Source organism: Plecotus auritus (genome assembly GCF_963455305.1).
Source record: "Plecotus auritus genome assembly, chromosome: 11".
Taxonomy (NCBI): domain Eukaryota; kingdom Metazoa; phylum Chordata; class Mammalia; order Chiroptera; family Vespertilionidae; genus Plecotus; species Plecotus auritus.
The window spans coordinates 1,630,313-1,864,863 of record NC_137777.1 but is presented as its reverse complement, the minus strand read 5'-3'; the positions used below and the strand labels follow the sequence as shown (position 1 = coordinate 1,864,863).

The window sequence follows — 234,551 nt, the reverse complement described above, 5'->3', positions numbered from 1 at the left end:
TGACGCAGGCTACCACACGGGTGAACCTTGAGGGCATTGTGTTAAGTGAAATACCCCGTCACAACAGGACAAACACTGCTTGATTCCACTCACGGGGGACCTAAGTAGTCAAGTTCATCGGGACAGGAAGTGGAATGGTGGGCGGAGCCAGGGCCCGGGGGGAGGCAGAGCCGGGTTAGTGTCTAATGGATGCAGAGTTTCAGTTGGGAAGATGAAGAAGTTCTGGAGATGGATGGTGGTGAGGGTTTGCACCACAATGTGAATGTGCTCACTGCCACAGAACCGTACACTTAACAACGGCTTACAAGGTAAATTTTGTTGTGTCTATTTTTCACGATAAAAATTATTTTTAAATAATCTATCAGCTCTTGTCGCTTTCCTGCTGAGAACTCCGCAATGACGTCCCACCGTCCCACCCTGGACCACAGGGCTCTGCATCCCGTCCTCCCACCTCTCCCAGCCGCCGATGCTGGTCCACGAGGACCTTTCACAGCTACAAGCCGCTGGCCTGCTGGCAGCGCTGCGACGGTGGGCAGCGGGCGGTGGGTCTGCTTGGTTCCCCATCATTCCTGTATCCAGGCCATTATCTGTCATGACAGCCTGGCACTGTATTTTTACAACTTGTATGATACGCCAACGAGCTAAAGGTCGTCATTACCATTACTGAATATTTAGTAAGCACTCCTAACCACAGAGCTAGTAAGATGTAGGTTCAGCTCTTGAAAGTCTTCCTTCCAATTCCATCCAAACCCATTTCAGTTCGGCTACCCTCCTTCCTGGAGAAGGAGCCGGGAACCCCTGCATTGTGCCTGAGTTTTATATGCACGCGCTCGTTGCAGCTTCTCAGGGATGCTGGGCGCGGATGCCTTTGCCTTACTTTACAGATACGGAGGCCGAGAACCCGAAGCCAGCGATAGCCCGGTCTTTCTGAAGGCAAAGGGGCCGCTCCTCTCATGCGGTATGGTGGCCTGGCTTCTGGTGACTGGCTACTTTTTGTTTGTTTACAGTGTAAGTGCCAAATACCATGCTATGTGCTAGCCCTGTGGGAGGAACTCATGAGCAAATAGATCATTCTAAAACAGGGGTCCTCAAACTTTTTAAACAGGGGGCCAGTTCCCTGTCCCTCAGACCGTTGGAGGGCCGGACTATAGTTTTAAAAAAAAACTATGAACAAATTCCTATGCGCATTGCGGGCCCCGGACGAGTTGGCTGCTAAGCAGGACAGGCAGCGGCACCCGGCGGGCCGGATAAATGTCCTCGGCGGGCCGCATGTGGCCCGCGGGCCGTAGTTTGAGGATGCCTGTTCTAAAACAATGTCCTAAGCCAGGCGTCAGAAACTCAAATGCTCACAGGGGCCAAGCAGGTAGTGGGAACGGAGGAAGCAGACAGGTGCGTGGAGGAGCGCGGAGGGGTCTGTGCCAAATCCGAGAGCACGTGACTCACCCAGAAATCAGAGGCCCAGTGGGATCAGCGATGTCTCACTGTCCCACACCTCAGGTTAGATTAGAAGTGAAATCTCCACACTTCTCAATGTGGGGAACTCTGGCAGTTACTGGTTATTACCTAACCCACAACCAGTCCTCCTTGAACCCACCTCCTGCTCGGCTCAGGTCACACCCACACCTGGGGTCACGGGGTCAGGCAACTGGTCTCCACCAGGGTCCAGGGGCACATCTGACACTGCCGTTCAGTGGACAAGTCATCTGCAGAAGATACATCTTTGCTCCAGCCCCTTGGAGTCTGTGCGGTGACTCCTTCACGGGGACCTGCCAGGTCTCCTTATTGTGCTGTCTGCCCAGTTCTGCAGGCTCATCTGGTCACTGGGCCAGACAGAGCAGCACGCTCAGAGCAGTTCACTGGCCACTAAGGGTCAGACAGTCCCCAGTGCAGGACATTCCAAGTCTCTCTGCCAGCTCAGCTAAGCAAACCTATTCCCAGCTGCTGGGCTGACAAGTTGAACCCAGACCCTGCTAAGTCAGATACACTGATAAGCTCAGCCCCGACACCATCAGAATCCACTCCCCAAGTCTTTGCTGATAAAAACGCATGAATATCCCAGTTCTTTCAGCGTGCAGACAGCTGGACACTGGGCTTGGCCGTTGTTTCCCTGGGCATGCTGGGATCGGACTGCTATTAGGGTTAGAGTCAAGGGGGCAGAGTCTTGAGGGGTCCCAGCATCCTCTTGCCAGGTCAGCACCTCAAGTGAGCTCACCACAGGATGTCGAACAGGTGAAGAGTACCCTCCTCAGGCTGGCAGGGGGCTATTCCGCCGACGAGGAACTCAGATGGGTGGGGGTGGGGTCAGTTCCTCCCAACTCTGCCCATCCCAATTCCCAATCAACAGCCACCTTCACAGAAAAGAGGGGGTGAAGATGTGATTTCACTCTAGCCTGTAATCATGCGTCAGGTAGGATCAAAGGTAGGTCTGACTTTAGCCGTGTCAGCTCCAGGGCTACAAAAGGTAAGGAGTCACTTGGGACCAGCGCACAATCTGACTTGAAGTTTAAAGCCCTGAGCTTCCGAGAGAGAAACCAAGATGGCGGCATAGGTAAGCACCTGAACTGCTGCCTTGCACAACAATTTCAAAACTACAACTAAAAGACAGAACGGACATCATCCAGAACCACAGGAAGGCTGGCTGAGTGGAAATTCTACAACTGGAAGGAAAGAGGAAAGCTCACGGAGAATCAGAGGAGCTGCAAAGGGCTGAGGTAGGGAGACACGTGTGCAGAGAGGAAGGGCGGCTGAGTGCCTGGCTGGCTTTCTCTGGCGGGAGGGGGAAGGAAGCCCCCGACTGCACTGAATCCCAGTTCCGACTGCACTGAACCCCAGTTGTGGGCGAAACCCCGTGGACCCAGGCTCATACAGGGGGAGTCTGGACTGTCAGGTAGAGAGAAAGGCACACAGAGACTCGGAGACTTGGGGGAGCCGCGGTGGGCAGGGGTCTAGAGGCGCGCGTGCGCAAGTGCTCGCAGAGAAGACTGAATGCGGAGGTTGCCGCAGGCTTTCCCTAGCGGAAGGGAGTCGGAAGCTCCTGACTGCACTGAACCCGTTCCGACTGCACTGAACCCCAGTTCCGGGCGAGCCCCTGGGGACCCATGCTCTTACAGGGGGAATCTGGACTGTCAGGCGGAAACTCAGGCGAGTTGTGGAAGGCAGAGGTCTGGAGGCGCGTGCGCAAGGGCAGGGCTGACGGGAAGCCAAGACTGTCTGCTCCGCCCTGAGACTCTGCCCATCCAAGCTGAGCACAGAGGCTTTTGCAATTTTGCAAGTCTAATCCTATAAGGCTGTCTCCAGCACTGAACTTCTCCCAGCGTAGACACAGCGGATCCTCACAGCCAATTGGCCTGGAGGTCAATTCCTCCCAGTGATACCAACAACAATCAAGACTTAACTACAAGGCTGTACACACAGTCCACAAAGGGGTGCACCAAGAGTGTCCACCTCAGGTAACTGGGGAGGCCGACCCACTGGGCCATATAGGACACCGAGCACACAAAGCTACCCTACCAACTCAGGGAAGCAGTGAAAATGCGGCGTCAAAGAAACAGATCACAAACGAAAGAAATGGAGGAAAACAAACGACTGGATATAGAGTTCAAAACCATGGTTATAAGGTTTTTCAAGAATTTCCTAGAAAAGGCCGATAAATTCAATGAGACCCCTGAGGATATGAAAAAGGACCAACTAGAAATTAAACATACATTGACTGAAATAAAAAATATTATAGAGAGACCCAACAGCAGACTAGAGGAACGCAAGAATCAAGTCAAAGATTTGAAATACAAAGAAGCAAAAAACACTCAACTGGAAAAGCAAAAAGAAAAAAGAATCCAAAAAGTTGAAGACAGTGTAAGAAGACTCTGAGACAACTTCAAGCGTACCAACATCAGAATTATGGGGGTGCCAGAAGAAGAGAGAGAGCAAGATACTGAAAACGTATGTGAAGAAATAATGACAGAAAACTTCCCCCACCTGGTGAAAGAAATAGACTTACAAGTCCAGGAAGTGCAGAGAACCCCAAACAAAAGGAATCCAAAGAGGACCACACCAAGACACATCATCATTAAAATGCCAAGAGCAAAAGACAAAGAGAGAATATTAAAAGCAGCAAGAGAAAAACAGTTACCTACAAGGGAGCACCCATATGACTGTCCGCTTTCTCAACAGAAACTATGCAGGCCAGACGGGAGTGGCAAGAAATTTTCAAAGTGATGAATAGCAAGAACCTACAACCAGGATTACTCTACCCAGCAAAGCTATCATTCAGAATTGAAGGGCAGATAAAGAGCTTCACAGATAAGAAAAAGCTAAAGGAGTTCATCACCACCAAACCAGTATTATATGAAATGCTGAAAGGTATTCTTTAAGAAGAGGAAGAAGAAAAAAGTAAAGATAAAAATTATGAACAACAAATACACATCTATTAACAAGTGAACCTAAAAATCAAGTGAATTAAAAATTTGAGGAACAGAATAATCTGGTGAATCTAATAGAATCAGGGGCATAGAAAGGGAGTGGACTGATAATTCTCAGGGGGAAAGGGGTACAGGGTGTGCAGGAAGAGACTGGACAAAAATCGTACACCTATGGATGAGGACAGTGGGGGGAGGTAAGGGCAGAGGGTGGGGTGGGAACCGGGTGGAGGGGAGCTATGGGGGGAAAAAGGAGAAACAAATATAATAATCTGAACAATAAAGATTTATTAAATTTAAAAAAAATAAAGCCCTGAGCTTCCAATTTTTCTCTCTGAAACCCCTCCGATGCCCTCAGCAGGCAGCCTGTCCCAGGAGGCTCCATTCCTGCCACGATGGCACTCCCAGCAGCCTGCTCTTCCCTGAGCACTGATCCGGGAAGGGCAGGTGCGAACGCAGGTTCGCTGTTCCGCCAGGAGTCGCTGCCAGTGTCTCTGTGCAGCAGCACAATCCACTCCGATAAGCAGACTCCCTTTCCTGGGCCTGTTTCTGGAGCCCACGCTGGATGTGCCCTGGGTCCTCAGGAAGAGCAGTCGTTTTCAGAACCCGCTGAACTTGTCCACACCAGCCCCACCAGTCCAGGCTGTCCGTGGGGTGCTCGTTACCTAAGTGATGGACAGAAGTGAAATCAGAACTGAATTCTCCATTCCTCTCACGCGAACTCTGAAGTCAGAGTTGGTTTGGGGTGACAAGCCCTGGCAGCGGGCACAGTGACCTCACGTCAGGGTCAGGCTCTGGCACAGCGCTTGCCCGTTAACGCAGGCTCTCTCTCACCCCTCGATGCTCCCACGCTGTGAGGGAGCGGTGCTGGGTGGAGTATCACTGACGGGGCGGGCTCTCCTCGTTAGGTGCCAGGCATGGCACACCTCCTCACAACCTGAGGTGGGGGTGACGACCCCACCTTTGCAGAGGAGCAGTGGTTCAGAGCGAGCACTCTGCCACACTCCTGCCAGCGGCAGCCATCTTACTGCATCTCCCTGCAGCCTTCCATCCGCTGATCAGTTCTCCTTTCAGAAAAAACGTCAATTGGCTTTGACACCCAATCTCCTCCTACTCGGTGGCCACTCTCCCCAGGCTCCTTTGCCGGGTTTTCCTTCTCTTCATCTTGAAACGCGGGAGGACCCTGGACATGGCCCTTAGATCTTTCCTCTCTTCCCAGATGTGGTTACCCAGGCCCATGGTTTTAACTACCACGCAGACTACGGTGGCTTCTGAATTCACTGCTCCAGCCTGAACTCCACACTGGACGACCCACTGTCCACTCCACACCGCCACTCGTGTTTGAGGCAGCTACAGCTTCACTTGCTCCAAACCAAACCTCTGCCTGCCTGACCTGCAGCCCCGCTCCCATCGGGGTAACCGGCACCACCACTCGCTCACTCACTTGGGTCCACCTTCCTCTTCCAAGGCCTCCCAACGCATCTGGAAAGAGTCCCACAGCCCACGAGGCCCTGCCTGCCCTGCGGAAAGCCTGCCCCTTTGCCCAGCATTGCACCTAGCGACACTGGCCTGTTCCTCACCTGCGAGCACCGACTTGGCTTCTTCCACCGCAGACCTGCCTACCTTCACCACTCCCTCCTGGTCTATTCACAACCAAGAGCCGGAGAGACTGTTCTAAAATCTTAAGACAAATCCCATCGTCCCTCTCCCATCTTTCACCCTCTCCCCCGTTTCCTCAGAATAAAAGCCAACAGGACGCCTCTGAGTCCTCCTGGCTGGCACACCCAGGTCGTGCGTGTTGAGCTTTCCGGAAAAGCTCCTGCCTCAGAGCCTCTGCAGCTGTTTCTTCTCCAGGGAAGCGCGTTCTCAGACATCAGGTCGGCTTCCTCTCCTCGCTGCCCAGTCTTCCTCCCACCGCCCCGGTTAAAACGGTGGCCGTTCCTCCGTATCTTCTTACACTGCTCAGCCTTCCTTCACGGTATGGATCTGCATCCCGCCTGGTGCCTGCTCCTTTCCCGCCTTCCCTCCGGAATGCCGGCTTCGGGAACGCGTTCCCTTTTGGACACGCTGCATCCCGTCCTAGCAGACGATACCGCACACTTACTGAGCGACAAGGACCGAGGGGGAAACCTTCTCCCGCCTCTGGGAACTCCTACACCGCCCACCTGCTCTGAGCAGCACCCACCCTCCCTCGGGCTCCTGCTGCCACACAGCCAGGTGACAGCGCGCCCCACCCCGCCGCCGTTTGGACTCCCGCCGGCGGCGCTCCCTCTGGCTCCCCGGGCTCCTTCTGCGCAGCCGCGGGATGCGCAGGGCATCATGGAGCTTGTAGTCCATCCCCGGAAGGACGGCCGCCGGACCCCGCCGTGGCGCCTCCCCCGCACCACAACTCCCAGGGGGCAGCGGGACGTCGCTCTCGCAGCGCCCGTGTCGGCCGGCCACCGTGCGGCGGGTCCCGGCGGCCGCCGCGGGGGAGGGGCAGGAAGATGGCGGACATGGTCGTGGGCAGAGACAAGTGCGGGGAGCAGCGCCTCGTGTCGCTGCCCCTGTCCCGCATCCGGGTCATCATGAAGAGTTCGCCTGAGGTGTCCAGCATCAACCAGGAGGCGCTCGTACTCACGGCTAAGGCTACGGTGAGCGGGCGCTGTGCGGGGAGGAGTGAAGGGCGGGGGTGGGGGCCGCCGGGAGCGGCCGCGCTGCGCAGTTCCCGTGGGCCCGCGCGACGCCAGCTACCCTTCCGTGGGCTCGCGCGTGCGCGCACTTCTCTCCACGCCGCGCGCGCTCCCGCGCGCTCTCCTACACTCGGCCCCGCCCCCAGCGCAGTTCCCGTGCTCCCTCGCGCGCCCTCCTTCACTTGGCCACGCCCCCAGCGCCGCTCCCGTGCTCCCTCGCGCGCCCTCGCCCCTCTCACCCCGCGCGGCTCCCGCCTTCCCCCGCGCGGCCTCCCGTCCTCCCTCGCGCGGGGGTCACCTGGGCGGTGTTTTGCTTCTCCGGCCCAGGCGCCGCGCGCTGTACCCTAAAGCCTGCCCCTTTTTCTAGCTTTCGGCCTATTTCGTGGTTTCGGGGCCCCGACTCCCCTGACGACCCAGCGAGGGCCCGGGCGCTGCCACGCGAGGCTCGAGGGCTTCCAGACGAGGTCCGGCCCGGGTGCCTGGGGTCTCCCCACTTCCCCCTGCATCCCAGCGGGACGTCCCCGGGTTGAGGGAATCGCAGGGACCGGGAATCGCAGGGACGCGAGTTGTACAGCCTGCCGTGTCCGACTTGGTCGCGGCGGTGGAGGCGGGCGGGAGCCCTCCAGTTCCTCGGTCGCTGGAACTTGCCCGTAGGTGGAGTCTCCCGGCTCCTCCTCCGTCAGCCGCTGCAGTGCGTTGGGCCAGAGCTCGGGGCGGCGGGAAATCCCAGGTTTCTTGCCGGTTTTGTGCGGAGCCTCGCTTTTTTTAAAAAAATATATTTTATTGACTTTTTACAGAGAGGAAGGGAGAGGAATAGAGAGTTAGAAACATCGATGAGAGAGAAACATCGGTCAGCTGCCTCCTGCACACCTCCTACTGGGGATGTGCCCACAACCAAGGTACATGCCCTTGACCGGAATCGAACCTGGGACCCTTCAGTCCGCAGGCCGACACTCTATCCACTGAGCCAAACCAGTTAGGGCCCTCGCTTTCTTAGAGCCAGGGAAATGCCCGCTCGGCGTGGATGTTGGGGTGCTTGTTTCCCGGGACAGTTTGGTCCTGTAAGTATTCAGGAAGCAAGCTTTGGCCCCCGCTGGTTGGCTCATTGGATAGAGCGTTGGCCTGTGGACTGAAAGTTCCCGGGCTGGGTCCCCAGGAGGGGGCGTGCAGGAGGCAGCGACCCATGATTCTCATCATTGATGTTTCTCTCTCCCTTCCTCTCTGAAATCAATAAAAAAAATATATATGCACACACACGTTTATGCAGCAGGCACTTGATTGCTCACTAACCGTGCTGGGTGGAGTGAGAGGCGCAGTGCCGGCCCTTGCTTTAGGGAAGGTGTGTGGGCGAAATAGGAAATGTGGTCTGTTCTGAGCTTCCGGTTTTTGACTGTTTTTATTTATAGGCGAACCACCTAAGACAAAGTATTCCTGAGCCAAACAATTTTTGAATGGTCTCTTGCTCCTTTTTTTTTTTTTTTTTTTTTTTACTGTAGAGCTTGGTCATTAAACATTTACAACTCATTGTTTCGTTTTAAATATTTTGACCGAGTTAAAAATCTAAAGTAAACTTCAGGGAAATGCCTGCTTCCCCACCAACTTTGATACTCGGTTTCTTTCTGACCTCACTGCTCTCCTTTCCGTGGTCATTTCCTGTCGTTTGAGAAACCAAGATGGTCTGCAGTCATAGCCACACTAAATGTAATTCAAATTTTAAGTTCTATGGTGTTTTCAAAGCACACCTTTCATTTTACCTTTTCATTTGTTTTAGGAACTCTTTGTCCAATATCTAGCCACCTATTCCTACAGACACGGCAGTGGAAAAGAAAAGAAAGCACTCACTTACCATGATTTATCCAATACTGCAGAGGAATCGGAAACGTTCCAGTTTCTTGCAGGTAACTTACAGCCTTTCTCCCCTGCTTTCACTGCAGTAAACATCGTGCTGCTTTCTCTAGGTGCCAGAGTTAGCCATGACCTGGCACAGTGTTGCCTGTTGAGTGTTTGTAACATGGCTCACCTAGAATGAAAATGAGGTCACCAACCTCCAAAAGGGTGTGCGGCCGGCTAGTGAGCATGGCAGACCCACGCTGGGACTTCTCCTTGCCCCTGAAGGGAAAACCCTGGGCTGGTCTACTTCGCCCCGGAAACAGAAACTGATTGTTGTGGAACAAGTGGTGTGGGCCAGGGCTGAAAGGGCTACGTCTCCCCCTGGGCCAGCCAGCCTGGCACAAGGTAAGTTGGGTGGGTTGCTCACAGGCTTCCCCACGCAGAGAAGCACATGGTTTGCATTCAGTGAAATGGAAACAGCCCTTTAGCACTGGTCAGGAGACCACCCAGAACGCAGTCTGATTCCATCTTGTTTCGGAACCTGCTTTAGAGGTCAGGGCAGGAAGTAGTACATGTTGGAATGTGCACGGCTGTATGCACAGTCTGCCAGAAGCAGCTGCTGATGCTAGCTTTCTGTCTTTAAGATATATTACCCAAGAAGATACTAGCGAGTAAGTATCTGAAAATGCTTAAGGAGAAGAAGGAAGAGGAGGAGGAGGAGGAGGAGAATGAGCATAACAACGATGAAAGTGATGAAGCAGAATCCTAAACCCAAAACGAAATGCTTTCCAAGTCCTCCTGGTGCGGCCCTCCAGGACTAGCCCAGCACTGCGCCTTCAGTCTCCTCACCTTCCAGAGGCTTCCAAGACACTGCCCCTCCTTGGCTGAGACGCAGGGCCTGAGGCACCTGCACACCAACGGCCAGAGGGAAGCTCTGGCCCACAATGCAGTTGGAGGGCACCAAGCAAGAGCTGCCTGGACAGCCAAAGGCGATTCTGCTTAGCTTTCGTTTTGGGGTCGAGTTCCAGAGCTGCTGCATAGCAGTCACGTGAGACAACCTCTTCTGGTTTTAGCTCACTGTAGTTTAAGTTACATTTTGTTACATTGTGTGTAGTGAGTTACATTGGCATTTTTGTATTTCAAGAAAATTTGAATATTTGTTTAAATACAGCATTTTTAACTGTAAAGTCATAAAAAATTTATAAATTAAAAGTTATACGTATTTTTACAGTAAAATGCTCTAGATCTAATTTTAGAACCCTCTATTGTTCTAATGCCTCGCTTATTATCTGAGACTTTTGTGAAATTTCAAAATATGCATTTCTAGCATTTTTATTCCCAGAGAAAAATTTTAAGTCAAATTATAAATCCAAAAAGAAATACTACCTCCACATAAGCATATTTTTCTTAAACACTTTAGAACCTTTTGTATCTTGAAGATATAGCTCATTTACTATTCCTTCTTTATACCTACAGTAACTATTTACCGTCCACCAGAGAAGACCATCAGCTCTGTATTTTCTGGCTCTTATCCTTTTAATCTTTTTTTAAAAAATTGAGATATTTACATCCAGTAACAGCATCCTGTTCAGTCTGTCGGTTGTGTAAGCAAGCAGTCAGTCCCCTCACCCCAAACATCCCACGTACCCCTGGAGGGACTTCCTTTCCCTACCCCCAGGCAACCACCGATGTTTTCTGTCTCGTTTTTAAAGTTTATTTTTTAAAATAAATTTTGAAATCCACTTTTTGGTGTACAGTTCTGAGTTTGACAAATGCAGCGTCATGTAACTGCAGTTACGATAGCAGTTTTATCACCTCCCCCCAGATTGCTGCGCGGTGCAGCTCATTCCGTCCCTTTACCTTGGCAGCCCCGAGCGAGGCCCTGCCCTCCAGCGGCGCCAGCACTTTCTGAACTGGCTCTGTGGAAAGTGTTTCCAGTCTTGGGGGGCTGTCCGTTACTCGGCCCTGCCGTTCGTTGTACAAGAGCAGACTGAGATGGTACCTGAGGAATGGGCGTGGCTGTATTTCAAGAAAATATTTCTGGATGTGACATTTGAATTCTGAATAGTTGTCATGGGTATAAATTAAAAAAAAATTTTTTTCAACCATTTAAGAATGTAAAAACCATTTTCAAAGGTCCAACAAAAAAAACACAGTAGCAGCCAGCTGGTTTGGCCTGCAGAATGAAGGGTCCCAGGTTCGATTCCAGTCAAGGGCACATGCCTGGGTTGTGGGCTTGATCCTGTGTGGGGCGTGCAGGAGGCAGCCGATCAGTGATTCTCTCCCATCATTGATGTTTCTCCCTTCCTCTCTGAAATCAGTAAAAAGATAGACTTAAAAAAATAAAAACCAAACAAACCCACCGTAGCCCCAGACCCTGGGTTTCTGGCCTGTCTCCCCAGGGCCACGTAAGGACCCACAGTGCGCGTGGCCGCGGCGGGCCTTTCCGCGCAGCACGTGCGCCAGGCCGCTGTTGCAGTGGCGGCGGCCCAGGCCTGTGCCTGCTGAGGGCTCCAGCGCATGGAGACACCGCGGTCACCGAGTCCCGGGTGAGTGGGTGAGTCCCAGTTTGGGTGGTTCCTAGTTTTGACCATTACAAACACAGGCCTTACTTATGGGGAAGGAAACCCCCACCTGCTTTAGTAGCACTACATCCTAGTATCTTCAGCCACTTTTTGCTTTTCTCAATCCAACCGTCCCTGGCCTTCCCCTTTGATACAGACAGAAGTCAAAGCCAGCCCGGGGAGGCCCAGGATTCAGAGCTGCGCCAGTACAGGCAGCCTCAGCCAGGGCAGGGGCCCAGTGACCCGCCGGCCGCGAACCCCACATACGGACAAGTTTGATCCCCACAGCACGTGGAGTCAGGACTTTCCTCCGGGGCTCAGTTGAATGGTTTCCTTTCTTACGGCTGCTAAAGTAGAAGCACCCAACTCATCCTAGAAACACCTGTCCTACCATCCAGTCCATTCCTGGGGTTCTCACCCCCAAACTTCAAGTTCTCAGGGGCAGTGCCCAGCACTGTTCAAGGACGGTGTGAGTCCGATGCTGGTAGAAGCCCTAGACCAGCAGCCGCCAACCGGGGGTCCACGGACCACTGCCCTGGGCCGTGCCAGTAAACACACAAGCATTGAAGCCCTTCGGGAGAGGCAGCTGTAAATACAAGGGATTTTATTTTATTTTTTGCTGACATACTATGAGGCAAAACAAAATTGACACCATACAAAATAACTTTATAAAATATCATTCACATATTTTATCGGATTTACAGCATTCTGTGCATGTTAGGCGTTATGTAAGGAGGTGAAAAAACACTATGCCAAATTTTTAGTATTAGTTTATATACACACAGTAAGAAACAAAACAAATAACTGTTAGGGTTTCCATGAATTTATTGCAAAAATAGTGCAAACTACTTAACCTAGGAAGCTGTAAAACAAACTCGAAAGGACCCAGCGAAGCTTAGACACGACCGGAGGTGCTCAGCGTCTCAGCCTGGAGCTTTCTCCACCAGTTTAGCTTTTGTCCATCGAGACCACGCCCCACCCGTTTGGTTTAGGGCGAGAGCAGGGGAACGGGGATGCAGAGCCTGGCTCTCCGCAGAGGCCGCTGCCCCGCTGCCCGGGGCCAGCAGCTCCCCTAGGGCAGTGGTCGGCAAACTCACTAGTCCACAGAGCCAAATAGCAACAGGACAACGATGGGAATTTCTTTGGAGAGCCAAATTTTTTAAACTTAAACTTCTTCTAACGCCACTTCTTCCAAATAGACTCGCCCAGGCCGTGGTATTGTGTGGAAGAGCCACACTCCAGGGGCCAAAGAGCCGCACGTGGCTCGCGAGCCGCAGTTTGCCGACCACTGCTCTAGGGTCATGCTACTCGCTCAGTGGCGACCGTGTGAGGTCTATGTTGAAGACGTGTGAGATGCCACGATGGTGAAGTCTGACCTTAGCAACGAGTTACCCACCTCTGCACGGCACAGAGGCCGAACCCAGGACGCAGCGTGAACGGGAAGGACTAGGAGCACGGCTGCCCGCCGACACCCTCTCTCAGGTGCCGGGTAAAGTATGATCCTACTTGTGGGCAACCTTTGAACCCGATGGTGAAGTTAAGAAAGAAAAACAAAGCCATGGTATCCTTCCAAGGGTCATTCTAAGGCTTCTCTCAACAGTCTCGTGGGGTCCGAAAAGCATAAATCTAAACAAAACAGTGAGAGCAAAACAAAATGCTACACAGAAAAGCTAAATAAACAAAATGCAGCACATTCAGGTTCTTTTTCTTGAGGTACCTATAGAAAGTCAGCCACCTGCCCCAGGTACTCCTGTTAGTAAAACAGCTTCCTGGCCAGCCGATCGCGGGGCATCACCTATTATTATTGAGAAAGTGCAACAGGGCCCATCCTTACATGCAGCATAAAGGGTGACTCACTCTACTCACAGCCCAAGGAGCGGCCGGACAGGAGTGTCACACGAAAGACATTTACCCAGAATTGCCCCCTTGTTGAGATCCTGCAGCAGAAAGCCGCCCCAGTCAATCCACTTTCAGAGTTTTGCCACTAAGGAATGTTGGTTCTCTTGTCAAATTCAGAGATCTCTGTAAAATAGTGAAACTATGTACTACAGGAAAGATTCCCCTGAATTTTTATTTCTTATTGGTATAAAATCAAATTCTTAAGACTCCAAAATATTGCGTTACCTCCAAAGGATTAGGTTAAAAAAGATCGCCAGAGTAGGAAAAGTCTAGAATTGTAAACTGCCCAATACAAAAGCGTTGAAAGTGGTCCATCCCCTCTGACTCCTCGCCTGCCAGGAGGCGCTCCTCCCTGGGACCCCGGGCTGCTGAAGGCCTCCCCTCCCCCACAGCCTCGCGGCGCCGCCCCTGCCCGCGGTCAGCAACACCTCTGCCTGCCGGTTGGGAGAGATGAAATCGACGGCGGTCCGTTGCTGCTCAGGAAATCAACTTACACACCAGAGGGAGAAGGGCCAGACAGCGAAAAAAGCAACGACAAGAGGACGTGGGCTGGTTTGGGCCGCCCCGTCGCTGGCTCGGAAAATGAAGGGACAGCTACACGTCTGTGCATAGAAGAGTTTGGGATTGGTTTGAAAAATGTGAACTTTTCTCTTGGACATGAACTTTTTTCTTTTTTCACAAGAAGGCAGCTGGGATTCCCATGTATGTGAGTGGTTGGCTGGGTGTCTCTCCAAGGCCAAGGCCAGCCGGCTTCTCTCCCACCTGGAGGACAGGTGCTTAATTTCATACGGATCTTGTTTTCAACGCATCAGGATTCAACACAAAAGGCACAAAATAAATAAAAATATTATTAAATAAACGGAAACTGTGATTTCAAGCTTCATGTGGAGTTTACAGCTCACGTTTGGTTACCTTTTCCAATTTAATTTGACAGGCTTAGTAAATAGCACCCAACTGTGTAGTGAGGTAGATCCACATTGTAGAGAAAGCTGGGTCCCCTCCATTTTATGTCTAAATTGAAGATGCTTTTACAGAAACAAAAATCCATGGAGTCACGGGCAGAAGCGACGGCAGGTGGCATGCCCTGAAGGAAGCTTGGACGTGAGCAAATCAGACTCAGGCCCAAACGACACTCCATCAGCCATGAGTCCATCTCAGGTTGGAGGGGGAAATCCACACGTTACAAACAACCCTGGGAAAGTCTCAAGGCTTTCAGCACAGGCCTTTCTGACCGACTGCCACAGAGATGCACAACGGTCCGCTCGTCACTGAGCGATGGCAACAGCCAGGAGAGAGAGGGAGAGAGAGAGAGAGAGAGAGAGAGAGAGAGAGAGGAAGGGGGGGGGGAGAGGGGAAAGAGATGGAGAGAGAGAGGCGCGTCACTGAACGTTTCCCTGTGTAACTCTGGAAAAAAGACAAGTTGAATTACGAGACAGCATCTCGATCTGGCCAGCTGACACTCGCTCCGCCTGACATTTTTGCATACTCGGAAACGCACAAATGGAACGTCGGTTAAGGCTTAATTTAAAGGGGCCTCCCCACCCGGCCTGGAGCCAGCGCCGGAAGCCTCCGGACACACCGCGGCAGGGGGCTGAGGACAAGGACGGAAGCCGCAGAGGTGCGTGTGGCGGGCGCTGTCGTTCCGCAGCCGAGTTTACAATTCTCAGCAAACTCTCGATAAGTCACGCGGAGGCCAGCGGTAGAGAGGCTGGTTTATACCGGAACTGTCCATTTACACCAGAGCGCACGGCAGGCTCCTGTGGCGCCCGGGGCCGGCGCGGAGAGGCAGCGAGTGGGCAGGGGGGACGCGAGCACCGGCGGCGGGGCCCTGGCAGCGGCGGGGCTTCGTGGGGAAGAGTAAACTTTAATGGTCGAAACGCATTTTGATTCAAAATGTCTCCTCGAGTGTTTGGCTGTGGCGGGTCAAGAGGGGCAAGATCTACCTAGGGAACTTCTGACTTCGTTTTTGGTTCTTTTTCCATTATTTTATAAAAATAAAATGAAACTAGAAAAGTTGAGAAAACTCAGGGTTCACACCCCTCCGCACATCAGGTGAGTAACCGAAGTGTACCAGAGGGAAGGAAATCCTGGATTTGGACACTACATTCTTCTCTTGCATTTGATGAGGACTTCGCCACGCTGCTGCGCAGAACCTTACGGTTATTCTCCGAAGACTGCTTACACGTAACAACGCCCCGTCTCTACGGCCTCACCACGCGCTCACGCCTCCAGCAGCGCCGCTACCCCATCGCGCTGAGGGCGCCCACGCGGACTCGGGACTTTCAGGTGGACGTGGCTTTGAAGAGGACCCCAAACCTGGACGGTGCTGAGAATGGAGGGCTGGGGCGTGGGGAGGGGAGGCCGAGAGGAGCCACCGGGAAGGGCTTTCCGTACGTTTGTGAAATGAAGAGCACGGGTGACCTCCCCACCTAGGACCCATCACATCGCCCGACACAGAACGCGGCTGCAATCCGACCATCAGCGAGGGCAGCGCCCACCGCGCCTAGGGCTGTCCACCTGGGGTCCTCCCCGAGCGGCGCAGGCCTTCCCAGGCGAGGAGGCCGAGCCGATGGCACCGCAGCCGAGGACGCCCCGCGCATTCACAGACACGACTCCGATTCCTTTGAAAAATCCAGCTCCATCAGACTAAACACTTGGGAGCGACTGAGCAACCCCACCCGGCTCGGCCACGGCCACGGCCAGCGCCCGGAGTCCCCGCAGCATGGCCTGGGCCAGGGCGCGGGAGAAGCCACACGACCGCCACCTCACGTTTTCTGACACGAGACAGCACGCACGGCATCGCCTTTTACAAAGCCAGGAGCTGAAGCAGCATCAAAGGCAGGAGGCGATGGATGACCGACGTGGGGACGGCGCAGGCTTACTGCCCAATGGGAATGCGGCCCCGACGGGTGCCGAGGACACCGAGGCCCGGGCTTCGAAGGCACGAGGCTGAGACGGGGTCTCCCAGGGCCTGCCCCTCCCATGAGGGTGTTCCCACAACCTCCAGGGTCCAAGGAGCCTCGGGTCCCCCACACGGGCAAGCAATGCACCCAGTCCGGGGTGGGCCCTTCCTGGGGTCCGATTGCGGGGGGAAGGACCTTGAAGGTTCAGAGGAGCTGGGACCCGAGGGAAGTCAGTGCCAACTGTTTCAGCTCCAGCTCTGCATCGCTCAGCCCCAAGGGGCGGGCACAGCGCTGATGCTGCCCTGCACCCGGGCAGACGGGTGACATGCAGCCTCCGCCCCGGCCCACCGCCCAGGGCCCTCCTGGATCCCACCCGTCTGATATCTCACATCCCCAGTCAGAGAGAAGTGTTAACAAAAGCACCAGTGGTCTTCGTTCTCTTCTTGTTAGCCACTTTCAGGAACGCACACGTGGGGGCCCCTCTGATTCTGGAGACCCGGACACAAAAGGCTGATGGGCGGATCCGGGCTGGCGGTCCCCATGACCGATCCAGCAGGGGCTGCCGTGCAGGGTCCCCGAAACACCCGTGTGGGGTCCTGGCTGAAAACGAGACTCACCCAGCGGCCAGCCTCCCTGCGGGCACCCCATGCGCCTCGCGTGGACAGTGCGAGCGTCCTGAGGACTGAAGGACACTCAGCTCTTCCAGGCGTGAAGCAGCCACGGAACAGGCCTGGCACCCAGACTCGGACGCCCGGGAGCCTCTGGCCCGAGGTCAATGCGTCCTCCACACCGGACAACGCTGCCCGCCTGTCCCTTCAGAACTCAGCGATCGCTCGCCCCGAGGACGTGTGAGGACGAGGGACCCAAAGGAAAGAGCGAGGAGGCAGAGGTGCCGCTGACCCCGGCCGTGTGGGCAGGGACCGGTCACAAGGGCACTCAGTCCTGACGGCCGCCCAGGACGGGCTTCCTGCAATGACCTTGCGACGACCCAGGGAGTGGGACGTCCCGCTTCCTGTCCCCGCGGCGGCCCTGTGCCTTCCAAACACGGGGCCTGGGACGCAAACAGAACAACCTCCTCGGCCTCAGCTCGGTTTCCAGTAGGGAGTGATGGGAACGCAAGGCTCAGGGTCAAAGGTCAGTTGGCGTGCCTGCACTGCTCACACCACGCGGCCGCTTTAATTGTGGGATTTACGGGAAGCGGGGTCCAAGCCCTTGGTGAGTTCACAGAGGCGGTGAGGAGGAGGCGGGAGCAGGGGCGCCTTTCCAACCCAGCCGTGGGTAAGGCAGGAGGATGTGCGTCCTTCCTCGGAGCAGGCCAGCCCGGCCACATGCACACACTCTGCCACGCCAGCCCCCAGCCACGTGGAGACTCTCCGGCCATGCCAGCCCCCCCGGCCACGTGGAGACTCTCCGGCCACGCCAGCCCCCGGCCACGCAGACACACCCTGCCATGCCAGCCACACCACGTGGAGACTCTCCGGCCACACCAGCCCCCCCCGGCCACGTGGACACACCCTGCCATGCCAGCCACACCACGTGGAGACTCTCCGGCCACGCCAGCGCTGAACGGAGGTGCGCACACTCAGTTTACATGGGAGATGTCTTTTCAGTGTGGACAGTGAGGCTAAGAGCAAACAGAAACTACAGAGAATCCAGAGGTAGCCTTGATCTGCATTTGCTTTTGTTTTTAAACTAAAAGGTATTTAGAAACCACCTTCTGTAGTGAGTTGGCTAAGCCAATACATTCACTGGGGACAGTCACATGGCAAAACGTACCCACAAAGCACTAGGTGAGGGCCCCGCGACGGCATCTCACGCACCAGGTGACTGGCTGGGCGGGAGACTCCCGGCGGCCTGACCACAAACAGACTCACACCGGGAGAGGGGTGCGCGCAAACACAACTCCCTGGCAACCACCACAGGCCGACGGACAGTGCTGGGCTGCAGCCACGACGGTGTTGACACAGCGGTGACCTTGTGGCTTCACAAAGACAGCCGACCAGGGAGAGGCCCGGAGGCGTTCCTCTCGCCGGACACGGGCCACCCAGTCGCCTGCTCTCCACTCGGCCCAGTGCGCCCGGGGTCACGGCCAACATCAGCAACCCAGCAAGCCACAGAGCACCCGGGGCCGTGCGAGGGGTCCTCTGACGAGCCACCTGCGGGCCTCCGTGAGCACACGCCCCTTCTCCAGGTGCAGCTCCTCAGGAACGAGAAGAGGCGACGCTGCCCCGCACACACGGCGCGGGCACAGGCGAGGGAGGAGTGCTCCGAGCACTGGCACGGCGTCACGGGGTCCGCGCACGGTTCCGGCGGCTTCCGCGACCCAGACCTACTTCCAATCAGCCAGGCAGGCGCAGCGGACGCGGGTTGGACACAATTACAGAAGGAGGTTGTCGAGATCAGTGCAATCATTTTGAGCTGAAAATTTTCCTTACGAAAAAGTGTGAGACGAGAACAGCCCCACCTGTCCCCCACGTGGTGTCCACGCTGACAGACGTCACGGCAGCAGCCGGAGGACAGCCGTGGGCAGTTGGGGGAAGGGTGAAAACATAAATAAAAGAGCTGCACCCTGCGAGTGCGTGTACAAACTCCGAGGAAGCGCCTCCGCTGTACATTCCTTTTCTTGCGAGTGAGAGGTGGGTCAGAGGCCACAGGGAGTGTCTATGGCTTGTCCGGGCCACGGGGATTGTCCACAGTCAGGGTCATGCCAACTTCTAAAGTTCCTCCGAATGGAACCGCCTTAGTGTGTAGGAAAATGCCCATGAAAATCCTTTAACTGTCCATCCACTCAAAGTCCCGCCGAGCCCCCCAAACCAGCCCAGCGCCTCCAGGACTCGGGCGGAGAAGCCGTCCCGGCCCCACAGGCCCCTGGGACAGCTGGGGTCCCACCCGCACGGCGCTTGGCAGGCCCGCCCATCACATACTGTATCAAATATAGAATTTGACTGGAAAACTGCCTTGCAAACAGAAAATGTAAATCTCCCCGCAGATCAGTGTAGCATTACATTGCTGCATATGTGAAAAAAACAATTCATCCAGAAAACTTACATTTGTGGCTTCCAAAAATAAATCAGCCGGCAAACCTGCAGGTAAACTTTAGGCGACTCAGACAGGCTGGGAAAGTGACTTCTAGCTTACAGATCAGGTGCCCCGTGCACCGGGTACCCACACGGACCACCAACCAGAGCAGAAAGGCAAGAACAAACAGCAACATGGGCGCTGAGCAACAGTCAGCACAGCATCCAACACGGCATCACGCCCGCCGCCGCCGCCGGAACGGAGCGACAGGCCTCTCCTCCAGCCGCACGCGATGCCCGGGGCCGCGGCCAGGGCTCCCTCGGGTCCAGGACGCACACATTCACTCCGGGGAGCTGAGGGCGAGCCCAAGAAGCAACGCGATCCGGGACGAGAAAAGCTGGCCCCTCCGCACCACGGCCAGCGAGTCCAGTGTCTGCGTGGGGGCCCCTCAGACGGAAAGCCCGGCCAAGCCGAGACAGAGCCGCCCTTTCTAGAAGCAGAGGCCTGCCCAGCCTCACCCAACGAACCCGAGCAGGGCCGCCTGAGTGCCTGGCACGGCTCCGCTGGGGCTGGGGCTGCGCTCGTTTTCCTCAGGAAGCATTTAAGCAGGCTACGGGGGGGTCCCAACGCAAGGGTCTAATGGGAGAGCTCTTCTAAAGAGACGAGATAATTCCCAGCTTTTCTCTGATACGAACCCCAACTTCTACATCATTTCATTTCACATTCAGTTTGCTTCAAGCAAGGCACACCTTACTAACAGTGGGGTGGGGCGCAGCCAGCCAACGGGGGTGCCCCTCGGCCTGAGCCTGAGGTGGCCCAGGTGGGGGCGAGCAGTCAGAGGACGGTCGGGGCCTCCCGACTTCCAAATGAATGGGGCCTGGATGATTCTGCTGCCCCGAGGCCTTCTGCCGTCTCAGACTCACAATTCATCCGCCGTCGGGCCCTGGTGGGAGTCTGGGGACAGCGGTGCACCTGAGTGTACCCACAGCGCCGTCTCGGAGCCATGGGATGCGCAGAGGTGCGCGCAGGCGGCCTGGCGGGCGGAGCGTTGGTGCCTTTAGCGGGGAGGGTTTTATGAGACAAGCTCAGGCTGCAGAAAGGAAAAGCGCGGTGGCCACCGAGAAGACGACGCTGCCTCGAAACAATTCGTAAAGAATTCAGGTGCGGTTTTCTGCCGGGTTTCAGCTTAGAGCTTCATGGCCAGGGGCCCCCTCCACAGGCTCTAGACGGGGTCCCCGATGTCAGGCAGCCCTGGGCCCGAGGCCGCAGCGAGGCCCGGGAGCCGGCACTTCCTCCGGGCACCACGCCGCCCCGACCGCGATCCTGTCGCACGTGCGACACACACACCTTGGAAGCAAACGGGGTTCGATGATCCTAAAAGTGGCTGGAAACCGACCTAACTTGAGAGTGTGTGAGTGAAGGTCCCTCCTGGGCGGGAAGGCCTGGGACACGCCAGGAGCGGGCGGTGTCCGAGCGGGAGAAAGTGCCACTTGCCAACAGAAGGACAGGGAGCTGCGACGTTTCTCAGAGCAAAGGCTTCTGTCGTTTGAACAGACGAGATACAGCAAGAAGAGACGACTGCCACTGAGGAGACACCCACATGCACACACGTACACGCACACACCACTCCGAGTAGACAGCTTCGCAGACACACCCACCCTCTGTCGCCGCCGCCCAACCCGGGCCGTGTCCACGGAGCCCCCGCACTTCCTGTCCCCCAGCCTCGGAGCACGGACAGGAGACGGCGGGCGCCCACTCCGGGGAGGCAGCCCCGTGGGGACCCCCGCCACCACGGCGCCAGAGGTAAGTGTCGGCCGGGTGGGGCGGGGCGGGCCGTCAGCAGGGACAGGAAACAGCACAAAGCAGCGCGGGGAGGCCGTCTCCTTCCTCGAGTCTCTACAGTGAGCGAGGACCGGACCCTGGAGAGATCTGCTGCTGGGACGGAGCCCGCGCGGCACAGAGCCGCCTGCTGTCCCCCTTCCACGCTGTCCATGGCATCCCTCTTAGTGCAATGGTTTCTGGGGTGGCACCCCCACGCCGGGGCCCAGAGGCAGACCCCCGCGGCAGGGTCTGGCCCTCACGCTGGCGGCCGTCAGCCGCCCTCCGGGGACCAGGCGCCCGGCAGAGCCCCAGCGACGGCGTTCTGTGGGTCTCAGTGCACAGACCCTATGACACCCAGCACACGGACGTGCCTCCCGGGAGCGCAAGGATCCGACATTCCACTTGTGCTTCATCGGCTGGGCCACGCCCGGGAGGAGGCAGGGCGGGCGCGAGTGAATGCTGTGAGCGCACCGGCCCCCGAAGGTACAGGCGACAGACAGTCCACACGGGGCGGTCGCTGTCGGCGAGTCCGCTGCGCACTCTGCGCCTAAGCCGAGACCCACGGGGCGGCGACCTCCCGGCCCCGACACCGAGCACGAGGCGTCCCCGTGGCCAGGAGCTGAGCACACGTCGAGCTCTCACATTAATACTGCAACCAGATACATATCTTCTCTACATTAAAGACATACAGTGGAGGATTGTACTGTACCATCACCACAGACCCGTATTTTTAGGAACTTTGGAGAATAATGTCACAGTCCTAAAGGACCGAGCTCACCATTAGACTGTCGGCATACCATCTTTTTTCTTTCTTTTTTTTTTTTTTTTTTTAATAAATTTTTATTAAAATGGCACTTGGCTGCCAATCTCTCTGGACCTAGAAATGGCGAGTGGGCGTGGTCTCTGGTGTCCCAGCCCCTTTCCCCCGCGGGCGGGGCACCCCGCGGCCCCTAAGAGCTTGCGGAGCCGCGTCAGGGCACACGAGTGTCGCGTGGAACACGCGTCAGTGACAACGTCAGAATGGTCAAGGCTTTAAAACCACAATAGTGTTTGCGTTGCTTTCACCCTCAGAGAACGCTCACAGCTAGTTTGAGCCCATCAATTCCATACAGAATCACGTGTTAAAAACAAGTAAATCGAATGACCAAATAAATTAAAAATGTTTTAAAGCCCTGAGTTCATAGACTGCTTTTAGGAGATGTTTTTAGGAAACACGGGACTATTTAATGAGCAGCGGGTAGATTTTGGCAAACCCTATCTCCTGCGACAGTGGGGTCTCATACAGGTCTGCAGCTCAGAACGAGTGTGAAATCCGGACGGAAGGCATTCTGGGAGAGGAGCCTCGGCTGAGTCCACGACGTCTGGGGTCCAGTGCTGGCTGCCACGGGGCTGGCGTCGGTTGGTCTGAGTGTCGCTGGTCTCGTGTGAATCCGACTCCGCACACAATCGTAAACACAACACGTCAAGCAAAGTACATGGTGCGCAGCGTGTCCTGGTGGACCTGGACCGCCTTGGCCAGCGCCTGGTGGTCCCGCCCGTTACTCTGCCCGGAGGTATGGCTTCCTTCAGCACTGGGGACAGGGACAGAGACAGCCCGGTCAGCTGGGCCGGGGCCACGCCCCCACGCTAGGCCGGGGCCACGCCCCCAAGCTCGGCCAGGCCACGCCCCCCACGCTCGGCCGGGCCACGCCCCCAAGCTCGCCACGCCCACACAGCTGCTAACAGGTAGCAGCCAAGGCGCTGGGCTCGGGCATCTGGGCCTCTGCTGGCTCCGGCGGCTTCCCGTGGGGGAAAGCAGTGGCCACAGCCTGTTTCGGAAGCGACCCCGGCTGGGACCGGTGGCCGCGTGAGGCCTGCCACTCACCTGTCATGTTCTTTATCCACCAGGTGGTACCTGGCCCGGAAGGCCACCAGGTGAGCGTAGTATGCTGGCGCTGGGATGGACACGGAGCGCGTGCAGCGCACGTAGGTGTGACACAGCTGGTAGGTGAGGATCTGCAGCTCATCGGAAGAGAAACGATTGTCATCCCAAAGCACGTGGTAGTGGGAAGGCCTGCTTGTTCCCTGAAAGCAGAGCGAGCGTCAGAGACGGGCAGCACTCACCTGCGCGGGCGCCACCGGGCCGTGCCCAGCCGCTCGCCGCTCGCACGCTCCTGACCAAGGACACGGCGTTTAACGACACACAGACAGCGACGTTACTGTGGTCATTGTAAAAGGCACCGGGAGATGTATTTCATCAGGCATGTGAACACGGACCACACAAACTCAAATACAGAAGTCACAGAAAAGATACAGAACACTAGGGAAATGTTTGTTCCGAGGACTGCATCGCCCGTATAGACCAAGTTTCTACAACGTTTTATTTACAGGCAGGAACAACCTCTCTTAAAACTCACATGCTGACAACACTTTAAGAAGGGAGTTGGGCCCTAGCTGGTGTGGCTCAGTGGATAGAGTGTCGGCCTGTGGACTGAAGGGTCCCGAGTTCGATTCCAGTCAAGGGCACAAGCCTGGGTTGCGGGCTTGATCCCCAGTGGGGGGCATGCAGGAGGCAGCCAATCGATGATTCTCTCTCATCATTGATGTTTCTACCTCTCTCTCCCTCTCCCTTCCTCTCTGAAACCAATAAAATATATTAAAAAAAAAAAAAAAGAGTTGGCACACGCGTGTTATTTATGCAGTTTGTGTACCTTGAAATCTTTTGAAACTGAAGGAGGTGGGAGCTGGCAGCCTTGCCCCCCAACAGGGGGCACAGAAGGCCCCGGCGTGGGCACCCTCATAGCTGCCGCACCGCTCAGCTGGCCCGCCCGCCCGCCTCCCGCCAAGTCCCGCCCGCCTCCTCTGGCCCGGCCACGGCTGCCCGCTCACCCCTGTGCCAGGCCCCAGTGACAGACGTCCTGTCCCTGCCCCACCCCCACTTTGCCATTTCGTTGGTGGCTGTCCAAGGGGCGGGGGCAGCGGGGCATTCAGTGTAAGGGGGCCTGTCCCTCGAGGCCCATGTGTCCCAGCTCTGAATGTCTCAGCAAAGGACAGGTCCCCCTCCAAAAGCGCTGGGGCAGGGAACAGGCCAGAGGGGCCCTGAGGGGGCAGGCCGCCCTGTGTCCGCACGCAGGCCTGTGTGGAAGGACGCCCGCTGGCAGGCCGGGAGCGGAGAGGGGCTGCCAGGGACCCGCGGGGAGGCCGCTGCCCTCCACGGCTCAGCCTCCCTTTCCTCTTAACAACTGTACACATGGAAGAGCCGTTCCGCCCCGGGTGCACCAGGCCCACAGGCCACACCTCGGCGACGGGCAGTAACGTTTCCCAGGAAACAGTCCAACCGCCAAGTTCACAGTGAAGTCTCAGGAGGTAGGCCGCCGTTCTCCTGGGAGGGTTACTCAAGTCCTACGCAGCCTCAGACCCGAGCCCGTGTGCTGGGCTGAGGCAGGGCAGCAGCCAGGCCGGACGCCCGGCGCACAGTTGGCAATGGGCTGCTGGCACGGCCCCCGCGTGGCAGACCCCTCGGGACCACCCTCTTTGCCGAGAGACCGGACGAGCCAGAGACACTTCCCCAGGGTGTGGGGGTGACACGCGTGGGTGGACCCCACCACGGGTGTGAGCTCACCGAGGCGGCCCCTCGTCCCTCACCGCCTTTCCCACATCTCCTGCGCCCTCCTTGTCACCGGGTGTGAGGCCGACGTCACCAGGTGGTCTTGTCACCTGAGCTCTCACCCCGCTTGCTGAGCGGCAGGCCCAGGGACACCCTGCCCCCACCGGTGCGCCTGCACGTGGCAATCACCGCTCCTACCTGGACCTTATCTCATCCCAGTGGGCCCCTTGTCCCCAACGCCCGGCGGTCCCGAGCCCCTGACCACAGCTGGGGCCCCTGCTAAGTGCTCCCCACCGAGTCCCCGTGCCCACCGAGGGCCCACCCCGAGGGTCACACCTGCATGGGTTTGCTGGGGACCCCTGTGCCCTTACCTGGATGCCAGCGTGACTGCACAGGTAGAAGTCGAACTCGGTCGGGTGCGTGATCTTCGTGTCCACGGTGGTGCCTGCTGGAATGTTTCCGCTCTTCCCGACCTGCAGCAACACAGGAGCGTCAGCCAGCCCGGAGGGGGCGCCCCACCGGCCCCGCCACCGCCCTGAGGCTGGGCTCCCCGCCGTGGGCCCTGTTCAACTCTTTAGAATGACGGACACGTCGGACCGGCCACAGCGGTGGCTGCTGACCAACGGGTTCTCTTTCAGAGCCACCTCCCGGCCACCCATCCGCTAAAGCACATCTCCGCCGGACCCGGGGACTCACAGGGCCAAGTGCTCGCCGAACGGAGGACGGCACTTCTCCAATGCCCCAGCCCGGACCCCACGCAGCCCCCCAAGGGCAGCGGCTCCCCGACCCGGGACGCGCGGGGACGCACCCGCTCGTTCTTGTCCGTGCAGAAGAGCCGCGTGTGGTGTCGCTTCTGCACCACGATGAACGTGATGCCCGGCTGGTAGTCCTTCTCCAGCTTGATGCAGGCCTCGCGGATGGCCAGCAGCTCGTGGTGCAGGACCTGCAGGGACAGGGGCGTCAGGGCCAGAGTGCCCTCGGGGTCTGCTGCTGGGAAACCCATCGCTGAGTAACACGCAGCATGTGACACGCAGCTGCAGCCACGCCTTCGAGTCCCGCTGGCGTGTTAACGGCTGCGTGCCTCTGCCTCTCAGAACCTGCGTCGTTTGTGTGACGAGAGACGGACACCAGGCCTCATGGGCCAGTGGTGTGAACGAGATGACGTAAACGCTCAGCACAGGCTGCCGAAGTGCTGAGTGCTGGGTGACGGCCCGGACGGGCATGAGGCACTGTGGGCACACAGCACGGCGACCACGTTGGTCTTGGAGGAGAGGGAGCGGGCCTAGAAGAGACACCGGCTTCGGAGCCGGATGCAAGTCCAAAGCCCCACGCTGACACGAGGCAGCTGTGCGGCTGCGGGAAAGCCAGGCGCCCTCTCTGGTCCCGGTTTTCACTCGTAAGATGGGGCCATCGACCTTGCGAGCTCGCTGTGAGGACTAATGCCCGGAAGCCCCGGAGTCAGGGCACAAGGGCGGGAGGCACCGTCTCGTTCCCTCCGTCTGTCCTCGGAGAAGACGGACGTCCCACCACACACACCTGAGACTTCAGGGACCGCCCCCGGTGCGCGCTGTGCTGTGAGGTCTCTGACTACGCCTGCCGACCCTGCCCAAGGCTGGGGGCGGAACGAACCAGCCACGGAGGCTGGGAGGAGAGGAGCACCGCTCGGCCGGAGGGAGGGGACCCGGAGTCCTGCGCAGGCGGTGCCATGGGGCCCACCGCGGCCTGGGGATGAGCTGCTGTCCTGGGCCAGGCGGGCGAGCACGCAGGCCCCGCCCCTGCACCCAGCCCGCTGGCCCCGCACCAGGGCGGCCCGCAGGCTCCTCCCGCTGGGGCCTCCGCAGCTTCAGGTCCGTGCCCGCACCCGCCTCTGCCTCCCGAGAGCAGCTCCCGGGGACGTGGGTGTTGGGGGCGGGGCGGGAGCAGAGGTGCAGGTACCCGGGCAGCGGGCACACGCAGGCATTAACCTCCCGCGATCCGGGTGGGACGGACTCACGCTGCCCAAGGCCCCCCCGACCTGGAGGCGCCGCAGCTGCTGTCCCCGCTCACCGCCCTCCCGCGGTGCTCCCTGCGCTGTGACGCACCCGCCTCCCAGACCGCCCCCCTCCGCATCCAAACAGTGGCCGGGCCTGCTGACGGCTTTCTCAGGGGCTCCCCGCCATCTCTCCCCGCCGCCGCGGTTCTCCGTCACTGCGCTCACTGCCCGCCCTGCACACTGCGGCACGATGGGGTGCCCGCCCCACAAAGCCTCCGCCTCCGCCTCCGCCCGCACAGCCCCCCGGGCCCCAGGCCCACTGCCGCTCCTCCCGCCCCGCCTGTCCGGCCTCGGCATCGCCGCCCGCGCCCACCGTCCCCGTGACCTGACGAACACAGGCACTGCGGACAGGACCTAAGTCGCACCCCCGTTCCCAGTGGAGACCCCGAGAAGCCGCTCGGCCGGACGGACAGAGCCGAGAGCAGCGCGGCCCACCTGCTGGAACTGCCCCTCGGACACGCCGTCGCGGTAGAAGATGATGCGCGTGGGCTTGAAGCGCGTGGACTTGTAGAACTGGATGAGCAGCTCGCGCACCATGGCCGCCAGGTCCTGGATGATCTCCTGGCGGTGCTGCTGCACCCGCACGGTGGCGCAGTAGCGGTTGGGGTGGGCGTCCATGCTGCCCACGACCTGCGGGCGGGAGGAAGCTAGGCTGACCCTGTGCCTGGCACGGAGCAGGGGCTCAGAAGATGCCGACACGGCTTGCTTGGTCCCGAGCGAGGGGCAGGACCCACGAGCTGCCCTGAGCAGAGGGGATCCGACGGGTGGCTCCGGACAAACGGCGAACACACAGTGGCCCAGAGGGCCCTCCGGCAGCCCCACGGGGTCGACAGGGACCCGCACCCCTGGACTCCGCTCCTTCCCCGGAGGCAGGCTGGGCGCAGCCTGGGGAAAGGCACAGGGGCCGGTGTCAGCAGCGTCACCTGTGACCCGAGGCCGCCACACGCCTCCTGGGCTTTGAAACGCAGAGTTAGCAGGAGGGAGAGGACTACGGTTCAAGCCGTGCACACGCTTTAAAACGGGCTGCCAAGCCTCGGGTCTGCCCGGGTGCAGCGAGGCCGCCAGGAGCAGCGCCCCCTTCAGGGCACGGACACGGCCGGCTGGGGTGCGTGTTCGTGCTCACAGGCCGCTCACTGCTTCTGTCACACCGACCGGCCGGCAGCGCCTCCCAATGCCTCTCCACAGGGCTCGGACTCCCCCGGCTGCCCGAGCAGCCTGCTGCTCCCAGGAAGGGCTCCGGCCGTCTGGCCGCAAAGGGACCGTGTGCCCCCCCTCCCCCCCCCCCCGCCGGCCCAGCGGACAGCGCGGCACTCACGGCAGCGATGGAAGGCTTCTTCCCGTCCCCCGCCGGGGGGTGCGTGACGTCGGCCCCCAGGAAGATGACCGGCTGCTGGAACACGGGCGGCCTTCGGGGAAGAGAGAGCTTGAGGCCGAGGCTGGGCGCGGGCACCCGCTCCTGGGTGGCCAGGGCCCTGGGCGATGTTCTCAGAACGCCGCACAGTAAATGGCGCGGCCACGTGAGCTTCGGAAGAACCGTGGGGAGAGGGGGCGCTGGGCCAGCCGCTGAGGCTGGTGGGGGGAGGGGTCCCCACCGCTGCGCACACTGAACGTCTCCCGAGTCATTCACCGGCCGGGAACCGACGGCACGGCCTCACGGACTTCCTGGCCCACCAGGAGCACGGGGCGCTCCCCAGCCAGGCAGAGGGAGCAGCAGGAGCCGCCTCAGGGGGGCCCCCGGCAGCACTCACATGGGGCCCCCCAAGCACTGAGGACCCCCCGCCCGAGTGGAGGTGAGGGAGAAGGGGGGGTGTGCCACGTCAGGGCCCCAGACGTGGGCAAGTCCCCATCCGCACCAGCGGGGTCCAACCACGGGCAGCCCTGCCACCTCCCGGAAGCTGCCTGCTACCCCTTCCCGAGCGTGGGACTCGCGGCCACTGGACACTGTCCTCCCCGCACCTGTACAGAGGGGCCCGGCTGGGCAGGGACCCCACCCGCCCGCCCACTGCCTGCCTCACTGCCAGACCGGAGCTTCTGGGCTAGAAGGCCTCCTACCAACCCTCCCTTAGCCCCGAGCGCCACCGCTGGCGGGGCTGTGAGCAGAGCGGGAGCAGCACAGGCCCCGCCCCCTCCTACAGCCCGCCTCCCGCCCGCGCCCCCACCTGCTGCTCCCACCCCCGGTTCTGGATCATTCCCAACAGCGTCCACTGCAGCCGTGACTCAAACCTGCCGCTGGGCTCCACGCTCCTCCCACGGCTCCCTCCCCCCGCTCGCTCGCTCGCAAAGCCCCAGAAGCAGCAGGCGGTGTACCGTACACCGCCTCCCCACGCTGCCATGGCAACCAGACTCCTCTTTGCAAGGTCACCAACGACCTGCATGCCTCCGGTCCAGCCTCAGGACAAACCACCTTGGGGTCAGGACCCGCCCACTGGCCTCCTGACCCTCCCCTCCCTTCTCAGGCTCCACTGCCAGCTCCTGACCCCTGACCCCCACGATCTTTAGCCCCAGACCCCCACCTCCCTCCTGTCTGCACCCTCCCCAGGGTTCCCACCAGCCTGGGCGCTTTAAATCCCACCTCCACAGCAGGAGCCCTGCTCCGGCATCCCTGACCCCAGACTTCACCCTCCACCCCCGTCTCCCCTCGACACCGACACCGACATGCACCCCCGGGCCCTCCAGGCTTCCTCACCACCAACGCTGCCTTCTCTCTCCATGGGCCCGGGGCCTCGGACTCATCCTGGAGTCTCCTGTTTCCCCCTCAGCCAAACCCAACTGGTCTCTGAGGTCCCCCTCCTCCGGGGATAAGGCAGGAGCTCCGGGCCCTGCGGCACCAGGAGCCGACTGTGCTGTGGGAACAAGGTCAGCCGGGCCCTGTTCACTCACGAACCTCCAACTGCAACATCCTGCCGAGGGCGCCTCCGCCCCCTCTGTCCGGCCTGCGGACGCAGCCCGCCGGTCCGTGTGCAAGGCTCCGCTCCCGCGCCCACAGCTGCGCCCTCAGTGCTGGCCTCGCCGCGCGAACACCAGCTGCTCGCCCTCCTGAGCCGTCTCTGTCCCCGTGCCCACCGCTGGGCCAGTCCTGGCCACGGCAGCCACTCGACACACACAGACCCGCCACCTGCGCGCGCCACCTGCACTCACAGGCCCTCCTCCCGTCCACGCACTCAGCCAGTTAGGGGCCCTGGTCGCAGAGCCGGCGCCAAGGTCACGCCTGCCAGATGCTAAACTCCGATTCTTCCCACGTGACCGGGCCACCTCCTAGCAGATGCGGCGTCTGTCAGCGACAGCGACAGCGACAGCCCCGTGCGGCCCGCCCCCCGGAGGCTCACCTGCCCTGCGGCAGCAGGATGTTGTTCACGCCCCCCAGCTTGACGTTGATCTTGAGGCACAGGTTGGACAGCGTCTGCGGCGTGGTCCGCTGCACGTTCTTCATCTGCACGCACTGGGTGGCCATCCCCAGCACCGTGTCCCCCACGCGCTTCACCTCGGCTGCGGCAGACGGGGCGCTCAGGCCGCTCTCCCAGCACCTCCTGGGCTCCCTCTCGCCTGCCCGCCCCGTCCCCCCCCCACCCACCCAGGCTCCACCCCGCGCCTGGGAGACAGGGGCCAGGTGGGCGCAGGGAAGTCAGAGCCTCTGGGTTCAAGTTCTGGCTCCGGCACTGCCCACCTGCGCCAGCCTCGCCCTCACTCCTCGGGCAGGAGGGACGGGCAGAGCCCGGTGGAAGCCAGGGGCTGGCATTCCTGGGGCGGCGGAATGCCATCTCCCCCACAGCGCCTGGACTGAGGAGTTAACAGGAACGCCCCGGAAGCCTGCGCGTCCTCGGCTACCACCAGGCTGACTGCACAGGGCAAGCCGGACCCGCACCCCCATCCTGTGCTGGGCTAACACCAGGCTGACCGCACAGGGCAAGCCGGACCCGCACCCCCATCCTGTGCTGGGCTAACACCAGGCTGACCGCACAGGGCAAGCCGGACCCGCACCCCCATCCTGTGCTGGGCTAACACCAGGTTGACCCCACAGGGCAAGCTGGACCCGCACCCCCATCCTGTGCTGGGCTAACACCAGGCTGACCGCACAGGGCAAGCCGGACCCGCACCCCCATCCTGTGCTGGGCTAACACCAGGCTGACCCCACAGGGCAAGCCGGACCCGCACCCCCATCCTGTGCTGGGCTAACACCAGGTTGACCCCACAGGGCAAGCCGGACCCGCACCCCCATCCTGTGCTGGGCTAACACCAGGTTGACCCCACAGGGCAAGCTGGACCCGCACCCCCATCCTGTGCTGGGCTAACACCAGGCTGACCGCACAGGGCAAGCCGGACCCGCACCCCCATCCTGTGCTGGGCTAACACCAGGCTGACCCCACAGGGCAAGCCGGACCCGCACCCCCATCCTGTGCTGGGCTAACACCAGGTTGACCCCACAGGGCAAGCTGGACCCGCACCCCCATCCTGTGCTGGGCTAACACCAGGCTGACCGCACAGGGCAAGCTGGACCCGCACCCCCATCCTGTGCTGGGCTAACACCAGGCTGACCCCACATGGCAAGCCGGACCCGCACCCCCATCCTGTGCTGGGCTAACACCAGGTTGACCCCACAGGGCAAGCTGGACCCGCACCCCCATCCTGTGCTGGGCTACCACCAGGCTGACCCCACAGGGCAAGCCGGGCCCGCACCCCCATCCTGTGCTGGGCTCCCTCGGGAGCAGCTGCCACTCCTGCCCAGCCGCCCGCCTACCGTAGACGGGGGTCTTGCCCGGCAGGATGACCACCACCAGCTGCAGGCCCGTGTACGTGTTCTTCAGGTGCCGGAACATGGGCTCCACGCTGTCGGCGCCCTGGGCGTACTTGCAGAAGCACGGCTGGCCCTGGATCGGCATCCCCGCGTCCCTCGAGATCTTTCTGAGCTGCTCCGTGAAGGACCTGGAGGAGAGGGTCCGTCAGGCCCGGAGCCTCCCGCGTGCTGGAGTCCAGACCCAACCCAACGCCGTGTCCGGAGGTCGGGGTCAAAGCCGCCGCCCTGGACAGAGCCGTGCCCGCGCATCCACTCACGGAAAAGGTGCAGTGCTGAGCACCCACAGGCCACTGAGGAGTCACCCCAATAAACCGGAAGACTTCCAACAGGCCCCACGCTGCCCCCACCCGGCCATGGCACTCGGTGCAGAGTAACGAGGCGCCGTGCTCACGGCCCCGCTTCTGTGGGACACCCCGCCCGCTCAGGCCGTGCAGGCCAAGCCCTGTGGGAGGGACCGCTCCCCGTGTGCACAGCTCGGACAGGACGACGTGACGTGGAAAAACAAGAGCGGAGCTAGAGGACACTGCAGCTGCCGCCAGCAGGCCGGGGCTCCGCGCGGGCACACGGCCGGCCTCTATTTTAAGCTCCGGAGCAAAAATAGCATCGCCTTCGACCAAGAGGCTGAGGACACCCATGCAGCCCGGCCGGGCGGTGTCGACAAGGAAACGCGCTAGCGTCTGCACTGAGCGCCTCGTGCACTGACCGCGGGCCCACTGGCTCCAGGCGAAGGGGAAGGAAGGGGCCAAGGACAGACCCCGGGGGGGGGGCAGCCCAGACGCGGGCCTCAGCTCGGCTCCGAGGGCTCTCGGGGTGGCCGCTGGCCTGCGCGTGGGGCCGAGGCAGCCTCTCCGACAGCCCCGCCCCCGCGGCAGCTCCTCTGCGGAACCGTCCTTGGCTGCTCTCCCCGGCCTTGGCCTCGGCGCTCCCGCGTCCACGCGAGGCAGGAAGGAGCTCCGCCGTGCAGGACGCTGCGGCTCACAGCGCCGCTCCCAAAGGCGGTGCAGCTGGGCCGCCCGCGTTGCCCGGCTCCCTGGAGGGGTGACCCCTCGCTGGGCTGCCGGGCACACCCCCTGCCCCAGGACAGTCGCCCCGGACGACCTCCGTTCCTCCCCTTGCCAGGGAGCAAGGCCCCGTCTCTGACCATCTCGCCCTCCTCTGGCCTCACTTTCTCCGTCTCCCTCACGCAGACATATGTAGCGAATGTGTTTTTTAAAATAAGCTCAGCCCTGACCGGTGTGGCTCCGTGGATAGAGCGTCGGCCTGCCGACTGAAGGGTCCCGGGTTCGATTCCGGTCAAGGGCATGTACCTCGGTTGCGGGCACATCCCCAGTGGGAGGTGTGAAGGAGGCAGCTGATCGATATTTCTAACTCTCTATCCCGCTCCCTTCCTCTCTGTAAAAAAATCAATAAAAATATATTTTTTTAAAAAAGAAAGAAAATAAGCTTAGTTCACCGAGTCCAGTTCCCTCTCTCACCTCCTCTTCACACTTACTCCCGTTTGCTGTTCTCTCATCTCTTCTGTGCTGCCCAGCAGTGGGGCGGGGCCTGTCCCCGCCAGGCTGCAGCTCTGAGACCGGAGAGGCTGCCCACCCCGGCCCTCCCGCCCGAGCCCACGCCTGCGCCTGCCGCGGGCGCCTTACTTGAGATGGACCTCGGTGCACTGGCGCTGGGGCGCGAAGCAGGCGATGGCCCACACCTTGATCTCAATGCCCGTGTGAAACTGCTTGTTCCGCATGTCCCAGACGCCTTGCACAGGCGTGGCAATCGCTTTATTCTGCAAATGGCAAGACGGTCAGAGTGAGAAGAGTGGGGAACGTAGTCCTCTACCCCGAGGCTTTGCCACTGTCCCCCGACCAGACGGTGGCTCCTGAGGCTCAGGACAGCATCTGTGTGTCGCCCACCTCTGGCTGCCCACCTCTGCAGGGTCCAGGGGGCTGCGGGGGGTGGATGGATGGATGGACAGATGGTGGGAGGATGGCTGGCGGGCTGGGTGGAGGGATAGGCGGTGGGTGAATGGATGGATGGGTGGGTGGGTAGGTGAAGGGATGAAGAGGTGAATGGAGGATGGTGGCTGAGTGACAGGGACGCTATGCCACGCACGTCACACAGACACGCAACCACCTCCGCGATCCCTACGGGCTCCAAGAGGAAACACCAAGGGAAAAAGCAAGGTGCAGGCGCATATTCACTGCGCCATCTGCGGCCCGGCCAGCGTGGCGCAGTGTCGACCTATGAACCAGGAGGTCATGGTCCCATCGATTCCCAGTCGGGGCACATGCCCAGGCGCAGGGCTCGACCCCCGCAGTGGGGGGCGTGCAGGAGGCAGCTGATCAATGATTCTCTCTCCTCACGGTGTTTCTGCCTCTCCCTTTCCTTCCTCTCTGAAACCACTTAACAATAAAGTGAATAATACGCCTCCTCACAAGGAGGGGGAAGCCCTGCGGCCATCCCGGGCGGCGCGCAGAGGAGGGATCACCTGTGCTCCCTGGGAAAGGAGACCTCGCCCCACAGTTTCTCTGCTGCCTTCGGAGCTTTAAAACGTTAAAAGTACGAAAGGAAAAGGACCTACACACAAAGCTGCCCCTTGCGGGCGGGGACTCCCTCCGAGCAAACGCGCCCTCGGTACGAAGGCACGTGGCCAGCGGAGCCCTTCCTCCAAGCTCGGGGCTCACCGCAGCCCCCGCCCCCCAGGCTGTGCGCCTGAAGGGACCAGCCACGAGGAGGGAGGGGGACCCATGAGCCCCGTAGGCTCGGTGGTCAGGACGCCTTTCCTTCGAACTGATAAAAGCTGGGGGTCGGGGGGCAAGCCCAAAGAGACGCCCAGGTGACGGGCCGCTGCCCCTGGGTGCCTCCCCCGCCCCCCCTCCCCCCCAGCACAGGGCGCGGGAAGCAGCCCGTCGCCGAGAGCGCGTGCGGCCCAGGGCAGGCTGCCTCTCTCCGTGGACACAGTCACCGCGGGAGGATGGAGGCGGATTCCAAAACCCTTCAGAGAGCCAAGGAAACGGCCCTGTGCAGCCCCCTCGCTCAGTTCTCCGCCTGCACCCCGGGCTGCATCCGTGGGGCCGCCCGCCCTGATGGGGACACCCCGGCCCCCGCCCCGCACACGTACCCGGCCCCCGTAGAGGATGGAGGGCGGCTGCAGGACCCGCCCGGTCACGTCGGTCATCTCATCTTTGACCATGATTCCGAACTCCCGGACGTAGGGATCGGTGTTAAAACTCGCACTTCTCATCTTGGAAAGGCGGGCAACAGGCAGAGTCAGGGGGTCTGCTGCTCCCCGGAGCCGTGTCTGTCCCAAGCCCGGGGGCCGGCACGGACTGGCTTCCCGAGGGCGCCCCCCCAAGGCCGCCCGGACGGACACGCACCAGCTTGCTAATCTCTTCCTGCCGATCGGGCGCCGACCTGGCCGTCGCTCTTATCATGGTTGAGGTCTGATTGTCCGTCAACTTCTTTATGCATCTCTGTCCCGCCACGATGTTGCAGACCTGGAGGCACAGACGCGGCGTCAGCGCAGGGCTCTGCGGGCACGGCCGCCCCGCGGACCCTGTGGGCGGCTGTCCCGGCGCCGGGCTGTGCGGCCTCCGTCCTCACAGGGACACGTGCCCGCCACGAAGTCCACCTCCGGCCACGGCCCTCGATGGCGGGCGGGGGGGGTACACAAGGACCGAGTGAAAACCTCCGACAGAAAAGCGCTAGGACCACGCCCACGTGGGCCTCTTCCCAGGCAGGGAATTGTCCAACCACCCGCGAAGAGACCGTTCATTCTCGGGCACTGTCTGCCCCGCGCCGGGGCCGGCGGGCACGTGGCACCAGCTCCCATCTTCACACACGAGCAGCTCCACACCCGTCTGGTTCACGGGGAAACCGAGGCGTGACGAGGTCCCGCAGGGGACACGCGGGGCGGGGGGGGGGGGCTTGCCTCGAGGGGAAGGTAGGTGTGTTTCTGCTCCTGTCCGACTTGTAAACATGGGAGGTGGGGGTAGCGCAGGACCAGCTTGTGCCGGTCCTTGAAGTACTGGGCCACCGTGCACTCCACCGTCTGCCCGCTCTCCTGCTGCAGCGGGAACCTGGGGACAAGGAGGGGCGTGGGGATGCGGAGGAGGTGGCTGCGCCCTCAGGGCCGGGCTTGGGGCACACAGTCAAGGCCCCGCCCAGGGTCAACCACACACCCGCCCCCGGGTCACCTGGACCGCCCCGAGGCCCGCCCTCCCCTCTTCCCGCAGCTGTGACACAAGCACGCCTGTGCCTGCTCGCAGCGATCCCAACAGCACACGCGTCACAGGGGACGCGGGGAATCGCCAGCGAGGACCAGCCAGAGGGAACGGCCCGGGGCTTCCCAGCCGACCGCGCCACACACTCTGGCTCTGAACGTGGTCCACGGCCGCGTGCTCCAGGTGCCGGCCGGACCTGCACCTCCCGGGTCTGCGGGCACCCTCGGCCACGGTGTGGGTGGCAGGGGCAGAGAGGCGGTGTGCAGGGTGGGGCCGGCGCGGGACCCGTGCCCAGCGCCCACCAGCCAGGAGACCCTGCGGCCCAGCCGTCACGGCACGGCCCCGGATCCGGCTGGTGAGTGAAGCCAGGGCCGCTCACCGCTAAGGCGGGGCCACGCCCAAGAGCTGGGGGGCGCGAGGGGAGAGAAGCCCGCTGCTCCCAGCAGCTCAGCACCGAGCTCGGCCGGGGAGCCCCCAGGGTTCCTTCCACCGGGAGGTTTGGGAACCCTGGGCTAACTTCAAAACCGATGGGATCGCTTTTCCCCGAGTCCCTGTTCCCACCGGGACACGCGCGGGGGAGCGGTTACGTTTGGTTGCTGGCCGGCCGCCGGGTCACGTTGCAGACGCGGTACTTCCTCTTCATCTGCCCACAGTGTGTGATCTCCACCTTCAGACCTGGCGACAGAGCAGCGCCTCAGGGTGGGCAGCCTGGCCAGGCTCGCCACGGGGAGGCCTCCGCCCCAGCACGGCCCAGGCCACGGCCAGAAGGGGGGGCGCGGGCTCAGCCTGGGGCCCTCGGCCACCACGGCGTCCGGTGCCTCCTCGGCTGTTTGTAGCAGCCGCGCCGCGGGGCCCTTGGAGCAGCCTCAGCCAAGCACAGGTGCCGACGGCTGAGCCGGGTCGCCGGGCCCTGGTCGCCGCTCCAGGAGCCCCGGGCAGAGGGGGCGGGACAGCGCGGGGCTGCGAGGTGACGCCCGGAACCAGGGCGCCCGCCTGCAGGGCCGCAGGACACTGAGCACAGCCGGGCGCGGCCGCTGGGCCTGACCTCGGGGGTGGACGCCGCTGGTCGCCCTCGCCCCGTCGAGCAGGGCGCTGCCATCCCCGCCGAGAGGTGGGCTCGCTCGGCTGCTCACTCGCTCGCCCGGGGTGACCCCCCCAGCCCCGGCCGGCACCCACCTTTGATTTCTTTGGTAAACTTGACCCTTTGGGAATCTGTCAGAGGTTTTTGTTGTTCTTCAATACTTTTAAAATCCAAAACTTCACAAACAAACTCGATGACGGGCTGCGCCTTGTAAAATGCCGTCGCCGAGACTGGAGGCGGGAAGAGAGACGGGCAGAGGCGTGACCGGTCGCCGCCGCGGGCAGGTGCGCCCTCACTGACCGCGCAGCCCACCCTCGGGCCCTGGAGGTGGGCGGAGCCGCGGTTCATGCCTGGTCACGGGCGGCCCGATCCTCCCTGAGGGGCTGCTGGAGGCGACCGTCACCCTCGGAGACGGACACCCCAACATCACACCCGTGAAGGCTGGGTTCCCGACCCCTCCTGGAGCAGGCCTCTCTGAGGTGACACCCCTGGGGCACAGCCTGAGAATCACAGGGAGACAAGGGGACAGGCAGTGGGGGTCCACTCATCCCCCCAGAAAACCCCACGCTGCCCTGGGATCCGGCCGCGGCCGCTGGGACCTTGTTAGACGCGGCCCTGCGGGTGGCTTCTCCACGAGGACCACGCCGACCGCCCCAGGGGACACAGGCCGAGGCGGCAGAGGCCGCTGGGAGCTGGCCACACGGCCCTTCGAGGCCGCAGCCCCCAGCAAGCCCCACCCAGCCACGTGGAAGGGGCCCTGCTCACCATCAATGTTTAGCATCATTTTCCAAAGAGAAGGGCGGACGGACTGATGGAAGCCGAACCACACCTCCCGGCCGCCGCCCAGGGGGTTGGAGCAGCCCTCGGAGGCGGTGAAGAAGGAGCGGCCCACGGGCGTGTACCTGCAACCAGAGCCGGTGACCGGGCTGCGCCTCCTCCCCCGCAGCGGGTTCAGGCGGCGGCGGGGGGAGGGGGGGGGACGTGACCGCACAGTAAAGCAGAGGTCTGATCGCGCTCGGGCCCTGCAGCCCCGACGGGCTCCTCCGGGGCCACTATTCCACGGACAAGCCCCAAGTATGAGGCCGCAGGAAGACCGTGAAACGGCGGCGCTCACGCCCCGCAGAGCGGAAACCGCAGCTGCGCCCCGTGCGGGGAGGGGGGCCCTGCCGGGCTAGGAATCCCCGGGAATCGCTTTTGCATGAAAAATGTCCCGTGAGCACTGCTGTGACGCACGACACAAACGCACACGGCGTCACACGGGACCCAGGACCCGCTCCCTCAGACAGGGCGCCGCCGCCCAGGGCCCAGGCCCCCCCGCGGGCGGGCTCACCTCATGGACGGCAGGTGCCTCATGACCACGTCCAGGGCCTGGATCGTCTCGAAGGGGACGCTGGGCAGCCGCCCCGAAAGCGCATCGTGCAGGGCCTGCAGGCTCACGCAGGACACCCACTTGATGGACACCTTGAAGATGCGGTCCTTCCCCTCGCCCGGCAGCGTGACCTCCAGCTCCACCTGGGGGCCCAGGGCGCAGGTCAGCACGCGGGCCTCCGCCCAACGTCAGAGAGGGGTCACGCTCGGCCGGGGGGCGGGTGGGCTCCTCTGAGGGGGCGTCCCCGGGAAGAGGAAGAGGAAGAGGAAGAAGAGGAAGAGAGGGGCACAGGCTGAGGCTGCTCCCGGCAAAGAAAGGGGGTGGGCGGCCTGCAGGGGCCCTGGGAGTTCTGTCCCAACTGAGAAGGCTGGGGTCCTGGCCCCCGCAGAGCCCACAGGCAGGGAGCTCCGCAGGGACTGAATCGTGGAGAGAAAGCCTCCCCAAGCAGCCGTGTGGCGAGCGTCGACCTAGGAACCATTGATGTGTCTCCCCCTCTCCCTTCCGCTCTGAAACCAATATAAATATGTGCTTTTTTTAAAAGAGGAATCCCTGCCAAAACCGGTGTGGCTCAGTGGATAGAGCGTCGGCCTGTGGACTGAAGGGTCCCGGGTTCGATTCCGGTCAAGGGCATGGACCTTGGTTGCGGGCACATCCCCAGTGGGAGGTGTGCGGGAGGCAGCTGATCGATGTTTCTCTCTCATCGATGTTTCTAACTCTCTGTCCCTCTCCCTTCCTCTCTGTAAAAAATCAATAAAATATATTTAAAAAAAAAAAAAAAAAGAGGAATCCGACCTAATTTACCCCAAGCTGTGCTGTCACCTTCTGCGGGGACGCGCCTCCCGTTTGAACAGCGTGGGGACTCCCCCCACAAGGAAGGGGCCCCTGAGCCCCCTGGCGCAGCGATAAGCACGCAGACGAGACTGCGGAAGCTCGTGTGGCTTCCCCTCACACAACTTCAAACGAAACAAGTGTCAGGTTAAACGCAAAGCTTTGCATCAATGAATTCCCAACGCCCCGCACGCTGGTTTGCAAGGGGCGTGCCTCCCGCGCTGGCGGGCAGGGCCCTGGCACCCCCTGGGGACATCGGTGCCATCGCCCATGCCAGGCAGTGCCCGGTGCTATCGGAGCCACCAGCCTGCAGCACGGAGCCTTATCGCTGAGCGGCCTGGCCGATCGCCTCTCCTCTTATCGGGCCACGGCCCCGCCAGAGCCGGCGCCGCCCGGCCCGCTGGCCCCACGGGACAGGAGCCCTGTCTTCTCAGGGGTCCCCAGGCTGCAAGAGCAACGCTGCGAGCCTGCAGGGTGCGCGCCGCCAGCAGGCGAGGCCTCGGCTCTGAGCCGCCCTCGGGGCACGGGTTTGAGGAGGCTGCCCGTGCGGTCAGCCGGGCGGCCCCTCCTCCTAAAGTGCGTGAGGGTCCGAGCCGCCGGCTCTCCGAGCCCCCGACGCCCTGAGCAGCTTCTAGCAGGAACCGGACACTTTTTAAACAGCCACTCGCCCTGGAGCCGGCACAGACGGGAGAGGGCGGCTGCGAGCACGCAGGCCTCCCCGGGACCCTCCGTGGCTGTCACTTCAGGTGGACCACTGGCTACAGGCGTAAGTCAGCCTGTTTTACTGCCACGGACACACGGACACACACACACACACACGGGCAATCGGGCTCCCGTCCGCAGCAGCTGGCGGCACCTGCCCCCGTGGGCCTGTCTCACGTCGGAAAGCCCAGCGACTTCAACTCCTGTCTCCCGGGCCCTGGGAGGCGTCCTGACCGGCCAGCGCGCTCCCCGGGGGGCGGGGCCCAGGCCCAGCCAGGACTCACCTTCTCCCGCCCGATGGGCAGGGGCATGGCCGTGTAGAGGTTCTTCCTCCCGTCGAACACGGGCTTCCGGTCCCCGAAGATCTGGGTCTTAAAGTGCTGGACCATGTGCTCCACGATCTCCCTGCAGCAGGACAGGGTTCGAGGGGGTGTCAGTCAGGGCGGAGAAGGCGCAGGAGCCCCGGCGCTACCCCGGTGCGGCCTCTCGGTCGGCCCCGGGACAAGGGCCCTGGATTTCACTCGGACCCGAGTCGGCTTGGCTAGCAGCCCAGGCGCCACCCGCACCTGCAGGGCCACGAGCGCCCACGGGTGTCCGCTGACGCCTGACGTGGGTGCTGTCTGTCCTCGGCCTTACAGCAGCAGACCCCCGGGTTCACAGGAGCTGCTCCGCCACGGGACCCAGGGCACCCAGGGGCCACGTGGGAGCCACGCCCAGCGGAGGCCCGACCCCGGCCGTGGGGGGGGGCAGGGGGAGCAGGGCCACGCTGGCCCATCTGCCAGCACCTCTGGGCGGTGGGAGGCACCTCAGTTCAACTCACCGACCACCCGACGCGCTCACACACGGCGCCTAGCCAAGTACAGCCGGGAACGGCCGTGACCCCTGCCTGACCCTGAGGTCCTCCAGGCAGACATGTGAAGGATGGATAGCGAGTGGCCGAGTGGCCGGCAGGAGGCCCCCAAGCTCTGCCCCATCAGGAACCGGCAGCTCCAGCTCCCGGGTGTGGCAAAGGGAGAGGCGCATGCTGAAAGCAGGACAGAGGGCAGGGGCAGGGGTCAGGGGTCAGGGGTCAGGGGCCGGGGGAGGACCTAAAGCCTGCCCCACTCTGGGGCCTGAGCCCAGCTCTGCTCGGGGCTTCTCTCGGGCAGCCCCGCCCCGCCAGGAAGCCAGAATCAAAGGCACCCACTCCTTTCCCAGGAAACGTGGACAGCCCGCCCGCCCAGCCTTGCCCAGCTGGCCTTGCACTGTGCCAATCACAGGGACCCAGCAGGCCTGCCAGACACCCATGCCCGGGAGTGCCCGGGGCGGACAGAGCTCTCCATGCATCTCCTTGATGGCGCCACCGAGAACGCACCAGGCCTCCCGGCCTCCGACACCACCCGGAGGCCGCAGCCGGGGCAGCGCCAAGCGAGGGCCTCCACCCAACGCCCGCCCCGTCCCCCCCACCCCCCACCAGCGGCCGGGTGCAACCTCACCTGCGCCCCCGTGTGCCACCCTGGCCACAGCTCCCCAAGCTTCAAGGCACCCGTCTTCATGGCCAAGACATCACGTCGCCTCAAGGTCAGGTGGCTCCACTGGGAGTCCCACCCACATTCAGAGAACAGGTCACCCCACAAACCCGAGTTCAGGTGAACAATGGAGAGGGCGCCGCCCCAACCATCCTCTGAGGCCAGCAAAACTTCCACTGTTTTAAAATGTACTTTACTGACGTCCGAGAGGAGGGGAGAGGGAGACAGACACACCGATGAGGAGAGAGAATCATCACTGGCTGCCTCCTGCACGCCCCACACTGGGATCGAGCCTGCAACCTAGGCATGCGCCCTGACCAGAATCACACCATGACCTCCTGGTTCATAGGTCAACGCTCAGTCACTGAGCCACCCGGCGGGGCAAGGCCAGCAAAGCTTTTATCTCGACATCGACAAGGTGATCGCGGGCCAATCTCACTGATAAACACGGATGTAGAAACAAGGTATTAACAAAAGGAATCCAGCAACACGTGTCGAGGCTGGGCAGACGCCAGGAATGAAAGGTCGGTTTACAGCGACGAAGGTAATCGTGTGTAACAAATTACACACTTCCGTAAAAGCCGGAGCCATAGACCTTCCGGAGGGAAGCAAACGAGAGAACTCTCCGAGAAGCTGGGGTAGACAAGATATCTCAGCACGTACGTCTCAGCTGTAAAAGGAACGAGCCGAACCGTAGAGCGAGCCAGCGCTTTCCCTCAGAAGACACCCTCACTTACGGAAAAGGAAGCCACCGCCTGGGGGAAACAAGCAAAAACCCTCACCCGACAAAGGACACTGGGCTGCAGCCACCGAGACAGCCAGCGGCTGCTGGGCGGGACTCCCCGACGGGGACCTGGGGCGGAACTCGGAGCCCAGTGGGCCGTGGCCGTGGCCGTGGCCGTTTCATTTGCGACAGAAGCAGCAGGAGAGAGACGGGCTGAGGCTCCTGGTTCTCAAAGCAATAAACTGGAGCCTGTGCACGGGCGACAGCGTGCACTGTGCCTGCTGCCAGCGCGCCGACGGCGGGCAGGAGGCCCCGCGAAGGCCCACGGGGCGCAGGGAACAGCTGTTCAAAGAGGACTCCGCTCAACCATTACCGCCGGGCACCCCGGCGGGGACACGGCCGCCCCTGGTGGTGGCACCATTCTCTCGGCCTTGGCGCAGCCTCTGGGGGATCTACTCGGTGTCTCCAGGGCACACTGCCTGTAGGGAGCACCGTGTGGGAGGGGGAGGAGGGGAGGGGAGCTGGCCTGGCAGCCTCCCCCCAGGGGACAGCTCAGCCTGAACCCAGTCCTCGCCGGCGGCCGCCCATTCCAACCTCAGCCTCCCTCGGCCGGTGCTGACCTGCAGCCCCGCTGACCGCCGGTCTGGCTCCTCCCCACCACTCACCCGGGCCCGGTGCCCGTCCCCCGCGAGGAGGTTCCCTAAAGGTGGCAGGAACCACCCAGGCGGGTGTCAGCACAAACGCGCCCACATTTCCCATACCGTTTTGACTATAACTGAGGCAGGGCCTTAGCCAAACTGCACCAGAATCAATCCTAGGTAATAAAGAGCTAACACGCAAATGGTCATCATACCCTTCTGCCGGGGCCGGAGGACCGGAGGCCGGGCTGGGGGACCTGAGGCCGTGCCCCCTGCCCCAGTGGGGCTTGACAGGGGACCTGAGGCTGCGCCCCCCACCCTGTGGGGCTTGACGGGGGTGGGGCTGGCCGGGCCTGGGTCTCGTGTGATTTCGAGGTACGTGTGGGTGGGAGGCGACTTGACTCTGGGTCCCGTGGCGCGCCCCAGACTCTGACAGGAGGGAGGTTTTCATATACGTTTTACTACTTTTCTTTCATCTCTGACACTTCTATTACAGAGAAAGGGCCAATAGCAATATTAAAATATTTCCTCCAATTGATTCCCTTTTAATGTGTATGAATTTCATGCACTGGGCCACTAGTAGTAAAATAAAAACCCCGGACGCTCACACACTTAACCAGGCGGCAACTCCTAGGCTCGCGCCTGGGGGCAGCGGGACACACTGGGACACAGCTGGTGGCGGCCACCGAGGAGCCTGCCGCTCAGGGCCCGCCTTTGCTACTTCCTGTCTGACTCGAGGGAATTTCTAGTGGGTAACCTTCAAACCCAACGGGCATAACTAACGAGAACCGTGGCAGCCTGGGGGAAAGACACCCCGCTTTAATCATCGCCAACCATCGCCAACCGCTTTGCCGCAGGTAACACAGCCTCAGGCAGACCTGTTTTCATAAAAGCGCGCTGCTCAATAGGACCCACTGCTCCGGACCATCAGGGGCCCGGGAAGGGCCGCCTCCGGGCCCTCTGCCAGCGCCGAGTGTCCTGACCGGACTCACACACAAACCACAAGCCCCCACAAATCCAACAACTTATGTGAAAGGGATAGACGCCTTAAAACACACCAACTGCCAAACGGATACAGAAAGAAATGAAAACTGAATCGCCTAATATCGGATAAAGAAATCACATTGGTGCCCGGCCGGCGTGCTCAGGGGTTGAGCATCCGCCCAGGAACCAGGAGGTCACGGTTTGATTCCTGGTCAGGGCACATGCCCAGGCTGTGGGCTCGATCCCCTAGAGGGGACGTGCAGGAGGCAGCCCATCAATGGTTCTCTCTCATCATTGATGTTTCCCTCTCCCTCTCCCCCTCCCTCTCCCTTCCTCTCTGAAATCAATAAAAACATGTTTAAAAGCGTACAATTTGGTGGTTTTAGCAGATTAGAGAGTCCGGTAGCCATCAGCACCATGTAAGTGTTGAACACCCTCATCACCCCAAAACCCCATGCTAATTAGCAGTCACTCCCACCCCTTCCAGAGAAATGAGACGTTACAGTACCATTTACAGCAACAACATAACTCACGGATGGACAAACAAAACGACACCCTCAGCTGCACCTCAGGAACCACTGCCGGTCAGAGCAATCAGTGACAGAGCGCCCAGGGCTCCGGCAGTTCATGAGCATAAACCGACTCCCCCCGACTCCCCGCAAGGGGACAGGCCAGTCGGTGCGGAAGGAACGTTCTGTAAGAGACCCTCGCCTCACACTGCACACCGCCATCATTCCAAGATGGACCGAGACCGCGATACACAAGCCACACTGTCATCCTTGTAAAAAAATAAATAAACCGGGAGGGGTCTTTGTAACCTCCGGCGGGCAACGTTCCTAGGGAGCTCACCACGTGAGAACCGTCCTCACACTTGGCCAGCTGAGCCTGAGACGGAGCACGCCCTGCTCACCGCAGACACCGTACGTGCATCGGCCCAACTCCGGCCGTGCTGCACCCCAAGCCCCACCTGCGCCCAGAAGATACCAAACCCTCCAACTCGGGGACCAGCAGCCCCGAGAACGGGGAACACCAGCCTGGCCAGCGCGTGCCGACAGGGCGTGGAGCGGGGCCGGGAGGTGGCCGGCGCTCTGGCGGCCGCTGGTCGTTTCCCACACGGCCACCCCCCACCCACCCTGCGCCCCGCAACCCCTCTCCTCGTGGTGCGTCCCCGAGAAACGCGACGTGCTGGTCACAGACAAGACTGACGCAGGTCCCCTGCAGCCTCGTGCAAAGCCGGGCGCCCGAGCCTCTAACGGGAACAGGAGTGGCTAACGAGGGTGTGGCTCCGCGGAGCGCGTCCGCCTGCGGAGCAAGGGTCCCGGGTTCGATTCTGGTCAAGGGCACGAGCCTCAGATGCAGGTTCCTCATCGGCCCAGGCATGGCCGGGGCTCGTCAGGAGACAACCAGTCGATGTGTCTTCTCACATCAAGGTCTCTCTGTCTCTCCCCGCTCTTCCACTCTCTCTAAAATCAATGGGAAAATATCCTCAGTGAGGATTGAAAAATAACAATAAATAAATAAATGAATGAAATGATGAAATATTCACGTCAGATGGTCCTGAGCAGTAGAACAAGAAACTCCTAATACGAGGAAGCCAGTCCACACGACCTCAGAGGGCAGGGCCAGCGGTCAGGGTGCGGGCACCGCTCTGGGGGTGGGCATCTGTGTGCATCTGTCAAAACGCGCGGGACTGCACCCCGATACTAAAACGCTTTTCACAAAATCAACGCGACGGGAAGGAACTTTCGGGGAGGGTGTGGGAGGCCCCGCTGAGGACCGAGCTGACCAGCCGGCAAAGTTCACACCGACCGATCGACCGACCGACCGACCGACCGAGCGATCCGCCATGAGGACACGGTACCTGTTCACTCTCCGCGGGCATTTCTCTGGCTTGATGTCCAGCTCATAGTGATAGATGTCAATTTTTGGAATGTCCATTTCAAAGAAGTTGGCCTGTAACTTGATTGTTCTCCCCGAGGTCCCGAAGTCGGGTCTGGGCGGCGGCTTGAAGGCATATCCTTGGATGGGGGGCGGCGGCGGCGCCGGAGGCGCGAGAACTGCAAGGCAAAGAGGTCACGTCACGCAGGAACGGGACGGGCGGCGGCCGGGCCCTCCTCCCCCTCCCGGACCCTGCGCCCAGTGCCCCCCTCCCCGGTCCCCCCCGGCTCTGCCCAAACCCCTGAAATGTTGCCTTTTCCCTGCCGAGTGCTCATGGCCCACAGCCCTGCACCCACAGCCCCTCCCGCCATCACCACCAAGACCCTGCCCACCTCGTCCCTGCACGACCCTCGTCACCGTCCATCTGCTTGTCCCTCAGCCACCGCCCCCCTGCCCGTGCTCACGGCCCGTGTCCTGCAGGGATCCCAGCTGCTTCCAGGCCGAGTGTCTGAGTCACCTGCCCGGCGCCCCCGCGCTCCCCAACCAACGACACCTAGGCAGCCAAGTCCCCACACGTGGCCGGCCTCCCCCCCCGAGGGCCAAGACCCCGGGCCCCGCCACGGTCCGCACAGGGCGGTCCTGACGGGCCGTCAGCTCCTCGGCGCGCTGGCTCCCTCACCCGCCGCCCAGTGCAGGCGTGCCAGCCTGTGGCGCCTGGCTCCCCAGGGGAACATGAGCATCTCCGAGGGTCTGAGAGCATGTGACACACAGGAGGCGCGCAGGCCCCTCCGATCCCCCTCGCTTACCCCCGAGGACGCGACGCTCAGAGGCGAGGAGAGGTGAGTCGCGGAGCCTGCCCTCCACGGCGGCCACCGAGCACCGCACCTGCCAGCTCCTCCAGCGACGCCGGGACCCCACAGGCACCTGCACCGCACGTCTCTCTGGCCCCTGAAACCGCGACTCCGCACCCCTCGTCTAGACCAGCGCCCCCCCCCCCCCAGGCAGCATCTCCACAGCGAGCCAGCGCCTTGCTGAAGGCACTGAACTGCTCGGCGTCCCCTCGTATTCACACCCCGACTGGACAGGGGTGCGCCCCCCGAAGGAAGTAGGAAGGAACTTCACCCCATCTAAGCTGTGCAGTGACTCCATTAGTGCAGGCAGAGCTGTGCTTGCAGCCCGTCCATTTGGCTCAGTGGACAGAGCGCCAGCCTGCGGGCTGAGGGGTCCCGGGTTCGATACCCGGTCAAGGGCACAGGCCCGGGTTGCAGGCTCGATCCCCAGTGGGGGGCGTGCAGGAGGCAGCCGGTCAATGAATCTCTCTTCATTGATGTTTCTCTCTCTCCTGCCCTTCCTCTCTGAAATCAATAAAGATATATTTTTAAAAATAAAACTGTGATCTTAGGGAAATTTCCCCCCAATAACAGAATGCTTTTATTTTCACTCTGATGTCTGTGGCTTCTTAGTCCTCCTCGTTAAAGAGACCCAGAGCCTTCCACGCCCGCGGCCCCGGGAGCGCGCTCTGCGGCTCTCCTCACCAGGCAGCCCGGGCTTCCTCGCGTTGACTGTTTCCTCCTGGGACACGAGCGGCGCCCAGGTTCCCGGCCTCCCGGAGCTCCGCCTGGAGGCCTCGGGCCCTCCCTGCCGTGACTGCACAGATGACACGTTCACAGGCTGCACAGCACGCCCTCCGTGCAGGGCCAGGCGCCAGGGACAGGGACTCGCAAAGGCACGGCTCTCCCTGTGCTCACGCGTCGCCTTCCAGGAGTGTCCGGGGCAGCCAGCAGGTGGCTGTGGTGCGTCCCCTTCTCGGAAGCCCAGCAGGTCACCTGACCCTGCACCAGGGCCCCACCGTGCCCCGGAGCCCACAGAGTGGCACCAGACCCAGGCCCCTCGGCACCACCCCGCCCCGCCCCGCCAGGCCTGAAGGCTTCACCTAAACCTGACCACCAACACAGGTCAGGCCTGGGCCCATTCCTCCGGGGAGCCTGCTCTTCCTACGTCCCAACACCTATCCCTTCCACAGGGTGTGCCCTGGGACGCAAGGAAAGCTTCCACCATGCTGGGTTACTGAGCTCCTTAGAGCAACGTAAAGACTCCAACAGCGACACGTAACACCTCCTTCCAGCTTCTAAATATATATCTATCTTTATCAGTTTCCGAGAGGAAGGGAGAGGGAGAGAGAGAAACATCAGTGATGAGGGAGAATCACTGACTGGCTGCCTCCTGCACGCCCCCACTGGGATGGAGCCCACAACCCAGGCATGTGCGCTGACCGGGAACTGAACCCGGGCCCCTTCAATCCGCAGGCCGACGCTCTATCCACTGAGCCACACCAGCGAGGCCCTCCTTCCAGCCTCTGCGAACGGCAGCACTGAGAGGGGCGGGAGGACGGGGGGGGGGGGGGGTGCGAGGGGAGCCCACCAGCAGGTGCCTCTGCCTGCATGTTCTCGACCCCCCAGGCCACGCGCCCCTGGCTGCCGCCTGCGCCATCGAGGCCGAAGACTACACCAGGGCGTCCCCAGCGCATCCACGGGCAGAGGGGGTGGTTCAAGGCGCCCCCTCGGGAAGTCAGAGAGGGGCGGGAATTTGCCGCGAAGGAGGCGGGACTCAAGGCCTCCCACACCCCCTCGGGGCGGAGGTCAGAAACCACAGGGTGACGCCACCGAACAAGCCAGGCGCCTTGGTCACCTCGACCTCGGGGCCCGTCGCCTCTGACAAGACCCACAAAACCACAAGCGAGCAAGGGGACGCCACCCACCGTGGGTCCATGGCGCCTGGCCCCGGCCGCGCCCCGCACTGAGGACTCCCCGCGTCCCCCGGGGCTCCCGGGCCCCAGGCCTCCCACAGCCCCTCCATCCTCTGCCCACGGGGCACTGGTTTCGCTGCGTGGATTTCCTGTCGTTTCTGTAAACGTTAGTCCTGCTCTGCATTGAGGAAACCCCTGAGGAACGGGGCCACGGGGCGCTGGCCAGTGGTCCCCGCGGCCCGCTCAGCCCCCCGGCCTTCCCGGCCAGAGCGACCTCGAGGGCTGGGTCCCAGCGGAGCACAGAGCAGTGCCGGGGCGCAGCGAGCTGGCTGGCCCGCCTGCCATCACCGTACACGCGTCCAAAACCCCCTCTTAGCCCAGCCCGCCTGGCTCGGTGGTTGAGCGTGGACCCAGGAACCAGGAGGTCACGGTTCCTGCTCAGGGCACAGGCCCGGGTTGCGGGCTCGATCCCCAGTGGGGGGCGAGCAGGAGGCAGCCGATCGACGATTCTCTCTCATCATTGATGACTCTTTCTCGGTCCCTCTCCCTTTTAAAAAAAAAAAAAAGCTTTTAAACAAATTCCATTTTTAGAGCCGCGTCTGCCAGTGAAAGGGAAACGTAGTGAATGAGTCACCGGCTTCCCGTGCGTAAGTGGGTCGCAGCCCAGAGTCTCCAAGTTTCTCACAGACGCTGGGGCGCTTGTCATGGGGTGCTGAGGCGCCCCCACCCAGGGCGCAGCTACCCGGCTTCTCAGGGTCGCCGAGCAGGGCGGGGGCCACAGCTCCACGCACCCCCCTGCCTGCACCCCCCGAGGACGGGAGGGGCCAGGGAAGAGCTGGCACAGGGCCAGGAGAGCGAGGAGACGAGAGAATGAGGGGTGGGCAGAGGGTCTCCTGCAGGTGGGTGCCCTGGGTGGGGACAGGGAGGCCGCCGTCGGTCCCTCGGTGCCCCTCACGGCGACAGACCGACAGCCTCACTTCCCTGCAGGGACTTCGGCTCAAACCCAACTCAGCTCCGGCGGCCGGCAGCTCAGGCTCACCCCCCGGCCGGCAGCTCAGGCTCACCCCCCAGCCGGGCCGGGGCGGCGGCACGGAGAGCCAGCTGCCAGGTCTTGGGGGGGGGAGCTTCCCAGCTGGGCCGCCCCCGGACCCCCAGGGGTGGGCTAGTGACAGAGCCTGGAAGGGCTGCCGGTCAGCCCACCCGCGGAGCCGCACCTGACAGGCAGGTATGGGGTGGCCGGGGGACGGGGTGGGGAGGGCGGGGCCAGGCCGGGCCCAGCTGGAGACCTTTCGGGGCTGAAGCGCAGCCCAGTTTCGGCCTCACGGGAGTCACTCGGACCCCACAGCGCAGTCCGTGGCCCAGGACACACGGACACACTAACCCTCCCACGTGGACCCAGGAGGCCCGGCACAGACCCGATGCTGAGACCGTGGCAGGCCCAGCGTGGCAGCCACTCGCCAGGAGCCGCTCCCCAGGAAGGGCGTGTGGGTGGGGCTCGCATGCTCCCCACGCCTCAGCCCCCCCAGCCCCACCTCTGTGCTGGTCTCGCCAGGGCTCTGTGCCGGTCCCCTCACACCCGGCGGGTGCAGGTGGAGTGCACGGGTTGCCGCCAGGCCAGCCCGCACAGCCCCCCTGTGCTCCCCCCTCCCCGCACTGTGGCTTCACCTGGGCAGCTGGTCTGGCTTCCAGGGCACAGTCACCAGGTGGCCCAGGACCAGGGTGCCCAGGCCAAGCGCCTGGCCATAGCCATGGTGCCCAGGAGCCGGCCCCACAGGTGAGACCGGAGAAGCACAGCCTGGTGGGGGCTCGGCCGGCCACGCAGGGAGCTCGCGGCTGTGAACCTGGACTGACCCTAAGGGACACGTCGCTCTTCCCTCCAGGAGGAGCCGGACGAGGAGCCACGGCAGGCGCAGGGCGGCACTGAGGGTGTCCGGCTCCCGCACCGTCAGCCCCTCGGCACCTGCGGCCCTCGCCTGTGCCACGAAGGACGCGCCTGTTTCTGTCACTCGGTCCCTGTGCGCTGGTAACGGCGCTCCAACCGCACCAGCCCTCATCCTGCGGGGCGGTCTGTGCCTTGAAAACGTTCTCCCCAAAGGGCCCCCCAGAGCCCACGGCTGACGAGGGCCCCCCCCTCCACCGGCTCGGAGGGGCCGGGCGGCCTCATCTCTGAGCAGAGAAAGCGGGGTTGTCACCCAGCCCCCCGGTGCCTGGCCGCGCGGAGGGGCAGTGGCAGACAGCAGCGCCCGCCGCAGGCCCGTGACGGCCTCTCCGCGGCTGCCCTGGGAACGCGTCCCCGCGAGCTCACGATGTCCCGGCTGCCATGACAACGGCTCTCCTGCTCCTCACACCGCGCCCACCGCGGGCGCCGAGTCGGGAAGCAGAAAGCGGACGTCTTCCTGCGGCTGCAGCATCGCCGGCGGCTCGGGGGCAGGAGCCCGCGTGCCCCCCCGGCTGCCCAGGTGGGAGCAGCTTGCCCGGGACGGGACAGGCGCGCAGGCCAGCCGGGGCCACCGCTCCATGTCCACCCTCAGCACCTGAGGCAGGTTCAGGCCTGCGGGTGCTGGCCGGGCGCAGCCCTGGGACCTCAGGAGGCCTCGCCGCCCCCGCCCTTCAGCACCATCCAGTGCACACAGAGGTCCTGGCCGCAGGTACACGCACCACGAACTAAACCACAGGACAGAGCCAGAGCCAGAGCCCCCCTGGAGACAGGGAGGGGAGGGTGCAGGGACTCGCCCTCCCCCGCCTGCCTGCTCTGAGCCAGCGATTGTGAGCCTGGCTGTTGGCTGTGTGTGTGTGTGTGTGGAGGGGGGGGGTTGTAGGCGGGAGCTGGGGGGCAGCACCGAGACAGGCCTGGGGGCCGTCAGGGGAGAGGCCATGAAAACACCCAGAGGAGAGCGGGCACGGGGCTTCCCAGAAGGGGCAGAGCCAGCTAATGCCCAGGGGTTTCCACGTGGTAACGGACAGGAGGCTGGTCACTCCACCCCTCGCCCGCCCGGGCAGGTGCGGTCCGTCTCCCATTGTGGAAAGAAGAGAAAAATGAGAGCCGGGGAGGAGGCCCGACAGAGCCCGGGCAGGCTCCCCGCAGGGTGGGGGCAGGCTGGGGGGCGGGGGTCACAGAGCTGGTCTCTGGAGACGGAAATGTGCCACCTCCACGATTCCTGTAAGTCCCTCACTCCTTCCTCTCTTGGTAAAAACTCGGTGGGAAACTCCAATCTGTCAGCCTGGTTCCTGGCACCCCCCCCCCCCCCGACTGTGGGGTCCCAGAGGCCCTCATCACTGCGGAAATGCCTCCCCCGCGTGCGTGGTGGATGAGTAACAGGCTAAAAATATGTCAGCCTCCTGGTGGGCCACGTGGTGCGCGCAAGTGTATGACACACGCTTAGGATTAATCACACACAAATAACGGCCTCGTGCGGTTCCTCTTTATCTGCTCCACCTCCAGGAACCGCCTGCGACGGGTTTTCAAACGGTTCAGCCCGACACCCCGTCGTCTGAAACACGACCCCTTCGAGAGGTGGTGCCCGAAGCGCCCCGTGACCTGCAGCGAGAAGCACTGTCACCGTAAACAGTGGTGATGGGATTTCCCTTCAAGGTTGAAGGCCGCTCTGCTGCACCCCGTGTCCCAGGGCCACGCGCCCGAGGCCCAGAAACAGCCAGGCGCCTCACCTCCAGGCCGGCCACGCCGTCACGGCGGCGGGGTCCCAGGGGCAAGCTCCGCGGAGCCCGCCCGAGTCCTGGGGGGCCAGGTGGGGTCCATGTGTACTTGGAGACTAGAGCAGGTCCCCCGGCAGAGTGTGGGGGGAGGGGGGAGGGAGGGGAAGGGGGGGGAAGACGGGAGCCTCGCAGCCACACCAGCCCCGGGAGAAGCCTGTGCTGCCGGCTCGGTGCCAAGTGACTCAGGGCCAAACCCGAGGCGCCGCGTGAAGCCGCCGTTTTCACCGAGGATGTGGTGCCCTCGGCGTCTACCAGGCTCCCGAAGCCAGCCAGACCTCGCAGGCAGGTCTCACAGGGCAGCCACGGGCCAGGCCCGAGGTCCCTGTGGTGCCCGCCGGGGCCCGGCCACCTGCCTGGGCCACCCACTGGGCAGGGCAGGAGGAAAACCGTGTCCTTGCCCAGGGCCCCTCGCGCTCCGCGCAGACACCCGGCCTGAAATGCGGGCGAGAGCCACGGCCCGGGCCTCCCGTGCAGAGCGCCCGCCGGACCCGCAGGACAGAACTTGGACCCGCAGGACAGAACTCGGACCCGCAGGACAGAACTCGGACCCGCAGGACAGAACTCGGACCCGCAGGACAGGACTCACGTTTGCCTCTGCTGCCTGCACCCTGCGCCCCGGCTCCGCTGTCTGCCCCTCCCCGCAGGCTGCACGGTGGGTCCCTCTGAAGTGGCGGGACCCCTCATTCCCGCCCCCTCTGGCTTCCACTCGCCAGTGTCGTTGCCACGGGACACGTGCCCCCACTTCGCGCGAGCGGGGACGCCACGCCAGGGAGGCGCCCCACCAGCGTGCACTGTTTGAAAAATCTATTTTATTGATTTCAGAGAGAGAGAGGGAGAGAGAGAGAGGGGGAGAGAGAGGGGGAGGGGGGGGAGAGAGAGAAACATCAATGATGAGAGTCATGGACCGGCCGCCTCCTGCACGCCCCACTGGGGATGGAGCCCACAACCCGGGCCTGTGCCCCAACCGGGAATCGAACCGTGACCTCCTGGGTCATAGGTCGAGGCTCAACCCCTGAGCCGCGCCGGCCGGGCCACCTTTTCTTCATGGAAAAGAGAACGCAGCCCTGAGCGCACCCGGCTCCCAGCACAAGGGCGTGGGCGCACCGGTGCGTGTCCCAGGCCCAGCGGCCTGGCTCGGGACGAGGTGCGGGCTCGGGACGAGGTGCGGGCTCGGGACGAGGTGCGGGCTCGGGACGAGGTGCGGGCTCGGGACGAGGTGCGGGCTCGGGACGAGGTGCGGGCAAGCAGCTGTGGTGGAGCAGCCGTGGGGGTCTGGCTGCGCCACCTCCTCCCACGGTTTCTCTGGTGGCGCAGGCGTGGCCACGGCTGGCTCCAAGCCCCTCCGGACGCCCAGCACCCGGGCACCCCCAGCTCCCTCAGTGGGCCAAACCTGACCCTCAGCACCCGCCTGTGGCTCTGGTGAACTTTAGGGAAAAGCAGCGAGGAGGAAGAGACGACGCCCACGACGAAGAGCGTCCATCGGCCCGGGGCTGCTGACGTCGGCCGCCGCCTGCAACGGGCGCAGGTGTGGGCGCAGGTGTGCTCGCAGCCCGGCAGCCAGCCCTCCCCGCCCATCCCCGCCCGCCCGTGTGCCTCCCTGTGCCGGTCAGAGGCTGAAGCTGTCACACCGAGAGCCACCTGGGACCAAGGCCGCGGCTCAAGTCACTGCAGGTGAGACCTTCCGAAGGGCCCCTCGCATCCCCGCAGACTCCACCGGAGACCAGCACCGCTCCGTCCTCACCGAGAGGGTCCGCATCGCCTCCTGCTCACCCAGGACAATCCCGGCCCTCCCACCGCACCGTGCCTCCATTTCCCCTTCGGAAAGGCCCGTGCGCTGGAGGACCCCGGGACCGCAGCGCTGTCCTGGCCAGACCCCTGCCCCGCAGGACCCATGCGGGCCGTGGGGGCGGCGACACCCCCAGCCGGGAGGGCTCAGCCACAGCCACAGGCAACCGAATGGGCACCAAATCCAGGTCCCAGCGGCTTCCCAGCCAGTCCCGCCCCGACAGCTAGAGGCCCGGCCGCCACTCAGCCCCGGGGACAAGCAGGCCCCCACGTGTGCACCTTCAGAGTCGCGTGGAGCTGAGGGAGCCTCCCGGGGACGCCGCCAGTCATGTTCCGTCTGAGAAAAGGGACAGCAGCCCACGTGCAAGGTCAGCTGGGGTCGCCCACAGCCAGCTGGCGAGGGCAGGGGCCTCGGGGGCAAGCGGCTCAGCCTGGAGCAGCGACTGGACGCTCATAGAAGCAGCCTCTCCCGGGGCAGAACCAGCAGAACAGAACGGAGCGGAGCGGAGCAGAACGGAGCGGAGCGGAGCGGAGCGGAACGGAGAGGAACGGAGCAGAACGGAGCGGAGCGGAGCAGAGCAGAATGGAGCGGAGCAGAATGGAGCGGAGCAGAATGGAGCGGAGCAGAATGGAGCGGAGCAGAATGGAGCGGAGCAGAATGGAGCGGAGCGGAGCAGAGCAGAATGGAGGGGAGCAGAATGGAGCGGAGCGGAGCAGAGCAGAATGGAGCAGAGCAGAATGGAGCGGAGCGGAGCAGAGCAGAATGGAGCAGAGCAGAATGGAGCGGAGCAGAATGGAGCGGAGCAGAATGGAGCGGAGCGGAGCAGAGCAGAATGGAGGGGAGCAGAATGGAGCGGAGCGGAGCAGAGCAGAATGGAGCGGAGCAGAATGGAGCGGAGCAGAATGGAGCGGAGCGGAGCAGAGCAGAATGGAGGGGAGCAGAATGGAGCGGAGCGGAGCAGAGCAGAATGGAGGGGAGCAGAATGGAGCGGAGCGGAGCAGAGCAGAGCGGAGCAGGGCAGAGCGGAGCAGAGCAGGAGCAGGAGCAGGGCAGAGCGGAGCAGGGCAGAGCGGAGCAGGGCAGAGCGGAGCAGGAGCAGGAGCAGGAGCAGGAGCAGAGCAGAGCAGAGCAGAATGGAGCGGAGCAGAGCAGAATGGAGCGGAGCAGAATGGAGCGGAGCAGAAAAGAACGGAGCAGGAGCGGAGCAGAGCAGAGCGGAGTGGAGGAAGCGGCTCCCCTGGCCAGGACGGAGGCAACGCGTTCACGGAGCCTCGAGATGCGACGACACCCCCAGCTGCCAACATGGCCACCAGCCTCCAGGCCGGTGCGGCCGCAGCCACGCTGTCCCCCACGCTGTCCCCTCCTGCACGGGGAACACGAGCCAGGACGAGCGTCCCCGCCCCCCGGACCAGCGCTCCCACACGGACAGGAGCCGGGGACGCGCTGGAGGCCGAGTTGTTCAGCGGCTGCCCAGGTCAGGGGACTTTAACACTGACTCGGGGCCCCGCCGCCACACACAGGGGTGCGGCTCCCCAACCCCGGGGCCTCTGGAGACACAGCGGCCAGAGACCGGGAGGCGAACGCTGGCCACCTGTCCCGCCTCCTGCCCAGGCCCTGCCAGGCCGGCACCTGCCCGTCCCCCGTCCCTGCTTGCAACTCCCCTCCCTCCGGGTCCCTGGGGCTTGCTCACTCCCTGTCTCTCCGGGATCTTGTTCAAACGTCCCCTTCGCAGCAGGAGCACTAGTTGGAAACGGCCCTCACCCTGCAGCCGGACCCCGGGTCCTCCCGGGCAGGTCCCGCGGGGGGCGTGGGGGTGAGCAGGGGCGAATGCCTCAGGGAGACGGGTTTCTCTGCGCCCCAGCAGGGCAGAGCCTGCCGGCTGCAGCCACGCCGGGCTGCCTGACCGTCCTCCCTGAGGACACAGAGGAAAACACGCGTGCTCCACGCACCCACAGCACCTCCCTGCGGCCACCGTGCTCCACACGAACACGCAGGGTCGTCTCTTTAAAAATAGGACTGCCCGGCCAAAACCGGTTTGGCTCAGTGGATAGAGCGTCGGCCTGCAGACTGAAGGGTCCCGGGTTCGATTCCGGTCAAGGGCATGTACCTTGGTTGCGGGCACATCCCCAGTGGGAGGTGTGCAGGAGGCAGCTGATCGATGTTTCTCTCTCATCGATGTTTCTGGCTCTCTATCCCTCTCCTTTCCTCTCTGTAAAAAGTCAATAAAATATATTAAAAAAAACAAAAACAAAACCAAACTACTTCCCCACACCACAGGCTGAAATGAAGGTCAAGCTGACAACACCCTTGCCCTTTTAAAAATAGGACTGCCCGGCCGGTGGGGCTCAGCAGTGCAGCGTCGACCTATGAACCCGGAGGTCACAGTTCGATTCCCGGTCAGGGCACCTGCCGGTGTTGCAGGCTCGACCCCCAGTGTGGGGCGTGCAGGGGGCAGTGATCCATGATTCTCTCTCATCATTGATGCTTCTGTCTCCCTCTCCCTTCCTCTCAGAAATCAATAAAAAAAAAAATCTAAAAAATAAAATAACTAAAAATAAAATATAATAAGGTTCCAAATAGGCCCGCTGACGGCACCCTCTCAGTGTGGCATGGTTCTGTCACACCAACACACTCCCACACGCCTGGCGCAGGCGTGGCCCGCTCCCGGGGCAGCGCCACGGGCATTCCGGCTGGCAGCGCACTGGGAGAGGTGAGTTACTTGAAGTCACAGCCGCGGTCCTGGGAAGGGACGTGGGTTCACTGCCAACAAAGCGGGGCCCGCTGAACAGCAAGCGTGTCGGCGCCCGGACAGCGTCCGAGGAAAACGGAGCAGCACCGGCCTCGGCCTGGCCCATCGCCAGCCGGTGCCCGTCCGCGCCACCCCTCACCGGAGTGGACACACCCCAAATTCACCAACGGACAGAAATCAGGACGTTCCCCATCCGCCAGCCAGGGGTGAGCTGCCTTGGCGAACAGGCCCGCAGAGGGCGGCCTCGCGACCCTCCTGGGCACACGCAGCGGCTCTGCTCGCCATAACAGGACGTGACCGTGTCCCTCTCACAGGCCGGCAGCCTGGGGACACGGGAGATGCGGCCCAGGGTCATCTTCGATGGTTCATGACCAACTGCCGGTGACATCTGCTGGCACCTCAAGGTCAAGGCCGAGCTTGGGGACCGGCTCATGAATATGCATGAAATGATGCAGGGCCAGGTTTTTAGAAACTCACATTAAAATTCACATAAATTAACATAAAATTGACCGTTTTAACCATTGAAAGTGTACAATTTAGTGGCTTCCAGGGCATCCACAATGTTATGCAACCGTCGCATCACCTAATCCCAGGACACCCTTTTCCCCCCAAAAGACAGCCCCCCTTCCCCTCCCCCCACCACGGATCGCATCTGCTGACCGCGTCGCCCCCCCAGGTCCCCTCCCTGGGCGCCAGACGGAGCGCGGCCAGAAACGACTCGAAGCAAAAGTGAAGTCGAGTCTGCCTTCATTCCTCAGGTGAGCGTTTCCAACGGAATTCACCGGCTGTTCTTCAAGGGAGAGGCGGGAAACTCCAGCCCACGTGGTTCCAAGTCAATCCCCTTCCTCGTGGGGAAGCGTGTCTGCACATTTGGGTGACGGCGGCCAAGCAACGCCAGCTCCCCCCCCACCCCCGTGTGTTCATCGCCCAGTTCACAGCCTGGCCCAGCCCTCCCCCCGTGACAGACCTCCCTGTGCCTCAGTTTCCTCTCCCAACGGGGAGGGGACCAGAGCCCCCGGGGCACGTGCCCAGCAGTCACCGCGGTGCATGGGGGCTGCTTGCCGGTGTTGTTTTCACTGAGCCCCCCCCCCCAAGCTCACCTGCGGCCCAAGCCGCTCCCCCAGCTCACCAGCAGCCCAACCCCCCCCAAGCTCACCAGCAGCCCAACCCCCCCAGCTCACCTGCGGCCCAAGCCGCCGCCCCCCCAGCTCACCTGCGGCCCAAGCCGCCGCCCCCCCAGCTCACCTGCGGCCCAAGCCGCCCCCCCCCCCAGCTCACCTGCGGCCCAAGCCGCCGCCCCCCCAGCTCACCTGCGGCCCAAGCCGCTCCCCCAGCTCACCTGCGGCCCAAGCCGCTCCCCCAGCTCACCTGCGGCCCAAGCCGCCCCCCCCAGCTCACCTGCGGCCCAAGCCGCCCCCCCCAGCTCACCTGCGGCCCAAGCCGCTCCCCCCCCCAGCTCACCAGCAGCCCAACCCCCCCCAAGCTCACCTGCGGCCCAAGCCGCCCCCCCCAGCTCACCTGCGGCCCAAGCCGCCCCCCCCCCAGCTCACCTGCGGCCCAAGCCGCCCCCCCCCCCAGCTCACCTGCGGCCCAAGCCGCCCCCCCCCCAGCTCACCTGCGGCCCAAGCCGCCCCCCCCCCCAGCTCACCTGCGGCCCAAGCCGCCCCCCCCCCAGCTCACCTGCGGCCCAAGCCGCCCCCCCCCCAGCTCACCTGCGGCCCAAGCCGCCCCCCCGCCAGCTCACCTGCAGCCCAAGCCGCCCCCCCCCCCCAGCTTACCTGCAGCCCAAGCCGCCCCCCAGCTCACCTGCGGCCCAACCCCCCCGCCCCCAGCCCCAAACCCCACCTGTGAGACTCTGTGGTTGTTTCCCGACACACAGACCCGGGCCCTTCCCTGTGGGTCCTGCTGCTCACACAGTCGCTCACACACTCGTCTCTCACCCTCCCCTCCCGCCTGTCCTGTCGCCGTGGGAGGCACTCAGGCCCAGGTGCTGCCAGTGAAGTGACCCCTGTGCTAAGGGGGCGGTGACGGCCTCACAGCGGCACGGAGCAGCTGCCCCCCGCGTCCGCCCGCACAGAGCTCGGCCGCTCAGGGTCAGGGCACGGGCGCCACGGGCGGAGGCGGCTTTCCGGGGACTGAGCTCTCCGGGAGGCAGACGGGCTACGGGAAGTGTCGGCATTCACTCCTCCAGCCCTTTCTGAAAACTGTTTGTATGGATGTCAGAGCGGCAGGGAGAGGGAGGGAGAGAGAAACATCCATGAGGGAGAGGACCATGGATCGTATGGATGTCAGAGAGGCAGGGAGAGGGAGGGAGAGAGAAACATCCATGAGGGAGAGGACCATGGATCGTATGGATGTCAGAGAGGCAGGGAGAGGGAGGGAGAGAGAAACATCCATGAGGGAGAGGACCAGGGACCGCTGCCTCCCGCACGCCCCTCACGGGGGACCAGCCCACAACCCGGGCCTGAGCCCCGACCTCCTGGGTCACAGGTCAGCGCTCAACCACTGAGCCATGCGGCCGGGCTGAAATGTTAACATTTAGAGTTTGAGGGTGGATGCCCCCGCATGGGTCTGTCCCCGCCCCCACACACAGAGACGCCACCCCCCGCCCTCAGCCCCGTGGAGGCCTGCTCTGAACTGACACCCACCATTGGTCCCGGCTAACCCGCCCCGTCCTGGCGCCTGTTTAGAAAACAGCCCTGGCCTGTCCCAGCCGATGCCGCCCAGGCCGGTCCTGTTCGAGGGGTTGGATAGGCCCCACGCCCAGCCCGCCATCAGCCTGTCACCCCTGGGCCCAGGCGCTCACCCCGTGGACCACACGCTGTCCCCGGGCTCGCGGGGTGCTCAGACCACCTGCCTACACAGGGGACCACGGAGCGGCCCACGTCCTCACACGCAGCCGCACCACGCCCTGCAGGACACGCATGCCCATCGCCCGCGCCAGCGAGGGCCCCAGGAGCCCGCACCCGCCAGGCACAGGCCCCCCTCAGCCCCGCACCCCAAGTCCTCTGCGAAGGGCTCGCCCTGGAGCCCCGCCCTCCACCACCGACGCCATCGCTGGCCGTGACGCTCGGCGCACAGCCTGGCCCGGGAGGACCTTCCCGTCGGAGCCCGTTTACCTTCCCGGGAACGGCCCGTCAACTGGCGAAGGGCCGGCGCCCACTGCGTGAGCAGCAGCGATGACCATAAGGGTGACAGCCACCTACCCTCACCAACACCCCCGCCCGCCCGGAAGCAGCGCTCCATCGCCGGCTCTGCCACCCTGGGCAATGCGCGGCCCTGGCCCCCTGGGTCACACACCACCTCCTGCTCAGAGCGGGCAGCGGCCCTGGGTCACACACCACCTCCTGCTCAGAGCGGGCAGCGGCCCTGGGTCACACAGCGCCTCCTGCTCAGAGCGGGCAGCGGCCCTGGGTCGCACAGCACCTCCCGCTCAGAGCGGGCAGCGGCCCTGGGTCACACACCGCCTCCCGCGCAGAGCGGCCACCCGTGCAGAGCGGGCAGAGCCGGCCAGGGCCAGCAAAGCCCGACGGGGGCCCGGATGTGCGGCTGCAGTGCCAGGTCCCTCTGGCTCCTCCTGAGAACGGGGAGCCTCGGGGAGAGGGGGAGCACGCATTCCTCCCCGCTCCTGGCCCTGGGGGGCGCCCCCGCGGGTGCACAGTGGTGTCCCCAGCGCCCGCCTTGCCCGTGACCCGTGAAGCCAGCTTACATCCGGGGCGCCTGTGATCAACCCCTTGGGAGACAGACACGCCCAGCACGAGGCATTTCCCCTCAGCGCCTGTGTGCGTTCGCGAGCATCCTGTCCGCACCCCCTCCTCTAACCACCGCCCCCCATGAATGCTGCCGACCTCTCTCTAGTGCCCGAGGAGCCGGGCAGCCTGTGGTCAGGGAGAGGAAGGACGCCGCGTCACCCCAACACCGGGCCGGACTCGAACAGCGCCCGCAGGAAAAGGGGGAGCACGGTGAGTACACGGGACAGCGGTGGCAACACCCGCCCCCCACACGAGTGCCTGCTGCCTGCAGCCGCTCCGGCTCCCCAGCCCACTGGACCCACAGGAACTCCGAGGGGTTCCTTTGCCCAGGAAGGGGAGGTGCTGACATCACACAGGGGTGCCCACTCGCCAGGAGCCTGGCCACAGCCCTGCTCCTCACCGCCACCTGCCTAGCGCGGCCCCGACGGCTCCAGACGTGAGGTGACAAGGAGCAAATAAAGCGTTAAAGGCGGCTCATTCCAGCGGCCGTGTTCGGGGGGAAGGTCTGATCAGCACACAGCAACGCAATACGCATTCCCCTGCTAGCAGCGTGGGTGAGCCGTGAAACCTTCTCATTTCAGTACCTTCTAAGTTCTTTGAAACGAGCATGGATTCCTGTTACCATGAAGGAAAGAGTAACTTTTAAAAAACCGCACACACTCCAAGGACAGCACTGCCCGGGGTCACACCCTAAGAAAATCCCGGTGGACCCGGCGTGGGGTGCGGGGCGGGCGGGGCGCCTCCGGGGATGACAGCTGCGCGGCCCGCCCTGTCCTGCCCGGCCACCAGCCCCCGCAGACAGAGTCTACAGTGTAGCCAGCAGCCGCACGGGCTTTAGTAGCAACTGTTACCAAGTCCCCATTCAGCGCCGCACATACTTGGCAGCAACTTTGTAGCAACTCAAACATTTACCGCTGCAGCGGGCGGTTCTGTAACAGGAGCCAGGCCTCCTCTGACGCCTTAACTTGTTTCAGATTTTAACGGCCTCCTCTGCCAGGGGCTCATTCCCTCCACCGACACCCCACTCCCGTCTCTCACCCGAGCCGAACGAGGGACACAGGAGACCACAGCCAGTGCCGCGTGGCACGCGTGGGGCCTGCACGCTGCCAGACGTGGTCGGGACCGAGTGGAGCAGGCGCCCGAGGACCGGGGCACCGGGGCGTGGAAGGCAATGCGGTGACTACACCGAACACACCGCCGCCAGTTCCCTGGTTGGGACGGTTCCTCCCAGGGGCCCGGGCTCCATCCCCCAATGGCTCCGCGCCCCCCAGGTCTGAGCAAACACGCGAACGCCCCGTGGGGGTGACAGCCAGGCGCCTCCCCCTACAAAGACGTTACCCACACAGACGGGCACGAGGGTCAGCGCGGGGCCCTGGGCGGCCCCGGAACGGTCAGTATGAACTCACGGCGGTGACACACCCACGGGACACGCGCACCAGCGCCGGGCCGTCCCCGCTCGGCCAGCCTCCGGTGAAAGGGACCGGGGCTCCCGATGAAACGGCCGAGGCCGGAGCCACACACACAAGGGGAGCCCGGAGCACCCACAGGTCCTGAGGAAAACCCTCAAGAATGAGGTGGGGGGGCCTCCAAGAGCTCCCAGGTCAAGGTCACAAGCCAAGACTGAAGAGCTGGCACAGGCTGGAGAGAGCGGGGTGCCTGACAGCACGCGCAGGCGGCCAGGCGCGGCCGGGCAGGAACGGGGCAGCGTCAGCCCCTCGGCGCCGGCCTCCTGCTCGGCCCCTGCCCCGCAGCTCATCCAGGACAGCTCTGGGGGCTGGGGCGCTCCGTGCTACTTGGCCATTTTTCCAGAAACGGACAGTTATTTCCAAAGAAATGGTTAAAGAATGTTTGTGAACGCACAGCGCGATGCTCCCGGTGGTGGGGTGGGGCCAGGGCGGAGCCGTCGGGCGGGCTGAGCCGGGCGGAGCGAGCGGCCGCCTTCGCCCCCTGGACTCTGTGCGTCTGAATTCCCCCCCACGAAAGGCCGGCGGCGGGGCTCAGCGGGTGCACTTCGACCTTTGAACCGGGAGGTCACGTTTCTATTCCCGGTCAGGGCACAGGCCAGGTTATAGGCTCGGTCCCCGTGGGGGGCGTGCAGGAGGCCGCCGATCAGTGATCCTCTCTCCTCATGGATGTTCCTCTCTCTCTCCCTCTCCCTCTCCCTCTCCCTCTCTCTCTCCTTCTCCCTCTCCCTCTCCCTCTCCCTCTCCCTCTCCCTTCCTCCCTGAAACCAGTACAAATACGTTTTTTAAAAGAAGTGAATTTTCTAAGAGGCTGCGGTGGCCGTGGAGTCGGCCGGGATGTGAGGGAAACGGAACGTTAGATGCTGGGGGCTCCCCACTCCTTTACTCTCCCACCGCCCGGCTCAGCCCTTCCCGGCCCGCCCCCCCCCCCCCGCCCCCAGGCAGACCCCGGCCTGCACCCCTCTCCTCGGCCCGGACCCTTTTCAAAAGGCAGGCAGCCCCAAGTCCCTCCCACCCCTCGCACTCCCCCCCTCATCTCACCTGCCCCCCCTGGAATCCTGGCTCCGAGCTCACCTCAAGGCACCTGCACTGACCACCATCCCAAGGCCCCGCCCGGCCTCTGGCCACCGCCGGACTGTGACTGTCCAGCCCCCCCCCCCACGCGCTCCGACTTCACCCCCCAGAGCGGTCAGTGCCGCAGCTCCAGGCTGAGTTACAACGGAGAAGCTTACAACTTGAGTGGTTTCTCCAAAGTCCAGAGCAAAGGAAATGGGGGGCAGGGGAGGGAGCCCCCGAGCCTCAAAGACGTAAAACCAACGTATGTGAACCCTCACTGACACTCAGGATCCCAGACAGCCGACTGGGCGCGCGCTCCCAAGGCGGAGTGGCCTGGGCCGCAGGGACACGGCCTCCGGCTTAGCGTCCAGCCTCACACATGGCACCGGGGCGGGGGGCGGGGGCGGGTCCGGGACTGGCTGTACACACGTCTGCAAGGACCAAGGGGAGCGGGCGCAGGGGCCCGTGTGGGAAACGCTGACAGTGGCTGAAGCTGCAGGTGGATGAGAGGTCCGCACTAGCCACAGACTCTGTGTCTTCTTTATTATTTTTAAAATTCTTACCCAAGGATATTTCCCCACTATTTTTAGAGAGAGAAGGGAGTGGGGAGGGTGGAGAGAGAGAGAGAGAGACATCGATGTGAGAGAGGCACATCGATTGGTGGCCTCACGCACGAGATTGAGCCTGCTACGGAGGTCCGTGCCCTTGACCAGAATCGAACCCGGGACCCTCAAGCCGCAGACCGATGCTCCATCCACTGAGCCAAACCGGCCGGGGCAGACTGGGTGTATGTGAATCAGTTTACAATGAAAAGTAGCTTAAAAAAAACGGAGCGTGACATTGGGAAGGCTCGAGAAGCAAAAGTGTGTGTCGTCAGAGGGGCGTGCAGGCGGCTGCACAGCTGTACGGAGGAGCACGGCGTTGTGCAACTAGAATTGCAAAAGAATCCTGCTTCTCAACACCATCCAGGCCTGAGGAGTTGACGCTTTTACATCTTTTCCTCACCCCTTTATTCACACCCTTCTGCAAGGGTCAGAACAGATCCCAGGGACTCAGTGCCTCCCGGGGGCAAAGGGCCCCGTGCGCTGGGCGGGCGCGCGAGAGCGGGCACATCTCACAGAGATAAGTGGGGGGGGGAGGGGGGCAGGAGGAGTCAGAGTCCGCAGTGAAAACGTTTCTTCTCAGAGTCACTATCCTCTTCAGACAACTTTCCAACAAGCCTTAGGCGCTCAGAGGTTACTTTGTAGCAGACCTGGGAGGGATGTAACAGGCAAGCTCAGTGAACCCAAGTCCCCTGGCAAGGCCTTAGCTCAGACCTTCTAAGACCTGTACGTGGTTTTTTGTGCTTTGTTTTGTTTTAAACAAACAATTTGTTGCCTCTGAAGGTTCAGGGCCACAGGAGAACCTGCCCCTCCCAACCACTACCTCTTCCCCAAGCTCCCAGCTCCCGAGTCCAGACAGCAATCCCCACCTGTTCCCCGTGTGTAAAAGGCTCTGTGCGCCTGGCTTTGAAAAAATTGACGTACTGAGGAAGTTTGCTTAGTAAGTGTCTTAAAATCGGAGGAGTCTCTGTGATCTCCACACAACCCGATGTCCGCTCATGGCCTAAACCAGGAAGCACATTCAAAGGTTTCATCCAAGAGCCTCCAGCCCCCAAATTCCTTTTAAACCGAATTAAAAGGTTCAGTGTGGGGAACAGGCCCACACGGCCTCACAGCCGGCTCCTGGCCGGCCACAGGCTGAGGGCTGCCCCACACACCCACTCACTTTCCCAGCCACGGCTGTCCCGACACGGGCAGGTGCGTGTCCCCACCGCGCCTGCCGTCAGAGGCCCGCGCCGCAGCCAGGCAGCCAAAGGCCGTCCTGAGCAGCTGGAGCCTGGAGCGCCTGGGCCACAGCATGGAAAAGGAAGGAAGACACAGACAAGAGCCATCGGGTGTGGAGCCCACAGGGCGGGGGGCGTGCCTCCTGGGCTCTGGGTCCGTGCTCCCTCCCGTGGGCGCCCGCGCAGCGCCCTGTCTAGACGGAACAGGTATTTCTTACTGTGGGTCAAGGTCACAGAGCCCGACAGCCAGTGCTCTCGGCGTGTACAGAGTCCGCGGGGGATCAGACGGCTGTCATAACGCCCGCGCGCCCGCGGCCTCCCCGAGGTCTCAACCTCTGGGCTGAGCCTCTTAGCCGTGAGCGCCACCGCGGAGCCAGCCGTCCAGGGGTCCAAGGATGCCAGCCTCCACCGAGGGCCTGGCCTTCCCTCAAGGATCTTCCCTTCTCCCGGCCTCCAACCTTCAAACGCGGCCTCTGAGCCAAGGTACATACAGCTGGTGGCCGACCCTGGGGCCCTCCCAGCAGCTGGCAGGGCCTCCTGCAGGCAGGGGAGGGCAGCACTGCCCTGGCCCCGTGGGGGCCGCCACCCCAGCCTCAGGAGCCAAACCTGCCCCCAACACTGTGCCACCTCCCAGGGCCAGGGCTCAAGACCGGCTCCCATCGCTGGCTGAGCTCCCTGAACAGCTAGCTGGGCAGGCTCAGCCTGGGAGAAGCTTCCTCACAAGTGACCCCAGAGGACAGACCCTCCAGCCCAGGGACAGTGGCTGGGGAGCGGCCAGCCAGGGGCCAGGGCGCACCGGAGGGGCTGCAGGGCGGGGCGGGGACAGGTGGGGCCAGGACCCCCACCCCCAGGAGCTGGCCGGCAGCCCGGGCCGCCTGGCGGACAAAGGGGCAGGCGGTGCCCCAGCGAGTGGCAGGGCCAGCGGGAAAGCGAGGGGCCACGTGCCTGGCGGGAGACGCAAAAGGCTTTGCAGCGCGGGACCCTCTTGGCGGCCCACAAGCCCGTCGCCGGCAACTGCATCTAAACAAAGGAGGTGCCACTGCTTTCGGCACTTGAAGTTTTTTAAGAACTTTTCCCAAGAAACAGAGGCAGGCGGGTCGGGAGGGCCCTAAGGAAGCAACACGTCCCCTCCCACTCCCAGGGCGTCCGGGGCAATTAGCACCCGAATGAGGGGGCGGCGGGTCCGGGAGGAGAACGGCCACATGCAGCCTCGGGGTTCGGGGTGCGCTGCCCATCTCTCCCGGCCACCAGCCCCGAGTGCCCCGCACCGGCCGGCCCTCGGCATCGCAGACGCCCCTTCGGGCCGGGGCCGCGGAACGGCCGGCGACAGCGAAACGAAACCCAGTGCGCCCAGGCCGCCTCCGCCGCCCGCGCCCCGCGCCCCGACCCGGGCCTGCGCCTCGGCGCCCGCAGCCCCGAGCTCGGCCTCCCCCGGCGGCGGCGCGGCGGCTCGGACGCGGCCTGGGGCCTACACGCGCCCGCGCGGCCCTGGACCAGCTCGAGCGCCGCCCGCGGGCCCCGGAGCGACAGGGACGCGGAGGCCCAGGCCGCGCGGGGCGCCCCGACGACTCGGCCCGAGGCGGCCGAGCTGCGTGTCCACGCCGGCCCGGCCGCCGCACCGGGACCCGAGCCCCGAGCCCCAGGCCCGGGCCCCCGCCCCCCGCCCGGCCCGGCCCGGCCCGCGCCGCACCCGCCAACCGCCACCCGCCACCCGCCAGCCGCCGGAGGAGGGCGCCGCGGGAGGAGCGCGAGCGGCCGGCGGCCCCGCGAGGACTCACCGGGGCCGGCTCCCGAGTACATGGTGGCGCCGCCGAGGGGCTCCGGGGCCGAGGGGCGGCCGCGCGCGCGCCACGGGCCCCGACGCCGCGAGCCGCGAGGGAGCCGCCGGCCGCACGATCCGCCCCGGCGCGGCCGCCTCGCCAAACAGGTTTACCCGACGCGGCCCGGGCGGCGGGCGGAGGCGGCGGCGGCGGCGGCGGGAGGGGGAGGGGAGGGGACGGGAGAGGGAGGGGGAGGGGAGGGAGGGGCGGGGAGAGGGAGGGGCAAGGGGACAGGGCGGGGCGAGAGGATGGGGAGGGCGGGGCGGGAGGATGGGGAGGGCGGGGCGGGAGGATGGGGAGGGCGGGGCGGGAGGAGGCGGGAGGAGGAGCAGACGAGGCGCGCGCGCGCGCGTCTGGGGGGCCCGGGCGGGGACCCCGCGGGGCCATGGAAACTGGGCGGGCGGGTGATCCTGGACCGGGGCGGGGCGGGGCCAGGGACGGGGAAGAGGCTGTGAGGGGGGGACCCCTCGCAGCCACTCAGATGGGCGACGTGGCCTCCGGGGCGGAGCGGGGCCCGCTCAGCGTCACTGGCTCGGGAGAAACACCAGAGCTCACAGCCTGGTGTCCCCGCCGCCGCCCGCGCGCGTGGGAAGCGAGTTTGGGCTGCTCTGGGGGTGGGGGGCGCACGACCCTCCCCACGTCACCCACCCGGACGGTGCGCTGGGCCGCGAAGCTGCCTGGTGCCGGACCCCCCAGCATCTCAGCCTGGCTTTTTTTTTTTTTTTTTTTAAGTTATTAACGAAATCGGAATGTCGGGGCGCTTGCTTCCGACCAAGAGTGTGAACTTGACCGCGTCCGGCCCTCGCACGGCCACAGCGCCACCCCCAGCCAGGGCGCCAGGTACTCCATGCGGACGGCTTAGCAAACGTGGGTGCATGCTCGCTGCCGGCGATGCGATCAAACCTTGATGAGGCCCAGGCTGCGCACTCGCCTCCCATCACCTCCGAGCTCCTCGCATTTCCCTACCTGCCCCACCTGTGCCGCCTGATCCTCCTCCCACACCCTCCCCCCCTTTTCGTTTATTTCAACTTTGTCCATCCTCACCGAGGATATGTTTTCCATTGATTTTTGTGGGCGGAAGAGAGGTGGAGAGACAGAGAGAGACAGAGAGACAGAGAGAAGCATCGATGTGACAGACACGTGGACTGGTTGCCTCCCACACGTGGGATCAAGCCTGCAACCAGGTGCGTGCTGACTGGAATCGAACCCAGGACCCTTCAGTCCCAAGCCGATGCTGTATCCACTGAGCCCCATCGGCTGGAGCTCAAACCCTCCAGCCCCTGAGTCCCCCTGGGCTCTCCGGAGCTTTCTCCAGGGCAGCCCGCCCGCCAGCGGGGACGCCTTCCTCGCCAGGTGGTGGGGTGACTGGAAGGCAAAGGTGAGACAGTGATGCCAGGGGCTGGTTGCCTGCCCGCACCCTCCTGCTCGGCCTCCATCCCATAAGCACGCACTGCCTGCGTGCGGGGCAGGGCCCGTGTCCCTGCGGCCAGGCCCAGGTGACTCAGAGCGGGCGGGGCCCTGCCTGCCAGCAGCTCGGCACCCAGTAGGTCTATTACTAGTTCTTTGCAACCTCGAGGGCACCCCAGCTTGAGTGCAGGACAGCCAGCCTTTCCTCCAGAGAGAAAGGCAAAGGACATCCATCTCCACCAGAGAACCGTCGCCATGGCCGCAGCGGCCCAGGCCCGCCTGCCCCAGCACCCTGCTCTCGCCTGGGCCCGGGCCTGCGCCGCCGCTCTCGCCCAGCGGCCGTCTCCCTAGATCACAGGTTCGGTTCCGTGCCTACTCGCTCTCTGGCCCCCGTGGGCACCCGCACGTGGTGCCAGCCTGTTTGCTTTGCAGAGCCCGCACGCCAGCCCCTTCCCCGGCTCCTTCAGGCCTGTTGTGAGCGCGGGTCTGGCCACAATCACTTTATCTGTGAAACCAGCAAGTGGCGTCCGGAGGCTCTGGCCTGGGGGGGCGGGGGGGGGGGGCTAGCAGGGCAGAGCACAGCTGCGGGGCGCGGGGGTTAGTGGGGCAGCGACAGGCCTGAGTGCCTGGGCTTCATCATAGACCAGCTCAGGGAGCCACACTGTTCAGAGGGGGTCAGCCTGACAAGGAGCCCTCCAGCTCGGCACTGCCCGCACGGCACCGGTGCTGGGTGACAGACGCCACGGGCCACGCCGGTTCCCTGTGTAAACGTCCCAAACCTGGGCCCAGCCGACGTGGCTCATCAGCCTGTGAACCAGGAGGTCACGGTTGGATTCCCGGTCAGAGCACAGGCCCGGGCTGTGGGCTCCATCCCCAGTGTGGGGCGTGCAAGAGGCAGCCGGTCAATGATTCTCTCTCATCATGGATGTTTCTCTCTCTCTCTCTCCCTTCCTCCCTGAAAGCAATAAAAATATATATATTTTTTATTTTTTTATTTTATTTTATTTTTTTAAAATATATTTTATTGATATTTCACAGAGAGGAAGGGAGAGGGATAGAGAGCTAGAAACATCGATGAGAGAGAAACATCGATCAGCTGCCTCCTGCACACCTCCCACTGGGGATGTGCCCGCAACCAAGGTACATGCCCTTGACTGGAATCGAACCCGGGACCTTTCAGTCCGCAGGCCGACGCTCTATCCACTGAGCCAAACCGGTTTCGGCAAAAATATATATATTTTTTAAAAAAAGATTCCAAGCCCAGGCTCAGGGCTGCATAATTGACAGTAAAAAGTAAAGACAAGGTAGTGTTACCATGAGCGTCAGATGGATGGATGGGTACTGGGCGGGGAGGGGGAGGGGGAGGGGGAAGGGGGGAGGGGGAAGGAGGGAGGGGGTGTCTCTCTCCCCGGGGTTGGCACGTCTTTCAAGCTGCATTAGTTTGGGGTACTTTCTGTGCCTTCGCCATATTTCACAGTGGAGACGTTTTCATGTGCCAGTCAGCTGTCCATGAACCGCTCAAGCCACGGGGCGGCGAGAACTGTAAAAGCACGCACGCCCTGCCTGCTCAGGGCACTGACCTCTTTCCCGTAGGTTGTCAAATAAAAAAATGACAACAGCCGACAGAACAGTGGCCGTCTGGTGCGAATGAATGAAAATGATACCTATTTTTTTTTTGTCAGATCGGCAAAAAGTATATATTTTTGGTGTTAGCCTCAGAATGAGGGTATGTGTGCCACGAGGTGAAGGCTGCCTCCTGAAATCCCCGGGTGACCCAGAGGCCTCGCCTGCGGCTGCCCCTGTGACCTCTGGCCTCTGAACCGGGTTCCGTCTGTCTGCTGGGAGCCTTGCCTCTGAGCACACACGTGGGGTCAGCGTGGCCCCCGCTCCCTTGCCGAAGGTCAGGCAACATAGTATCGCCCAGGCGCTTCTTTGTGTCGCTTCCCCACCTAGAAGGACGCGCGCGACCCCTGTTGGTGGAGGGGCGCCATCGCAGCCCGGCCCGCCCACCAGCGTCCCGCGGGGTTCTCTCACCCGCAACGGGGACTGTCCCCCAGCGCCCACCTTTCCCAGACCGCAGCCTCCAGGCCGGTGATGTGGATCCAGCCCTTTCCTCAGCCCCCACCCCCCCGCAGCTCCAGGGCCACAAAGTTAAACCCAGTTCCTCCTCCCGACCTGCCCTTCCTCCCCCGTCCCTGCGTGGCCAGCGCTCACCATCCACGAAGGCAACCCAAGGCCCTTTGGCCTCCCGCAGCCGCGGTCCACTTAACCCGCTGAGGGGGTCCACGCCCTTCTGACTGACCGGCGCTAATCCCTCCCGCCGCTGCGCCTGCTGCTCCAAGTCTTCATCCAACGCGGATGCTCACCCCACAGGACCGGCTCGCGGGTCCTCCGGGGCCCAGTCTCTCCCTGGCACATTCACTGCTCTGTATTTTGGGGCCCCTATGCTAAGATTGCAGGGTCCCCCGCGCTAGTCAGCCCCAGGTTTGCACATCGGATGCTGTGGTCCAGACTGGTAGCGCGCGGGGGAGGTCAATGGAAGGGTCAGCGGGACACAGCGCCCTCCTGTGGCCATTGTGCCCACAATGCTCAACTCGGAGGCCCTGTTTCTTTTTCCCAGTAAACATGTTTATGGACTTTATATTTATTTTATTTTATTTTTTAAAATAAATCTTTATTGTTCAGATTATTACAATTGTTCCTCTTTTTCCCTCCCCCATAGCTCCCCTCCACCTGGTTCCCACCCCACCCTCTGCCCTTACCCCCCCATTGCCCTCATCCATAGGTGTACGATTTTTGTCCAGTCTCTTCCCACACCCCCCACACCCCTTTCCCCCCGAGAATTGTCAGTCCACTCCCTTTCTATGCCCCTTATTCTATTATATTCACCAGTTTATTCTGTTCATCAGATTTTTTATTCACTTGATTTTTAGATTCACTTGTTGATAGATATGTATTTGTTGTTCATAATTTGTATCTTTACCTTTTTCTCTTCTTCCTCTTCTTAAAGAATACCCTTCAGCATTTCATATAATACTGGTTTGGTGGTGATGAACTCCTGTAGCTTTTTCCTATCTGTGAAGCTCTTTATCTGACCTTCAATTCTGAATGATAGCTTTTCTGGGCAATCTTGGTTGTAGGTTCTTGCTATTCATCACTTTGAGTATTTCTTGCCACTCCCGTCTGGCCTGCATAGTTTCTGTTGAGAAATCAGCTGACAATCGTATGGGTGCTCCCTTGTAGGTAATTAACTGTTTTTCTCTTGCTGCTTTTAATATTCTCTCTTTGTCTTTTGCTCTTGGCATTTTAATTATAATGTGTCTTGGTGTGGTCCTCTTTGGATTCCTTTTGTTTGGGATTCTCTGCGCTTCCTGGACTTGTAAGTCTATTTCTTTCACCAGGTGGGGGAAGCTTTCTGTCATTATTTCTTCAAATAGGTTTTCAGTATCTTGCTTTCTTCTTCTGGCACCCCCATAACTCAGATGTTGGTATGCTTGAAGTTGTCCCAGAGGCTCCTTACACTATCTTCAACTTTTTGGATTCTTTTTTCTTTTCTGGTTGGGTATTTTTTACTTCTTTGTATTTCAAATCTTTGACTTGATTCTTGCGGTCCTCTAGTCTGCTGTTAGGTCTCTGTATAATATTTTTTATTTCAGTCAGTGTATGCTTAATTTCTAGTTGGTCCTTTTACATATCCTCGAGGGTCTCGCTAAATTTGTTGGCCTTTTCTAGAAAATTCTTGAAAAACGTTATAACCGTGGTTTTGAACTCTATATCCAGTCATTTGCTTTCCTCCATTTCTTTCATTTGTGATCTGTTTCTTTGTCTCCGCATTTTGGCTGCTTCCCTGAGTTGAGAGTGGCTTTGTGTGCTCGGTGTCCTATGGGGCCCAGTGGCTCAGCCTCCCCAGTTACCTGAGGTGGACACTCTTGGTGCACCCCTTTGTGGACTGTGTGTACAGCCTTGTTGTAGTTAAGTCTTGATTTTTGTTGGTATCACTGGGAGGAACTGACCTCCAGGCCAATTGGCTGTGAGGATCAGCTGTGTCTACGCTGGGAGAACTTCTGTGCTGGAGACACCCTTATGAGACAAGACTTGCAAAAGCCTCTGTGCTCAGCTTGGATGGGGTGGAGTCTCAGGGCGGAGCAGACAGCATTGGTTTCCCATCAGCTCTGCCCTAAGAGGCCCCTGGGTCTCAGTGTCCCGTGGTAATCGCTGCAAGCACCTCTGAGAGAAAGCCGCCCTCGAGTTCCCCCCTCTGCCAGACAGTCCAGTTTCTCCCCGAATGAGTCTGGGTCCCCAGAGTCTGGGTGATTCTCCCCGAATGAGTCTGGGTCCGCCCGGAACTGGAGTTCAGAGCAGTCGGGAGCTTTTGTCTCCCTCCCAATTGAGAAAGCCAGCCGTGTACTCAGTTGCCAGCCCTCTCCTCACGCGTGCCTCCATACCTCTGCCTCCTGCAGCTCCTGTGAGTCTCAGTGTGCTTTTCTCTTTCCTTCTAGTTGTAGAATTTCCACTCAGCCAGCCTTCCTGTGGTTCTGGATGATGTCCGTTTTGTCTTTTAGTTGTAGTTTTGAAATTGTTGTGCGAGGCAGCAGTTTAGGTGTTTACCTATGCCGCCATCTTGGTTTCTCCCGATTTTATATTGATTTTAGAGAGGAAGGGAGAGGGAGAGAGAGAAACATCGATGAGAGAGAAGCATCATCAATCGGCTGCGTTCTGCACGACGCCCAACTGAGATTGGGCCCGCAACCCGGGCATGTGCCCTGTCTGGGAACTGAACCATGACCTCCTGGTTCATAGGTCAACACTCAACCACTGAGCCACACCGGCCTGCAGGATGGTCTTTTTGATAAAGGGTGCTGGGGCAATGGACACCCACACGGGGAAAATGCATCAAAGCCCAATTCCAGGTGGATGACAGATTATGTTTAAAAGCAAAACAGTAGCCCTTTCTGGTGTGGCTCAGAAAGGTTGCTGGTTCGATTCCTGTTTAGGGCACATGCCCGGGTTGCGGGTTAAATGCCTGGTTGGGGGCATGCAGGAGGCAGCCGATCGATGTTTCACTCTCACATCAATGTTTCTCTCTAAAAATCAATTATTCAAAAAGCCAAAAAGAAAATATGAGAAATATTAGAGGCCTCACACTACAACTTCAGGGTCTGTTATGAAGCAACAGCACGGAGATGGGTTGGCTCACGCAGAACAGGTGTTTTCTGAGACTTATATAGAATCTTATTTAGAGCCACCATGTGTCCCCCGATACATTCAGGAAGGTTTGGGGACATAAAAACATATTAATTCATCTATACCAGTGGTCGGCAAACTGCGGCTCTGTTGACTAATGAGTTTGCCGACCACGGATCTATACCATTGCCAATAAAATGTTTTTAAAATGAAAGTTTTTGAACATCACTTCTTTACATAAACTTACATCAAACTCTTAGAGCTACAAAATTTAGTTCATTCAACTTATGAGAAACTAAGGCCAAGTCCCCCTTGTCAAACTACCAGCCAAACACACTTCTTTATTTTTATTGATTTCAGAAGGGAAGGAAGAGGGAGAAACATCAATGATGAGAATCACCCATCAGCTGCCTCCTACACCCCCACACTGGGGATCGAGCCCACAACCCGGGCATGTGCCCTTGACTGGAATTTAACCTGGGACCCTTCAGTCTGCAGGCTGACGCTCTATCCACTGAGCCAAACCAGCGAGGGCTCAGCCAAACAAACTTTTTTTAAAAAAATATATTTTATTGATTTTTTAGAGAGGAAGAGAGGATAGAGAGTTAGAAACATCGATGAGAGAGAAACATCGATCAGCTGCCTCCTGCACACCTCCTACTGGGGATGTACCCACAACCAAGGTACATGCCCTTGACCGGAATCGAACCTGGGACCTTTCAGTCCGCAGGCCGACGCTCTATCCACTGAGCCAAACCGGTTAGAGCTAAACAAACTTTTGATTGGAAGGTGACTTCATTTTATAACTCAAATGCTAATATGCACTTCCAGGATTACAGAATCTACTGAGAATTAGATTCAGGACTGAATGTCTTATAAGACAGGCTCTAAAGGCAGTCCGGGAGAAGCTGACAGAGGGCTCAGGTAACTAATGTACGATTACGCAGTATGGTGTCAGAGCCAGGGGCAGGCAGTGCCTCTAACAGGACCGAGCTCCTAGTGACACCGTGGGACACGCACCAGGACAGTCAGTACGGAGCCAGGAGGACAGGCGCGGCTTCCTTTGGTAAACGTGGAAGACTGCTAGGACCGACGTGTGCTTTGGGCTTTTGAGATTAATTAAATGAGAATCAAGTATAAAAACCAAGTAATTCCATTCACTTTGTTACATATCATGACTGGATTTTCCTATGGATTTAAAGAAATCTTATGGAATTTAAGCAAATGCTTCAAAACAAAAACGACCGCTTGGGAAGCTCACATCTGGTGTTAGTTGTTGCTGTTAATCCTCACCTGAGGGTGTTTTATTCCATTGATTTTTTAGAAAGAGTGGAGGGGAGCGAGTTGGGGGCGGGGAGAGAAACAGCCATGTGAGAAAGACACGCTGGCTGGTGCCTCCCACATGCGCCCCGACCAGGCTGGGGATCACACCTGCAACCGGGTGCATGCCCTCGGCCAGGAGTCCGGCAGTAACCCCCCCGTGTGCGGCCGACGCCTGCCCCCGGCCCTCCAGGGCTGCTCTTGGCTGACGTTAAGTGTTTGAGGAGGTGAAGTGAGACGAGGACTGACTGATGCCCGTCCAGTACGGAAGGGACAGGGAAGTGTGAGCTGGGATTCAGCGCCGTATCCTGAAGGTGGTGGGTCCAGAGCACACTGCGGCTCGACTCCCGTCATCGCCGACGCCACGGTGTGCGCTCCTGGGAGGGGCCTTCTCCCACCCGGACACGCCAACCAGGAGGAGCCCTGAGGTGTGGCTGTCACAGCGGGGAGGGAGGAGGACCCTGGCTGCTAGCGAGTGGAGGCCGGGCAAGCTGCTAAGCTCCCTGCATCCACAGAGCCGCCCCCCTGCGAGCCCTGGTCACGTCCGGGACAGTTCACCTCGGACCCCGCTCGTCTTAGCCTCCCTGTGGCCTCTGTGAAGAGGAGGAAACGGACTCGGAGACCGAGGAAGGCCAGAGAAGAGAGCTCGGAGGACGTCAGCCTGACCTGGTCCAGATGGAGTGAGCGTCACACAACCTGCAGGAACAGCGGTGCACACAGGAACACCGGGTTCGCCCGGATATTTCCTCCAAGCCCCCGACCTGGGCGCCCTGGTCCGGGCCTGACCCTCCGATCCCGCCCTAGCTGCCCCGCCCGCGGCCAGGGCGGGTCTGGGAGACACGCTGACCACCCCTCCCCAGTGGCCTCAGGAGGGTGGCCCTGAGGCCGGAACGCCAGGACACCAGCACGCCCAGGCCGCCCTGGTGGGGACAGTGCTCCGACAGACCGCTGCCGGGAACAGGTGACTCGGACCCGGCCGCCTCTCCCTGGCAGCAGCCTCCGCGGGTGTGCAGGCACAGAAAGAAGGACGGACAGTTATCGAGAGCTTCCCGCGTGTGACCTCACCTGACAAGTCACCTGGGAATGGTCAACGGTCTGAAGGAAAAGGAAGGCCACTGCACGAGCCCTTTACTGGTCACACCTGTTTAATAGGTCGGAGTCACTGTACAGGTCATTATATTCTTCCTGAGAATAACTTACATCCCCCAGCAAACTACAGGGAGGGCGCCGTTCTCCAAGGGCCTGGCCTGCTGCCCCGGGAAGACACACGAGGAAGGTTAGTACTCGGCGGCGGCGGGGCAGTCAGCATGGCTTTCCTCTTTCGGTATAAATTATAGAAAAGGGGCGGGAGGCTCAGAGCCCTGCGCAGGGCGCGGGGGGCGCTGGCACAAGCGTTTCTGCCGAGAACATCGCTAAACACTGGCACGCTGTTCCGTGAAGAGTCCGTGCGCGCCACAGCTGCTCCCCCCGCGCCCCCCAGGCCCCGTGAGCGCGAGAGGCCGGAGGCGCGAGGGCTGTCATGCTTTTCTAGAATGACACGTCTTCCGGACATGGCGCTCAGCCTCGCCCTCCGTGACGTGGTGGCAGCACGTGCAGCCGAAGGCGTCTGCCCACAGCGGGGCCCAGTCCGCACACTGCTCCGGGCCCCCCCCATCCTCTCGCTTCCAGCAAGTCCGGCCATTTCCTGCCACAGTCTCTGCACGACCCTAACGCTTCTCCCGGACAGTTCCATTCTTAGAAAAATGCCACATTTTGGATCCGGACTTCTCTGAACACCATGATTCAAGAAACAACAAAAAAATGAACCCAAATCAAAATGTGGTTAAACGCACGAGATCATCCACCAGCTGTCAGTCAGAAGCGCCGGGCGTCGGGCTGCCCCGTGGCGGCCCCGCTGCTGGTGCACGGGAGTGTCGGAGCGCGGCTCCGCTCAGTGCGGCCTCGCCTGCCCCAGCATCTTCAGTCTGGCCTGGTCAATGACGTCCAGCAGGTTCTTGGCGTCCACGGCCAGGGCGTGCGCGGCCGTCAGCATCTGCTTCTTGTACTCCTGCTGCAGGCTGGTGAGCACGTGCTGCTGGGCCAGCCGCATCTTGCTGATGAGCTCGCCCAGGTCCGAGTTGAGCAGCTTCTGGGCCATCTCCACCTGGAGGCACAGGAGGGGAGCCCAGGGAGCTGGTCAGAGGCTCCCCTCTGCGGCACCTCCCGGAGGAAGGACAGAGCTGGCAGGGTCACTGCCCAGCCGGGAGCCCGGCCAGTTTAAAGGGCAGCAGCAGGGACCGCCCGCGTCCCGCCCACGAGCCCCAGAGCAGGCGTGCCGGGCCTACCTCGCGGTGCGTGCTGGCCGGCAGGCCGGGGATGGTCTCGTCCACAGTGGCCAACAGCGTCCGCAGGGCCAGGCCGACTTCCTAAGGGACAGGACCACACAGTCAGGTCACACAAGGCCTCACACGCAGCACCAAGCTGTCCTTCCAGTTACGACATTTCTGTGTTTCTTTCCCTCGTTCCCTGAGCCCCACCTTTTAAGTTCCGAGGCAAGTTCCCCCCAAAGGTTCTGATCTGATACCAGGGCTCGACTGCCCTGGGGCGCGGGGTGAGGAGCAGACACTCACGTGAGGAGGGTCCGAGGAGAGCAGGGCTGGAGCCCCACTTTCCTTGTCACCTGGTACTCCCACCCACATTACGCCGCCGCCTGCCTGCCCTCCCGGGTCAGACGTGCCACCTGCCAGTGCCGGTGAGGGCGGGTGACACACTCCTTAGAGTGCCTCCTGAACCCGTTCTCCCCCACCCCCCCAGGTACTTTCTAGGGCCCAGGAGGCCGGCAAAGAGGTGTCATGGCTGCCACAGGCCTCGCTGGCCAGTTTCATGCCCGTCAGCAACTGTGGAACGCCTGCCGCTCCCGGACATCCCCACCCAGGCGCTGGGGCAGGAGCAGCCGCCCTGAGGTCAGGACACCCCTCCGCTGGGACGGGCCACGGTGACGGTCTCACCTTCACCATGGGGACGTACTCCTCGGGCGGGGCGGGCTGGATCTTGCTGGACATCTCGATGACCGCCTTCACCAGGCCCGTCACGTGCTCATACACCCTGTCGTTGGAGCGGTCCAGGTTGGCCGTGGGCGGGGGGCTGATCTCCTGGGGCTGAAGCTGCCAACACAGAAGCCAGTTACCTTCTGCGTCCCGGGCGGCGCGCCACGGGGCTCGTTAGGGAGCGTCTTTAAGAGAGATCAAAGCAGACTGAAGACGGACTCTTGTTCTACGGGGTCAAGGTCACTTTGAGGATGACAGGGACGTGACTCCCTGAGTGACACACACACGAGGTCCTCCTCTTTCTAACTTTGAGCTCAGTTAAAGGAAACGAGGTGGAATCACACAGGATACTAAGAAGCCCCTGATTCTCTCAGACAAGCGAGCCGATGCCCCCAGAATCATTCACCCGGGAAGCGTGCGCACGGTGCCCGCGGGGCGTCGGAGGGGCTGAGGGCCAAGCGCTCTGCATCGGACCAGCAATGCCCACGTGGCCTGAGTCCTGCAGCAGGGACTCCATGGCGCAGCGGCGCCTCAGGCCACCTGGTGGGGAGCTTTCCTGGCAGGTGACAGAGCGGACACCATGTTTGCAGACGCAGCTCAGGTGAAGCCATGCTGGTGCCGGAGCCAGCGCGGCGCTTCCGGGGAGCGGCGGCTCAGCCCTCATAGGCAGGGCCCGTGAGGTGGCCGCCCCGCGCCGGGCACCGAGCTACCCAGGCCTCTGGGGAATCTCCCAGGGTCTTTCAACAGTGAATGGCTGCCCTGGCCCCTCAGCACAGCGCTGCGTCTCTCCAGAGACCCAATTCAGCACAGTCTGGGCCGAGTCGCTGCTGCCTGGGCTCGGCTGCAGCGGGAGGCGCCCTTTCTTGGGCCACTTCTGCCCAGGGAGCCTGGACTCAGGTGTCCCCATCTGGGCTGGAGACGGAAAGGACAGTAGTCCCCCCTGCAGAGGTGCTCCTGTCTCTTGCTCTGGGAACGACAAATGCTGCTGCTGATATGAACCAAGCACAGGAGCCCCCAGGACCCCCGATTTCTGGTCCAGTCACATGCAGAGCGCTGGGTGTGATACAGAGCTGGACAGACACACAGACAAGATGTGCTTACCCTCCACGGCTATTGTTGAGCGGAAGGTGAGGAAAGGTTAAGGGGTTATCAGAGAGAGGGAGAAAAGAAAAACAGTATTAATACAGGCAGCAGACAAACCCCGTCAACACGTGAGCGGGCGAGCAGGAGCCCGCCGGCCAGCTCTCAGCCGCGGTTGGGGCAGAGCCGTGCGCCGCCCAGGCACCGCGGTCAGTGGGTCCGCCACGCACACGCCCGTTTCCACAAAATCATCGCGGAAACAACATGCAAAGCCCGAGAAGGACCATCTGTCAGCTGTGCGAGAACCAGAAGAACCAGGGCCTTCCAAAAGGAGGGAGCAGGATGCTGTGACCACTGAGCCACCGGGGCCTCCGAGTGACTCAGAGGAGCCGCAGCCCTGCCCTGAGCCCGAGCCCGAGCCCCAGCCCCAGCCCCGGAAGTGGCCGCACCACACAGTGCACTCCTGGACCGGGCTGGGCTTAAAGACGTCAGGAGCCTATTTTAAAAACAAAAACAGAAACCCTTCTTTTGAAGCAAGTCTCATGGTTTGGTTCCTTAAACTCGTGTGACTTAACGCTTTTCTCTGCAGCCTGAAGCAGGGGCCCCCTGGAAAGCTGACTGGGGAAGCGGGGCCCGTCCTCTCCTTACAACTGTCTGAAGCAGGAGCCGGGGGGTTCAGGATTCTGCACGTCTCGGCCCACTGTCTGCCCTGTGCTGTGGAGGGACGAGGGGGGCCCCCGGGGCTGCAGCGCCCTGGGAGGGCAGGACCAGTGCGGCCGGGACGAGGTGAAGGGGCTCCCCGAGGAGCCTCCGGCAGAGCCCGCAGCAGCAGCGGCTCCGGAGCCGGGGCAGGGCAGCGCCTCCACTGCGTTGCCTTTGCCACTCCCGCCACAGCAGTCCCGGTGCCGCGAGGGACACGCAGTGACACCGCCAAGCGAGAGCTTGGACGACGTCTGTCACTGGTTCAGTGCCATCCGGACGGGTCACGAGCGTTTCCGTGACCACAGTCTCTCGGCTGATGTGGCCACCAGTACCGAACTGCTGGCCAGCGGGCAGGGACGCGCGCTTCCCACTCACTGCTCACCGCACACCCCGCGTTCCCACATGAAGGACGCACGCCATTCCGGTAAGACTTGGACTGCTTCTCACCCTACGCGAAGGGCTTCTTCACACGCCACACCCACACGCCACTGCCACCTGAGAGCGGGCACCTGCCAGGGCCCCTGGCTGGCATCTGATCTCCTGCTCACGCTGCTGTCCCTGGACCCCCAGCCATTGGGGACGTTTGCTCTCGAGGCTTAGGGAAATGAGCGACGCTCACTAACCCAATCCCCCCTCTCATGTGCCAAGGACCCACGTTAGGAAGGGCTATGGGCTGTGTCCTCCTGTCTCCGCCCCACGGACAGCTGGTGTGGTGCCAGCAGGGCTGCCGAGCGCCAGGCCCAGCCCAGGGGCCGCCCCTTACATGGCACCATAGCGGAGAGCCCCTCCCAGGGCCCCGGGAGCCCAGCACGCCAGGGCCCTGCTCCTGCCCCGGGCGGGCAGCGGGGAGGGAAGGTTTGGAGCCACGAAGCAGCTCCTGGGCGTCAGCGCCTGAGCCTCGGGTCCCTCGTCTGAGACGGGGCCTGCAGGTCCCCCAGCGTCCTGATTTAATCAGTTTTTAAAACCAGAAGCCACCCGCACTTTCTTCCAAAGCCACGCTCTGCCTGGTCAGAGAAGACGTGTTTGGACAGTCAGGAGCTGAGCGAGGCCCCGGGGTCTGTCCGAGAGAAACGGGAAGGATTCCGGTAAAGCGCGTTCCTGACTCTGCGCGTTTGGAACCACCCTGAGCTGCAGCCCACGGCGTGCCGCCCAGGCCCCACCCGCAGCGCAGGCTCATCCACCAGAGCCCGGAGCAGAGCCAGCTCCTCGCCCACCTTGACGCCCTCGTTGTAGCTGTCCCCGGGGCTGCTGAGGCTGGCAAGGCTGCCCAGGTGGCCGGGGGCTCCGGGGCGTGGTGGCTTCTTTGGTGGAGCTGCAGGATCTGGAAAAGGGAGCGAGTCTTATTAGGTAACGCGCCTTCACAGAGCGCACGCACACATGCACACATGCACGCACGCACGCACGCACGCGCGGCCCTACTGGTGCCTTGTACGAGGTTCCCTCTGCAGCCTTCTCGGCATGGGCTGCCTTTGGGAACCAGCACAATCGCTGTGGCTTGCAGAGGGGACCGTGATAAAAACCATGAGGTATTCCAAAGCTCAGGAACTTATCCATGAAGGCCCGCTCCCTCCATGTGACACAAACTGCTTGATAGGGTTTCTTTCTCCGCTTACCTGGCTTCCCCACCGGCTGGTAAATGTGCTGGTTTCCAGTCTGTGGGGACAGAAAGGTCGGTCAGCGCGGCAGCGTCACGGCAGGGTCACGGCCGCCCGCCCTCGCCTGCCACCCCCCTGGAACGCGGGTGCTGAATGCTGGCTCCAGACACCACCAAGACGAGGGTGGGCTGCTTTAGGCCTCAGCTGGGTGGGGCAGGCAAATAAGCACGTCATGTTAACAGAGGGGACAGAAGGGCTGCGACAGCGCGAGCCTGGGGGACGGCGACAGCCGATTTGCAGTCCTCCTAAGAGCCCCGCCAAGGTGCCGGATGGGGTGCAGTCAGCTTCCCCGCCCGGCCCTGACCGCGTCCTGACAACGATGGACGACGATGTCAGAGCACTGGGAGTCTACGCCCCCAGGGGCCATGTCCGTGTCTCCCGAAGCCCTGCGTGTGCCGGGACCGGTTGGGAAGGCAGTTCCTAACCAGACCAACTTCGGGCTGGCAAGCGGCCGTCACGCTCACCAGCGCCCCCAGGCCCGCTCCAGGCAGAGCAGCACCTTCAGAGCGCGCCCGCTCGGGGAGGCCTGCCTTGCTCCTTACAGGAGGACCTGCTTGCTCTGCGCACTCCAGCTGCCCTGCCCTGGAGGCCCCTCTTGAAAGTGCCTACAACCGCGCCGCGCCGCGCCCGCCGCACGCAGACGCCAAGCCCTCGGAGCCGGGAGCTTCCGGGCCGCACGCCTGGACCGCCGCTCAGCTGCGGAGCTACTACCACCTGCCCGCTCCGCACAAAGTGGTGGAGGGAGCGGCACCGGCAGCAGCAGCTGCGGCCGCTGGGGGAGGGCTGCGAGCAGGCCGGGCCCAGTGACAAAGGAGCTGGGGCTGGAGGGACCCGAAGGTCAGGCCCTTGAGAACGTGACCTCTGCGCAGACTTGGGGTGAGCAGCAGAGGTGTGAGAAGCCCAGGTGCCAGAGCTGCGGAGGAGTGCGCAACACGCACCCATTTTAAAGGTCTGAAACATGAAGGGTGTTCTGGTTGATTCCTAGGTAGCAGGAAAGTTCAACCAACTAGAATGTTCTATCCTCAGGACATTCTCGATGCGTTCGGCAGTGTAGGCACCAGGCTCTGTGCTAGGCAGTTACACAGCTTTGCCTGGAAGGGCAGGCCTGCGGGAGCCCCTGCCTTCAGAGCGTGATGGGGTGACTCCGTGGACCCATGCTCGGTGGGACGTGTCTCCAGCTGGGGGCCCTGAGGACTCACTCAGCTGTGGGCGGCTTCCGTCTCCCATTTGTACACGGAGGCGAACAACTCACAAAATAACGGTGCTGCCAACCCGGCTCCTAGTCTGGAATGCAGATCGCTGTCCTCAATACAGCTGAGGGGGCATGTCCCCGCCTGTTCTCAGGGCTCCCTAGCGCTCAGGCCGATTGATAACCCACCGCTCTCCAGCCAAAGGGCTGCGCCGGCAACCTCAGCACAGCTCAGCCCGAAGGCGGAGAGCTGCAGCCGCGGCAGACCGCGGAGCCACCTGCAGCGGAGGACACGGCCCCGTGTGCATCAGCCCCAGGGAGGAAGCAGCCACAGCCTAAACCGCACGCGGCACATGAAGAGGCCGCCCAGCCAGCTGGCCGCCTGGCGTCTGACGCGGAAGCGGCGGCTTCGGGTGCCTTTCCTACAAGCCTCGGTTCGCCCACCTGTGGGTGTGGGTGTGGGTGTGGGTGTGGGTGTGGGTGGCAGCAGTGCCTGCCTTCACGGGTGCTGAGGACGCAGTGTGGGGCAGGATGGCCTACAGGACTAAGCACCTTCCCCACCAGGACGGCCCACCCTTCCTGTCGCCCAGGCCTGGGGCAGCCAGTGCTACGAGGTCACGTGGCCCCTTCCTGTGTCACTGTTCCACGGAGCGTTTCTGCCTCTCCCTCAGCCGGGCCTACCTCACCAGTTACTCGTCCTCCCACACCTGCCTGTGAGCCCAGCCTGCTTTCCTCACCAAGCTCCCTCCTGGTCACGTTCTCACAGCGGTCCCGGGACGAGGGCTCTACCGTGCCGAGCCTCACTCCATGATTTAGGACAGAGTGTCATCGCACAGGAGGAAGGGGGGGACGTGTCAGGGGGCAGGCGGATCACCTGACTCCGTGCTCATGAATAAGGACGCCTCCCTGCCTGCAGGGCCGGCTGCACCAGCGCCTTCCTGGGCTGACACTGAGCACGCCACGCCTCCCTGGCCCACCTCAGGGCAGCTGGCGTCCCAGTTCAGACGGGACAGCTCCTGGCCTGTGTCCCGCTGTCAGCCAATGGCTTCTGCCTAACGGAGCCGCTGGGTGGACACTGGCTCCACACGTCTGCCACCTGGGCGCTCCTTAAGCGTGAGAGAGAGCTTGCTTATTTTAACCACACACCTGCTGATGGAAGTCCTAACGAAACAATTTTAAGTCCTCTCCCAAAGACCAGGGAAGAGTTCTAGCAGGTTCTAATCTGTTTGGATGGACCACAAGCTGGCTCCTTACAGAGGATGTCAGGCACTTCCCCTGCCAGCACCCGGAGGAACAGCCTTACCTGCAGCAAGCGTTCTGCGACTGGAAACTGCTGCGAGCGTGCAGTGAGAGTAAGAGAACTTAGCGGACTCAACGTGTGTGCATCAACATCAGTGCGTGTCCCTGCTTCTCCAGGGCACAGAGCCCAGCCCCCCACGGAGCAGGGACACGGGGTGCGGGGCTACAACGGCCGCACTGAGCAGGGACACGGGGTGCGGGGCTACAACGGCCGCATTGAGCAGGGACACGGGGTGCGGGGCTACAACGGCCGCACTGAGCAGGGACACGGGGTGCGGGGCTACAACGGCCACTTCGCCCACAGAGTGGATGGCTGGGTTTGGAGGCGCCACGACAAGGACACGACAGCCCCCGTCCTGCTTACCGGGCCCTGGAGACTGCCGTCCTCCCTGTCCACGCTGCCTCGGGAGAGCCGCACGTCGGGTTTCTGAAGTGAAAACAGAACCAAACACTTCAGTCTGGGTTCTTCAGTTCCTTCCTTTTCCCACACCGCTGTCCCCGACTAAGGGGAGTAGACTGGCCCCCAGTTTTGGAAACATTCTCAAAAACCAGAGACGACAATCCCTGGTGGGCGGCCCACAAAGCCCCACGTGCTCACAAACAGGGCTGGGCCCGGCCCCGCCCCCGCCCCCGCCCCCGGCAGCAGGAGAGCCGTCCGCTGCACCCCGGAACCACCGAGAAGGAAAGGAGCGGCGCACTTCCTGCGCCCGCGGAGGAGCTGCGGGGGCCGATGGTACGTTTCCCACAAGCACCCAGAACAGAGACCAGCCAGAGAAGCCTGGGCTAACAGAAATGAGCACAAAACGTCCCCAACACTAGAATGAAGGCTGGGTGCACACCATCGGGCGGCAGCCTCCAGCCACCAGCACGCTGCCCACCACCCCGCCCCCCTCCGGGGCCATGCTCCCAGGGAGCCCTGTGGCCGTGCAGCGACCGCTCCCCGCCAGACCAGAGCGAGCCGCTGCGAGCCCGGCTGTGCAGCTCTGCACCGGGCAGGGCCGGCGCCCAGGACACGGCCCAGGCACCGGCTGGGTGACGGAGAAGGGCGTGGCCTCACTCTTCTTCTAAAGGCGCCTGTGCACAAAAGGGCAACCACGTCACCGAATTCCCAACCTTACTGAATTAGCACTGGCCCGTTACTGAGTTACCGCCACCTTAGGTGTCCAATAAGCCAACACCTCTCGTGAGCGGAACATCTGGGCCATTTTCACGTTCAATGCTGTAAGCAGGCTGTGGGTGACTCCTCTGTGTACAACCCGAGCTGAGTCCCCGATTACTTCCCCAGGACAGAGCTCTAGGAATGGAATTACTGAGTCAGAGCTTTCAATATTTGGCAAGTTCTGGGTATAAGTTGCCAAACTGCTCCCGGCAGATGAGTTTACCTGCTGGGTGTGAGTCTCTCCCACTATGTCCCCCTGTGCTGTCACTCAAGACTCAGCCAATTCCATGAACAAAATGCTACGCTGCTGGGGTTGCCCCCCGCTTTCTGGAAGAGAACACCTCTTTCTTCTCACTAGACGCTCGGCCCATGAGGTCAGAGGCCCTGGCAGCGGCTCCCCGCTGCGTCTCAGGACGACAAGTGGGGAAGAGCCACCTGCACGACGCCCCAAACCCACTCTCACCCGTGAGACGGAGCCCACGTGTGCCAGGTGCTCAGTAAATACGCTCCCGGAGTCGTTAACCCACCCGCAGGCACACAGGCCCTGCAGGTGAGGAAGCCGCGCTCGGAAAGGCAGGAGTCGCGGCGGCTCAGTCAGTTCACAGGCACCAGGGAGCACCGTCTACCTGTGGAGGTATTTTATTTGCTTTTTTACTGCAATGAGAGCAACCTGAGTTCACTGTTTGCTGACAGAATAAGGAGCTGTATTTCATGTACTTACAAGAATTACCTATTTTCTTCCCATGTAAGTCACATGAAGTGACATGTTTTTGTTTCCTTATACACAATAGTTCCCTAAGGTATACTTTCCCCGAGTCGGGATTTCAGTTGGAAGGGAAGGGTCTTCACCGTGTGTCCGCTGTGTGAGTGGCCGTGACCGGGCTCCCCGCAGGCCGACAGCGCCTGACGGAGCCCGCCCGCCTTAAGCAGCGGCCGCAGAGGGAAGAGATGGCTCTTCCCTGCTCCCGGGTGAGGCGAGTCTCCCGTCCCCCCCCTCCCCCAGGACACTCCAGACCGGAGGACAGGAGCGGCTCCGATAAAGGAGGCGGCTACAGCTGACATCTCACACTGACAGGTACAGACGTACCATTGGGGGCTATCTGGTCACTGCCCCCGTTGTGCAGCACCTTCTGTTTACTTAGGTACAACGTTTACGACAAAGTGTACAAACGTTCAGTGTAAAGCTCAACGCGTTTTCATTTATGCGTGTCCCTGCCTAACACGCCACCCAGATCAGGACAACCCAGCAGGCTCCCGCCCCCTGCCCAGCGGACACCTGCCTTCGCCCGGCCACAGGGACGAGTGGCTGAGCTTCACGTATGGACTCAATGTGCGCCCGCGTGTCTGCACCTGGTGGTGCCCGCCTGCGAGACGGCCCCGGGCTGCCCCGTGGTGGCCGCACGGCACCTGCTGTGTGAATCTTGCCTATTTCGTGGTCAAGGGGCAGGTGGGTTACCTCCAGTTCCTGGCACCGCATAGGCGCTGCTACCAACAGGCTCCTGCGAGCGGGCGCCACACTCCCTCTGCTCGGCGGCAGTGAGAGCCGAGGCACTTCTGAGGTCCCGGGGACACGGCACCCACAGGCCCATCTCCGTCTTGAATCCCCCATCACTGTCCCTCTAAACACTTCACATTCAGACTTTCACTTCAAAGCCCCGCCACTTGGAACTAGACTGCTTCGCCTTCAAACCTGGCACCTGATGTCAGGAAGAAGCACAGGGGCATGCGGCCTGGCCCAGAGCCAGAGCCACAGCCAGAGCGAGCAGCAGAGCCAGAGCGAGCAGCAGAGCGGTCTGCGGACGGGCTGTCCCGGGTCGGCTCTGAGAGGAAAAACAGCTCAAATATGTACTTCCTGTCTGAGCACACAAAGCAGGCTTTGTGGAGGCAGGCGTTCTCACTTAAAATTAGACCGCTGTCTTGAGCCCAGTATCACATCAGAAAGCTCCTGTGCGCACAGCGGCAAAAATAAGGAACAAAAGGTACTCTGTGTGTAAGTCACGCCCAACCGGGAAGAGTGCTGGGAACAGCCTGGGACTGTGCTCTCTCCCAGTTCTGCATTCTGCTGGCTCGGAAGGACACAAGCTGAGCAGGGATGGGAGAAGGGAGTGGGCATGCCACCACGCATAGGTGCCGTGCGTCCCAGCTGTGTGACCGTGGGCAAGAGGCTGCCACTGCAAGAACGTGTGCTAACGGACACACAGATCTGGGGGTCCTGGCACACCACAGTCCTCAAGAAAAGGCAGGAGCGGTTATTAATACCTAGTGGCTCGGTGCACAAATTCGTGCACACTGAAAGGAGATTAATTAGAAGAAATATTTTACTATCGCTATTTACCCTTTCTCTATAATAGAAGTGTCAACAAAATTCATGATCGACAATGACAGATGGAAATACACACGTGTGACTGGTGCCAGCGAGAGCTTTTTATGTACTGCGCATATGCGAGTCAAGTTAGCCTTTTATAGATATAGAATAAACTTGCTTAGTTAGACCTGCTTTCTGATGTAGCTAAACTTTTCCCAGCCCAGTGAAGCACCCCAACTTCTCTTTCAGGTAATTGTCAGCAACACAGCAGTAAATATCAACATGAAGCAGATTATTATTGTAGATCACACGGAGAACAAAGGGTAAAATATTTAACTGTAGTCGTGTTTGACTATAATCTGTGCAGTGAGAAAACCTGAAGTCATTTTCAAGGTCCACCATTTCTTACTTCTTTTCAGTCCGGTCAAGTTTCTAAGCTTTCTAAATCTCTGTTTTCTGGCTAATGAAAAGAAAACAGGATTCCACCAAGTCTCCTATCTACCTACTCCAGGACTTCTGTGAGGATCAAATGAGATGAGGCATAGGAAAATGCTTCACAGACATTTAAGTGTAAAATGTTTGCACCTGGCAATAAAGCGAGTTGTGTTCCTGGGCTGAAGAAACTCCTAGGTGGCTAGTCGCTAGGGAGAGGAAGCCGGGCATTGCTACGTGACGTCACTACCCAGCGCCCACAGCGACCGTTTCTGGGCGGGGCTGGGCTATGGGCCACATTTTGTGAATGGGGTCTCAGCAGTGTTGGCTGCAATTTGGTGGGGTGTCACTCTGGGGTGGTGGCGGGGCCTGTGTCCCACTTGGGGGAAGCCGAGTGTTGCTTTGTCAGCGCCAGGTCGGTGGTGCTGTTTGTCAATGGCCAGTGCGCATCACAGCAGCTCCTGTGTTGAGCGTCTGCTCTCTGGTGGTCAGTGCGCGTCATAGTGACCGGTCGGACGGTGGAGGGACACTTAGCATATTAGCCTTTTATGTATGTAGATGACCATGCAATGACGTGAGTCCTGAAAACGGGATCTATTCGAAAAAATCTGGGAACTATGACTGAGAAAGCAACTTTAAGAGTTCATTTTCCAAGTAGAAACCTGACTCTTTGTCCAGGCTGCATAGTTTATGTCACTGGGGGGCAGCACTGCTCCCCAAGCAGTCTGAGGACCAAAGCGGGGCGGAAATGATCTGTTACCAGGCCAGGAGGAGGCAGAACAGAAGACGAGAATCTTTAGAAATTTCTAGAGCAATCTGAAAGAGTGTTAGGTCTGTTGAAGTTCATAATGCAAAAGTTTGGCTTGTATGATGTATATCTTTTTGAAAATTTCCCTTTTCTAGTAACTGGGTTTTATTTTACTTAGCCAGGGCAGCGGGTGCACAGCAGCTTGGGAGACACCAAACTTTTTGACTCGAGGGCCACCATGGGTCCTTAAACTGGACCGGGGGCCGGAACAAAAGCATGGATGGAGTGTTTGTGTGAACTAATATAAATTCAAAGTAAAGGAGCGGAGGGGAGAGCAAGAGAACAGGAGAGAACAGCCGGATCCTGCCCGCGGGCCGTAGTTTGCCCACGGCTGCACCAGAGGCTGGCCCGCTGCGCTGACAACAGGACAAGCCTGCCTTGGAAAGCTCCGCGGCCTAAAAGGCGGCATTGACGACTCGCAGGCTCCGCGTCCTGGGGACATAGGGCAAGCACACTCCAGGGGCTGTTAGCTACCTGCTAACGAGAGAGTGAAGGTTTCCTTAGGACAGCCAATAACTCCAATCAAAGGCTCTGCAGCTCCTGAGCAGCGAGCCCCTCAGGCTCCTCTGCAGAAACCTTTTGAGAGTGGCCAACCTCTTCCTCCATCTCTTCCTCAGCCTGGGGTCAGGAGCGGAGGAGGTATTCTGGGACTGTCTGCAGGAACGCTGTGTCATAGGAGGAACTCTGTGACACATGACCTAGGAGTCTAGGTTCTCATCAATGCAGCTCATGGCAGCGATGGAGCTCAAACCGAGGAAGGGCGAAAAAAGCCCTTTGAAAGTTAATGGGGTGCTCCTCCCTCCACTCTTCCATGTCACCCTCACCCCCCATGAGGAAAGCATTACCCGCACTGTATGGCGGGCGTGAAGCACGTCACAGGCTAAGAAATTAAAGCATGAAGACAGAAAACAATGCAGGGTCCCGTAACAAGGATTTTTAATTCTCCAAAGTCTAAGTTCTTTCTCGTAATGCTGGCTGAAAGGAGAGTCAGGATGGGAAGACCTCTGAGTGCCAAACCGCTCTGTTTTCCCACCACCGCCAGGCCCTGGCCACCCTCCCTCCGCGCCTGCACGGCCCGAGGCCCTGTGTGGTCTGTCCCCTCATTCCTGCGCTCTGGCCTCTATGGCTGTCTTTCCGACCCTCAGCCGTACTTGGCTCCTTCCCAGCTCGCCTTGGGTCCTCGCGCTTGGCGGGCCTTCTCCCTGGAATGTTTCTCCCCAGTGACCTGGGGCTGTCCCTCCCCTCTGTGCTCAGTGCGCTCTGTCACCGTCGGAGGCTGACCCAGGAGGACAGGAAGAAAGGAGGGGCCAGGAGGAGGCTGGGCGGGTCACCCTGGGGTAGCTCCAGCAGATTTGACACCAGGGACTCAGGATCACACTTGCATTTCAGGAACAGCACTGTGGCTGTGGCGGGGACAATGCTGCAGAGACCCCAATTAAAATGCCCAGGCGGAAGGAAGGCTTACTGGTCCCGTCTCCTCGCTCTTAGTCCCGTCTTGACTGCCTACTGCTCTCAGCCCCACCACCCACGACATGGACCTAACAGACCCAAATCCGTAGGGTGGCAATCACTCAGCTCACCTTAGGAACCAGCACTGTGCTGATCCTGAGGCCAATAAGCGATGACAAGAAACAAATTCTTCTTACTGATGAGCATCAATTCTAAATCCCAACGGAACACCACCAACAAAATAAACCAGGCCTGCAAAGAGGGATCCCCTATGACTGAAGAGGGATTTATCTCTGGGATGCAGGACTAGCATAAGCCCAAGCAAAACGCTCCAGGTAACTCAGGTTAAACCTTTTAAAGTTTTTTTTTCTTTTTCTTTTTTTTTAAAATACATATTCTTATTGATTTCAGAGAGGAAGGGAGAGGGAGAGAAACACCAAGGATGAGAGGGAATTGCTGATTGGCTGCCTCCTGCACGCCCCCTACTGGGGATGGAGCCTGCAACTCAGGCAGGTGCCCTTGAATGGAATCGAACCTGGGACCCTTCAGTCCGCAGGCCAATGCTCTATCCACTGAGCCACACCAGCTAGGGCTAAAGTTTTCTTAAAAACACCACCACCACCTCCATATATTTAAAACATACAGGCACAAATATACCAAGTTATACTTGATGGAGAAAACTATTAGAGGCACTACCTTTAAAAATGAGAGCAGGAAAGCCAGCAAGGAGCTACTTCATACTAACGTTGGCAGAGACGCCCAGGAGAGAAGTGGCACGTGTCTAAGAAACACCGAGTGAGACGAAGAGCGACAGCCGTGCATTCGGAAAATCCAAGGGAACCGGCCCCCAAGATTTCATGTGACAGATACCGGAAAACGCAGGACGAATTCCTAACCACCAGCGGCACATGTACACACAGACATACACAGCGACAAGGTCACCGGGAACGAGACACCAGTCTCTCAGCCACAGGCGCTGTAAGGGGCGGGCAGCAGGTTATCACGGAGCAGACACGCGGGCTGTCCGTGCGCGCTGACACCTCGGGGAGCTGTTTCCGTCAATTCGGTGGTAACACAGAAGCCACAGAAATGCTCACCCCCTGAGCCGACAAGGCCACTGCTCCCCTCAGAAACCGATACCGAAAAGCGACTCCAGGAAAGCCAACACCCACACTGCCAGCTTCAGGAAGCGGGTGGGAAGCCAGCTCTCCCGCTCTGGAACAGAGGAGCCTATGCCACAGACCCCACAGGGCCTCAGGGTGGAAGGGCGTCTCCGAAACGCAGTTACCAGGAACCTCTCCTCTTTCTCCAGCCAGCGCTGGTCTTCCTCCATCTCCTGCTGCTGCCGGATCAGCCGCTCCTCCATCAGGTGTGTGGGCAGCACCTGTCCGATCCCGCGCAGGTCCAGCGCCGCAGGGTCCTGAGGGCAGAGACGGCACGCTGCTCTCAGGTCTACTTGGGGTGCCCTACGTCTTCCCCGTCTTCCCAACAAGGAAGCAGGTGGTGGAGACGGCGGCTCACACCGCTTGTGGGAGCGACTTTCCTGGAGGCTGCGATTGACGCGTGCCAAGCATCTTTAGAAAGCATACAATCACTACGCTCCGCGCCACCGGCAGGGAGACACTTCACGGAGGGAGTGAGCGTCCGTGCACAGGTGAGCCGTCAGTCCTAGCGGGCAGCGGACACAGCCTGGGAGTGAGTGTCCGTGCACAGGTGTGCCGTCAGTCCTAGCGGGCAGCGGACACAGCCTGGGAGTGAGCGTCTGTGCACAGGTGAGCCGTCAGTCCTAGCGGGCAGCGGACACGGCCTGGGAGTGAGCGTCCGTGCACAGATGTGCCGTCAGTCCTAGCGGGCAGCGGACACGGCCTGGGAGTGAGTGTCCGTGCACAGATGTGCCGTCAGTCCTAGCGGGCAGCGGACACGGCCTGGGAGTGAGTGTCCGTGCACAGATGTGCCGTCAGTCCTAGCGGGCAGCGGACACGGCCTGGGAGTGAGTGTCCGTGCACAGATGTGCCGTCAGTCCTAGCGGGCAGCGGACACGGCCCGGGAGTGAGCAGACCCCACGACAGAGGCGACAGCACTGACGGCCCGTCTGCCTGCTCCTTCCTCCGCTCCCAGCCAAGTCCACTCAATCTGGGGTCTGCCTTCCGAACGCACGGGCCAATGCTGGTGGCATCTCTCCTCTCTCTAATCAGGAAGATTCCCAGCACCGGAAGCATCTGAGAAAAGGAGCCTCCTGACCTGAGAAGCAGGTCACCAATCAAGACACCGTAGGAGTCAGAAGGAAAAGGTCCCTAGGGCAAAGCTTTGTCAGCCTGAGAGCAGCCAGCTTACCTCCACGCCGGGCTGCCACATGGACATCTCCTGGGGTCTGTGATTCCAAGAATCTGTTTGGTCCAAAAGGGCTGCCTGGCCCGGGTACATGCTGCCTGCCATGGCTGGGATCCCGTGGGAGCCGGGGTAGCCGGAGACCTGCGGGAGAGCGAGCGGTGGGTCAGGTTCGGACACACGAGTTCTGCAGAGTCTGCGCCCACGAGAGAGGAGGCAACTTAGACTAGAGAATGCTGTGGGGCCCAGGGACGGCCGCAGCTGCTCGCGCCCAGTTCGCGGTCACCTTACAGGGCAAAGGGACTTCGCGGATGGACATAAATGAGGAACCTGAGACAGGGTGGACCTGATGTGACCTCCAGGGTCCTCAGAGAGTGCAAGAGGGAAGCAGGGGGGCGGGGAGGGAGGCTGACCAGTGAAGATCAAGAGCCTCACCAACTGCCGGCTCTGAAGGTGGAGGCAGGTCACCAGCCGAGGAAGGCAGGTGGCCCCGGGGAGTCTGCACTGAGGCCGCAGCAGACAGCTCCGCAAACACGCCCGCCCGCAGTCAGAACCTGACACTTACTACAGCTGGGAGCAGCCATCCTCGGAGGCTGTCCACAGGCTGCGCCACGCACTGCCATGGAACCCCTTCCTGCCCAACCCAACAGACGAAGCCCCCAAAAGGCTGTGCCCTGGTGAACAAGGGCTGGCAGTGGGGGCGGGGGGGGTGGGGGTGGGGGTCAATCTTCAAGTTCTAACAAAGCTGAATGAGCCCGCCAGGAGACAGCCAGCTGGCCGTGGAGAACAGCGTCAGGCAGGAGGAAAATGAGAGGCTTTCTTCATACGCTCCCGCCCTCAATCCGGAGAAGACCGAAGGACCCTGCCCTTGTTCCCACGGCTCGTGATGGCCCGGGTTCCCAGGCCCGTTTTTAATGAGATGAAGAACAGCCAAATAGCCACAGAGCCTTCAACAGAGGTTCTGTGTGTCTGCTGGGCCTCCAGGCATGGACATACCCATCTCCATCCTGACAATATGGAATTAAACTGTCCAACGGGACCCATAGATAGTGCTCACAGTTTACTGAAGCCAATATTTAACAGTAAAAGTTCTGCTAAACATAAGCTGCTGCATACCCTACTATATTTGGTCAGGAAGGACGTGTTACTGCCAAGGACATTTAGGAATTCTCACAACAAGGAGATTTCGATGACCTCGGGCAGTTCTCTCCATCCCACGCGTGTGGCAGGACCAGACGAGCACTTTGGGCTCAAGAGGAGCCTGACCCACCGCCAGCGAAGTCCCGCAGCTGCTCTCACTGCCAAGAGCAGGAGGGCCACTCCGCCTTCCGCCAGGAGAACACAGATGCTGTCCTTCACTCACTGGCCTCTACTGTACGCGCTGCTGCAGGCGCTGAAAGTCCAGGCGAGTCCCTGTCCTCAGGGGACCCCACCACTAGCCAACACGCACCAGAGCCCAGCCTGCAAGCGCCACGGCCGGCGCGGCCGTCACGGGACCCGAGCGCCCCCTCTCTGTGCTGCCATGTTCTCTCGAAACAATGCTGGGTCCGACCCTGCTCAGTGCCCACTGAGCCCCGACTTCCTGCTCTTAGAAAAGCTGACACCTTCCCTCAGAAACCCAAACCAGCCATGACTGACTTGGCTCTGGCCCCTTCTCTCGAGGGTTCACTTCTCGGTGCAGGTAACTTGTCTGCAAGCCCACCCTGCCTTCCACACCTGTCCATCTGGCAACTCATCTGGACTTCTTGTTTGTTTTGTTAATCCTCACCCAAGGGTATTTCTCCATTGATTTTTAGAGAGAGTGGGAGGGAAAAAGGGGGAGAGAGATGGGAAGGGAGGGGAGGGAGAAACACAGACGTGAGAGAGACATATCAGTTGTTTGCCTCCCACAACTCCCAAACTGAGGCCAGGGATTGACCTGCATCCCAGTTATGTGCCCTTGACCGGGAATTGAACCCACGACCCTTCGGTGCATGGGCCGATGCTCTAACCACTGGGCACACCAGCCAGGGCTCCTCTGGCCTTTAAGGCACTTTTGAGCCTCATTCTTGGCTCCCAGGAGAACTGCCCAACTGAGTGGGCTCTGCAGAGCGTGTGCCCGCTGGGTCCTGTGCTGTACGGGGGCAGGAGGAAGGGAGCAGACCGGGCACGGGGCCAGGGGACACTCGCCCAGCTGCTTTCGGAGCAGTGAGCGCTCCCAGCCCCACACGAATGTCAGGACCACGTGCCCCCTGACAATACTCCCACGCACACAAGTAACAACACAGCCACGCAGCGCCCTTCCCGACCCCGAGCCGTGCTGAAGAGGAGGACGCACCCTGTCGGGCGAGGCCTGGCGTACCTGGTGATGGTTGGTCTGCACCATGCGCTGCGGGCTGGGGTAGAACCCCTCACTGGACCTCGGGCTGGGGTAGCCAGGCCTGCTGGGCTGTGAACAAACGGACAGGGCGTCACATGAGGGGCGTTTGGTGGCTTTGGTAAGTCACAAATCCTCGTTTTACTGAAAATAACACAAGAAGGTATTTCTCCACACGAGTTCACTTGGAAAGAACGCTAAAAGGTACCAAGACATCTCAGTGGGGTTAGAAACAGTCTTTTCAATAAACGATGCTAGAACAACAGGTATCCACATGCGAGCAAATGAAGCTGGTCCCCTTCCTCACAACATCCACAAAATGAACTCAAAAGGGGTCGTGATCTAAATGGAAGAGCTAAAGCTGTGAAACTCCCAGGAGAACACACAGGACAAATCTGTGGGCTAGGGAATAGCTTCTTTTTTGGCTGACACCAAAAGCTCAAGCAACAAAACGAAAAAATAAATAAACTGGATTTCATCGAAATTAAAAGCTTTTGTATTGCAAACGGCATCATTAGAAAGCATTAGAAAAGTGAGAGACGACCCACAGAATGGAAGACAATATTTGCAAGTCGTCTGTTTGGTAAGAGTCATGCCCAGTTATAAAATGACACATGTTCCAGTTGAACAGTGGGCAGAGGACTTGAGTGGACCCGGAAGCCGTGCGACGGCCAATGAGCGCAGACGTGAGCAGATGCTCACACCACTCGGCCTCGAGGGAAAGTGATGCTGGACACCCGTCCTGCCCGGCCACTTCCTGGTGGGTGGCCGGGGACAGTGAGCGGCAGACTGGCCTCGACTTCCTCACCTATGAAACGGGGGTGGCGCGGAAGTCGCTCCCAGCTCTGAGCTCTGCTGGTGAGGCACCTGAACTTCAAGCATTCTCACCCTTCCTGGAACAACGTGGATGCCGCTTTTTGTTATGACAGCTAAACTCGGCCACGGTGGGCGACTCGCCACACGGGACGGGAACTGTGCCGCCAGCTGTTGCGTCAGAGCCTCTGCCGTCTCTGGGCTGTGAGCGCACCTCGCACCTCTCCCGTTCATCACTGGGAACCACGGAGAGCCGAGCACGCGGCCTTCCAGGACCACATGTCCAAGTACCACCCGAAAACGCGGCTCACCGTGAGCCCACCTGCGCTCAGCAGAGAGGCTGAGAATCGCAAAGCTATCAAGGTGATGGAGATGTTTTTCCAAATTCAAATTTTTGGTTGAAAATGCGAAATTTATCCCTGGCAACAAATGTTACCAGTTGTTTTCCTTGGCGAGACAGCCTTGCTTCCTTCTTTTTCTAGAAAATGTCTACCAAACGCACGACTTAAACCGCACGCACACCTGCCAGCTCTCCTCCCCAGGAACCCGGGCTTCCGGCGCAGCCCAGCCCTCAGCGCCGCATGGAAACCGCTGCCGGTGATTCTCTGGCCCTGACAACCTTGTCCAGGGTTTGCCACGCTTCCTCTGGCAGGGCCGGAGAGTAAATACGCTGGTCTTTGGGGCCACACAGTAACTGGACTGCTCAGCTCTGTCTGTGGCAGTGAAACCAGCCACGGACACTGCAAAAGGAGCTGCAGTTTGTTCCATTCGAACGTCAATGAATAAAATGGGGCAGTGGGCGACCGTTGGCTGCTGCCTGTTTTAAAGGCAGAACCACCTCTGGTTATGGAAAAGAACCTAAAATAGGCACGCTGAAGCACCTCCAAAAACAGCGGGATGTTTAAAAATGGAAGCAGAGCTGGTCTCTACTCTGCAACGGAAGAAAAAAAGCCCTGCCTCCTCCTGCACCTACGAACCTAGCGGCACAGCTTCCAGAACTCGGCCAAGTGCACACAGTTCCACACCCCACAGGGTGAGACACAGGGAACTGTCCAGGTGGGAGAGCCTGGAACTCTGTGAGTTTGGGGGTGTGGGGTGCATTACTTGGCACCCATCTGTGGGGCTGAAGACAGTGCTCTGAACGCCTGGCCACAGGGGACACAGCGAGGATGGCACAGGAGGGAGCCTGCCCGGCGGAGAGCCCGCTGTGAGCTGGGAGACCGCCCGCCCCGGCCCTGGCCTCTGGCAGCTGTCCCGAGGTAAGACAGGCACACCGTAGACAACTTGGGGGCCTGAGAGGCTGGGAAGTGGGGCGCACAGCTGTTCTGGGGGGCAAGGAGGGATTTTCTATTGTTAAACTAGGAGGCGGGGGAATGTCCTGGCCCCAAGGCGAAGCCACTGCAGTGACTTCCATGGGACAGGCGCCGGCCTCCCGCCTGGCTTTGGGTCTCCCTTGTGGAGGAGGGTGCCCTGTGGAACCCCCTCGGAAAGTCTGGGGACCTGTGCCCGTCCCCAGCACGCCGTCAAACGGGGACAGCGCTCGCCGCGCACAGCGGAAAGCACGGCCCGGGGAGGGAGCAGCTCCCGGCAGACGGTGAAAGCCGGGGACAGGTGCACAGCACTTCGGGCTCACAGGTTTCGAAACATTTTCAAAAAGAAATGGAGTAAAGAATGTCAACATTTCTTAATATACTTTTAGCCAATGAGATAGCCAATCGCAGGTTGTTAATTGCAGAAAAGCCTCCTGTCCATTTACTTTCAGAGGATGGTCTGGACTGGATTGATGGCGACTGCGCCAGTGCGTGAAAATACAGCCTGGCAGAGCCAAAGGGGCACCCCCAGCACAGCTCAGCAGGCCACGACGGAGGGGGGGGGGCGGGGAGGGGGGCCCCCCCGAGCACCAGAGTCTAGGTGTGAGGGGAGCGGGCAGGCGAGGCCCAAGGATGCTGGGTGAGTTCCCTCACCAACACCCCGGCCAGCAGCCGCGAGCCAGAAAGAGGCTCCAACCCAACCCGACCCGACCGAAAGGAGCAGGCGGGTGGGATGTCTCCTGCGGAAACAAAGCGAAGCGGCTTAGTCCCTCTCCTGCCTTAACCGTGACGTGACGTGAGCGAGCGAGGTCCCTGACGCCAACCAAGGAAAAGCCTCCCCAGGGAGGCTGCTCAGTCTGTGGCTGGGGGAGGGGGGGGGCGGGGGGAGGGAGGGGGAAGGGTGGGAGACCAGAAGAGCATTTTAAAATCACAGCAAATGAGTCCAATCCAAGTGCACCGAGTGCACCAGCAGGAGCGGAGGAAACCACCGCTGGAGTGAGGGGTCACTCTTAGAACCCCCGTAGGCATGGCTCCCCTCAGGCAGCTGCCCACCCCAGAGGCCAGAGGTCAGGGGAGGAATGCGAGTTGGGGGGGGCCGCTGCTACCTTGGGTGGAGCTTCGTCGGAGCCTCCGGAGTCCCAGGACACTGTGACCTGTCGCCTGGACTCCATCCTCACGCGCTCCTCGTGCTGAGCCTTCTCCTCCTCCAGGATTGTGCTGCAGAGACAACACAGGGGTTAAGGGGGCCGCGGCAGCCAGCACACAGCAGCCCCACCCGACTGTCTCCAAGCACCCGGGCTAACAGCAGATGGCAATCAAGAGTGGGAACGAGGATCAGGTTTCTGACTCTTCACAAAACGCCTCAAAAATAGCCGAGTCCAAACTGCAAGCCCAGCTGCAGCCCAGCTTAGGTCAGAGGCGCTGGGAAGACACGAAGAAGTGTGCGAGATCGAAGACGCGCCCTGGCGGGATGGATGTGTGTGCCTACATGTGTTTGGAGCAGAGCAGAATTGCCTCGAGCACCCCAGCACCTCACCCACACAGACAGGCCTCAGGACGGACTCCTCGTGGGAATCTGGGCATCCGGGGAGCCAGCATGTTATGGGGCAGCTCAGCAATCTGGCCACCACCTCCGTACACCCCGTTCCCTACTCGCTTTCAGCTACCAGTACTTCACCCCTCAGGAAAACACGGAACCAGGGACAGTACCGCAGTGCTCCTGGAAATACCGCTGCTTTCAGCTGCGAGGTGGGGAGCAGTGCTGTAGGCAGTTAGACGGACGTGAGCAGAGCAAGGAGGATGGGCCGAGCACAAGTCACCAGGATGGGCAGCCCAGGTGCCTAGCAATGGACAGTCGATGGCTGGGGGGACCTCAGCCCCAGGGTGACCTTCCTCCCCTAGCAAATCGCTGGTCATGAGGTTTGGACCCCTGACCTCTCCCCCCTCGAGGTAACATCTGTGTTTGGAGCAGCTGTATTTCAGCTCCAGGCCCAGACAAGCAGCAAACCCAGCAGGGCTGACGTCAGGACCAGCTGCCCTGGATCGTGACCCTGTCCCGGTGCCGGCCACGCCATCAGCGGAGCGCAGCCCTGAGAGGACTCGCCTGGAGCCGCTGCCTCTCTGCCGAGACCTTCCCCTGGAGCTGCCCCCACCTCCCCCTGAAGCCCTGAGGATGGAGGGCCCGGTGCTCTCCTCCTGGGAGCACAGCCTGCCTGCCCCCCCCCCCCCCCCAGGCAGTCACCCAGCTCCTCGCTCCCCAGCTCCCGGGGCCCTTCCTTTCCTCCAGAACTGGTCTGCGGAGCCATTTCTCCCGGGAGGGACTTCTTCTCCCTGCGATTCACCCGGTAAACGCTCTCTGTGGTCTGGGTCTTGCTCTGAATTCTGTCCCAGCCAGAACCCAAGGCCCGAGGTTGCTGACCCCACCGGTCAGACGCCTGGGGCCGTGCCCCCGCCTACAACGGCAGCACCCTACTTACCACCGCTCGCCTACTCAGGGCCTCGCCGCATCCCACACTCCTCTGTGCCGGCTGTGCGGCCGCCTGGTCCTGCTCTCTGCCATGCAGAAGCTACCCAGAAGGCCGCCAAGCCAGCCCCTGCCCCTGCCCATTGCACTCGGGCCCGGGGCTCCGCGGGCGGCGGGTCTCACTCTCTCGTCCCTGCGGTGGCAATCGGCTCTCCTACAAGCCCGCACGGCTGAGCTCTAGGAATGCAGCCGCCTGGGGGGTGCCGTGAGTCCGCGCCCAGAATTACTCATGGAGTGAGGTCACCGCAGCGCTCCGTTCTAACGTGGGAATGTGCTCGCTGTTCAGACAGACATTCCTGCCTGACAGGCAGCACGCTGCTGCTCTCCCGGCCAGCTCCCAGCGCGGCCGTCAGCAAGCGACAGTCAGCAGTGCCCGCGCAGCCAGCTACCACCGCGGGGGAGGGTGTTAAGGAAAGGGACTGCTTCCTGTTTCCGTGGAAGATCCCACCTCCTCAAACAGCGTTCTGGTTTCTTCTTGCTCCAGCTCGGTCACCATGACCGAGGCAACGCAGCGTCACCCTCAAGGCCGCCAGGGAGCGGGCCCCGGCGACGACACCCTTGGTAAGATGCTCTGTAAACGGACTGTCTGCTTGACTTGCGCTCCCACGAGGCCGATCCTGCCCTCACCTGCCCGGATCACCCCAGATCCCGGCACCCAGCTCCCTGTGCACTGGGTGGCCAGGGGGTCATGGAGCAGGGGTCCAGCCTGAGACACTGGCCCCAAAGGAGCCTCCCTCTCTCAATCACCTGACCCTCAAAATAAATAACGGACCCCCGGAATCAGAATTTCCAAAAACTACAGTTTCAGACAACTGAAAAGTCCACAGAAATCAAGAAAAAAAATCAAGTTAAAAAATGTCCTTTTTTCAAGTAAGGAAAACCCAAGCACACTATGGTAAGACCACGTGCGACATGCTCTTTAAGGAGGGGGCCTCCCTTTGAAATAGGCCCCATCGGGAAAATTCATGGCACGCGGGTTGTTTGGTGAAATGGAGTCACTGTGCCCACAAAAACCACGTAGCTTACGAGAGGTCCCGGCCACAGACCCTCCCCAGCTCCGTCCCCCGGAGTCACCGCCACCTCGCTTCCCCTGCTCTCCGGCTCCTGAACACGCTGTCTGAGCCCACGGTCAGCCCTCCATCACCCCGCCCCCCGCCCTGCTCGGCCCTGTGGGTCTAGTGGTGAGCTCCCCGCGCTCGTCACTCTCATCGGCTGTGTGGCAGCTGCATGACAGTCACTTCGACGCCCCTCCCCTCAACAGGCCAGCCTCGTCCCCAAGAACGCAGTGCAACCGGGAGCCAATTCCCTCAACCTCAGCACTCGGTTCTCAGACCGAAACAACACGAGATGCTCCCGAGAAACCAGCCTTTGCTGCTCCGAGTGGTCAGGAGTACAAGTAACTCATAAAACGCCTGTTTTCACAGTGGAAGACGATTCCACCGGTGGACTCGGGGGCACGCGGAGACATTTCTGAACTCTGAGCAGCTGCTGCCGAAGAACCAGAGCAAGAGCTAGAATGTGCATGTCAGGAGGTCAGATTTAAACATATTTTCCCAAACGTCAGTATTTTTAGTAGCAAGACGTTCTACTGGGAGCGCGGGGCGGCCTACGGGGACCTGGCACGGAGCCCTCACTCCTTTCCCGGGACGTGGCTCTCCGTCTCAAACTTGCCAGCAGATGAAACAATAAAAGCCCAAACTCCCTTAACCATCAGAACACCCGGCACTGTGTCTGCGTACCCCCAGGTCCCAGCGAGGAAGAGGACGTGAGGAGAGGGAGTACTTATCCCAGTCAGTCTTACTTTCACTCCCGGCTTTGACAGAAGCCATCAGAGACCCCGAGGCAGGGACAGGGCCGCCCGGGGCTCAGAGGGCGCCCTGAGGCAGGCTCCACCTCTGAGGCAGCGCACTCCTTCCCTGTGAGGCCTGGTCTGGGGGCCTCGGTGAGCTGGCACGGGGAGGGCTTATTAATTTCCGTTCTGGAGCAACAAAACATGACTTCACTTCGAAGGCATTTCATGGAGAGCGAGAGAGCGGTCTAAGAGGCTCCTCGTTTCCAGGACTGACACGGACCCAGATGCCCAGCTCTGAGGGCTCACAGCGGCGGGGAGCTGTCAGGCGGGCCAGGACACAGGGCCGTGCGTGCGGCGCTGCCTCTTGCTGAGGCTGTGACCTCCCCCGGCCTGGCGCTGCAACCTGTCTCCTCATTCACAAAGGAGGACTCGGTCCGCCCGCTCCATCGCTCGGAGCTCGGACGGAGACAAGCGTGGGAGGAAGTCACACTCCTAGCGAGCGGGAGCTCCTCTGCTCTCTCTTGCTGCCTGCAGGCTACTGGGGCACATGCTTTTATCTGTCCCACTCGGTCCCGTTTTCCCCCAGAACACTACTCTGCTTTGGAACTAAACCCCACAACAGCTCTTCTTTCAAATGCAATTCGCTTGAACGAGTTTTTTTGTAGAAGACTGGATTTTGGTCACCTCGACATCTTTTGTGGTGACATCACACCATTTGCTGTGGACACAGGAGTCAGGCTGGATGCACAGCTCCTCAGGCTAATCTGGAAAATGTCCAGAGAAACAGCAGCAAGAAATGGGAAGGGAAAAGCCAAGAGGGAAATGGTTGCTTTGGCAAGTTCATAGGAATATCAGTTTTGAAACATGATCTCTCCTGATTACCCAGCACTGCCTCCCCGCAGAGGAATGAGCTGACCTTCTAACACAGCCGCAGCAGCCGGTGTCTGTGCGGAGAGCAAGGTGGAGACAGCGTGAGCGGGAGGGCATGTTAGTCATGGGCTGACCTGGGGGTAAATGCCCGGCCAGTGGGGCAGCCTCGGCCTCTGCGCCTCTTCCCTCACAAACAGGCCGGGCAGACTGGCCGTCTCGTTTCACGGATACACTAAAACCACTGTCTCTCTTTGCTTATTAGGTATCTAAGACTGTCGGAAATAATGTACTTTTAATTGTGTTACCCGTCTCAAAATTATTAAAAGAGTGATTTCTACTGAAATCTCCCTTTAAGATGGTGACCTCTTTGTATCTGCCAAGTTCGAGCACTCCGATGTGACCACCTCTGCAGGCAGGGGCCATGGACACAGGAAGTGGCTGGGGGAGGAGAGCCACCCCGGCGCTGAGTCTGGGAAGCTGACATAGAGGCAGGCCACGGCCCAGGGCGGGCCCACATTTCCAAGGCCGTCAGCCAGAAGCAGGCCCAATCCTGCCGGTACGAAGAACCAGAGCTTGAGTCACCACGGGAGGCGGGAAGTGAGGGGGAAATCCCAGTTCGAAGAGAGCCAGGCAGAGGGTTCCTCAAATTCTGAGTATGAATTCTGCCCCAAATCTCTCGCTGACCCGAGTCACCCACACGAAGGCAGGTTCCAAGAAGCAGCTAAGGCTGAGAGAACGGAATTGAATGGGACGCTGCCCCCCCGCGGGGAGAGTCTGCCACCTGAGACCAGCTGAGTTAACCACCTGCTAAAACCAACCGGCCAACTAACCAGGTTTCCGGAGAGAGTGAAAGCACCGCATGGACTTGAATATCAAGTACTTTTTCCTTAGGAAGATTAGCTCACACGTTAGGCCCCCAGCCGTTCTGTCTTCCGGACGGAAAGTACAGTGTCAGTCACCGGTGACTGCTGGGCGCTGAACGCGTTAAGACACAAACTATCTAACCTTACTTTGTGCGGTTACGAGCAAACACGAATGCAACATACAAGTCCTCTGGCGCGGGAGGGGCTGAGGCGGGGCAGGCTGTCCACATCGTGGCGGACAATGACGAACGCTCAGTAGACTGGAAGTGACACCTGGCTGTCTGGGTCACCATAAAAGACAAGGCAGACGTGGGGTAGGAGAACGGTGAGACCAGCTGTTGTTTCACTGCTCTCGGCCAAGAACGGGCCGGAGCCCAGGACTCCGCTCCTCCCCGCAGGCTGCAGGGCATGTGGTTTGTGAGTGACGCGGAGTCTGTGCTTCTCCTGCCTCTTCCCCGCGCCCCCCGCACACCTCCCGGTCCCTCTGCACACTGCGGGGCAGGACCACCTCGACGCCGACCCCCACTGCCGAGAGAGGAAGGGAGATGTGAGTCTGCTCCTCTCCTCCCTGACGGCGCCCAGGATGATGACCCGGAGCCAGAATTCAGTGAAGGGAAGGAAGGACAGCTGGAAACCAGAGGGGGCATGAATGGTGACAGGCGGACAGGCAGGGAAGGAGCTGCAGAGGCTGCTGGGGAGTGAGGGTTTCACTGTGGGTCTGAGGACGGGGCAGGTTGTAACAGGGAAATACAGGCCACAGCTGAGATGCACGCTTCGCCTGGTCAGAGGTCTCTCTGCAGGTGAGCAGCGAGGGGACACACACAGCGCACGGAGGCACCCGGAGGGGGGCCCGGTGGCCCTGGAGGCCGGAGAAAGGGGCCGGTCCTGGGTCCACGCTGTGGACCGTGTGGCTGCACACGCCAGGGCACGTCACAGACTGTTCCACGCGCGGGTCTGACCCTCACAGGGACAAAGGACCGTGTTTTATCAAACGCAAGTTTACCCCCCTGTATGCCATAAGCCTCTGTAGACGCAGCGGGGGACCTTCCCCACATGCCACGTGCTTCTATGTAAAAAAAATAAAAATAAATAAAAATGTTTTCCCTAAGTGGCAGCCTGACTGATTTTAAAATCATTTTCTGTGAGAATTTTCAACTAAAAATATTCAAGAATATTATTTTTATAATATTCACTGCAAACTGATTTTTTAAATTAAATTCAGAATATGGTGGTGTGTGGAGATGGTTTCCGTTTTGGACGCGTGGCAGTCAGCTGGTTGATCTCACTAGGAATTTGTTGACGTCACACAGAACCAAACCGTGGCGGTGTACCTATAAGACAGACACACTTGCACGGCTTGGAACACCCGTGTGTGGCTGAAACCAGCTCGGCTAAGAATCGCCCTCCGAGAGGAAATGCACAACGGGACCACACCGAGACGGCAAGCTCCTGCGCGGTGAGAAGCCAGCAACAAAGCGGGAGAGCCCGCTGCACGGAGAACACGTCTGCCGACGTCACATCCGATGAGGGTTTGATCCCCACCATTCACAGGGAACTCACACAACTGAACAAAAGGGAGATAAACGATCCAATCAAAAAATGGGCAACGGACCTAAAGAGACCCTTTTCGAAAGAGGACACACAGAAGGCCGGGACACATATGAAAACATGCTCAAAGTCATTCATCATCTGAGAGATGCAAATCAAAACAACAACGAGGTACCATCTCACACCTGTCAGAATGGCTACCATCAACAAATCAACAAACGACAAGTGCTGCGAGGATGCGGAGAAAAAGGAACCCTCGTGCACTGCTGGTGGGAATGCAGACTGGTGCAGCCACTGTGGAGAACAGTATGGCGTTTCCTCAAAAAATTAAAAATGGAACTGCCATTTGACCCAGTGATCCCACTTCTAGGAATATATCCCAAGAAACTAGAAACACCAATCAGAAAGGATATATGCACCCCTATGTTCATAGCAGCACAATTCACCATAGCTAAGATTTGGAAACAGCCTAAGTGGCCATCAGCAGATGAGTGGATTAGAAAACTGTTGTACATCTCCACAATGGAATACTACATCGCTGTAAAAAAGAAGGAATTCTTACCATTTGCAACAGCATGGATGGAACTGGAGAGCATTATGCTAAGCGAAATAAGCCAGTCAGAGAAAAATAACTATCACATGATCGCACTCATTTGTGGACTATAATGAACATAAAACTGATGAACAAAAACAGAACCAGAGTCACAGAAGCATTGAACAGACTGTCCAACTATGAGGAAAGGTGGGGGGTGAGGGGGTAAGAGATCAACCAAAGGTCTTGTCTGCATGCATATGAGCACAACCAATGGACACAGACGGGGGGGGGGCAGGGAGTGGTCAATGGGGGGAAAAGGAGGCTTATGTAATACTTTAAACAATAAAGAATTTAAATAAAGAATCATCCTTAGATGAGAAACAATTAGGACATAATTTTTAGTGGAAACAACTTCAATTTTACATTAAATTCCTACTGATTTTAAATTTACTTTTATGACTGGAAAGCGAAGGAGCAAGAACCAAAACAGACCCTCCAGTTCAGGTGGGGCCATGTTCAGATGTGTACCGGGGAACTGAGGCCACTGTCTAGGGACTACCGAGCCCCAGCAGGACAGCAGCGAGAAGGAAACACAGTTATGATGACTTAAGGATGCGTTTAACTCCACCTCCGAGAGGAATTTTGGAAGCAAACACAAAACCACTTAAAAAAACACACACAGCAAGGAAGTATAAGTAACTTCGAGTCATTACCCAAACCTAGAGCTTTAAGTTCAGAGTCCACCTTTTAGGATAAATGAAGACTCAAAAAAGATAAAAGAACTTGTATAAGATGCTGTTCACATATTGACATTTTTAAATCCATGTCTCCATAAGACATCTATAAAATGTCAAAAAGATATGCTTTGTATTTGGGTATCTGGGTAGTAACAGCTAACACTTTCAAATTCCAATAACCAATTTTTGCAACGGCTACTGTTCACTTTTCTGGACCCTAACGTCCCCAGGTCCCTTTGGGGTCTTCAGAAAGAGCCTTGTCATCACCACTGACACCAGCGCGGTGATTTCATTTCCCCGAGCACCAGGTGTCGGTGGGCTCTGTGATCTGCTCTTACAGCCCAAGCTCACACAGCCTTTCCAGCTCTCACCTTCACAATACAGGGTACAGCACTCTCACCCCCACACTCAGGAGTGTTCTCTGAGCTTGTGCTTCCGTAGGAGGCGCGCGCACACACACCATATACCCTAAAGGTGCACCTGGCCTGAACTGGCAGCCTCACAGATGAACTGAAAGCGTTGTGCCCTGAGATGCTGTGTACCTTCCCTTGGGTATGACACTGAGATGTAATAGGAAATAAACACTGTACGAGTCTGTGGCTGCAGCCGCTCCTGGTTGTCGCCCTGACTGAGGCCAGCTTTGTTCGATAAAGCAAAGAAGGGAAGATGACAATGTTAAGTTAAAATAACTAACCGCGCCCCCCCCCCCCCCCCCCGCAAGCTGTAGACAGGCTGGTATCACGCAGACAGGAGGCATCCACAACCAGTAACTACAGACTGGCCACACGCTGGCATGACGTGACTGCCGCCACCTCGCCTCAAGTCACCGCAGACAGACTGGGCCTCCCCAGCACTTCCGAACCGCTCCCACACTTCTGGGACTCAGAGGCCACGGGCTGAGACAGCGAGACAAATATCAGGAAGAGAACAAATGTTCTGAAACCAGCACACAGAGACCAGTCACCTTTTGAGGTCCCTGGTGGGCCTCCGTGCCTACGCCAGGAATGCTGCCACTCCTTGGGGTCTTGTTTGGTTGGCACTCAAACAAAGGTAAGAAAACCCACTGTGGGAACTCCTGGTAAAGTATGTTTTCCTCCTTTTCCTCTTTAAAAATTACTTTGTTTTTAAAATACGTTTTTATTGGTTTCCAAAAGGAAAGGAGGAGATAGAAGCATCAACAATGAGAGAGAATCCTTGGTGGGCTGCCTTCTGCACGCCCCCTCTGGGGATGGAGCCCACAGCCCGGCACGTGTCCTGACAGGATCGAACCGTGACCTCCTGGTTCTCAGGTCAACCACTGAGCCACGCCGCCGCCGGGCTCTTCTTCCTTGTTCACTGGACAACACTGACAAGGTGCTCACCGTCATATCAGAGGGGGAGCACTCAACCTCTCGGCATGTCTCAACCGAGGCGCAGAGCAGAGCCGCCGGCTCGGGCCCTGGGCTCAGGCGGGCCTGCCTGGAACCCAGCCCGGCCGCGGTCAGCTGCCTGACCCGTCTCAGCACACGGAGAACGATGCCGCCGCCTCATCTCCGGGGCTGTGAGGACAAAGGGGAAACCACGTGGCAGGTCACACACGAAGCCGGCCCACAGAGCGCTCAGTAAACAGCGGTTTTGAAGTTCATGACCAGTCCATTAACGGAGCGGATGGAGGCCTGTATCAGTGGACACGGTGCTGGTTCAAAAGGGCTTCCCCAGGCTCAGTGACAGGAGACCCACTCGGAATCCTGGGCCCCTTCCAGGCTGATACTTCACCGGCCAGTGTCTTTGGAACAGAAAAGCTCAGGTAATCTGCCTGCACACCACTCAGCTCCTCTGGCCGGCCTCCTGGCAGACACCGCGTGCTGGAGCCAGGAGTGACGGCCCCGGGCTAACACGCTGGGGCTGGAGAACGAGAGTTTGAGTTTGTGGGCGCATCCCCTTTGGAAACTGGCGGCACCTACAGACTAGACTTGTGCACACGGCTGCCTCTTGGGTACACACCGGACTGATGCTGTTGAACACGTGCTCACCAAGAGACGCCCATCATCATGTTCACACAGCCAGAGTCTCAACGGCCCCAAACTGCAAAGGACCCAGCAGTGGAGCGGGTAAGCTGTGCCAGCCATCCACGGACACCACAGCCACGCGCATGCAGCACAGCCACCCGGACAACAGGGACCATCTCAAGTGACACGCTGAGCAAACCCACCAGACAGAAAAGTCCGCACAGAATGCCCACTGACGTGACGCTCAGGCAGGGAGCCCACAGGGTCGTGAGCGCGGGGTGCACCGTGACTGGGAGGGCAGCTGGGGGGGGGGGGGGGCCGGCAGCGCTGGTCTTGCTCTGGATGCTGGTTACAGGAGTGTGTGTGCCTGGGTGCGAAAATTTAATGAGCCGTTTACTTCTTGGCATGTTCACATGTTCACATCTTTGTATGTCAATAACAAGTTAAAAAATGTAAAAATTATGGTATAAAGCTGCACGTGGATAATTCTATTTGTGTACTGCCCTTGTCTGTCTAAAAAGGGTTTAAGAAAGTACATTAACTTAGGACGTGTCCCTAGGGGTGCGACACGGACACGGCGATGCCGGCAGGAACCGCGGAGCAGGCAGAGCACTGCTGGAGCGGACTTGGAACACACGCTCCCAAAGGGCAAATACGAAAGCTGTTTACGGTGGTTTCCTTGGCATAGTAGCTATTAAACAATTGACTGAATTTATCAGCGATTAAACAACATTTTCATTAAAAACAGTGCACACATGAGCTGTCAGTCACACCGCACAGAAACACCAGAGAACACGTGGAGAGAACGTTCACTGAGGCCCGGCCCCGTGCTCCGCGGAGCGAGTTTGTCAGGTCCATCTTACTGGCGTCTCGGTGCGTTCACACCCATGAGTAAGACTCAGGATGGAAGGACAGACTCTGAGTCACAGAGACCCACCCACGACAGAGTGACCGAGTACTTCACGAGTCTGCCCGACAAGGTTCACGCGAGGAAGGGGCACACAGATGACCCACGGTGGGCGGCGGCTGGCTGGCACCCGGCTGAGTCTCTCTGCAGTCCTTTCTTTTAAGGCAGACGAGGAGGATGGGGTTTGGGAAACATTATTAACTGCCCTGAGGTAAGGACTTTCCAAATTTATTACTTTGCAAGCATGTTGAATATAATAAAACTTTTTAAAAGCTCAGTAAAGCCTGTTTAATTACTGTGATACACTGTTACATGTAAGTGACCAAGCAAGCTAGCAGATTATAAATTTCACTGGCCTTTTCGGTAGCCGTATTATACATTTTCAATTACAAAGTTAAATTTAATTTCTGACTAATACAGGACAATACAGAATAAATTAATTCTCAATGGCCTGTGCTAATTGTGCATAGGAAGATATCCATAAATTATAGTCTAGAAATCTTATATTTATTTGTGTGTGTGTGTGTGTGTGTGTGTTTGAAAATAGTTATATTTAGTTCTAAAAAGCCATCCTGGATAGTTTCGGGGCTAGTTTACCTGAAGGAACAGTCCTTAAATGAAAGGCAGGGTTCGCTCACGCGCGCTCGGCAATGAGCTCAGTGGCTGTGTGATCCCTTCCTGCCTAGGCTCCTGGCCTGGAGGTGCGGGCGACACCGAGGTGAGTATGACGATCCCTGTCCTCAAGGAGCTTCAGTCTAGTAGGGGATGAGACATACTAGACTGTGAGCTCCTCGAGGGCAGGAAAAGTGCTCTAGTCATCTTGCCCCAGTGACCAGCACCAGGCTCAGCTACGGGGTGCTCGGTGTCTGTGGGACTGAACGCGGCTGCAGCCAGTGTGGCAACATGGGGGCGGGACAAGAAGGATGTGCTCAGAAGACTCCGAGGGCTGCGGTGAGTTAGCTGGGAAGTCACAGAAGAGCCAGCACAGGAGAAGCCCAGAGGGACAGGCAGGGTCACCAGGGGAAGGGGTGGTCCAGGCTAGAAGGCGGGGTTAGCTTGGCCACAGTGTGAGAAAAGGACGGGAAGAACGGGCAGGTCAAGGCCATACCGTTTGAGTCAGGGTCATGTCCCACAGCGATGCTGCAGGAGACGGACTAACGAGCTCTCCTGGGCAGACGGGAGGACGGTCAGGAGGACAGTGGAGAAGGAGCGGGCAGGAGGATGGGGCTGAAGGCACCACAGGGAGGCCTCCAGCTGTCAGCTGGTGGGCGGGCGAGGAATTACCCATGACCCCAAGGTGGACTTGAAGACAAAGGCCCCACTGTCACAACAGAAGGTGAGGGGCCGAGAGGAGAAGGCCACAGCTTTGCTCTGGACAAACATGATGGCCAGCGGCGATTTCAAATCAGGCGGAGGGGCTGCGAGAAAAGGCAGCACAGCCAGGAAGCAGACGAGGGGGCGGGAGGAGCGAGCCCAGCAGTGCTGCCAAGAACCAGGAGGACGGAGCGGAAGAGGCCAGAGTAGACACCTATCTCTGCTCAGAGCGATGGGGCAGGGACGCAAGGTCAAGAGGCAAGAAGTCAGGGAGGGAGGCAGGTGGAAGTGGGACCAGAGGGCAGAGACTGCGAGGGCAGAACCTGTGAGCTGTGGGGCAAGACCCAGGGAACAAACAAGCCTACGAGCAAAACAGGAAGCACGTTCAAACCCAGCCCCGGCGGTGAGAGAACGTGCACTAAGTCGTAGGAAAAGGAGGAAGCTCGACTTTGGCCTGGAGCAGGCCTCTGGAGTGAAGACCGCCCTGTATGTGAGATGCAGAGCGAGCGGCCGTGCGCCCTGGCGTGGGCGGCACAGGGCACAGACTGCCAACTCCTGTCTCCTCCGGAGTCTCCTCCGCGGACCTGACCCGGGGCAGGCCTGTGCTTTGCGCGCTGGGGACTCCACAGGCCCCGCTTAGAGGCAGGCACTCAGCAATCGCTGCTGCCTGGATGGCCCTTCCCTTTCTCCCAGGGGCCTGCATTCTCCTCTCAGGAAACTTGTCCAGCAGGCTGAGTGCTTGAGAGGAGGGGAGGCTATAGATGGTTAGGGAGGTTCAAGCACTGGTGAAGGTTGGGCTGGATGAGCTCAGGGCCTTCTGGACCCTGATATTGACTACATTTTATGAAAAAAGACTAAATGGCAGCAAATTAAAAAATCTCACATAACCTCAAGGAAGCACCCCGAATATGAAACGGGTGACACAGCTCACCATAAATGATGGCACTGGTTGGATATAACATTAAGCTCCCCATGCATATGTGTAATATTAGAATATCTTATTTATTAAAGTATTAAGTCTTACTCCAGACTTAATTCCATTCAATTAGGCAACCGTTTACTGAGCACGTAATGGGGGCCTGGTCCGAGCTCCGGGGCACAGGCACGAGGCAGACCTGGTGGGGCCCACCCAGAGCCGAGTCTGGCCGGAGACACAAACAAGCAAACGAGGAACTGCCAGGCCGGGCAGGGCCACTCTGCCGACGTCTAGCGCTCAGCACACGAACAAGCCCCTGAGCGTGCCTGTCGGGGACCGGGAGCTGCTGAAGGTCCGGGTCCAGCAGAGCCTGGCACGAAGCCGGAGCCTCTAAACGGCAGCGGACCGGCAGCGGGATGACAGGCGTTCCGGAAAGGCACCGGGGTGGCCGTCTCTTGGGGGCAGGGCAGATGGGGGAAGCTTCCTCAGGGAGGTGACCTCTGGGCTGGATTCTAAAGACGGAACAGGTTCACGGGCGAAGGCAGGCAGGCACCTCTGAGAGAACAGCCTGAGAAGAGGCAGGGAGCGGTGCTGGCGGGACGCAGGCGGGGGCAGGGCTGGGGCTGACGTGAGAGAGGAGACGGAGAGGCAAGCAAGGGCTACGTTCCCGAGGAGCTCGCCTGCCATGCGAAGTCAGTGAGAAGTTAGGGGAGAGAGATTTCAACATAATTTGAAGTTTATGAAGATTTGAAGATGTAATCTACTTAAGACTCTTGCAAGGTATAAATAAATGCAAAGTAAGTGTCAAAATTAGGTTTGCCCAGGAAACAGGGTCAGCCTTTGACGCACTGATAAAGCGACCGTGACTGCTATCACTCAGGGAGCAGGGAGCCTGCCCAGCCCGGCCCTCTCGCCCCCCACTCCTACCTGAGCTGAGCCTTGAGCTCAGTGAACCGGGGCCGCCTGCTGGGGTCATAGGCCCAGCATTTCGTCATAAGGCTGTAGAGGGTGGGAGGGCAATTTGGAGGCATTGGCAATCTCTCCCCATTCTCAATGCGCCCGATCACATCATTGTTCTTCACTCCTTGAAAAGGCTTCACACCATGCATCAGTATCTCCCACATACATACACCTGTGGAATGGGATGAGAACAGAACAGGGCACTTAGCAGGATCGCTTCAGAGTCACACGAGACCACCAGCTGTGTGATGTGGCACCCGCTCAATAAAGCACATTCGATGAGCTCTTGTAAGAACAGCGACACCACTTTAATATAATGTGAGTAACGGAACATTGAATTACCGAGGAAAAACTGTAGCTTTTCTATGAGGTTTTCTTATCTAAAACTCCTATTAGGAAATGGCCTGGCAGCACAGGGCCACTTCCTGGCTTGGTGGACAGCTCAAAAGCAAGCGCAAAGGCAGCGGGACGGGTCTCAGCCTCTCGCTCGCCGGTCCAACCTGCTCACGGGCGCAGCGGTTGGCCCGCGGCCTAGCGGCGGAAGCCCAGCACTGCCACCGCAGCCGGAACACGCGGAGCCCTTTGAGCTGTGGTCTGTCCTGGACTCGGCGCACATGGCGCTGTCTCCTGGCTCACCCACAAGTCAGTCACTGCGCCGGGGACTTCTCGTCCACACACTCCACCACCAACCTCGGAACGTCTCCTCGTAATCTACCCTTGAGAATCTCACACTTTCCCAGGATCGTCTGAACAACTGGGCATTCACCTTCCTATCGAACAGATGAGCCAAACCTAGAACTGGAAATGAGGACCAGCCCGGAATGACCAGGGCACCGAGCCCGGCGAGGAGGGAGGGCAGCTTTCTCCTGGTGGCGCCCGGTCAGCACCGGCACTTTGACCCCCAGAGATCTTGCCACCTTGAACATGCCACCCACGTGCCTTTGCTCGTGTGAAGTTCTCCGGCTTAATGCCCCTTTGCTTCCTTCTTCACAAACCCTCCTCCAGAGGCACATCTGCGCGTTCTTCTCTAACGCTCTTCCCGATCCCCCGTGACACCTTCTCTACTCCCGGAAGTACACGCTGTGCACCTCCCTCAGCAGGGGGACTGGGCTTTCCTTCCGCATCTTCAGTTCCTAAAATGGTCCGTCCCTCAGAGGAGGACGGCATCTTCTCAGAGCACGTGAACTCGAGCCTGTAATTAGCCCAAGTCTAAGCACGGAGTCTGTGCATCAGACAGACAGCGCTTCAGGCTGCTCGCTCACAGAACTAGGACAGCTCTATCGGACACGCTGGCACCGGGCATCGTTTTCTGAGAACATGACACGCCGCTGACACCCTTCCTCGAAAGCGCACGTCATCCTCAGTCCTCACACCTTCCACCTCTTTAAACACAGCACTTAGCGCTTCCTCACGTCTAAGACGCCACGGGCTGCAGGTGCGCCATTATTTTATGTGACTAAGGAAGGGGGAGTGCTGCCAGCTAAATGGTGACACAGCCTTTGTCATCCCTTAGCATTGTTTTCGTCTCACCAAAAAGCTCTTTCAACTCATCCAGACACGAAAGGGAACATGCACAGAACAGACCAGGTCCCCACGAGTGCAGGCAAAGCAGCCACAGGAAAACAGGCCCCGACCCCGTGCAGAACTCCATCCACGCCCTGGTGTGCGCACAGCCCAGCTCCCGGAACGTTAAATGTGAAGAAACAGGCGCTGAGAATCTGAAGGACAGCCTTTCCCTGCGGACGTAAGTAACCTGCTCCCCAGCTGCCCAGCTAACGAGGGAGGTCCTGGGACCGAGCCTTTTCCTTCCCTTCTCTTCCCTTCCCTTCCCTTCCCCTCCCCCTTTCCTTTCCTCTTTTCTTAAATATTTTCTTCTCTTTATTTCAGAGGGGAAGGGACAGGGAGAGATGGAAATATCAATGATGAGAGAGAGTCATTGATCGGATGCCTCCTGCACATCCTCTACTGGGGATAGAGCCCACAACCAGCCATGTGCCTGACGGGAAATTGAACCATGACCTCCTGGTTCATAGGTCAATGCTCAACCACTGAGCCACACCAGCCAGGCCCCAGAGCCTTTCTTGACCCTGTCGGACTACTTCCTATTTGGCTGAAGAGGCCCTCCCTGAACCTGGTGTCAGTGACAGCACTAGATGGTTACTAAGTCAACAGCAAGTAAAGAGAAGAAAATAAGGACACACACTTGATATAGATGAAGTTACTTTTATTTATAGGAAAAGGTACATGGACACACCAGCAGAGAAAAGACACATATTAGACTGCGCAAGCTCCACGCGAGAGTTAGGACAGGGAAAGTGCAGAAGATGCGGAGACGGGAGTCCGTGTGTCGGGACACTACACCTGCCACGTGAAGCTTCACGGAAGAGGGACATTGCAGCTGACCTTGAGGTTACAGAGAACTTGCACTGGGGGAGAGAGTACAGGATAAGGTGCTCCAGGTGGGAGGACTCACAGCAGGAAGGGGTGGGAGGGGGCGTCCCCTGCACTGGAAGGTGATGCGCAGTGTGGACTCCGAGAGCCCCTTACACTAGCTGGGAGGTGCTCAAGGACCCACAGCAGGAGGAGGATCAGGCGGGAAGGGACAGAGCAGACATGGAAGGGGCAGGACCACAGAGACGAGGGTCAAACCTCAAGCCCTGAGACAAGTGAGGAAGGAGGAGAGTCCAGCGGAGAGGAGGAAGCGTGGCCTCAGGTCCCCAGGTCTGAGGGACAATCACAGAGCCAGAGGGACTCAAGTCCATCACAGAAAGGCATGAACGAGACGGCAGAGAGCGGAGAGGGAAGGAAGCAGAGGTGACCGCCCTGTGGGCAGAAGCACGGCAGGGGAAGCAGGGAAGAGTGCCGGAAGGGACCAGCAGCGGTCGTCCCAGAAGCCACACCTGGAAACTCTGCCCAACGAGTCCAAGCGGCCGCCACCCACATGCTCAGACCCAGGCGCAGTGCGTTCAGGAGAGCGCGCAGCCAGAAAAACACAGCCGGTCAAATACTCACCGAACATCCACACGTCACTAGCTGAGGTAAAGCGTCGAAAATTGATGGATTCTGGAGCCATCCACTTAATAGGCAGTTTTCCTTTGGAAGCTAGAAGACCAATTTTAGAAAGTGAATCTCCTCTGTTACCTGCTGAGGACGCTAACAGTTACAGCTTGCTAAGGTTTTTAGTATCAAGATAAAAAGCGTTAAACATTTGGCCCTGAACTGCGTTTCCCTGGGAGTTACTTTTCCTTCCCTTGACGTCCTGAGGTCCCTGGGAGGGTGACAGTTCCCCTGGGCAGGGGCGTGGAGCCCCGGTGTCCTCCCGGGGGAGGCGGGAGCAGGGAGGGTGAGGGAGCCCGAAGAAGGCATTCGCGTGAGCTCCGGTAAGCAGCTTACAACTCCCCACGCAGCTCCTCACCCACAGGACGGAGCCCTGTGGCGGGAGCTGCCTGCTAAGGACAGCAGCCCCTCCCCTCCCATCCATGAAGCACCTCGAACTCTGAAGCACGGTGCCCGGGAAATATCACATGTGCGTGCTTCTCTCCGCCGACTATAACCCTAACCCTCCACCTGTCCCGGTAGGTCCTCTTTCTTTGGACACGAGGTTTGGGCACCTTGGGTGACGAGCCGAGCCTGGCCTTCCTTCCGCGGCGGAGGGAGCACGCCTCTGGTGACTGGGCATCAGGAGACAACTATATTCATTCCATTTATAATTTCCCGCTTAACTTCCAGAACCTTCATGACAACTGAGCTCAAATCCTGTTTGCTTCCTTCCAGACAAACTGCTCTACAGCTGGGCGCTGACCCGAAGGACCCCAGCCTGCAGGGGGTTTCCTAAGTCCTGCGGACTCTGCGCACTGACCTTTCGGAGGCGCTACTTGCGGGAAGCTGCCCGTTGCCCAGTCAATGCTGAAGGACGGCAGGCTCGCACACCCTCCTGCCTGGAGGTAGCCTTACGGGGACTCTAGGGCTTGGACGAGTTAGGGTTTGAGCTAGGCATGGACTAGATCTTAAAACACTGGGAAGCTGACTTGGTTGTTTTACAGTTATCTGACCAAATAACCAAAATGAATATACAACCAAAGACTTATTTTCGCACGACAAAGGGTCACTGCTAAAGTTGTTTCAGGCTGTCGTATGCAGAAAGCATGTGGAAAGAAAACAGCCAGGAGCTATAGGAAAAGTCAATCAACTGAGAAACTGGCCTTTGTAAACAGCAGTAATAATTAGAATACACCCTAATAGCATAACATGAATTTATAATGCAAACCTTAGCTGAAACACTAGAATGTAAACATTCATTAATAAAAACATTTGGTCAATAATAATTTGAAGAACCAAAGTCAATCTGTCCAAGGTTGGCAAGTTCAAGGAAATCCACATGAGCTGGGTTTCAGTTCACACTCATGGGCCGAAGTCCTGGAGGCGTGTGAGCCCGACGCCCTCACTGACCCTGGGACCACCCCGGGCTGCGGCGTCTGATGGCGCCCACCGGAGGAAGGGTACCGGGCTGATTCCAACCCTCGGCTACGAGAAATAGGCGATCACCCGGCAAGTGCCAGCTTCGGTGAGCGTACTGTTCACTTCCCCTGGAGGAAGGCCCAGGGCTGTCACCGCGGGCACATGGTGGCTGCATGCTTAGGTCCCAAAGGGTCTGCAAACTCCTGCCCTCACTGGTGTGGCTCAGGTGGTTGGAGAGTCAGACCCTACAATGAAAGGCTGTGGTTTCACTTCCAGTCAGAGCACGTGCAAGAGGAAACCGATCAATGTTTCTCTCCCCCCCTCCGCCTCAAATCAATAAAAATACATATCCTTAGGTGAAGATTAAAAAAAAAAAATAGCCCAGCCAGTGTTGCTCAGTGGTTGAGCGTCACCCCATGAACCAGGAGATCAGTTTAATTCCTGGTTAGGACACGTGCCCGGACTGCAGGCTCAATCCCCAGTGGGGGGCGTGCAGGAGGCAGCCGATCGACGATTCTCATTATTGATGTTTTCTGTCTCTCTCTCCCTCTCTCTGAAATGAGTGAAAACGTATTTTCACATAAATAAGTTTTAAAAAGACTCTGCAAACTGCTTTCCAGAGTGGCTGCACTGTTTACTGTCTCACAGTTGATTTCAGGAATTTGGTTCCTGTGTGTTTCTGCCAGCACTGATGGCATCGCCCCTTTCACGTTAGCTGTTCTGGTGGGTGTGCAATGGGATCTCACTGTGGTCTCCATCGGCATGTCCGCTTCAATAACATACTCATTTGTTATCTGCCTGTCCTCTGCAGGAAAATCTTCCTTCATGTCTTCTGCCCATTTTCTTTCTTCTTTGCTTCGTTTGTGCTGTTGAGTTTTGAGAGTTCTTTCTATATTCCAGGTATCAGTTCTTTGTTGGATAGATATGTGGTTGGCAAACATTTTCTTCCACTCTGTGGCTTGTCTTTTCATTCTTTTAACAGGTCTTTTGCAGAACAAAGATCTTTAATTTTGATGAGGTCCAATCTATCCATTTTTCCTTCTACAGATGTTTTGGTATCGAGTCCAAGGACTCTTTGCCTAGCCCCAGATACCAAACATTTACTCCTATGTTTTTCCCAGAGGTTGTACATTCTGTACTTGTCCGTGACCCGCTGTGAGTGACATGGAGGCGGTCAGGCTGAGGCCCACGCGTGCCCGTGGACGCCAGCGCTCCAGCCCTGCACCTGTCGGAAGGCTGTCCTTTCCGTGAATTCGCTCACACCTGTCAACAATCAGCTGAGCCTGTTTCTTACAAACATGCCTTTTAAAGGAATAACACCCATGAAAGGTCCTGAACCTATTGCTTATTTATTGCTCCCATCTTACCTTTGTAGTAAGTACTGTCTTCCATGTATCGGGATAATCCAAAGTCTCCTAATTTCACGCAATCATTTGAGGACACCAGAACATTCCGAGCAGCAATGTCCCTGATAAGGAAGAATTTGGCCAACAAATTTTAACACAAGGAAGATGAACCACAAAGTCATCTATATTACATACAGACATATAGGTACTCTGAAAGACAGCTTATACACAACGCAAACAGGAGATTGACCACACACTGAAGAGGGACACTTTACTATTTTATTTCAAGTATGCTTCTGCTGGCAGATATTTACTTGTTAATATGATGACCAGTATTATGAATGATGATGGCAAAGTGCATTCTCAAATAACGAAGCCGCTCATTACTTTGCAAACAATCGTTTTTGCAGCGGCGTTACTGCCGGTGACCCACAGCCATGGTCGGCACCCTGCTGCCTCAGAGGCAGGATGAAGAAGAGTCCTCTCATTACTTGTCAGTGTCTCTGCTGATGTGCTCGCTTTAATGCACTAACACAATACCAAGCCCTCACTTGCACTCAAACTAGCCCCAGGTTACACTCAGAAACCCCAGGGACACACGGATGCTCAGGACACTCAGTGTCCTGGAAGGTCCCGGCCCATGTGTCAGGACGGAGTGTTCGCTGCTCTCGTGCGCGGTCAGGCTCTCCACAGTGTGTGTGGGAGGAAAAGGGAACTGATCTAAACTGACACCTCGCTCGGGCAGGGCAGACACAGCACCCGCACACCCGGGTCAAGCAGCACACAGTCACCCCCTCCCCCCGACCTTACCTGTGCACAAATCTCTTGCTCTCCAGGTACGCGAGAGCTGTGCTAAGCTGGTAGGCATACAGGATCAAGGACGCCAGATCCAAGCTGTACTTCCGGACTTGCAGAAATGACCTCAGCTTTGGGACAGTGACCAAGACAAAATGGAAGGATTAGTGGAGAAGAGAAATTCACAGCCAAAGAGCTACTCCAACCACAATGCGGCCATCTCTAAATGCACTTAGTGAGAACGGCTTCAGTTCTCCCCTAAGAGCAAAGCATGACGGACCAAACATACTAGCTCAGAAACTACAGTTAATCATTCTTTATTTGAAATCCTATTGTTAAGTTGGAATCTTCGTGACTATAGACAAACTTCTAAAAAAAACCAGGAAGATGTTTCCAGGGAATGAATATATAAAAGGCTAAGTGACCATCCAGCCATCCAACTGGCAGTATCATGCGCAATGACCACTAGGGGGCAGACGCTCAACACAGGAGCTGCTGAGCTGCGGTGACTTGGCAGCAGCGGTTCTCGGGTGACACACCCCGGAACCAGAAGGAGAGAGCCCGATTCTGGGGTGCGTCACCCGAGAACCGCCCTCTCGCAATCCAGGACCCCTCAGGGGATGTCGGAGAGCCGGTTTCGGCCCGATCCCCACAGGCCAGGCCGAGGGACCCCACCTGCCAGAGGGACCCCGCTCACTCCACAGAGCTGCGCTGCCACTGGCCGGGGAGGAACTGAGGGAGGTTGGCTCCAGGGCGTGTCTGGCCCATCTCACCCAGTCCTGGCCCTCCGGCCACCTTCTAATTGATTTCCTTCCAATGTGCACAAATCCATGCACCGGGGCACTAGTTACTAAATAATATTAGTTAGAAAACAAAAAGATCTAGTCACCTCTACACAAGCACGGTCAGCTCACACCACCCCATCCCGGGCAGACCTGAGGATAGGTGAGGAGGGGAGGGAAGAAGGGAGGGGTGGTGCCCCCCCTCCACCCCAATGGAGCTTTGGGTGCAGAAAGGTCAACTGGTCGAGTTTAGGGTATTTATCCCGCTGGGCTTCCCCGTGGTGCCTACCACTGGCATGGTTCATTCAGCTCAATGCTAACATAGCAAGAAAGGCAGAGGAGCGGAATACTCTGATTCCACAAAATCAACATATAAAGGAGAGACATTTTTTAATCCCAAAGAATTAGCCAATTCTTCAAAAGCAAAGCAGAAAAATACTGTACAAAAATATGGAAACAGCCCTAGCCAGTTTGGCTCAGTGGATAGAGCGCTGGCCTGCAGACTGAAGGGTCCTGGGTTCGATTCTGGTCAAGGGCACATGCCTGGGTTGCGGGCTCAATCCCCAGTAGGGGACGTACAGGAGGCAGCCAATCAATGATTTCTCTCATCATTGATCATTCTATCTCTCTCCTCTCTCCCTTCCTCTCTGAAATCAATAAAAATATATTAAAAAAAAAACAAAACAAAAAACAGAAAAATACGGAAAGGTAGAGCAAAGGAGGGGAGATGTTGTAGGGACCTTACAATACTCCAGCCAGCAAACTTTGTTAGCATACGTGGGGAGAAGAGCGTGGGGACCTCAGGCAGGGCCCTTGCAAAGGCGGGCGTGGGGGTGATGCTGTTGCAAAACGGAGGAAGGACCAAACTACACTTCGGTTCCTGGTAGCTGGTAACCCAAATACTCATCAGAAGCAAAACTGTATTTGGGAACCTTTAAGAAACAAGGAACGTGTGTAATGTTTTCGAAGTTGCATTAACTCTCAGTAGCAGAAAACTGCATCTGAAAAATCAACCTGTAGATCCCCAACCAGGCCAGGCCACCGAGGCGGCGTGCTGGTGATAGCACGGCTCTGGGCCCTCGCTGCTGTGCCCCGCCCCGCCCCTGCCCCTGCGGGAGGGTGGGAGACAGCAGGCCTGGGGTGGGGCACAAGAGTTTGCATTTGGAACAAGGTCCCAGGGGATGGTGTACAGGGATTAGTTCGTGTTCTGGAGAAAGTTAAGTAAGGAGAGCTCTTCACACTGTTACTCATCTTTGAAACTGTGACTAATGTCAGTGGGTCCAATGTGAATTCTAAAAAGCTCAAGGAACGCTTCAGATTTGCCAAAATCCAGCACTACTTCGCCACTGCTTCTCTCACCCTCCCAGCACCAGAGAGGAAAAGAGATCCACTTTTGTCAGGACTGTTGCTTCCAGTCCTAACAAAACTTTTGGCTGGGGCAGATGCGCTGCTGGGCCTGAGTTAGGGGACGACTGGGGAATGTAAGGACGAGGAAGGACATTGTACTATATCCTCTGATATACCTCCCTTTCTTAACAAAGGACATCACACAGCCAGTGTGGACTGCGTGAGTACTGAGCCCAGCTGACCTGCACCAGCGGCCCGCCCACACGGGCCAGATCATGGCACACGGGGCAGCCTGCCCACACGGGCCAGATCATGGCACACGGGGCAGCCCGCCCATAGGCCGGGCCTGGCACATGGTACCTCTCCGAGAGTGCACAGCTCCATGATGATCCAGACCGGGTTCTCCGTGATGACGCCAATCAGCTTCACGATATGAGGGTGGTCAAACTGGCGCATGGTTACTGGGGAGAACAGTGTCCACAGTTACTTCCTCGCCAGGCTGTTCGGTGGTGATGGCTGGCTCGCTCTGTGTTTTCTGGGCCTACGCTCTGCAGTAAGACTAGCTGAGGCAGCAGTCCCCACCAGGCCCCAGTCTACTGAAGTCAGAGAGACACAGCAGGGCTAAGGCTATGCTTAGACAACTGATGAAGCCGCGTAGGGTCCCAGATTTATTCACTGACTGACTGTCACGTGGTAAACAGTCCCAAAGATGGAGAGGGGAAAGCAGCTGGTTGGTCAGGGCTCATGGAATGAAGAATACTGAGATTCATTTATACAACCAGTGTCCGCCAAGTGCCTTCTACGAGCAAAATAGACACAGTCCCTGTCCCCCATGGATCTCAGAGTCTAGAGCAGCCGTGGGCAAACTACGGCCCGCGGGCCGGATCCGGCTGTTCTATCCGGTTCTCTTGCTCTCCCCTCCGCTCCTTTACTTTGAATTTATATTAGTTCACACAAACACTCCATCCATGCTTTTGTTCCGGCCCTCCGGTCCAGTTTAAGAACCCATTGTGGCCCTCGAGTCAGAAAGTTTGCCCACGGCTGGTCTAGAGGGTGGGAGCGACAATACTACTTGCAAGCAAGGCCACTGGGCGATGAGTGCTTGGGAAGGAGAGACCACGCCTGCGGCTGGATGAGAGGGGACATGTGAGAGGAGGAAGGGCTCCCAGCTCAAGGGCAGGAGGGCGGGAGCCTGACGGGCTTCGCTTGTGCGCATCCAGCAGAGACGCGTCGGGGACGCCTGTCCTGCTCTCTCCGAACTCCAGGGCTTGCAGCACGTGGGCTGGGACCACTCCTCTATCTGCCCAATTCCAGGCGAAGATGTCAATGGTACAAGGTACCGAAGGACAAAGGGACAGTAAGTCAATCTGTGTTCATACCCCAAACGTCAAGGCTTACCCGGGAAAATCTGCAGATACGGCCTCTACAAATACAGCTATCAATGTGCAAGGCAAGATTAATAAAAGGAGCTGCCTCATAAAAGTCAAAACATTATTTTTCTTCTTCAGAGACAGTCTGGATTTCACAGATAAAGTCAAATGGAGTTCCAAAGAAATCTCTAGAAACTTACAGGCTTCTTGCAGGAATTTCTCTCTCACGCTGTCGGAAGTACAGTTTTTACATGTTTTAATTGCAACCGCCAGAGCTGGATTCTCCTGTTGGGAAACCACAGCGTCACACACATGCCAGCGAGGTCCTCTGCCTGCGGCAGGGAAGGCTCAGGTGGCTGTCTGCTCTGCAGCCAGGGGGACCCTGGGCCTGACAGAACCGGATGTGAACTCAGGAGAAGGGAAACGTGCACAGAAACGGTACATGAGTGTCCACAGCAGAATTATTTGTAACAGCCCAAGTGGTGGTGACCCAAATAACCACCGGCAGAGGAGAGGGTAAACAAAAAACGGTGTATCCACACAACAGCATGTTATTTGCTGATACAAAGGAGTAAAGTTCTATATGACATGACACGGGCAAACCCTGAAACCATCGTGCTGAGAAAAACAACCACAAAAGCCACATATCGTCTGATGCCTCCGGTATGAGATGTCCAGAAAAGGCCAATTTGAAGAAAGAGAAAGTAGATGTGTGGCTGCCAAGTGCTGGGAGAGAGGCCAAAGGAAGTAACTGTTAACCGGGGTTTCTTTTGGGGATAAAAATCATGTTCTAAAATGTCCTGTGGTGATGGTTGCACAACTCTGTGAGCATGCTAAAAACACTGAATGATACATATGGAAGAGTAAATGTGATAGTTTGTGAATTATATCTCAATAAAGCTATTATTAAATAACTAATTTTTAAAATTCACATCTCAGTGGAGGGCAATATGGAACAAATCAATGTTCTTTTCTTGAAAATGCAGGTAGGTGGGAATATTGGCTGGCTGCTGTTCACTTTGGTCATCTATTTGCTAATCCCAGCCAATGGACAACCCTCTATGGGATCTAGAACTGGTGGCAGAGGCTGAAAGAGAAGAGGATAAAGGACAGACCCAGCACTCCAGGAGCTCTTTGGCCATTTTGCCATTTTTGAACGTATTAAGGAAGTGGACATACAGGATGAGCTTTAAGAAGCCAACTGCGATACCTCGAGGAACTCAGGGCTTACGAAGACAAGCAAAAGGCCATTTCAACTTAGACAGTCACAGCCGTCCAGACTTGGGACTTACGGGGCTCACGTAAGTGCCTTGGTGCACATCTCCGAACTGGCCTTCTCCAATACACCGTCCCAGCTCTATTCTTTCTCTTTGGATCTCATAATCTCGGGCTGCAAGACAGGACCCACACATCAAAAACACAAGTACAGCCACACCAAATGTGGAAATGACACTCTACACAGCTCATTTCATGAACACCCCTGAGTAACAATGTCAACAGTGGCACATCTTTCTATGAAGACGCTTTCAACCCAGTGGAATTCTCTTAAACAGCATCTTTAAAGGAACTCGTGTCTGTAGGCACTGATTAAACTACCAAAACACCGAGTTCTATTGCAGGCAGATCTGTTTTCACATTTTTAATGTCTGATTTAGTTTATATCTATTAGATAGTTTTTAAATAATTTCTCTAAATATTAACTTATATGCTTATTAATAAGTGCTATTAGTTCAGGTATTAATATATGAAGGCTAAGAAGTTATTTAAAGCAATTATCTTACAAATAACTTAAACTTGTAAGTTATGGAGGCAACAAAAAAATTATGTTGTGAGTAACTGTATGTTCTAAAAGTTTAAGAGTGTTCCACTTTATTATAACCCTATCTCAATATTATTCATGGAGCTAAAAGAGTTTAAAGAGGTAGCTTCTAAAAATTAATTTTAAAATTAGATGACTTGGAATCAGGTTGAGCACATCACATAAATTATGAGTATTTTATATTTTTGAGAGCATATGCCTCAAATTAATGTAGTAGATTGTTGATTTACACAAAACCAATGATTTAGAGGTACACGGAAAGGAATATCCACTAGGGACCTAGGAGATTGGTTCTAACCAATTCACTACTTCGTATGCATTTTGATTTCTCCCAGCCAGGAAAGTCCTTCCCGCAGCCCTTACTGCACATACCCCATTAGTGTGATCACCAATGGAATAACACAGCTTTCCCCTGGGTTATCAAATTGTAAATCATGCAGAAATTCAACCCAAAATTTAGATGGTGATTTTCCTCTTTAAAATCCTTTAGCTAGTAGTTCCATTCAATCAACAGCATGAGTAAATCAATGAAAAATAGCTTAAAAATGAAAGAAACATCCCGTATCATTCCATAGGTTGCAAATGCAAGCAAATGCAGTTATTTTAAAGGATCCTGTTACCTTCATCTATTCCATAGCTTTCTGTATTGCAATTAAGAGAGAGAAAAATTGAAGACCTTGCTTAGAAACAGCTAATAGCAATCTAGGTTAACAACAATAAACATGGAGAGTACATGTCAATAATATTCACTTTATGAAATACTTTAACCATGGATACGAGTAAAAGAGAGGACCAGACACAAGGAAAAGCTACCCCCTCCAGGTAACTCAGCGTGCTATAAACGACACTCCCAGTTCTATTTCAGAAACTCCTTTATGATGACTCATTTTTGTGGGGGTCTGCGTGAAAGTAGCCATTTGGGCATTTACTACTCAACTCTGAATAATAAATATACAAATAAAAATTTGGATTCTCTGCAGGAATGTGCAAATAACTAAACAAAATGACTAAACAAAAATTAACGTTTTCCCAAATTGCTGCTGCAAGTCAAAACGTTCACAGAAGTGTGGCTTTCGCCCGCCTGTTCCGCCGCTCTCTCTGTGACACAGGGCGGAGAGGGCCCAGGGCCCGCCGGGACTACGCCTGCCTCACAGCCCTGTATTTTGGTAACGGCTCCTCAATGCACATAGTAAATCTAAACGCGAGCATCTTTTAAAATAGTTACACAACAGGGTAAAGCACCTAAACATGCTACAAATATGCACAACTCTACTGAAATCAGGATGTCAACTCGAATTATCTAGGCCTGTGGTGGGCAAACTGCGGCTCGCGAGCCACATGCGGCTCTTTGGCCCCTTGAGTGTGGCTCTTCCACAAAATACCACGGCCTGGGCGAGTCTATGTTGAAGAAGTGGCGTTAAAGAAGTTTAAGTTTAAACAATTGGGCTCTCCAAAGAAATGTCCATCGTTGTCCTGTTGCTGTTTGGCTCTGTGGACTGATGAGTTTGCCGACCACTGGCCGGGCCTTTGAGGCTGTAAGCTGGAACCATAACGGGGCCTCTCTAAGAGGGAGGGTACACGTTTAAAATGGGAATGACATTTCAAGGGCACCTCCCATTCCAGATCTGGGACTATAAACTCCAAGTAGACCGGGGCTTCCAGACTCTCCTCAGCCAGCAGGCAGCTCGGCAGAGAAGCGGGGTGCTGCTATTCCCAGGCTGCGGGCGGTCAGCTTCCCACCCCTCCACCGGCTGCAGCACTGGATCAGAGCAGCTCTTTGTAGCTAGGGAGTCCAGGGCAGTAAAGAACAACAATTTGCCATAGCTGGTTTGGTTTGGTGGATAGAGCGCTGGCCTGCGGACTGCAGGGTCCCGGGTTCAATTCCGGTCAAGGGCACATGCCTGGGTTGCAGGCTCGATTCCCAGTGGGGGACGTGCAGGAGGCGGCTGATCAATGATTCTCTCTCATCATTGATGTTTCTCTCTCCCTCTCCCTTCCTCTCTGAAATCAATAAAAAATTTATTTAAAAAAAAGAAAGAACAACAATTCCAAGGGGAAATGCAAGTCACTGGACAGACATTTAGAAATTAAATACAGATTTTTAAACTTTAAATAACACTCTATAGAGAGGCCATACTCTCATCAATAAAATCACGCTATCACAGAGCCCGAAAGCAAGATGACAAAAAGCCTGTAACTAAACTAACTTGCATTTGGGTTCTAGGCACACCAGGTGTGGAATTCTGGAGGCTGAGAGGAATGCTGTGTCACAGGGAGGCACTGAACACGGTGGAGAAGGACAGTGAGTGTCTAGCGCAGGGTGAGCCTGTGGCATGTGCGCCGAGCAGGCGGGCCGCTTACTTGAGGGCATGGTGTAGGTGTCCTCTTCATCGATGATCTCAGCGTAGTCGTCCGTTTCTGCAGGGAGGGAGACAGGTGCAGCGGAGAGGTTACACATCCGGCCTGCGGGCCTGTGGGACCATGTGAGGAGGCAAATGGCCTGCCTGGACCCCACTGCGCTGTCGTGTTCTTAACCCAGTCACTCAGCTGCTGCCCATGAGTCGTTATGGAGGTGACAGTGACATCATGCCCACTATGTCAGAAGGCAGACTGTTTCTCAGCGAGCAGGCAGAGCTCACTCAGAACGCCCTTGTGGAGACAGAAAGACACGGACAACCACGCAGAGCTCCAACCCACCCTCGGCGGGACGGCCGCCTCCCGCAGCCAGCAGCTCTGGTAAAACCACGCAGAGCTCCAACCCACCCTCGGCGGGACGGCCGCCTCCCGCAGCCGGCAGCTCTGGTAAAACCACGCCCTGCTCTCCCATCTCCAAGCGACACGGAGCGCACACATACACCCGACGGCACTCCTGAGGCGACGCCACCGTGCTCTCCTTGGGAAATGAGTGGCAGCCGACTTCTGCAGGGTGCCCGGGCTGACTTACTTCCTTTGTTCAGGGCGAAGGCAACCCAGGAATGTATGTGCGCTAACTTCCTCACTCAGACATTTGAAGAGCATACGTGAAGAATGAAATGGGATCACACATGTTAAAATGTGTTATTTTCTGAGATAAGGACAAGGAGTTCCAGGGTTTCCACTGGCTCCTTTCCATGACTCAGCTACTTAAACATCCACCACCACGAACTGGGGGAGCCACAGGGAGAAAGCCCCTGCGCCCCGGGGGACAATTACCGCCGTGCCTGGAGGGGAGCTGGGGCCAGGGAAGGGCAGTCAGTCCTTTGGGGACCATCCTCTGACTGGGGCTCAGTTTGACACTGAACTGGTGGCTGCCGGAAACCCCAGAGAAACAAGAAACTAAAAGCTCTTTCTTCTCTGATGCCACTAATACTTCATGCCGATACTAAAACTACAGAAACCAAAGGAAACGGAGACTGTACGCTCTAGGCTTCCAGCTGTCCACGCCCGGCTCCGTAATGATGGAGAGCAAACCTGGGAGTTCCCAGGGGCGTTCGCTCCTTAATTTGTAACCATCGTTACAAGTTATTAAAGTAAAGGAAAAGTCAACTGGCAGAATATAAAGTAGGTACACCAGTTCTCTTTAACACACTTAGCAAATAAATTCTACATGCAGGCAGATAACGTATGTTATTCTTACATGTCTCCCCTAACCCTAATACTACGTACAGGATTGAAGAAAAATAATTAATCTACCCAAACCTTTCAAGCTTTTATTTCTGTATTCCTCCCTCTTGTCTGTTCTCAGGGAATACTTAAGAACAATAAATTGTCATGATGTAGGCCAATGGCTTTGCTTTTTTGTGTGAGCTAGCTTAACAAAAGACCCTCTGAAATGCAATGTGGGGACAGAAGGGAGCCACTCAGCACCTGTGAGACACAGGAGCTAACCGTTTTGAATAAACAATTATTAAAAATGGGGACTTGTAAAACCTCGGACATGTAATCGGAAAGGCTTGGTATCACCGTACGTGATAGAATAAAAGTGACACAACGACACACAGAAGGACAGAACCCACCAGCTCAGAGACCTGCAGGGGAAGTACCGGTTCTCATGTGAAGCAGAGGGAGGAGACATGGGAGGCACTCCTGACGCTATGGACATGCGGCGGAGGGGCCCGATGCCCTGGAGTCCGGGAGGGCGCGGCAGTGGCAGCAACACCCCACAGCTGTTGGTGGGGGGCTGCACAGGCCCCCGACTTCTCCAGCGCCGAGAGGCTGCAGACAAGGTGGGCCTGTCACCAGGCCCCCTCCGCTCGCTGGCAGGAAACGGTGGCCCTTTCCCCTCGTGCTGGCTTGAACATCTGCAATTCTAACAACCTGTTCCCCGGCCTCAGGGAGTGAATGAGTCATCCGTCCCACGGGGTAGCATCTGCTCGGTGACTAGGTTCCCGGCCACTCGGGGGACGGACCAACTTCACAGCGTCCACCCACCTGCTCTGACTCGCCCTGCTCTTTCCTGTCCACTAGCCACGTGACTCAGCCAGGGTCCGGAACTTTCTGAAAGAGGCCCACATGCTGTTCACACCGCCTCCGCTGATCACGCTCACCCAGGCGGCTCACACTCCATGGGTAAGAGCCACAGCCACTACATGAATGAGCCACATGACTGTGTTCCAACAAAACCGACTTATGGACACTGGCATCTGAAGTTCATATGGTTTCCATGTGACAAATACTCTTCTACTTTTGTTTCCCTCCACCCATTAGAACATGTAATAATCACTCTGAGCTCCAGGGGCAACGTAAAAACAGCAGGCGGGCCGGGTTTGGCCCGTGGACCTTGGTTTGTGGACCTCTGGCCTGGACTACGTGATGGAAGGCACAGGCCGTCTGTCTGTCTGTACAACGGGGGTAACAGGAACTGCCCTGCGTAGTTCACAGCATTGGCATCCAAATGCGGGAGCATGCGCGAGGACGTCTTCACGGCCAGCTTGTGCTTCCGCAGCCATCGCGGAGCCCCCTCAGCGGTGAGCCTCTGCGCAGGATCGCCAGGCCAGCTGAGGACAGCACGGGCAGAGGGGCGCACAGGCGGCTGCAGCCCGAGACCTGGCCACGCACCTCCGGGTGGCCTCGGGTCATCAGTGGCCACACCTGCACAACAGGGAATCGCCACGCACAGGAACTACCCCTGAGCGGAAGCCGCTCACCTGCCACCCCCAGGAGTGTCTAGAAGTGCGCTCGCTCCCGGCTGAGGGCCCCAGGACGCACTGTTCCAGCCCCGCGGACTTGAGATCTTCCCCTGCAAGCGTCCCATCGCTGAAGCGGACGAAGATGAGAATGGCCGGGCCAGCAGCCGTTCACCGCCCCCGAGGAGGAGCGCACCCTCGCTCAGTGTCCGTGGGTGAACGCTGCCTGCTCCGCAGGGCGGGCACAGGTAGACAGAGGAGACCCTGACGGGCAGGGGGACTCCAGTTGACTGGGTGCTCTCCCCGGCTGCTTGGGGAACCGCAGTCACCACCACAGCTGACACCTCCCTGAGTGTTTCAGTGTGTGTGACTCTGACTGATCCCTTTCTCCCTTCCTCTCTGCTCCCTCCCCACACGGAGCACGGCTCCAGATCCTGCACTTGGGGGGCAGTGTGCTCTCGAGGGGGATGCGTTTTGCTGAAAGATACGTCTGGACCACTTTTCTACAACTTTGGTTTGAATAACAAAACCTGGGACATACACCATGAATATATACCACAAGTCAAATGTACCGGGGAGACGAGGTGAAGAAATGGAGTTCTCCTTCCATGTCGAAGCCCTAAGCAATCCCACGAGACGTGCGCTCACACCAGCATCCGCACACGTGCTGTCACACAGAACCACCTCCTGCCTTTCACTCAGTCCTGAGCTACATGACATCAGCAAATAGCCATCTCACATTAGTAACATGAATGTAAAATAAACATTACCGTCCCCACTAACTTCATCTGCAGATCCAGGTGGCATGCAAAGAAAGGGGGAGGGGTGGAGAAGGGAGGAGAGGAAGGAGAGAGAGGGAAAACACTATTAAAATGACAAGTAAATCAAAGCATAAGGAAAACAAAAAAATTACCCCCCAAGGTCTACTTCAAAAGACACAGGAAAGACGGTGGCAGTGTGTTTACTTAAGGCACTGCTGTCAACACGGTGTACCGTTACACTGCGGTGCGGTAGGGTTCAAGGCCGTCTCTACCACACTGGACAAAATTAATTGGATTGCCTCTCACAATTAAGCGGTAAAATGGCTGCAACCCCCCGAAGGAAGCTTGGACCCTCTCGGTAAAGATGAAAGCAAGGTGTCGTCGGTGTGTGTGCTCAAGGGGAAGCAGGGACAGCCCTGGCGGCGCTTCGGGTGAGCCCAGCACGAGGCCGCGCGGGGCGGGCTCACAGGGCCAGTTTCCATCTGGATCCGCCGGTGCTGGGAGAAGCTCCTGCTCCCTCACTAGAGCCTGCTCTCTGGACCCTCTCCACGGGGCCTGGCAGCCTCTGCTGCCCAGCATCCCTCCACCGCTGCCCAAAGCCCGGAAAGCATCTCGGCACATGGCCACTCCCTGCATCCAGCCGCATGCTCCGTCAGGAACCCCGGTGCAAACACAGCAGCTGCCAGCGGTCCTGCGCTCCCACACCCACCCCCCACGGGGAACCGGAAGCTCCTTCTCGCCCTGCCATGCATGTACACACCAGCAAACAGGCAAACAGAGAGTCTGCTATCGACAGAGCAGCCCAAAGACCTTTACACAAACACTCGCCCCAGTCGCTGCTGGGCAGGGGCAGCGCATACGCAGGCACCCTGTAGAGATGCGCTCTGCCCGAGACCATCGACAAGCATCTGGGCAGATGCCGGCCGGGGCTGTGCTAGAAATGGCCTGTGCAGATAGGAGTGCAGTACCCGTAGGAGGTTCGTGGGCACAGAAGAGCAAGGGGAGAAAGCGCCTAGATTTCTTAGCCTTATGCTCGCAGTGACTCACTCCTTTATAAAGAGGCGAGAGAAAGAGAAAAACAGAAACATTATTTCAATACAAAAGAAACATTTTTAAGACATAGCTACAAAATAAACACCAAATTGCAATACTTTATTTGACTACTGACACATAATTTCTTACTATGGTTAACTTGGGCTTGGAAAAAAATAATATTTTAACATGCAATTTCCTCTTTTAGCAAAGATTAGCACTAGGTACAGAAACTTCCAGCAAGACATAAGGAGAATCTCAAGACTCTGCAGTCAGCCAAGTGAAGGTACAGACACCTTTACAAACAACACAACCGAAACAAAACAGGATGGAAAGGAAAGACCAACACATGATTCAGATTCTCGCGAACACCTAACATTCAACCACAAAGAAGATGATGCAGAAACTAGCCCATCAGACCCTGATTTGTGAAAGAGCTTTATGGGCAATTTCCCCCAAATCATCAGAAAGACAGACTCACAGACCGTTTGTGTACACTTATGTAAATCACCTCAACAAAACACACTGGGGATGAGGATGTCTGAATACACAGGCTGCAAAGCTCTCTACCCACCAGCATCATGTACGCATTCACTCCCTTGTTCACATACTCACAGCTCATCTGAAAGTCAACTATCTCTAGAGGAGGCACCTGTGGATCAACAAGACACACCCCAGCCTCCAGGAGCTCACAGCACAGTGAGAAACAGAGAAGAAACATGTAGAGTAGAGCAGGGCAATAGCAGGCATATCACAGGGAATTCAAACAAGGGGCCCACAGCACAGCCTTTTCAGATGCAGCAGTGACATGTGACAGAAGAGGCATGAAAATTTAACCGCAAACCCACAGGTACCCATCAAGAAAGATGAGAGGGGGCGGGGACGTGCTGGAGTGGGTCATTGGGGGGGGGGGGGGGGAGGGGAATATACGTAATGCTTTCAACAATAAAGAATTATTAAAAAAAAAAAAAAGATGAGGACGTCAGGTGTGGTTCCAGGGAGAGCCCAGGTCAGGGTCCGGATGGCAACACGTTAGGGCACCAACAAGCCAGGAGGACGGGGAGCGGAGCACACTCCTCGCAGCAGCAGGGGGTGCCAGGCCAGTCCACGTGGTGAGTGTGTCCTCTGACCTTCAGTCACGTAAGTGACAGGTCTCTCAGTCCCACTCCTTTCCTGACGTGATGGTTCAGTGCCAACCTCATTAATTTGAGCTCAGCCCCGAGTTCTGAAAAAACAGTCCTTCTGGCAAATCATCCCACCTGGGTGGTCACGGGAACGCCTGCCCTCAGCCATGTTAAAGTCCATGCGCTCCTTACTAAGGAGGCTCAGGAAGAGGAACCCCGCTGCACCCCATCACCTGGGGAGGGAGGCAACTTTTCTTTAGAAGCTGGTGGGCGGAGGGAAGAGTCAGACAGCCGTGGCAGTGGGACCATTCCTCAGTGTGACGGAGCAGCTGGTGAGGGGAAGATGTCTTCAGACATAGCCCAGCTAAATAACCAACAGGGAGAGGGCAGAATAGCATGTCCTCACGCTGCGGCCCTCATGGAATACAGGCGTGGAATGGAGGTCAGTAGCTGCTAAAGCCATCGGGACGTGCTCACAGAGTTTTATAACGGATGCATCACACGTACCAAATCTATCGATGGCTCTGGACATCGCAGAAAGACAGCCAGGGGGCATGTGGATCACCCAGGATGCAGTCTTGTAAAAAAAGCCAAATCATCGAACCCGACTCTGATCAAACTTTTCTGATCCTAACGCCCAGCTCAGAGGAAAGGCAGGAACACAGGGGCCTGAGCAATGCACCCAGCATGACCTCACCGCGATGGAGCAGCCAGACCGGAGTGCGGGACAACAGCATGGCACCATGCCTTCAACAAACAACTTGCCATCAGCAAAGGAAAGGCAAGGAGACCTGACTGACGGCCTGGCAAACCGGAGAGACAGCAGTTCAAGCAGTGCGTGCTCCGACCCCCGCCAGCAGACTGAGCGTGACCGGGCAGAGGTCAGGTCAGAGGGGTCTGCGCACCCACGGGAGAGGCGGCGTTAAGGAATTAGTGCATTTTCTTGCAGCAGATATTTTTTAAAGGAGTCCTTAAGTTTTAGAAATATTTATAGGCGAAATTCGCCTTCGGCTCTTTAAACCAGCTGCGGGACGCCTGTGTGGGGTGGACGCTGCGAAGAGCAGGGTCAGCGGCTGCACCGTGTGAGTGCGGGAGGAGCGTCCAGGGCCACCCTCTCTGAGTATAAAATTCTCCATGAAAAAGTTTTAAAATGACACATGCAAAAGCATAGCAATAGCCATACATTCGGATGGTTTCTTGCTTGTAAAAAGTATCAAATATATTTTTGTCTTGACTCATGCAGGCTGACTTTAATCAATTCCACAATTATTATGCAGCCACAACATGCTACACACCTGGGGGGAGGGGGGAGAAACCTTGAGTTCAAATTCTAAAATTTGCATTTAAGGGTTTCCAGCCCTCCTTTAAAGTTTTCTTTTTCAAGAAAATAAATAACGGTGCCTTCTGATATTAGCAATACATTTCGCAAGATGACACTTGGGCTTCTCGTATTTTATTGACCAGTTTTTAAAAGGTTATTGAAGTTTATTGAAGCCCTGTCCTGATCCACGCCTCCCCTCCCGCTGGGCCCACACTTACAGACCCCTTGTTACAAGCACTGGCCTCTGGGTTCTAAGTTCCACCTGTGCTCTGTAATAGGCACAAGTTTCATAAAGAAAAACAGAAACAACAAACGCACTTGGTAATTAGGCTGAAAACCTACTCTAGGTCCACAATAATGTGCCCGAAGAAGCACACTGTTCTACATAGACTTTCTGAAGATCTCACTCATTTTTACGGAGAAACCTGGAGTTGATGTCAAAGGTAGACTCCCCACACACTGAGCACCGACTGTAGCTGTCCTACTAAGGACCTAAGAATTGTTTTTCCTTCGCAATGAAATACGAGTGAGGGCCTGCCGGCCGTCTCCGGATGTCAGGAGATAGCTCTATTCCCCACCAGGGACCATCGGGAGCCAGACCCACCAAGGGCCTTGCCTCAACCCTCCTAGAAAGCGTCCAGAACAACGCGGCTCCCAGGATCATCCGGAAGACCAGGGACTCTCACTTGGCTCCGACTGTTCCTGCCTTTCTCCTTTCCCGCTACCTGAATGCACCCCTCTAAGTCCCAGCACAGATTCATTTAAAAACCTCTGTCACTTGCTGGCCACCCTGCAGCCGGCAGGCCTGGGCCACAGCTCCGCTCAGGCACTCCACCCTCCGCTCCACCCTGGCGGGAAGTGCTCAGTGACTTCGGAGGGGGGTGCTCGACACACGTCGTTGCACACACGCATCGCTAGGGTATCTTTGCTCAGCGTATCAATACCGCACAATACTCCTGAGAGGGGCCCAGAGCCGCGGTTTGCCGCTCTGTTACTAAGGAGTTTGCCGACCGCTGGCCTAGAGGATGTCTGTGCACAGTAAGAGAAGGAGCGATCATGTGTGTGCTGGGAACAAAAAGAGCCAAGTCATCAACGAGGCAGAAGCACAAAACTGAATTTCAGGAAAGATGGGTCAGGACAAATTAAACTAACAGGAACTAGGCTTCTCCAAGTCAGACTGTCAGACACCAGAGCTGCTAGGAAGCTGTTACACACGTTAGGAATGTGACATATATCTGAGAACAGGTTACCTGTGTGCAGATACATGTGTAGACCTCTGTGTGTGTGTGTGTACATATATAATGTGTATTGTAAGGGAGCAAACTTGGGTCCATCCAAGATGCTGTCCCCCCCCCCTTCCTGTTTTCACATTTTCAATGGGGAAAAGGACACATATGTTTTGAAAACATACCAAGGGAAGTACACCACACTCATCACGCCAACAAATAGTTAAGACAGTGCTTATCCATCATCTTAACTATAGTTCTAACAGTAATATTCAAACACCATTTTATGTTAATTGTGAAAGACAAAAACCATCTAAAAATGTTTCACATATTCTGAACTTCCAGAAACAATGATATACAAAGTATATTCTGTTGAAGTCTGCTGAACTGCAAAGATAAATTATAATGGCAATTCAAAAAGTAAAAATGTTCACAGTAGGTATGATTAACATGACAGTAAAACTGAAGAATAACTTGGAATTCTATATAATCGTGAATAATCTGGAATTATACATGTACATCTCATCTACAAAAGAAACGATGAGCCATACTCACACCCATTTAACGAGGTAAAGTGATGAAGCTGGGCAGTCAGAATGTCTTACTCATGGGCTGCTCCGAAGGAGCGGTCGTAACGGGAGGAGCAGAACCTGCTGCCTCCTGCACTGCTGGGAGCGGAGCCTGCGCAGCTGGCTCTCTGGGCTTCCAGGCCGAGCCCCTTACCTGACACGGAGACGGCATGTGTCCGCACGCCCTGCTTCTCACTGTTGGCCAGCCTGCAAGAGAGAGGGGACCGCTGTGAGCGCCGTGCCCAGGACCGAGCGGCCACCACGCTTTCAAACCACCCTGCGGCCATCAGGAGGACCAGGCCATTTCCCGCGGGGACTCCCGTTTCAGAGGACGGACTTTTGAAAAATTGGATTCTACCACCCAAACCCTTACCTCCCCAGCGGCCTTAACCTTGTGAAGGTCGGGAATTGGGCGGACACCGCAGGCTCTGTGGCCTGGAAGTGGACTTGCTCTCTAGAACAGTCTGAACCCTGCGCCCAGAGCACAGGCACGAGCAGGTGGCTGTGAGCAGACAGCGCCACTCACAGGCTGGAAGAGTGAGCTTACGTGCCTGGCTACTGGTGTCAGGAGATGGCGCAACATTCGTGTTTTACATATTTATCCACATAAAGTAAAATGCTGGCCACAGGTTTTAGTGACATTTAAAAAACGAAAGCAGAGCTCAGTTAAAAATGTTTGAAAACACAGAATAAAGGAACCCTACAGTCTTCAGAAGTCAAAGTCACTTCGATCTTTTTGTAAGAAACTTTTCCCAGACACGGAGGCTTTGGCTATGGAAGTCCCGAATAAAACTCTGCCCAGTACACGCAATGGCAACTAGGAAAAACTGGAACTTAAATAGCACGTCGATTCTGAGAACTAGAAACAGTCCCTGTGAAACTGTAAACCTGGGTAAGGAATGGTTTCAGCACAAAGCCATAGAGTTGAGCTCCATTTATGGCATTCTCTACCTAAGACGGTGCCTTTAAGTAAGAAAAGTCTCCAGGGGTGGGCAAACTTTTTGACTCGAGGGCCACAATGGGTTCTTAAACTGGACCGGAGGGCCGGAACAAAAGCATGGATGGAGTGTTTGTGTGAACTAATATAAATTCAAAGTAAAGGAGCGGAGGGGAGAGCAAGAGAACCCTCCGCTCTTTCGGCTCCGCGGGCCGGATAGAACAGCCGAACAGGCCGGATCCGGCCCACAGGCCGTAGTTTGCCCACGGCTGGACAAAGCTGTTTTCCCACGAACCCCGCGCCTCTGCACTGCAGCTGCCTCCGCCGGGAGCCCCTGCCTGGATGTCGGGGTGCGTGGGCAGAGGCTGCCTCGCCTTCTTCCGTCCCCTGCTGCTCAGGCCCGGGTCCCCTTCCCCAGGGCCTGCCTGTCTGTTGTTGAAAGTCACCTTCTTACCCTTCCTGGCCAACGGCAACAATGGGGGCTGTGCTCTAAGACTTAACCTTTGCTTTATCTATTCAGGTTCTCCGGTCTCTGTGACCAGTTCTAACCTAGCACCTTCTCCACGCACATTGATGTCTACACTTCTGCGTCCTGTGTGTTTTAATCCTCAAAGTCATCCTTAAAGACTTCCCACAACTGGAGATACGCTGAGCTGCAGCTCCTGGCCCGATGTGGGACACTAATAAATGTTCATTAGACATCACCGAGTTTGTGAAGCACCCTGCCTAAAAGCTAAGAGAAAGCTGCCCCCAACCCCTCCATTCACCCACACACAGACTGTGCCCACTGTGTGCCAGGCAGCGCCCAGGGCGAGGACACATGACCCTGGCCTTCCCCAGAGTCACGGGGTGTGGACGAGCAGAGAGACGATTTGCGAAGTCTAAGGACCACGGTGAAGTCGGTGTGTTATGGGAAGCACACAGGGCCGCTTCCAGGACAGGGCTCCTGGGAGGGTCCAGAGGCAGCGGGGTGGGTGAGATCTGAGTGGTGAACAGGCCTGGCTGCGACGAGGGGGCTGGAGGCAGAGCCTTCGCAGAGGCCTGGCAGGAGCGAGAGGGTGGCACTCCAGCAACTCCAAGTTCAGTGCGGCTGAGCAGCGGAGTGTGGGGGGTGGCGGCACAAGGCCGGTGAGCGGCAGGGGAGTGGTCACACGGGACCCAGCGGGCTTAGGCTCTGGCATTTATCCTCAGAGCCACGGTCAGGCAAGGGCTTGAACGAGGAAGCGCCCTCCTGCCGGAGTGCCGACAACGGATAGGACAACGGGCCAAGCTGGACACAGGTGGGTTGTAGGTGAGCAGAAAAAAGTTAACCCACAGGCTGGGCTGCTGTCCTCTGAGGGGCTGTGGCTGGTGCTGGGGACTTGGGTTTCAGGAGGGCTCCAGCCTCTCCCTGGCAGGGAGAAGAGCGCTGTGCCCACACGCACCAACAGCACAGGTCCTGCTGAAGTCCTGCTTTCCTTCAGGGAGTCTGGGTTTTAGTCCATCCCGGGCAGAGAGTGTGTCTATGCCCAGGAGCCCCTGAAAACCACGGGCACTGGGCTCTAACCAGCTTCCTGGGTCGACAACCCTCCACATGTTCTCACTTGTTGCTGGAGGAACAGGGGCTGTCCCGCTGAGTGTGCTGGGAGAGCGCTCTTGGGAGCCTGTCCTGGTGTCCTCTGCATGTCACCCCTGTGCCCCCTCCATGCTGGTTGGGCTTGGTGCCCTTTTGCTGTGACAGTGCACAGCTGTGACCATGTGCTGAGTCCTTTCCGGAGAATCGTGAACCCTGAGGTGGTCTCGGGGACTCTGGCACAGAGGTCCACGGGGGCAGCCCAGACAGGAGAACAAGAGCTGAAAACGGGAGGAGCCGCGGGCGGCGGTGGTGGGAGGAGAACAGTGGGGGCAGAGCAGGGGTGCTGGGTGCCCCTCGCCCCGGGCTCCAGGGGTGCTCCTCCGCAGGCCCGGGACGCTGGCCGCCCGCCCAGCCCGCCCTGTACCCCAGCCTCAGCTGTCACTTGGTCCCAGTTCCCAGCACACTGGCTGAGAGAGAGTCGTTAAGTTCTTCAGGCATTACTATCAATTTTAAATTTTTATACATCGACACCCTGACTACGAAATCAATGACATAATCAAGCAAAAAAAATGAACTTAAGTTACTTCCTAATTTTTCATGCTCTCACTTGTCAAATAGCCAGCATGGTCCCTCTCTCCAGGTTCCTCAGGACCAGCGGTGACTGCCCGTCTCCCCGGCCCCCGGCTCGCCACTCTGCCTGTCCCTGAGCTCCCTACTGAGCGGGAAGCAGCTTCGTATCAGACCCTCACACATCACGTGATCACAACGGGCTCGATCTCCATCTGCAAATGCTTGCTAGGCCCCATTCAGAAGGGTGGCGGCCTGGCTGCCAGGCAGGTGGTAATGAGGCAGTGATTTCCAGTTTCTAGCCAGTGAGTCACGACGCGCACACAGCAGCACTTACTTTGGTATTGATGGCAAAGCCCGTTCGCCTTCTGGGGAAAAAGGAAAGACATGGTGAGGTTCCGCCTATTCCTTTCGGAAGATCAGCGTAGCACTCAGGGCTGAGAAGGGTGAGTCCCATTCCAGTGTCTCAGCAATAGCCTTTAAGGGAAGTTCAAGTGTGAAAGTGACAAAAGGATGAAAGGCGTCTTCCCAGGAGGCTCTCAAAGACCAGGTGCCGTATGGTCCCAGGGGACACTCCATACCAAAGGCCTGGACATGGTACAGTTTCACATTTTGATAAATGAGCTTATTAGCAGCAACAAAGGTTCCAAATGATGCCTGTGCTCCACACGCGTGCACACACACTGCTCCTCCCATCCCTGGCCCAGGGCTCTGTTCTCCTCGTGCTCTCCGTGTTTGGTTTGGTTTTTAACATATTTTCATTGATTTCAGAGAGGGAGGAAGAGGGAGAGAGAGAAGCACCAATGATGAGAGAGAATCACTGATTGGCTGCCTCCTGCACCCCACTACTGGGAATCAAGCCCACAACCTGGGCATGTGCCTTTGACCGGAATCGAACCCGGGCCCCTTCAGTCTGCAGGCCGGCGCTCTACCCACTGAGCCACACCGGCTAGGGCTCCTCCTGCTTTTCCATACTCCCCAGATAAACCCAGCCTGCTCACGTGGGCACACCCCGCCCAGCCCTTGCGGACTCTCCTCTGGAGCCACCCTCGCCACCAGGTGCACGCCGGAGGGATCCTGTGTCCGCCTGCCACACAGCTGGCTGCTCTGTGGGGACGACTGTGGAGCCACCTACCAGGCTCTAAAGTCGGTGTCCCGTGTCTCCCACAGATGAGCAATCTCCAAGTCAGGGTCCCAGAGTGCGTCCCGATCCCACGGCAGCCACGGCAGCATGGGAACACAAGAGCTGACGCGGGAACACGCGTGCGCAGGCGCAGGCCCAGGCCTCCGTGCACCCGGGAGCGCTGACCCTGCCCAGCCCACAGGAGACAGGCCCACTCCGTGCTCAGGGATGAGCGCCGAGGCGGAGAGGAGGCCGCGGAGGCAGCAGAGGCTCGGGCTGGAGCCACGCGACTCACTCCCAAAGCCGTTCCCCGCTGCACTCCCCACGCGGCTGTCCCGCTGGGAAGCTTTCTTTGACGTTCAGAAGCCCAAGCCTCTGACACACCCCTTCCTACTGCTTTGCAAAACCCACACACCATTTCTGAAGCAATACAGCCCCCGCTAGGGCGATCGTTCATCCTAATCGCTGCTTTTACCTCATGATTTATTTACATGAGTTAGCAGAGAAACTGAAAACAAAACCAACCCAGAACATTACCCCCAAAGTTTATTTAAAATACCAGGTTTCCTAGAGAACACTCCGAGTGCACCGCTCACCACACACCAGCCTCCTTTAAGCTCAGGTCACACCCAGCGCTTGGGCGGGGGCTGGGCCACGTCCCCAGGAAAACCACGAAGCAGACTGACGGGCTCAGCCACTCGTCCGCGTTCACTCAGAGTCATCGAAAGGGCTCCAGGCTGCGGGGTAGCTCGTCTCCCAACTCGGTGGGAACGCGCCAACGGACACAGAAGCTCACCTTTCTGGGGTCGGATGATGAAGGACTGGGAGGCTCCGTTCACCAGCCGGCAGTACCCATCGATCAAGTCGGCCATGTTCTCGGCAATGGTCAGGGACGGTGCTGTCACTGTCAGCGGCTAAAAGGGGAACAGACCGAGAAAGAGCCGCTATTGTTCTCCCCACAACCAGAGGGACAGCTGCGCGTGACATCAGACCTCTAGATGCCGTGGAGACAGGAGTGGGAGTGAAACAAGGCTTGTCATAAGGTTTGAGGGAAAAAGGAAATTTGATATTTAAGACGCTATTCCTAGACTGTGACAGAAGGCACACGCAGACGAAAACAGAAGCCTCACTCACACGGAGACTCACTTTCTAGAACACAAGGAGGTGAAAAGTACCTCCCTTCAGAGCGCCTGGTCCCTCTGGCACACTCTCATTAAAGGGAGCACGCAGATAACCGGGGGCTAAAGTAGGGCTTATTTTAGAAACGACACCAACGTGGAGTACGTTTTTATCAACCATCCTTCGTAGCTTTTCTAAGTGAAAGGAAATTAGTAAAATATCATTATTCTTAACCAGGTACAGCCATGTTTTGCTTAAGAGCTTAGACATCCCTCTTTCCAACAGAAAACATGCACTTCGATAACCTTCCTAACAACCTGCCACCGAGTGCCATCCAGGCAACAATCACAGCTGTACGTGACTTTCAAAAACAGGCGTGTGCTACCTCATGTAGTATTTACAATCCCCTCGTAAATGAACAACCTGCCTCACCTGCATTGTTCCTTGTTACTTGGGGGAAAGCAAAGAGCCAGTGTGAAAATGACCGTGCCTCACAAGAACATTCCTGAGCTATTTGCAGGAAATTTCCATGTGCGACAAGGTTTCAATGTGACCGTGTCGTTGAACACGAAGAATCGAATGCATTTCCCAGAGCCTCAGAAACGCCCCCCCAAGGCGGCGAGGCCCGAGGACAGGTGAGAAGCGCTGCAGGTGAGCGCGCCCGGGGCCTGGCGTGCACCGCACACCACAGGGGAGCGGGGGGGGGGGGCGCCTAGCACGCTTCCACACACGCACACAGTGTGCCGCGCTGGCCAGACTCAGCACGGCTGCTCCCGTCCATCTTCAGAAAGGCTGCCTTAGGCAGCACCTGCCAGGTGCTCACTCGGCGCCACAGCTGCCTCTGGTGCCCTCATGGCTTGCTGACGGAGCACCCAGGCTCTGGGGCCAGACACCGTGGTCTGGGAAACAACAGTTCACAGAACCCATGTGTTTTTATACGACTTTAAGAAGTTGATTGCCTTGGTAATTCGCATTCATCTTCAATCATCTTCACAACGATGCTCTCAATTGATTTTTAAATCTCTGTGTCCTGTTCTACTCTTGGGACATTTAATCACGATTATTTGTAATGTAACAGTGCTGCGGACCCATGGACATCTCACCCTAAAAACACCATGGCTTCTAAAATGCCCCCCTGCCTCTGTCTCCCCGCGACGCCGTGAGCGTCCGTACCTCGGGCGCGCCCGCGATCTTGAGCTGGAGCGTCCCCTTCCGGTCCTTGTCTTCGCTGTTGGAGTACTGGATGGTCTGCACTTGATGGAAGTCGGCCAGATGTGTGGGCTTCGGGAAGAAAGGCACACACTGTGGACCACAGATCGAAGACGGGCTCCGCACATCCCAGGAGGCTCTCGGTGCCCCGTCCCGCTCTCCTGAGGACGCCCGCCCCGGCCCTGGGTGTCTGGGGGAAGGGACGGTCCCAACAGCACCAGGGCGTCTCTTTCTGAGCAGTGGTGGAGCCGCTGGAACCGTGTGCTCACTGCGGGGCCTCGATGTGCCTGCTCTCTGTGCCCCTGATGGCCAAGGAGGGGCACTGCCCCGGGAGCTGGCCACGAGCCCGCACGTACCAGACAAGGAGACAAACAGGAAGGAGAAGGGAGTCCTTGACTTGGCTCCTCACCACCCGGGGAGAGACGGGGATGGAACCGTGAGAAATGCCTGGATGGAGCGGATGTTCCGCTCCCCTTCCCACAGGGCGGGGCTGGGCCCACCCACTCCCGCACATCCTGAGCCTGCATGAGTCCGAGACCTCCAGTTCCGGGGTGGAACGGAGCTCAGGAGGAGGAGGTGCCCAAGGACCTGCCCATGCAGACAGGCCCAGGGCCTGTGCTCCGTTTCCCCCAGAATTGACTTCTTAGGAGGCTAAGGCTGCCTCTCGGTGTGGCCCTCAGCGTTTCATCAAAGGGACTCCTCTGCATGCAGTCAAGTCCTACGCCGTCATCCCAAGCCATCAGCCTGGCTGAGGCCTCTTGCTCTTAGCACATCACAAGCTATCGGCTTCTCCTGCCAAGTGCCCCCCAAAGCATGGGTTACACCCCTGGGGCGGAGCTGGAATTCTGGATCACCAAGGACTCAAACTCAGCTTCCTCCCCCGCAAATCGTCTTTACAGCTTTGCTTTCAGGCACAGGAGTCTTCAGATGCCCCTGGGTGCCCTCCATGCCCCTGCCCTGGCGTCTGGGCAGCACAGCCCCAAGGCTCACTCTCCTCTGGGCCTAGGGGACTGGCGCCCGTGGGGTTCCTGCACCGCCCTGGCGCTCTCACCGCCCTTCACTGGCTTCTCCCTCGCTCAGCCTACAAGTGTTCCAGTGCCACAGACCCAGCGAATGCCCATTCCTTAGCTCAGCCCTCGGCCTGCAGCCAGCCCACTCCCCACGTCACCCCGTCTTCAGGGCAGGAACCCCACGTGGGGGGCGTGTGCAGCGGTGGCTGGGACGCCCCGGAGAGACTTACATTGCAGCCCTTGTCTGTGAGGTAGCTGATGCCTTCCTCGGGGCCGATCGCCAGCTCCACCGAAATGATCCAGCTTGACTTTTGAAGGTGAGACAGGTGAAGGCAGAGGTACCGGAAGGAAAAGAACTATTTTAGATAAAGGGCCCGGGGCACATTAAAGGACCAATGGGAGGCTGGCTTAGCTAGCCATTCATCTGTCTAACCGAATAACATGAAGTATTTATAACCTCATCGACCCGCATCTCCCTAGCCTAGCCAGAGACTGCGCTCCTTCCAGTGGGCGTGAAGCTCAAGGTTGCTGGGGAAGACAGTCTGAACAGGTATCAACAGACTGTGCGGCTGGAAGAAAGAGTCTAAGGCAGCCGTGGGCAAACTACGGCCCGCGGGCCGGATCCGGCTGTTCTATCCGGTTCTCTTGCTCTCCCCTCCGCTCCTTTACTTTGAATTTATATTAGTTCACACAAACACTCCATCCATGCTTTTGTTCCGGCCCTCCGGTCCAGTTTAAGAACCCATTGTGGCCCTCGAGTCAAAAAGTTTGCCCACCCCTGGTAACAGAACACAGGCATGCTACCAAGAAAGGCGATTGTACTCACACTGATTCATTTTGGGGGCATTTCCCCCACATTCTGATGATGTTTAAAATGTGACAAATTCCATGTCCATCAGAAATCTAGATAGACCTAGGTAAGAAAAGCCAGCAGGCCGCACTTACCCCGAGCGCGCACTTGAAGCACTCCTTGTCGAATCTGTACACGGGGGAGAGGATCTCGAAGAACTTCAGGATACTCTCCTCTCGGTTGAGGTTGGCGAACTGTCTAAATGTCTGCTGGATCAGTTTCCTTAGTGTTTTGGCCTGCACGACACAATCACAAAAACCTCTGCAGAGTCGAGCGTGAGTCAAGAGCCGGGCAATACCCGCTGACTTCGAGGAAGAGGTCTTCCGTACCACTCAGTGCACCTACGTCACAGCTTTGCAAATGTCATGCTCGTCGGAGCTGTGTTTCTTTTTGAATAGCTAGCTATAATGAAATACAAATACACAGAAATACCACCTTCACCACTTTCCAGTGTACAGTTCGGTAGCTCTGAGCTTTGTATCTTAGACAGAAATGTGTAAGGTAATGTTGGCTCATTAGAACATGTGAAGAGTGAGGCATTAAACACATGCCCCTGCCCGTGACAGGGACCTGGCACAGGTGAGGAGCCGCGGCACTCACATGTCCATTGCTAGGGGGCAGTCGGTGCAGCCTTTCTGAAGGATTTGGCATCTCCCAGCAGAAACCTTAGAAAACCACTCCTGACCCAGCCTGGGGAGTCCAGGGCATGCGTGCTGAGGATGGTCACAGAACGGCAGGCTTGGCACAGAGGCTCTGCAGGGCTGTCTGTAGGAACGCACGCTGCTGGGACTGTCTCCCCAGCTCTCTCCCCAGCCCTCAGAACGGCTGTGTGATGGTGACCGACATTAAAATCCCATCACGGAATTCCATGGAGAAATATGAGAAAACTGTGCACACACAGGTGCTTTGAAAAGGAGAGCACGGGGTGGGACTCAGACACAGACACGTGGGAGCACACTGTACACGGGTGGGACTCACACACGGACACATGGGAGCACACGGTGCATGGGGTGGGACTCAGACACGGACACATGGGAGCACACTGTGCATGGGGTGGGACTCAGACACAGACACGTGGGAGCACACTGTGCATGGGGTGGGACTCAGACACAGACACGTGGGAGCACACTGTGCATGGGGTGGGACTCAGACACAGACACGTGGGAGCACACTGTGCATGGGGTGGGACTCACACACGGACACGTGGGAGCACACTGTGCATGGGGTGGGACTCAGACACACAGACACGTGGGAGCACACTGTGCATGGGGTGGGACTCAGACACAGACACGTGGGAGCACACTGTGCATGGGGTGGGACTCAGACACAGACACGTGGGAGCACACGGTGCATGGGGTGGGACTCACACACGGACACATGGGAGCACACTGTGCATGGGGTGAGACACACACACGGACACGTGGGAGCACACGGTGCATGGGGTGAGACACACACACAGACACGTGGGAGCACACTGTGCACGGGGTGGAACACACACACGGACACGTGGGAGCACACTGTGCATGGGGTGGGACTCAGACACACAGACACATGGGAGCACACTGTGCATGGGGTGGAACACACACACGGACACGTGGGAGCACACGGTGCATGGGGTGAGACACACACACGGACACGTGGGAGCACACGGTGCATGGGGTGAGACACACACACGGACACGTGGGAGCACACGGTGCATGGGGTGGGACTCACACACAGACACGTGGGAGCACACGGTGCATGGGGTGGGACACACACACGGACACGTGGGAGCACACGGTGCATGGGGTGGGACTCACACACGGACACGTGGGAGCACACGGTGCATGGGGTGGGACACACACACGGACACGTGGGAGCACACGGTGCATGGGGTGGGACACACACACGGACATGTGGGAGCACACCGCTCACCGGCATCCATGCATGAGGAAGGAGAGAAACATGCCCTTCATTCGTGTGGGAAACAAGGCCTCCCCCCTATCCCCGCATGCTATTCAATTTCCAACGGATTCACATAGAGAAAGCTGCTGAGAACGTGACACTTCCTCAAAACGAAGCAGCACTGCCGTAGCTGGTCTGGTCAGTGGATAAAGTGCTGGCCTGTGGACTGGAGGGTCCTAGGTTCCACTCCGGCCAAAGGGCATGCACCTCAGTTTCAGACTCCATCCCTGGCTCTGGCTGGGGCTCCTGTGGGAGGCAGCCAATCGATGGGTCTCTCTCACATCGATGTTTCTCTCTCTGGGTCTCTCCCCTCTCCCTTCCACTCTCTTTAAAAATTAATGGAAAAATATCCTCAGGTGAGGACTAAAATAATAACAATAATAATAATGAAGCAGTATTATTAGGTCAGAGCATCAGAAATTACAACACAAAAATAATTTCCTATCAGTCAACCAAATATTTATCAGACGCTGCTTGCAACAATGGATGCCTAGGGCTTCCAGATGAGGAGGTTATGATGTAATGCTAGAGAAAATTTCCAAGAAAGAAATAATAGGCTGCTAAATATAGATGTGTTAACAGTGCATGCAAAGTGTGCTTTTTTAAAAATGAGATATAACGGACATACTTTGTGTTAGTTTTAGGCAGGCCACACAATGACTCCATATTTGTATATATCGCAGAATGACGGCCCCATGTCTGGTTATACCCATCACCTCACAGAGTTGCAAGTTTTTTTCTTGTGAAGAGAACTTTTAAAAGCTACTCTTTGCAACGTTCAAATATGCAAGACAGTGTCATCAGCTACCATCACCTGCTGTGCGTCACGTCCCCGTGACGTTTATTTGTAACTGGAAGTCTGTACCTTTTGACTCCCTTTACCCATTTCACCCACCGTCCCGCACCTCTGGCATCCACCCATCTGTTCTCTGTATCTATGAGTTTGGGTCTATTTTGTTTTGGATTTGGATTTTAGATTCCACACAGAAGTGAAATCATATGGTATTTGTCTCTAACTTATTTCACCCATCACATGCCCCTCCAGGAACAGCCATGCTGTCACATGGCAGGATCTGCTGCTTCTTTTTTTAAAAAATATATTTTTATTGATTTCAGAGAGGAAGGAAGAGGGAGAGATAGCAACATCAATGATGAGAGAAAATCAATGATGGGCTGCCTCCTGCACACCCCCCACTGGGAATCGAACCCGCAACCCAGGCATGTGCCCTTGACCGGAATCGAACCTGGGACCCTTCAGTCCACAGGCCGACGCTCTATCCACTGAGCCAAAATGGCGAGGGCAGGATCTGCTTCTTTGTAGGGCTGAGTACTGTTCCATGTGTGTGCATCGTCTTGATCCATTTACCCATCGGTGGACACGGAGGTTGCTCCCTGCCTTGACTACTGTAAATGCTGCTGCCACGAGCACGGGCTGCTTCTTGTCGCCCTGCCCACGGGGCCTGTATCAGAGGGGACTTTCATGCAGGCACCAGGGTCCCTCTCCTTGCGCCCACGCTCAGGACCTGGCACGCAGCAGGTGCCCACAGCGGAGTGCTGAGGACTCCTCAGCCGGGCATTCTGAACTCGACTAAGTGCCAAGCCCGCAAAGGTCACCTGCTAATCAGACGTGAGAATTACTGTTTTCTCTAAGAATGGAACGAAGCGCCCCAATGGTGCTCCAGAAAGCACTTTATTTCATCGCTTGGGAATTGGAGAGCAACTTCTCACACCAGCAGACAGCAGAGCCCCGGCCTTCCTCAGCCCACCTGAGTGGACACCTTCCTGGCCCTGGTCCGGCCCTGTCCACTGCACTAGACTGTGCCCACGTGCCACTGCCTGTCCACCGAGGACACTGGGCACTCCTCCCTTTGACCGTCAGGTGCTCACTTCCTCGAGTCTCCTGTCTCCTCAGCTGTGACAGCTTCTGACACTCCTGAAGAGTAAGGATCAGAAAGCTGTACCTACAACATCACCACTTAACACAGGAGGGAGGAAACCGCGTATCACAGGGGGTGTGAGTAGGTGGCCATCTGACTGTGATTCAGAACTCTAATTACCTTGACAGAATCCAGTAAACTCCGGGGGAAAAACCGCTTCAAACCAACATCTTTTCTGAAATAGAAAAAGATTTGTAACAGTAACACCACCAAGTCAATGAACAGAATGACACTACTGCCAGAGCCCAGGAGTGTGACCTATTTACCCCTGCAGATGCGATCCAGGAAGGAAGCACAACAACATTCCAGCTCACCAGCAAGGCCACCCAAGGGGCAGGACTAGTCATCATCGAGAACAGCGGTTGCCAACCGGTGGTCTGCGGACCACTGGTGGTCCGTGAGGTCCGAAAGGTTGGCAGCCGCTGATCTACATATACGCACAAGACATCAATGCATGTGGTTTACGTAGAAAGCCTTTTGTTCTGTTAACACTTACTGGAAACCCAGTTTAAATATTGCCTCTTTGGAACGGCAATGTACAGATAAACTGCTCTTCTTCCAATGTCCATGTGAAGGGGGCGATGCTGTATTTGCAGAGGGGCCTGGTTAGGTTAAAAAAAGGGAACATGCTATGGGAGTTTTTAAAAATAAACTGTGAATTAATCCTAAAGGCGGATTCTTTTTTAAGCTGAACTTGTTGACTAAGGGACACGTTAGTTAGTCGAGGTTCGTCGTCTCGGGCTCACACAGGAAACCAGGGGTTAAGGGATTTGCCTGAGGACAGAAGCTGAGGGTGTGAGGACGCTGGGTCCGCTAACTTCCTTTAGCTCAGGCTACAAACCCACCCCATTACCCAGAGCCGCCAGCACTCGGGCCCAGAACACGGATGGGCAGGAGCTTCCCTTTTTCCTGTGAGGACCCAGTGCCCAGGGCTCGTGGCCACTAGGTGGCAGTCCTGTGCTGGTAAGATGAGATAAAGCCTGGACAGGGCAAGGAATGGCGGAGACCCGGGGGATGTGCAAAAGGATCAGGGGGGGAAGTGAAATGCAGGTGTCTGTTCAGGGTTACGTAAGGAAACAAAGAAACCGGATATAAAGTATTTAAAAACACGTGGAAGTCAGCGGCATCACACAGAAATCACGCCAGTGCATGGGGCTGAGCCCACATCCAAAGCCTGCCCTCTCCTCTAAACCCGGCTGCTCTTTACGGCGGGCTTCACTCCATCTTTATACATGCCTGCTTGGCTCTGTAACATACGTCCCGGGTTGCATGTATCCGTTCATTCCCGAAGCCCCTGGTTTCCACTTACTTCTCTAACTTCTCATCTTTGCAAATCTCAGCACCGATGTGACCCTAGGCTGAAAATTTTAATTTCCAGACCATGCTTTTCCCATCCTCTGAAGTTGGATCTGATGATTTTTAGAATAAAAATACTACGAGCAGCCCAGCTGTCTCCTCAGAGCAAGGTGTTCTATCCAAGACAAAGGGACGGCTTCCCAGCCGTTACCTCATCCAGTTCCTGTGCCTTCGCAGAAGCTGGTCTCCCCTCCTGGATCAGCCTGCTGCCCGATCAGCAGCCCCCACCCGCCCCGCCCACACTCCTTCTCCAAAACTTGGGGTGGACAGCCATCTCAGATATCAAGCACTGCCCCCCACCCCGACACCCTCTAGAAAGTTCTACATTAGTTCCTAGTATTTTTGATAAACTAACAAAAACTACAATTTGAGCTAGTTCTGAACATCTGCTTCTAACGGCTCGTTTCCAAGGTGTGGTACTTACTCTAATACTTCATAGTTAGACTTCTTCTCTAGCGCATTGCCCCGCATCTCCCAGTACGATCGCCTAAAATCGGGAAAGAGATAAGGTTTTGTACACATACGCTGTCCAATGATAAAGAACTGTAGGGTGGGAGGGACTGAACCACCTGTGGCTCAGCCACAAACATTCTGATGAACTCGAATACAGAACGAATCTGATTCGCAGCATGTCCCCACATCCTAATGAAGCACAATGGATTAACCCAGACCTATTTATTTTTTTGAAATTTTTAACAAAATGTTTTTATTAATTTTTTAGAGAGAAAAAGGGAGAGGGAGAGCAGGAGAGAGAAACATTGATTGGTTGCCTCCCACACGCACGCACCCTGACTGGAGGTTGAACCCGAAATCTGGGCATGTGCCCTGACTGGGAACCGAACCAGCGACCTTTCAGTGCACAGGACAACACTCAACAACGGAGCCACCCGGCCAGGGCAACCCACACTACTTCTACTGGACAGCCTCCTTTCCCTTTAAGGGGAAGCAGGTCTGACTCTCTGGAAAGACGAGGCGCCGATTCCAGCTGTAAGGGACCAGATACGTTCCCTGCTTCTGAACGGCACCTTCCCTCAAGGGCCCGCGCACACAGTCAGAGCCTCACCCACTCCGGTGGAGGCCCACACCACAGGGCAACCACATCAGACATGCAATAGAATCGTCTCAAGTTGTCGCTCACATTTTATTCGATATTTTATTGATAATCTTTATGAGAAAAGGAAAATACCTGAGTAATTTCCCAAAATAACAAAAACCACTGATAAATAAAAACGTCCATGTACAGTGAGCGCCTTACCGTATTTCTAGACAGCCCAACTTCAAAGCGATGTCCTGGTCTACTTGGTCAGCGATCTCTAACATGTAATCACTCTTCACCTACAATAAAAAGGAATGGAAAACGATGCTGTTTTAAAAAAATACATTTTAGACTTATTCATTCAACAGATGTTTACCTTTACATACTGGATACAAACTGTGTCAGTCATGATGCTTGATGCTGGATATGAAGATGAATACTATAAAAAAGTAGTGAAAGACATAACAAGAGTCTCTCCTCCTAAGAAGAGCTGATGTAACCTAGGAGCTCTCACACGGGACTTTAAGAAACAACCAACTTCGGCAGAATCACAGTAACTCCGAGCTGCTCTACCCCGTTCCCCACTGTCGGAAGGGAAAGCCAGAGGGGAGACGGCATTCCCACACAGATTCGCAGTGGACCTATTGCCTAACTCAAACTTCAGCATTTTCTGGACCTTCGTGCAAGACCAGGAACATCTACCTATTTCACACTTCAGCGAACTCTGCACCTGACGTGCTTCCGCCGACCCACCACCTGTGATCCATCTGCAAAATAATAAAACATGCTCAACATCTCACGTGAAGAGAAGGATCTAACAGAATTGTACAAGTGCCTTCCCACAATGAGTACACGTGACTGACAGAGCAGGAGGGAGGACGTGTTCAGGCGAAGCAGGTAATACGCCTCTTTACAATGGCCATTAGGGGCTCAGCACCTGCACTGATGCTGATGCTCGAAGCCCCCGTGGGAACCTCAGTGAAGGGAAATGCTCTCCCCTCCAAATAGAGCTCCACTCTCCCCATTAGCAGACCACTCCCACGGCAGAATATCAATTCCTGCCGAGGAAAATACATCACCACAAGACTGTCCTAAAGATTAATCCCATGATTTTTAAACACTATTTCCAGGTGGGAAAATGTAATCATTTGCTTTATTTCATTCATCAAAACCAAATTCATGTATTATATTTGAGTTTTTCATCTGACTGTGCAATAGAATACAGCACAGGGTGTAATATAAAACGCACTCACATCTCTAACAGGAAGTTTCTGGTTTTGTTAATCCTCACCTGAGGGTATTTTCCCATTGATTTTTAGAGACTGGAAGAGAGAGGAAAAGACTGAGAGAAACATTGATGTGAGACAAACACATCGACTGGTTGCCCCCTGCACGAGCCCCGACCAGGGCCTGGCCGGGGAAGAGCCTGCAACCGAGGTACATGCCCTTGACCAGTATTGAACCGGGGGCCATTCAGTCCCCAGGCCAACGCTTTATCCACTGAGCCACACCGGCTAGGGCTCTAACAGAAAACATTACCCCTAAATTACTCCATACTTTATTCTGTATGTCAGCTCAGTGCTTCGGCCCCACAGGAGAGTTTGCGTTTTGCTTGCTCTCTTCTGAACACTCTGTCAGCTAGCAAATTCCTCAACAGACCCAGAAGCCCAGAAGTAAGACTGGACAACAGAACACAGTGTGCCCGCCCCAGGCACGCCCCCGGCGAAGTTAGCTTCTACGCCGAGTTAAGGCCTGGTGTTCCATTCAGTGTTGGGAGCCAAGGGACGGGCAAACTCATTTAAATCTTAACGTATCTGTGGACCAAACAACGAAACTTCATGTCAGACCAGGCGTCCTAAGAGCTAACCATTTCAGTACTGCCAATGGTTCCTGTCCAAGTTTAGCTAATACGACAACTTCTTTTTTTAAAAAAAATACCTATTTTTATTGATTTCAGAGAGGAAGGGAGAGAGACAGAAACCTCAATGATGAGAGAAAACCACTGATCAGCGCCTCCTGCTCGCCCTACGCTGGGGATGGAGCCTGCAACCTGGGCGTGTGCTCTGACCAGGAATGGAACCATGACCTCCTGGTTCATAGGTTGATACTCAACCACTGAGACATGCCAGCCGGGCAATACGAATACTTCTTGACTAAACACTGACGTAGCCCTTCAAACTAATGGCCACCACTACTTGCAAAAGGTTACCAACCAAATATTCACACTTTTAACAAGTACAAGTTCAGAGAGATAAAGAGGAATAAAATACTATATGGCAAAGGGAAAACTTTATTTCAGGGTAAGACAATAGTTTTCTTGTTTTATATTAAGTCATTAGCTTTAGTGTCAAAACTTATTTTTATAGACTCCTGCTCTACAGCGAACAAGTTATAACAAGATTCTAGTTTATTTTTAGAGTGTGCTGATTAATATCTTTCAGAAATTCTAAAATGGGTCAAAATCACTGAATCATTCACCCTCTCTCACACTGGGAGTCCCATTTGGGACATCTTTAAATGAAACTGCATCCACAGAACAATGTCCAACAAGTCAGCCACCCACATCCACTACGTCCACCAACAGGTTTTCCTCATGACACCACACCAGAGCATGGGACACAGGAACAGCGGAGCACAGATGAGCTTTCAGAATCAATAACAGCAGTAAGGGAGGGTACTGTACGTTCTCTCTCCGCTTCTCTGGAAACGGCGGTACAGAGAATCTAAACATAGTTCCTTCATATCTAACCTGATAAAAAAGCCAAAACAAAAATACAGGTTCTGCTGAAACAGAACGAACAAGAGTTAACGCTCAGGGGTGCTCACCATTCCCCCGTATAGACCCTCCAGATTCCCGCTGTGAAGGTCAACAAAATAACGGGCACAACAAACACACTAGGAAACGCCTCACTACACAGGAGTCCACGCACGCCGCCCCTCCCACAGCACGCCCAAGGGATTTGGGTGCTGGCATTTTACTGAGACGCTGACTCTCAATAAAATGATGAAGAGCCCTGACCGGTGTGGCTCAGTGGATAGAGCGGCGGCCTGCGGACTAAAGGGTCCCAGGTTCAATACCGGTCAAGGGCACATCCCCAGTGGGAGGTGTGCAGGAGGCAGCTAATTGATGTTTCTCTCTCATCGATGTTTCTAACTCTCTATCCCTCTCCCTTCGTCTCTAAAAAAATCAATAAAATATATTTTTAAAAAATGATAAATTAATAAAAGTGCCTTTAGTGGCAAAATTGTAACTCAAATGTCTCTGATATTCATTGGACATTTTGACGGGCACAGCTCACTAACAAGTAACATTTATTCGGTCGTAAAACTGTGTTGGTTCATTTATGCCACATGTATTTATTGCCTAACTCAGTGGTCGGCAAACTCATTAGTCAACAGAGCCAAATATCAACAGTACAATGATTGAAATTTCTTTTGAGAGCCAAATTTTTTAAACTTAAACTTCTTCTAACACCACTTCTTCAAAATAGGCTCACCCAGGCCGTGGTATTTTGTGGAAGAGCCACACTCAAGAGGCCAAAGAGCCGCATGTGGCTTGCGAGCCGCAGTTTGCCGACCACAGGCCTAACTCATACCGTAAGGTGCAAAGAGCAAGCTCCTCTTGGTGTAAAAAGTCAATCCTGGCGTTAGTAAAGAAACGGCTATTGAGGTTGTACAGGTACAGTTATCTCTGACAACAAATTCTGCATCTGCTGAGTGTGCTGATACTTAGGCATGTGAACTAAACTGTCAATTAGAGGATGAACAATGGCTGTGTCACCTAGGACTTACTGTCTCCACATAAAAGTATCTTTTAAGAGTTGCCCAAGCATACAAAATTCACCAAGTGTCCGAAGTTCCTAAGTTCTTACCAGCTAAGAGTGACAAATTTATATTCTCCCAAATGTTAGATTTCATCTAGTTCTTAAAATAAAGCTATCCTATATAATATAGGGAATATACAAATTGACCATCACTCCATCACAAAGATGGCTGCACCCACAGCTGAGGCCAAGTTCCCATAAGGACCCTTAACAAGCAATCAGCAGGGACCTGAGGCTATGTGCCCCCCGCCCCTGTGGGGCTTGACAGGGGACCTCAGGCCGCGCCCCCCACCTGGCGGGGCTTGACAGGGGACTTCAAGGTGCACTTCCCGGGGCGAACCAAGATGGTGGCGTAGGAAAACACCTAAACTGTTGCTTTGCACAACTATTTCAAAACTACAACAAAATATCTATCACCCAGAACCACGGGAAAGCTGGCTGAGTGGAAGTTCTACAACTAGAAGGAAAGAGAAAAGAGCATTGAGACGTGCACAAGTGCTGAAAAGCTGAGGTACGGAGGTGTGTGAATCGGGCTGGCGGCGGGCAACTGGGAGCGCTGCTTTTTTCAACCCAAAGGGAGACAAACTCCCAATTACTCTGAACTCGTTTCTGGGGAGACGCGGGGGACCCAAACTCCTACGGGGAGAAGCTGGACTGTCTGCCATCGGGTCGGAAAGTGAGGGTGGCTTTCTTGCAGAGGTGCACATAGCAATCATTGTTTACTGCACTGGGGCACGGGGCGCGGGGACTTGGAAACGCGGAGACGCAGAGACAGCTGACTGGCAGCCATCGCTGTTTGCCACGCCCTAGCCTAGTGACTCCCTGAGACCCCGCCCCACACAATCTACAAACCCACCCAGGCTCCATGCAGCGGCTTTAGCATATAAATGGCCTGCCCTATCGCAGCTGAACCTAACAAACTGCAGCTCTGGTCAGACAGCTCCAAAACCTCCAAACCCCAAGCAAAGAGGAGAAAACTGTAGTTCTCGCTGTAGCTCCTGCTGGGTGGCCTCAGACAGTAGCTGACCTGCACCCCATTGGAGATCCAGAAGCCAGTGTACCTAGTGGTCAGTGTGAGACACCAGATTTCAACTCCTCACATCCATAAGTGACACATTCAAGAGGCAGACTCAGTGAGCACCAAAGCCCCACTGAAGCAAGTCCTGCACCATAAGCGTGTCTCCAGTGCAGCAGTTCTTCCATTATAGACACAGCGGGTCCTCACAGCCAACTGGCCTGGAGGTCAATTCCTCCCAGGGTACCAACAGCAATCAAGGCTTAACTATACCAAGACTTTGCACTCAGCCCACAAAGGGCTGCACCAAGAGTGTCCACCTCAGGTGATAGGCTGAACCACTGGTCACCTACCACAGAAAACCACTCCATCAACACAGGGAAGCAGCAAAATGCAGAGACAAAGAAACATGTCACGAATGAAAGAAATGGAGGAAAGCAAACTACTGGACGACATAGAGTTCAAAACCACATTTATAAGGTTACTCAAGAATCTTCTAAAAACCGCCGAGAAACTTGATGAGACCTCTGAGGAGCTTAGTGAGACCTTCAAGGACCTTAATAAGAATGCCAAAAAAATGAAAAAGGACCAGTCAGAAATTAAGCATACACTGTCTGAAATAAAGAATATACAGAAATTCAACTGTAGATCAAAGGACCCCAAGAATCAAATCAAAGATCTGAAATATGAGGAAACAAAAAACACCCAACCAGAAAAACAAAAAGAAAAAAGAATCCAAAAATATGAAGATAGTGTAAAGAGCCTCTGGGACAACGTTAAGCATACCAACATCCAAATTATTGGGGTGCCAGAAGAAGAGAGAGCGCAGAATATTGAAAACCTACTGGAAGAAATAATGACAGAAAACTTACCCTACCTGGTGAAAGAAATAGACTTACAAGTCCAGGAAGCGCACAGAACCCCAAACAAGAGGAATTCAAAGAGGACCACACCAAGACACATCATAATTAAAATGCCAAGAGCAAAAGACAAAGAGAGACTCTTGAAAGCAGCAAGAGAAAAACAGTTAGTTACCTACAAGGGAGTACCCATACGACTGTCCACTGATTTCTCAACAGAAACTATGCAGGCCAGAAGGGAGTGGCAAGAAATATTCAAAGTGATGAACAGCAAGAACCTACAACCAAGATTACCCAGCAAAGCTATCATTCAGAATTGAAGGTCAGATAAAGAGCTTCAGAGACAAGAAAAAGCTAAAGGAGTTCATCACCACCAAACCAGGATTATAGGAACTGCTGAAGGGTATTCTTTAAGAAGTGGAAGAAGAAGAAAAAAGTAAAGATAAAAATTATGAACAACAAAATGACAACCAATACATACCTACCAACAAGTAAATCTAAAAATCAAGTGAATAAAAAATGTGATGAACAGAATGGACTAATAAATATAATAGAATTAGGGACATAGAAAGGGAGTGGACTGACAATTCTCAGGGGGGAGGGGGTGTGAGGGGTGTGGGAAGAGATTGGACAAAAATCTTACACTTATGGATGAAGACAGTGGAGGAGGGTAAGGGCATGGGGTGGGGTGGGAAATCAGGTGGAGGGGAGCTATGGGGGGGGGGGAAGAGGAACACCTGTAATAATCTAAACAATAAAGATTTATTTTTTTTAAAAAAAAGGTGCACTTCCCATCCTGGTGCTGGGCTAGGGGACCTTAGGCTGCTCCCCCAACCCTGGCACCAAGCCAGGGGACCTCAGACCGCACCCCCGCCCGGTGGGGCTTGACATGGGACCTCAGGCTGCGCCCCCCACCCCAGCATTGGGCCAGGGGACCTGAGGCTGCGCCCCCCTGCCTGGCTGGGCTTGACAGGGGACCTCAGGCCATGCCCCCCACCTAGTTGGGCTTGAAGGGGGACCTCAAATTACACCCCCAGTGCTGGGTCGGGGGAACTCATGCTGCGCCCCCGCCCAGCGGGGCTTGATGGGGGACCTGAGGCTGCGCCCCACTGCCGGTGGGGCTTGACAGGGGACCTGAGGCTGTGCCCCCCTCCCGGTGCTGGGCTGGGGGACCTGAGGCTGCGCCTCCCTGCCTGGCAGGGCTTGACAGGGGATCTCAGGCTGTGTCCCCCACCTGGCGGGGCTTGATGGAGGACCTCAAGGCGTGCCCCCTGCCCCAGTCTGGGCTGGGGGAACTTATGCCACGTCCCCCGTCCTGGCACCAAGCCAAAAAACCTGAGGGTATGCCCCCTGCCTGTCAGGGCTTGACAAGGGTGGGACTGGCCAGGTCTGGATCTAGCCCAATGGGGCGGTGGGGGGGGGGTCTCACGATTTTGAGGTTGCATGTGGGTGGGCAGGGACTTGACTCTGGGTCCCATGGTGAGCCCCAGACTCTGACAAGAGGAAGGTTTTCATATACATTTTACTAATTTTCTTTCATCTCTGACACTTCTATTATAGAGAAAGGGCAAATAGCAATATTAAATTATTTCCTCTAATTAATCCCCTTTTAATGTGCACGAATTTTATGCACTGGGTCACTAGTGTAATAAATAAAATTCAAAGAAATAAAGAAAAAAGTATATTAAATCACCCTCCTATACCTGTTGATAGAAGAAGTTCAAAGTTGGCTTGTCTTCAGTAAACTGGTTTAGAAATCCTTTTGGCAAATAACGAATTCTCAATTCATATCTAAAAAATAATGCACAAAATAGAACAATTAGAAAGCAGTAATTTCCTCAATTCATCGCTACAGCTACAATATGGTGGTGTGTATGGCATTGCCAATTACACTGAAATATTTAAAAAACAAGTTAAAATATAACCGATTAATCTATAAATGCTTTATTTTTCAGCGCAAAAGTGTGTGCGTGTCTTCAGCTCCGTGATTCTGCAGAGAGGGCCTGCTGAGAAGCCCGGCAGCCCCTCCAGCCCTCAGCCACTGTCCACCGCTGCCGGGGCCACCCCACAGACTCACACAGGAACAGCCTTTGTGCCTGGCTCCCTTCGTTCACCAACACGTTCGTGAGGTTGGCCCACATCCAGCAGCTGGAGTTTGCTCAAAGCTGAAAAGTGTGACACACAACTATTCAGCCAGTACCTGCTGATGGCCACTTGACTTGTTTCCATTTTGTGACTATTCGGAGTAATGCCAAACACTCAGTTTTCTTCCTCTCAGCATAAAAAAGGTCATCTATTTGCTCAGGAAGCCACGCTTCAAGAATGGCTGAAACAAATGGATTTCACCAGAATTCTCTCTCTCTCTCTCTCTCTCTCTCTCTCTCTCTCTCTCTCTCCCCCTCTGTGTGTGTGTGTGTGTGTGTGTGTGTGTCTCCCATAATGAAGGCTCCTGCACAAACTCTGGGGAGCACTTGTACACATTTCTGCTGCGTAGCCACTGGAGCTGCACTCCCGGACTATAACAAATACACACTGTAGCTTTATCTGATGTCACCAAGCAGTGAATAAGCAGGAGATGTACCAGCTGCCACTCCCACCAGCAGCACGGGGTGTCCTGGCTCCTCTGCACCCTCACCTCTCCCTGGCATTTCTAACCTGTTCATTTTGGTCGCACGGGTATTTGTTTATTGCAAGAGGGCGTAGTGATTTTAGCTGGCACGTCCCTGATGAATGATGAAACTGGGTTAGGAAGCTTGGCTGGTAAAGACCAGCTTCCGGCACAGACTGGAAACGCGTCATCCTTGTCTGTCAGTGTCTGGTGCAGGAGCACCAGTGAACGTTTAATGAGTCAGCACATTCAGAAGTCCATCCTGGTGTTTGAAGGTGTCACTTCCTAACGTATCAGAGGTTCCTGCGTACTGTCTTATGGCTGTCAATCCTTTTTAGATCTCTTGGTTGAACTCAGTATCACAACAAAACACTGGCTTTTCAAATTAAGGTACACGCATAGGGAATGTCATTTCCTGAGAACACAAATAAAGACTGAACCAAACACAACCTGAAACGCCCTGAACTCCCAGTTCTCGTTTTCTGTTGTCCTCTTCGGAAAAGGACGCCTTTCGTCTAGCTAAGAGTTTTCTCCTGTAAAGATCCGAGAAAAACCCTCTGCAGAGCGAGCTGTGAGCCCAGTGAGCAGGGACGCGCTGACAGGAGGACGTGACCCACAGCTTGGCAACAATGAAAAGGATTTTCTCTTCCCGTTGCTCTGCAAAGCCCCCAGCACTCTCTCAATGCCAAGGGAGCCTCTGCTGGGACCTGGCCCTCCGAGCGCCGACTCACCCTCTGAAAGGACCGCCAGTCCCCAAACTCCGACAGCCTACGTCCAGCTGATCACCCCACCGGGAAGCCATACCGACCCCTCCACCTAGGGCAGTGGTCGGCAAACTGCGGCTCTGTTGACTAATGAGTTTGCCGACCCCTGGGATAGGGGCTTAATCACAAGGAACAACAGCAGCCTGTAATTATTGGAATCGAGAGTCTAGGTCAGTGGTCGGCAAACTCATTAGTCAACAGAGCGGCAAACCGTGGCTCGCGAGCCGCAGTTTGCTGACCACTGACCTAGGGGATTCCAGATAACTGAAATGGTTACCAAAATTCCGTTAGCTAGAATTTAATTATCGAGGTGTAAGACTTTTAAGTCTAAATCTGTTGGACAGAAACCTCTCAAAACTGTGTGACACCTTTTGCTGCCCTATAAACTCGGTGTGGCATCGCAGTTTAAACGCTTTGGGCTGGCTCAGGTGCTACCAATACCACCTCCTTAACTGGCATCTCCCAGGGACCCCATGACAAGTGGGCAAGCTCTTGGACCAGCCGAGAAGGAAGCAGGGGCCGGGCTCATGTGCACCAGGAAGAACCCAGTTCAGCCCCGGTTCTTTGGGGTCTCACGGGGCCGGGGAAGGCTACTCCCCTACAGGGGCTCCGGACTGCCTACTGCCCTCTGCCCCTTTAGCTGTATGTCCAGGCTGTCGTCCCCAGCGGATACCTCCCAACGGCAGTTTTAGGGTTATTTTGCTTTTAACTTTGTAATAGCATGTCATGTCATGTCATCTTTTGAAACTTACTTTTTTTAAAGATGAAGGTAAAAATCACAAAACAAACGACAAACGGATGCAGCAGTGCGTTGTCCTGGGACTTAATGTCTGTCACACAGTGGTGTCTGGCTAAGATCCAGCCACACAGTTGCATGTCCCTGCAGCTCACTCATTCTGACTTGTTTGTTTTTTTAATTTTTTTATTGTTGTTAATCCTCACCTGAGGATATTTCTTTCCATTTATGTTTTTAGAGAGAGTGGAAGGGAGGAAGGGAGGGAGGGAGGGAGGGAGACAGAGAGAAACATCGATGTGAGAGAAACACATCGATTGGTTGCCTCCCACACGTCAGGGCCAGTGGTAGAGCCTGCAACCCAGGTACATGCCCTTGACTGGGAATTGAACCCAAGACCCTTCCGTGCATGGCCAACGCCCTAACCACTAAGCAATACAGGGAAAGACAGTCTTAAGTTTTACAACACTTATTTGATTAACAGACTAAACAGTTGGAGGTCAAATCTCCACTAGCCATGGATGTAAACCAACCAAACTATGTTATCACGTAATATTTTGTTCGCTCAGTTCCTGCTACTTGATAAATCTGAAAATACAAGTCATTTTTTTAATAAACTCTAAGTGGCACAAGATTTAATTCAACTAGAGTTTATGAACCTAAACATGTTAGTTTTCTCTGAAAATGTAGGACTGATGCCCATGTTCACATGGAGCTTGCTGCCATCTGACCGCCCGCTTCCATCACAATCCCCTCTCTTCCTGCAGTGGCGACAAACAAGGGACCTGTCTTCACAAGCCATACTCTCTCCAGTGTACCTGAAAGACTTTCGACCTCCTACAACATCGCCCGGCGAGACAGGGCAAGCACAACGGCAGGGGCCTCTCTAGCTCACCTGCACGGCCAATTTCATTAGCGGGAGGCACCAGGCGGGCCCTTCCTGCTGGAATGCCCCTGTGAACTCCCACTACTCAGCCCGGACCACAGAGCCAGCGGTGCAGCCCAGGAACGAGGGCGCTGGTGTGGCCTCCTGGGCCCATCAGGTCCTGCTGCCCTGAAGGGTGCCGCAGAACTGGGGAGGGAGGTGGCCGGACCTGTCAGAGTGGAATCCGAGCAAGCAGCACAGACAAGGGAAGTGGGAGCAGCAACAGACCGCCATGGCGGAAGAAGTCAGCGGTGCCCAGGGAGACTGAACAGAAGTGGGGACAGGCCACTGGTTAACAGCTACCAGCCAGCTTCACCCAGGAGTCACAAGGACAACCAGTGTGGAAAGAAAGCTAACACGTTCACCCTCTTGTGCGTGACTGAACACAGAAAACAGGCCAGGAGAGTGACCCGAGGCAGGTGTGTGGTCTTACTTCCACTCCTCCGGCGGGTGTGCGAGCTCGTACTTCTCCCTCACGCTGGAGACGCCCATGTCCAAGTGGAGCCAGTGAACCTCCTCTGACCGGAGGTGACTGAGCCGAAATCCGTAGCAGGCCACGTGCTTTACTTTGTGACTGTCCACTATCTTCTGAATGATGCCCTGAAAACATCCCCACAAAAACAGCTGTTACACACAAAACTATGTGCTAAAAACTAGTGCAATCGTCATTTCTTTTTATTAATTGTCAAAAATGTTTGGTAAAAGCGTTTCAAGGTAAGTAAATCACTGAATTTCACCTGGGACTCTTTGCCCTCAAACAGCATTTCTATGAACAGGGGAGAGTTAAAACAAAAGAGGCTCTTCCCTTTCTCGGCTGGTAAACAAGCGTCTGCGGCCCTTGCACCGTCCTCCGTGCCACCCTCCGCTCGCTGCTGAGGAGCAGACCCCAGGGGGCGTTCCACTTTCTGAACCAAGGACAGCATATTGTCCGAGACCCGGCTGCAACTAATATCCTTTTGTAAAACACACACATTTGGGAACATACAATTAAGATCGTGTTCCTGATAACACTGATGACGTATGGAAAGTTACTTGAAGGTGGGCCTAACCACTCTATCTGCGCTCCACAGACTAATATGCAGCAACCTAAAAGAGCCCCCACTCTGGTGCTTCTAACACCAGGGGCCCAGGATTTGAGAGAAGGTGAAGGTCATGTCTGAAAGAGGCCACCGGGCAAGTCCTAGGGCAGTGGTCGGCAAACTCATGAGTCAGCGGAGCCCAATATCAACAGGACAACGATTGAAATTTCTTTTGAGAGCCGAAAACCGACTTCTGCGCATGGGCCACGAAGTTTCAATCGCCCTGTACGTGCGCGCCCGCACGTGGCATTTTGTGGAAGAGCCACACCCAAGGGGCCAAAGAGCCGCATGTGGCTCGCGAGCCGCAGTTTGCCGACCACTGTCCTAGGGGAAGGGCATTTCTCGGGGGGCTGTGTCAAGGGAAGCGGCAGGCCTGGCTCTCGCCCTGTACCTGCACAGGCGTGGCAGTCACGGGCACACGTACCTATGAACAGGCACACGTGCACACTCACTCGAGAATGACAGAACCCTCCACTGCCCTTGTGTGAGGGTGTGCCAGGCACAGTCCCGGAGCCTTCCCAATCTCTTAGGCCATTAATCAATTTGTAAATGATGCTGCTATTAACACAAAAATGTCTATTAGAGGAAATCACTGGGCCCTAACCGGTTTGGCTCAGTGGATAGAGCGTCGGCCTACGGACTCAGGGGTCCCGGGTTCGATTCCGGTCAAGGGCACATGCCTGGGTTGCGGGCTCCATCCCCAGTGTGGGGCATGCAGGAGGTGGCCCATCAATGAGTTTCTCACATCACTGATGCTTCCATCTCTCTCTCCCTCTCCCTTCCTCTCTGAAATCAATAAAAATATATTAAAAAAAAAAAAGAAAGAAAATCACTGGTTTTTCAAAACTTACAATTACCTGGAGCTATCATATAACTTAAGATGAAAGACACACCTTAAAAGTCCCACGCTGGTACTATTTCTTTGTGACAGCACAATGCTGTCGACACTATCAAGGAGCTCCCAGCCCTCCCCGTAAGATAGGAACATCACACACAAGTACTGGCGAGGACCCCGAGTGTCCACACTAAGGCAGGTCGTGTGCTGTGCTCCTGGTGCCTGCACATGGCCAACCTCCCAGTCAGACTGCTCAGTCCCGGACAAGCTCCGTGTCCAGCCCAGGAGAGTGTCAAGGGAGGGGTGGAGGGATGGGGGCGAGCAGAGGGAGGGAACAAAGGACCAGGCTGGGAGAGTCAAAGACAGCTTTCTACAGAATTCTCACAGGACAGGAAGGGTGGGTGGAACCAAGCTAGGCATAAAATGCCCTATCTGGCTTTGGATTCAAGGCCAGGCATTGGTGACAGGGCCACCCGGAAGGCCGGTGCAGGCTGTGTCCCACCAGAGGGGGCCAGGCTCGGGGTGGGGTCTGCCTAAGGAAGGGACATCTTTTCTAGTAATTCTCTCCCAGACGACTTCTGCAGCTTCTCCTTGCCAACACTCAGCTCCCTGAGCTACACAGGACGGGCTGGCGCCTCTTTCAAATCCCCACAAAGGCGCCTTTGTCCGTGCCCCAGCTCTGCCAGCTCACAGCCCAGCGCTCTGACACCCGCTCCCTGAGCAGCACAGCTCTGTGCCCCAGCAGCTCAGCGTGCGGCCTTCCTTCCTCCTGCTGGGGCTACAGCGCCCGTCTGCCTGCCTAGGCATCTACGTTCATGTCTGTCTTCCACGCCCAGACACAGCGCACGTGCAGGGCGCACACTGTTCCTTACACTTGTAGTTGCCATCAGCACCCCAGGAGAAACCCCAGCGTCTCTGGGTGCCCTTCCTCAGGACCTCGCCAGGCTGCTCCATGTCCTCAGGACTCGGGGCACCCACAGGAGCCCCACCGAGAAGCAGCACTGACCGGACAGGCGCACCAGCTCTCACACACCGCCCACAGGAAACCTGCGCAGGCTAACGCGCACAGCCGGGGGTCCCGCCTGGGGCTCCCTCGTCTGGGGATGCCTGGAGAAGCACCTGCGGCACGGCATCTCCCCAGCAGACTGCGAGCTGTAGAGCGGGGGCTCGTCCATCCCCAGAACCCGGCCGTGTCTGGTGGTAGAAGACAGTCAACAACTTCTAAGAAACTATCTATCCTCTTGGGAGTCATGCAAACACCTCCAAAACTACACTTTCTAGAAAATAACTTCTTATTTCCCAAGTATCAGAGGCTGTTGTGATGGCTTTGTGTGTTTTGTGTCCTTTAAAGAATTAAAAAGAAAACCAGGGGAGAAAAACAAGTCGATGGCACCCTATAAATAATATATAACTCGGTTATTATTTCCCTAAGAAATTCCACAACAACCTAAACTCTGGTCAGGCACACATTAGGAGAGTGATACTGTAAAGAAAAAGTGACATCTCTGTGCTGTGGGGATAAGAAGTGCTGCTTTATGTTTGTGAGTGCTGTTACCATTTACCTGCACACACTGCGTTCGTTGCCTAGGAAATGCACTCACCCTGACATCAGTAGCATCTCCATGCCTGATAATACTGGCCCACGTGGTCGGCTCGCTGTTGCTTTCAAAATAATGAAAGACTTTCAGCACTCGCTCCATGGCTCCCGGGGACCGTTCCGCACCGGGACCCAGGTGCGTCTTGGCACTCGAATTCGGTGTGTGATTCAAGTTTGGGTCCAGGTAAGCAGCTGCCATTGTTTTGCTAGATGCTAGGTACCTGTCATATTCTGTAAGAGAGAAAAAAGATGTTCACCGTGCAATATTTGAAGTCTACTGATGGAAATGACCCGCTAGTGATTACATTAACAGGTTTTATAGCCTCTCCCCGTGCTTGAGAGCTGAGACCTAGGCCAGCAAGAGAGTCACTGTTCCCCCTCCCCCTCCCCCCGCCCCCCTCCCCCTGCAACCAGAGCAGGACCTGATTCACCGTAGCATAATATTTATTATACAAACTCTTAAAAGGCCAGGAGTCCTATTTCAACTCTGTCAAAAATCCACTGTTATCTATCAACAATGTAACTTACCCCCTTTTAATCAGAGCCTTCAAACTTAGGGGAAAATGTCACAGGAACACCGGGTGTGCTAGTTCTGCTCCCTACTTCTAAAACGTGAACCTGAGGGCAGGTCCTTGTTCACAAAAGGACGATGCAGTGAGTAGTCCCCGCACACACTAGGCTTTAGCGGAAACAACTACCGGCAGAACGAAGGCCCCTGCTTCGGCAGTCACCTTGCAGGGGTCAGACGCGTCCAGCAGAAAACCAAACCAAACGGGAAAGCAGAAAGCACCGGCTTTTTAAAGGTAGGACGGGGCTTGCACTTGAGTGTGAAGGAAAAGCTTGGGCTACAGAAACTCCTGCCGGGCAAAGCCAGCAAAGCCGGCTAACACGCCCTGAAGGAGCCTCGGACACAGGGAGGCCACCTGGCCACAGGTGGCAGAGACGCTGCCTTCTCTCTAAGGGTGTTTGCCAACTCTGTGTCTTCAAGGGCCCCACTGGCCGAGATGAGGAGCACAGAGGGAGACACTGTCTGGGGAGAGGAGGGGCGGGGCGGGGAGGGCAGGAAGTAAGAGATTATTAATCCAGTTTGAGGAACATCACAGGCCTAAGTGCCGGAACTCTCACCAGATGAAGGAGGCACTTCATGCCGGAGTGAAAGAGGGCGGGGAAGCAGGGGGCCGTGGCTTCGGGAAGTTGACTGGAAAGAGAAGTAAACCTCAGCCCATCCCCATCTGCTTTCGGGCTGGGGGATGAGGGTGGGGGACACAGGAGTGACATTTTGATTTTGGCTCTTTGAAACCTTTGAAGGAAAACTATAACCCCATAGAGAAACTGAGTCTTTGCAGTCCTAAGGAGAAGTCGATTTACTTTTGGGAGAAAGATTCTGGGGGAGGTGGGAAGGGGGTGGAGCGTTGCTCTCTGTCTCAGGGCACTTTGCAAAATCAAAACAGCCTATGGCAAGCACCCTTCCTGGAATGCAGACACTGGCTTGCACTGAGTGTAGACGGCCCCGGGGTTATTTCCCCAACGCTGCACACGTTTACCAGGCCTGTCCTACTTAGAGATGAAGCCACTTCATCCTCAGAATACTTTCCGTCCGCTTCCAGGTGTGGGAACAGAGAAGCGACTTGTCAGTGGCCACGTGACTGGTGCAGGGTACTCAGTCAGGCCAGGCAGTCCACCTGAAGACCATGCTCTGGGGACCACGCCCTGCTTTGCAGGGTTTGCTGGTTTCCACCTTGCTTTGACAACTTGTCACCGGCTGAGTGACAGCACTCTCCTAGCATCAGAGTCGTCACTGCGCTCTACTGTCCTTGGCCAAGAGCCAGCTGCAGTTTACTAGAGCTCCGCCCACCTTCTCACTCATTCATTTGTCCATGCCTCTGTAGGCAAACAATGTGCCACCCTCCCTCACGTTCACTAGTCCTACCGAAGTTTACGGAGTCCACTTCTAGCTAGGCCCTGGGACCAACGTGTGGGTGTGGATGGTAAATTTTATATACACACACGTCTATCTGCGTAAAATCCTGCCCGTCAGAGCTTCCGGCCTACCCAGGATACACAAGCACACTGATTTAATTACAGCTGTGTAAGGACTAACGGAGACGGACAGCTGTGGCTCGAGCCGCACGGCGTGTTGGAAGAGCCAGGGACGGCACTTCAGGGCTGCAGGAGGGCAGGCAGCCTGAGAGGCGGCCACGGGGGCGTCAACTCGGGAACCTTCAATCCAGAAACCCTTCTCCTTTGGCTCCAGGAAACGTTCCTGCGTCATTTCCTTGAGGCCTTTCCCCCTTTTCTCCCTGGGCTCTGCTTATTTGGATGTTGGACCTTCTGCATTTGCCATGCCGATTTCTTCCTTTGTCCTCCACTCCGCTTTCCATACCAGGTTCTGAGGCATTCTCCACACGACCGCCCAATGCTTCCCCGAACTGAGCCGGCTCTGCTCTGCCCCTCCCCGTGGCCGTGGTCTTGATGTGCTTTAAAGAACCCTGTGGGTCTTTGCCCCTCTCCTGGCTTCTGGAGAGGGCGCACTGCGATGTGACTGTTTGTCTCCTGCTCTTCGTTTCCTGCTGCCTGCTGTGTCCTCTCTGCTTTCTCCAGCTGTCTCTGTTTTGGTCTCATGCTTTGAAGGCAGAGGCTGTCTTTAAACACAGGAACCCTGGGCCTGAGGGAGGCCTGATGACCTAGAGACCGAGCCATCAGCTAGAGCCCCAAGTGTGAGAACTGCCTGTGCTCCTGGCCAGGCTCCTCAGAAAATGGTGTTTCCACCTCCCGCCATGGCTGGGCACAAGCCTCCTTACAGGATTCCAGAAGCCACGGAGAGAGAGGGTGCCTCATTTCACTCCGTCCCCAACGATGAGTACCAGAATCATTATCCTAGTCTTTAGTGTATGGGTTACCAGAAGTTTCCCACAGTGAAGTTTTTAAAACTTGCCCTAGCGGGTTTGGCTCAGTGGATAGAGCATCGGCCTCTGGACTGAAGGGTCCTGGGTTCGATTCCAGTCAAGGGCACATGCCCAGGTTGCGGGCTCGATCCCCAGTGTGGGGCATGCAAGAGGCAGCTGATCAATGATTCTCTCCCATCATGGATGTTTCTATCTCTCTCCACCTTTCCCTTCCTCTCTGAAATCAATAAAAAAAATTTTAAAAAACACCTACATATGTAGGCAAAGCACAATGGGGAATGTAATTTATTACAACAGCATTTCCATTGCTATGGCTTTGAGGACTTGCCCTGGCTAGGTGCACTCCTCAGAACACCAGACTAAATCCTCTCTCCTTGAGCCATTTACTCACTTTCTATGGGCAGGACCCCTCGGATCACAAGGCACCGTAGGATCACAAGACAGCTAAAACGTCAGCTCAGTCGCAGAATAAACATTTAAAAAACGAGCCCAACACGACCTCGGAGACTCGAACTGAACAAGCTGGAAATGCCACGGCAGAGGCACATCTCAGAGGCATCAGCAGTGCCATCTGAGCAACATCTGATTAAAGAGGGGACACCTCGCTTCAGAATGTTAAAAACTGCGCCTGGCCCCCCTCACCACTAGGAGACTCTGGTTACGAAGGTTCCTTATCTGTAAGTGCCAGCAGAAAACGCCCCCTGTGAGCTGAGAGTAGCGGTCAACAGGGGATGAGAGCCGCTGAAGAAGGGTGACCTGAATTCCCCAGGCCAAGCAAAGGGGCGTACTAAGCAGGACTGCTCTCTAAACGGAAATCGTCAGGCCCACCCCCTTCATCAGCGCTTCAGAAGCCCATCCCAGCCCGAAAAAGCAGCTTTCCGGTGACACTCACAGGCCACCATTCCTACTGACTGTCTCTGGATGTCTGAAATGTGTTACTAAATCCAAAACCAAGTCCGGCACACGTGGGCCTTTAAAATTCCCTCCTAAACCTGCCCTATGAAAAAATACGGATTCTTCAGAACTGAAAACACGCCACCAATATACCATCCCATCGTGAACGTATATAGAAGTTGAAATGCAAAGACTATGCAACTGTCTGGGATCCTTATCTTCTCCATGAGCCTACTTTAAAAAACAGTAAGATTTTTACAGTAAAAAAATGAATAAATTAATAGATGATATTCTAGCATTGCTTTGTCTCTTAAAAAAAACAGTTACCAAAGCAGACCGCGGGAGGTACAAACGCTGGCGTCAACCTGGTGAGCAGGCCCGGGTTCCTGCCCGGGTGTTTTCCATAGGGCGGAGACACATCTTTCAGTCTGTCTCTGGCCAATGGAAATATGCGGAAGGTGAGTACTGACATCCCCAAACTCATTATAATTTTAAACAAAACTAGGTGTGAAGAAGTCTCAAGTCAAAATCCGACTGAAACGTGTAGGGCCTCAAAGTCAGCTGGAGAGTCTGAAAAGGCGAGTGTCCGAAAGCTGGGCACGCTGCCCGGGAAGCGACTGCCCCGGGGGCCCCCCTCAACGCCGGCCTCTTGCGGCGGTGCGCTGCCCAGGACACCGAGAGCAGAAACCAGGCGGCATAAGCAGAGCTCTGGTTCGCAGCATCCGCACCCTCAACACCAACCACCGGGGACCCTCCTCGCTCTTTCCTGGCTGGAGAGCACCCCGAACTTCTTCCCAGACCAGAGCTGCCCCTTCTTCACCGAAATCCCTCCTCCTCCAGCCCCTTCCTCAACTCTCTGCAAGCCTCCGCTCTCCTCACCTCATAATTCAAGGACACCACCTTCTTTTCATTGTAAGTCTCACCTGCATTTCTTCCTAGCACCTCTGTAATCCTTCCCAGTGTTTCCACACAGAAAGCAAACACTGCAGATACTGATACGATCAAAGGGCTTTCTGCAGTCAGTCCTGGCTCAACCTGCGGACATGACGTTTTCTTCAACCCTCCGAATACAACTCTGCAAGACCAGGACACTGTGGTGCGGCTGAACTCGTTATAACAAGTCCTTTTAAACATGTTAAAATCTGATCTTCCGAGGGCAGGACCTAAGAGGGCTCCCTCACACCACACTCACAGTGCAGCAAACTGTATGACCGAGGAGACCCCAGGGTTCCGAGGATGCCTTAGGGTTCAGGTCAGAGCACACAATATAGGTCTGTCCGCTATTTTTAGCCTGTTCTAGTAAGTGTTTTATACGTCCTCCTAAATGGGGACGCTGCTGTTTTTTGAGGTTAATGTGACTGATAAAATCAAAGTGAGGTTTGGATGTCTGACTGCAAACAGATTTGTACCTTCTTTAGACCTGAGCTTTTTCATTTTGTATTTACCTAAAGCAGTAGCTTCTACACTTGACACCACCAATGCAGCCAGTTCCTGTGCCCCACCCATCTTTGCCTTTATCACCCAACAATGATCAGCATGAGGCCGAGCTCCCCTGCCTTCCTGTCCTGGCGACGAGAAGGCGCACAGCTCCCTGGGGCAGGAGCACGCTCAGCCCCCAGAAGGGGCCGGGGACAAGCTCCTTCGTCCCGAATGACCCAAAAGCAGGACCATTCCTCCCAAACAGCCTGTTCCAGCCCTGCAGAGACTGGCTCTGACCTGTCCCTCCTCCCGCCCTCTACTCACGTGAGCTCCATCTCCGGCCCAACCACAACCTCTTACTAAATGGTATTTCTGTTAAAAATGCCTCTATTCGCCAAAACCGGTTTGGCTCAGTGGATAGAGCGTCGGCCTGCAGACTGAAAGGTCCCAGGTTCGATTCCGGTCAAGGGCACGTAACTTGGTTGCGGGCACATCCCCAGTAGGAGGTGTGCAAGAGGCAGCTGATCGATGTTTCTCTCTCATCGATGTTTCTAACTCTCTATCCCTCTTCCTTCCTCGCTGTAAAAAATCAATAAAATATATAAAAAAAATAAAATAAAATAAAATAAAAATAAAAATGCCTCTATTCATTTGCTCTGTCAGCAAAAATAATTTTAAAAAATAGATTGCTTCAACTCAACTGCTTTAGGATGAACAAAAACACTGCAATCTCTCTTCAAAGTTCCTATTTCTAAAGTCACTGGGAATTTGTGAAAACCTAGCAGCTGATGATTTCACACCCATTGCTGCTGCGTCCGCAGGTCTGAGGTCCAGCCCAGACGTGGTGGGCGCGGGGCCAGCCTTACTCTGAAGGGTCAGTACCAGCAGGCGCTACCACACAATGGAGGCGGCTCCATGCAAACGCGCCCCAGCAGGTCTCGGAAAAGACCAAAACGTTCCACACGCACGGAACTCTGCCCCTGCACACTCATTACTGCTCATGCTCAATAATACTAGGCAGTCCTGAGGTTCCCAAACCCAGTTTTCCAAAGTTCCCAAACCCAAAGCCCTTTAACATTCAAGAGCTTGAATTAACTCGGCAGAATCTTTACTCTGGCTGTCTAATTATTTAACAAGGTGACGGGCGCTCTGTTCAGAGAGCACCACACTAGAACCGTCCTAATGTCATGTGTGTTAGATGCCTAGAAGCCTAGGGAAGAATCCACAGAACATTAGCGGGCCCTCGTAAAGGAAAGCCAATTTAACAATGCCACTGTGGTTTGGAGCCGAGCCATCTCCTGGTGGCACATGTCTAGTACCACCGCTCTTCGCCAGCACAGGAGCCTGCTTTAACAATATCTCCGAAGTGCAGTCCCCTAATGTTTAAAGAGTATGTTTTAAAATAAGAATACTTTCATTAACTTCTTCCCTACGGACTGGTCTCCAGGCTGCATATTCACTCCAATTTAAGCAAAGCAGCTAAAGGTTTTGGTCTTACTTCTGCATGAATTTTGTGGCATTTTTAACTTCTAAGCATGCTCCCCAAATACTGCCTTAAATATTATAATAAAAATGCTACATTTTCTATTTACATTTTTTATATATATAAAGGCCCTAACAACTGAGGAATGGAAAGCTGTCTATTCAGAGTGTTACTGACCCTTAATGATCAGCCCACCTTACAGTACCATGGAGTGTCCAGTTAAATAAATATACCATCTTTACAGGGAGTGAGGGTAACCAACTTTTAAAACAAGAAAATCCATGCTACTCTTCTTTTTCTATTGTCTTATTTAAGTTAAAATTAGTCTCATTTTTCTTTTAACATTTCCACATCATAGAACAGATATGGATGCCTTGATTAAAATACAGAATAAAACATACAACTTCAAGAGACATAGGACAGAGCATATAAAAAAGATAGTTTACACACTTAAAATGCATTTCCACAAAAGTCCTTTTACTATTTGAAAAGCTATCTAATTGGTTCCCTGCAGTAGCTGCAAACCCATGCCACATCAATGTTCATTTTCCCATCAATTTAACTGCAAATCTATTTGAAATAAATTCTACAAAACGCTTATCTACCGTTTTAGTGCAAAGTGTGAATGTAAATAAAATGTAAGCCAAACCGCGTTTTAGGTTATTTATACCTTTAGCCCAACACACTGGGAATGGGCTACAGCCGCTCTTCTCCATACAGCCGGCCCCTGCTGGTTTCAGGGCCTGTCGGCCCGCCAGTTCCAACAACATCAACTCAGCGCTACAAAGACCAAGCCCGGAGTCCGCACGCCAAGTCCCGGGTCAGCGCTCCCACAGCGTGTGCTTCCATCCGCGAGGAGACCAAGCTTCCCTGGCTCCTTCTCAGAGCGCGAGGCACACTCGGGAGGTGCTGCTTCTGGGCAGCCCGCAGCCGCTGAAGAATGCCTCTGCTACAGTCTCCTCCTGCTTCCGCAATCTGAAACAGACCATCCTGGCCAGATTAGGCCACCGAACAGAAAGAAACCAGCCAGTAACCAGTAACGTGAGCCCACGGGTCTGTGTTCCTAGATTCATTCAGGGCAGGAGGAGGGGAGAAGGGAGGAGGAGGAGGAGGGAGGAGGGGAGGAGGGGAGGAGGGGAGGAGGAAGGAGGGGAGGAGGGAGGAGGCAGGCCAGCAGCCAGCCCCTTATTAATATGCTAATCTCAGCCTTGGTCAGCTCGTCCAGCAGCCTGTTGACACAACGGCCCGGAGCCCAGCACTGAGTGAGCTGAGGATCAAGCCCCACAGAGCCCATGTCTGCACAGGCCACCTCAGACCACTGCTGTTTTCAAAGTCATGCCTTGGGCATTTTCCAGCCTAATTCGGACCTTACAGTTAAAATAATTACCTGGATAAAATAAAAATCATTTTGAAAACAAAATCCTTATTGTCATTAAAAAAAACAGGCTGTAAAATAAATATATGTCCATAGGAACCCAAATCTTTTTTAGGTAAAATATGTTTCCAAATTGATACTTTCATAGTAAGTTTGTAAATGTATAAAACTATCTAGAAAACATACAGAAACAGAAATTTGAGGGTGCCAACTTGTTTCAGAATTAGCTTTGAGGAATCTCGAGGGATCCAAATGCTCGGTCGCCTTTCTTAGCTTCAAAATGTAAGACTCTCACACTGGAGAAGCAGCGCGGAAACAAGCTTACTAGCAATGTCTTAAAATGAAACGCTGCTGACTCATGCATTCGAGCTGAGAGAGGGTCAAGGCCATCTCAGAACGCAGCCATCTCAACACCCCACGCAGCAGCAGGGTCACAGCAGCCAGGCTCCTGAGCAGAGGTTCCAAATATACAGTCATTTTGTTAGTAGCCGATCCCACGAACTAACAAAAAAACCAAGTGCTTTACTTAACTGTGAACGTGACTGAGGCTTTACGCGTTCACTGCCTTCGGAAAACGAGCTGAGCCAAGGCTGAGAACAAGAGGCACATCTGTGTCCGGGGATGCCCGCGCAGTCTGTCTCCCTCCTAACACGCTGCTCTTGATGATGGCTCTGTCTCCACGCTTCACAGTCAGGCTCCTAACCGCAGCGAGGCTCAAGGGACCTTGTATGTGCCCCAGTGAAAACACATCAGTCACCAGGGTGAACTCTGACCCAGGCAACACTGGGAAGAAAAGGGGCTCCAGAAAAACACAGGCAAGCAGGCTAGAAAGAGAACAGAAGAGACAGCAGACAGATCAATTCGAATACATGAAACTGCGCCGGCTCCGCCACTTCCGAGGAGAGCAGGACGTAAGGCCTACTGCCGCCCTGGAGTAGCAAGTCTGACGTCCGATCAGACCCCTGAGGCCGCGGGGCTGCCTCTGAACCAGGAGGTAGGAGACTGCACAGACTACCCTCGCCACCTGAAGTCTCTCGGAGCTAGGACTCTCCAGAAGATAAAGCCGAAAGCTCCTCTCCTAGTCCCGGACGTCCTGCTCACTAAGTGCGGATGACATCTCGTTTTCACGTCTTCTCAGCGAAAGCGGGGCTAGCACATGGGTGAAGACAGGGTCCCACCACCAGGAAGAGGTCACTGAGCCCACCCGTGACCCAGGAAGCCAGGCGTCTTCACACACACCCGCCTCAGGAGGGACATGAGCTAAGCAGCCCCTGTGCAGAGAGGGGCTGGCGCGAGCAAGCGAGCGAGCGGTGGCGGAGGCTGGGGCAGAGGCTGGGGCGAAGGCAGGGCAGTGGAGGCTGGGGCGAAGGCAGGGGCGGAGGCTGGGCAGTGGAGGCGGGCGGGGCCGACATGGAGCTTTACAGGTGTAGAAAGGGAGTGTGGAGAGTGAAGACGAGACGAAGCCGGTCTCTGACGCTGAAGAACCAGTGAATGGCAGCTTTCTCCACCCCGTCAAGCTTTGGTGATAGCCAGATATCACCTCCAGACATACAAGGGCCTGAGTGGCTAGAAAGACCACAGATAAGGAATCACAAATCCCTCCAGGCCAGGAAGCAGACCCCGTGGAAGCAGCAGATGGAAACGTTAAGAACCAATCAAGTCACTAAGAAAAAAGAGCAGAGAGAGAGGTGGGGGGGAGGGAGGGGAGACAGGAAACAGGTGCCACCACCACAGGACAGAGCGGCTCGCCTGTGCCCATGCTTTTATATAAGACCATCCCATCACTGAGAAGAAGAAACTGAGATTCAGAACGGTCGAGCAACTTGCCCGCGGCCAAAGAGCTGAGCGATGCCCCGGGCACCAGGCAGCTTGGCGGTGTATCATCCTCGTATTTTCTTCTTGCCAAATATTAAGAACTTATGCTTTTCAATTCCCCAGCCAGTGACATCTTGAAAAGAACTGGCACAGCCTACAGTTAATGCAACGTAAGTAAAAAAGGTAAGCAGTCCTTCATGCTTTCTGACTTACGAATTCTATATGCTAATTTATAAAGGTCAGCATTCATTAAAAGTTCTATAATTTTTTTTAAAATCCTCACTCGAGGGTATTTTCCATTGATTTTTAGAGAGAGTGGGAGGGGGAGAGACAGAGAGAAACACTGATGTGAGAGAGACACATCGACAATGCGCCCAGACCAGGGCCCGGACCGGGAAGAAGCCTGCAGCCAAGGTAAGTGCCCTGGACTGGAATCGAACCCGGGACCCTTCAGCCACAGGCTGATGCAATATCCACTGAGCCTAACCAGCTAGGGCAAAATTCTATGATTTTAAAAACAAACTCTTTATAGTATCAGTATAGTTAAAAGCAACTCTGCTAAGTCCTACTTAACAGGTCTCAATTGAAAGACTTTTCTTTACAAAGAAGATACTCAGACACAAACCTTAGTCATCCTGACGTCTGTCTCCTGGCGCAAAGCATCCATCAGCAGAACCCTTGAACAGCACGAGGTTAGGGGTACCAACCCTGCAGAATCAAAAACCCACACACAGCCCTGGCCAGTCTTCCCAATGGTTAGATCATCAGCCTGTGCACCAAAGGGTCATGGGTTTGATTCCCGGTCAAGGGCACATACCTGGGGTGCAGGTTCGATCCCCAGCCTTAGTCAGGGTGTATGCAAGAGGCAATCAGTTGATGTTTCTCTCTCACAAAGATGTTTCTCTCTCTATCTCCCTCCCTCCCTTCCACTTTCTCTAAAGAAAGAAAATCCACACATAACTTTGACTCCCCCAAAACTTAAGTGCAGTCCTCCTTCAGTATCCACAGGGATTAGTTCCAGAACCCTGACAGCACGGCCCCCAAGATCCAGCATGAGAAATGCTGAGTGAGTATTTACCATCCTGAACCTCCATTTGTCCACGCTTAAAACGAGGATGATGACAACAGCTATCACTTACTGAACAGCAACCACGTGTCCGTCACAAAGGAGTAAAACAGCCACACTGATGACAATGCCAACACAATGACAAGGACGAGATAATGATGACACCCAGCTCCTGTTTACTGCATGCCAAGCCCTGTTCTAAGTGTTTTCACAACATTGACTCATATAGTTTTAACAGCCAGTCCCAGGGGGTAGATTCCATTACCGATTCACAGATGAAGGAACGGGAGCACAGAGAGCTAAGCGACTTGCTCAAGGTCACAGAGCTTCTAAGGAGCAAGCTGGGAGGACTCCGCCTCGGCAGTCAGCTCCATGGTCTGTGTTCCTCGCCTGTTCTCTCCATTGGCACTCCCAGAGCCAGGGAGGTCCAGGATGCTGTAATCCACGTGGCATGTGAAGGGAAGGAGGAACAGAGTGATGAAGTACATACCCACGACGACAGCTAATTGGTCAGAGGCAGAGCTAGGACAGGCTCCAGCACTCGGACCCCAGCCAGACCAGACCACACACTTAACCCACCACCGAGTGTCGCCTACCTCGCTTGCTGCCAGGTCTGCAGAGCGAGTCAGGAAGAAGGCCCTGCTCGGCCTGTGGAGGGTGACTGAGCCAGGGAGGGCCACAGGGACAAAGGAAGAAAGAGCAGAGACGCGCCACAGCAAGAGCCCGGGACAGGCGAGCTGCTCCCGGGGGCCTACACAACACCCACATTCACCAAACCCTGCTCTCAGGCGACAGTCCCCTGGTGACAGCAATCCCGCCCCAGCACAAACGAGACGAAGCCATCGCCGTGCCGGCTGGACTCGTGGCTGGTGGCAGAGAAGCGCATCAAAACGCCCAGGAAATAAGCACGGCACGGAGGGAAGCCGGAGGGACGCCGCACCGAGGCACGCGCCACCCCAAGGCAGGGGATTCTGGACGTGCTCTTAGCTACCAATCCCGAACCGGGGCAGAGGCTTTCCCCGGGCTGCGAGGTGCTCCAATCGGGCAGCACCTGACCATTTAGTCAGGGACTGCCCTCTTTTCCCGTAGACTGTCAAATTTAAACATGACGGCAGTCAACGTAACACTAGCCGTCCGGGCTGAATGAATCAAAATTATACTTTGTTTTTGTCAGGTCGGCAAAAAATGTGACATATGTTTTGGTGTGTTCCAGAAGGTCAGTAATGAGTGTATGTGCCATGAGATGGAAAAGGCTGAAAGTCACTGGGCCAGAGCACTTTCACAGACACTAATTAGCGGCTATCTAATTGTTTCACCATACAGGACATCAAAGCTAAATTCCAGGCTTAGAAACTACTGGGAGGTTACTTGTCATCAAGTTTAAGAGAAAAAAAAACAGCCCTGAAGCTGTCAGATGCCACTTTAGTTTTTCAAATATACTGGGAGGGGCGTGATGACACAGTGCATGCCAAGGAACGCCGCAAACATTTCAGCCTAACTATGTATGTCATAAAACAGAGGGCTTTTTGTTTTTGATCAAAATAACACAAACATCTAAAGAGAGTCAAGTAGGTATTGACTTTAATGTTGACACTGCTCAAATAAAACTTTATTTTATTGAACATGCATGTACACACCTAACTAACTTGAGCATTTCATCCATTTTCTTTTTTACCTATAAATCCATTGTATCCCTGGTGTGACCACTCACCTTAGCTAGCAAACAGCACCAGCATCAGAGGACTGCGCCTCTCTGTCAGATCCGGAAGCAGAGGGACCCTGGGCTGCCTGTGAGAAATGGCTGGGAGGCACGCTGTCGCAGGAAGGCATGCTGGTGTCAGGAGGGCCCCTGGTGGTGAATGGGAGTCCCTCCTACACCTACATTTCTCAGCCAGGAAGAGGGAAAAATCAACACTACATTTCAAACCATCCCTTGTGGTGGCTTAAAAGAGCAAACTGTTTCTACAATCTGACTCCGTTCTGTTTTCCAGAAACAGCAGCAGCATCTGGTGCGGACCATGCCTTGCTCCAGCGGCAGGAGGAGACGTAAGTAACTTCTCTTTCCGAACACAGCTACACAGTGGCCGCTTTTCTTTGTCTGCTGCCCTCCCCCCCCCCCCCACACACAGTTGGTTTTGTCTTATTGGTATTGACAGATACTATTCCAACTTAGCAGGAAATTTATGCAGTAATTTTTATAATTCTACTCAAAATTTTTATGATGTTAAAACCAACCTCATACTTATTCAGATGATCCCTATGTAAAAAACAAAACAGAAAATAACTAGTGTTGGCAAGGATGTGGAGAAATTGTTCGGATCTATTAAGAAAAGGGAACTTACTTTGTGGTAAGCATTAAACAGTCCTTTGTTCAGCATTTAATGGAAACTAACTGTGGCTTAAGCAGAAAAGATGCAGAGATGAAATACAATCTTTGCCCTCGAAGACTCTCAGAACAGACTTACCCCCAAATACACAAAGCACACTGCTGAACAAAGAAACACATCCTATGGACTGGGAGGAGAGTTCCACAGGGAAGCCAGGAGCTGGGCTGTGACCTGCTCCCCCCGCGGCACCATCACACCGAGCCCAGCGCGTACACAGAGCAGGCCCTCCCGCAGCCAGGACCGAGAGGGGACTGAAAAACAGGAGCCACGCTTCCAGGCCTCGCTAGGAAACTGAACCTGCATGACACAATTTCCTCTCCCTCCTACCTAGTCTCTGCAGGAACAGAAGAAGGTTTGGGGGAGAAAGAAGAACAAAAAAGGAAAGTGAACGGACCCTCAAAAGGAAATGAAAAGAACAGTCCAGGGCCCTGCCCCTCGGACGTCCAAGACAAAGACACTGCCAGAGCCACGTTCAGCACAAGTTATAAAGCACTCTGAATCTGGGCCCATGAAGTCCGAGTTCATGAGGCTTTTACCACACCAACAAGCTGGTAAAACACCCCAGCCAGATTTACCAATCTTCTATCAGCTATCTGTCCTCCATTTGCCACTAACGCACAGAAAGAGCAGTCTGCTCAGACAAACTAGGACAGAATCTCGACTCTACAACTTGCCACCTGTGAGCAAAGACAAGTTCCAAACTAGCAAATCACAAAACAGCCCATCTCTCCGGGCTGTTTTCCTCGTTAGAATGGGGAAGACCCACGGAATCGCCGTCGCTACTGGGTGTGAGTGCTGAGCACACTGCACACGTCTCACAGCGTCTTCCCCACCGGGCAGGAGGCCCCAGAACTACACGCTCTGTCCGAGGAGAAAGCCGGGCTTGGGTGTCAGTGAAGAGCTCCTAAGCGGGGCCCACGTCTGCGTCCCAGGCCCACGAGAATGGCTATTAGTAGAGAGCACACACGCGGAAGCCACGGAGTGTGCATCGAGCTTGGCGGTTACTAACTTGGTAACCTTGAACCCTGTGTACCTTGGTTACGCAAGTATGAAATGGGAAAAGTGACCCTACTGCCAGGTCACTGTGGGGACGCAGGCAGTCGTTGTGACTGAGCATGTTCACTGGGCCCCGGGCACTGCTCTAAGGCGCGCTGTCACTGGACGAGCAGCACGGTGCCCGTTATGATGCTGCTGCCTACCTCAGAAAACGCGTGTGAGGTGTGTACACACAGAGGGCACTACACCGCTCACCTCGCACTTCTGCCCTCCCCTGCTCTGCAAATCAATGCCTTTGGTCTGTTCTGCTGTGCGTCACCGTCACCCAGGGCAGGTGAAGGAAAACCAAATAAAACGAAAAACCACGGCACAAGCGTGGAAGAGAGGGATACTCACGGCCAGGCCCCGCAGCTCTGTGGAGGAGTCAACGACCGTGTGCGGAAACACTAGCTTCTCGCTCCTCCTGCCATAGCCGCCAGGAGAACCTGCCAAGAGAGACTGCACGTAAGAGACACCTTAGGGCGCTGTGTTCTCAGAGGCCTGCTGTGGTCACCACCCAGTCAGCTTCACTACCACCTCTCTCCGTGGAATGCGGGGTAAAAAACCTGACGTCAAATTCCTGTCTTCAAACCTACATCCTGGCTAAGACAATACATGTGAAGTAACTGAAAACTACTGAAACATATCAATAATCACAAATTAATATGGCAATACAATATACAGATCTATTTCACACACACCCCCCACTAAAATTATACTAAAGAGGTATTTTTAAAAATTATTTTAAAACAGCACAGGGAGAACTGAAAGGAAAAAAAGGAACAAAAATTTTGGAAATTATAAGAAAAGCTTAGTTCTAATTCTAACATGGAAGAGAGAGACCAAAACAAAGGAAAAGAGCAGGAGAGCCCTAACCGGTTTGGCTCAGTGGATAGAGCGTCGGCCTGCGGACTGAAGGGTCCCAGGTTCGATTCCGGTCAAGGGCATGTACCTTGGTTGAGGGCACATCCCCAGTGGGAGGTGTGCGGGAGGCAGCTGATGGATGTTTCACTCTCATGGATGTTTCTGACTCTCTATCCCTCTCGCTTCCTCTCTGTAAAAAATCAATAAAATATATTATTTTTTAAAAAGCAGGAGAAAAAACGTGGAGGAAACCCATTATACAAAGACTGGAAGCATATAAATGACTGTACAGGCCAAGAAAGCCAGGCCCACGCCAGTGGAACACGGAGAACCGCTGCGGGGCCCAGCGGGGCCCCAGGAGGCTCACCTGGCCGCACCACAGACAGAGCTGGGGGTAGAGGCTGTCTGGGCCGCAGCTAGGACTCAACACCATGCCTCCAATGTGACTCTCCTCACCGGACAGAAGGCTGGAGGGTCATTCCCTGAAAAAGCTGTGTCTTTGGACTGAGGCACCCAGCCCAGCTCTACAAAACAGAGGTGGAGCTCATCCCGGTCCGCATGTAACAGTGAAGTCTCCAAGTCCCCCCACCCATGTCAGAGGGGAGCAGGAAGGAGACAGGAAAGAGGTGGGAGGGAGAGAAAGGAAGAAAGTGGAAAGAGAAACTATACAAACTATCAATCACCGTTTCAATCATGCATTTTGTCTCTAACATTTTCCCTCCAAGCATCCTATCTCAAAAAGCCACTGGAGAAAGTCGCCACCAAAATGTGAGGAGCAGAAACAAATCTGAGGAAGACATGGGGCACAGAGCACATGAGCTCCAACGGAGCAGAGCTAAGGACAGGGAATCCCCAGGGTCAGGGGGAGGGGGGCTCTGGAGCCGCAGCTGTGCACCAGGAGTGGGACTGAGGCCCAGCTGGAGCAGGCCGGTCCAGAGCAGGGTGTGGAGGCTGTCTTCACCTAGCTCAGGGGTCGGCAAACTCATGAGTCAACAGAGTCAGATATCAACAGGACAACGATTGAACTTTCTTTGGAGAGCCGAAAACCGACTTCTGCGCGTGGGCCACGAAATTTCAATCGCACTGTATGTGCGCGCCCGCACGTGGCATTTTGTGGAAGAGCCACACTCAAGGGGCCAAAGAGCCGCATGTGTCTCGCGAGCCGCAGTTTGCCGACCACTGACCTAGCCCAAAGGCACTGCGCCATCTCTTTACGGGGATCCACTGCTGGGTGATGTACCCTACCAAAACAAGCAGTCGGCCAAGAAATACAAGGATGAGGTAACATAAACCAAACCCAGCTCTGGAGAAAGCCACGGGATGAGAGCACAGGAGTATCCGGACAACCGGGTGAATGGCAGAGGAGCACCCGGCCCGGCAAAGAAGACAACAGAGACCTCTAGGAAAGTGTATCCCAGAAATACAATGCGAACAGATGAGTCTGTGTGGCTGACTTTATGGGAAATTGGGTAACAGGCTATCAGAAACCATGGGAAAATAAGCCATAGGTAGAAAGAGAACTAAGAAATGGGGAACGGAGCTGTCACAGAAAGGTGACTACCCATCCCACCACCCTGGGACATCCCCATCCCGGCCTCACCCGCCCGCGCTGTGATCAGTGACTGACGGCTCTCCCTCGCGGACTGAAAGAGCTTGTGGGGAGGGCCCCGTCTTAGCTGGCTGTCCCTTTCAGACCCCAGCAGAATGCCTGCCACAAGACTACACACAAAAGCAAAGGTTTCCTGCTACTTATTCATGCACTGAGCGCCCGCTGCTGCTCCTGCACGTGTCACCTGAGGGCTCACCGTAACAACACGGCTTAAGCGTTGTTCTACAACTCACTGCTCACACACGTCTAACTCGAGAAGGAACTACATTCATTTTTTGTGTTAGCATACCCTACACTTCACATTGGCACTTGTCCCTCTCTTGTCGCCATGTGACTATTAGGAATGCCTAATAATATAAACTTTAGCTTTGTCGAATGTAAAATAGTGTGTTGAAAACATTTCATGCCAACTAGAGTCCCAAATACCTGGCTGGCCTCCACGTACCAAAACGTGTCTTGTGATGACGGGAGGTGGGGGAGGCCAGGGGAAACATTTTAATTGCTGGGTGCGATGGTTCAATTTAGGAGGCAGCTGCATCTGTTTGACTTTGACTTGGCAGTTTGGGGTACATTACATTTAAAGTAAGGTTCCTGTCATCTGGATGGTTAGCCTTTGCTCACGGCCCCAAACCGCTGCAGAGCACCGGGTGTCCGCCATCTAACAAGGACTGGCTCCCTCGGGGGTGGGCTCCCTTCAATTATCTGATGGAAGCCCCAGTCTCTCCCAGGGCAACAGCTCACATGCTCACACAATTCTCCTAAGATTTCTGGGGTTCATGAGCCCAGGAGTAAATGTTTCCTCCGCAAAGCCTCTGTCCAGTCACTAGCACGGGCATCAGAGCAGAGAGAGCGTCATGAGGTCATCACCGAAGGGGAAGTCTGGGAGCCATGCTGGACGTACCCTGGGCCCCCCTCGGCCCTGCTGCTGCACTCACCAGCCCAGGGCCTGGAGGTGAACTCAGCGGGCCTCACAGCCTCTCTCCCAGTCTCAGCTGCACCCTTAATTAAGGCTTTCTTCATTTATTTGTACAACAGCCATACATATAAAAGGCTGTGTCCATCTGTCCAACTGGTAGCTATGACGCGCACTGACCACCAGGGAGCAGACGCTCAACACAGGAGCAGCCATGACACGTACTGGCCATTTAAAAATAAATGGCACCACGGACCTGGCGCCGACAAAGCAACACTCGGCTTCCCCCAAGGGGGACACAGGCCCTGCCACCATCCCGGAGCGACACCCCACCAAATCGCAGCCAACGCTGCCAAGACCCCATGGCACAAAATGCGGCCCACAGCCCAGCCCAGCCCGGGAACAGTCACTGTCTGTGCCTGATAATGCCCGGCTTCCTCTCCCTAGCAACTAGCCTCCTAGGAGTTTCTTCAGCCCAGGAACACGACTCGCTTTATCGCCAGGTGCAAATATTTCACACTTTAACCAAATGTCTGTGAAGCGTTTTCCTGTGCCTCATCTCATTTGATCCTCACAGAAGTCCTGGAGTGGGTAGATAGGAGACTCGGTGGAATCCTATTTTCTTTTCATTAGCCAGAAAACGGAGATTTAGAAAGCTTAGAAACTTGACCGGACTGAAAAGAAGTAAGAAATGGTGGACCTTGAAAATGACTTCATGTTTTCTCACTGCACAGATTATAGTCAAACACTGCTGCAGTTAAATATTTTACCCTTTGCTCTCCCTGCATGATCTATAATAATAATCTGCTTCGTGTTGATATTTACTGCTGTGTTGCTGACAATTACCTGAAAGAGAAGTTGGGGTGCTTCGCTGGGCTGGAGAAAGTTTAGCTACATCAGAAAGCAGGTCTAATTAAGCAAGTTTATTCTATATCTATAAAAGGCTAAGTTGACTCACGCACGCGCAGTACACATAAAGCTCTCACTGCCACCAATCGCACGCGTGTGTTTCAATCTGTCATTGCCGATCGTGAATTTAGTTGATACTTCTATTATAGAGAAAGTGCGAATAGCGATATTAAAATATTTCTTCTAATTAATTTCCTTTCAATGTGCACGAATCTGTGCACTGGGACACCAGTAATTATATAATTATATCGCACCCTCTGAACTTTGCTCGCCACTTTACCAGTGAGGCGACACTGGGCAGCTGTTTCCTTAATGACTTCTAAAGTGTGTAACTGCGATACCCCTTTGCTGAGCTTTGTAACTCCAGTCCAACCACCCTCCTGCCCCATAAACCTTCTCTGAATTAGAATCAAGTGCAAACTGCATTGATCTTGTCTATAATATCAACTTCACCGCCTTCTCTGCACAACCCATCCTGTACTCTCAACTTGACAAAAGCATTCAGTTCCACAGAGCCAGCCTCTCACACCCGCGCTTTTGCACAGGTGTGTCCTCTGTCTGGAAGGCCCCCCCTGCTTCGCCTTGTCCACTGACCTTCTCCACGTCCTTTCCCTCAGCTAGACTCTGCAGAGGTGGCCACATCTGGTCCGCAGCCAGTTGTTGGTAGAGGTCCTGGATGAAGAATGATCTTTACCTCTTTAAAGGGCTAAAAAATGTGACCCACAAAGTCTGAAGTGTTTGCTGTCTGGCACCGCCTGAATTTGCCCAGCACTGGGGACGTGCCTTCTGAGTGCTCAGAGCACCTGCTACGACATGAGCGCTGTGGGCAGTGCACTGCAGTGTCAGGCTTGGCCCCTCGGGTCTGTACCTGTTACCAGACAGGCATTCAATAGACGCTGAACAAATGAAGTGATCGAACAGACCAGCTCAAGGACAAACTAGGGAAACACACTGAGCACAAAGGGCAGCCTTCAGTAGCAAAACACTATGTAAGTCTGTTAACGATCCAGTGCCAACACTTCACATCTGTACCCACTTAACATGGTAACGTACACAGAGCCTCAGAGGCTGAGTTCACCACAAGCACAGACTTGATCGGTAAGGACACTGGGATCACAGAAACTCGACAACTTGTCAGAAGTCCCATGCCCAAAGGCAGAGCCAACATGTGCACCTCGGCCTCCTGTCTCCTAGACGAGATGCTCTTTCTACTGAGAAGACCTGCCTCTCTACACACACCCCGATACCTAGAGCCCTTCACTTACTAATTCCTGAGGCTTTGGGGAAGGGACAAAATTTAATTTTTGACTCATTATTTAATTTTTATGATTTTTCACATTAATAATACTTTCTGTAAAAAGACAACAACAAAATAAAGTTGAAAAGGACACCCAAAATAAGGACTAAATGGCCTCAGCATAATCACCAACCAAAAGTTTCTTTCCTTTTTTTAAATCAGCCCTGAGAAAGTAAGACTGAACAGCTTCAGTAACAAATTCAGTGGGCCAGGCGGCTGCAGGCCCGGCATGGGCCCCTCTGACAGCTGAGCTCAAACAGACTGGCGGGCGAGATGGTCTCTTCTGGTCGCTTTTCCGAGAGCAGCAGTTTGGGGAGAGCAGGGCCAAGAGCTGGTCGTGCACATTTACCCCTCAACCTGAGGCAGGAGCCAGCAGGCTTCCAGAGGCAGACATAAACTGTGAGAAACTCTACCAAAAGCTTGGACTAATCTATTACTCAAGTCTGTTTTTCATAACCAAGGCATAAACTACTTAAGGAGCTCAGAGCCCAGAAGTTTCCAAGTTAGACCAAGACCGTAGCCAAAGTGACCTACGACATGGGTCTACTTAAGATAACATTTCAAAAAACTAGTTTCATACACAACAAATTTTGTGGCTACAACCCATTTTAGAAATAAGTCACAACCAGGTACATCAAAAAAATGCACTCATTTGTAATTTATCAAACACTTTTCAGGAATCTGAATGGCAATTAAAAAGTATAGTATCTACATAATGAACTTACTGAATAGAACAATAAATGCTTTATGAACTAAATAAAAATACTTCATATCAAAATTTAGCCCTCCAATAAAGAAAGATTCCTTAAATGAAACAAAAAAATGCTAATCATAAAAGAAAATATTGATAAAGAATTTTAATATTAAAAACTTTCGTCCTAAGACACGTCAAAAGGAAGACGACAAACCCACGCTGGAAGACAAAGGCCTGCTGAGGTCCACACCCAGGAAGAAGGGCTAGGGCCAGGAAGCAAAACAGAGCGGAGGCCAGGCCAACGGCCTCACAAGGCATCCTCGAGCAGAGCAGGGAGGTGGGCAATAGTTAAAAGAAGCTCAACAACATTAGTAATGAGGGAAATTCAATTTAAAGCCACAATAGATATGATTACACACTCAACAGAATAGCAAAACTAGAAAGCCAGACAAAATAAACTACTGGCAAGGATGTGGAGCCAGGAGTCACTTTCTCATATTCACGGGGGAGCAAACTGGTACAAGCTCTTTGAAAGCAATTTGGCAGCAACTAGTCACGCTGAACACTAGCCAGCCCCGAGCCAGCAATGGTGCTCCCGGACGGATGGGCTGGACAGCTGCACGCATGTGGGCCGCAGGAAACACAGCAGCATTTGCAATAGCAAAAGGCTAGAGGCCAGCCAAGTGCCCATCCATCGCAGGCCAGATTACACAACAGTGAAAATGAATGAACACTGGCAATGTACACCCCTCAGGTGAGTCTCAGGATCAGAGCTGAGTGCAAAAAGGAAGTCGTAAAAACACATATAGTGTGACTCCCTTAGGAAAAAGCTCAGCCCTGGTTGGTGTGCTCAATGGTTGGAGCGTTGCCCCAAGCACCAAAAGGTTGTGGGTTCAATTCCACGTCAAGATATGTACCTAGGTTGTGTGTTTGCTCCCACCCTAGGTCAGGGTGCGTGCAGAAGGCAACCAATAAATGTGTCTTTCTCACATCTGTTTCTTGCTCTCTCTCTCTCTCTCTCTCTCTCTCTCTCTCTCCACCCCCTTCCTTCCCTCCCTTCCACTCTCTCTGAGAAAGCAATGGAAAAAGTACATTCAGGTGAGGATTAACAAAACAAGACAAAAAGTTCAAGACTGACAAAAAGGCTAGAATTGTGCCCAGTGCGTGCCAGGGCCCATCCACAGCATGGAAAGCTGGCAGAGAGGGACAGCGAGTGGGGCTGCTCCCGCATGGCCCTGGTCCACATGTCCCTGGTCCTACCTGAAGCACTCTCGGGCTGGAGCTCAGTGGCTACAGAGGTTCCAAGCCATCCCTAAGACTACTCCATTCTTACCCGTTAGCAGGGAAGCCTGCGTGAATGGATGGAGCGCCGTTTTTTCCACTTGTGACGTTTTCTTCAGTCTGTGGTTTCTGCCCCCTCTCTTGATACGAGAGGCCATGTGTGGCGCAGTGCACCGCTCTGCACGTCCCCACCTCCATCTATCTTTGCCTGTGCTCTTCTTCTGCCCAGAACACTGTCCCCATCTTTCCCCTCGCCCCCAGGCTGGCTCCTACTGACCCCTCCACAGAGAGCGCAGCCCCCAGCAAGCGCGGCAGTCCCCTGCAGCTCTGTAAAGCACGTGGACATGGCATGGCAATTGCCTATTTCCTGGACAACAACCCCCAAGGGCAGGGATTCAAGTCCACACATCATAACTATTCCCAGTAACTCTCAGTGAACTGGCAGACATCTGGACGCTAACTCTCAGTACTCAGTGGTTTCTGCTCAGTGCACCGCCTGCCCAGTCTGAGAACCCCCACACCCCTCGTGGGGAGGCTGCACGACAAGCTCATAAAGGGGCTCAATCATCTGTTCTAGCCGCAGGCAGACTGCAGAGAAAGTCAAACTTTACGCAACAAGGACACCTGTATTCGTGGTTCTCGGCAGACCAGTGCGCCCGGCCAGTCCCCGTGACGTTCTCAGTGTAGCCAGTGCTGTCCAAGAGAATTTCGTGCAATGATGCAGATGCTGTGTCTGCAGTGTCCCAGGTAGTAGCCACCAGCCACCTGTGGGGACTGAGCACTTGAAATGGGGCCAGTGTGACTGTGGAATAGAACTTTTAATTTCACTGAATTTTAATAGCACATGTGGCTAGTGGCTACTACAGGAGAAACGGCAGCGCCAAGTTTGATGGTAGACACTGGAGTAGAAATGAAAAGTTTCCTTGGTTCCTAACAGCAGGCTGTATTATTTGAAAAAGACTATATTGTCTGAAAAAAGACTTAAAAAGATGGATGGAATACTTTAATCTTAAAAGCAACCAGAAACTGACAAGACAACAAGGAAATACCGGGACAAAATTAAAGTGAAATCAGGAACCCAGAGATAAACCAGCACAGAAACCACCTTTGCCCTGAGTCATTGGCCAGTTCTGAAATTTTCAACTTTCCTTTCCACAACAGTGCGGGGAAAGAGACAGAAATCAAAGGCTGGGTCCCCCGAGTGTCTAACCCACCTCAGTGAGCAGGGCCCCTCGCTGCCCCGCTCAGGATGGGCGTGGCCAGCGGTGAGCCGTCTCTAGTGGAATCACAGCTCTGGAGGGGCACAGACCCTCAAGCCTGGACCTCGGCCTCAGGTGATGGCAGACTGGGTGACGCAAAATCAAATGCTCTCGGGAGGGAGCCACCTTCTACAGACCAGGCCTTAAATAACGTGGGTCCACATGCCACACACAAATAAAGATGGTCTCAAAATGAATCAGAGGCCTCCATGTGAAAATGAAAACTACAAATCTACGGGGGGGGGGGGGGGGGGGGAATGGGAGAAAATCTTTGTGACCAAAATTTGGCAAAGATTTCTTAAATATGACACTAAAATAGCACAATCCATAAAACAAATTGATAAATGGGACATCATCAAAATGTAACTTCTGCCCTTCAGGAAACTGTTAAGAGAATGAAAAAACAAGCCACAGCATAGGACAAAAGCATTGCTCGTATCTGATAAAGGACTTGTAATAGAATATATAAAGAATGCACCACTAAGGGGGAAAAAATTTTAATGGGCAAAATATTTGAACACCAAAGATGTTAGGGATGTCAAATAGGCATATGAAAAGATACTCAACATTATTAGGCACTTGGGGAATGTAAATTAAAACCACAGTGAAATACCATTAGACACCTATAACAAGGGCTAAAATTTAAAAGACTAACCACACCGCACATTAATGAAACTGATCCTTCTTCATACTATACACCAAAATCAATTCAAGAGAATTAGAAAGTTAAAGGAGGGAGGCAAGACCATGAAGCATTTAGAATATAACAGAGGAATTCATTCATGGCATCAGGGGAGGGGAAGACACAAAAAGCACCAACTATAAAGGAAAAGACTGATAAGACTTAAGAACTTCTATTCATCAAAAAAAACCCAAAAAACCAAAAAACCCAGGGCTTGGCCGGGTTGGCTCAGTGGATAGAGCATCAGGCCTCGGACTGAAGGGTCCCGGGGTGGATTCCTGTCAAGGGCACATACCTGGGTTGCAGGCTCAATCCCGGCCCTGGTTGGGCGCGTGCGAGAGGCAACCAATTAATGTGTCTCTCTCACATGGATGTTTCTCTCTCCCCCTCCCTTCCACTCTCCCTAAAAATCATACAAAACTATCCTCAGGTGAGGATTCACAACAACAACAAACAAACAAACAGAAACATTGAGTCAGTAAAACTGCCTATGACCAAGTGGGAAGAGACAGTGGCAAAACATATAACTAACAAAAGACTTCTGAATAAAGAAGTCCACAATCAATTTTTAAATAGAAAAATACGGGCACTTCGTGAAACAGTGAAAAGACAGGCAACCTCATTCTCGCCACGAAAAGGCTATTTAAAACCACGAAGCGGTAATAGTACAGAAGCCACCAGCCGGTGGGGAGGGAAGGCCCCGGAACCCAGAGAGGGCTGCGCAAGGCAGCAGCAGAGCAGCGGGTCAGCGGCGGCCCTCCCACCCCCACCCCCCACCCCCCGCGTCACTGAGGGGCACCAGGAGAATCGCGGGCTGGCCTTCTCTGAGCAGCTCCTCTGGGCCAGGCACCTGAAGCACATGGGGTCACAGCCTGTGGCCGACTGAACTCTAATTTCCTTTGACCAATTTTAGGAAAGACACTGTTCCAGAAGGCTCTTTCCCACCAGCTCATTTCTCTTTCCCCTTCACAGAGCTGTGCGGTTGACTGAAAGTTTGATCATGGGGTGTGGGGGCAGAGGGGGGTGGGGGGATTTATGTGGAAACTCCTTCTCACTGTTTTGGGATTCCACTTAATTCCACCTGCCTATCCCAAACGCTTCTTCCCTACTTTGTAACAACTCTCACAGGGTAAGGACCCCTCCTTCCTACAAAGCCCACAACCAAGTCATTTAGTCCAGGCTTTGTCCTTGACTGCCTTCAGGGCCTCAGCAGGAGGTACTGTCCCCGAGCAGCCAGAGCACTGACCACCCACCTACGCCAGCAGAACAGGAAGCTGTGGGGACCCAGGGTCTGGAGAGGATAACCAAGTCCTTGTCCCTGAACTCACACATTCTATCTGCCAATAGGAACACCTGATTCTGCATCGGGATAGGCACCTCACCAACCCCAACTTCGTACCGTGTAACTTTTATTTAGCCTTTTTCTTAGGAAAAAAGGGAAGAACAAAAGGCTAAACAAAATGTACTAAAGTTAGATATGCATTTAAGGTTAGGCAGAGAATCGATTCACACCACCCTTCCATCCGTCGTGCCAAGACCAGGCAATCGCCCTGACTCTAGTAGAAGCTAGCCAATCTTCAGCACCAAAACGAAACTACCAGGGAGCACGTGCCTTAGGCACTCACACACACACTCTCCTGCCATTAACCAAAAGCCACAAGTCCAGGAGCCACACCAACTATTGCAATGTAAAACCGTTCGTTTAAAATTGTTCATTTTAAATCGGGACTCAAAGTCCTTCCCGGGAACCCAGTCCGACGTGGTCTGTAAATGAGGGTCTTCACCACGGCACACCAAGCAGCAGCCTCCTGGCGCAGCGCAGTTCTCCAACCGTCAGTGTTTGATCAGACGCTGGACACGCAATAGCGTGTAAACCAAAGTGCTGCCCTCGTGGCGCTTAAACTCTGACGGGAAGACAAGGTCACGAGTAGACACAACAAGCACCCAAAGTTCACAGCAGAATCCAGGCCACCAGATGGCAGGACGTTTAGTCGAACGTGAGGGCAGGAGGAGATGCTGGGCACAGAGAGCCCGCAGGCACGACTTTGTAGGTTCTTCTAAGCCTTGGTTTTGGTCCACTGACGCCAAATAAAGGAGTAGAGAGTGTGTCAACTGGTAAAAACAGGATGGAAACTCTAAGCTGGTGCGAATGAGCAGTCATTTCAGACGTTTTCAGAGCAGCAGTGTGTTACAGATGAGACACACAGGAGCACTACGGAGCTTATCTGTGAGACACTGGCAGTTGCTTTTCCCTCCTGTTACTCCTTGCTTCCCACAAAACTGTGTTCACAAACAACACTGACCCCCAGAGTCACCGATGACAGAACTCCGTGAATACACAGAAGTTACTAAGGCACGTCCGCTGACAAACAGGCATCCGTCACTGCACAAGGCGCCGCCCTTTTATTTAACTGATTCCAATTTTAAATAATTAAACAATTTTGGTATTTCATTACAATGTTTACCAACTCTGTGTTAGCCATATCAGAACTTCAAGTTCTGGAAGTATCAGATTCAAACAGAAAACACAAGTTTCAACCTTCCCAGACATGGTCGTTACTCTTGCACACTACTCACTCCTACTTCAGGAGGCTGGGTTAAGATGTTCGCGACTGCTCCTTCTCCAGCTAGGAGCGGGCTCTGGTCAGTCCCTCAGGCCTGGCCAAGGAGGACCCACCACTTTGGGGTCCAAAGACCGAGGGCGAGCTACTCTAACTCCAAACTCGCAGCGTTCCGTCTACAAGATGAGGATATGAACAGCTGGACAGCTCTCTAGTCCTCGTGAGGAGTAGAGAGGAAGCAATCAGGCAGCCGCCCAGGTCTGCCCGCGGTGCTTAACCAATGTACCTTCCTTAACTTCCTTACAGTGCGAAGCCTCTCCCAGATCCAGCCGCCCACAGCCTGTGTCCCACACAGCGATGTCGCATGCCTTCCCCTAGCATTGGATAATGTTCAAATGTGTTGACTTGGGTCATTTTTCTGGTTCTGAAGAGTTTACAGTAAATGGCAATGTACATGAAGCTTAGGTAGAATGATTTTAATTAAATACAAAGTCTGTAGGGAAACACCTTCATGCTCTTAAAACCAGGTAAAGGCTGTGGTGGTGCCACCAGGATTTTCCTGAGGCTTCCAGCTGCTAAAGAGTGGGAATGGTGCCACGTGGGTAAAACATCTATTTCCTCCTTCTGTCTATAAACCATGTCAATAGTGTTTATGCAAATCAGACGCTAATTAACAGCATGCACTAGAAATTCTCTTAAACTCAAAGTTGAACTATATATGCTTATCTGGATTTATTTTCATCAGAGAGCCTAGTAAAGAAGCAATCCAATTATTACAGACAGGAACAGCGGGGGCTTCTCTGCTGTTTTATAATCAGAAACACGAAACATTGGTGGAGAGAAAGAGCAATGAAGAGTTCAAATGGCCCTAGCCAGGGTGCTCCATGGTTAGAGTATCAACCTATGAACCAGAAGGGCACATGCCCCAGTTGTGGGCTCGATCCCCAGTAGGGTGTGTGCAGGAGGCAACTGATCCATGATTCTCTCTCATCGTTGATGTTTCTATCCCTCTCCCTTCCTCTCTCTGAAATCAATAAAAACATATTTTTTTAAAAATATAGCCCTGGCAGTGTGACTCAGTGGTTAGAGCGTCGGCCAGAGCACAAGGGGTCTCAGCTTTGATTCCTGGAGGAGCACGTACCAGGGTGTGTGCGGGAAGCAACCAATGGATATGTGTCTCTCTCACATCGATGTTTCTCTCTGTCTCCCTCCCTCCCTCCCACTCTTTCTAAAAATCAGTGGAAAGAAATATCCTCAGGCAAAGAAATAAAGAAAGAGAGAGTTCACATACTGTTTACAGAAGAGAAGTAGAAAATCACTCTCAGTGTAACCGGGAGAGGGTGGAATCCCAGGTGCCCCCCGAGCTCAGTCGGAACTGCTCTCCATCCCCTTAAAGGGCACCTTCTAAGGACTGACAAGCAACTTCCCGTGTGAATGCTTATTTGCATTCAGAAACTTCCTGGACGTTATTACTATTGACTCAAGGTCACTTACTTTGTCCAGATTTTTCATTGGCATTTTTCAGTAATTAATACAGGCATCAGTAAAAAGCCTCAAAGACCTTCACACCAATTTTTTGCTAATTATTTAGGGCTTTTTTTTAAGGGGAAACAGTAATGACAATATGTTCTTAAACAAGCTTTAAGATAAAGTACTACAGAAATAAGCTTTTATCATTTTTTAACAAAAAAACTCATTTCACAAATATGACAACAAGAACAGAACTTTCAATGCTATTGAAATTTAAAACAAGATTTATTCTAGCTGAAAATGTCTTAACTGCAAATATTTAATTTCAAAAGTTAAAGATTTACATAATATATTAATACTTTAAATCTAATCTTTATTGCCCTAGTGACCATTTTTTATTATTTTCTCAAAATCAAGAAAATTTAAAATATAGGAAAAAAAGTTTCCATAGTGTTTTATAGAGTTTCATAGAGATAGGAACTAAGATCCTATTTCTCTTATCCAAATAACATCCAAAGAAAGGATAGTAATTTTCAAAATTATTTTTACCATGTTATAGTGGATGTACATACATACATACATACACACACACACCACATATATAAATTAGTATAATAATTTCTTCTGGGGAAGCTAATCATCTTTTTTAAAGGAACTAACTTTGACAATTTCTCCAACTTCCTAACAAGAAAATGATCTGACTAGTTTTGAGAACTGGGACATTAAATTCTGTAGTTTCCAACACTGGGCATGGAGTGTAGAAACAACGTTAAAAACATCTTGATCCTCAAGGCCGTGCCAGGCCGCGCTGAACCCCCCCGCCCCACAGACCCTTCATCAGGCCTGCGCTCACCGAGCTCCACTCCTGATCTGACACTTGCTCACCCTCCGTGGGTGCCAGTCTCAGAAGAGGCTCAGGTCGCACCTCCTCCCGGACCCGGTATCTGCCCCAACCGTGAACGTTAAGTTTGGGAAGCAGCCCTAACCGGTTTGGCTCAGTGGAGAGCGTCCGCCTGCGGACTCAAGGGTCCCAGGTTTGATTCCGGTCAGCGGCATGTACCTTGGTTGCGGGCACATCCCCGGTGGGGGGTGTGCGGGAGGCAGCTGATCAATGTTTCTCTCTCATCGATGTTTCTAACTCTCTATCCCTCTCCCTTCCTCTCTGTAAAACAGCAATAAAATATATTTAAAAAAAAAAAAAGTTTGGGATGCTTCCACTGCCCGGGGCTTGCTGTCTGCTGCCTGTGCTCCTGGCTCTGCCTCTGTGCGCCGAGTCCGAGTGGCTTAGCAGGGAACACGGCTTTTCCCAGCCCTTCCCGGTGCTCTTTGGGAAGCCGGATTGCTTGGTAATTAATGCCCCAGATGCTCTAGAGGCGGCTCTGTGCCGTCCGACCTCGCCAATGCTGTAGCATTCGGTACACAAGCTCAAGCGGACGAACAATGGGCTCGGCCGGTTTCCCCTCCAAGCAGAGCGCAGACCTCCAACAGCCTGCTCATGGAGGCACCGAAACACCAACTTCCTGGACGCGTTCCAGGGGTTTGAATACGACAGGGCTTGGAAACGCACCCCCGTACACCTGGACGGAACACTACCGAGGGCGCACCTCCACCTCCACCTCCACCTCCACGAAAGCACACGGCGGGCGGGCGGGCGGGCGCAGCTGTCTCCTGGGTCTCTCCCGCCACGCACTCTCCTCCCGCCCCTCACAGGGCGTCCGAGGCGGGACGAGCGACCAGAGGGCCCCGCTGTGTCACTTCCGAGAGGGGAGAGGCCGTGTTCACTGCCCATTTCACACACATGAAGGGTGAGGCTCTGCGTTCCATTCCAAGGAGCAGCGGCCTCTGTTTCCAGCCATGGACGGATTTACCGTGCGAGTGAAAACCCGAGGATGGCCGCCTTCCGCACAGATGCCCAAGCGCTCCGCCGGCCCCCGGCCCGGCCCCCGGGGCCCCTACAATGTCACCATTCTCCGCCTCCCACTGCCCCAGGCCCAGCTGCAGGCCCACGCCGCCGGAATGGGACAGCTGAAATGGCTCCAGAAGGAAAAAATACCGGGAGCGCGTGAAGCTACAGAATCCTGCAAAAAACCCCAACAAACAAACAAAAACACAAACCCTACACACCCTCCCGACAAAGGCCGGGTGCGAGGGAGGAACCGAGAGGGCCGGCCGGCCGCGGTCCCCCTCGCGCGGCGGGGGCGGGGGCACGAGAGGAGGAAACTCGGGCGGCACAGTGACCCCGCCGAGCTCCCCGGCCGTCGCCCTGGGGTCGCGGGGCCGCGGGGAACTTGAGCGCCGGCAGCAGGGATGGAGCCCGGCCCGGTTCGAGGTCACCCGCCCGCGGCCCTGCTCTGACTGACACTCCTTCACCCTCCGTGGGCGCCAGTCTCAGGAGAGGCCCCCGAGGGTGAGTTTCCATCCCGGGTCCCCCCCGGCGTCCCCGCGGGTCTCCCGCTTCCTCCTCCTTCCTCTCCCCTTTTGTGAGGCGCCCGGCCCGCTCGGCGGCGGCGGCGGCGGCCGGCCCCCTACATCCCCGGCCTCTCCGTCTTCCCTGAGCCCCCCGCGTCCCCACCGCCCCGGCCTCCCCAAGTCCCCGTCCCCCCACAGCCCTGGCCTCTCAGTCCTCCCCGAGCCGCCGGCCTCCTCATGTGCCCCGGCGTCCCCACCGCCCCGGCCTCCCCGAGCCCCCGGTCTCCTCACGTCCGCGGCCTCCCCATGTCCCCAGCCCCCCGGAACGAAGGCGGGCGGCGGGCGGGCGGGCAGCGCGGGAGGAGCCGGCCTCCGTCGCATCCGTCTCCGGGACTGGTCTGTCCGGCCCCGATCGGCCCTCCGCCCTCGGGCCGCGGCCCTGCCAACCACCAGCTCCGGGAGTGGCCCGCCCGCGCCCCGGCCCGGCCCCGCACTCACTCGGACCGCGCTCGGCGCGGGGAGGCGAAGACCGACGACAACGGGGCGGCGCCGCGGGCGGACTGGCCGCGCTCCCTCCCACGCCTCACGCCGCGGGCGCACAGCGGTCCCGGCCCGGCGGCGGCGGCGGCGGCGGCGACGGCGGGCTCGCGCCCTCGGGGCCGTGCTGCGCGTGCGCGGCGGCCGGCGGAGGCGCGCGCTCCCCGCTCCACTACGCGTGCTCCCCCCTCCGCTACGCGTGTCCGCGTCCCGCGCTTCCGCCTCCTGCAGGACCGGGCCTGCGCGCCGCGGGACGCGCATGCGCAGGACGCCGCCGGGCTCCTCTCCGAGGTCGCGCGGGGGACGCCGGGCCGGGGCTTCTGGAGGGCCCGGGGCTGAGTGGGCGGGGCTGCGGGCCGGGGAAGCCTTGCCCCGGGCGGGAGGGGGCGCCGGCTTGCGGACGTCCGGGGGCCGCCGTGGGGGCCTCCGGGCCGGCGGGTGGGACGCTTCCCTGTCCCCAAACCAAACGCGGCCGCTCTGGACTCCCTGGTCGGCGACCCAACAGTCCCGCCCCAGAGTCGGAACCGCCCGTGTCGGGTGTCGCTGTGGGCCTGGTCCGTGACCTCTCCAGGCTTCACGCCCACCCTAAGGAGTTAGGTGCCCTTTGCAGATGGGGCATCTGAGGCTCGGGGGCGTGTTTCAGCGGCCTCGTAGCTGATGCCGGGCCTTGCTGAGATTTGATCTTGAAAGAGTCTGAAAGGGGCTTGTAAACCAGGTGGGCAGCTAGGGCCCTGACCTGGGCGAGGTGCTCCGGGCCTGAGGCCTGAGAACGGGGAGGAGGATGCAGGAATCTGGGCATCACCAGGCAGAGGGCGGCTGAGGGACAGCCAGCTTTGGAGAGCTGATGGGTTAGGACCACGGGGTGGGTGTCCGCGGGTGGCAGGGGGTGAAAATGCCGATGGCGGGGCCTGGTAGTCGGGCTTAGGCGCCTGGCCTTTATTCTTGAGGCAGCGGGGACCTCGGGAAGGGCCCCAGGGGTCCTCAAACTTTTTTTTTTTTTTCAAATTTTTTATTAAGGTATTATATGTGTACATATCTTACCATTGCCCCCCCTCCTCAAACTTTTTAAACAGGGGGCCAGTTCACTGTCCCTCAGACCGTTGGAGGGCCGGACTATAGTTTAAAAAAAAACAACTATGAACACATTCCTATGTGCACTGCGGGCCCGGGACGAGTCGGCTGCTAAGCAGGACAGGCAGCGGGACCCGGCGGGCCGCATGTGGCCCGCGGGCCGTAGTTTGAGGACGCCTGGAAAGTGATAGTTGATTTGTGTTCTTTTTAAAAAACCACTGGCAACTGCGGTAGGAAGTGAAAGAGTTTTCATTTTGATGGTGTCGCTTTAACCCTCACCACAAGCCAGGAGGCAGGCAGCACATCCTCCTCCTGCAGGGTGAGCTCCCCGGAGCTGGGGAGCTCAGAAGCTGTCACTTGGTTCTCATTATAACAGAACCGGGTGGAAGAACGTGCTTTCGCTTAGCAAGACCTTTTCCACAGTGAACGTTTTCTTTGCATATTGTTCCCTAGTGGGATGTGTTGTGGCTGTTTGTTGGGTGTGTGTCTTTTGACGACACGTAAACTTGTAAGGCGTTCTCTCTGCCGATGCCAGTCCAGGGCCTCGGGCCTTGCTGCTTGCTCTACCTGGAACTCTTCCCCCCTCTGCCTGGCCCTCCTCCTCCCCTCACTTCCTTCAAGCCCGCAGAGGGCATCCTGGTGGATGTAACTGACCCCTGTGTATACAAAGAACCTTGCACTCCCCTCCCGCCCACTCTGCTGTTCTCCAGAGCACCCATTGTTCACAGCCTGGCAGTAGGTGCTTGTTTATTTCTGGATGGTCTGCTCCCTCCGCTAGAATATCAGATTCATGAGAGCAGGACTTTGTTTTGTTCGCTTCTGGGTCCCTGGCACATAGTAACATACTTGTTGAGTGATTGAATGAAGCTTTGGGGTGATGCGAAGTGAGAAAGTATTATTTAAAGTAAAAGGAGGGAATGGGAGTGGGGAGGGGAGTGAAGGGATTATAGTAAAGAGACGTCTTTGGGGGGAGGGGTTGCTTCGGGTGGTAGACTAAACACAGCCACCAAGTCTTTGACATTGCTCCCTGCAAGAGATGGGATCTAGCTAGTCACCCCTTGAATCTGGACAGATGTTGTAACTCGCTTTGACCCATACAATGTGTTACCGTGATGTCCGACTTCTAAGCCGAGGCCTCCAGAGGCCAGCCCCAGTGAGCCTAGGGAGGCCGGTGGAAGAGAACTGAAGCCCGCTCCCCCTGCCCTACGCCCCCTCCCCCTCACCCCCCGCCCCGGCCCACAAAAGGCCCACCGCCAGACGTGTGAGTGAGGCTGCCCTAGACCCAGCCTCAGTTTGGCCAACTGCAGAGAATCTTGAGCAAATGAAAACTGGGGGTGGGGGTTAATTTTTGTTTCATTTCTTGATTGTAGAGAGAGGAAGGGAGAAAGAGAGAACCATCAGCCTGTCGGCCCATCATGTATGCATTCAGTAGTTGTTTCTTGTGTGTGCCCTGACAGGGGATCAAACCCGCAACCTTGGGGCATTGGGACGACGCTCCGACCAGCTGAGCTCCCCGGCCAGGGCAAACTTTGTGGTCTTAAGCTTCTGTGTCTTGGGGCAGTTTGTTACACGGCCATGGATCACCGATACGTTCCATTTCCTCCTTGGCCGGCCGTGGCGCGTTTGAAATTGATATCCTTGACAGGCAGCTTTGATGATTCTGCTTCACGAAGAAAATGGGGGGGGGGGGGAGGCAGGAGGAAGAACGGATGCGAATGAGAAAGGCAGGCAGAAAAGGCGACAACCCGGGAAGCAGTGAGTGGCTGGCTGTCTCACAGCCCTGCGTCCTGCGGTGCCCAGACGCTGAGGCTCAGCCGTCGGATGACCGATGGCGCAGACCCAGGTCAGGTCCAGCCGTCCGCAGTCCACCGGCACCTGACGCCGGGCAGGCGGCACAGCGTCTCTGAACCTCATTCGTCGTCTGCAAAGTGGGGCTCGTAAAGGACCTGCGTGACATCGGGTGGTTGTAGGACGGAATGAACCGTGCCGTGAGACACTCAGCCGTGTGCGTGGCATAATACCTGTTATTGATTAGCTATAGCATGACCGCTCACCTCGACAATCACGGCCCCCCAGAGCGAAGGCCGATGTGACGTGGGCTCTGTGGGTCAGTCCTGCAAACACTACCCCTAAACCTCACAGCAGCCCTGCAGCTCACACACTGTTGTCACCATCCCATTTCACTGATGTGAAAACTAGGGCTCCATCCCCAGTGTGGAGCGTGCAGGAGGCAGCCGACCCACGATTCTCTCTCATCATAGATGTTGCCATCTCTCCCTCCCCCTTCCTCTCAGAAATCAGCAAAGATATTATCTAAAAAACACACACACACTGTGGCTCAGAGAAGAAAGAAGCGACGAGACAGAGAGCAGGTGCCGTCTGGGTGTTCTGTAAGATGACCCAACGTGGGAATTCAATGATGTCTTTCTCATGATGAGACCGGCGTGATGGGTTATTGGGGAGAGACCACAGGCGTCACATCGAGTGCCATCACCGCTCATCATATCAATAGTTCATACCATCAACGCGACTTAAGACTGTTGACGTTGACTTTGGTCACCTGGCTGAGGTGTTTGTCAGGGTTCTCCTCCAGGAAGTCACTCGCCCACACGCCTTGCCAGACTGAGTGCCAACGAGAGAGCATGGGAAGCATCTATACAGGTTACCTGGGGTTCTTCTGTGGGGGAGACTTGTCTCTTCTCCCCCATGTGTTCAGTTACTCCGTTTATATCAGTATGGGCTCACGGGTATATATATTTGGTACTTTGGGTTACAATCATCCGCTCAGAACCAGGCCAGTGTTTGCTCAGGTAGAGCTGCCTCGTGGCAGAGAATCCGCCCTGGCCACGCACAGAGAGACCTCCGCGTGCGGAAGAGGCAGCGAGGCAGCGGGCAGGAGAGATTGACGGGTCCGGTTATAGAGCCTGAACGCACCTCCCAGGTCTGTAACGTTCGTTCCCTCATTCAAACCACTCGAGCCGAGCCCCGGGATGCGCCGCACAGCGTGCTTTCCGGTGGGAGCAGTCGGTAAACGGAATCAGGACTCAGGCAGCGAGCCGCGCCGCCCTGTTGCAGAGGTGGTGTTTGCGCTGGGTCTTTTTGTTGTTGTTGTTGATCCTCACCCCAGGATCTTCTTCCATTGGTTTTTAGGGAGAGGGGAAGGGTGGGGGAGAGACAGAGAGAGAAACATCGTCATGAGAGACACATTGATTGGTTGCCTCCAGCATGTACCCCAACCTGGGCCGGGGATCGAACCTGCAACCCAGACACATGCCCTTAACGGGATTTGAACCCACGACCTTCGGTGCGAGGGCCGACGCTCTAACCCCTGAGCACACTGGCCAGGGCATGGCTGTAATTCTTTAGTAACTGTTAGATCCCAGGCACATTAATTCATATCTCTTATCATCACTTCCAGGTTAGATGGTCTTATTATCCCATCTTATGGATTGGGAAACTGAGGCACACAGAGATTAAGAGACTGCCCAAGCTCAAACCTTTGGCTCCCAGCCACAGGGCCTTTTATCTGGCTCGGTGTGCACGCCTCGGAAACAACCCAGCAGCCAGCAGTTATGAAATCAGAAATTCCACTTTAAATTCCAACGGGTGTCCGCACTGACCCTTCTGCTTTTTCTGAAATGTCACCTATCCTTTGGCTTGAGCTGTTTTCCTTTCCGTCTTCTCCGGCTGCGTGCCATCGCATTTCACTGCGACCGTGACGACGCCCTTTTCTTTTCTAAAAGGTACCTAGCCAACCTGGCTGGGCGCGGCTCAGTTGGTGAGCGTCGACCTATGAACCAGGAGGTGACGGTTTGGTTTGATTCCCAGTCAGGACTCACTCCCCATTGTGGGGCGTGCAGGAGGCAGCAGATGCATGATTCTCTCTCATCATGGATGTCGCTGTCTCTCTCACCCTCAATAAAAGTATTTTTTACAAGTGACTTAAAAGTTATCTAGCCAAAGCAAGGGGTCGTTTATAACACGCCAGGTAAGTAGTGCGTGTGGCAGCCCACAGGCGTGGCGCAGACTTCAGCGGCGGGGCGTGAAGGCGTCCACAGGCAAAAGGCCGGTCCCACACCCGCTCTGGGGGACTCACACGCCTCAGGCGGCATCCGTCACTCGCACCACGTCCGTCCATCGTGTTGACCAGCAGCCACTCGTGTGGTGGCCCTGAGCGGAGACTGAGGCTCACCCGCGGCATCAGCCAATCAGCACGAGAGGCGTGTGGGCAATAGGCATTGTGGGCGCAGGTACACCACGGGTGGGGAGAACCTTGTGCCGAATCCGGTGTTTGTTGAAGGACTGAATGAAGGTCTCCCTAGCCAGGGGTGGGCAAACTTTTGGACTCGAGGGCCACCATGGGTTCTTAAACTGGACCGGAGGGCCGGAACAAAAGCATGGATGGAGTGTTTGTGCGAACTAATATAAATTCAAAGTAAAGGAGCGGAGGGGAGAGCAAGAGAACCGGATAGAACAGCCGGATCCGGCCCGCGGGCCGTGGTTTGCCCAAGGCTGCCCTAGCCACTCGCTTCTCCCCATGAGCGTGGACGGTGTGGTACCGGGCACTCGCCTGACTATGAACTCCTTAGGGTAAGGAGCAGGTGGCTGGCGCCCCGCTACCCACTCAGCGGGAGGTGATGAGGCGAAAGCAGTCACCTCACCCCCCGGCAGAGCTGTGTCCCGCTCACCGCGCACACCCCGTTCAGACATGCAGCTGATCGCAGGCGCTCAAACGTCTGTTGGTTGGAGTTCACAGAAGTCTGTGGCCGTCATTCTTACCTTAAACATGGCCGTAGTGTGTAATTCATCCGGAGCGTCCAGGACTCTGCATCTCCTACAAAGGGGCTCTGGGGATGCGTATATGGAGAGGGACATGTTTCTTTTCTCTCTCTTCTTTTTAATATTTGTATTGATTTCAGAGAGGAAAGGAGAGGGAGAGAGAGAGAGAGAAACATCAATGATGAAAGAGAATCATGGATTGGCTGCCTCCTGCACGCCCCACACTGCGGAGCCAGTCTGCAACCCGGGCATGTGCCCTTGACCGGGAATCGAACCAACGTGACCTCCTGGTTCCTAGGTCGATGCTCAACCACTGAGCCACACCGGCTGGGCGGAGAGGGACATGTTTCTCAATAGCAGCCCAGAGCCGGCCCACAAGGGATGGAGGGACCCGGCTCACCTGCGTTGGTAATTAGCTTCCCCACCTGGGAAAGTCCCCGTGACTCACTGGGTGGAAATGCCTCGGGAACAGGAAAAGGCCTGGGCCCTCAGCCAGCCCTGCCAGGCCTGCGGCTCCCTGACTCCCGGTGGAAGTCAGCGTGGGCTGCCTCAGGGAAAGGGCCCACGCGGGGACTCACAGCCGCCTCTCCTGCCTCGGCCACGGCCACAGCGCCCTCCGCAGCCTCGCGCTCCTGGTCTGTGCACGGGCTGAGGACTTTCAGTTCGGAAATCCTGCGAACCCGCCAAAGGGTGACGTTTAGTCGGCCGCAGGCTATTAATGGTCCCCACTGGGCACGTGCCCAGCTCAGACACTCCACGGATGTTGAGGGCAGGGGCGCAGCCTGCTGGGAGCCAGTGCTTTCGGAAGCCCCCACCTCCCACAGGCTGACATGGCAGCGGGCGGACGTGGAGGACAGACAAATGCCAGGCGCTGGGTGCTCCGGGCCAGCCGAGGTTGTATGAGATGAGCCGGAGCCCCACGCCCGGCCGCGAGGAGCAGGCCTCCAAAGGGCGTCTGCCACCACGGCCATGGCAGGGCCAGGCACCCACGGGAGGCACGGCGGGGAAGGGGCCCAGCGGAACCACGTGTCCTTGCCACCGAGCCCACCCTCCGGCGTGAGGGGCAGGCCTGCGTCTCTGTGGACTGTGTGGGCTTCTCAAGAGAACAGAATTCGAGAGTGGAGGGGTGTCACCCCACACTTCCTTTCTGTTCCCGCCGCGCCAAGTCAGGGACTCTCCAAGCAAGCACTGTCATTTGCTCTAGGGCAGTGGTCGGCAAACTGCGGCTCGCGAGCCACATGCGCCTCTTTGGCCCCTTGAGTGTGGCTCTTCCACAAAATACCACGGCCTGGGCGAGTCTATGTTGAAGAAGTGGCGTTAGTAGAAGCTTAAGTTAAAAAAATTTGGCTCTCAAAAGAATTTTCAATCGTTGTACTGTTGATATTCGGCTCTGTTGGCTAATGAGTTTGCCGACCACTGCTCTAGGGCAAATATCAACAGTACAACGATTGAAATTTCTTTTTGAGAGCCGAAAACCGACTTCTGCACATGGGCCACGAAGTTTCAATCGCACATGGTATTTTGTGGAAGAGCCACACTCAAGGGGCCAAAGAGCCGCGTGTGGCTCGCGAGCCGCAGTTTGCCGACCACTGCTCTAAGGGGTCGGGAAGGAGAAACTAGCTGGGGTGACCCCAGGCGCTCAGCGTGACCCCATGCTCCATGGCGGATGCTGACTTCCACGCAGCCCCGGGGGAGGGGGAGGCCTGGCACGGCGGGGGCATTCTGCGCCCAGCTGCCCTCTCCCGTCCGTAAGTCCAGCTGCAGGTAGGTGTCCTGGAGACCTACTGTGTGTGGGATGCTACCAGGTGCTGCGAAGGCAAAGAAGCAGGAGCGTCCAGGCGCCGGCTGCCTGTGGGTGTCACGGGGGCCAGCAGGGGGCTAGTGGGGTGCCAGCTGGGGGGAGGAAGGACGCTGGGGAAGGTGGGGAGCACTCCTGGGGGCATGGTCCTAGGCCAGGTCCTGTCCCCCCCAGTCCCTGGTTCCTGCCGTCCCTGAGGGACAGCGGCTGTCCCTCACTCTCCACCGTGGTCACCCTGCGCCGATGACCCTCAAAGCTGGGCCTCAGGCCAGGCCTCTGCCCAGAGTTCCAGACCGGGGTCCAAGGAGCACAGACCCCATTCTAAGCGTTTTTCCAATCGTCACTTATAGCGACACCCCCCCCCACCACCACCACCAGCCTGAAGCGGTAGCGACTGCTGTTACCCCCACTTTGTGGACGAGGGCACCGAGGAGCAGAGAGGACCTGGCCCAGAGCCCACAGCGCAGGAGCGGCAGAGGCACGGTCTGGGCTCAGGGCCCAGCGCCCAGGCGCCTCCTCGCTGCTGCGGGCACAGCCTCTGCGGTGCGTCTGTAACTCGCATTCAACCCCGGAGCCTGGCCTGTGAAAGATGTTAGTTCTCTGCTTCCTATTTTAAGGCAAGCCGCGGCTGCAGGAAACAGATAAGGAGTGTGCTTCCGGAGCCCAGGGCCCCGCAGACCCTCCCATCGCGTGGAGCGGGAGCCGAGGCGCAGACGGGTGAGGCCGGGAGAGGTCCCAGGGGCGTGGGGGTGGCTCCCTGCCGGCCTGCGTGCCTCGGGCGGAAACCGCTAAGTGGACATCCAAACACACAAGCAAACTCAACGAGCGCATGGAAACGAACCAGGAGAGGAGAGGGGAAGTGGAGCTGCAAATGGAAGGCGGGCACGAAGCCAGGGGCCTGGGGTCCCACTGCCTGAAGGAAGACGCCCAGTGCCCGGGGAGACAGAGCAGCTATTCAGAGCGCACACCGCGTTCTCTTCAATAATTGATGCAAAAGCCGCCCGCCAGCGTGCATATGGCGAGGGGAGCAGGGAAGAAGGAGGTGGTGCTGTGGCCTCCCAAACCCGGGGAGGGGCCCCGGGGGCTGACAGCTCTGCTGAGGCCCCGCTCCCCCACTCACCGGCTTGGTGGCCTTGAACCTCTGAACCCCAGTTTCTCCATCAGATTGGCCATCGTGGCCACAAGCTGTTCCTTCAGGATTTGGTGGCGGGCGGGGGCGGGGAGGGCGGGGGAAGGGAGGGCCAGGGCAGGGAGGCCGGGGCCGGGGAGAAGTATTTCCACCAGGGCCTCGGACCCTGGTCGTCTGAGCCAGTCTGGTCCAGGAAAATACTGGCCGCGCAGAAGGGGCTGAACAAGCCCTCAGAGGCTGCTGTGAGCGCCTGGTGACCGGCCTGGGCCTGGCCCGCGGCGACCTCCCTGCCCAATGGTCAGGGCCACGCCGCAGGAGGCAGGCAGCCAGCCCCGGGCCCCGCCTGTCTGCCCCGAGGAGGACCAGATTCCACTCAGGGGCCTGCCCTCACCACCTTAAAATGCTTAGTATTTTATCTTTGCATCTGCGTTTCGTAAGCGACGTCCAGGGACAATGAAGGACCCTGGGGCGGGGGGGGGGGGCGGGGGAGACACTTGAAACCTCAGCATGTGGTCCCCCCATCACCCCCGGGCCTCCCTGCCTCCCAACGCCCTGGGTCCCACCCGACCTCTACCTTCCTGCCCCCTCCCTGGGGCAGCTGCGGCCCTCCACCCCCGGCAGGTGGGCATGGTAGAGGCTGTCCCCACCCTGGGCTGGCAGTGCCCCAGCATCCCCCCCTGCGCCAGGGCCACCCTTTGGGGCTGTCCTCCACCGTGGCTGGGGGAAGGCCCTGAGAAGCAGAGATGGCTCCTGGCTCCTGGGGAGCGTCCCTTTTTCATTTCGCCGCGAGCCCTGCCGATTCCACAGCTGGCTAACGCTGTGGCTGGGGCAACACCCAGGAGCCAGGCCCTCACGCCGCTCCGCGCCGTCCCCAGCACACGGGGATGGCTCTCCAGGGCCCCAGGCCTCTCCGCGGGTGACAGCTTGGCATGGAGGCCGGGTGACTCATCCCACAGAACGCCCCGCCTCCGCGTGGAGCCAGGGCAGGAGGACCTGCCTAGAGGAGATGCCGTGGCCTGACTCTTCCGCCCGGAGCAGGGCCGGTCCGGCTGGGAAGGGCGCTCTCCGCTGGCGGAACAGCATCTGCTAGGAGCCCTGAGCTTGGAAGCGTCTTGATGTTCAGGGGGAACCGGGGCGTGTGATGGGGGGCTTGGAGGCAGGGAGGAGCCGCGAGGGCTGGAGGAGGCGGGACAGGCTGAAGGGCCTTGCGCAGGAGCCCCCCAAGTTCGGATTTGACCTTTCTGGTTCGTTCCCCAGCCCTATCAGGTGGCCCGCAGGAGAGGCTCAAGCGGAAGCTTTATTGAAGCAGACACGTCCCTGACATTTCCAGCGTCTCCTTACGGTTTATTCCCTAAAAACACTCAGGAGACGCCCACGGAGGGACAGAGCCCACGGCGGGACACAGCGGCTGGTGCTGCAGGGAACCCCCCTTTTTTCTAGAAAATGTTTCCCCCGGGCGCTCCCGGGCAGGGGAGGGAGGGGTGAGGGAATGGCTGACGGGGGAGAACTGATGGGTTGGGGTAGAGAGATTTTAAAATCCGTGAGCGGACGTGTGAGACGAGACGCACAGACAGCGTCCCTCCTGGAGACTGTTCTAGAACAGGAGCAGCCACAGGTGCTGATGGCAGGAGCGCGCGGCTGACGCAGCCAAGAACCGCAAAGCAGGCGAGGCGGCCTCCACCACACCGTTACCGGGAGGCGGGAGCTGACCGGGCGCCCGGCTCACCCCCGGGTGTTGGCAGAGCAGGTCCCTTCCGAGGAGAACCTGCCCCGGGCTTTCCCGTGTCCGTGTCTGCACTCCTCGGCTCCCAGCCCCTTCCTCCCTCCTCCCGGGGCACCTCCTGCCTCTGCTCCCCTCGCCACACCTCCTTCCCACGGAGCCCCCGGCTGCCCTCTTTCAGGGACCCGTGTGAATACGGAACCGACAACCCGGGGTCCGGCCGCCTGTCGCCGCTGCAGCCAACTGAGCAGAGGCCGGCCGGGTTGAATCCTAGATGCGCGTTTATTCCAGTCCTGCCGGCAGCGTGGGGAGCAGCAGGCCCTCCCCAGGCATCTGCTCTGCACCCCTCAGCCGCTGCTTACTGGGCGGAAGGAGGAAGGGCACACGGGGAGCAGGAATGACAGGCGGGGGAAGCAGGCCAGGCGGGCGGGGGTGGGGGCTGGGGTGGGACTCCATTGTTTGGGCACCAAGGTTGTTATCTCTCCCGGACAGTAGGCAGTTCTTGAATGGGGATGGACCCGCTCGAAGGCTGACTCCCAGGTCCAAGGCTGACTCCCAGGTCCAAGGCTGACTCCCAGGTCCAAGGCTGACTCCCAGGTCCAAGGCTGACTCCCAGGTCCCGGGGGCGCACAACCCCCAGCCAGGTTAGAGTGTCCTTCCCTCCTTCCTATCCTTCTTCCTTCCTCCCTTCCCCCTTCCCGCCTTCCTTCCTTTCTTAATATATATTTTTATTGATCTCAGAGAGGAAGGGAGAGGGAGAGAGAGATAGAAACATCAATGATGAGAGAGAATCATTGACTGGCTGCCTCCTGCATGCCCCCTCCTGGGGATGGAGCCTGAAACCTGGGCATGTGCCCTTGACCGGAATCGAACCCAGGACCCTTCAGTCGGCAGGCCGACGCTCTATCCACTGAGCCACACCAGCCGGGGTGAATGTCCTCTCTTTAACCAGCACAAGGCAATCCTGGTTAAGAGCATGATCAGTATCTCCCGTAACCACAGCTCAGCCCCAACGTTCTATTTTTGCCCCACAATGACGGGGGCCACTGCACAGCCCAGGTGACCTGCCCTTAACCACACCCGCCTCGTCCCTCTCGCCACCGAAGGTCACTGTTGGCAGGGCCCAGGGTTAGGGCGGGGACGGTGTCCGAGGGCCATCACTCTGCTCCCACAGTCACGGTTACAACGCGTTGAAGAATGCAGGTGGGACAAAGGGCCGAGTGACCCAGGAAGGGAGAGGGGAGGGGGACTCTGGGGCTCTGGGAGGACCCCCTGGAGGAGGTGGCCCTGAGCTGAGGCGGCAGAGCCAGAAGCATTCCAGGCAGAAGGCAGCCCAGAGCGAAGGTGCCAGGAGAGAGGACGAGGGTGCTGACCGAGCGCCAGGTAGGTAGGGGACGCACAGACACGGCCCGTCACGTGCCTGCACACCTCCCCTCCCCGGGGACGCTGTCCTGGTGCCCCTCAAAGCAGGAAGGCCCTGACCTCCCCAAGGCCCCAGCAGGGCGGGCGGGCAGGTGGGCGGCTCACGGCAGAGTGGGCAACCGGTGTGTCTCAGGATTTGGACGGAGCGACGGGGCAGGAACCCTGGGGTTGGTGCGGGAGGGGGTGGGTGGTGAGGTAAGGGACCCTGAGGCAGGAGGGCCGGGATGGCGCCAGGAGGTAAAGTGAGGGGGAAGCAGAGGTATGGGAACCGTGGTGAGGAAGCCGAAGCAATGGGGGGGGGGGGGTCTCCTGGGAGCGGTGCCCCCCAGGGGGGCATGGATGAAGGCCTGCTGCTCTGGGGGGCACTGCTCTGGATGAGTCAGGGGTGCTCTCTGCACGGCCCTGGGCCTCTCCCTGCTCCCCCGCCTCCACCACCCAGGTGCGGACCCCCCATCGCTCCCTCCCACCCTCCACGCCCCCGTCCCCCTCCCCCAGTCTTCCCACCACCCTGCCTCCCGGCAGCGGCTCTCTCGAGATGCACCCTGTCTCCCGAGCACACACCAACGCCATGGCAACGGCAACCCCGTGACAACAGCAAAGAAGCCAGACGCCCATCGCCAACTCAGAGAGCCGGCCATCTGCGCAGCCGACCCGCCACATGCCGCCCGTGCTGAGCGCTCCTGGCAGCCCAGCCTTGCAGGGGGCAGAGGCGACCTTCGGGTGGCGCGGGAACAGCGGCCCCGTGGTATCCCTCCACATGGCGTTTCTGACCCACCGTGACCGTGACCGAGGAAGGGAGCGGCAGGGGCCCGAGGTGCCCGGCGGGAGGCGGTGGTGGTGGGGAACCTTAGGTCACACTGGGAGGGGCGGGGCTCTCCACTGCCCGCACGGGCCGTGCTCTCTGTCGGGAGCCCGTGGCCAAGCCCATCTATGGAGGCACAACCTGTGCCTCTTTGAGTCAAAGGCCCGTCCACGCAGCCCCCTGGGGCCCGGGCTCCCACAGGCTTGCCGTTGGTTGTCACAGCCACAAGAGTTTTCCGAGGGAGCGCGCACCGTGTGCCTGCCCTTCACGTCTAGTATCTCACTGGAGGCCCGGTGCACGAATTCGTGCATGGGTGGGGTCCCTCGGTCTGGCCAGCGATCCGGGCCGATCGGGGCTGGCTCCCACTCTGATCAGGGCCCGGGGCTGATAGGGGCTAGATAGCCGTGGGGAGGGGGGGTGGGGGTGGAGATGCTGGGGTGGTTGCCTGTGGGAGTGCACTGACCACCAGGGGGCAGCTCCTGCATTGAGTGTCTGCCCCTGGTGGTCAGTGCACGTCATAGCGACCGGTCGACCAGTTGTTCAGTCGCTTAGGCTTTTATATAGATAGGTTCTTCTCCACAGCAAACTTGGGAGGAGGGGCCATGAGGACTTCTTTCTTCCTTTTGTTTTTTGTTAATCCTCACCTGAGTGTGTGTGTATGTCTATATATATTTAATATATATTTTTTTATTTCAGAGAGGAAGGGAGAGGGAGAGAGAGAAACATCAGTGATGAGAGAGAATCACTGATCGGCTGCCTCCTGCACACCCCACACTGAGGATCAAGCCTGCAACCTGGGCATGTGTCCTGACCGGGAATTGAACCGTGACCTCCTGGTTCAGAGGTCAATGCTCAACCACTGAGCCACGCCAGCCAGGCACCTGAGGGTGTTTTTTCATTGATTTTTAGAGAGAGTGGAAGGGAAGGAAGGGGAAGGAGGGAGGGAGGGAGAGAGAGAAAAAAAAAGAGAGAGAGAGGCATTGATGTGAGAGACACCCATCAACTGGTTGCTCCCCCACGCACCCTAACCGGGACTGGGGATTGACCTGCGACCCAAATACGTGCCCTTGACCAGGAAGTGGACCCACGGCCCTTTGGTGCTGGGGCCGATGCTCTAACCACTGAGCAACCTGCCAGGGCATCATCTTTCTGAAGATGAGAAAGTACGCTCAGAGGTGCTACCTGTGCAGGGTCATCCAGGTGCGAGGAGGAGGAAGGAGGAAGGAAGCAGCCGTCCTGCTCTAGGGTGTGAATTCTTGACCTACAACTCACTCAGGGGTCAAGGCAGCCTGAGGGATGCCCTGTGGAGGAAGAGGGGGTTCTGTGGAAAGCCGCCTGACTGGGGATTTGGTGATAAATCCCTAACGAGGCCAGTCATGGCGGCAGTCATGTCCAGGCCTGTAACTCCGGGTAGAGGGTGAGTTCCGCCCTAAGCCAGCCCTGGCCCCTGTGCCCTAAGCCAGCCCTGGCCCCTGTGCCCTAAGCCAGCCCCGGCCCCTGTGCCCTAAGCCACCCCTGCCCCCTGTGCCCTAAGCCAGCCCCGGCCCCTGTGCCCTAAGCCAGCCCCGGCCCCTGTGCCCTAAGCCACCCCTGCCCCTGTGCCCTAAGCCAGCCCCGGCCCCTGTGCCCTAAGCCAGCCCTGCCCCCTGTGCCCTAAGCCACCCCTGCCCCCTGTGCCCTAAGCCAGCCCCGGCCCCTGTGCCCTAAGCCAGCCCCGGCCCCTGTGCCCTAAGCCAGCCCCGGCCCCTGTGCCCTAAGCCAGCCCCGGCCCCTGTGCCCTAAGCCAGCCCCGGCCCCTGTGCCCTAAGCCAGCCCCGGCCCCTGTGCCCTAAGCCAGCCCCGGCCCCTGTGCCCTAAGCCAGCCCCGGCCCCTGTGCCCTAAGCCAGCCCCGGCCCCTGTGCCCTAAGCCAGCCCCGGCCCCTGTGCCCTAAGCCAGCCCCGGCCCCTGTGCCCTAAGCCAGCCCTGGACACTGTACCCTAAGCCAGCCCTGGACACTGTGCCCTAAGCCAGCCCTGGACACTGTGCCCTAAGCCAGCCCTGGACACTGTGCCCTAAGCCAGCCCTGGACACTGTGCCCTAAGCCAGCCCTGGACACTGTGCCCTAAGCCAGCCCTGGACACTGTGCCCTAAGCCAGCCCTGGACACTGTGCCCTAAGCCAGCCCTGGACACTGTGCCCTAAGCCAGCCCTGGCCATTGTTCTGGCGGCTCAGGTTACTGGCCTTTGACATAAGAGGTGACTGCCCTCCAGGGAGCACATACCTTTAACCTGCTGTGGCCCCGCCTCCGCCGCCCGGCCTGCCTTCCCTTCCACCTTCATACCGTCCTCCTGGCGCACCTGAGGCCTTGCTTCCGGCAACGTCAGTCTTGCTCACAGGAACTCAAACGCTCCCTACAGGCCTGGGCGTTTCTCACGTGGACGACGGCGCCCCACGCCGCATAGCGGTCTGCTGGGTGTGCGATCAGAGGTGACAGCAGGTGGCAGGACGGCACGGGTGTCTGGCCGGCGGGTCCGGTCACCTCGGTCCTTGGGTTCTGGCTGGGAAAGGATGCAGAGCGAGGCACACCCTGCAGAGGACATTCTTATCAGAGCACAGAGCCCCAGGAGTGATTCCTACGAGAGGTGGGCGAGGGAACAGTCACAGAGGTGACCTTGGGAGTGCCGAAGGGGATGGTAATGTGCGGAGGGAGGGGAGGCCGGGGCCGGGGGGGGGGGGGGGCACAGGTGTGCTGGGCAGGGCGGCGGGAGAGCGCACAGGTCCCATCCTAAGGGTTTTAAGGCGGAGATGGCAGGGCAGCTCCCAGGAGGTCTTACTCGAACATGCGGCCGCGCCCCAGGTGTGTGCTCCCGGTCCGGGGCCCCGATGCACTGGCGGCCCCAGGGCAGGGCCGGCACCGGGCAGCTGGCCTGAGGCAGCCGTGGTGTCCCTGGCCTGGTTCGGCTGCTGTTCTGGGCCTGGAGCTGAAATACAACTGAGGCCCAGGTGTTATGTCCAGGGGGGAAAGGTCAGGGGGTCGGGAACCGCATGACCTGCGACCTGCCAGGGAGGAGAGGTCACCCTGGGGGCGGGTCCCGCCTACGATTGTCCATTGCTAGGCACCCGGCGTTCTGCCCTGGCGGCCTCTGTCGGGGACCCAGCGTCCTTGCCTGCTCCTGTCTGTCTATCTGCCGACCACACCGCGCCTCTCTGGGGTCTGCCCTGCGCCCGCGGGACTTCGGAAAGGGGGGAGGGGTGCAGATCCACCTCTGCTGCTAGGTTTGCTTCAAAAAAAAAAAAAAAGAAAGCCAAGTTGTGGGTTTAGGTGCAGAGGCCCCCCCCCCCCGGCCCGCGGGGCTGGGCGCCGGGGTTATGGGTGCCTTTCCCACTTCCTCTCTGCTCTGACCGCCGACCGCAGATGGCACTTTCGCTGAGATCCTTCCCCCTGAGACTACGGGCTGAGGCGCCTGGAAGCCCTGGGCTGAGTCAGCGCCGCCCGGCCAGGGTGAACGGGGTCGGTATGGCAGCGGTGACTCCTGCCCTCAACTTCCCACACCGCCCCCTAGCTGGACGTGGAGTCCAGGAGACCAGTGTTTCTGCCCTGGCCAGTTTGGCTCAGTGGATAGAGCGTCGGCCTGCGGACTGAGGGGTCCCAGGTTTGATTCCTGGTCAGGGCACATGCCCAGGGTTGTGGGCTGGATCCCCAGTGTGGGGTGTGCAGGAGGCAGCCGATCAGTGACTCTCTCTCATCATCGATGTTTCTCTCTCCCTCTCCCTCTCGCTTCCTCTCTGAAATCAATACAAATATATATATTTTAAAAGCTCCGTGTTTCTGTTCCTCGCTTGCAGGCTCATGACCTTGGGTGGGCCTCGGGGCCTAACAGCGGGTGGTTAATGCACAGAAACTCCGCCCACTGGCCCGGAGCAGGGCCTCCAGGTCCTGGTGTCATCGGCCTCCTTCCCGAGGAGGCTCTGGGGAAAGACCCGCCCTCCCAGCCTCCCAGCCTCTGATCCCTGGGCAGGAGCTGCTGCCTCCCTCGTCCCGTGGCCCCTCCCCCGTGGCCCCTCCCCCGTGGCCCTCCCCCCTGTGGCCCCTCCCCCGTGGCCCTCCCCCGTGGCCCTCCCCCGTGGCCCTCCCCCGTGGCCCTCCCCCTGTGGCCCCTCCCCCGTGGCCCTCCCCTGTGGCCCTCCCCCGTGGCCCCTCCCCTGTGGCCCCTCCCCCGTGGCCCCTCCTCCGTGGCCTCCTCCAAGGCCCTCTCCTTGGGTCTAAGTCTCACCCTACATCCAGGAGGGTCTCCTCTCCAGACCCTTAACTTCCGTCCGCCAAGACTTTCCCCAAATAAGGTCACGCTCCCAGGAGCTGGGGGTCAGGACTTGGACACATCGTTTGGGGACACATTTCTGCCCCGTCCCCCGCTGCATGTGGGGACAGGGACCTGACCCAACCCCCTGGAGGGGGCGGGCAGGAGGAGAAGTGAGACGCAAGCAGAGGGCTGGAGCCATCGGCAACCCCAGGGGTGAGGTGCAGGGGGCACATCCCCACCCGCAGCCGGCCCCACCCCGACAGCTGAGCCGCCAGGCCCCTCCTCAGCTCTGCCTGTCTGAGCAGCAGGACCACGTGCTCCTGGGGGCAGAGCTGCGTCTTACCCCCCCCCCGCCCCCCTGCCCTGTCACCTGTGCCGCCCAGAGGTCCCAGCCGCCCTCATCGCTCTCAGCTCTCCCTCCCTCCCTCCCTCCCTCCCTCCCTCCCTCCCTCCCTCCCTCGGCCTCAATCCCAGCTGCTCCCTTCCTTCTCCCCGCCCCTGCTCCCTGGACTCTCCTGACCTTTTCCTGCTCCAGGCACAGGGTGCTAGCTAGCCATCACTGGGCACCTCTCAGGGGGCCCCCACACAGGAGTACGGGGGCAGGAAGGCACCCCTCCTGAGCCTCAGCGTGGAGGGACCATGGCCACACACATGGTCCCCGCGTCCAGTGATGTCCCTGCGAGGGGGGGAGCGTGGGCCTGCCTCTCCTCTGCCTGGACCTCCCCTGGTCCTCCATCTGAGCACGGGGCCCCCCTCCCTGGAGAAGCCCCCAGCACTCGGGGGTGGGGGGCTGTGGGGGCCCAGCGCCCGCCGGGCTCCTTCCTGGGCGGTCACCCTGAGCGCGGGGGGGGGGGGGGGGGGGGGGGGCTGAGGGAACCCACCTGGTCCTGAGTCAGAATCTCCCGCCGCTTCCCGTTCCCACTTCCCAGCCCCAGTGCCGCGTTGGGTGCTTATCTCCTCCCGACTCAGTTTCCTATGACTCAGGACACAGAGGCAGGGGAGGTCAGTGGGCACCCCACCCCGCACTGGGGTTCCGGGTGACTTGGGTATGTCTGTCTGTTTCCCCAGGGCGGCGATGAGGCAGGGGGGTGGCGGGGCTGGGGATGGCAGGCGACCCCAGGTGGGCGTGATCCCCCTTTCCAGAGAGGGATGGGGCGGGGGGCAGGCGCCAGGGCTCCCCGTGACTGGGAAGCTGCAGTGCGTGGCTTCCTGCCCCAACGTGGTGACGGGCGGCCAGGCTCCAGGGCCTGGGGGACCTGGGGAGGGGGCTGCCCACCCTGATGGCCTGGGGTGCCCAGGAGCGGGGGTAGCGGGTGTCCAGGCCGCCCTTCCTCCGGCCCCGGGGCGGAAGCCCGCCCCCCCCCCCCACGGGCAGTCCATCTGGCCATTGTTTGGCATTTCCTCCTGGCAGTGGCCTCGGTTCCAGAGCCGGGCTCCTGGCCTCCCCAGCTGCCCAGGGGCCAGGGCCGGCTCTCCCAGAGGCCCCGGCGGGTCCCTGCGGTCCCTGCGGAGCTCAGCCATCAGCCAACAAATACACAGCCGAGGAGGCCCCGGGCTCCTGCCCTGGAGATAAGGGGGTGGCTGGAGACGGAGCCAGACCCTCAGGACCACCCGACTCCTTCCAGCCCGGCCTCCCGGGCTCAGCACCGAGACAGAGATGGACATGGACATGGATAGTAAGACAGCCACTGTCACTGTGGTGAAATAAAAGGAAAAAACACACACTGTAACCATTTCTTTAAAAAACGTATACATACATATGTGTTTAAATTGGTGTCAGAGATGGACATGGACATAGATCAGCCGTGGGCAAACTACGGCCCGCGCCAGCCCGTTCGGCTGTTCTATCCGGCCCGCGGAGCCGAAAGAGCGGAGGGTTCTCTTCCCCTCTGCTCCTTTACTTTGAATTTATATTAGTTCACACAAACACTCCATCCATGCTTTTGTTCCGGCCCTCCGGTCCAGTTTAAGAACCCATTGTGGCCCTTGAGTCCAAAAGTTTGCCCACCCTTGACATAGATAGTAAGACAGCCACTGTCCTTGTGGTAAAATAAAAGGAACAAAATTACACTGTAACCATTTCTTTAAAAAATGTATACATACATGTGTTTAAATTGATGTCAGAGACGGAGAAGCAAAGAGAGAGAGAAACATCAATGACGCGATGATGAGAGAAATCATTGACCAGTGGCCTACCGCACACCACACCCCTGACCGGGAATCGAACTGTGACCTCCTGGTTCATAGGTCAACGCTCCACCCCTGAGCCCTGGGTTGCTCAGACTACAGCGTCACCATTTCTAAGGGTACAGTTCCTTTGCCCAAAGGAAGTTCAAACTGATGTGCAATCATCACCACCTTCCACTTCCAGAACCTTCTCGTCTTCCCAAATGGAAACCGTCCCATGAAACACCCCTCCCCTCCCCTCCCGCAGCCCCTGGCGCCCGGCATTCTCTGCCTCTCTCTGACCTTGACCTCTCCGGGTGCCTCAGACACAGGGAGCCCGCAGTCCGTTTCTACGGTGACTGGCTTCGCTCAGGTAGCGCATCCTCAAGGCCGCTCCAGCTTGCAGCACAAGGCGGACTCGCCCTCATGTTCAAGGCGGAGTAACATTCCTCCCTACACCTGGGCAGCCACAGTTTCCCACCACCGGCCCGTGGACCCCGGCGTGGCCCCCCCACCTTTGGCCGTTGTGAATAGTGCTGCTGGAACACTGTGCCGGCACCCGAGGTTCTGCTTCGGTCCTTTGGAGTAAATACGCAGGCGTGGGATTGCTGGACACACACAGGGACAGACAGAGAGGGAGAGAGACGGAGAGAGACAGACAGACAGACAGAAACAGAGAGAGAGAGAGAGGTGAAATAGATGGAGAGAGACAGACAGATGGAGAGATGGAGGGAGGGCCCCTGCTCGCTCGGGCTGCAGGCACTGAGCCAGCGTGACTGTGACTTTTTCCAAATCCGTGAGGCGGCCTGGCTGGAAGGTGCTGGGATTTCCAGCTCCCTGGCTCGCTGGTCAAACTATACAAAGGCCTCCCCAGGCCCCCGGGGGTTGGGGGCAGGGTTCCCAGCTAGAATGTGGTGACGCTTCATTTGGCCCAAAGAAAACAGCCCGGAGAAGCCCAGCTCCTTCCCCATGAGCACCGTGTGTCCCAGCGCCTTCCCCATGAGCACCGCGTGTCCCAGCGCCTTCCCCGTGAGCACCGTGTGTCCCAGCGCCTTCCCCATGAGCACCGCGTGTCCCGGCTCCTTCCCCATGAGCACCGTGTGTCCCGGCTCCTTCTCCATGAGCACCGCGTGTCCCGGCTCCTTCTCCATGAGCACCGCGTGTCCCGGCTCCTTCCCCATGAGCACCGCGTGTCCCGGCTCCTTCCCCATGAGCACCGTGTGTCCCGGCTCCTTCCCCATGAGCACCGTGTGTCCCGGCTCCTTCCCCATCAGCACCGTGTGTCCCGGCTCCTTCCCCATCAGCACCGTGTGTCCCGGCTCCTTCCCCATCAGCACCGTGTGTCCCGGCTCCTTCCCCGTGAGCACCGTGTGTCCCGGCGCCTTCCCCGTGAGCACCGCGTGTCCCGGCGCCTTCCCCGTGAGCACCGCGTGTCCCAGCGCCTTCCCCGTGAGCACCGCGTGTCCCAGCGCCTTCCCCGTGAGCACCGCGTGTCCCGGCGCCTTCCCCGTGAGCACCGCGTGTCCCGGCGCCTTCCCCATGAGCACCGCGTGTCCCGGCTCCTTCCCCATGAGCACCGCGTGTCCCGGCTCCTTCTCCATGAGCACCGTGTGTCCCGGCTCCTTCTCCATGAGCACCGTGTGTCCCGGCTCCTTCTCCATGAGCACCGTGTGTCCCATCTCCTTCCCCATGAGCACCGTGTGTCCCGGCTCCTTCCCCATGAGCACCGTGTGTCCCATCTCCTTCCCCATCAGCACCGTGTGTCCCGGCTCCTTCCCCGTGAGCACCGTGTGTCCCGGCTCCTTCCCCATCAGCACCGTGTGTCCCGGCTCCTTCTCCATGAGCACCGTGTGTCCCGGCTCCTTCCCCATCAGCACCGTGTGTCCCGGCTCCTTCTCCATGAGCACCGTGTGTCCCATCTCCTTCCCCATCAGCACCGTGTGTCCCGGCTCCTTCCCCGTGAGCACCGTGTGTCCCGGCTCCTTCCCCATCAGCACCGTGTGGCCGTCCATGTGGACTGTCTGGTGGCTGAGGTGGGTGTGGGTGCTTCCAGGGGAAGTGCCAGTGGCTCTGGCTCAAGAGATGCGCTCAGGCCTCCGTGCGTGTGGGCGCGTGCACCTGTGCACGTGTGGTGTGAACGGGTGATGTGGTGCCCTCATCTGCGTGTCCCAACCCCCAGGAGCTGGGCACTGTGGCAGTTCCTCCGAGAGAAACAGCGGCTCACAGAGGTCCCTCCACGGCCAGGACTTGTACGCAGCCTCTAGGGTTCGAGCCCGCTGCTCTTCCCTCCACGCGCTGCAGGGACAGCCTGCCAGGCGCTCCGCTCAGAAATGAGGGTCCCTGTGCGAGCAGGGGAGAGGATGCATGAGCTAGAATTGAGCTTTGTAGGGGATACACAGACGGAAGCATGGAGAGGCCCTGGGATGGAACAGACAGGAAGAACATGAGAGCGTGCGAGGCACCGTGTAGAAGTGTAACGTGTGCGGTGACGGTCCGAGGAGGGAAGGAGAGGACGAAGCAGAAGGGAACACGGAATTCAGACGTTTGGGGTCACGAAGGGCTGTCAGCATTTCTCCCCAGCTCACCCACACGCAGAGGAACACTGAACGCCCATCAGGCAGAGGGAAAAGGACCCCCGGTGAAGGGAGAAAATGAAGTAAGAATAAAGGGCGCCACAGCAGAAGGCAGATAAAATAGTCAATATTGACCGTTTTAAATAACATCTTGTGGGATTGAAACATACATACAACAGACATAATTAACAGAACAAAAACGTTGTCAGCGAGAACTTACAAATCTGGAACCCAAAGACTTATCGGAGCCCCGGGCAAAAACGCCCCGCCCACAATCCTGCGGTGCCACTGCCACCTGGTGGCAGCACACAGGAACTGCAAGAAACTGTCAGAAGAGATCAAGGGCATAGGCCCCCAAAACCTAGTTCCAGGAAACAGGGCACCTGGTATCAAGCTGTTCCATCAGTGTCTGCCGGACGAATAGGTCATCACTATGTTCTCTGCCTGTATTTCCTTTTAAGAAAAAATAACATTAAAATACAAAGTGACATCTGTGCGTTATGAAGAATTCAGTAAAACAAGCCGAAATCCCAAAGATGGAAGAAAAAACCACCCCAATCCCAGCAGCGGGAAGAGCCCACACCCCTGGACGGGCTTCCCTTTGGACAACTGGGCAGGCAGCACTCAGAGGAGCCGGCGGGGCGCGGCGGCAGACACGTCACACAGCCATCACAGGCACCCGTCACATGCAACTTCGAATTCAGTTTTACGTGGATTTCACAGGAGAAAAAGAGAAGTTGATGGAATTGCTGAATTCATAGAAATATTTCCTCTAGACAAGAGATACTTCCCCTAAAATATCCATTCGAGATAAAAAAAAAGAAAAGAAACTGTGAGAACATCAAAAGTTGAAGTCATTATGATTTTTCCCAAGGACGTATTTTCATTTCTGTTCGTCTAGACCCGTGGTCGGCAAACCGCGGCTCGCGAGCCACATGCGACCGACACCCCCACTTCTTCTAACGCCACTTCTTCCAAATAGACTCGCCCAGGCCGAAAACCGACTTCTGCGCATGGGCCACGAAGTTTCAATCGCACTGTACGCGCCGCCCGCACGTGGTATTTTGTGGAAGAGCCACACTCAAGGGGCCAAAGAGCCGCATGTGGCTCGTGAGCCGTGGTTTGCCGACCACGGGTCTAGACGGACTTCTTGCTGTGGAAGAGGAGTTCGTTGGCCCAGCCACACGGCACGAACACGCAGTTCTGAAGATACTGAAGCCCTTCGGCACCGTTAGTAAATAGCCCTGGAGCTCCCCAGGGCTCCCCCTCCTCCTGGTGGCCCCCTCCCACCGCCAGGTCCGGCCCCAACCCCGTCTCCCCCCGCGTCCCCCCCCCCGGGGGGCCAGAGCCACAGGGAAGGGGACTCTGGTCCCGCCTCCCAGGCGCCTCCAACAGGCACCACTTCGCCCCAGCAGCTCAGCTTCCACGAGTTTACACAATGGCCTCGGGGGGGCGTTGTTTGCAGGAAGGATTCAGCGGGAAACGCTTGCTCAAGGTCGGCCCTCAGGCCCTTGCGAGCCCACAGTCTGGGATTTGGGACAGAGGCCTTTCCCCAAACACGGGCAGCTCCTTGGGAAGTCAAGTGCCCGTCCCGTCCTGGTGTCCTGACCTCGCATCCTAATGGGCAGCAGACCCAGGCCTGCGGGTGTGGACGACCCTGAGCGGCTCCAAGTCGGAGGGTGCTGGAGCCCAGGTGTTGTAGTGTAACCCCCATCTTACAAAGGACGCCTCAAAAAGTCGAATTATGGAGTCATTTATTAAAAGCCGGCGGCATCCGAGGGAGCAAAAGCGCTCCAGACCTCGCAGCACCAAACAGCTTGCCACATCTGGCTTATATTGACAGAATATCACAAAAGTATCGATTACATCTTTGGGTCTGGAATGAGGAACCTGTTTCGCGAAAAAGCATTTTTTTACAGAAGCAGAATTTGAGCAACTTAGTTATCTAAAGTATCTACGAAACACTGAATCAACAGAAACGCATTATCGGGGACCACCTGGACAAATTAGAATAATTGTGCTGTCCAGATTCCGGGACCACTGAGTCAACCGAAACTCAGGTATCTGTAGCTACTGAGACAATTTAGGGTCACTATCTGTCCTAGGTCCCGGAGGAATGTGCTTCGATGACCAGTGAGATCACAATCAATGGGATATTCAAACCGCCATCAAGGGAGTTTTCAATCATACCTAAGTCCAGAAAATCAAAATAACATTTAAATGAGTACAGAACCCAAAACAGCAAGGTTAAAATATTAAACAGCAATTTTTACCCCAGGATGGTTGCTGCCACACTTCACAGGCTCAGGCGGAGGCGGCAGGCAGGGGCGTGGGCTTGGCTGGGGCTCGGGCTCAGCAGCCAGGCCTGCCGCAGGTGCTCTCCAATCCTGAGAGGTCTCCCTCCCTCCCTCCCTCCCTCCCTCCCTCCCGGATTTACTGAGCACCTGTCTGTGCCAGGGGCTGGGGCACAAAGGCACCCCAAGACCTCAGCCCCAGGAGAGCATCATCGAGAAAACGGCTGTGACCTTGGGGGTGCAGGGGGCACCCCGAGGGACTCAGGGAAGGTTCCCAGGGGACTTAGAGCCGAGCTGGGCCCTGAAGGCTGAGGAAGGCCATTCCAGGCGGCAGGAACTCGTGCGAAGGCAGGGAGGCAGGAACCAGCCCGCCTGGTCTGGGAGCTGTGGGAGGGCGATGGAGCCCAGGCCCAGGAAACCTGCTGGGTGAGGTTGGGGTCCCAGAACCCACCACCTGGACCCTCTGCCTCCTGGACCTCCTTGGCTCCCGGCTGCCTGGCCAGGAAGAGGCCCCACCTACCTGCCCCAAAGGAGGCTGCGAGGCTGGAGAGGGATGAGGAAGGAGGGCCAGCTGTGTGTGGGGATGGCTTTGCAGAAACCTGCCCTCCGCTTCCTCCTCTGACACCATGGCAACCAGGTGGCCGCTGGGGGGCCGCCTGTGAGCTGGTCTGAGTGGAGGGGGAGGTGGGCTGGGGTAGGGACCTCTGCTCCCCTCCCTGAGCCTCAGCTTTGGCGTCTAGAATGTGGGCACCACAACCCAGTGGGGCTCCGGTCAACCCAGGAGCCCAGGAAGCGGAGGCCCAGGCTGGCCTCCTGCGGGGAGGGCCGGCGGGGAGGGCGGGCGGGGAGGCCTGCACCGTCCTGCAGCTGGGGGCTCGGCCGGCGGCGGGGCGTCCCTGAGCCACGGGGCCTGCGCTTCCCACCCAGCAGCCCACGGCACCTTCCCTGCAGAGGAGCGGGGAGCCGGAGGCAGGGCCGAGGCACAGACACAGGGACCCTGCAGGGAGCGGTCTGGGGTCTCCCCCGCTGTTCCCAGAACCCGGTCAGCGCCCCAAAAGGAGGGGCAAGGAGGGCTGTTTCCTGGGGCTGCTGCTCCGATGAGGACAGACGGGCCTCAACCAACAGGAACACGTGCTGTGGCCGTTCTGGGGCCGGAACCTGAAATCAGGGCGCCTGGGGCCGTGCTCCCTCCGAGGGCTCCAGGGGCGGGGCTCCCTGGCTCCTGCCGCACCCCTTCCGTCTCAGCCTCACCTTCTCGGCGCCTCCTCCCTCCTCAGTAACCCCACCCCCTGGGTCACGAGACCACTGGGGCGACCACGTGGTCCCGCCCCCGTCACGCGTGCACTTCCGGCCGATCACGTGGCCCCGGCCCCTTGCGGCCTTGGTGGGTCTTTGTTTCTGGGGTGCCCCCTCCCGGTTGGCTGTCTGCGCCTGCTCTCACACCTGTGGACAGTCCCTTTGCCAAAGTCCTTCTAGAAAATGGTGGGCGAGGCCCTCTCTCCGCTGCTGGGGCTGTGACAGCTGGGATCGCAAAGGGGACAGGAGCGCAGGGCCCGTCCAGAGTCCACCGAGAGGTCCAGCGGGGCCTGTGCCGCCCCTGGGAGGCTGGGGGAGGGGAGGGTGCTGAGGTGGGGTGCTGATGGCCCTCAGGGAAGGCGGGGTACACACAATCACCCCACACTCCGGTGAGGAGCAGCTGCGGCCCATTCCACAGGAGAGGCTGCTGCGGCACAGAGAGGGCGAGCGGCTTCCTTGAGGGCACACAGCCTAAAGGCAGAGCTAACAAGGGACCAGGGGCTGCCCACAGCCTGAGTCTCCTTGACCTGTGACCTCTGGGTAAGCGGCCCCTCACCTGTGGCCATTGGCTCTGATGGGCTTCACCCCTTTCCCCTCCCGCCTCCCCCACCCCCACCCCCACCCCCGGGGGACAGGGGTCCTGTCATGGCCCCAGAGCCTCTGGGCGACTCCTCTCTTTGTCCCTCGGTCCCTCCAGCTGGTAACCTGGGCCTGGGGCGAGGGCCTGGTGTGGGGAACCCCCCCCCCACCTCCCCTCCCTTCCCCTCCCTTCCGCTCCCCTCCCCTCTCCTCCCCTCCCCTCCCCTCGCCGTCTGTGGCTCAGGTTACAAAGGCCGTCACTTGTTCTGGGTCTCTCCCCGCCTGCCTCCCCACGCAGATTGTACCTCGAAAAGACATTGATTCAAGCCGAAACCGGTTTGGCTCAGTGGATAGAGCGTCGGCCTGCGGACTGAAGGGTCCCGGGTTCGATTCCGGTCAAGGGCATGTACCTTGGTTGCGGGCACGTCCCCAGTGGGAGTAGGGGGTGTGCAGGAGGCAGCTGATCGATGTTTCTAACTCTCTATCCCTCTCCCTTCCTCACTGTAAAAAATCAATAAAATATATTAAAAAAAGAAAAGACATTGATTCGAAAAAGAAAAGACATTGATTCGAGTCTGAAAACCGGCGGGCCAGCTGACTTCCTGCATTCGCTCTTGAGCTGCGGCTCTGCCGGGTGCGGCCTCCACGTCCCTGATGCCACCCCACCTCCGTGGCAGCATCTCTCACCCCCCAGAGTCCCCACGCAGCTCCAGGGAGCCGCTGAGCCCGGGCCCAGCCTGTCACTAGTCCCCCAGGTCCTGCGTGCAGCCCGGGGGTCCTCAAACGCCCTTAGACAGAGGGGTGCAGACCCCAGGTGGGCACTCCGCCCCTCGGAAATGCCGTGAGCACCGAGTCCAGCTCCTGGAAGGCTCGGCCTGTGCAGTGCGGCCACCAGAGGGGACACAGCTGGGTGCCACCTGGCCCTGCTCAGCCTCCCCCTCACCCCTGCGGAAGGGGTTCCAGGTGTGGTTCCCGCCCCGCCCAGCGGCCTGCCTGGGGGGGACGGGGGGGGGGGGCCGCGGCAGACACTGCCGCCCTCTGCTGGCCGGTTCCAGTTCCTGCAGCAGGTAGAGCCGTCCCTGCCCCCAGCGGGTGCCCACGGGGCCAGCCCAGCCCACCTTCCATCCCCCAGTCAGAGCCGGGCCGGGCCTCCCGCAGCCGGGACGGAGCGGAGCTGGACTGGGAATTGGGGGGCTCTGCCGCGGAGGCGTGTGCCCCCCGTCACGAACCGGGAGGCTCCGGGCCTGTGCACGTGGCACTGCGGCCATGGCCGTGTGCCCTGCAGAGAGGCGGCAGGAGGTCAGCGGAGAGCTGGAAGAGAGCCGGGCGGAAAGGCTGTGTGGAGGGGAGCGGAGGCCCGGCCCCCCTCCTCGCCGCCTCCAGGGGGCGCCCGCACCCCCGCAGGGAAGGCCGGTCCAGGCTCCTGTTGGGGGCGGAGAGCCCGGTCCGAAGCTGGAGCTGGAGCAGGGCCCTTTGCTTCCTACGAGGGGAACCGAGGCGCACGGAGCCCCAGGGCCGGCTCTGTGTCCCATGGGCCTCGCGCTGTCCACGCTGGTGACGCCACACACAGCCCAGCGGTCTCTCCTGCCCCCTCCCGGCCTGATGGGACCCCGTCCCCTGCCCTGTCCCAGCAGGCGGGGATGCAGGATGCTCGAACCCGGAACCGCAGCGGTCACAGGGCCTGCTGGGAGGGCGTGGGGGATGGGCGGGCACCGCTGAGTCCTCCTGCCGCCTGGGGGCACCTGGTCTTGTCTGTTCTTTCCTTCCTTCTGACTCGTCATGGTGTTTCTAATGTGCTATTTAATGGATTAAATATATATATATATATATATTATTTCAGGAAGGAAGGGGAAGGGAGAGAGAGGGAGAGATATCAATGATAAGAGAATTATCCATCAACTGCCTTCTGTATGCCCCACACTGGGGATGGAGCCCGCAACCTGGGCATGTGCCCTGACTGGGAATCGAACCGTGACCTCCTGGTTCATAGGTCGACGCTCAACCACTGAGCCACACTGGCCGGGCTAATGTGGTTTCAAGTAAAAATAAAACTTTACATCATGGTATATGAATAAATACTAATGGAATGAATAATGCTAATAACGTAACCCGCAACTGGAATTTTATTCTTCATCGTTTTACTGTGTGACGCGTTTTAGATGGAAAGCACTGAGCTCGCAGGAGGCCTCTCCAGGGCCACAGACCGTGTTTCGCCGTTTGTACACGCAAACGCCTTCTGTCCTGAGGAGAACAGCGGACAGACTGCGGATCGAACCCCGGCTTGTCACTCCTGGCACGCGCAGGCCACGCCTCTCCTGCACAGAAGCCATCACGCCGGGTCTTGCTGAGCTCCTGTGGGATTCCATGCCCAAGTGACACCGCAAACACCACATGCTCCCGGGGCCCACGGAACCAGAACTACACACATGCAGGGGTCCCGTCTGCTCACGGGCTCCCTCATTGTCCCACCACGAGGTGACAGCAAAGCCCACGACAGGGGGGGCCCTTCCGAGCGGGGGCCTATGTGACTGTGCACAGTGCGTGTCCCTGAGTCTGGCCCTGCCCCTGACATGTCCAGAGGGAGAAATTAACACTCTGAGATAGAAGATGCTGGGCTCAGGGGAAGGACAGGGCAGGGACATGAGTGTGGGGGTCGCTGACATGTAGATCCAGTGAATGTGGACATGCTGGGGGTGCGTGAGGAAGGCAAAGACCCCAGGGGAGAAGTAGGAAGAGTCTGGACTTGAAGTCAGACCCTGGCCAGCTCTGCCGTTGACAAGCTCTGAGCAGGTGACTTAAACTCTCACCTGTCCAGCTACCCCTCCATTCACCAACTCCCCCATCCACCCATCTGCCTACCATCCATTGTCCATTCCATCTACCCCTCATCCATCCATCCGTCTATCCATGTACTCTCCAACCATCCATCCATCCATCCATCCATCAATCTAACCATCCATCCATCCATCCATCAATCTAACCATCCATCCATCCATCCATCCACCCATCCATCCATCCATCAAACCATCCATCCATCCATCCATCAATCTAACCATCTATCCATCCATCCATCCATCCATCCATCCATCCATCAATCTAACCATCCATCCATCCATCCATCCATCCATCCATCCATCTAACCATCCATCCATCCATCCATCCATCCATCAATCCATCCATCCATCCATCCATCCATCCATCCATCCATCCATCTAACCATCCATCTAACCATCCATCCATCCATCCATCCATCCATCCATCCATCCATCCATCAATCTAACCATCCATCCATCCATCCATCCATCCATCCATCCATCCATCTAACCATCCATCCATCCATCCATCCATCCATCCATCCATCCAACCATCCATCCATCCATCACCCATTCCATCTACCCACTCATACATTTATCCACCTATCTACCCTGTCAATCCATCCATTCATCCAACTAGTATTTTCGAAGTCTCCTAGGAGCCACAGTGGTGACCACGTGGTGAACGTGGCCTCTGCTGTCGGTGAGGGTGCCGTACTTGTACCAAAGTTACAACAGGAGCGTGTTTGTGAGCTGTGAGCACGGAGCAGTTTAACATGTAGATGCGCTCTAACTCCCCAAAGCTCTGCCTTATATTTCCCCTCGTCTCCCAAACTGCTCTGAAATAAAACGGGCACTGGAGGCCCGTCTTCACCGAGGGCCTGGCAGAAAGCGGGTGGGAGAAAGGGCAGCGGAGGCTGGAGGCCGAGCGGTGGGTCCCGCGGGAGGGGCTGGGCACAGAGGGTCCTCTGGGCACAGCCACCCATCAGAAGCTCTGAGGGGTCGGCTCTGCTGTGCCACTTTACAGAGCGGTGCGCAGCCAGGCCGAGGACCCTGGCTCACTCTGCCACCCTCCCGTCCCCCAGCTCGGGCCAGCCCTTCTCCGGCCGTGGGCAGCGGTGCAGGCTCTGCCCTTGCAGACAGTCAGCAAGCACCGGCCAAGTCCTGCCTGATCCTGCGAGCAGCGGGGCATGAAAAGGGGAAGGAAGTGAGGCCGCCCCCCGCACACGGCGGGTCCCAAGCCTGGGGTGGCCCCAGTCACTTCTCAGAAGAGCCAGAGGGCTGTGCCCTTACCCCACTTCACAGCTGGGAAAAGCAAGGCTCCCCCACAGCCCACACGCTGAGGCCAGCCCGGCTTCCTTCCTGAATTGAATGGATTGCCCGGCAGTGTGACCGCAGAGAGGAAAGCACCCCCCCCAGGCCCCCACTGCTTGGTTCTTTCCAGGCCCTGTCCACATCGGGGCCACCACGTGCCCGTGTCACGTTGGTCATGGTGACCCTACGGGACCCCTGGGCTGCTTTTGGCCAAAAGCCCCTTCATTTCCCTGTGGCCACACTGGCTGTGTAGTGACAAGGTTTTGAAATAAGTGGGTTTTCCCCCTCACATTAGAAATTCTATCTAATTACAGAAAAAATACTTAAAACTAAGAAAAAAGAAAAAAACACACCCCCCCCCCCCGCAATCCCCCTGCTGCCTGGCAGTCTACCCCCCGTGTCTGTTATTCATCCACTTACTGAGCACCTACTATGTGGCAGGCATTGTTAGGCCTGGGGTGGGAAAATGAACGAAACACACCTGCATTTACAGAGCTGGGCCAGCTCAGTGCCTGAGGCTCTGCCATCCAACCTCCCCTCCCACCCACAAGTCATGGTGTGGATGTCTACACGGGGACCTCAAAATAGCCTGCGGGGGGTGGGGGGGCGGGCATTGCGAGTTGCTCTGCAAGCCCATCCAGCTGCACCCCACATCTGGTCTGGAGCCGAGGCCCGGCTGCCAGGGTGAGTGTGTGGTGTGTAGGTGACAGGGGCTGGGCCCCGGCTCCCCACCCTGGGGCCTCCCAGCCTAGCTGTCCCGGGGGCACCGCCTGGCTTCCGGCTGAGCACAGCATCTCTGCCCGCGGTGCCTGGCCGGCTGGCCGGTATCTAAGTTTAGATGAGGGGAAAGGAAGGGCGGAACTGTTGCCAGCACACCGACGAGCCCTCGGTTCTTGCCTTCTTGCAGGAAAGCATTGAGTCAAGAGAGAAAATGCAGCAAGGCGAGCAGGAATGTACGGGCCGCAGCAGAGCCACACCCAGGACAGGGAAACAAGGAAGGGCACAAGAAGCCACAGGAGCACCCAGGCCGGCTGCTCTGGCTCCCTGGGGAGTCCGAGAAAAGGGGGCCTTGGAGACAGGCCCCGGGGGTGAGCCTGGGATGAGCTGCCGCGGCCCGCTGCTGCCCTGGTCACAAGTCTGGCGGGATCCCTGGGCGTCCAGCAGATGCAGCCGCGGGGGGAGGAGAGAGGGAGGAAGGAATGGCACCAGCACCACCCCAGAGGGAGAGCGCCCGCTGGGCCCTGGGTCCTGAGGGTGTTTATTTCTCTCCTGCAGCTGGGACTCTCAGGGCAGGTCTCAGAGGAGGTTCGGCAGAACATGGGGCCGCGCCCAAGGTGTGTGCTCCCGGTCCGGGGCTCCCCCAATGCACTGGCGGCCCCAGGGCAGGGCCGGCACCGGGCAGCTGGCCTGAGGCAGCCGTGGTGTCCCTGGCCTGGTTCGGCCGCTGTTCTGGGCCTGGAGCTGAAATACAACTGAGGCCCAGGTGTTATCTCCAGGGGGGAAAGGTCAGGGGGTCGGAACCACATGACCTGCGACCTGCCAGGGAGGAGAGGTCACCCTGGGAGTGAAGTCCTTGTTTTCCAAGTTTTGCCCCTGGCCAGGCACCCGGGCCTTTCCGCCGAGGTGACCTCCGTGGCTGGCCCCTCGTCCTTGCTCTGCTCCTGTCCCTCTAGCTGCCTATGACACTATGGGCAGCGCTGGGCCTGCGGCCAGGAGAGCCACAGGGGCACCAGCATTCTCCAGGCAGCCTGAGCAGGCACCCGAGGACGAGGGGTCTCCCCCCGCCACCCCCAAAGCAGGTGCGTGCAGGGAGGGTCAGGCTCCTGTGAGCCCGCCACCTACCAGGGTGCCACGTGTGGTCATGTGTCCGGCATGGCGGGAAGCTGTGAGTGGCAGCGTCAGCCGGCACCCCATCCCTTTAATCAAGTGCTTGGTGCTCCCCAAACCAGCCCGAGGGCCAGTCCCCGTCCTTCCTCAGCTGGCGCTGTTTTCATCCTCATCTCTGCGTCGCGCCAACATCCGAGCCCAAGGGTTCCAGACGACCCAGCACCTAGCCAGGGGTGGGCAAACTTTTTGACTCGAGGGCCACAATGGGTTCTTAAACTGGACCGGAGGGCCGGAACAAAAGCATGGATGGAGTGTTTGTGTGAACTAATATAAATTCAAAGTAAAGGAGCGGAGGGGAGAGCAAGAGAACCTTCCGCTCTTTCAGCTCCACGGGCCGTAGTTTGCCCACGGCTGAGTCTCTCGTGTAGGCAAGAGAAATACGTTTATGTATCTTTTTATTTTATTTAAAAAATATATTTTTTTGCCCTAGCCAGCTTGGCTCAGTGGACAGAGCGTAGGCGTGCGGACCGAGGGGTCACGGGTTTGATTCTGGTCGGGGGCATATGCCTGGGTTGTGGGTTTGGTTGGGGGCTCGGCCGATCCATGGTTCTCTCTCATCATTGATGTTTCTCTCTCTCTCTCCCTTCCTCTCTGAAATCAATAAAAATATTTTTTATATATATATTTTTTATTTCAGAGAGGAAGGAAGAGGGAGAGAGAGAGAAACATCATTGATGAGAGAGGATCACTGATCGGCTGCCTCCCGCACGCCCCACACTGGGGATGGAGCCCACAACCTGGGCCTGTGCTGTGACCTCCTGGTGCAGTGGACACTCTACCACTGAGCCACGCGGGCGGCACCTAAGTGTCCTCCTGGTAGTGGCGGAACAGGGCAGACCCCGTGGGGGCCTTGGGGAGCCAGGTCCTCCTAGAACAGGCTTGTGGGGCAGCGGGGAGCTGCCTGTCGGAAGCCCCAGCCTCACCGGGCCTGTCTGGGGGGGACAAGCCCTCTTGAACTTTCAGGGTTTCTCTTTTCCTGCAAGTTTTGGACCAAAGTCTTATTTCTGGTTTTTGTCTGCCTCTGATGCTGGGACCCCAGGAGGTGGGACAGCAACGCCAGAGTCTGCACTGTCTCCTCTGCCTAGTTTCTGGGGGTGCTGGCCAAGGGCTGTGTGGGAGTGGGTGCTGGGGTGGGGGAGGGCGGCCACACCGGACAGGAAGGAAGCAAGGAAGCATGACATCACAGGTGCTTCCCCTTTCGCTCCCATGGGCTCCCGCCTGGTCCCGGAGCTTCTCGAACCACAGAACTATCTCCTGCAGCGCGCCCAGGGGCTCAGGCAGCTCTTCTGGGACCTCCCCGCCGTTTGTGGGGAGGAGAGGGTTAAAAACAAACAGAACAGGTCGGAGGCCACCGAGTGGACAGTGCCAGAATCCCAGGGGCAAGCACAGGGGTGGGGGTGGGGGGGTGTCTCCGAGGCTGGCACAGCCCCACCCAACCCAACCAACCCATTTCGCAGGTGAGGACACTGAGTCCCAGAGGGTGTGCACGCTCCCGAGCAGGTGATGGTCACACCGGGAACAGGGAAGGCCCCATGCTGGGTTTCAGAGGGGGTTAGGGAACCCCACTCACGCCCACCCCCCCCAAGCTGTTTCCTTGCTGTCCTGTTGTGCGTGCCCACGTTGCCACGGTGACTGGCACGTCTGGGCTGGGGGAGGGGCACCAGCGTCAGGGCAGCTCGAGTTCTGCCTTGTCCATCGACCCGCCAGTCACTCTCTCCCCCCCCGCCCCCCAGGTCAGGCTCCTCCTCTACAAAATGGATGAACACCCGGTGGCGGGGCTCAGGGGGTGAACGGCGACCTATGACCCAGGAGGTCACGGTTCGATTCCCCGTCAGGGCACATGCCCGGGTTGTGGGCTCCATCCCCAGCAGGCAGCCCAGAGAATCGATGATTCTCTCTCATCATTGCTGTTTCTCTCCCTCTCCCTCTGCCGTCCTCTGACGTCAGTAAGAACAGTTTTTAAAAGTTGTAAAGAGCGTGTTCTCGAGGGAAGGAGCAGGGCTCGGGCCACTGGAGCCTCTCCGTCCCGTCCCGTCCTTTGTCCTTTCGAAGCGGCTGAGAGGCAGGTGCAGCCAGGCCTCCGTCCTCCCGCCTCGGGTCTGTGCTGGGGGGAGGGAGCTGGGCCCCGTGTGTGTGCACCCACCCCAGTCAGTGTCCCCCTCGGCCGCCTCCGCTTGACTCCGAGAAGCAGTGACACGAGGTGGCCCCTCGGGCGGGGAGAAGGACCGCCTGGCGGAGCCTCCAGCCACGGTCTCCGGTCTCCGGGGGGGAAAGGCCCCCCACGCAGCCAGCCGCACCTCACGGCCAAGGCCTGAGGGCTCCCCGACCTGGGTCTCGGCCTCGTTATGCCCCCCCCAACCCCCCACCTTGGAGCGTGGCCTGGGGCAGCGTACCTGGCCTTCTGCGAGGTGCAGAGGCGGGCACCTGGCTGACGTGTCCTGCACCCCGACCTTCGTAAGCGCCCAGTTAATGTGAGTTTGGGGCATCCGCAGGCTTCTCCCCAGGCGGCCTTTCAGGACCGGCGCTGGGCGGTAACCAGCTCAGCCACAGGAGCCTTAGCAGCCATGTTAACCCAGTGGAAGCAATGTGTGTGATGGATTTTTCTAGGACATTCTATTGCCCTGGCTGGTGTGGCTCAGTAGGTTGGGCGTCGCTCCGCGCACTGAGAGGTTGCCAGTTGGATCCCCAGGCGGGGCACATGCTGGCTGTGGTCTCCGTCCCGGGTGGGGCCGCGCAGGAGGCAGCCAATCGATGTTTCTCTCTCGCCCTCTCCCTTCCTCTCTCTCTAAAAATCAATTTAAAAATCTAAAAATACCCATTCTGTTTAGCTCAGCACATCTAAGATGTGTCACCTCAACATGTGATCGCTGTGCAGTTAGTAACAGGATGTTTACATTCTCCCGGCGAAGTCCTCGACACCCATTCGGAGCAGACCCCGCGCAGGGCGTGGCGGGGTGCTGGCAGGTGTGGGGGCGCTGCGAGGCCCCCGCCGGTTCCTGTGACCCTTGTCCGGGGGCTGGGGACTGACACCCAGGTCCGCGGAGCAGTAGACACCACCGCCCACAGCCCCGGCCGAGGGGGGCAGCCTGCGGGCAGGGCACCCTCCTGGGCTGCAGCACGCCCTCTGCAGGGCCTGACCTCAGGGCGGGAAGGAGCTCCTGAACCCGGAGCTGCGGCTCCGAGCCCACGGCGGCCAGGGCCGTGCAGTTGAAACAGCCGCCCTTGGCCGCCTGCCCAGCGGGCCCTCCTGTCGCTTTGATGGGACTAATCTGAGGCGACGTCCGGTCCCCAGACTTCCCTGCCGGACAGGACTCTGCTGCGGCCGCGCCCTGGCTGGGCCGTTCCGAGATGCCGGAAATGGGAGCGCCCTTCCTTCCCCAGGGTCTGCCTGCGGGACCTGCAGGGGCTCCAGGGCCTTGAACAGAATGTCTCCAGGTCAAGGCCAAATGGGAAACTGTGGGGCTGGGGGGGGCGGAGGGGGACCCTGGTTCCAGGAACCACCTTCATCCGGCCCACACTCCACAGAACGTCTCTCAATGTCCCTTCCCCACCTGACACACACACTCACACTCACACACACTCATACTCACATGCTCACACTCACGCACACTCACACTCACACACACTCACATGCTCACACACGCTCACACTCATACACTCACACATGCTCACACATGCTCACACTCACATGCTCACACTCACACATGCTCACACACGCTCACATTCACACACTCACACATGCTCACACACGCTCACACTCACATGCTCACACTCACACGCTCACACACTCACATGCTTACATTCACACGCGCTCACACACTCACACATGCTCATACACTCACACTCACTCACACGCTCACACACATGCCCACACATGTGCACGCACCTGGCAGTGGTGTGGGTGGCTGCATCGGTGGCCAGCTGGAGGAGAAGCAATGGGGCCGGGCCCCAGGCCTCTGGCCCTCCTTGACCCGGGGCAGCCAGGCCTTGGGCTTGCAGGGGAAGAGCGATGGAGCCGGGACAGCAGAGCCCTGAGCAGCCCCAGGGGGCCCAGAGGTGTTTGTGGTGGAGGCTGAGCTGCCAGCGGCCCCAGGCCACTTCCTGCGGGCGTGAGGCTGTGCCTTCTCCGTGGGTGGGTGCAGCCTGGCCGCCCGGCCCCGTGGAGAGCCCTGGGAGGGGACGCCTTCTGTCTGGAGGTGTATCCGGGGGAGGCAGTGTTTCCCGTCTGGCCTGAGCCCCTCTCTCCTCTCCAAGACTCCCCTCCATGCTCCATTCAGTCCTGGGCTGGAGCCAGCATTGCCCACCCAGCGGGGTGCTTACCAAGGGCTGTGGGATGACCTGGGGGACGGAGCTTTGACCTTTCACAGGGCCCCGGGGAGTGTGAGTTGATGGGAGTTTGGCCAAGAGGCCCCAGATCCCTTGAAAGCTAGCATTCAGCGTGGGGGCGGGGTACTCTTCACCGCTGAGCAAACGGAAGAACCGCCTGAAATTTCAGGTAGTGAAAATGTCTTGGGCCCAAAGCCAGGGCTGGTTTTCAACAAATCCACCCTGGACAGACTCCCCACGCCCATCAGGGGAGCAATCCGCATCATTGCCATCGGCCCTGCCCCTGTGTGTCTGCCCCGGCCACACCTTGCAAGCCTGCAGAGGGTCCCGAAGAGGGGAGAGTCCAGGGCTGTCCTGTCTCCCAGGAAGTGCCAGGTGAGATGGGACTAGACCAGGGGTGGGCAAACTTTTTGACTCGAGGGCCACAATGGGTTCTTAAACTGGACCAGAGGGCCGGAACAAAAGCATGGATGGAGTGCTTGTGTGAACTAATATAAATTCAAAGTAAAGGAGCGGAGGGGAGAGCAAGAGAACCGGATAGAACAGCTGGATCCGGCCCGCGGGCCGTAGTTTGCCCAAGGCTGGACTAGACTAAGGCTCTGGAGCCAGAAACAAGTGAGGGGTCAGGTCAGTTAGTCAGGGGGAGGCCCCAGGGCAGGCACAGAGGGCAGGACCCGCCCATGTGGCGTTCACGGTCAAAGGGCCATGAGGAGGGCCCAAGAGGAGTGATGGGATGGGGGAGGGGGGGCGGCCACTCCCACCTGGACAGGCAAAGCAGAGAGGGCTTCCTGGAGGAGGCAGCATTTGAGCCAATGAAAGGAGAGTCCGTTGTCTGGGCAGAAGAGGGAAAAGGACATTTCAGGGCGGCAGGACCGGCAGGTGCAGAGGAAAATAACCTTGAATAACCTTGGGCTTCTTTCTCTCTTGGGCCCTCGAGTGCCGCTGGGTACCTGACTTCTCCTTTCCCACCCCCTTACGGTCAGCTGCCTGTTGGTATTTGTCTTGATTCCCAGTCGGGGTGGGTTAAGAGAGTTCTCACATCTGTCCCCTTCCTCCCTGCCTGGCGCGCAGCAGCAGCTGGACCACAGCTGGACCGCAGCTTCCTGTCTTTCTTCACAGCAAAGGGCAAGTGTGGCCACCCCTCACCCCCCGCCCCCGGCGCGTGGGACCCGGCGGCTCTGCCCCACAGCCCTGCAGCCTCTCCGCCTGTCATCCTTCCCTCTGAGGATTCGCTCTAAGCGAGACCCTCTGAGTGTTGTCCCTGAGAGTGGGAGACAGCCTTGGTCCAGGGCACCCTCCCGGCCACCAGTGTGGGGCCCCCGGGACAGCCCACAGCAGCCACATTGTTTGACTACAACAATGTTCCGGAAACAGGCCAGACCATGGGTTGCCTCTTTTTCTCTGAGGAAGTTTTTCATGTTTACAAAGAACGAGTTCCACTATACCATGAACACCCTGCCCCACCCGCTGAAGCGTCAGAGGGCCACCCGGACCCCTCCCCTCCTGAACGTGTGTCGCCATCCCTTGCTGTTCTTTAAAAAAAAAAGAGCATATATATTTTTATTGATTTCAGAGAGGAAGGGAGAGGGAGAGAGAGAAACATCAATGATGAGAGAGAATCATGGGTCGGCTGCCTCCTGCTAGCCCCACACTGGAGCCTGCAACCCAGGCATGTGCCCTGACCGGGAATCGAACCGTGACCTCCTGGTTCATGGGTCAATGCTCAACCACTGAGCCACACCGGCCAGGCCCTCGCTTTCTTTAATAGCCTCTTTGTGTATGTGTGTTTTGCCCAAGCGCGGACTCTGTTAAATGGTGTCTCGGTGTGTTTTGCTGGGATCCGATTCTTTTCCTTGGCCTCAGGTTTGCTGAGTGGCTGTTGAATGGCACCCACTGCACAGATGGGCCCGCACCGATGGGCAGTGGAACTGGATTCTCTTATTCATCAAATACTCGTGTGCAGCCCTGACTGGTTTGGCTCAGTGGATAGAGCGTCAGCCTGCAGACTGAAGGGTCCCGGGTTCGATTCCGGTCAAGGGCATGTACCTTGGTTGCGGGCACATCCCCAGTAGGAGGTGTGCAGGAGGCAGCTGATGGATGTTTCTCTCCCATCAATGTTTCTGACTCTCTATCCCTCTGCCTTCCTCTCTGTAAAAAATCAATAAAATATATTTAAAAAAAAATACTCGTGTGCACCCGGGTGTGCTGGGAACCCATGTGCACAGGGCGGGGTCACCCAGCCTGTGGGCGCTGGGCCGGGTCAGATGGTAATTCACCCGCAGATCGTCAGCCCCTACTACGTGCCAGCTCTGTCAGGCACGACGGTGGCCAGCACACAGTGGGCGCTCAGAAGGCGTTTGCCGAGCAGAAGGAAACGTGTTTATTTGGGAGAGGGAAGGCCCAGGACTCCCGTTTTACGACGGATACAGGGTTGGCTGCTCCTCCGCTGGCTGGGCTGCCTGTGGGGCTCCGGCTGCCAGCCCGGCCCTGCAGGTGACCGAGGGGTTCCTGGAACCGCCCCCAGGGATTCGGACCTGCTGGGTGTGCACCCCTCACAGCCCCAGGAGACACTGAAGCCAGAGGCTGCAGGAGCCTGGCGGGCAGCGCTTACCAGCATGTGACTTCCTCTTATTTATTTTTAAAAGAGAAAACAACTTGTCACAATGGGGTTTCAGCTGGTTGGGCAAGGTGCCCGTCCCCGGGGGGGTTCAGTGTGCCGGGCTTGTCACTGAGGCCAGGCCCACGCCTGGATGCTCCGTCGTCACTGCCCTCTGGTCTCTCAAGATTCTGTTGTTCTCTCCCACCGCGTTCGGGTTTGGGGTTTCGGGCTCCATCCCCGGTGGGGGGCGTGCAGGAGGCAGCCGTCAATGTTTCTCTCTCATCATGGATGTTTCTGTCTCTCTCTCTCCCTCTTCCTTCCTCTGTCTCTGACATTCATTTAAAATGTGTTTTTTTAAAAGGACAGATTTTGCTCATACATGTCTGGCTTTCTCCCCAGACATGTGTCCTGGCCTGGAATCGCACCGTGACCTCCTGGTTCATACACCGGTCTACGCTCAACCACGGAGCCACGCTGGCCGGCACATCTCTCCTTTTTAAAAAGCATATTTTTATTGATGTCAGAGAGGAAGGGAGAGGGAGCGAGAGATGGAAAGATCCATGATGAGAGAGAATCATGGACCGGCTGCCTCCTCCACGCCCCCTACTGGGGATTGAGCCAGCAACCCCGGCATGTGCCCTTGAAAGGAATCAAACCCAGCACCCTTCAGTCCACAGGCCGGCGCTCTAGCCACTGAGCCACACCAGCCAGGGCCACATCGGTCCTTTTGAAGTCAATGACTAAGTGCTTGTCAGCAGTCGGAGGAGAGCCCTGGCTGCCTGGCCACCTGCAGACGGACTGAGCGTGACTCAGGATCCCGAGGTGACTTACTACTAAGTGGAACACAAATCCCGCTGTGAGTCAGGCTGTGGGGCCGCGGCTGGAAGGGGTGCAGGAATCCTTCGCCTCGGGGTCCAGGCCTGCCCCACCCCACCCCCACCCCACCCCCACCCCAGGCATTTCCACTTGTCTCCTAGTTATTGTTCTTTTGTGCTTCGGCTGATGGCAGAGCTTTGACGTTATTCTTGGGCACTGCTGGCTTTTAAATAATAGATTATTAGAACTGCAAGTTTCTTTGGAATCATTTCCCTTTTCCTTTTATAGATGCATATGCTAGGGTCCAGCCGGGATCTGCCCAAGGTCAGCTGGGACCCCGGCCCCTTCCGTTGTGTCCAATGACCAGGCTCCGAAGCCGGACCAGGAGGTCGCAGACAGCCCCGTTTCACTGGCCTGATGGGCTGGGAGAGGCCCACGGTCCATAGAGACCCAGCCAGGCCTGGAGCTGGCGGGGCAAGGGCCTGTCTGTCTGTCTCGGACCCTTCCCAGTCCTTTGCTCCCAGGGCTCCATTCTAGTAGCGTGCACTCCACCCCGCTTCCTGCTGAAATTTAGTTTATTTTATTCTTTCTTCCTGCTGAATTTTACTCAACCTCTTACTGGACATGGCCAGTCTTGGGTTAACTGGCACGAGTTACTAACCAGGAATGGAGCTTTCCACTCCCTTTCTGCTCCCGCCCTTCCTGCTGTCCATGCCCAGCCAGCTCCCAGGCGCAGGGCCAGAGGGCTTCCTGGAGGAGGCGGCTGGGCGGGGTGAGGGGAGCCTGAGGGACCTTAGTCCCTCCGGGTCACCAGGCCCCATCTGGGGACCCCGCCCACTTCTTCTCTGGTTCCCCGGGGAGGGGGCCGCGCGCCAGGACTCGCCGGTCCGGTTCGGAAATGACTTGCTCCAACCGGGCCCTGCGCCCGCCCCTCTCCTAC

The 234,551-nt window shown here is 57.2% G+C and overlaps 3 protein-coding genes and 1 long non-coding RNA gene across 30 annotated transcripts; 1 reads left to right on the top strand and 3 right to left on the bottom strand.

Annotated features, from left to right (window-relative positions):
• Window positions 1-4,683: 4,683 nt before the first annotated feature.
• Window positions 4,684-7,234, bottom strand: LOC308236903. 3 transcript variants are annotated; one of them, XR_013959348.1, is made up of 3 exons: window positions 7,036-7,234; window positions 5,996-6,494; window positions 4,684-5,080 (listed from the first exon to the last, which is right to left on the bottom strand). It is a non-coding gene; the product is annotated as an uncharacterized lncRNA (long non-coding RNA). The 3 variants fall into 3 exon arrangements; XR_013959349.1 differs by lacking the exon at window positions 7,036-7,234 and adding an exon at window positions 6,601-6,707; XR_013959350.1 differs by lacking the exon at window positions 7,036-7,234 and adding an exon at window positions 6,581-6,598.
• Window positions 6,492-10,659, top strand: CHRAC1 (chromatin accessibility complex subunit 1). Its single transcript, XM_080647049.1, has 3 exons — window positions 6,492-7,048; window positions 8,859-8,985; window positions 9,562-10,659. The coding sequence occupies exons 1-3, from the start codon at window positions 6,902-6,904 to the stop codon at window positions 9,684-9,686; spliced, it is 399 nt and encodes a 132-aa protein (XP_080503175.1). The 5' UTR covers window positions 6,492-6,901; the 3' UTR covers window positions 9,687-10,659.
• An 11,294-nt stretch (window positions 10,660-21,953) lies between these two features.
• On the bottom strand, window positions 21,954-66,487 carry AGO2 (argonaute RISC catalytic component 2). 2 transcript variants are annotated; one of them, XM_080647047.1, is made up of 19 exons: window positions 66,325-66,487; window positions 45,439-45,634; window positions 40,008-40,128; window positions 38,155-38,336; window positions 37,590-37,726; window positions 36,920-37,054; window positions 36,331-36,418; window positions 35,452-35,599; window positions 34,898-35,017; window positions 34,642-34,764; window positions 33,173-33,306; window positions 31,476-31,660; window positions 30,067-30,226; window positions 28,056-28,146; window positions 27,176-27,370; window positions 25,517-25,651; window positions 25,080-25,181; window positions 22,987-23,186; window positions 21,954-22,693 (listed from the first exon to the last, which is right to left on the bottom strand). In XM_080647047.1, the coding sequence occupies exons 1-19, from the start codon at window positions 66,344-66,346 to the stop codon at window positions 22,585-22,587; spliced, it is 2,583 nt and encodes an 860-aa protein (XP_080503173.1). In that variant the 5' UTR covers window positions 66,347-66,487; the 3' UTR covers window positions 21,954-22,584. The 2 variants fall into 2 exon arrangements, with proteins under 2 accessions (XP_080503173.1, XP_080503174.1); XM_080647048.1 differs by having other exon boundaries at window positions 22,987-23,117.
• An 8,913-nt stretch (window positions 66,488-75,400) lies between these two features.
• Window positions 75,401-194,066, bottom strand: PTK2 (protein tyrosine kinase 2). 24 transcript variants are annotated; one of them, XR_013959314.1, is made up of 35 exons: window positions 193,907-194,042; window positions 177,818-177,906; window positions 163,085-163,311; window positions 160,003-160,169; window positions 156,243-156,330; window positions 149,060-149,139; window positions 148,229-148,291; window positions 146,569-146,623; window positions 142,663-142,803; window positions 141,948-142,025; window positions 140,672-140,779; window positions 139,176-139,293; window positions 137,594-137,624; window positions 134,352-134,404; window positions 129,894-129,974; window positions 128,935-128,952; window positions 125,421-125,477; window positions 123,680-123,700; window positions 122,533-122,630; window positions 121,441-121,525; window positions 120,231-120,331; window positions 117,757-117,872; window positions 116,968-117,068; window positions 114,155-114,244; window positions 111,110-111,314; window positions 97,295-97,406; window positions 94,051-94,137; window positions 91,716-91,853; window positions 90,670-90,801; window positions 83,593-83,655; window positions 80,699-80,738; window positions 80,296-80,406; window positions 77,265-77,420; window positions 76,602-76,682; window positions 75,401-76,420 (listed from the first exon to the last, which is right to left on the bottom strand). XR_013959314.1 is itself a non-coding variant. In XM_080646576.1 (35 exons), the coding sequence occupies exons 3-35, from the start codon at window positions 163,277-163,279 to the stop codon at window positions 76,208-76,210; spliced, it is 3,279 nt and encodes a 1,092-aa protein (XP_080502702.1). In that variant the 5' UTR covers window positions 163,280-163,311; window positions 177,818-177,906; window positions 193,907-194,042; the 3' UTR covers window positions 75,407-76,207. The 24 variants fall into 24 exon arrangements, 13 of the variants coding, with proteins under 13 accessions (XP_080502702.1, XP_080502692.1, XP_080502703.1 ...); XR_013959316.1 differs by lacking the exons at window positions 177,818-177,906; window positions 193,907-194,042 and adding exons at window positions 170,453-170,757; window positions 171,689-171,981; XM_080646576.1 differs by having other exon boundaries at window positions 75,407-76,420; window positions 80,300-80,406.
• Between the last annotated feature and the right edge of the window lie 40,485 nt (window positions 194,067-234,551).

What these genes read in the sequence shown, in the direction of transcription:
- CHRAC1 (XM_080647049.1), top strand. Translation starts at nt 6,902, where the DNA reads ATGGCGGACATGGTCGTGGGCAGAGACAAGTGCGGGGAGCAGCGCCTC. An exon ending in TACTCACGGCTAAGGCTACG is followed by an intron (nt 7,049 to 8,858) that starts GTGAGCGGGCGC and finishes CATTTGTTTTAG; the next exon opens with GAACTCTTTGTCCAATATCT. An exon ending in AACGTTCCAGTTTCTTGCAG is followed by an intron (nt 8,986 to 9,561) that starts GTAACTTACAGC and finishes TCTGTCTTTAAG; the next exon opens with ATATATTACCCAAGAAGATA.
- AGO2 (XM_080647047.1), bottom strand. Translation starts at nt 66,346, where the DNA reads ATGTACTCGGGAGCCGGCCCCG. An exon ending in GGGCAAGACCCCCGTCTACG is followed by an intron (nt 30,227 to 31,475) that starts GTAGGCGGGCGG and finishes CGTCTGCCGCAG; the next exon opens with CCGAGGTGAAGCGCGTGGGG. An exon ending in AGAAGCCTTCCATCGCTGCC is followed by an intron (nt 27,371 to 28,055) that starts GTGAGTGCCGCG and finishes TCCCGCCCGCAG; the next exon opens with GTCGTGGGCAGCATGGACGC.
- PTK2 (XM_080646566.1), bottom strand. Translation starts at nt 170,552, where the DNA reads ATGTTGTTGGAACTGGCGGGCCGACAGGCCCTGAAACCAGCAGGGGCC. An exon ending in ACATGCCGTCTCCGTGTCAG is followed by an intron (nt 129,975 to 134,351) that starts GTAAGGGGCTCG and finishes CTCTTTATAAAG; the next exon opens with GAGTGAGTCACTGCGAGCAT. An exon ending in TGCAGACCAACCATCACCAG is followed by an intron (nt 91,854 to 94,050) that starts GTACGCCAGGCC and finishes GCTCTCCCGCAG; the next exon opens with GTCTCCGGCTACCCCGGCTC.